The sequence below is a fragment of the Bufo bufo genome, chromosome 1, assembly GCF_905171765.1.
Source record: "Bufo bufo chromosome 1, aBufBuf1.1, whole genome shotgun sequence".
NCBI classification, from domain to species: domain Eukaryota; kingdom Metazoa; phylum Chordata; class Amphibia; order Anura; family Bufonidae; genus Bufo; species Bufo bufo.
The window spans coordinates 65,341,714-65,630,071 of record NC_053389.1 but is presented as its reverse complement, the minus strand read 5'-3'; the positions used below and the strand labels follow the sequence as shown (position 1 = coordinate 65,630,071).

The following is a 288,358-nucleotide window of genomic DNA, read 5'->3' as shown; positions in this document are numbered from 1 at the left end:
TGGCCTTGCGTTCGGGCATAGGAAGATTATAAATTCGTCCTTTAGGAAACTTGGCCCCCTCTACTAGCTCTATGGTACAATCATAAGGTCTATGGGGGGGTAGAACCTCCGGGGTTGGTGATGAGAATACATCAGAATATTCTCTAACAACAGAGGGTAAAGTATCAGACTTTACTGAGACCCCAGCCTGTACCACGGACAGGCACGAGTCACACTTAGGCCCCCATCTCACCAACTCCCCATTGGACCAACTATAGTGGGGTTATGTAGTCGGAGCCAAGGCAACCCTAGTACCACCTCAGCAGGTAGGTTCTCCAGGACTAGAAGCGAACATCTCTCTGAGTGGCACACACCCACGGTTAGAGAAATCTCCGAGGTACATAAGCTCACCGTACCACCAATAAGAGAAGTAGCATCAATAGCCATGACATGGATAGGAGTTGGTAAGGCAAACATAGGAATACCCAATCTAACAGCATACTCAGAGTCAATAAAGCTAGCCGCTGAGCCAGAATCAATAAAGGCCTTACCCGGCCATTTATCTACTCCCAGAGAAATCGTAATGGGTACCGAAAGCTTACATTTAGAAAATTCAGGGTGTACCTGGTCTTTAGGTTGCCTTGCCTTAGGAGACTTGACAGAGAGGACCTTCTTAGGACACTGGTTGATCCAATGATCAGAATCTCCACAGTAAAAGCATTCTCCACGTCTGCGGCGAAGATTCCCTCGGGTCATGCCAACCTGCATGGGTTCCTCGGTGGAGACCTCAGCATTGTCTCTGGGATAGGCCTCTGGCTGGACCACCATCTGGGAAGAGAACTGTTGTTCCTGTCGTCTCTCTCTAACCCGTCGGTCAAGTCGGACAACAAGGGTCATCATCTCCTCTAAGGTCTCTGGAAGTTGATAACTGACCAGAAGATCCTTTAATTTATCAGACAGACCTGACCTGAACTGACTCTTCAGGGCTGGTTCGTTCCATCCTGAGGGGACACACCACTTTCTGAATTGGGTGCAATAATCCTCCGCTGGTAAATTGCCCTGAACCAGTGCCTTTAGAGCCGTCTCGGCTACTAGAGCCCTGTCTGGTTCATCATAGAGGGTACCTAGGGCCTGAAAGAACCCCTCCACAGAATATAAACAACTGGCGCCAGCAGGTAAAGAGAACGCCCAGTCCTGGGGATCACCCTGTAATCGGGAAATGATAATGCCCACGCGTTGACTCTCGGGGCCAGAGGACATGGCGCGCAAACGGAAGTAAAGTTTGCAACTCTCCTTAAAAGAGAGAAACTTCTTCCGGTCTCCAGAAAAGGTTTCTGGGAGCTTAATCTGGGGCTCAAAATGCGGACTGGAGGCCTGAGGAGTGGAAGAGCCTTGCCCTAACTCAAAAGAGCTGAGTTTTTCCCCTAACTCCTGCACCATCTGCGTCAGATTAGAGACATAGTCAGTCAGGGTCACCAGAGGATTCATAATACAGTGGTTATTGGGCCTGTTAATCTGTAACGGTCGCGTACACACACACACAGGGGGGAGGGAAGTGACCACTGCGCTCCACCCTTACCCTTGGCCCTGCCTACTTGCCTCGCGAGTCCTAATGACAGGGGACAACTGGACGGCAATCCCTAACTTGGAGTAAGTGCAGGGATGACAGACAGACAAACAACAGGACGTGAACGGACCGAGTCAATACCTGGAAAGCTGCAAAGTACAAATGGAGCAAGCAGAGAATTGTCAGGAGAAGCCGGGGTCATAAATACCAGGAGAGCAGAGAAGTACAAGAGGAGTCCTAAGAGAGTAGTCAGGTGGGAGCCGAGGTCACAATACCAGGACGGATGCGCAGTACAGGAGGATCAGGCAAAAGGATGGTCAAGGAACAGGATCAGGTAAGTATTCAGCAGTCCAACAAATACCAGGAACCTAGAAATTAACAGGCAACCTGTAGCCAGCAGGCTGCCTGTATTTATAGTGGGGAGTGAGGGTCATGTGACGTGGCCAGCGTCACATGACCGACAGACCAACCAGTCGAGCACCGAGTGATCAGCTCGGCGCTCAAGGCAGACTTAGGAGCAAGGAGCCACCCAGCTAGTAAAGCCGCCCTGGGAATGAGGTCAAACACAGAATCTCATTCCAAACGCTAAGCAACAGTTCTACGGGCAATGGGGGACCGAGTGCACCTTCGGAACCCCGTGACAGCTACCAACAGCGTCCCGTCTACCAGTCTTGGGACCCTTAAATGATCGTCATACACATGAAAGAGCACCACTTGTAGTTCACAAACTAAATCAATATTCCATGTACGTTTAATCCACGTGAGCACCTCCTTCCAATACGTTTGTGTCTTTTGACACTTCCACACACAATGGTCTAAAGTAGCTTTTGGCTCTTTACACTTAGGGCACATCACCGATCTATTAGGGTAAGCACTATTCTGAGGTATATTAAAGGCATATATGGCCCTATGGAGTAGTTTAAACTGGGTTTCCCTCCATCTTTCACACGTCACCGCCTTTCGCACTCTCAACCATCCATCCACCATCTTGTCTTTCCATTCCGATGTACCTAGGAGTGTTTCCCATTTCTGAAACAACTTGACCTCCGTTCTCTTGTCTTCCCTATCTCTAATCTCCCTCTACACCTCAGATAGGGACATTTTGCGTTCCTTATTCTTCAACAAGTTATCAAACTGATTCAAGGCCCCTTCATTTTTCAAGTCTTTCAGTCTATTTTTGCAAAAGTGCATTACCTGCAAATAGGGAAGAACCTGGCCTCCAGGGAGAGCATATTTTTCTTGCATCTCGCCGAAGGTCAAGTATCTAGAGTCTTTGTCATGTATTACCTGTCGCATAGCAGTTACTCCCTTGTGCTTCCAGATTTTAAACAATTTATTGGTTCGCCCTTGCTCAAACTCAGGATGCCCAAATAACAACATATGCTTAGACGCTAAGAAGGACAGACCGTAAATCTTTCTCATTTCTTTCCAAGTTACCACTGTGTCCCTGATCACCACTGAGTTCTTCAAATCTGGATGTAGTAATGCCAATCTGTAGTGTAAGAGTCCTCCTAAATCACAGCCTCCAGCTAACTCCCTTTCCAAAACCACATTCGAGTAATGTGCCGTTTGGTTAATCCAGTCCCTACTGTGACCCTCAGCCGTGTGCCGGAGGATGATGGTCGCTGCTTGACCAGGACAAACAGGATTAGGGAGCAGGTCACCTCCTACAGCGTCCCTAACCTGACCCTAACTCCTACCTGCATGGGCCGACCTTGAAGGTAGGAGGAACCATGCGCAGGAACCTCGGAGCCCTAACTTACCCTCCGACCGGTCCCTGGGCTAGGAGTCAGAGTAAGACATCCTGTTCCTTCTGGATAAGGAGGAACAGGAGTCTCACTGGCCAAGCTGCAAGCAAGGGGAAACAAATGCAACCTGTGGCAATGGCAGGTACTTGTCACAAACATAGCAGAGACCTACCACAGACAACCAAGCCTGGAACCCATGTGGATGTACTGCCCACAGACAGCAGGACTCAGCACACAAACACACAACACACGGGAACCCAGGACCACAGGTGCAATAAAGAAACATAAAACCAAACACATCTTCCAGACACCAAAGGACATATATTTAGCTTATGACCAGAAGGTTGGCCCCCACTGGCAGTTGGTAAGTAACCAGGAGGATGTCTACAGCCAGCATGGCTGAAACACCCTCTCTGGCTACTGCCTACAACTGAGGCTTTATAGGGCCAAGAGGCCACACCCAACAATGAGACACACCCCGTGACTCACACACACTGAAAGGGAGTTAAAGGGAGTCTGTCACCACATTTGGGCATAATAGACTGATCAAATAGGGTTATATGTGCCACCCAGAACTTAAAAACAGTACCTTTGTTATAGAAAACGGACCTTTCTTTTAGCCGAAAATGAACTTTGAACATTATGTTAATGAGCCCTCTCAAGTGCCCAGGGCGGCGTCTCAATCCTCCGAGCCCCAGGCAGCACCTCCTCAACGGCTCATAATCCCGCCCCCTCCGTGTGCCTCTGCCTGCCCATTTACTCCCCTCCTCTGTCCTTTGTCCTTTTCCACTGCAGCTGAGCGGTCAAATTCGTAGCGGGCGCATGCGCAATGCGATGCCTGCTCCTGGCAGGGCATCGCAATACCTACTGCACATGCGCCCGCATTGACCGCGCAGCTGCAGTGGAAAAGGACAGAGGAGAGGAGTAAATGGGCGGGCAGAGGCACACGGAGGGCGGGGTTATGAGCCGTTGAGGAGGTGCTGCCTGGGGCTCGGAGGATTGAGACGCCGCCCTGGGCATTTGAGAGGGCTCATTAGCATAATGTTCAAAGTTCATTTTCGGCTAAAAGAAAGGTCCGTTTTCTACAACAAAGGTACTGTTTTTAAGTTCTGGGTGGCACATATAACACTATTTGATCAGTCTATTATGCCCAAATGTGGTGACAGACTCCCTTTAACCCTTCCAAAACCACAGAAGGGAAAACATAACTTAAAGGGGAAGTGTCCAAACAACAAACACACTGTGGCTGTTGCCGCAGGCAACGACATGGGTGGCAAGCGTGTCCTGGGAGTCAGCCCGAAGGCCGGGACACTGCCACCACATGTACATAATACCACCAAACGTTGCCACGGACAGCCACAGTGCAGGGAAAATGTTAGTGCACACCAAACATAAACAAAGTGCACACAGACATACAACGTGCATAACATACACACACACACCTAACATAGAGGTTGCTAGGTGTAACCGCATGAAGATTGCCGCCAGCTGCCTAGCACCAGCTCAGGCTGCTCTACAGCGGCAATACCAAAACTACAACGTGTTGCCCGCGGCAACCACAAGTGAGGCAGCACACTAGCGGCCCTCACCTGTGGTTGAATACCAGAACCAAACCGCAGGCAACCGCATGCGGTTCAGGAGTCACGACCATGACCATGGCCGTGACAATATCCCTGCAAGGTTATACCTCCTTATGTCTGGAAATTGTACTCCTCCCACCTTCTGTGCCCGCCATAACGTTTTCATACCAATACGTGCCCTTTTCCCAGACCAAATAAAATCTATGAAGGCTTTATTAAGTGCCGTTATGTCTTTGTGGCGCAAAAGAATCGGTATTGTTTGCATTGGATACAGCAATTTTGGAAAGCTTATCATCTTTATTAGGTCGCATTTCCCCAACAATGATAGGGGTAAACTTTTCCATCTACCTAATTCTTGCTGGATTTTACGGATTAAAGGTGTGTAGTTGGGAGCATACAGGGAGTGAGGGGACCTGCCTATTTTTATTTCAAGGTATGTAATATATTCCTTTGCCACTTTGACTGGGACCTGGTGTAGTTCATCTAACTTCCTCTCTGCTTGTCCCCTTAGGTATAGTAATTCACATTTAGCAATATTCACTCTAAAACCCGAATACCCACCAAATTCATTTAGTGCTCCAAAGATTTTTGCTAAATCTCTTTGAGGGTTAGCTAGGTACATTATTATATCATCCGCGAATAGGGACGTAAAAACCACGTTTGTTCCTATTGTGATTCCTTCAAAAACCTCTTTTGATTCTAGATATCTCGCTAATGGCTCTAGTGCGATGTTGAACAATAACGGCGATAGGGGGCATCCCTGCCTTGTACCTTTTAATAACTGAAAGGGACTAGACAAAAATCCTGGCAACGCTATTCGCGCTTTTGGGTCAGTATATAGTGCCCTCAGGAATACTCTAAACACTCCCGTGATCCCCATTTTTTCCAGCACTGCCGTCAGCCAATCCCACCTTACATTATCGAATGCCTTTTCGGCATCTATGGTTAGCAGCGCTGGATCCATCAAGTCAGGCGTCTTGCGATAAGAATGATCTAATATCGTCAGTACCTTTCGTATATTAAATACGGCCGACCTGCCCTTGACAAATCCAACCTGTGAAAAACCAATCAAGTTTGGTAAAATATTGGCTAGTCTGTCTGCCATAATTTTTGACAGGATTTTTGGATCCACTTTTATAACAGAAATAGGCCTATAAGATGCCGGCAGTGTCGGATCCCGCCCCTGCTTTGGTAGCAGCCGTATATACGCCGTGTTGTCCGATAAAGTCGCCTGCTCCCCTTTCAGTATACCATTATATTGTTTCATAAATAATTGAGCAACATCATTCCCTAACACCTTGTAAAATTCTCCCGTGTAACCGTCAGGCCCAGGCGCCTTCCCTGATTTTAAAGACTGTATTGTCCGTAATACTTCTTCCTGTGAGATTTCCCTGTTTAAGTCCTCTAGTTGTTCAACCGATACTCGTGGTTGGGGAACCTTATCTAATAGGGTATTTGTCAGTGGCCATGTTAGATCATCTCTGGAGTACAAGTTTTGGTAGTACGTTCTAAAAATTTCTAGAACTGATTCCGGGGACGACTGTAGGTGACCTGCCCTATCTTTCAAAGAAGGAATGCACAGTTGTTCTCTAGGTCCCCTTGATAGCCTTGCCAAGATTCTACCCGCTTTATTTCCATATTTAAAATACATGGATTCCTTCTTATTTCTATGCATCTCTTCCCACCTAGTACACCAGAGGTCATAGTCCTTCTTTGCTAATTGCCAGGCTTGCTTGTGCTCTGCCGTGCCATCAGTCAAGAAAGACGTGTATGCATTACGTAATAAGTCAGTGGACTCATCTACCTTCTGCTTTGCTTTCCTTTTCATAGCACACACATGTGATATTATTCTTCCCCTTAATACCGCTTTAGCGGCATCCCACAGCAAAGACGGGTTTTCTAAATGTCCCTCATTGTCATACATATATTCCAGGAACCAAGCTTTTACAAGCTCTTGGAAATTCTCATCACTTGCTAGGTATGCTGGAAAACACCATATGTAGTCTGTACCTTTCTGAACCTTGTCATACAGTTCCACCTGGACCGGGCTGTGATCCAAAATTACCATGTCTAGTATAGAAGTGGATCGGGTTTGAGGAATCAGGTCTGAAGAGACCAGAATATAGTCTATCCTAGACCACGAATCATGTGGCGTAGAATAGAAGGTATATTCCCTCCCCTCTGGGTTATTTCTCCTCCACGCATCTACTAAACCATTATCCTTTATGAATCTGTCTAAAGTCTTATCACGTGAGCTTTGAGATATTTTTCTTCCATGAGAAGCTTTCCTATCTTCTCTATAATCCACCACTGCGTTCATATCTCCTCCCACTATCATGCTTCCCGTTGCTTCTCCACCCACCAACCGACTTAGGAAGTTAAAAAAAGATCCATTCTCTCCGTTCGGACCATAGATATTATATATACATAGCTGTTTGCCTTGATACGTTATGGTCACTTTTTGCCACCTCCCTCCAGTATCCGCAGTATGATCTATCACCTGAAATTTAAAATTCTTATGAAACAGAATTAGGGTCCCCGCTTTCTGTCCCTGCGCAGGTGACCCCAGAACCATTCCCACCCACATCTTTTCCATGCGTGTAAAATCTTCTTCCAACAAATGCGTCTCCTGGAGTAAAACTATATCTGGTTTACATCTCTTCAGGTGATGAAGGATCATGTTCCGTTTTGAGGGCGATCGTAACCCTTTAACATTCTAAGAGACCACACGCATTAGGGTTCCAGCACATGAAAAAGATGTCGGTGGAAAGCAAGAGAACACAGCCAGAGAATAAACTGACCCACCCCCCAAAACACATAACTAGATAAACAGTACATTTTATACTTAACTACCCCTCCTCTGCCTATTATACACCTCTCTAGCGATGTATGGAACTCCACTTTTTTCCGATATGGTCGGTATATTCTTACATTGCTATATAAGACAAATACAACCTCAGTGCGCATTTTTAGCACAACTTATCAGCTTATCTGGGCTCTGAACAGTGTTAACATGCTAGGCGCACTATTGCTTCCCCTGTACTCTAGAAGAAGAAACAAAAAAAACATCTTATAACATCAGAACAGTCACCAATCTTCTAGGTTCCACCGGTATGAACGTCTCGTGGTCGCTTGGTGGCCTCTGCATATGAAACGCCGTCCTCAGTGTCATATACTTCTCTGCTCCCCTTCTTATCCTGGCGTAGGTTGCGACCTAGTGGCCTTTGATCTGGTAAGTCCAGGTCTAGTTGTCGTCGTGCTTCCTTGTACATGCGTACATGCACAAGATCGCTGTCTTGTCTGTAAAGTCTAAGTACTTGACTATAACTGGTCGCGGCCTCCTCATGAGCGCAGACGGTGCCTTTTGATTGCGATCCATACCACCACGCAGATCTGGGCCTATGCGATGCACTCTTTCTACTTTGCAAGCGCCTTCCAGCCCTAAAGCTTTAGGAATTTCATGCTCACAAATAAGCACCAAATCATGAGCTGGAATTGATTCCTGCAAGCCCAGAATGCGCAAGTTATTCCTGCGCGAGCGGTTTTCCAGGTCATCCACTTTCACTTTAAGGGCTTTGGTTTCACTCACAGTTTTCTCCAGGATCGCCTGGAGATCAGAGCAGGATTCCTCAAGCGCTTGAATTCTGGTCTCTGCGCTGTCAAGCCTGTTGCCATGTTCGGCCGTCGTCGCCTGCAGGGATTGAAGCGTCTGCCCGACTGTGCTAGCCAATGATTACTGCAAGTCAGGTAAGATTCGGCTAGCAACCTCGATTGCTAGCCTAACATAGTCCACCTGCGGGTCTCCTCCCTGTGTCTCAGGCTCTCCTTGCATAAGCCGATCGCACTGCTCACTCAGCTGCGCGGGCGGGAAAGGTTCCTCCTCATCTGCTTCATGTTTCCGCGCTGCAGGCTTTCCCAGCTTCTGGGCTTTTGTCTTATTCCTCGTCCCCATGTTCATAATGTAGCGGTCCATATGCCCTCGCCTTATCAGCAGGTACGATGGTCCCGGAATTTATCCGGTTTGTATGGGGGATTTAGCTCGTTTTTCACCGACTAGCACGGAGCCGAGATTAGCTGCGTCCCTCCATGTCGGCGCCGGAACCGGAAGTTGGACATAAGGTTTTAATAGGGACCTATGAAAAACATTATGGATCTTCCAAGTCTGAGGAAGATCAAGACGGAAGGCAACCGGATTGATGACAGACAAAATCTTGTAAGGCCCAATAAACTTAGGACCCAACTTCCAGGAGGGAACCTTCAGTTTTGATATTCTTAGTAGACAACCACACCAGATCACCCACATTCAGGTCCGGACCAGGCACACGTCTCTTATATGCCACACGCTTATATCTCTCACTTATCCTCTTCAGAATACCCTGAATCTTTTGCCAAATAAATGACAAAAACGAGGAAAATCTCTCCTCATCAGGTAAACCAGAAGACCCCTCTCCAGAGAATGTCCCAAACTGTGGATGAAACCCATATGCACCAAAAAATGGTGACTTATCAGAGGACTCCTGGCGACGGTTATTTAAAGCAAACTCAGCAAGGGACAAAAAAGGAATACCAATCCTCCTGATTCTCCGCCACAAAACAGCGCAGATATGTCTCCAGATTCTGATTGACGCGTTCGGTCTGACCATTCGACTGCGGGTGAAAAGCAGAAGAAAATGACAACTGAATCCCCAAGCGAGAACAGAAGGCCTTCCAGAATCTGGAAACAAATTGCGTGCCCCTATCAGAAACAATGTCTGAAGGAATGCCATGCAATTTAACAATGTGATCAACAAACGCTTGTGCCAACGTCTTAGCATTGGGTAACCCAGGAAAGGGAATGAAATGCGCCATTTTTCTAAAACGATCGACTACCACCAGAATCACAGTCTTCCGGAACGAGGTAGGTCCGTAATGAAGTCCATGGACAGATGCGTCCAAGGATGGGAAGGAATGGGTAACGGGAGGAGAGAACCCGATAGCCATGAATGAGGGACCTTGGCAAGAGCGCAGGTCTCGCAGGCTGCCACAAAACCCTCAACCGTCTTACGAAGAGCCGGCCACCAGAATCTCCTAGCAATGAGATCTACTGTGGCTCTACTCCCCAGGTGCCCAGCAAGGACAGTATCGTGGTGCTCCTTAAAAACCTTGTGTCGTAAAGCGAGAGGCACAAACAACCTTCCAGGAGGACAAAGATCAGGAGCCTCTGCCTGGGCTGCCTGAACCTCTGCCTCCAAATCAGGATAAAGAGCAGAGACGACCACCCCTTCAGCCAAAATGGGACCCGGATCTTCAAAGTTCCCCCGTCTCGGAAAACAACGTGACAGGGCATCCGCCTTCACATTTTTAACCCCAGGGTGGAATGTGACAACAAAATTAAACCTAGAAAAGAATAAAGACCATCTGGCCTGTCTCGGGTTCAGACGCTTGGCTGATTCCAAGTAGGCCAGATTCTTATGGTCGGTAAACACGGTAATAGGGTTTCTGGCTCCCTCTAGCCAATGGCGCCATTCCTCAAAAGCTAATTTGATGGCCAACAACTCCCTATCTCCCACATCGTAATTTCTCTCTGCAGAGGAGAGTTTCCTTGAGAAAAAGGCACACGGTCACCATTTGGCAGGAGAGGGACCCTGAGATAAGACCACACCCACACCCACCTCAGAAGCTTCCACCTCAACAATAGAAGGTAGAGAGACATCAGGTTGTACCAAAATGGGAGCGGAAGCAAAACTCTCTTTGATACTAGAAAAGGCCTTAAGCGCATCTACCGACCAGGAGGAAACATCTACCCCCTTTTTAGTCATATCAGTGAGTGGCTTAACAACAGAGGAATAATTCAAAATGAACTTTCTGTAATAATTGGCAAAACCCAAAAACCGCATCAGCGCCTTCTGATTCTCAGGAAGCTCCCAATCAAGCACAGCGCGGACCTTCTCAGGGTCCATGCGAAAACCAGAAGCGGAGAGAAGTACAATTTATTCTCCCGCAGAATGAGCAAGACCTGACGTAGGTGGTCCCTATGAGTTTTGAAATCAGGAGAAAAAATCAAAATGTCATCTAGATACACCAGTACAAATTTACCCATTAAATGATAAAAAATGCTGTTCACAAAATGTTGGAAGGCGGCCGGAGCATTCATCAAACCAAAGGCCATAACCAAATTCTCGAAATGACCCTCAGGGGTATTGAAGGCCGTCTTCCATTCGTCCCCTTCCCTGACCCTGACTAGGTTGTATGCCCCTCTTAAATCCAACTTAGAAAAAACTTTAGCCCCAACAATCTGGTTAAACAGGTCCGGGATCAGAGGAAGCGGATATGGGTCACGAATTGTGATACAGTTCAGCTCTCTGAAATCCAGACATGGTCTTAAAAAACCATCTTTTTTCTTAACAAAAAAAACCCAGCGGCAACAGGTGACTTCGAGGGTCGGATGTGTCCCTTTCTCAGGCTCTCAGAGATATAAGTACGCATAGCGACTCTTTTAGGTTGGGAGAGATTGTATAAACGAGATTTTGGCAGCTTGGCGCCTGGGATGAGATTAATAGGGCAATTGTACTCCCGGTGAGGGGGCAGCTCCTGGACACCACTCTTGGAAAACACATCTGAAAATTCAAAGAGAAAAGATGGTACAGTCTTGGTAGAAACCTCTGAAAGAGACGCCGTGAGGCAATTCTCTCTGCAAAAGTCACTCCAACCATTTATTTGCCTTGCTTGCCAATCAATGGTGGGGTTATGTTTAGTGAGCCAGGGTAGCCCCAACACTAGAGGAGTAGGTAATCCGCTTAGGACGAAACATGACATATTCTCAACATGAGCATCACCCACAGTCAAACGGATATTGTGAACTATGCCCTTTAACGATTTTTGAGAAAGTGGAGCGGAATCGATAGCAAAAACAGGTATATCCCTTTCCAAAGTGCATACCTGGAAACCATGTGTTATAGCAAATTGATTATCAATGAGATTGACAGCTGCTCCACTATCTACAAAAATCTCACAAACAATGTTCTTGCTATCTAGCGCCACCCTGGCAGGTAGGAGAAAACGGGAACTACAAGCAAACGGCAAACCTTCAATTTCCGCATCAACCTTGCCAATAGTAGCAAATGGAAAGTTTTTAGAGGGTTTTTTTCTTTTTGTTTCTTTATTACCCTCAGAAAACTCCCTGAATCTCCTAGAGGGGCAAACATTAGCCACATGATTTATACCCCCACAACAGAAACAAACCCTCCTCTGAGAGCTGAATCCTCTACTATCAGAGGCAAGCAAACCCAGCTGCATGGCCTCCTGCTCAGAGGGGATTGAGAGAGACTGAGGCCCCTGCGCACTGAATGAGACCGCCCCACTGTCCTTAGACTGAATATGACAGGAAGGAGTGGTCTCTCCTCTCTCTCTAAGACGCATGTCAATACGAACAGCTAGAGACATGGCAGACTCCAACGAGGCAGGTCTCTCATGAAAAGCAAATGCATCTTTCAATCCCTCCGAAAGACCATGGCAAAATTGACTTCGGAGTGCAGCATCGTTCCAACCAGTATCAGCTGCCCATCTCCGAAATTCAGAACAATATATCTCTGCGGACTGTTTATCCTGGCATAAAAGACGCAGTTTAGATTCAGCCAGAGCAATACGATCCGGGTCATCATATATCTGCCCCAGGGCTACAAAAAATTAATCCACCGATCGGAGGGGCCGTGCCCCCACCGGCAGCAAAAAGGCCCAAGACTGAGCGTTATCCCTGAGCACCGAGATGATGATCCCCACCCTCTGCTCCTCATCACCAGAGGAATGGGGAAGTAGGCGAAAATGGAGTTTGCAAGCCTCTCTAAAGCGAACAAAATTCTCACTACCCCCGGAGAACCTATCCGGAAGCGAGATCTTAGGCTCGGAACAAACTCCATGAACGCAAGCAGAACCGTTCACCTGAAACTGAGACACAGTTTTACGGAGATCTGCTACCTCCAGTGAAAGACCTTGCATGCGTTCAATCAAGGTTGAAACAGGATCCATGCTTAAGACGGTAATGGCGGTTTATAATGTCACGGATGATGTTGCAGATAGCTGGAAGTTATAGATAAACATCTGACTGGCTTGATCCCAAACTAAGGAGCATAAAGGTGACCCCTATAAAACCCTAAGAGCTCACCCTGACTGCTAAGCACATACAAGGGTCTCAGAGGTAGACGATTGCATGCCCTCGTACCTACACTGTCTGACACCTGAAAACCCTATAATAGTGAGGGGACACGACTACCGGCTCCCTGCACTTAATACGGAGGGAGTCAGGGTCACCTAGAATCAAGCCAGCAAGAAAACACAATACATGAAAGGACTTATCTGAACAAGCAGCAACAGAAGTCTCCAGCAGTGAACACTTTCAATCCAGGAAGTAGCATAAACTGCAAAGTGAGGCAGTATGGGAGGGAATATAAAGGAAAGAGGATTTGTCTAAATAGGTGACACCTAGGAGAAGGAAATGAGATGACAAAGTGAAACCAAAACAAAGAACATCATGCAAGAGGTAGAAAAGGACGTCTGTCAGATCTTCTCACAGAAGTGGCGGTGACACAGAGGCCCAGAAACCTGTCAGCTGGAGAGGGGGTAAGACACACTCTGCTCCTGCTGCCCCTACCCCTAGGCCCAAGTGGGCACCGGCCCCAGCTTCACTTTCCACGTCGGTGGGGGAACACCGACCTTGCCACCTGTGTAGACAGCCAGGACACTTCAAGGCCACGTGTCCACAGCGCCCGAGGGACCTGTCCCAGTTATCGACCTGGAAACCGTCCACTGTGTTGTGTGTGGGTGGTGGGAGGTCCCTTGACAATGTTCAACCGGTCACTGTGGGCCAGGCCGTGGCCATGGGACTTAGATACACCGATGCTGAGATGACACTGGTACAGCCTGAACTGTTGGCACCCAATAATTTATTACCCGGGAGATCCCTTACTGTCTCCGGGATCGGAGGAGTAGAACCGGCGCTGCCCGTCACCAAGGTCTATTTGGACTGGGGCGCTGATCAAGGAGTAAGGGAGGTGGGTGTATCCGCAAATATCCCTGCCAGTGTTTTGCTGGGGATGGACCTGGGGCGACTTGTGTCTAATTACGTGGCCGCTGACACCCCGAGGTCTGATTCCCTAGAATGTGATGTAATGTCCCCCCCTGATGATACTGTGAATGTACCTAACATGCCTGTTGATTGGGATGTGGGGGTGGGGGATGTAATTTGTACCTCTCCCCTCAGTGGGGAAGGGGTCATTCCTGCCAGCTGTGCTGAAGCCCCAGGGTGTGGCCAGCAAACCTGCTGGAACCTGTTGTCCTCCAGTGTGGTGACTGAGGGGACAAGCAGGGGGCAGACAGCTGCGGGGGAGGAGGATGCAAATGAGGTCAGGGCTGTCCCAGGAGAAGTAGGGCTGCCAGGTGAAGATTCAGTGCAGGGTTCCTCCACCACTGGGATGTCAGAGGGCCAGGTTAGTCCGTCTGTTCTGGCGACTTGGTTGGAAGCTGAGGGGAAGCAGGCACTACCAGCGGTGGCAGCAGCCATAGCTGCTGTCATGCGCAGTGGGAGTGCTGGGACCCTAGGGGCCCTTCAGGGGTCTGATGGCTTTCCCCCTTCCAACAAAGTGGCTGCTGAGTCAGATGGAGGCCAGGAGACAGGTCTCGGGGATCGGACAGGGGACGTGGCAGTCTCATCTATTCTGACCACGACCCACCAGGGGTTTCAGGGGGAATTAGGGGCTAGCGCCAGCTTGAAAGCTTTCACGGAGAAGGTGGCACGGCCTCCCTTGGACTCAGACCTCCAGAGGGCGGTCTGGGACCAAGGTCGGTTGTGCCTGGAAACGGTCCAGCAGGGCTCACCGGAGGCGTGGCCTAGGGACCGACAATTCGTGGTACCTTATCCATTCAGGGCTGAGTTTTTGTGGATTGCGCACGAGATTCCGATGGTCAGATACCCGGGGGCCGCTAAGTAAGAGGCCTGGACGGGAGATGTAGCCACCCCTGCGGTGTCGGTCATCGGGTGTGTCGTGCACTTCCAGGAAAAGGTGCAGGCCTTGTCGCGGTTGGTGCGACCATCCAGAAGCGGGGGTACGACCATATGGCTTGTGAGAGGACCCACCACGTGGGTCAGCAAGCGTGGATACTGGTTCCCGTACCTCAGGACAAGCTTCAGGCAGCCTGGGAAGGCCCTTACCTCGCGCACCAGCTGCTCAATGCCAGGATGTACCTGGTCACCCTGGACCATGCACTGGGAAGGCAGAAGGCCTTCCCCGTGAACCTGTTGCAGGCGCATCAGGAGCGGGAGGCAGGTGCCCTCCCGGAATGCCGCCCCTTCTGGGAAATGTTAGCCAAAAAGCCCAGAAGGACGGCGTCCACCGAGATGCCGTTGGGCATGGAGTATGTCGCTGCCACTTCTAAGTGGATGGTCAAGCTGCTTAAGGGACTTAAATGGTACGCGGCCGCGTACCTGGAGGTCATTGCTGTCTTTGGTCCTACATGGGAGGACCCCCGAGAGCATCTGGCGCAGATGCTCGGGCAGATCTGCCAGGCAGGATTGACCCTTTACCCCAGGAAAGTGCCAGCTGGGCATAAGCGAGGGGCCCCTGGCAGGCAGAGAAGCTTCAGAACCGGATGCCAGCTCATCCTGGCTCACCCTCCGGGACAAGCACCAGGTGATGTCCTTCCTGGGCACCGCCGGGTACTATAGGGAGTTCGCACCCCACTATAGTAGCCTGGCGAGGCCCCTGACGGACCACACCAGGAAAAAGCTACCCTCTGTAGTCGATTGGACAGACGACTGCGAGACGGCCTTCCAGGCACTGAAGGACGCCCTTATCAGCTTTCCGGTACTACAGGCAGCCGACTTCACGCAGCCGTTTATAGTACCGACTGATGCCAGCAAACGCTCCACCCGTACCACTTTGCCATTCGCCACCAGAGAGGGTGCGGATGGACGCACAGGGAAACACAGGAATGTGCTGCCCCCTGGCGCCCTCTAAAAGGGGGAGGTGTGAGGAATATGGATTAATATTTACTGTCAGCCATGTCCTCACACCCACCATTTGCTGAAAGATGGCAGAAGAAATCAAGCTCCACAGGGGGGCCCTGCTTCAAAGTCACAGCCAGATAGCAGAAAACTCCTAGCAAGCCACATTTGGTTACATTTCACCCCCCCCCCCCCCCAGTCAGACAGCACAGATCCTGCAGGAAAACCCCCAGCAGGAGGTATCAGCTCTTGCCAGGATCAATGATACCTCCCAGACATGTTGGCACCTACATTTAATAAGGAATTATGAATCGCAGGCGCAAACCGGATACATATTTGTGTCCCAGTGGCCACGATGAACATGCCCATGGTCTTTGTTTGAGGGTGGGATGCCATGGAAGGGAGATATCCATATCTCCCCACAGAAACCCAATAGCGGCACCATGTTTGGACTCTGGTTGTAGCCGGAACCCAGGCGGATCCGTTGGTCCCAGAACCATCTCCCTGTGACCTTCTGGACTGGAGCTATGAACCATAAAGGGTTTTGTGGGTCATTTGCAGCCAGTCCAGCAGAGGGGAAGGGGGGTGGACCCCTCCCAAAGACTGGGAGGGGAGGGGCCGGCTACAGGTTAAAAGGCTTGTGCCAACAAGCGGGCGTGTCTTTCGCTGAAAGGGGGTCACATCGTGCAATGTGTTTGGAGGGACCTGCAACCAGCTGACATCACTGCCTCCGACGTGAATACAGCTAAGAACTCATCACTACCCAAAGGACTCATATATCTGGTAAACTGAATTATTGCTCTGCTTGACCCTGTTGTACCTATATCACCTGTATCTGTAACCTCAGACCACTGTATATATTCTCGGTGTATATTGTGTTATATCTAGTGTGCCCTTAAGGCGATTAAATGTATAATTTAATCTTGTGCTATCTTGTATCTCGATCACGAATCCCTACGTCTCGTGTTTCGGCCTAGTTATAAGCTACCGCGGGTTGGTTTCTCACCCTATATAATCCCGTTAGCTGACCGGGTTTATATCAAACGAGAAGCTGGTGGCAGATACCCAGACTGAGATGGCGCTGTTTTCACTGCGGCAGTGAAAAGGCTCTCTCAGCTTGTTGCCTCTCTGTGCCCGCGTGGACAGGAGGTGTCTGTGTAAACTGTACCAAGCTGACCTTACCTGCTCCTCTGTGGAGGCCGTAACGTCACGCTTTGGTAACTAGTGACCATACTGCGTTTCGTGAGCTCGACGTAGGTGACGTCAAGCGGGTGTGAGGCGTGGTATTCGTCACATGCGTATATATATATATTTTTTTTTTTTACTGTAATACGCCCCTATATGCTTTTACCAGAAATAACTGCAGAAGTGACCTGAGAATATATTTTTCTTGTAGTACTGAAATACTCCCCTATACGCTTTCACCAGAAATAACTGCAGAAGTGACCTAAGAATATATTTTTCTTGTAGTACTGAAATACTCCTCTATACGCTTTCAACAGAAATAACTGCAGAATTGAACTGAGAATATATTTTTCTTGTTGCACTGAACTACGCCCTCTGACACAGTAAAGGGTATGGTCTGGGAAAACAGGTATTTTCCTCCCAGCGTGTGCTGCTGGGCTGAGTTGCAGCCAGGTGGGGTCAAACACGGGACTGGATTTTAAGTACCAGTCCGGGTTTTGGCAGCACGGGCTCAGCAGCAAGGTTTGTGTGCTGGGATCTGAGGCTTGTGCCGTGCTGGAGGGCTGAGAACCGGGTGTAGGGGAAACAGGTCCCCAAAAAGCCTGCTATGGACTGCTGGAGGTAGAACTGCTAACAAGGTGATTTTTGCTATGTGGACTTTCCATTGTGTATTTCGACTTGCCGGACGATCAAGCGGCCGAATACCAGAAAATTAAGGGTGAGATTCTGCCAAGACTGGGGGTAAATGTGTTGGTCCGGGCCCAGTGGGTTCATCAGTGGGGGTTTAACCAGGCTGAGCCCGTGAGACCCCAGTATTATAACTTACTTCACTGCTTGCAAAAGTGGCTACAGCCTGACGTGCTGAGCCCCACTGCTATGCTGGATCGTCTGTTAGCTGATATGTTCTGGAGGGCTTTGCCACCCCCTCTCCAGCACTGGATCGGCCAGGTGTCTCCTGGCAATGCCCTTGAGATGGTGGACCTGATGGAACGCTATGAGGCTACCAGGAATCTAAAGGGGGCCAGTCAAACCCCGGAAATCTCCACCTCAGGCCCAGAGGTTTGAGCCGATAAAACCTGCCCAGGATGTACCCACTGCACACCCGGCTCCGATAGTCGGCTGGCGGTGTTGCGAGCCTGGCCAGGTACGAGTTGACTGTCCACATAAGGTGGAACCCATGGACACAAACTATGGTTTCCGTCAGTGGTTATATGCCAGGAAGCTGTGTGCAGCGGGTACCCCAGAAACTATAAACCACTTGTGCCAGGTGGAAGTGGGAGACACTTCAGCGGAGGCCCTGCTGGACTCAGGGAGTCCGGTGTCCCTAGTAAGGGCTTCGCTGGTATGGTACGCTGAGTATACTGGCCGTCAAAGTCATGGGGTCATGTGCATTGATGGGGGCTTAAAAGACTATCCCACTGTCCTGGTGTCTCTAACCACGGGGGCCGGCAGGTGGACTCACGAAGTGACAGTTGCCACAAACTTACACTATGAACCTATAATAGGGAGAGACTTCCCAGGCTTCCCGGCACTGTGGCCTGCCTCGAGAGTGACTGATACACGTGAGACAGGGGTAACCCCAGCAGAGTGGCCTTGCTCCGGGGGAGGCCAGGACCCTGGGAACCCGAGGCCGAAGGTCCAGCGGTAGGGATGACCGCAACTTCGATGGAAGAGGGGGAGACAACCCTACTGAGTGTAATGGTGGGAGACATAGAGGACTTGCCGCCGGGTCCTGAATTGGCAGACCTAAATGTCTCCGGGGATAATTTTGGGACTGCACAACACCGGGACCCAACCCTAGCCTGGGAAAATGTATTAATAGTTGATGGTGTACCACAACAACCTGGGGCCGAGATGGTGTTTTCCCGTTTTGTGGTTCAACAGAATATGTTGTATCGGGTAAACCAACAACGGGGTGAGCATATTGAACAGTTGGTGGTGGCCAAGACTTATTGCAAACCCGTGTTAGATCTAAAATGTAGAAAAATATGGATGGGCACTCATATATGAAGATATAGGACGCAATTTATTCAGACATATAATGAATCACAATATAATAAAATACACTAAATTAAAAATATAAATAAAAAATTGATGTCTTTTGGATAGAGATAGAATAGCACAAAAAATCCTCACTGTAAAAAGGGGAGGACAATTGTGCAATTGGTCTCAATCCAAACAGATGATGATTCTCCTCCAAAACTAATGAATCAATTTCATAAAAATGGCATAAATATCTAATTCATAAAAACACACTAAATATTGCACTAAATATTACATAGATATCCTATATCAGAATATAAAATGCACACATGTGCTATGTTGCCACTGACTAATCTTAATTGTTAGAAGTGTGTCAAAAAATGAATGCACGGATAGCGCTCCACATATGTAACTTTCCTTTTGTATTTGATAGTCTCTTGCAAAGTGTGTCCGGTCTCTGTTGTATCAACAGAATGGTATTGCAATTCAACCGAATGGAGTTTGTAAGCATAGAAAGTTCTTAGTATGTTACTAAGTGCAGTTTATTCTTTCTCCTTTAAATAACTTTGTATTTTGCCTCATAAGTTTTTCTACCCAGTATCTGGGCTTACCTTTGCCTGGTTCTTTGTTTGCGGGGGCTTGCGAATAAGTTGCTACTCCGTTTTAGGTGCCGGCGTCCCGGCTATGGAGTTTGTCGCGTCCCACGTGTGCTTCTCGGCTGATTTCAAGGGCTGGCTCGATATGAGAGTTACGCACTTGCAGCTTTAGGCGCAGGTCAATGACGTATTGAGGTCTTTCTAAGGTAGCAGGAAACTTTTTATCTTCTTCTTTGTAGTGCACTTGTATCCATAGGAAACGGGGTATCTATCCAAGATTTCACACCAGACGCGTTTCGGGGAGACGCTTTCCCCTTCCTCAGTGGTATACCCCGATTCTGTGAGTCCATGTAATTTATACTAAATCTAGGTCTTACTCAAAACCCGGTCCGGACCCAGAATTTCACCAAAAGGCCAATCTGGCTCGAATTTCTGGATGTCGTTTTCTGTCTTTATAGCTTACTTGCGTTTTTAATGCGATATTTTCCATAAGGATGCGTTTTTTCTGTTGTATTTGAAATTTTGTGTTTATATTTTAATCCACTTATAATTAATCAAATAGGACATTTCATTCTTAAGTTATAGTTCATGGTATGTTATTACTACTGAAAAAGTATACATTTAGACGGTATATATATATACAATAAATGAACACAAAGATATATAAAACATGTATATATAAAAAGAATAAAAATATATATTAAAATACATAAAAAATATATACATGATATATATGTATGAAGGCTAATTGCAAATTTCCACAGTTTCTAAATATGGAGGGTGATTTTCCTCTAGATAGATATCTTCTGAATCCATTTCATCAAAAAACGCATCTGCGTTTTTGTTGCGTTTTCTTTAGATGGCTTGCGTTTTTATCTCCTATCAGTGTCTTTTCATAAAAAATGTCTTAAGTGTTTGAGAAAAAGAGTTTTTCTCATAGGGGATATATGAAATTTCTTAAATGAGTTCTCAAATAGTGTAGGAAGCGGGGGGCCCATGTGGGATAGAGGGAGAGTTGCAGTGCTGGAATAAACAGCCTGACATGCAACTCTGCATCGACACCCACACGGACCACCCTATCCTCATATGAGTCTTTCAATCTGATTTCCTCCTCGCCAGTGTTTGTCTACCTTTTCCAGCGCCATGAAGGAGAGACCCCTAGGATCCTGATTATATGCGGCCTTGAAATGTCTGGACAGCGAGTGTTTGTCGTAACCTTTAGTGATATTGTTCAGGTGCTCTGCTATCCTGACTTTCAAGGCTCGCTTGGTCCTACCTATGTATTGTCTCCGACATGGGCACTGGATCAGGTATATGACGTTGGAGGAATCACAAGTGAGGAAATGTTTAATATTCATGGAGTGAGAATTTTGTGTGGAGGTGACTGATGTTGTTTTTCTTGGGAATTTAGTTTTTTTACAACCCAAGCATCTCCCACATCTAAAGAAGCCTTTTGGTTGAAGCCAATTCGTTATAGGGCCTTTTTTGGATTTTTCTTTTATTGAGGGTGCTATTTGTATTCCCAGGTTTGGGGCCTTTGAATATGTTATTTTAGGTATTGGGGGCAAAAGCAACCCTATGGTTTTATCATTGTGTAAATGATGCCAATGAGATTTTATAATGTATTCAATCTGTCTTGCTTGAATATTATATGGCAAAATAATACGAAAGCCCAAATTTTCTTCTTCCCTTGATTTTTGTGGTGGTTCAAAGAAGGTTTTCCTATCTAGGCCTTTTACCTTCACCAAAGCTTCATTTATGATGGATTCTGGGTAATCTTTCTCTTTAAATTGATTTCTCATAACACTGGCCTCTTCCTTGAATTTTTTGTCTTCCGTGCAGTTCCGTTTTATACGGCGGAACTGTCTGAAAGGAACATTCGTTAGCCACTTTGGCAAGTGGCAGCTTGAGAAAGGGATATATCCATTCTTAGCCGTCGATTTCTGGAAAGTGTTGCACACGTATCTATTCTCACTTCGTATGATTTCAATATCCAGAAATTCTACCCTCTCATTTCCAATATTAGAGGTGAATTTCAGATTATTTGCATTATCATTAATTTTATTTATAAATTTGTCCAAATTTTCTTTTGTTCCACCCCAAATAAATATAATGTCGTCTATGTATTGCCGCCATAGGACCAGGTCCGCCCCCAGTTCGGGGTCGATGTTACTAGCCTCCTAGTGTGCCAAAAACAAGTCGGCATAACTGGGGGCAAACCTGGTACCCATCAGGGCCGGCCTTTGGGGTGTGTGGGGTGTGTGGGCTGTGCGGCCGCACAGGGCGCCATAGCAACAGGGGCGCCGGGCGGCCGACAGCTCGCAATGTAATATGCGGCAGGCGAGGCGGCACTTGTGTTCTCCCTCGGGGCGGGCCCCCCGCCCCCTCCATCTCCCCCTCCCTTGTATTTAGCAGGGGGCGCCCGGCGCCCGTTGCGGTTTAAAAAAAAAAATGTTGCTTATATAAGTTCGGGCGGCCGGCGGCGCACCTCATGCTGCGCCGCCTGAGCGGCTGAGGCTGAGCGCTTGCCGCTCTAAAGAATCCTGCCTGCGCCTGCTGTGTGCTGTTAATGTAGCGTGGCCGAGCTCTGTTCGATCCGCGGTACAGGAGCTTTTGTTTCCTGTACCCGGCCGGACTGACAGGAAGTGCTCACTTAGTGTGCACTTCCTGTCAGTACAGCCGGGTACAGGAAACAAATGCTCCTGTACCGCGGATCGAACAGAGCTCGGCCACGCTACACTAGAGGTGGAGGTAGGAGTAGAATGAGAGTGACAAGGGGGGTGTCACGACCGCTAGCCCAGCAGCAGTCATGTCGCACCAGACGGAGGGGAAGGGGGACCCTTATCTACGGATGGGAAATAGAATGGCCACCCCTGACTAACCCTAAGCTGGCACCTGTCTGCCCTGATACCCTAGACGGGGTGTGAACCCGTGCGGCGAGCAGGATGCCTAAACCCTCAGTCGCCCTAACAAGACTGGACTGGGGAAAGGCCGATGGGAGCGCTAGTCACCATCACTCACGTCTAGGAAAACAACAGGGGAAGACAGCAACAAACAAACAACAGCAGAGATAGACTTATCCAGTCACGAGCAGAGAAGGCGATCCCAAACACGACAGTCCACGCCGGACAAGAGCTCCACAGCAACACCATCAAACGATCTCCTTCCAAGGTCAGAGTAGCACTGGAAGTAAGGACTATATCTGGCAATGACTGCAAGTGAAACTGAAACTAATATAGTAGCTGGGAGTGGCAGACAGGACTCACCTGAGAAGGATGCCTACAAACTCCCAGTCAGGACAAAAAGGTTCACAAGGCAAAACCCAGATGACATACCCTGAACCACGGAGCAAACTCACAAGCTATCGCGAGTAGCAAGTCGCTGCGACCTTCTCCTCCCAGACCTGTCTGGATCAGTCACAGTCGTGACAGTACCCCCCTTTCTACGAGGGGCCCCTGGACCTTCAAGACCAGGCCTCTCCGGATGGGAGCTATGAAAAGCCCGAATGAGTCTGTCCGCTTTTATCTCTGATGCTGGAACCCACATTCTCTCTTCGGAACCATAACCTTTCCAGTGCACCAGGTACTGAAGAGAGCGGCGAACATATCATGAATCAACAATCTTTTCTACCTGAAACTCAAGACTGCCATCAACAACCACCGGTGGAGGCGGTAGTGGCAATGGTTCAGGAGGTTCTACATATCTCTTAAGCAGAGATCTGTGGAAGACATTATGGATCCTTAGAGTCTGAGGTAGCTCCAGACGAAAAGCCACCGGGTTAATGATCTTAATTACCCTATAAGGACCAATAAATCTCGGACCTAATTTCCACGAGGGAACCTTCAACTTGATATTTCTGGTAGACAACCACACCAAGTCATTCACCCCAAGGTCCGGACCTTCAGAGCGCTTCCTATCAGCCGCACGTTTGTATCTACCACCAATTCTCTTCAAACTTTCTTGCACACTCTGCCACACTGAAGAAAGTGAAGACGCAAATCGTTCCTCCTCGGGAATCCCAGACGGCCCCCCCTCACTAAACGTACAAAACTGAGGATGGAAACCATACGCACCAAAAAATGGTGACTTATCGGTGGATTCTTGACGACGATTATTAATGGCAAACTCGGCTAACGGTAAATAAGATGACCATTCCTCCTGATTTTCGGAAACAAAGCATCTCAAATATGTCTCTAGGTTTTGATTGGTACTTTCAGTCTGACCGTTGGACTGTGGATGGAAAGATGAAGAAAACGACAGATGAACCCCTAAACGAGAACAAAAAGCTTTCCAAAATTTAGAAACGAATTGGGTACCACGATCCGAAACAATATCGGAAGGGACCCCGTGAAGCTTCACGATGTGGTCAATAAAAACCTGAGCCAGTGTGTTAGCATTAGGCAATGCGGCAAGAGCAATAAAGTGCACCATTTTACGGAATCTGTCAACAACTACAAGAATAACAGTCTTCCCCGCTGATACTGGTAGATCCGTAATGAAATCCATTGACAGGTGCGTCCAAGGCCTGTTGGGGATGGCCAGAGGTAAAAGACGCCCTGCCGGACGAGTATGATCTACCTTAGAACGAGCACAGGTAGCACATGCAGACACAAAATTCAACACCTCCTGGCGCCATTTAGGCCACCAGAACCGACGAGACACTAACTCAGAGGTTGCCCTACTACCTGGGTGTCCTGCCAGTGTGGAGTTATGGTGTTCTTTTAGTATCTCCAGTCGTAAATTTTCTGGCACAAACAGTTTACCCGAGGGGCAGGAGGCCGGGGCGTCCCCCTGAGCTTCCAACACCCTCCCCTCCAAACCTGAGTGTAATGCAGAGACCACCACCCCCTTTTGCAAAATGGGCTCTGGTACCTCAACATCACCCCCTCCAGGAAAACTTTGAGACAATGCATCCGCCTTAGTATTTTTTGCCCCCGGGCGATAGGTTATTACAAAATTAAACCTAGTAAAAAATAACGACCACCGAGCCTGTCAAGGGGTGAGACGTTTAGCAGACTCCAGATATAATAAGTTTTTGTGATCAGTAATCACCGTGACGGGATGAACCGCCCCCTCCAAAAAATGACGCCACTCCTCAAAAGCCAACTTAATAGCCAAAAGTTCCCTGTTGCCAATATCATAGTTCCTTTCTGCAGTAGACAATTTCTTTGAAAAGAAAGCACACGGACGCCATTCACCAGGGGACGGGCCCTGAGATAGTACCGCTCCCACCCCCACCTCTGATGCGTCAACCTCTACAAAAAAAAGGAAGCGAGACATCTGGCTGTACGAGAATAGGGGCCGAGGTGAATCTCTCCTTCAGAGATGCAAAGGCAGTTTTGGCTGCATGTGACCATTTGGAAAAATCGGATCCCTTTCGGGTCATGTCCGTCAGTGGTTTGACCACCAAGGAATAGTTCTTTATATACTTTCTATAAAAATTAGCAAACCCCAGGAAGCGTTGTAATGCCTTCAGGTTCTCAGGCAGATCCCAGTCTATAATCGCCCGGACTTTCTCTGGATCCATGCGGAAACCTGAATCTGACAACACATACCCCAGAAATGGCAGTTCTTTTACGGCGAACACACATTTTTCTAACTTAGCAAACAATTTGTTGGCCCTTAATATCTGCAGCACTTGTCTCACATGGATCTTATGTATATCCAGATCCGGGGAATAGACCAGGATGTCATCAAGATATATCACAACAAATCTCCCGATAAGGTGACTAAAAATATCGTTGACAAAATGTTGGAATACTGCAGGCGCATTAGTAAGACCAAAGGGCATGACCAGATTTTCATAATGCCCTTCCGGAGTATTAAAAGCCGTCTTCCACTCATCCCCCTCTTTGATGCGAACCAGGTTATAGGCTCCTCTGAGATCCATTTTGGAGAACCATTTAGCACCAGCAACCTGATTAAAGAGGTCGGGAATGAGAGGAAGAGGATAGGGATCTCGGATAGTTATCCGGTTTAATTCCCGGAAATCCAGGCAAGGACGTAGGCCCCCATCTTTCTTTTTAACGAAAAAGAACCCTGCAGCCACAGGTGAAGAAGAGGGTCTGATGTGTCCCTTAGCCAAACTCTCCGAAATATAATCTTTCATAGCCTTCCTCTCCGGGCCGGAAAGATTGTATAACCGGGTTTTAGGTAGTTTTGCCCCAGGTAATAGATTAATCGGGCAATCATATGGACGATGAGGTGGTAACCCCTGACAACCCTTCTCAGAGAACACATCTGTGGAGAAAGGGAGGTTTCTGCTTACTTTTACTAATTCGTGCCCTGTTGGGATGTTAAACGTCTATGTGTATTGTAAAAGGTGGGGCATTGTATACGTTGAGTAAGTGATGTCTGTTCCATTGTCTCTCTGTGTGTATTGTCCTGCCTGTGTTGATTATGTTAACCATGGTTTACCATGATTATATCACGGGCCAAGGGGAGGAGTCTATGTGGGTTGTAACCTTGTGTTATGGGTTAATGCATATTTGTTGTGGGTGTCTCCCTTGCATGGGAGGAGGGCATAAAAGGGATGATTCAACTGCTAATAAAACACACTGATTTTACCCCTTCATGGAGTCTCGGCGCATGTTTGGGGGACTGGGATCTTCTATTCGCCTTATTTCGGATTTTCGGCTGTGGGTTCGGGAGTAAGCTGCATAAGGGCTCATCTGTATTATATGGGTTCCTTTACACTGGTGGCAGCAGCGGGATTTCTCCCGAATGGATTTACTACATTTAATCGAAAAGAAAGTGAATGGCGCATGAATACGAACGGCTGAAACGAACAACACTTAAAGACCTGCTGGAAGCTCGATGCATAGTGGCAAGCAACAAGCCGAAAGCCACGATAATAGCCGAATTACTGGAGAGCGACCGAAACAGCGAGGTGCCAATGGCGAACACAGAGGAAACAGAGTTTCAGAAAGATGTGAGATGGAGACTCAGTTTGATAGGACCGAATCCTACACCAGAAATTGTGGTACAGATTATGGCACAAGCTTCGGAAGCAGAAAGCCGCCGGGAAGCACGGGAGGCCAGAGAAAGATCACCGCAAATGGATATATTGTCACTACCAGGATCATCTATGGGGCGGTCACGTAAGATAAATTATGCTGCTTTTAAAAGTTTCATAGAAAGTGAAATGGATATTGACAATTATCTGCAGGACTTTGAAAGACAGTGTGTATTAGAAGATGTGGATAACACTAATTGGGCTGCGATATTGAGCAGCAAGCTTTCAGGCAGAGCCGCAGAAGCCTTTAGAGCGGTACCGGATGCAGACATGCAAAATTATGAGAAAGTGAAGGAGATATTGTTGGCCCGTTATGCAGTTACCCCAGAGGCACACCGGAGAAAATTTCGGTCTCTACGGAAACAGGGCAAAGACTCTTACACGGAGTGGGCATTCCGCATGCACCGCGCTGCCAGTAATTGGATGCAGGGATGCCAGGCGACTACACTGGAGGATGCATTACAGTTAATATTGTTGGAGCAGTTTTTTGACCACACTCCTACAGATACCAGGGATTGGGTCAAGGACAGAAAACCACCGTCAGTAGAAGAAGCCGCACGTTTAGCAGACGAATTTTACGAAAGCAGACGGGCAGATAACAACCGGGGAGCCTCAGGATTTCGACCACAGTATCACACTCCTGCCCCAACACAGCAACCGAAACCAGTACCACCGGTGAGTCAACCTACCGCCACTGGGGTTCATAAAACTGCACCGATGTGTTTTGGGTGTAAGCAAGTGGGACACATCAGACCTAATTGTCCCCACCGTAATAATGATCGATGGGGGCGAGCACCAACCCCTCCAACGAGAGCAGCTGCTCATTGTGTACAAGAGGATTACAACTATTCTACACAAGGGGGGGACCGCAATCCATCTGAGAATTGGTCCATACTACATGAGGTCAATCCAGTGCAAGCAGCAGATGACAACCGGGCACACCATCGACAGACCGTGACCCTTAATGGGCAGGAAGCCAGAGGACTGAGAGACACTGGAGCTACGATCACCCTAGTCCAACCTCACTGTGTTAAGCCGTCCCAACATACCGGGCGATCTGTGGCGGTAAGGGTGGCCGGAGGGGCTATTCACAAGTAACCCACCGCCATGGTACACATTGACTGGGGTACTGGGGCTAAGGCTGTGGAGGTGGGCATCATGCCAGAGCTACCAGCAGAGGTTTTGCTGGGAAATGACTTGGGGTGCTTGACGTCTCAATTTGTACAGCCGACTACAGCAGGAGCACTCCCAGTCTCCACCAGACAACAGGCACGCGCTATGGGTACCTCACACTCCTCGGATGACCAGGTAGGCACTGATAATGCTGCCGTAAATTCTAGTCCTAACATGTATTGGGGCACTCCCACAGACTTTGGGCAAGCACAGAGGGAGGATAGCTCGTTAAGTGGGTACAGGAGGGAGGCGGATAATCCCCAGGGAGACATAGGACATGAGAAGTTCCAATGGGAGGAAGGTTTACTATATCGGTTAACAGAGGGGGCAGGGGGAGGAGCCCGACAGGTAATAAAGAAGCAGTTAGTGGTACCCCGCAAATATAGGGCAGAGCTATTACGGATTAGCCATGACATACCGTTAGCAGGACATTTAGGGATCAAGAAAACCCGGGATAGGTTGACCCAGACATTTTTTTGGCTAGGTGTTACCCGAGATTTGCGAAATTATTGTAGAACCTGCGACGTATGTCAGAAAGTAGGAAAGAGGGGTGACCACCCCAGAGCGAAACTACGCCCACTACCCATAATAGAGGAACCTTTCTTCAGGGTAGCAGTAGATTTGGTAGGACCCCTTAGTAAGCCTAGTCCATCAGGTAAGAAGTATATTCTTACAGTGGTGGACTATGCTACTCGCTACCCGGAAGCTATAGCCCTACCTAATATCACTGCTGAAACCGTAGCTGAAGCTCTCATCCAGGTATTCACTAGAGTGGGGTTCCCTAGGGAAATAGTATCTGACCAAGGGACCCAATTCACGGCGGTAGTTACTCAGCAGCTCTGGCAGAGCTGCGGAGTAAAACCCATACTAAGTTCTCCATATCATCCCCAAACGAACGGACTCTGCGAACGCTTTAATGGCACTCTGAAACAGATGCTAATCACGTTCGCAGAGACCTGTCGGAACTGGGAAAAATTCCTTCCCCACCTACTGTTCGCCTACCGGGAAGTACCCCAGGCATCCACCGGATTCTCTCCTTTCGAACTATTATATGGAAGGAGAGTCCGAGGACCTCTGGACCTGGTCCGCGAACACTGGGAAGGGGATATGGGGGAATCAGGCACGCCTATAGTACCATTTGTTTTGGAGTTGAGAGACCGACTGCAGGCCCTTACTCAATAGGTAAGAGAAAACCTGCAGGCGGCTCAACAGTGACAAAAACACTGGTACGATAGGGGAGCTAGAGATCGTATCCTAGAGATAGATCAAAAGGTGCTAGTCCTCAAACCGAGAAAAACCGATAAGTTGCAGGCCTCTTGGCAAGGGCCCTACAAAGTATTAGCCCGGGTCAGCGATACCACGTACATAGTAACAGATTGTAACAATGAAAGGATTCGCAGGTCATTTCATGTCAATATGTTAAAACCCTACTTAGAGAGACCAGAGGAGGTCTCTGCCGTATGCGCTCCGGCGTTTGAGGATAGTGAGGGTATACCCTTACCCAATTTGCTCCACAAAGAACCCACGGGGGTGGAGCAGGTTGGATTAGGGCCAGAGCTAAAGCCAGAGGAAAGGGCACAGGCTACCCAGCTATTGCAGGAATTTCGAGATATGTTCTCTACTCTTCCAGGCTACACCACCCTGGCTGTACACCGGGTAGAGACCCAAGGTCAGGTCCCTTTGAGACAGCAACCGTACAGAATTCCTGAGGCAGTTAGAGATAGCATGTTCAAGGAAATACAGGAGATGCTAGACCTAAGGGTTATAGAACCCTCTCAGAGCCCCTGGGCCTCCCCAGTGGTGTTAGTACCAAAGAAAGACGGTACCACGCGGTTTTGCGTGGATTACCGCAGGCTTAATGACCGAACAGTTACGGATGCCTACCCCATGCCCAGGGTAGATGAACTATTAGACCGTATGGCAGGAGGGAATTACTTGACCACTATTGACTTGTGCAAAGGTTATTGGCAAATCCCCTTGGAACCTGATGCTATTCCTAAGTCGGCATTCATCACCCCATTTGGCTTGTACCAATTTAAGGTCATGCCATTTGGGATGAGGAATGCCCCCGCCACTTTTCAAAGGATGGCAGACCGGCTCCTAGAGGGATTTCAGGGCTTCGCCTGTGCTTATTTAGATGACATAGCCATCTACAGCAGCACTTGGGAGGCCCACCTGGAGCACATTTCGGTAGTACTCAAGAGAATTCAAGAGGCCGGATTAACCTTGAAACCAGAAAAGTGTCATGTGGGCATGGCGGAGGTCCAATACCTAGGCCATAGGGTAGGGTCAGGCAAGCAGAGGCCTGAGCCCGCTAAAATTGAGGCTATCACTCAGTGGCCTCAACCCCGCACCAAGACTCAGGTTATGGCTTTCTTAGGGACCACTGGCTATTATAGGAAATTTGTGTCAGATTATAGCACCATAGCCAAACACCTGACCGACCTTACCAAAAAGTCCTTACCTAGGCAGGTAGTATGGTCTCCAGAGTGTGAGGAAGCTTTCCAGAAACTCAAGCTTGCTTTAAGTAAAACCCCTGTATTGGCGGCACCGGATCACGCTAAAAGATTTCTCGTTCACACAGATGCCTCAATGTTTGGACTGGGAGCCGTGCTAAGCCAAGTGGGGGATGATGGACTGGAGCATCCGGTGGCATATCTGAGCAGAAAACTTATACCCAGAGAGGTCAGTTATGCCACCGTTGAGAAGGAATGTTTAGCAATGGTCTGGGCCCTCAAGAAATTACAGCCTTATTTATACGGACGATCTTTCACTGTTATGACGGATCATAACCCCCTCATCTGGCTCAACAGGGTGGCCGGAGATAACCCCAGACTGCTTAGGTGGAGCTTGGCACTGCAACCCTATAATTTTACAATGCAGTACTGGCCAGGGAAGCAGAATGCCAATGCAGATGGGCTATCTCGGCAAACAGAACTGGAAAAACTATGTTTAACACCGGACATCCCCAAGCCAACCCGTTAGGGTCTAGGCGGGTATGCCGTCCCATGGAACTAAGGGGGAGCTATGTGGAGAAAGGGAGGTTTCTGCTTACTTTTACTAATTCGTGCCCTGTTGGGATGTTAAACGTCTATGTGTATTGTAAAAGGTGGGGCATTGTATACGTTGAGTAAGTGATGTCTGTTCCATTGTCTCTCTGTGTGTATTGTCCTGCCTGTGTTGATTATGTTAACCATGGTTTACCATGATTATATCACGGGCCAAGGGGAGGAGTCTATGTGGGTTGTAACCTTGTGTTATGGGTTAATGCATATTTGTTGTGGGTGTCTCACTTGCATGGGAGGAGGGCATAAAAGGGATGATTCAACTGCTAATAAAACACACTGATTTTACCCCTTCATGGAGTCTCGGCGCATGTTTGGGGGACTGGGATCTTCTATTCGCCTTATTTCGGATTTTCGGCTGTGGGTTCGGGAGTAAGCTGCATAAGGGCTCATCTGTATTATATGGGTTCCTTTACAACATCCATAAAATCTGACAGAAAGGCAGGTAAAGATGTTACAGAGAGTGTAGAGCACCTACTACTCAAGCAGTTGTCCTTACAATGTTCACTCCACTCCACAATCTCCCCGGCCTGCCAATCCACCACTGGATTGTGAATCACCAGCCAGGGAAGCCCCAATACCATAGGAGCCGGAAGACCGTCCAGGACATAACAAGAGATATGCTCTTTATGGAGGTCCCCTACCTGCAGATGGATATTATGGGTGATCTGAGTTAACTCTCTCTGAGTAAGAGGGGAGGAGTCGATGGCAAAAACAGGAATAGTTCTGCATACCGGTTCCGGAGTAAAACCCAGAGCCTGAGCAAACCGTGAATCCACCAAGTTGACCCCCGCCCCACTGTCCAAAAAGACGGAACAGATCTCAGTTTTATTGCCCGCCTCAACGGTAGCGGACAACAAAAACTGAGACATGCGTATGGAGGAAACGAATACGCCCAGACTGTTCTCCTCCGCACAATCTGGGGACTCTAGTTTTCCGGCAGCTCCTTTGTTTGTGGTCTCTTGGGTTCTGAGGGACAAACCTTTACAAAATGACCCCTCCCCCCACAACGAAAACAAACCTCAAACCTACGGCGGAACTTAGGAGGATTTACCCGTCTAGTGGCGCCCCCTATTTGCATTGGTTCGACTGGACCATAACAGACCGATCCCTGCCCTATAGAGGCCTCCGTAAAATTTAATAGTCTCTCCCTGAGCCGTCTGTCGATTCTTATGGACAGAGACATAGCAGCCTCAAGAGACCCAGGGACCTCGTATACCGCCAGCGCGTCTTTTATTTTTTCAGACAACCCCTGGCAGAACTGACTCCTAAGGGCCGAGTCGTTCCATAACGTATCAGTAGCTTAATGATTGCTGTTTTAGTGACTTGATTTACTTGTATGTGAGTTTTTCCTTCTGCTGGTTTCTGCCATTGGTCAAAGAGGTTTTCTATTCTGTCATGTGCATGGGAACGCCCCCTTGGGTCTCCACCTCCCAGGTGATACCTATCAACCTGGGGTTAGTTTGTGTTACTTAAGAGGGAGCTCCCATTTCATATACATGTTTGTCATGAGGAAGGACCCACATTTCCTTGAGGTCTGAAATGCATTGACTGTTTCATGTACACCTGTATGGATTTTAATTCGCTGGAATAAAGTTTTTCATTTTTTCACCGAAGAGACCCGGATTTTCTTCTCTTTTTCATTGCATATACCGCATCCAGGAGCGGCATCCGTGCACCTCTGGTGATTCTACTATTGCAGGTGAGAGCTGCCTTACGTCTTCTTATAACGTATCAGTAGCCCACCTACGGAATTCGGAACAATATAGTTTAGCAGACCGGTTCTCTTGCCGAAGTCTACGTAGCCTGCGGAGAAATTACAATGCCCACCCGTTGTTCCTCACCGCCGGAGGATCTAGGGCGTAACCTGAAGAACAATTTGCAAGCTTCTCTGAAGGTTACAAATTGGTCTCTCCCTCCTGAGAACCTATCAGGTAAAGCCACTTTTGGCTCAGGAGTACCTTGGTTTCCCGTAGCAACGGTGGAACCCAAGGATTGCTGCTGCAGCACTGTTGCTTTTAATCCTGCCACTTCAAGGGATAACCCCTGTAATTGTTTCGCCAAAACCGAAACCGGATCCATAGTGGAACAGACAAAATACAAAGCAAAACAGCAAGCAAAAAAGAAAAAAAGAAATGTCATTTTTTTTTTTTTTCTTTTTAAAAGGCCAGATATACTGTCACGACCGCTAGCCCAGCAGCAGTCGTGTCGCACCAGACGGAGGGGAAGGGGGACCCTTATCTACGGATGGGAAATAGAATAGCCACCCCTGACTAACCCTAAGCTGGCACCTGTCTGCCCTGATACCCTAGACGGGGTGTGAACCCGTGCGGCGAGCAGGATGCCTAAACCCTCAGTCGCCCTAACAAGACTGGACTGGGGAAAGGCCGATGGGAGCGCTAGTCACCATCACTCACGTCTAGGAAAACAACAGGGGAAGACAGCAACAAACAAACAACAGCAGAGATAGACTTATCCAGTCACGAGCAGAGAAGGCGATCCTAAACACGACAGTCCACGCCGGACAAGAGCTCCACAGCAACACCATCAAACGATCTCCTTCCAAGGTCAGAGTAGCACTGGAAGTAAGGACTATATCTGGCAATGACTGCAAGTGAAACTGAAACTAATATAGTAGCTGGGAGTGGCAGACAGGACTCACCTGAGAAGGATGCCTACAAACTCCCAGTCAGGACAAAAAGGTTCACAAGGCAAAACCCAGATGACATACCCTGAACCACGGAGCAAACTCACAAGCTATCGCGAGTAGCAAGTCGCTGCGACCTTCTCCTCCCAGACCTGTCTGGATCAGTCACAGTCGTGACAGGGGGAGGGGGGAGGAAATAATGAGAGTGAAAAGGGGGGGGGGAGGAAATAATGAGAGTGACAAGGGGGGGGAATAATGAGAGTGACAAGGGGGGGGGAATAATGAGAGTGACAAGGGCGGGATAATGAGAGTGACAAGGGCGGGGGAATAATGAGAGTGACAAGGGGGGGGAAATAATGAGAGTGACAGGGGTGGGGAAATAATGAGAGTGACAAGGGGGAGGGGGGGAAATAATGAGAGTGACAAGGGGGAGGGAGGGAGGGAGGGAGGGGGAAATAATGAGAGTGACAAGGGGGAGGGAGGGGAAATAATGAGAGTGACAAGGGAGGGGCGAAATAATGAGAGTGACAAGGGAGAGGGGGGGAATAATGAGAGTGACAAGGGAAGGGGGGTGGAATAATGAGAGTGACAAGGGAGAGGGGGGGGAATAATGAGAGTGACAAGGGGGGGGGGGAATAATGAGAGTGACAAGGGAGAGGGGGGGGATAATGAGAGTGACAAGGGAGGGGGGGGTGGAATAATGAGAGTGACAAGGGAGAGGGGGGGGAATAAAGAGAGTGACAAGGGAGGGGGGGGTGGAATAATGAGAGTGACAAGGGAGAGGGGGGGGGTAATGAGAGTGATAAGGGAGGGGGGTGGAATAATGAGAGTGACAAGGGAGAGGGGGGGAATAATGAGAGTGACAAGGGAGAGGGGGGGGAATAATGAGAGTGACAAGGGAAGGGGGGGGGGGGGAGAGTGACAAGGGAGGGAGGGAGGGGGGGGAGAAGAGAGTGACAATGGAGTCCCCAGAGCCAGACTGCAGAGCCAGAGCCAGACTGCAGCCAGAGTCCAGATCATCTTATTGTCCTGGTGGTAAGTAGACAATGCAATATGTTTATTATTTAATTGTTTAGTTATTAATACTACATTGGAAACTAATTTTCTCAGCTGGACACCGGCCGACAATGTGCATGCGCTGGGAGCCTCACCAGCGGTTAGGGTAGGGAAAAAGCACTGGCCCGTACGTAATTTTTCCCTTCCCTAACCGTTGGTGAGGCTCCCGATGCATGAGCAGTGTCGGCCAGTGTTCAGCTGAGAACATCCATCCGATCACTGCGCCTGCGCATTGGCCCATAGTTTTTCCCTTAAATTAATAATATTATATTTTAAGTTCGGTGATAATTCCTGTGTTCTCCTCTTTCTCTGTGATCTTCGTGCCTTCCTCTTTTTTGGTGATTTTCCCTGTACTGGTGATTTTCCCATGTGTTCTCTAGGTTGTGATCGTTCTCTAGGAATTATCACCGAACTTAAAAGATAATATTATTAATTTAAGTAAAATAGATCTCACTACCACACAGATTAAACTTTTAAATAAGGGTCTAAAGTTTGCACCGTCAGCTTCTTTGAATAAATTCGATACCTATATAGGTATTCAGAAGTTTATTCGAAAAATCTGTCTGAAAAAGTATTTTATTAAAAATCCACTGACTGTGGAACAACAAACAAAAGATTCCTATACTCACACACAGTTAAAGAAAAAAATCAAAAAAATTCCCCAGAGCGGAAACTGGTCCTGAAATAGCCGCATTTCAAAAAAATGTGGAAATAGATTTGGAAAAATTAAAGATAAAAAAAGGATATAGAAACAATCTGACACATGGAGAAATGAATGCTATAAGGGAGCTACAAAAAAATGAAAAGGTAGTTATCCGCCCAGCGGATAAAGGGGGAGCTATTGTGATCTGGGGAGAAGATCAATACAATAGTGAATGTCTCAAACAACTAGGAGACCAGACCACATATACTCCCCTAAAAAAAGATCCCACGGAGACCTTTAGACAGGACCTTTCTCATCTCTGTGAAAAAGGATTACAACAGGGAATTTTAACAGAACAGGAATTTAATTTTATTATGGACACACCGGGTAGATTACCTATTTTCTATTGTTTACCAAAAGTCCACAAAAGTATTGTGGACCCGCCAGGCCGTCCCATTATTTCGGGCATTGGATCTCTAACAGTCAATTTGTCACAGTACATAGATACTTTACTTCAACCTGAAGTGAAGAAAATTAAATCTTATGTACGTGACAGAACTGAGATTGTGGGTATTTTGGAGGGCCTGGATGTCCAAAACCATTGGATTATGGGTACATTGGACGTCCAGTCCCTCTATACTATTATCAATCATGATCAGGGCATTGTAGCCCTAAAAGAACAATTATCTAGGAACAAATTGTGGAATAAGGATCAGATTGAATATTTACTAGAGGGAGTGAACCACATTCTGCATCGTAACTATTTTCTCTTCTCTGACCAATTCTATGTACAGAAGAGAGGAACCGCCATGGGTACCAGGTTTGCCCCCAGTTATGCCAACTTGTTTTTGGCACACTGGGAGGCTAGTAACATCGACCCCGAACTGGGGGCGGACCTGGTCCTATTGCGGCGATACATAGACGACATTATATTTATTTAGGGTGGAACAAAAGAAAATTTGGACAAATTTATAAATAAAATTAATGATAATGCAAATAATCTGAAATTCACCTCTAATATTGGAAATGAGAGGGTAGAATTTCTGGATATTGAAATCATACGAAGTGAGAATAGATACGTGTGCAACACTTTCCAGAAATCGACGGCTAAGAATGGATATATCCCTTTCTCAAGCTGCCACTTGCCAAAGGGGCTAACGAATGTTCCTTTCGGACAGTTCCGCCGTATAAAACGGAACTGCACGGAAGACAAAAAATTCGAGGAAGAGGCCAGTGTTATGAGAAATCGATTTAAAGAGAAAGATTACCCAGAATCCATCATAAATGAAGCTTTGGTGAAGGTAAAAGGCCTAGATAGGAAAACCTTCTTTGAACCACCACAAAAATCAAGGGAAGAAGAAAATTTGGGCTTTCGTATTATTTTGCCATATAATATTCAAGCAAGACAGATTGAATACATTATAAAATCTCATTGGCATCATTTACACAATGATAAAACCATAGGGTTGCTTTTGCCCCCAATACCTAAAATAACATATTCAAAGGCCCCAAACCTGGGAATACAAATAGCACCTTCAATAAAAGAAAAATCCAAAAAAGGCCCTATAACGAATTGGCTTCAACCAAAAGGCTTCTTTAGATGTGGGAGATGCTTGGGTTGTAAAAAAACAAAATTCCCAAGAAAAACAACACCAGTCACCTCCACACAAAATTCGCACTCCATGAATATTAAACATTTCCTCACTTGTGATTCCTCCAACGTCATATACCTGATCCAGTGCCCATGTCGGAGACAATACATAGGTAGGACCAAGCGAGCCTTGAAAGTCAGGATAGCAGAGCACCTGAACAATATCACTAAAGGTTACGACAAACACTCGCTGTCCAGACATTTCAAGGCCGCACATAATCAGGATCCTAGGGGTCTCTCCTTCATGGCGCTGGAAAAGGTAGACAAACACTGGCGAGGAGGAAATCAGATTGAAAGACTATCAAGGGTGGAATCCAGAAAAATCTATGAGTTCGGCAGTCTATTGCCGAGAGGATTAAATGCAGAACTCAAAATATTTGGGTTCATATGAGGATAGGGTGGTCCGTGTGGGTGTCGATGCAGAGTTGCATGTCAGGCTGTTTATTCCAGCACTGCAACTCTCCCTCTACCCCACATGGGCCCCCCGCTTTCTACACTATTTGAGAAATCATTTAAGAAATTTCATATATCTCCTATGAGAAAAACTCTTTTTCTCAAACACTTAAGACATTTTTTATGAAAAGACACTGATAGGAGATAAAAACGCAAGCCATCTAAAGAAAACGCAACAAAAACGCAGATGCGTTTTTTGATGAAATGGATTCAGAAGATATCTATCTAGAGGAAAATCACCCTCCATATTTAGAAACTGTGGAAATTTGCAATTAGCCTGCATACATATATATCATATATATTTTTTATGTATTTTAATATATATTTTTATTCTTTTTATATATACATGTTTTATAAATCTTTGTGTTCATTTATTGTATATATATACCGTCTAAATGTATACTTTTTCAGTAGTAATAACATACCATGAACTATAACTTAAGAATGAAATGTCCTATTTGATTAATTATAAGTGGATTAAAATATAAACACAAAATTGCAAATACAACAGAAAAAACGCATCCTTATGGAAAATATCGCATTAAAAACGCAAGTAAGCTATAAAGACATAAAACGACATTAAGAAATTCGAGCCAGATTGGCCTTTTGGTGAAATTCTGGGTCCGGATCGGGTTTTGAGTAAGACCTAGATTTAGTATAAATTACATGGACTCACAGAATCGGGGTATACCACTGAGGAAGGGGAAAGCGTCTCCCCGAAACGCGTCTGGTGTGAAATCTTGGATAGATACCCCGTTTCCTATGGATACAAGTGCACTACAAAGAAGAAGATAAAAAGTTTCCTGCTACCTTAGAAAGACCTCAATACGTCATTGACCTGCACCTAAAGCTGCAAGTGCGTAACTCTCATATCGAGCCAGCCCTTGAAATCAGCCGGGAAGCACACGTGGGACGCGACAAACTCCATAGCCGGGATGCCGGCACCTAAAACGGAGTAGCAACTTATTCGCAAGCCCCCGCAAACAAAGAACCAGGCAAAGGTAAGCCCAGATACTGGGTAGAAAAACTTATGAGGCAAAATACAAAGTTATTTAAAGGAGAAAGAATAAACTCACTTAGTAACATACTAAGAACTTTCTATGCTTACAAACTCCATTCAGTTGAATTGCAATACCATTCTGTTGATACAACAGAGACCGGACACACTTTGCAAGAGACTATCAAATACAAAAGGAAAGTTACATATGTGGAGCGCTATCTGTGCATTCATTTTTTGACACACTTCTAACAATTAAGATTAGTCAGTGGCAACATAGCACATGCGTGCATTTTATATTTTGATATAGGATATATATGCAATATTTAGTGCAATATTTATGCCATTTTTATGAAATTGATTGATTAGTTTTGGAGGAGAATCATTATCTGTTTGGATTGAGACCAATTGCACAATTGTCCTCCCCCCTTTTTTATAATTACAGAATATATGGGGAAAATACAGTGAGGATTTTTTGTGCTATTCTATCTCTATCCAAAAGACATCAATTTTTTATTTATATTTTTAATTTAGTGTATTTTATTATATTGTGATTCATTATATGTCTGAATAAATTGCGTCCTATATCTTCATATATGAGTGCCCATCCATATTTTTCTACATTTTTTATCCAATTTTGAGGGGTGTCTCAAATTTTGGTTGGTGCACCTGCTCTGAGAGAGCAGGGGTGAGCGGATCTTTGAATTTTATTCCGTGTTAGATCTAGCCCACCAACACGTTCTCGGGGGTCATCTGGGAATGCAGAAAGCACAGGACTGTATTATACAGCGGTTTTACTGGCCCAAAGTGTTTAGAGAGGTGGAAGAATTTTGTAAGTCTTGCCCGACCTGCCAGACAACTACCCCCCAGCATCATTTCCGCAGTCCCTTAGTACCTCTCCCAATCATCGAGGTACAGTTTGAGAGAATCGCTATGGATCTCATAGGCCCAGTACCGAAGTCCACTAGAGGGCACCAACATATCTTGGTCATCCTAGACTATGCCACTCGATACCCGGAGGCGGTGCCACTGAGACATACATCGGCCGAGTAGGACTACCTAAAGAGGTTTTGACCGACCAGGGGACCCCTTTTATGTCCAAGGTTATGAGGGAACTCTGTAAGTTACTGCACATAAAACAGCTACGGACGTCCGTTTATCATCCGCAAACGGACGGTCTGGTAGAGAGGTTTAACAAAACATTAAAAAACATGTTAAAAAGGGTGGTGTCTAAAGATGGGAATGACTGGGACCTTCTTCTGCCCTATCTCATGTTTGCTGTGCGAGAGGTATCTCAGGCCTCTAATGGGTTCTTGCCCTTCGAACTACTATATGGCATACATCCTCGTGGTTTGTTGGACATAGCCAAAAGTGTCCTTGAGTACGTTACCCAGATGCAAGAAAGGATAGAGACAGTGTTACCTCTTGTTAGGGAGCATATGGAGGCAGCTCAGCAAGCAAAAAGTCGGATCTATAATTGGCAGGCCTGGGTCCGGATCTTTAACCCGGGTTTTGGTTCTGGTACCGACAGTGGACAGTAGGTTCCTGGCTAGTTGGCAGGGGAGCTACGAGGTACTCGAGAAAGTTGGAGAGGTAAGTTACAAGGCACACTAGCCAGGGTGGCGAAAGCCAGAGCAGGTTTACCATGTTAATTTACTAAAACCTGTACTGAAGACAGCCCGCGGCTGTTTTTTTTAGGGGAAGAGGCGTTCTCCGCTTTTAAGTCGGCCTGTGTGGGTGCCCGGTTTTGGTGACCCCCACCTTCAAGAGGGAATTTATAGTACAGACGGATGCCTCCGAAGTAGGCCTCGGTGCTGTACTGTCCTAGGAAGTCAACGGGGAGGAGCATCCCGTTGTCTTCCTCAGCCGTAAGCTCACCAGAGCCGAGACCAGGTACAGTATAGTGGAGAGAGAGTGCCTGGCTATCAAGTGGGCACTCGGGTCTCTCCACTATTATTTGTTGGGGAGAAGATTCCGCTTGGTGACCGACCACTCCCCTCTCAAGTAGATGAGCCAGGCCAAAGAAAGAAATGCGCAGGTTACCCAATGGTTCCTTTCCCTACAGAACTTTAAATTTACATTGGAACACAGGGCAGGCCGGTTACAGGGAAACGCGGATGCCCTGTCCCAAGTACATTGGTGAGTGTTCACCCCTTCAGGGTTGAACAAAGGGGGGGGGGGGGTATGTGACACAGTGAAGGGTATGGTCTGGGAAAACAGGTATTTTCCTCCCAGCGTGTGCTGCTGGGCTAATTTGCAGCCAGGTGGGGTCAAACACTGGATTGGATTTTAAGTGCCGGTCTGGGTTTTGGCAGCACCTGGCTGTCCTTAAAAGACAGCTGGGCTCAGCAGCAAGGTGTGTGTGCTGGGATCTGAGGCTTGTGCCGTGCTGGAGGGCTGAGACCCGGGTGTAAGGGAAACAGGCCCCCTAAATGGACTGCTGGAGGTAGAACTGCCAACAAGGTGATTTTTTGCTATGTGGACTGCATTGTGTGTGAACTAACACCAAGTCTTCAAAGTGACGTTTTGTTTTTGCCTTATGTGTGAATAAACACGGAAGTTTGATTTAAGAACTGGTAATTTGCCTCTGTACTGCGTCTGCATACCCTGTCTACCAGAGTGAATCCCCACAGCCCCTATACGCTTTCACCAGAAATAACTGCAACAGTGCAGCGCGTATATATTTTTCTTTTTTTACTGAAATACGCCCCTATACGCTTTCAACAGAAATAACTGCAGAAGTGAATTGCATATATATTTTTCTTGCAGTACTGAATAAGATACTAAGATATACTGTAAGCCACTAAAGGCTTTTCAACATAACACTTGCAACCCGATAACAAAAAGCTGGAATGACAGAGCTGTCTAATGACTATTTGGATCCCCAAATTATCATTCCCTGCACTTGTAAATAACTTTCCTATCAATGTCCCTGGCGCCTTCTGAGGTCTCTCCCTGCACTAAGATGCTGTGAAATGATTCCTCCCTATCCTTTCCCTACACTTATAAATCCTTTTTTTAGTCTTTTTTTTCCACAATTGTTTTTCTACTTGCTGTCCCTAGCGCCTTCACACGTCTGTCCGTGCACTATGAACGCTGGAAAATGTCTGGCTGTAAGATGGCCGACGTATTTATAGGGCTGTGACATCACAGGGCCAGCTGCTGATTGGCTGCATGCAGGCATGTCAATCTGGGTGATTCCGCCTTCCCAGATTTTCTTGCCCATGTCCTCAGTCCCCACACGTGTAGCCGCCATTTTAGGAAAATTGCGATTTGTTACCACTGAGCGCCAGGAAATTCGCATTAGTTGCAAATCAAATTTTTCCTAAAATTCTGATCAAATTCCACTTCGTCAGCTTCGATTCGCTCATCTTTAATCATAATCATTACAGCACAGACCTTGAAAGAGTCAAATCTACCTGAGACGAGTCATTGTTATTCATAATCTCCTGCACACTCATCCATCTGCTGATGATTGTCAGTTCTCTCCTAGAGAGAAAGGGAGAAAACTAGGTAGAAGCCTGTCAGTCACCAGCAGATGGGCAGGAGAGCAGGAAGACATGAATAACCATGACTCTTCTCAGGTGGCCGTGACTCTTTTCCAGGCCTAGTCTGCAATTATTGTGATGTTGGTTCTCGGCAACCACTTACTTTTAACTAATAAATGACAGACCGCTGAAATCAACTCACCTGTCTACTTTATTCTGCCGTTAGTATGGGCAACATAAAGTTGATGACAGGTTCCCTTTAAAGGAGGACAATAAGAAAAAAATATTTTTCATTAGAACTTAGATCAGACCAGCAATCAGACCCCCAATGTTAATCAGACCTCAGCTTATAGCCCCTATCAAACCCTCAATTTTAACAAGACTCTCAAGCAGACCTCAGATCAGACCCCCAATGTTAATAAGACCCCATTAAGACCTCAGATCAGACCCACAATCAGACCTCAGCTCAGACCCCAATGTGAATGACCCCAAATCAGACCTCAGATAAATAAGACCCCCCCATTCAGACATGAGATGAAATGCCCATACTTCAGATCAGACACTCATGCCTCAGATCAGACCCTCATGCCTCAGATCAGACCCCATACCTTATATCAGCCCCCAGCCATATATCAGCCCCAGCCTCATGTTATCAGCCCCCAGCCTCATGTTATCAGCCCCCAGCCTCAATTTATCAGCCCCAAGCCTCAATTTATCAGCCCCAAGCCTCAGATAACATAAAATAAAAAATACACTTACATCTCGTTCTCCGGGCACCGCCGCTTCTCACCTCCAGTGCTCTCTATCTTCTTCTTGTTGTCAGCTGAGGACCAGGAAACAGTGAGTACAGAGCCAGGGGAGCGCTGCATTCACCGTTTCTCGGTCCTCCAGTACTAATGAGCGCTTCCATAATGGAAGCCCTCATTAGTATTTGCCCATAAGACACAGTGACATTTTCACCCCACTTTGGGGGGGAAAAGTGCGTCTTATGGGGTGAAAAATACAGAATGTGGTATCATCATAATCGTACTGACCTGGAAAATAAAAGTAACAGGTCAGTTTTACCGCATAGGAAATGGTGTAAAAAAACCATAAAACTGTGGAGGAATTGTGCTTTTTTTAAATAATTCAACCCCATTTGGATTTTTTTTTCCCACTTCCCACCACATTTTATGCAACTGTATATGGTGCCATTAAAAAGTGTATCTTGTCCCGCAAAAAAACAAGCCCTCATACGGCTATGTGAATGAAAAAATAAAAATGCATTGGGGGGGCTGGGAGTAAAAAATGAAAACGGGCATTAAAGGGTTTACATAATGCTATTTTTTCAGAACTGAAATGATTAAGCTGAAATTACCCTGCTTTGCTAAGAGGAAGATTTACTATTATAACATTATCATAACGGAAACAATGCTCATCTGACGTTTCCAACTAAAATCCCCCAGGATCTTCTTTTACTGCAGTATCTAGCACAGCACTTCTCTGTCCATGTGCTTGTGCCTGGTACTGCAGCGCCATCCCATTCACACACTGCAGGATCACATGTACGGGGCCACACTTCATACTGGTGAATTGGTACAGTAGTGAGCGATTTTATGAAGAGCTTTAAATGAGGGGGTTACGCCAAACTGTCCTTACATTGCCAGTTGGAAATTGAGGAGCCCATGTATGTTAATACACAGGGGCCCTCTGTTGCAGGTGTTTGCATCTATATAAATTACTGAGATATCGCAAGAGTCATTCTGGTAGGTAGCTGCGGGTCCGGACTGCCCGTATGGTAAGTGTGGCAAATACCGGATGTGCCAGAGTGGGCCACCTGCTCCTGGGGCATAGCTAGGCCAAAACATCAAGGACTTAGTTCCAGGATGTTTTGACCAGGGCCCCAAAAATAGTGGCCACTGCAGATACAACTGTAGAATTATGATACATTAAATAGTGCGGCAGGGCACGCAAACCAATGGTTCCTGGCCCCTCTGTTAACTTTCATAAATCACTAGGCCTACAGCATATAAGACAGCGCAGGCAGTCACAATGACGTCATCGCGCTAGGATGCAGACATGATTTTATAGAGAAAACATGCGCCGGGCTGCAAGTTAGCTGGACACAGGTGAATATTTTGGGGGTTTTTTCACCACTTTTGGGGCAATACAGGGGAGCATTATAACTACTGGGCACACTACTGGGGGACATCATAACTACTAGGGGCACTATAGGGGGACATAAGTACTTGGGCAACATAGGGGAGCATTTTAACTACTGAGGACACTACAGATGGAGACTATAAGTACCATGGGCACTACAGGGGTGCATTATAACTACTGGGGCACTATATAAGGCATTATAACTAGTGAGGGCAATATAGGGCCTTATAACTAATAGGGGCACTTCAGGTATTTTAGGGGACCTTATTTCTACTGGGGAACTTTATGGACTTCATTACTACTAGGGACACTTTAGGGTGGTACTGTGGGTGGCATTATGAATATTGGGCACAATATGGAGGGTACTATTACTTATGGGGGAGCCTGTGGCTCAATAGGCAAGGTTTCTTGCTTACAAACAGCAGGTCCTGGGTTCCAATCCCCACAGAGACAATCTTAAAAATTAAATGCTGAAGGCCCATCCCTAGCTTTAGGGGAGAACAAGTTTTATTTTAACCCCCTCCCGACCTTCCTGTATATGTACCATGGAAGTCTGGACTTTTAATATGGTGTCCACTCAGAAGCTGAGTAGGTGCCATAGCTGCCGGGTGCCTGCTGTTTTATACAGCAGACACCTGGAGACATTGTCTGTGATCAGCGATAACGCCAGTCACAGACATATAACCTCTCAGATGCAGTAGTCAATTGTGACCATGGCATCTGAGGCATCTTTTCCTGCGAGCACTGCACTCTCAGAGCCTGAACATTTCCCCCATGCAGAGATTGAGAGAGCCGTTTGGCTGCTATGGCAACCTCAGAGCCTTCCTGCCACAGCTACTGTATGTTCCTATGGAGGCCTGTCTGTGGAGGGCTCTATAGAAAAATAGTAAATCTCTCTTAGGCTTCACTTGTAAATCATTGCAGTCTACGGGAGAAGTGATCAGACAATCACACGTTAGGGCTGTTTCATACGAGCGGATGCCGTGCGGGTAATCCGCTCCGTGAAAGATAGCCAAGCAGCACTCTGGACAGCAGAGACACAGAGCATTAACATGATTGATAATGCTCCGTACCTCTCTGTGATCTTTTTACTACAAAATCACAGTGAGATAAAGTTGTCACCGTGATTTTGTAGTAAAAAGATGACAGAGAGGCAAAGAGCATTATCAATCATGTTAATGCTCCGTGTGCTGTCCGGAGCGCGGCTTGGCTCTCTTTCACGCAGCTGATTACCGCACGGCATCCGCTCGTTTGAAAGAGCCCTTAAAGTGAAGAAAAAAAAGTAAATGGGGTCATTTATCAAACTGGTGTAAAGTTGCCCATAGCAACCAATCAGATTCCACCTTTTATTTTTCGCAGCTCCTTTGGAAAAAGAAAGGTGGTATCTGATTGGTTGCTATGGGCAAGTAAGCCAGTTTTACTTTACACCAGTTTGATAAGTGACCCCAAAAGTTTTTAAAAATGTAAAAAAAATAACAAATATTTATAAATTCAAATCACCCATTTTCTCCATATGAAACTAAAAATAAACGTTAAAAAAAATAAAGATTATTGTCATCATCATGTCCAAAAATGCCCTAACTATTAAAATGTAAATGTATTTACCCTGTACACCGTAATAGAAAAAATAACAACGAAACTGGCCGACAGAAAACTGAACAAAGAATAATCAAAAAGTCATATGCACTCAATAAAAACTACAGACCGGCCCGCAAAACAAGAGCCTTCATCCAGCTCTGCAGGCATAACTATAAAAAAGTTATGGGGGTCAGAATATCGAAAAATGTTTCCAAAGTTTATATTTTTTTAAGTATTAAAACACAAGAAAAGGTACATAAATGTCATATTGTTGTAATTGTATTGAACCAGAGAATGAAGGTAACAGGTAATTTTTACCGCATAGGGAGTAATATGGTGGAATTACGTTATTTTTCCAATTGCACCTCACTGGATGCCAAAGCACATTGCACTACAAGTCCCAGCTTTCAATATGACGTCACTACTGGAGGTCCAAGTATAATACACATCACTGGCCTGAGCAGGCCTTTCCGTGTTGGGCTGTCATTATCATGTGTGGCATTATAATTGACAGCACAACTGAGCCACCTGCTGCCCGCTATGTGCATTGTAAAGATGGTGTAATTATAATATATATATATATATATATATATATATATATATATAATATAATATATAATATACACGGTCGAGTCACATTATTATGACCACCAGCTAATATTAAGAATAACCGCCATGTGCAGCCCGGACAGCAACGAGACGGGCTGGGAGTGACTCTATAAGTGCACCATCCAGAGTGCAAGTGGTGACACCTTGACGGTGTTCGGGAGAACCAGCATAGCATTGGGCTACTCTAAACCCGGCCACTACAGCAGATGCACCCATACCTCCCAACTGTTGAATAGGCCAAAGAGAGACAATAGCAGCTGCATGAGTAGCACCTCATGGAATTTTTTTTTACACTATGCCACCCTTCTAACTTTATTCAATGCCTATCTATACACTCCTAATCCTGCCCAGTTCTTTTGTGCCCCCACACAGTACTTATGCCTCCTTAGTGCTCCCTTCAGAGTAGAATGTTCCCTTAGTGCCTCTCACTCAAATGCCCTGTTAGTGCCCCAACAGTTGTCCTCCTTTTTGCCCCCTTTACAATAGCACTGCCACCTTAATGCCCCCCCACAGTGGTGCTGCCCCTTTACTGGCCCTTACAATGGTGCTGCGCCTTTAGTGCCGCCTTACAATGGTACTGCACCTTTAATGCCACCTTAAAATAGTGCTGCCCCTTAGTGCCCTCTCACAATGGTGCTGTCCCCTTAGCGCACCCTTATAATAGTGCTTCCCCCTTAGTGACCCCTCACAATGGTCCTGTCCTGTTTGTGCCCCATTACAATGGTGCTGCCTCTTTAGTTCCCCCATACAATGTTGCCCCTATATAAGGTAATTTCTTGAAAAATAAAACAAATATGGCTTTCAGAAAATGGAGACACAAAAACATTTTTGTGCAAGACTGAAATAAAAAAATAAAAAAATAGACATTAGATATTGCTGCATTTGCTCCTAAAAGTGAAGGGTATGGTCTGGGAAAACAGGTATTTTCCTCCCAGCGTGTGCTGCTGGGCTGATTTGCAGCCAGGTAGGGTCAAACACTGGACTGGATTTTAAGTGCCGGTCCGGGTTTTGGCAGCACCTGGCTGTCCTTAAAAGACAGCTGGGCTCAGCAGCAAGATGTATGTGCTGGGATCTGAGGCTTGTGCCGTGCTGGAGGGCTGAGACCCGGGTGTAGGGGAAGCAGGCCCCTTAAAAGCCTGCTATGGACTGCTGGAGGCAGATCTGCCAACACAGATAGTAACTATAGTAACATAGTACATAAGGCCGAAAAAAGACATTTGTCCATCCAGTTCGGCCTGTCATCCTGCAAGTTGATCCAGAGGAAGGCAAAAAAAAAAAACCCTGTGAGGTAGAAGACAATTTTCCCCACTTTAGGGGAATAAAAAATTCCTTCCCGACTCCAATCAGGCAATCAGAATAACTCCCTGGATCAACGACCCCTCTCTAGTAGCTTTAGCCTGTAATATTATTACACTCCAGAAATATATCCAGGCCCCTCTTGAAGTCCTTTATTGTACTCACCATCACCACCTCCTCAGGCAGAGAGTTCCATAGTCTCACTGCTCTTACCGTAAAGAATCCTCTTCTATGTTTGTGTACAAACCTTCTTTCCTCCAGACGCAGAGGATGTCCCCTCGTCACAGTCACAGTCCTGGGGATACATTGATGATGGGAGAGATCTCTGTACTGACCCCTGATATATTTATACATAGTAATTAGATCTCCCCTCAGTCGTCTTTTTTCTAAAGTGAATAACCCTAATGTTGATAATCTTTCAGGGTACTGTAGTTACCCCATTCCAGTTATTACTTTAGTTGCCCTCCTCTGGACCTTCTCCAGCTCTGCTATGTCTGCTTTGTTTACAGGAGCCCAGAACTGCAGACTAGCGATTTGTAAAGTGGTAGGACTATGTTCTTATTACGGGCATCTATGCCCCTTCTGATGCAACCCATTATCTTATTGGCCTTGGCAGCAGCTGCCTGACACTGGTTTTTGCTGCTTAGTTTGCTGTTTATTAAAATTCCTAGATCCTTTTCGATGTCAGTGTTACCGAGTGTTTTATCATTTAGTATGTACGGGTGACTTGCATTATTCCTTCCCATGTGCATAACTTTACATTTGTCAGTGTTAAACCTCTTCTGCCACTTTTCTGCCCAAGCCTCCAATCTATCCAGATCCCTCTGTAGTAGTATACTGTCCTCTTCAGTGTTAATTACTTGATATTTTACTATGCAAGCCTTCTACAAGATCATTAATAAATATATTGAAGAGAATAGGGCCCAATACTGACCCCTGAGGTACCCCACTAGTGACAGTGACCCGATCTGAGTGTGTACCGCTAATAACCACCCTCTGTTTTCTATCATTGAGCCAGTTACTTACCCACATACAGACGTTTTCTCCCAGTCCGAGCATTCTCATTTTATATACTAACCAAGACTGCAAAGTGACATTTTGTTTTTGCCTTATGTGTGAATAAACACAGAAGTTTGATTTAAGAACTGGTAATTTGCCTCTGTACTGCGTCTGCTTACCCTGTCTACCAGAGCGAATCCCCACAATGATCAAATATCATATGTACCCAAAAATGGGACCAATAAAAACTTCAACTCTTACCACAAAAAGACAAGCCCTTACACAAGATGATCGGCAGAAAAAAAAAATATGGCTTTGATAAAATGGAGACAAAACAGGATTTTTATTTTCAAAAATGCTTTATTATGTAAAACTGAAACAAAAAAAAATGAAAATAGACATATTTGGTATTGTCGTGTCTGAAACAACCGTCTCTATATAAATAACACACAATGTAGCCTGTCAGGGGAACATCATAAAAAATAAATTAAAATTAAAACTGTGCCAGAACAGCCATTTTTTTTGTTACCTTGCCTCACAAAAAGCGTAATGTCAAGTGATCGAAAATCATATGTACTCCAAAATAGTACCAATAAAACTGTCACCTTTTCCTGTAGTTTCCAAAATGGGGTCCCTAGGGGTGCATTAGGGGGTCTTAAAATGCGACATGGCAACTTAAAATATCCCAGTGAAATCTACCCTTCAAAATCCATATGTTGCTCCTTTCCTTCTGCGCCCTGCCCATACAGCAGTTTACAACCACATGCTGGGTGTTTCTGTAAACTGCAGAATCAGGGTAATAAATATTGAGTTTTGTTTGGCTGTTAACCCTTGCTGTGTTACAGGGAAAAAAACTATTAAAATGGAAAATCTGCCAAAGTTTTGAATAACTTGAGGGGTGTAGTTTCTAAAATGGGGTCCTTTATCGGTGGCATCTACTATGTAAGCCCCACAAAGTGACTTCATAACTGAACTGGTCCTTAAAAAAGTGGGTTTTGGAAATTTTCTTAAAAATATAAATAAAAGTGAATTATATCGACTCAAATTCACCACTATCTTAAAGTACAATATGTCATGAGAAAACAGTCTAAGAATGGCTTGGATAAGTAAAAGTGCTCCAAAGTTATTACCACATAAAGTGACACAAGTCTTATTTCCAAAAATCGGCCTGTCCTTAAGGTGAAAAATAGCAAGGTGCTTACCTTTGGAGGCAATTCTTTTTTACATGATTGCATGTTGCTCATTTTTGGCCAAATATGATTTTTTTTTAAATTGGCCTTTATGTTTCAAAATGTTTTATTAGGAAATAAAATCAAATATTACACAGAATGAAATGGTCTTAGTCTGGTTGACAAAGAAGAAAAACCTCTCGCAGAAGGTTATGCTTATGAGAGTATAAGCAACCAGAGTAGTTGTACATATCAGATGACAATAGAAAAATAAAGAACATTTCACAAAGCAAACAAAACAAAGGAACAATATGTAACCAGCGATCTACAGCAGCCTAAGTGAAAGATCAATACAAAAGGTGGAGTATAGGGAACCAGGGCTTGTTGGGTATCCTGAGTCCCTAGATCATCCCAAGGGACCTCAACCCCTATTAAGACAGGAGTTGAGGAGAATGGGAAGAATGAGAGAAGAACGTCCACGGCTGCCACAGTCTCATTACAAGTTCTACTCTATCATCCCCAATGGCAGCCATTTTTTCGAAAATGGCCATTCTGTCCATCCTTGCCTTAACAGCAGCTATGGAGATATCTGAGGTTTTCCATTTAGCTGCCACATGTATACGGACAACAAGAACAAGACACTGTCACGGATGTACCGAGACATACGGACGTCCCGGTGACAGTGAGTGGCAGGAGATCTGTGAGACTGGCAACATGTGGTTTGATCTGACAGGTTTTCCTTGTTGATCAATAGGTGTCTGTGTTGTTTCTGGTAATGGCCACACCCCTTGCCTCCAGGTGTTGCTTATGTGGTCATTTAACCTTCCTTATTTATAGTTGCTTCTTCCACTATGCTGTGCGGTTTATAGCTTCTGTGCCTGTGGATTGTTTGTGGTTGGATCTCAGCTGAGTTCCTGGTGCTTCCATAGCCTCTTTGAAGTTAAGTCTTTCCTTTCCCTTTTGTATTTTGTTTGGGTTCTGTGTGTTGCATTTCCCTATTGTTGGTATTAGGCCTGAAGGAGACTCCTGTTCGTCCTTCCTTTTGCCATTAGTACTGTTGGGGCAAAAAAAAACCTCTATAATTGTCGGGGTCCCAATTAAGGTGTTCTTATGAACTCTCAGAGAGCTGACACAGACACACTGCTGAATTACATTTTCTCACCTTTATTCCATACAAGCATACATCTTTAAAACACTACAGATAATCAAAGACAAATCTGGCACACCACCAAGGGGGTGGAAATCGAAACTAATGATTTGATTCATTATTCATAACACAGAATTCTAATAATTAAAAAGTTTCTGCTGCATCTTATCTCAAAGTTTACATTCTTCAGCAGTACATTCCGAAACTCAGAAGGAACATAACTCTTTCTTGTATGTTAAACTCTGATAAGAAAACAAGGGAGCTGCTATCTTGACCTTGCAGCTAGGAACTTCTGCTCTATATACACAGGAACTCCCTACATCCTTCCAGCTGGCTCTTTTAATTTTTCCACATATGCACAAGATGGAGGACATGTTTATACAAAATGGATTCTCATCCCTAACAATTCCCCCATTTTGAGATATCTTGGAACTGATATCTTAACCCAGAGGTACTTCAGGTGGGATAGGTCCAACTGCTAGCCGGAGGCCAGATTCCCTCTCAGGTATACTTTTGATCATCAGGCCCTGGTCTTCTTTGTGAGACAAACTGCCAACAAAACATATGAATAAGTCCTTTAAAAGTCAAAGGGATTGCCAGATAAGGCAGAGTTCTTGAACTCACGGGACTGTGAGTACAGATCCAACAGTCTTTAATTTTACTGTCAGTGTAATTGAGTCCTCTAAACAACAACTGGTGGTGTCGGATAAGTGCATTGTCCCAGTTATCCTTCAGTTGTTGGTACAGTGCCGTTGTTCCCAGGATTAGGGCGGCCATCAGCAGGAGGATCCTCATCCTCGGGCGTCGGAACTTTCTTGCAGTGAGAAGCGTGTATCCAGGCTTTTCTTCAACCTTTACTGCTGTATGAGTAGTCAACAGGACTTGGAAAGGACCATCAAATCTGGGATCCAGGCCTTTCCTCAAATGTCTTTTTATCACCACCCATCTCCTGGTTGCAGACTGGGTGTTCCTTCTACTGAATCTGGATTTGGAAGGGAAGCAAACACTTGTTTATGGGTGTGTTCAAGCCTCTTTGTGAGGGCCCTCATGTAGCTTGTTAGGCTATCATAGTTAATTTGCAACTGTTACAAATACAATCCTAATCTGGGGCGCTTCCAAACAGAATCCCAAATGGGGATAATCCTGTCTGATTCAATAACTTCAGGGACACCATACCTGCACACCAGTTCACTGACCAGCTTCTTTGCTGTGTTCTTTGCATTTGCCTTTGCTACTGGGAAGGATTCCGGCCACCCTGAAAAGAGATCAACACACACAAGGACAAAGTCATATACTCCTACCTTAGGCAGTTGTATATACAGTCGTGGCCAAAAGTTTTGAGAATGACACAAATATTAGTTTTCACAAAGTTTGCTGCTAAACTGCTTTTAGATCTTTGTTTCAGTTGTTTCTGTGATGTAGTGAAATATAATTACACGCACTTCATACGTTTCAAAGGCTTTTATCGACAATTACATGACATTTATGCAAAGAGTCAGTATTTGCAGTGTTGGCACTTCTTTTTCAGGACCTCTGCAATTCGACTGGGCATGCTCTCAATCAACTTCTGGGCCAATTCCTGACTGATAGCAACCCATTCTTTCATAATCACTTCTTGGAGTTTGTCAGAATTAGTGGGTTTTTGTTTGTCCACCCGCCTCTTGAGGATTGACCACAAGTTCTCAATGGGATTAAGATCTGGGGAGTTTCCAGGCCATGGACCCAAAATGTCAATGTTTTGGTCCCCGAGCCACTTAGTTATCACTTTTGCCTTATGGCACGTTGCTCCATCATGCTGGAAAATGCATTGTTCTTCACCAAACTGTTGTTGGATTGTTGGAAGAAGTTGCTGTTGGAGGGTGTTTTGGTACCATTCTTTATTCATGGCTGTGTTTTTGGGCAAAATTGTGAGTGAGCCCACTCCCTTGGATGAGAAGCAACCCCACACATGAATGGTCTCAGGATGCTTTACTGTTGGCATGACACAGGACTGATGGTAGCGCTCACCTTTTATTCTCCGGACAAGCCTTTTTCCAGATGCCCCAAACAATCGGAAAGAGGCTTCATCGGAGAATATGACTTTGCCCCAGTCCTTAGCAGTCCATTCACCATACTTTCTGCAGAAGATCAATCTGTCCCTGATGTTTTTTTTGGAGAGAAGTGGCTTCTTTGCTGCCCTTCTTGACACCAGGCTATCTTCCAAAGGTCTTCGCCTCACTGTGTGTGCAGATGCACTCACACCTGCCTGCTGCCATTCCTGAGCACTCCGATCCCACAGCTGAATCCTCTTTAGGAGACGATCCTGGCGCTTTCTGGACTTTCTTGCACACCCTGAAGCCTTCTTAACAAGAATTGAACCTCTTTCCTTGAAGTTCTTGATGATCCTATAAATTGTTGATTGAGGTGCAATCTTAGTAGCCACAATATCCTTGCCTGTGAAGCCATTTTTATGCAACGCAATGATGGCTGCACGCGTTTCTTTGCAGGTCACCATGGTTAATGGAAGAACAATGATTTCAAGCATAACCCTTCTTTTAACATGTCAAGTCTGCCATTTTAACCCAATCAGCCTGACATAATGATCTCCAGCCTTGTGCTCGTCAACATTCTCACCTGAGTTAACAAGACGATTACTGAAATGATCTCAGCAGGTCCTTTAATGACAGCAATGAAATGCAGTGGAAAGTTTTTTTTGGGATTATGTTCATTTTCATGGCAAAGAAGGACTATGCAATTCATCTGATCACTCTTCATAACATTCTGGAGTATATGCAAATTGCTATTATAAAAACTTAAGCAGCAACTTTTCCAATTTCCAATATTTATGTAATTCTCAAAACTTTTGGCCACGTCTGTAGTCTATCTGCAGTCTCTGGAACAGGTAAAGTGCCCTTGGGGTGTGCTTGCTTAGAGTCTTCACCACTTCACCAGGATTGTTCAAGGCACAGACCATACATCCTTGTACAAACCGAGAGGCTACTGTAGAAAATCCTGGAGCAATCCACCCTACATTAACCGCACTTACCATGGCACTTTTTGATAGGTGAGTGGGCCCGTGGGCCCCCTGAGCCATAGCTGGGTATAGAGGGCGTATTAGACAAATTTTGTCCTTGTTTCTCCAAATTCCATGTTCATCAGGTTTGACCCCTTGTTTTGCCCAAAGTTCTTTTTCCTCTGGAGGGGCTTGTTAAAGCATTCTTTGAAATGTACTTACAGAAATGTCCTCAGGTCTCAAAGCTCTCACCGGGGTGGCGTCAGTATTTAGTGGCTGGAGTGCAGCTCGTTTGGCTGCCTTGTCTGCTAGATCATTACCTTTTGCTTCCACTGTGGTACATCTTGTATAAGCCTTTACTTTAATAATAGCAACCTCCTCTGGTAATAACAGAGAGTTCATAAGTTCAAGTACAGAGTCTTTATTTTTAATTGGCTGGCCTGCTGATGTTAGAAAGTTTGTAGCCTGCCATATGGGTTCATGGTCATGTGCAATACCAAAAGCATACCTTGAGTCCGTGTAGATGTTCACCTTCTTCCCCTTGGCCAATTTCCACGCCTTAGTGAGTGCCTTCAGCTCCGCCTCTTGCACTGACATGTGAGGTGGGAGTGGTTCAGCTATCCCTACCTCATGCTGTGTGACCACTGCATATCCAGTGTGGAATCGGCTGTCCTCTCCCATGAACCTGCTTCCATCTACAAAATACTCAAAATCAGGGTTATCAAGGGTGTTTTCATGTACATGATTAAATCCTGACGTTTCTTGTTGCATTAATTGCACACAGTCATGGGGGTCATGTTCCATCATGTCATTTAGGAGGCTGCCTGTACCTTCTATGCCCCCTTCCCCCATTTCTGAATCTGTGATTGGTAACAAAGTAACAGGATTCAGAGTAGTAAATCTTTTAAAAGAAATGTTAGCAGGCATGAGGAGTGCACACTGGAGTCTCAGTTGCCTGGCCATAGAAATCTGCTTAGGTTGAAGCTGTGTTAATATGCCCTGTATGTCATGGGGTGTTTGTACAATCACCGGGTAGTCTAACACAATTTCAGAGGCTTTTTCTATCATTGCCTGCACTGCCGCTACTGCCCTGACACAGGAGGGGGCGCCTCTAGTGACAGGATCTATTCTGGCTGAAAAGTATGCCATTGGCTGCTGGTGGTCACCATGTTTCTGAGTCAGTACTGCCGTGCTGTGACCCTACATTTCTGAACAGAACAGGTGAAATTCCTCGTCATATTTTGGAATATTCAGGGCTGGGGCCTAGGTTATGCACAGCTTCAATGAATGGAAATTATTCACTGCCTCTTCTGTCAGGTGAAATGGGTCAGATGACAGACAATCATACAGAGGCTGCATTAACATGGAGTCATGTCTGATCCAGGGGCGACAGTATGACACCAGCCCCCAAAACACCCTTAGGCTTTATGCTCCTTTGGGCACTTGTATCCTTTCAACAGCCTTCTTTCTTCCTGGGGTTAGGTGGCGAGCTCCATGGGAGAGGCAGTGTCCTAGAAATACAACCTTGTTTTTACAAAACTGCAGCTTCTGTTTTGAGGCTTTACACCCGTTCTGATGTAGGAAAATTAAGAGATCTAGATGCCTCACAGCAAGTCTCATTGTCTTCAGCACACAGGCGCAAATAGTCCACGTATTGTAACAGGACCACTGAGCCGGGCGGTGCCCAGTTTGTAAGGACAGATTGCAGAGCCTGTGTATACATGGTCGGAGAGTTCTGAGCTCCCTGAGGCAGGACGGTCCAAGTATACTGGTTACACTTAAATGTAAAGGCAAACCGATACTGACAGTCTTGGTGCAACGGGACACTAAAGAAAGGATTTGCCAGGTCTATCACTAAAACACGTAGCAGTGGATGGAACTTGTGACAGTAAGGTATGTGGGTTTGGCACTATTGGAGTTTGTAAAACTGTCACCTTGTTAACTTCTCTAAGATCATGAACCATCCTGTAACTGACAGGCTGTTCATTAACTGGTTTCTTCTTTATTGGGAACAGCAGGGTATTAGCGGGAGATACTGTTTTTTATCAATACACCGACCTGGAAAAAAGCATCAATTTGACTGGCCACTGCTATCTCCTGGGCATGACTGAGGTGGTACTGCTTCACTTGAGGGGGCTGACATCCTGGCTTAAGATGCACAGTGATCAGAGACACGGGGAGTTTCACTATGTCTGTTTTTGATGTTGCCAATAAATCCTTCGGTACCACCTCAAGAACAGCCTGGTCTACAAGGGTAAATTCTGATGGTTCAGTCTGAGGCAGGGCCAGTGTGTCTATTAAGGGACCTAATACTTCCTCTGGGGCCCCAAAATCTACAAGAGTAGTGCCATCGGGGTAAAAATATATGGGGGCTCCCAGTGCTTGCAAAATATCAGTCCCTAAAAGAGGTTCTAGCAGGTTTTCTTTAACTAACAATTGGGTAACAACCGTACTGTCTTTTATGTTTAGTTTAACTGGCTCAGATTCACGGACAAAAACGGTTTCTCCTGTAAATCCCACAGCTGGTGCATAACAAGGGGTTAACTGATGAGGCTGCAAAAAACTCTGATCTACTACTGTTTTGGCTGCCCCCGTGGCAACCAGGAATGGTACTGCCTTTCTGTTTCTGAGTATACTACAATCTACCTCGCACAACTTCTCCTCTCCATCCCTCAGTTTCAACCTCACAAGCTACTTTTATCCATATATCAACCACTTCTCCACATCCATGATCCTTCATCCAACCACAATGTGTCCTACTGAATCTTTCCCAGACTTCTAGGTTCCTCAGAGCTTCCTCACTAAATCAGGGTGCCACAGTACTAGTACTCCTAGGGTTAAGATTCCCATACTTCATCCCTGCCTTCTCATGCTCTGTCCTCATTCTTCAGACCCTCCTTACCTCTTCTTTCCTTCATCAATGTTTTGGCTGTTTTATAACCTTCAGGTATACTGAAATTATTCCCCATTGCTCTTCAAATTATTCGCCTCGTTGGGCTCCAAGTTTTGTTGGGCCAAAAACACCTTCTCTATAATTGTTGCAGTCCCAATTGAGGTGTTCTTATGAGCGCTCAGAGAGCTGACACAGACACACTGTGAATCAAATTCTCTCTACTTTATTCCATAAAAGCATACATCTTTATAACACTACAGATAATCATAGACAAATCTGGCACACCACCAAGGGGGTGGAAATCAAAACTAATGATTTGATTCCTTATTCATAAAAGGCAATACTTCCGCACCATACTAACAGAATTTTAATAATTAAAAAGTTTCTGCAGCATCTTATATCAAGATTAGCATTCTCCAGCAGTACATCCTGAAACTCAGAAGGAACATAACGCTCTCTTGTATGTCAAACTCTAATAAGGAAATGAGGTAGCTGCTATCTTGACCTTGCAGCTAGGAACTTCTGATCTATATACACAGAAACTCCATACATCCTTCCAGATGGCTTTTAATTTTTCCACATATGCACAAGATGGAGGACATGTTTATACAAAAATGGATTCTCATTCCTCAGGGGTCCTATAGGGCTAGATAGTACTCTAGGTATTCCTGCATATGTACTCACCTACCTTTGGGGTCTGTTCATACTGGTAGTCAGTCAGGATTTTGGTTAGGGTTTTAAATAGGAGGTGTCCATCTTCCTTCCCTAGTTATCAGGCCTGAGTCCCTGTTTCCCCCTTCCCTCCTATGCTCGGTGTGGTGTTTCCCTCCCACACCGAAGCGTGACAGAAATTGAGCACGTTTGAAAGGAGCAAATCTCATCCCTACAGGTCTGGCACTCAGAAGACATACAGTAGGGAGTTTGTAAAAAGTAACGCCCAATACCTCAGTGAGTATTGAGCAAATAGATGACCAAAAATACTCACTACCGTGCAGACCCACCATATGTCATACATAGAGCCCATAGATGCACATCCCCTAAAGCATAAAGGGCACATATATGCGATGAAGGCACTCAGGAACATAATAGACCCTATGGAGCACCTTAGTTGCAGTCTCGACTAGGCTTACTTCCAACTCCACCGACTAATGGTTTCACAACAAGAGTGCCATTTAGAGACAGGCAGTTGTTGGTGGATATCCTCCTCCCAGTGCAGAATAAATGGCAATTTATGCTCATTAAGAGGGGTATTAAGCCAATTATAGGAGATCAGGCCTTGCCTACGAAAGGAATAGATTACAAAACGCTCAAGGGCAGAGTAGGTTGTGTCATTCAAAGTCCCCATTCTACCCCTCCAAAAGGAAAGTATTTGTACTAATCTAAACATTTCCCCAGGTGGGGGGAGAATGTTGTTCAATGAGCTGCGAAGCGTTAAGTAAATAAGTAAAGAGACCCTTCTCAGGAAATCATGTATGCAGGTTAGGGGATGGCACCTTCACCATGAAAAGGATAAAGCATTCCCTTCAGGTGGGAATGCGGGAATATGTAGTAAAGGAGTAAGGAGAGCAATTCTCAATTGGAGCTTATATTTAAATCTCACTGTTCTCCAAAGTTGTAATGAATAGATGGAAACGAGAGATCGTCATTTCACCATATCAGGAATGGGGTCAGTGGACCAAAAAAGCACTGCTAGAGAGAGAGGAGCCAGTAGTTCAGATTCCAATTTGACCCGGCTTGGTACCCTAGCCTGAAGATTAAACAATAGAAACTGTGACAGACGGGCTGCCTTATAATACTTTATAAAGTTGGGTAAGGAAAGGCCTCCTATTTGTTTGTGTAAGTACATAGTTGTCATTTTAATCTGAGTTTTCCTATTTGTCCAGATAAATCTGTAAATAGTTTTATTTAGGTTGTGAAGATCGAGAGGATCTGAAATAAATAGAGCAAACATGGGCATGGGAGAGACATAATTTTAACAGTATCGGCTTTGATAGAGTTAAACATGGGGGGGGGGGTAATTAGCCTGATAGATACCTGCTAATGTGGGAGTTAAGAATATCCCCAAGTGTGATAGGGTGTCCCTATGGGTGATAGTCCCAAAGTCTGATTCCAGTAGGCTAATCATAGATAGAGGAGAATTACAATACATGGCCTTGGATTTGGAAGTCATCCAACTTCCATAGGTTGGGTACAGATACTGGAGGATTGGTCAGGTTCAAAAGCATGTCATCACAAATAGGTTGACTTTATACTCCTGTGAGTGGATCTTAACTCCAGAGATATCTAAATTGTTTCTGAGATTTGCTATGGGCTCCATGGCAAGGGCGAAAAGTGCAGTGGAAAGGGTACACCCCTGACGTGTGCCTCTGTGGATCGGTATTGCAGATATGCCAGTTGAGGGTAATTTAAGAAATGCCTGGGGGTGTGAGTAAATAACATGAAGTGCATATATAAATGGACCCTGAAACCCTATTGTATGTAAGACCTCGAACATATAATCCCAAGAGTGGCTGTCAAAGGCCTTTTCTATGTCTATGGAGAGAAGCATAAGAGTGTTTGCGCGTGTACTAGACCAGTGTAAAACATCAAGACGTTTACGTATATTATCTGGAGCCTCATGCCCCGGGATGAATCCCACCTGATCAGTGTGAACCAGATCAGGGAGCAGTTGGTTCAGGCGGTGAGTTAATATGGCTGTAAAAATGGGGCGTTACTTAGCAGGCAAAAGATGGTTTTTATTAGGCTTGGGTATGACTGTTATCAGGTCATCCAAATACTCAGCTGGTACCTCCCGGCCCTGCAGCATATGATTATAGAGGGCACAGATATGGGGGGAAAGAATAGAGAGATACTTCTTATAGTACATAGCTGTTAGGCCATTGGGGCCAGGCACCTTGCCTTGAGCAAGGTCACAAACCGTTTGCTCCACCTTAAGCAAAGACACTGGTCTTTTTAAGCTCAAGAGGGCCTCAGAGGACAGGGTGGGAAGCCTAGCCCTGGCCAGAAAATCAGACATGACTGCAGTGGTAACTGTAGTTCTTTTCCTATAGAGGGACTGAAAAAACGGTGAGAAAACTTGATATATCCAATTAGGATTGGATGTGATCTGGCCCTCTCCCGTTTGTATCCTAAATACTTGGTTGATACGTTGTACATCTCTGAGTTTGCGAGCTAGTAACTTATCTGGTTTGTAACTTACCTGTGAATAGATCAGGGTATCAGTTAATAAGGCCTCATTCAATCTCCAGAAATAGGGTAAGAACCCTTTTGGGGTAAAATCGAATACTGGTAATACCATATCATGGTCTGACCACGAGCAGACAATATGTCTGGCTTATAATAGATATTTAAGTGTATGTGTTGAGGCCAGGATCATATAAATTCTAGAATATTGGTGATGGGAGCTGGAGAAGAAGATGTAACCCCTTAGAGATCCATTATGCTCCCGCAAAGTGTCAGTTAATCGCAGAGATTGCACTAAATCAGAAATGAGCCGTTTCTGTGCCCCTGAACGCCAGGATGGGGAAGGGTGGGATCTATCCAGTGATACATTCATAACAAAGTTAAAGTCACCACGCCATGATAGATACTAGTTTTCTAGAGGTTCGATAGTGGTAGCCAGGTTGTGGATAAAGGGGATAGGATCCACATTAGATGCATAGGAGTTAACAATACAAAGCCTTACTTCATTATAGGTGCCAACCAATATGAGATATCGCCCTTCGGGATCTCTAAGGACTTCATCGACTTGTAAAGGAAGGGAGCGATGGATTAAGGCAGTGACTCCCCTAGATTTAGTCGGAAGGTGGACATATAGAAGGTGAGGTAGTGTTGGTGGAAAAACTTGGGAGACAATTGGGGAGTAAAGTGAGATTCCTGGAGGCAAAATATATCTGGGGATTGTTTATGATTCCTGTATCAGGCGTCTGCACAGGGTTATCCCCGTCTCTTGCTCCATCCATCCCCACCTCAACAGAGACAATATTTTAAGGTTCATTAGAGGCCAAATGCGCTGCACTATGTAGATCAAAAGGAGAACATTAAAACAGAAACTAAAGAAAGAAACCATATCAAGCTGCCAACATGCAGCAAAAGGTGTATATAGCAATATGATTATTGGTCTGGATAGAGTGATCTGACAAGCAGATCCTCGAGTCCAGAAAAAGGTGGGCGGCATGATAGTCCAAGACACAGTGGGACTTAGAAAGGAAAACAATAGTGGTTAGTGGAAGAAAAAAAAAAGAAAGGCAAAAAAGGAAAAAGAGTCCAGGAATGTTCCTTATCGCCAGGTCCTCAAGTGGCCTGTAATATGAATCCCACACATAGGGATGCCCAAGAGTGTTAATGTCCTATCAATACAGGGGTGCCCCATAATATTAGGAAGGTTAGGACCAGGAGGGGCAGAGTGACAATGAAAACAGCTTCACAGATACCCCCCTCATCCATTGGAAGCTGCAGGAGAGGTTGGTTTAGCTCCAGGTCTTGCGGCGTGAACCCAGGATCTTTTTGGTCCCGGGGTTCTCTGCGGCATTGGTTGTGGGGTTGCCACTGGGATGCCAGCCTTTTGTAGGGCCTCCGTGCCCTCTTCCAAATTGCGGACAGTGTAGTAGCGAGAGTGCATCTGAAAAGTCAGTGGGAAGGGGAATCCCCAACAATACTTTACTTGTGCTTTTTGCAGTTATCGAGTCACAGGCTGCAAAGCCCTGCATCGGCCCAACGTTGATGGGGCTAGATCAGCAAACAAACAGGCGTACTGGGTAAGCCTGGGAGTGTAGAAAGGTTTCGGGCTGCACCCAGAATCTGCTCTCTGTTTCCTGGATAGTGGAGTTTTAGGATTATATCTCTAGGAATGTCAAGATTCCTGGGTTTTGGTCAAGGCTCTGTGGATTTTGTCCATCCTAAAAAGCGACATATCAAGCTGTGGGAGGAGGGCCTTGAATAATGTAGTCGCCATATCAGAAAAGTGAGTAATATTCTCTGGGACCTCTCGAATACGCAAATTTGCCCTCCTGGAGCAATTTTCCAAGCCGAGGGTGAAGAGGGCGGCAGTGACGAAGCAGAATTGGCGGGATCCGCCATCTTGGAAACTGAGAGGGAGGAGAAGATGGCGGGAATAGACTGAGATAAGGGCTGAGACGCCCTGGCTTTACTGTCTTTTTTCGTCCTGGTCATCCTCCACTGCGTTAAGAAATATGGAGTGCTGGTGGAGCTGTAAAAACAGAGCTAGTGAATGTCCAGGTCAGTGTCTGGTGCGGAGCTCACGTGACGTGCATCCACTCCGGTGAATAGCGCGCATGCGCCCCCTTAAATTGGCCTTTATTAAAAATATTGAGCTGTTCTGTCACAAAGGATTAACCGATTTTCTAGCCGTGTATGGTACTTTCACTTTGTGCCGGTCAACTAATAAACCTTATCTCTAAACTACTGAGAGGTCATAAGCACTTATTTAAGCCACTTTTTTTTTTTTCTTTTTTAACATTTCTTTATTGTTTTTTTTTCCATTTTCAAATAAATGCTCTCTTTACATATTGATATTGTCCTTCTATCATTCAAACAAGAACTGTAAACAACATTTAAGTACATCAAATAAAGGAATTCCCCGAAAAACAACCTACCCTCCCGCCCCTTACATCCTAAAACTTATTTTCAGCTCTACCTCTCCTTGCATCATGATCTCTTATAAGTAGCCCTTCCAGTTTATTCTGAATGGTATCTTTTGATTTGTCATGCAAGCCCACTACATTATGAACTACAAACCTTTAATCTCCCGAGTTATCCTTTGGATCCTCCAGCAGGTACCAAGCCGCTAGTTTAAAAGGTCCAATCACCCTTGAGTATTCCGACTGTGGTATGTACTCTAGAATAAACTGCTTCCAAGTGCGGTACAGCGTTTTACCCAATATTTCTTTCTGTTTGAATGATTCAAGCCATTCTAGGTGAAAGATATGTCTGAGTTGATGTCATGGTCTTACCTGCTTGCTGCTCTCCTTCGTTTGACATGTGCTGGCGGCCATCTTGGGTCCTGGGTTTCTTGTAGCCTTCCACCCTGCGGCTCCTCCTTCCCCTGGGAGGAGCTGGATGCCTAGCTCATATATATAGGAGGTCTGTGGCTTCAGTTCCTTGCTTGGTCCTCTTGTGTTCACATGCTTCTAAGACTGCTGCTGCTTCTGGTTCCTGATCCTGGCTTCGTCTGACTACCCTGCTGGTTCCTGATCCTGGCTTCGTCTGACTACCCTGCTGGTTCCTGATCCTGGCTTCGTCTGACTACCCTGCTGGTTCCTGATCCTGGCTTCGTCTGACTACCCTTCTGGTTCCTGACCTCTGGCTTCGCAAAGACTCTGCTCGGTTTCACCATCCGTTTGGACTTTTGCTTTACAGCTTTATTTTCAATAAAGCCTTCTTATTTTCACTTATCTCTTGTTGTACGTCTGGTTCATGGTTCCGTGACATTAGGACCAAGCCATGAATTCTGACGGTACAGGGCCATCCTCACTACCCACGCTGGTTGCCAGACTTGATCAGCAGGATCACCTGTTGGGTCGGTTCGCTGTGGCGTTGCAAACCCTGCCTGAAAAAAACGGCTCATTTCGCTCCCGTTGCCGATGGGTCGGTTGTCGCTCCTGGGCTCGCTCCTACTGCCGCTCCGGTTGTTGCGCCAGAGTCTACCCCGACACCTGTTGTTGCGCCTGCGGTGTTTCGGGGTATGACCGGTTCTGCCCCTCTTCCACAGCGCTTTGGGGGAGAGCCAACTCAGTGCTGAGGTTTCCTTAACCAGGTGGGCATTTATTTCGAGTTGCTGCCACATGCCTTTCCTACTGAGAGATCAAAGGTGGGCTTCTTGATCTCGCTGCTCTCGGACAAGGCCTTGGCCTGGGCCAGCCCTTTATGGGAGAACAACAATCCGGTGGTTGCCGAGTTTTCCGGTTTTGTTGCTTCTCTTCGGAAGGTATTCGATGTGCCGGCTCGTGCTGCCTCTGCTGCGAAGCTCCTTATGTCCATCAGACAGGGTTCACGATCCGTAGCTGAATACGCCATTGAGTTTCGTACCCTGGCAGCAGAGGTGGGCTGGAATAATGAGGCTCTGGTCGCTGCTTTCTCTCATGGTCTCTCGGATGCCTTGAAGGATGAGGTTGCAGCTAAGGACCTACCAGTTGAGCTCGAGTCTCTTATTTCTTTCCTGATTTTGATTGACACCAGACTCAGGGAGAGACCTTCCTTTAAGGAGAACCTGCGGAGGTCTTCTAACAGATTGGTGCCTACGTTTGCTGTCCCACCCGTGCCTCCCTCTCCTCCCACGCCTCCTGGGGATGACTTGTCTGGGGGTGAACCCATGCAGCTGGGGTTTGCTCGCCTGTCCGAGGGGGAGAGGGCACTCCGGAGACGCGAGGGCCGATGCATGTACTGTGGTCTCGGTGGGCATTTTCGGTTGGCATGTCCGAACCGTCCGGGAAACGCTCGTACCCTGAGATCCTGTCTGGGGCAGATCTTGGGTGGAGTCTCCTCGTCCCCGGTTTCCCGTGTTGACAAACCACTGATCACTGTTGTCCTCTCCTGGGTCGGGGGCTCGGTGACGACCCAGGCGTTGGTGGACTCTGGTGCTGGTGGTTTGTTCATTGATAGTGTGTTCGCTGCCGCCAATTCCATTCCTCTGCAGGCTCGAGGTTCCCCACTGGCTCTTGAGGCGATAGACGGCAGACCCCTTCTGCCGCCACACGTGACTCATGAGACCCTTCCAGTGGGGATAGCCATTGGTGCCGTTCACAGAGAGTCGGTCTGCCTCCAGGTTATTTCGTCTCCACACTACTCGGTGGTCTTGGGGTACCCCTGGCTCCAGAAGCATAATCCGACTTTCGATTGGAGATCGGTCAAGATCCTCTCGTGGTCACCGCAGTGTGGGGCTAGTTGCATCCATGGGTCTGTCAAGTTGCTGTGTACTTCCTCGGACTCTCTGTTGCCTCCTGAATACGAGGAGTACCGGGATGTATTCGATAAGGTGCGCGCGGTTGCCCTACCTCCGCACCGCCCATACGATTGTGCCATAGAGTTACAATCTGGTGCCGTTCCTCCTCGTGGCAAAGTCTATCCACTGTCGGTAGCGGAGAATGAGGCCATGGAGGAGTACGTGAGGGAGGCGCTTTCACGCGGACACATTCGCAAATCTTCGTCCCCGGCAGGGGCTGGATTTTTCTTTGTGAAAAAGAAGGGCGGTGAGTTGAGGCCTTGCATCGATTACAGGGGTCTCAATCGCATCACGATCAAGAACGCTTACCCGATACCCTTGATTTCCGAGCTGTTCGATCGCCTTAAAGGGGCCACGGTCTTTACCAAACTCGACCTGAGGGCGGCATATAACCTGGTAAGGATCAAGGCGGGCGATGAGTGGAAGACCGCGTTTAACACCAGGACCGGTCATTACGAATCCTTGGTTATGCCCTTTGGGTTGTGCAATGCGCCCGCAGTCTTTCAGGAATTCATCAACGATGTTTTCCGTGACCTGTTGCAGCAGTGTGTGGTAGTCTATTTGGATGACATCTTGGTATATTCTGAATCCATGGAGGCCCACATTCTGGATGTCAGACGAGTGTTGCAACGGTTACGAGAGAACAAGCTGTTCGGTAAGCTTGAGAAATGCGAATTTCACCGATCCCAGGTAACCTTCTTAGGTTACATCATTTCCGCTGAGGGGTTCTCCATGGATCCTGAGAAGGTTTCGGCTGTCTTACAGTGGCCCCAGCCCAGTGGTCTTCGTTCCCTGCAGCGCTTTTTGGGCTTCGCCAATTATTATCGGAAGTTCATCAGGGACTTTTCCATGCTGGCCAAGCCTCTCACGGATCTGACCAGGAAGGGCAGTAATTCCCAGGTCTGGCCGCTCGAGGCCATCCGAGCTTTTGAGGCCCTAAAGTCCGCCTTTGTGTCGGCTCCGATTCTGTCGCATCCCAACCCTGGGTTGCCCTTTGTCCTCGAGGTGGACGCGTCTGAGACGGGAGTAGGCGCCCTTCTGTCTCAGCGTAGAACACCAGAGGGTCCTCTGCTTCCTTGTGGGTTTTACTCCCGGAAACTGTCTTCCGCGGAGTGCAACTATCAGATTGGTGACAGGGAGTTATTGGCCATCGTGCAGGCCCTTAAAGAATGGAGGCACTTGCTCGAGGGTTCGGTGGTTCCGGTTCTCATCCTGACGGACCACAAGAATCTGACCTACCTTTCTGAGGCCAAGAGATTGACACCACGTCAGGCCAGATGGGCTCTGTTCTTGTCACGTTTTAATTACGTGGTCTCCTACCTACCCGGTTCCAAGAACATCAGGGCGGATGCCTTATCACGGCAGTACTCCGAGCTGTCCAGGGAGGAGTCGATTCCGACTTCGGTCATACCTCCGAATCAGATCCTGGCCGCCATTCGCACCAGCCTGACCTCTCCCCTGGGTGAGCAGATTTTGGCGGCTCAATCTGGTGCTCCCTCTGGGAGACCCAACGGCAGATGTTTTGTGCCTGAGGAGTTGCGCACTCGGTTGTTGCGAACCTACCATAACTCCAAGACCGCGGGGCATCCTGGAAAGAATCAGCTGTCCTGGGCTGTTTCACGTCTGTTCTGGTGGCCTTCCCTACGTTCCGACATCGCCGCATATGTAGCGGCATGCTCCGTTTGTGCCCAGAGTAAGTCCCCTCGGCACCTTCCGTTGGGCCTTCTGCAACCCATAGCCACCGGGGAGCGCCCATGGTCACACCTGGGGATGGATTTTATTGTGGACCTCCCTGCATCCCGAGGCCATACGGTCATTCTCATGATTGTGGATCGGTTTTCCAAAATGTGCCACTGTGTTCCTCTCAAGAAGTTACCCTCTGCACAAGAGTTGGCCACGATTTTTGCCAGGGAGGTCTTCCGGTTGCACGGTTTGCCTAAGGAGATTGTGTCGGATCGGGGGAGTCAGTTTGTGTCCAGGTTCTGGCGCGCCTTTTGCTCCCAGTTGGGGATTCATCTCTCCTTCTCCTCGGCCTACCACCCTCAGTCCAATGGGGCCGCAGAACGATCCAATCAGGCCTTGGAGCAATTCCTTCGTTGCTATGTCTCCGATCACCAAGACAATTGGGTTGACCTCCTGCCTTGGGCTGAGTTTGCCAGGAACACGGCGGTGAACTCTTCCTCTGGGACGTCTCCCTTCATGGCCAATTATGGGTTCCAACCTGCCGTGTTACCGGAGGTATTCTCTCCCCAGGATATTCCGGCTGTGGAGGATCACCTTTCCGTCCTACGTGCTTCTTGGGTACAGATCCAGAAGTCCCTTGAGGTCTCTGCGCAGCGCCAGAGATTCCAGGCTGATCGCAGACGAGCGCCTGCTCCTTCCTACCAGGTCGGAGACCGTGTATGGTTGTCCACCCGCAACCTCAACCTTCGAGTGCCCACTCCCAAGCTGGCGCCTCGCTTTGTTGGTCCCTTCCGAGTGCTTCGCAGGGTAAACCCGGTAGCCTATGCCCTTGCGCTTCCTCCTGGCATGCGGATCTCCAACGTGTTTCATGTCTCCCTGTTGAAGCCACTGGTGTGTAATCGTTTCACTTCCTCGGTTCCTCGGCCTCGTCCGGTCCAAGTGGGCAATCGTGAGGAATATGAGGTGAGCAATATCCTGGACTCACGCCTGGTCCGCGGTCGGTTGCAGTTTTTGGTCCATTGGCGTGGTTATGGTCCAGAGGAGCGTTCCTGGGTTCCCTCCGCAGATGTCCATGCTCCCGCCTTGCTCCGAGCCTTCCACGCACGCTTCCCTCAGAAACCGTTTTGTGCTCCGCGGAGGAGGGGCCCTTGAGGGGGAGGTACTGTCATGGTCTTACCTGCTTGCTGCTCTCCTTCGTTTGACATGTGCTGGCGGCCATCTTGGGTCCTGGGTTTCTTGTAGCCTTCCACCCTGCGGCTCCTCCTTCCCCTGGGAGGAGCTGGATGCCTAGCTCATATATATAGGAGGTCTGTGGCTTCAGTTCCTTGCTTGGTCCTCTTGTGTTCACATGCTTCTAAGACTGCTGCTGCTTCTGGTTCCTGATCCTGGCTTCGTCTGACTACCCTGCTGGTTCCTGATCCTGGCTTCGTCTGACTACCCTGCTGGTTCCTGATCCTGGCTTCGTCTGACTACCCTGCTGGTTCCTGATCCTGGCTTCGTCTGACTACCCTTCTGGTTCCTGACCTCTGGCTTCGCAAAGACTCTGCTCGGTTTCACCATCCGTTTGGACTTTTGCTTTACAGCTTTATTTTCAATAAAGCCTTCTTATTTTCACTTATCTCTTGTTGTACGTCTGGTTCATGGTTCCGTGACAGTTGATCGATCAACATATCCACGGCCGGAACAGATTTAAGCCAGAGTGTCAGGAGACATCTCTTTGCGACCTTTAGCAACTTGTGACCTACTGGAGGAAGAATCTTTGCACCCACGTCCCTATCCTCTTGTTCATCCTGATCTCTGTCTATATGCAGAATAACTAGAGACACTGTGATATCTCTTTGATGCCCACTAATCTTATGCAATATTTGTCCCTCGAGTTTCGGGCAGCTCCATAAGCCGTGATATAAGTCTGTTTTTGGCATTGAGCATTTGGGACATGCTGTAAATCTCTCTGGTTTCCCTGTTGTCTTAGGGAGATCAAATCTACTGTATATATTGCATGATGCAATTTTTGAATCTGGGTTTCCCTCCATTGTTTGTTTGTTACTGCTTTATATAGTGCTGCTAGTCCTTTACTAGCAAGCATTGTGACCTCCTCTATCCTCAGTAACTTTCCCCACTTTTGAATATCCCTTTGGGGTCTCTCAATATCTGATAAATGGAAGCTATAGATGGTCTATTTTTGCTGTTGAGAAAAGAGTCAAAGTCGTTAGGCAACCGATCCTGAGATAGATCTCTAACAAGACTCCTAGTATAGTTCTTCACGTGCAAATAGGGAAAGTAAGTGGATCTTTTCAGTCCCCATTTCTCCTACTGCTCTGATAGTGTTGCCCAGCGAGTTTCCTTTTCATGAAAAAGGTCACCCATTTTCTTGACTCCCTTAGCTGCCCAATCTCTCAAGATCTTGCAGTGTCTTCCCGGCTCAAAATTAGGGTTGTTCGTTAGGGGTAGATGTTTAGAGAACTGGTAGGGAAGGTGGAGCTGCTTTCTAAGTACTTTCCAGGCAATTATTGTGTCTGAGACTACCAGGGACCTCTTAATTGAAGTTGAGAGGTTAGGTAATTTAGTATGTAGTAAAGCCACTAAATCCCAGGGTGTAGCTAGTTGCTGCTCAAGACTCAAATTTGAGTAATAGGACGTTTTGTTAACCCAGTCTAGGATGTGTCTGCTGATACATGTTAAATTATATCCTCTTATGTCGGGGAAATTTAACCGCCCAAGTTCTTTTCTCAATTTTAGCTTATCCAGGGAGATTCTTGACCTTTTCCCGTTCCAGATAAAGTGAATTAATCTACTTTCCAATAATTTGATATCTGCAAGACGGAGGAGTAGTGGGATAGTTTGGAGAGGGTATAGAAGCCTAGACATGCCCATCATCTTGATAAGATGGCACCTACCCGCCAACGAAAGTGGCAGAATCTGTCCAAGTCATTTCTTATTTTAGATATCAAAGGGGGAAAATTCAACTGATACAAGGAGTGCGGCATTCTTCCTACCTTAATACCAGGTTAAGTAATATACGTCTTGGCCTGTGTCATAGTGATTCTAGGGGCAAGCTAAATTGGTCTCCTCTCTCCCGGGATTAGAGATAAAAGTTCACATTTGGAAGTGTTTATTCTAAATCCTGAATATTTACCAAAGCATTCTAGCGCCTCAAATATCTTCTCAATGTGCTCATTTGGGTTTGCCAAAAATAGTATTATGTCGTCTGCGAATAGTGCTGTTTTCAACTGTTTGTTATCCCTTCAAATATATTCGAATGGCACAAGTTTCTGGCTAAGGGTTCAAGTGCCAAATTTAACAGGAGGGGAGACAACGGGTATCCCTGCCGTGTTCCCTTTTGAAGCTGAAAAGGTTTTGAAAGATATCCCTGAGTGTAAACCCTCGCCCTAGGATTGCTATAGAGCCTGGATAGGAATTCTCTAAATGATCCATTTTATCCAGGACAGCTCCCAGCCATGCCCACCCAACATTATCAAAGGCTTTCTCTAGGTCTAACGTGAGCATGGCTGGGGTCTCGCCTTTTCTCGGTTGATGCTGTACTCTATCCAGGACTGTCAAAACCGTTCTAATGTTCGTCACAGCCAAACGTCCCTGGACAAACCCTACTTGTTCTGGGGCTATCAGGGATGGTAAAATTTTCACCAAACGGTCAGCTAGAATTTTTGATAATATCTTGGTGTCTACATTAATAAGCGAAATAGGCCTATAAGATCCCGGTAATAAAGGGTCTTTCCCCGGTTTGGGTATTAATTTGATATATGAGATATTTTCCTTGTCTGGGTGTGCTTGGCCTTTCAGTACCTCGTTGAACAGTTTTAGTAGACCGGGGGTCACTTGGGTAACCATGGTCTTGTAATATTCTCCGGTGAAACCATCCGGGCCTGGAGCTTTTGAATTACCCAGCTGTTTAACTACAAGCTGTAGTTCATCAGTAGTGATTTCTGTGTTCAGGTGTTGAAGCTGCTCTAGAGTAAGTTTTGGCAGATTGACCCACTCAAGGAGGGTTTCTGTTAGGTTAGCCTGTGTTTCGTCTTTATAAAGTGCCTCATAGTAATCACCTGCTATTATAGAGTTAATAGTTGCCGGATTATTGACTACCCTGCCCTCTGCATTTTTTAGACTGGAAATAAATTGAGGCCTCCTGTGTCCTTTAGCCAAGTTAACCAGCAGGTGCCCAGATTTGTTACTATATTTATGCAAATGTGCCTCCAATAATGTGTGCTTTAAGGATTCTCTATCCCTTTCACACTGGTCAAATGCCTGACGTGCCTCCACCCACTTCCTCTTGCTATCACCTGTAGGATCCCTTGTGAATGCCAGGTAGGTCTTTCTGACCCTACAGCTCGTCTGGTCTAACTGAATTTGAACTTTTTTCTTCATGCCAAAGGCATAGTTCATGATCCTCCCCCTCATAACCGCTTTAGAAGCATTCCAGTACAATTCTGGTGATTCTATGTGGATCATATTATTCTCCTGATATTCCTCCCACCAACCTATTAGTTTATTTACAAAGTCCTCATTAGAGATTAAGTTTTACAAAGTCCTCGTTAGAGATTAAGTGTGTGGGAAAGTGCCACAGATATTTCGGGCCTCTGGGGTAAGTATCTCTCAGTTCCAAAAGAACTGGAGCATGATCAGAAATGACCATGTCTCCTATTTTGGGCAGCTTCCTGTCTTCAGTCCCTTGTACCACTGTGTTAAAATCGCCTCCCACAATCTTGTGGAAACACGGATCCGACAATAGTGTTCCCTCCAAATCTTTAAAAAATTGTATGTTACTGGAGTTAGGGCCATAAATATTATAAACACTATACTGGATCTCTTGGATCAGCAATAATATTTGTACCCAATGCCCTTGATCGTCTGCAGTACATCCTAAGACTTGACAATTCAACTGCTTATTTATCAGGATCAACACTTCCGCCTTTCGCTTGATTGACGCAGCTCCAAATACCTGTCCTACCCACAGCTTTTGCTTTCGATCAAAGTCCCCAGCCTCTAAATGGGTTTCTTGTAATAGGGCGACATCAGGTTTTAGTTTTTTGAGGTGTCGGAGCACCATCCACCGCTTGTGTCGAGACCTTAGTCCTTTAACGTTCCAGGATATTACTTATACTATAGTATAATAGGTACATTAGATCTGCCGTCGCACAGGAATGGACCACCCTTATTTTGTGACTCAAGAGAGGCTGAAAATTTTCTAACTTGAAACCCCCAGCATATAAAACAATACTTCTCGTCCCCCCCATGAAACAAGAGCTGTATCTTACTAACAACCATTTTCTCCTTCCTTCCTAACTCCACTTATCTTCTCTCTATTCATTTATTTTATTGACTTCCTTTTTTCTAGTTAGTCCCTCATCTTCGTTTCATTCTACCGCCTACATTAGGTCAGCATCCTGTATATACAGTTTAGTACACACCCTTATCTGAACTCTGTGCCAGTCTGGCGAGTATTCCCCTGTTATGATTCTATTCAACTTCAACATTTATATGCATAACACAAGCGAAGGATACCAAAGTCCCCTTATCAATATGGCGAAGGGGGGAGAGTCATCTCATCCTGCTAACTGCTGCTCTGCAGCTGGTTGAACATCTATCCCCGGGTACAGTCTACCACTCCTGTCTGTGGCGTTCTTGACTCACCGCCATCCTCCACTCCAGGCTTCTAGCAGGGTCTGATTGAGAAATGTTTCCAAACGGCCTCCCATATCGATCCCCGTCTCCTCCTGTTCCTTGCAGTGACTGGAGTAAGTCCTCTGCTGCAGATGGGTCATGGTAGGTTGTCACCGAGCCATCTCTATGTGTTACCCTCAGGGTAGCAGCATATTGAAATTGGAATTTGATTTGCTTCTTATACAGCGCTGAGCAGATATGGCTAAATTCTCTCCGCTTTTTTGCAACTAATGGAGAATAGTCCGCAAATAGCAATATTGTATGCCCTCTTATTTTCAGAGGTCCTTTCCTGGATCTGAATGCTCGTAGTATCAGTTCTTTGTCACAAAAGTCAAGGTACCTCATGATAACTTGGCGGGGTCTAGGTGCAGCACCCCGGGGTCCTTGCTCCTGCTGCCGCTGCAGGTCTGTGGCTGGACCGACTCGGTGAGCTCTTTCCACTTTGTGCCTTCCTTCCATGCCGAGAGCCATTGCACTTCCCTCTCACAGATGTCCTTGAGGGCTCGTGGGTTAACACTTTCTGGTAGGCCCAGTAGCCGCAAATTATTTTGTCTGGATCGGTTTTCCAGATCCTCCAGACGATCCTTTAGTATAATGTTCTGCTTATATACTTCCTGTAGTCGCTTGTTAGATTTAGCTAAATCATCCTCCACTCTCTGTTCTACCTCATCTAAGTGTGCATCATGTTGTGCTACTGCACCATGGAGCTGTTGCAAAGACAATAATAAGGTCTTTGATAGGGTCTCCCTTATATCTGGAGCCAAATGCTCGGCCACCTCAATAGCTAGCGTTTTATAGTCTATCTTGGATGGCTCAGTGAGCTCTACTGATGTAGAGAGTTCTAATATGTCCCTATCTTTTCCGCTGACAGGAGAGGCAGGGCGGGAGTCCTCCATTTTGCTTAACATGCTTGCTATCTACGGCCGCACCTTTGCTGCTCAGTATCTTTCGGCTGCCACTCCGTAAGAGATACCGGTCCATGTACCGATGTGGCCGGGTTTGTAGGTGACCTGTTCTCACTCTGTGGGTCCCCTTTCTGGTGCTGTGTCATGAGTGGAGCCGGGTTAGCGAAGAGGGATGACCGGAGCTCATTCACTCCTTGTCCTGCATCCCAGCGCCTGTCACTTCCTGCCCTGTGAGAGATCTGAGAAGATCAGATAGACTTGCAGCACGTGAGTCTATTTGACAGGTCGTTCTCTGTTTCCTTTCTGTTTGTTGTTGTGGGCTGGATCCCACCTCTCCAGAGGTTCTGCTTGTTAGCTGTTTAAGAGGCTCTATTTAAGTCCGCCTCTTACTGCTGACTTTGCAGTTGATATTTTCCTTCTGGAGTTCTATACTGGTTGATTGTGGATCCTTTACTTCCCGCTCGTCTCAAGCTGTCCTCCTGTTTTCTCCTTTGTGCGTGTGTTGCTGCTAGGTCTCAGGGAGACACTGGTCCCTTCACGGTGGAAGGTACCGACTGTCTCATTCCCCTCTCCCTAAGTTAGGGTTTGCTACAGTGTCAGCAGGGCTTAGGTTCCAGTGTATGAGTTTGTTCACCATCAGGACTTGCTCATACTGTCAGCAGTCAGGGAGAGGCTCAGGGACTGTTAGGAGGTTACCATTCTCTCCTCCCTAACTTTAGGGCCTTGTCTGTTTACCCGTTGTTGTTTGTTTACTTGGTGTTCCTCTTATCCCCACTTGCCGTGACATTATCAACCGCCCCTACCGTCATTATTTTCCTTGCTTTGTGCAGATATGGATACTGTTAAAGCACTGGTGGATCACATGCAGGGATTATCTTTGGAGGTAGCTGACCTCCGTAATTCAGTTGCACAGTTTCAGGATTTTCAGGCGTCTGGTTCCGTCAGTGGAACCAGGGCAGCCTTGAACCTAAAGTCGCCCTCCCAGATAGGTTTTCTGGGGGGAGTGATAATTTTGTTCTGTTCAGAGACTCTTGTAAACAGTATTTTTCGACTGTGTCCGCTCTCCTCTGGGGACGAAAATCCAAGAGTGGGGATTAATATTTCTCTGCTGAAAGGTGATGCTCAGTCCCGGGCCTTTTCTCTACCGATCGGTTACCAATCCCTCCGATCGGTGGATGAATTTTTCAGAGCCCTGGGCCTTATTTATTATGACCCAGATAGGGTTTCGTTGGCCGAATCTAAGCTGCAGAGTCATATTTAGGAGATGGGCGACTGATTCGGAGTGGAATGACCCAGCACTCCGTAGTCAATTCTGTCAAGGGCTGTCTGAGAGACTAAAAGACGCCCTCACATTCCACAAAAACCCTGATTCTTTGGAGGCGGCTATGTCCCTGGCCATACGAATTAATAGACGCCTGAGAGAGAGGTGCAAGGTTCCCCTCACTCGGGATGCACTACCATATGGGGAAACAGCCTCTTCTGCCCCGCGGAGTAAAGAGACACTCGAGCTCGTGTCTGGTGATGAGCCTATGCAATTGGGACAGGTCTCTTCATGCTCTGGTAATAGGAACTTCAGGGTTCAGAGAAGACTTTATTTCTTCTGTGGTAAAGAAGGACATTTTATTAGCGTATGTCCTTATATTAAACTAATGGCTCTAGTTCTCTTACTCTTTGCAGTGTGGGTGGGGAGTTGGAGAAGGAATTTTTGTCTTTTACCGGTAGTACCCGATTTCTCCTGCCTGCCATGATGGCGCTAGACTCCGAAAATATTGAAGTTGAAGTATTTGTTGACAGTGGGGCAGTGTCACGAGGGTGTCAAGAGCCACGCCTGACTCCGTTATACCCGGGGTCAGGAAGTCGCAGCGGGTGGCTGCGCGCTCTATGTAGAAAGATAGAGCTGTTTCTTTATGGTAGCTTTCTGGGTTTGCCTTGCAACCCTTTTTGGCTCACTCAGGGATCCGTAGCTCCTTTTCCTCAGGTGTTTCTTGTCCAGCACTCCCAACCTCCTTATATTCCCCTCTCCCACTTCTCTGGTTGCCAGATATAGAGCGTCCTGCCTGGACTTCTATACTGACCCACTGGAGCTGAGTAGCTGAGATCCCTGGTTGTTGTTCCAGAGTGTTACCCTCCGGATCCCTGTTGGGCCTTTGTGGTCTGCTGTGGTCGCCCACCTGGGATTATACGTTTGTCTGTATTGTCTGTCCTCTCCTTGGTGTTTTCCTCTTAGTGTCAGTGGTGCGGACTAGTGATCCCACCGCCCCGTTCACTACATAGGGCTCATCTTAGGGAAAGCCAGGGTTTAGGCACGTGATCGGTGAGGAACCCGTCTAGGGACGTCAGGGCAGTCAGGTGCCAGCCGCAAGGTGAGTCAGGGGTCCCCACCTTTCCCTCTCCCTTGGACAGGGCCTTCCCATTTCCCTCCTTTTGCGTGACGCCGATCATTACAGGCAGGGGTTAACCTTGTTCGTTTTGAGTCATGGTTTTAAAACAAGCGCATTAAACAAGGGAATATCTGTGTTTGCTATTGATTCCGCCGCTCTCTCGCAAAAGTGTCTGACTCATATGGTGCATGATATTCATTTGAGGGTGGGTGATTCCCATGTTGAGTCCATTTCTTGTTTTGTACTGAAGGGTTTGCCTGCTCCTCTAGTGCTAGGTTTACCATGGTTGACCAAACATAATCCTACTATAGATTGGCAAGCAAGACAGATCAGTAATTGGAGTGATTTCTGTATCGACAACTGTCTTGGCGCTTCACTTTCTGTGGTATCCACTAAAGTGTTACCCCCGTTTCTTTCTGATTTTTCTGACGTATTCGAGGGTGGAGATCAGGAGTTAACCCCTCACCGAGAGTATGATTGTCCTGTCAACCTTGTTTCTGGAGCTAAGTTGCCAAAATCTCGGTTGTATAATCTTTCCCAACCTGAAAGAGTAGCTATGCGAGAGTATATTACCGAGAGTTTGGCAAACGGACATATTATACCATCTAAGTGGCTGCCGGCTTCTTTTTTGTTAAAAAAGATGGGGCCCTTAGACCGTGTTTAAACTTCTGGGAGCTAAGGCTACATTCACACTTGCGTTTGGTGTGCATCCGTCATGGATCTGCACAGACGGATCAGTTCAAATAATACAACTGTCTGCATCCGTTCAGAACGGATCCGTTTGTATTATCTGTAACATAGCCAAGACGGCTTGAACACCACTGAAAGTCAATGGAGGACAGATCCGTTTTCTATTGTGCTAGATTGTGTCATAGAAAACGGCTCGTCCCCATTGACTTACATTGTGTGCAAGGACGGATCCGTTTGGCTCAGTTTCGTCAGACAGACGCAAGCAGCAGTTTGGTGTCCGCCTCCAAAGCGGAATGGAGACGGAACGGAGGCAAATTGATGCATTCTGAGCAGATCCTTTTCCATTCAGAATGCATTAGGGCAAAACTGATCCATTTTGGACCGCTTGTGAGAGCACTGAACGGATCTCACAAACGGAAAGCCAAAACGCCAGTGTGGAAGTAGCCTTAATCATATCACTGTCCGTGATCCTTATCCCCTTCCCTTGATCCCGGATTTATTACATCAGATTGTCGGAGCCAAGGTGTTTTCCAAGTTGGATTTAAGAGGGGCTTATAATCTGATAAGAATCAGGGAAGGGGACGAATGGAAGACAGCCTTTAATACTCCTGAGGGCCACTTCGAGAACTTGGTCCTGCCCGTTGCGCTGACTAATGCCCCGGTGGTCTTTCAGCACTTTATTAATGACATTTTTCATCATTTGGTGTCGAGGTTTGTTGTTATTTACCTCAATGACATACTAATTTACTCGCCCGATATGGAAACTCATCAGGATCATTTAAGACAAGTATTACTGATCCTCCAGGAGAATGAGCTATATGCGAAGTTATAAAAATGTGTGTTTGCTGTTCAGTAGCTGCAGTTCCTGGGTTACCTGCTTTCTTCCTCAGGTTTTCGTATGGATCCCGAAAAGGTCCATGCAGTATTGGACTGGGATAAACCTGAGAATCAGAAAGCACTGATGCGGTTTTTGGGGTTTACTAATTACTACAGAAAATGTATCCTGAATTATTCTACTGTTGTCAAGCCTTTGACCGATATGACCAAGAAAGGTGCTTTTTCTGAAATAAAGAAATGTTTCGCTTCTGCTCCCATTCTGGTGCAACCTGATGTGTCTCAGCCTTTCATTGTGGAGGTTGACGTGTCAGAAGTGGGAGTCAGAGCAGTTTTGTCGCAGGGTCCTTCTCCTGGCAAATGGCGCCCTTGTGCTTTATATTATTTTTTTTAAACTCTCTTCTGACAAAATAAATTAGAATGTTGGTAATAGAGTTGCTGGCCATTAAATTGGTCTTTGAAGAATGGCGTCATTGGTTAGAAGGAGCGATTCATCCCATTACGGTAATTACTGATCATAAGATTCTGGCTTACCTGCAATCGGCGAAGCGTCTGAACCCAAGGCAGGCCAGATGGTCATTGTTTTTTACCAGTTTAAATTTTGTGGTCACTTATCGCCCTGGGGTCAAAAACATCAAGGCGGATGCTTTGTCGCGTAGCTTACCTGGGTGGAGGGGGGGGGGGGGGGAGATTTGGAGGATCCTGCTCCGATTTTGGCTGATGGGGTGGTGGTTTCCGCCCTTTATCCCGAACTTGAGGCGGAGGTGTTGGAAGCTCAAGGTGAGGCGTCTGATTCCTGTCCTCCAAGGAGGTTGTTTGTTCCTTCTGAGCTTCGGCACAAGGTGTTCAAGGAACATCACGATACTGTCCTTGCGGGACACCCTTGGAGCAGATCCACTGTGGATCTTATTTCCCGGAGATTCTGGTGGCCAGGTTTACGTAAAGGTGTGGAGGGTTATGTGGCAGCCTGTGAGACCTCTGCACGTGCCAAGGTGACTCATACTCAGCCTTCGGGATCTCTTCTCTTCGTCTATCCCATCCCGTCCCTGGATGCATTTGCCCATGGACTTCATCACTGATTTGCCTAGTTCCTCTGAGAAGACGGTGATTTTGGTGGTGGTGGTGGACCGCTTCAGTAAGATTGCGCACTTTATACCATTATTAGGTTTGCCCAATGCCAAAACTCTCGCTTAAAGGGTTTCTATCACTTTGTTTCACCTATTTAGCTTTCAGACACTAGCGATCCGCTAGTGTCTGCTTTATCTAACCATCCTAATATAAGAGCTTATTGTCCTGCCGTTTAGCTAAAAAAATAACTTATATAGATATGCAAATGAGCCTCTAGGTGCTATGGGGGCGTCATTAGCACCTAGAGGCTCCGTCTACCTTAACAAACTGCCGCCGCCCAGCGCGTCCCTCCAGCCCGCCCATCTCCAGCTGAAGCGATCCTCTCCGTGCGCGTCTCTGTTCTGCGCATGCGCAGTGAATGTCTGATCGCTTCCCTGCTCAGACATCTCCACTGCGCCTGTTCCTCGGAGCACTATGACGTCATCGGCGCAGGCGCAGTGGAGATGTCTGAGCAGGGAAGCGATCAGACATTCACTGCGCATGCGCAGAACAGAGACGCGCACGGAGAGGATCGCTTCAGCTGGACATGGGCGGGCTGGAGGGACGCGCTGGGCGGCGGCAGTTTGTTAAGGTAGACGGAGCCTCTAGGTGCTAATGACGCCCCCATAGCACCTAGAGGCTCATTTGCATATCTATATAAGTTATTTTTTTAGCTAAACGGCAGGACAATAAGCTCTTATATTAGGATGGTTAGATAAAGCAGACACTAGCGGATCGCTAGTGTCTGAAAGCTAAATAGGTGAAACGAAGTGATAGAAACCCTTTAAGTGTTTATCGATAACATTGTGAAATTACACGGCATTCCCTCTGATGTGGTGTCTAATAGGGAGACGCAATTTGTTTCCAGGTTCTGGAGGACATTCTGTACTCGTCTGGGAGTTCAGTTGTCCTTCTCTTCGGCTTTCCACCCTCAGTCGAACGAACAAACTAAGCGCACTAACCAGAATCTAGAAAATGATTTGAGGTGTTTTGTCTCCGAGAATCAGGTGGTCTTCATTTTTTACTTTGGCTGAGTTTGCCTTAAATAACCGTAGACAGGAGTCCAAGGATAAGTCACCACTTTTTGGTGCATATGGGTTTCACCCTCAGTTTGGTACCTTTTCTGGGACTGAGTCCTCTGGTATACCTGAAGAGGAAAGATTCTCTTCCTCATTGTCATCTATCTGGCCGAAGATTTAAATCAATTTAAAAAAAATGGGAGAAAGATATAAACGTATGGCTGACAAGAAACGTATGGCTGGTCCGGACCTGTGTGTGGGTGATTTGGTGTGGTTGTCCACTAAGAACATTAAGTTGAAGATACCCTCTTGAAAGTTGGGCCCAAGATTTATTACAAGATCTCTGCCATTATTAATCCGGTTGCGTTTCGTCTCGAACTTCTGCAGGCTTGGAAGATCTATAATGTGTTTCACAGGTCTTTGTTGAAAAACTATGTGGAACCTGCTGAACCATCTACCTTGCCACCTACTCCTGTCTTGGTAGATGGTAATATGGAGTTTCAGATCTCCAGAATAATTAACTCCCATATTCTTCGTGGTTCCCTTCAGTACCTCGTACATTGGAAGGTTTTACGGGCCAGAAGAAAGAATGTGGGTTCCGGCGACTGATGTCAGTGCTAGTCACCTTCTGAAGGCTTTTCACAGGGTGCACCCGGATAAGGTTGTTCCTGGGTTCATGGAGGTCACCCGTAGAAGGGGGGGTACTGTCACTGCCTGCCCTGTGAGAGATCTGAGAAGATCGGATAGACTTGTAGCACATGAGTCCATCTGACAGGTTGTTCTGTGTTTACTTTCTGTTTGTTGTTGTGGGCTGGATCCCACCTATCCACAGGTTCTGCTCGTTAGCTGTTTAACCCCTTCAGAACCCTGCCATTTTTCACCTTAAGGACCAGGCCATTTTTAGCAAATCTGACATGTGTCACTTTATGTGGTAATAACTTTAAAACGCTATTGCTTATCCAGGCCATTCTGAGATTGTTTTCTTGTCACATATTTTACTTCAAGACAGAGGTAAAATGGAGTAAAAAAAAAAAACATTTTTATTTATAAAAAAATTCCCAATTTACAATTTTTTAAAAAAATTAGCAAATTTCCAAATTTCAATTTCTCTACTTTTATAATAGATAAAATAGTTATTACTATTAATATAGTTATTACTTTACATTCCCCATATGTCTACTAAATGTTTGGATCATTTTGAAAATTACATTTTATTTTTTGGGGACGTTAGAAGGCTTAGAAGTTTAGAAGCAAATCTTAAAGTTTTTAAGAACATTTCCAAACCCTCATTTTCTGAGGCTTACATATTAGAAACCACCCATAAATCACCCCATTTTAGAAACTACACCCCTAAAACTATTCAAAACTGATTTTACTAACTTTTTTTTAACCCTTTAGGTGCCCCACGAATATTAAATGAAAATGAAATTTCAAAATTTCACTTTTTTTAGCAGATTTTAAATTTTAGTCTATTTTTTCTGCAACACATCAAGGGTTAACAGCCAAACAAAGCTCAAAATCTATTACCCTGAATCTGGAGTTTACAGAAACACCCCATATGTTCTCAAAAACTGATGTATGGGAGCACAGCAGGATTCAAAGTGGAAGGAGCACCATATGGCTTTTGGAGAGCGGATTTAGCTGTATTGGTAATTGGGAGCTATGTCACATATGAAGACACCCTGAGGTGGCCCTAGAATGGAAACCCCCAAAAAGTGACCCCATTCCGGAAACTACACCCCTCGAGGAATATTTCAATGTTTGTAGTGAGAACTTTGACCCATCGGGAGTTTCACAGAATTAGGAAACGCTTGTCTGTGAAAATGAAAAATTTAACATTTTTCCAGAAAAAGTTTCTTTATATCCCCATTTTACACTTTCACAAGGGAAAACAGGACAAAATGCACCCCTAATTTTGGCCCCATTTCCCCCCAAATATGCCAACACCCCATATGCGCTAAAAAAAATTATGTATGGGCGCATGGCAGGGTTCTAGAGTCAAACAGCTAAATATGGATTTTGCTGACCTGAATTGGCAGGCATGGATTTTAGCTGCCATGTTGCATTGAAAAAATTTCCTGAGGCCCCCAGAAATGAAAAAAAACCTCAAGAAGTGACCCCATTTCGGAAAGAACACCTCCGTACGAACATTTTTTAGCAAACAGATGTCTCACAGAAGGCAGAATTACTTAAGAGAAGCATTTCAAAGCACACATTTGTAAAAAATGAAAAATTACTAGCAGACCCCAATTTTTCACTTTCACAAGGGGTTAAAGGAGAAAATGCACCCCAGTATGTGTTGCCCATTTTCTCCCTATTAAGGAAACACCCCATATGTGCTTGTACCCTGCTGTATGGGCGCACAGCAGGGCTCTAGAGGCAAACTACAAAAATATGGATTTTGCAGGCCTAAATAAACAGACATGAATTTTAGGTGCCATGTCGCATTAAAAAATTCCTGAGGTCCCCAGAAATTATAAACCCCAAGAAGTGACCCCATTTTGGAAAGTGGACCCCCGTACGAACATTTTAAGGGGTGGGAAGGGCACTTTTGACCTAACAGGTGTTTCATAGAAATGAATATGTAGTGGTTGGTGAAAACTGGATATGTAAACTATGCGGACTAAGACTACTTTCACACTAGCGTTCGGAGCGGGTCTGTCTGATGTTTCATCAGACGGATCCGCTCCTATAATGCAGATGTTTGCATCCGTTCAGAACGGATCCGTCTGCATTATAACTTAGAAAAATTTCTAAGTGTGAAAGTAGCCTGAGCGGATCCGTTCAGACTTTACATTGAAAGTCAATGGGGGACGGATCCGCTTGAAGATTGAGCCATCAGGTTTATCCCAGTCCAATACTGCATGGACCTTTTCGGGATCCATACGAAAACCTGAGGAAGAAAGCAGGTAACCCAGGAACTGCAGCTACTGAACAGCAAACACACATTTTTATAACTTCGCATATAGCTCATTCTCCTGGAGGATCAGTAATACTTGTCTTAAATGATCCTGATGAGTTTCCATATCGGGCGAGTAAATTAGTATGTCATTGAGGTAAATAACAACAAACCTCGACACCAAATGATGAAAAATGTCATTAATAAAGTGCTGAAAGACCACCGGGGCATTAGTCAGCGCAACGGGCATGACCAAGTTCTCGAAGTGGCCCTCAGGAGTATTAACCACCTCCGGACCGCCTAACGCAGGATCGCGTTCCGGAGGTGGCAGCGCTGCGCACAGTCACGCATATACGCGTCATCTCGCGAGACGCGAGACTTCCTGTGAACGCGCGCACACAGGCGCGCGCGCTCACAGGAACGGAAGGTAAGAGAGTTGATCTCCAGCCTGCCAGCGGCGATCGTTCGCTGGCAGGCTGGAGATGTGTTTTTTTTAACCCCTAACAGGTATATTAGACGCTGTTTTGATAACAGCGTCTAATATACCTGCTACCTGGTCCTCTGGTGGTCCCCTTTGTTTGGATCGACCACCAGAGGACACAGGTAGCTCAGTAAAGTAGCACCAAGCACCACTACACTACACTACACCCCCCCCCGTCACTTATTAACCCCTTATTAGCCCCTGATCACCCCTAATCACCCCTGATCACCCCATATAGACTCCCTGATCACCCCCCTGTCATTGATTACCCCCCTGTCATTGATCAACCCCCTGTAAAGCTCCATTCAGACGTCCGCATGATTTTTACGGATCCACTGATAGATGGATCGGATCCGCAAAACGCATCCGGACGTCTGAATGAAGCCTTACAGGGGCGTGATCAATGACTGTGGTGATCACCCCATATAGACTCCCTGATCACCCCCCTGTCATTGATTACCCCCCTGTCATTGATTACCCCCCTGTAAAGCTCCATTCAGATGTCCGCATGATTTTTACGGATGCACTGATACATGGATCGGATCCGCAAAACGCATCCGGTCGTCTGAATGAAGCCTTACAGGGGCGTGATCAATGACTGTGGTGATCACCCTATATAGACTCCCTGATCACCCCCCTGTCATTGATTACCCCCCTGTAAAGCTCCATTCAGATGTCCGCATGATTTTTACGGATGCACTGATAGATGGATCGGATCCGCAAAACGCATCCGGACGTCTGAATGAAGCCTTACAGGGGCATGATCAATGACTGTGGTGATCACCCCATATAGACTCCCTGATCACCCCCCTGTAAAGCTCCATTCAGATGTCCGCATGATTTTTACGGATGCACTGATACATGGATCGGATCCGCAAAACGCATCCGGTCGTCTGAATGAAGCCTTACAGGGGCATGATCAATGACTGTGGTGATCACCCCCCTGTCATTGATTACCCCCCTGTAAAGCTGCATTCAGATGTCCGCATGATTTTTACGGATGCACTGATAGATGGATCGGATCCGCAAAACGCATCCGGACGTCTGAATGAAGCCTTACAGGGGCATGATCAATGACTGTGGTGATCACCCCATATAGACTCCCTGATCACCCCCCTGTCATTGATTACCCCCCTGTCATTGATTACCCCCCTGTCATTGATTACCCCCCTGTAAAGCTCCATTCAGATGTCCGCATGATTTTTACGGATGCACTGATAGATGGATCGGATCCGCAAAACGCATCCGGACGTCTGAATGAAGCCTTACAGGGGCGTGATCAATGACTGTGGTGATCACCCCATATAGACTCCCTGATTACCCCCCTGTCATTGATTACCCCCCTGTAAAGCTCCATTCAGATGTCCGCATGATTTTTACGGATGCACTGATAGATGGATCGGATCCGCAAAACGCATCCGGACGTCTGAATGAAGCCTTACACGGGCGTGATCAATGACTGTGGTTATCACCCCATATAGACTCCCTGATCACCCCCCTGTCATTGATCACCCCCCTGTCATTGATCACCCCCCTGTCATTGATCACCCCCCTGTCATTGATCACCCCTCTGTAAGGCTCCATTCAGATATTTTTTTGGCCCAAGTTAGCGGAATTTTTATTTTTTTTTCTTACAAAGTCTCATATTCCACTAACTTGTGTCAAAAAATAAAATCTCACATGAACTCACCATACCCCTCACGGAATCCAAATGCGTAAAATTTTTTAGACATTTATATTCCAGACTTCTTCTCACGCTTTAGGGCCCCTAGAATGCCAGGGCAGTATAAATACCCCACATGTGACCCCATTTCGGAAAGAAGACACCCCCAGGTATTCCGTGAGGGGCATATTGAGTCCATGAAAGATTGAAATTTTTGTCCCAAGTTAGCGGAACGGGAGACTTTGTGAGAAAAAAATTAAAAATATCAATTTCCGCTAACTTGTGCCAAAAAAAAAAAATTTCTATGAACTCGCCATGCCCCTCATTGAATACCTTGGGGTGTCTTCTTTCCAAAATGGGGTCACATGTGGGGTATTTATACTGCCCTGGCATTCTAGGGGCCCCAAAGCATGAGAAGAAGTCTGGTATCCAAATGTCTAAAAATGCCCTCCTAAAAGGAATTTGGGCACCTTTGCGCATCTAGGCTGCAAAAAAGTGTCACACATCTGGTATCGCCGTACTCAGGAGAAGTTGGGGAATGTGTTTTGGGGTGTAATTTTACATATACCCATGCTGGGTGAGAGAAATATCTTGGTCAAATGCCAACTTTGTATAAAAAAATGGGAAAAGTTGTCTTTTGCCAAGATATTTCTCTCACCCAGCATGGGTATATGTAAAATGACACCCCAAAACACATTCCCCAACTTCTCCTGAATACGGCGATACCACATGTGTGACACTTTTTTGCAGCCTAGGTGGGCAAAGGGGCCCATATTCCAAAGAGCACCTTTAGGATTTCACAGGTCATTTACCTACTTACCACACATTAGGGCCCCTGGAAAATGCCAGGGCAGTATAACTACCCCACAAGTGACCCCATTTTGGAAAGAAGACACCCCAAGGTATTCCGTGAGGGGCATGGCGAGTTCCTAGAATTTTTTATTTTTTGTCACAAGTTAGTGGAAAATGCTTATTTTTTTTTTTTCATACAAAGTCTCATATTCCACTAACTTGTGACAAAAAATAAAAACTTCCATGAACTCACTATGCCCATCAGCGAATACCTTGGGGTCTCTTCTTTCCAAAATGGGGTCACTTGTGGGGTAGTTATACTGCCCTGGCATTCTAGGGGCCCAAATGTGTGGTAAGGAGTTTGAAATCAAATTCTGTAAAAAATGACCTGTGAAATCCGAAAGGTGCTCTTTTGAATATGGGCCCCTTTGCCCACCTCGGCTGCAAAAAAGTGTCACACATCTGGTATCTCCGTAATCGGGAGAAGTTGGGGAATGTGTTTTGGGGTGTCATTTTACATATACCCATGCTGGGTGAGAGAAATATCTTGGCAAAAGACAACTTTTCCCATTTTTTTATACAAAGTTGGCATTTGACCAAGATATTTATCTCACCCAGCATGGGTATATGTAAAAAGACACCCCAAAACACATTCCTCAACTTCTCCTGAATACAGAGATACCAGATGTGTGACACTTTTTTGCAGCCTAGGTGGGCAAAGGGGCCCACATTCCAAAGAGCACCTTTCGGATTTCACAGGTCATTTACCTACTTACCACACATTTGGGCCCCTAGAATGCCAGGGCAGTATAACTACCCCACAAGTGACCCCATTTTGGAAAGAAGAGACCCCAAGGTATTCGCTGATGGGCATAGTGAGTTCATGGAAGTTTTTATTTTTTGTCACAAGTTTGTGGAATATGAGACTTTGTATGAAAAAAAAAAAAAAAAAAAAAATAAGCATTTTCCACTAACTTGTGACAAAAAATAAAAAATTCTAGGAACTCGCCATGCCCCTCACGGAATACCTTGGGGTGTCTTCTTTCCAAAATGGGGTCACTTGTGGGGTAGTTATACTGCCCTGGTATTCTAGGGGCCCAAATGTGTGGTAAGGAGTTTGAAATCAAATTCAGGAAAAAATGAGGAGTGAAATCCGAAAGGTGCTCTTTGGAATATGGGCCCCTTTGCCCACCTAGGCTGCAAAAAAGTGTCACACATCTGGTATCCCCGTACTCAGGAGAAGTTGAGGAATGTGTTTTGGGGTGTCTTTTTACATATACCCATGCTGGGTGAGATAAATATCTTGGTCAAATGACAACTTTGTATAAAAAAAATGGGAAAAGTTGTCTTTTGCCAAGATATTTCTCTCACCCAGCATGGGTATATATAAAATGACACCCCAAAACACATTCCCCACCTTCTCCTGAGTACGGAGATACCAGATGTGTGACACTTTTTTGCAGCCTAGGTGGGCAAAGGGGCCCATATTCCAAAGAGCACCTTTCGGATTTCACAGGTCATTTTTTACAGAATTTGATTTCAAACTCCTTACCACACATTTGGGCCCCTAGAATGCCAGGGCAGTATAACTACCCCACAAGTGACCCCATTTTGGAAAGAAGAGACCCCAAGGTATTCGCTGATGGGCATAGTGAGTTCATAGAACTTTTTATTTTTTGTCACAAGTTAGTGGAATATGAGACTTTGTAAGAAAAAAAAAAAAAAAATCATCATTTTCCGCTAACTTGTGACAAAAAATAAAAAGTTCTATGAACTCACTATGCCCATCAGCGAATACCGCAGGGTGTGTACTTTCAGAAATGGGGTCATTTGTGGGGTGTTTGTACTGTCTGGGCATTGTAGAACCTCAGGAAACATGACAGGTGCTCAGAAAGTCAGAGCTGCTTCAAAAAGCGGAAATTCACATTTTTGTACCATAGTTTGTAAACGCTATAACTTTTACCCAAACCATTTTTTTTTTTTACCCAAACATTTTTTTTTTATCAAAGACATGTAGAACTATAAATTTAGAGCAAAATTTCTATATGGATGTCGTTTTTTTTGCAAAATTTTACAACTGAAAGTGAAAAATGTCATTTTTTTGCAAAAAAATCGTTAAATTTCGATTAATAACAAAAAAAGTAAAAATGTCAGCAGCAATGAAATACCACCAAATGAAAGCTCTATTAGTGAGAAGAAAAGGAGGTAAAATTCATTTGGGTGGTAAGTTGCATGACCGTTGCAATAAACGGTGAAAGTAGTGTAGGTCAGAAGTGTAAAAAGTGGCCTGGTCTTTCAGGGTGTTTAAGCACTGGGGGCTGAGGTGGTTAAAGGCTGTCTTCCATTCGTCCCCTTCCCTGATTCTTATCAGATTATAAGCCCCTCTTAAATCCAACTTGGAAAACACCTTGGCTCCGACAATCTGATGTAATAAATCCGGGATCAAGGGAAGGGGATAAGGATCACGGACAGTGATATGATTAAGGCTACTTCCACACTGGCGTTTTGGCTTTCCGTTTGTGAGATCCGTTCAGTGCTCTCACAAGCGGTCCAAAATGGATCAGGTTTGCCCAATGCCAAAACTCTCGCTTAAGTGTTTATTGATAACATTGTGAAATTACACGGCATTCCCTCTGATGTGGTGTCTAATAGGGAGACACAATTTGTTTCCAGGTTCTGGAGGACATTCTGTACTCGTCTGGGAGTTCAGTTGTCCTTCTCTTCGGCTTTCCACCCTCAGTCGAACGAACAAACTAAGCGCACTAACCAGAATCTAGAAAATGATTTGAGGTGTTTTGTCTCCGAGAATCAGGTGGTCTTCATTTTTTACTTTGGCTGAGTTTGCCTTAAATAACCGTAGACAGGAGTCCAAGGATAAGTCACCACTTTTTGGTGCATATGGGTTTCACCCTCAGTTTGGTACCTTTTCTGGGACTGAGTCCTCTGGTATACCTGAAGAGGAAAGATTCTCTTCCTCATTGTCATCTATCTGGCCGAAGATTTAAATCAATTAAAAAAAAATGGGAGAAAGATATAAACGTATGGCTGACAAGAAACGTATGGCTGGTCCGGACCTGTGTGTGGGTGATTTGGTGTGGTTGTCCACTAAGAACATTAAGTTGAAGATACCCTCTTGAAAGTTGGGCCCAAGATTTATTACAAGATCTCTGCCATTATTAATCCGGTTGCGTTTCGTCTCGAACTTCTGCAGGCTTGGAAGATCTATAATGTGTTTCACAGGTCTTTGTTGAAAAACTATGTGGAACCTGCTGAACCATCTACCTTGCCACCTACTCCTGTCTTGGTAGATGGTAATATGGAGTTTCAGATCTCCAGAATAATTAACTCCCATATTCTTCGTGGTTCCCTTCAGTACCTCGTACATTGGAAGGTTTTACGGGCCAGAAGAAAGAATGTGGGTTCCGGCGACTGATGTCAGTGCTAGTCACCTTCTGAAGGCTTTTCACAGGGTGCACCCGGATAAGGTTGTTCCTGGGTTCATGGAGGTCACCCGTAGAAGGGGGGGTACTGTCACTGCCTGCCCTGTGAGAGATCTGAGAAGATCGGATAGACTTGTAGCACATGAGTCCATCTGACAGGTTGTTCTGTGTTTACTTTCTGTTTGTTGTTGTGGGCTGGATCCCACCTATCCACAGATTCTGCTCGTTAGCTGTTTAACCCCTTCAGAACCCTGCCATTTTTCACCTTAAGGACCAGGCCATTTTTAGCAAATCTGACATGTGTCACTTTATGTGGTAATAACTTTAAAACGCTATTGCTTATCCAGGCCATTCTGAGATTGTTTTCTTGTCACATATTTTACTTCAAGACAGAGGTAAAATGGAGTAAAAAAAAAAATCATTTTTATTTATAAAAAAATTCCCAATTTACAATTTTTTTAAAAAATTAGCAAATTTCCAAATTTCAATTTCTCTACTTTTATAATAGATAAAATAGTTATTACTATTAATATAGTTATAACTTTACATTCCCCATATGTCTACTAAATGTTTGGATCATTTTGAAAATTACATTTTATTTTTTGGGGACGTTAGAAGGCTTAGAAGTTTAGAAGCAAATCTTAAAGTTTTTAAGAACATTTCCAAACCCTCATTTTCTGAGGCTTACATATTAGAAACCACCCATAAATCACCCCATTTTAGAAACTACACCCCTAAAACTATTCAAAACTGATTTTACTAACTTTTTTTTAACCCTTTAGGTGCCCCACGAATATTAAATGAAAATGAAATTTCAAAATTTCACTTTTTTTAGCAGATTTTAAATTTTAGTCTATTTTTTCTGCAACACATCAAGGGTTAACAGCCAAACAAAGCTCAAAATCTATTACCCTGAATCTGGAGTTTACAGAAACACCCCATATGTTCTCAAAAACTGATGTATGGGAGCACAGCAGGATTCAAAGTGGAAGGAGCACCATATGGCTTTTGGAGAGCGGATTTAGCTGTATTGGTAATTGGGAGCTATGTCACATATGAAGACACCCTGAGGTGGCCCTAGAATGGAAACCCCCAAAAAGTGACCCCATTCCGGAAACTACACCCCTCGAGGAATATTTCAATGTTTGTAGTGAGAACTTTGACCCATCGGGAGTTTCACAGAATTAGGAAACGCTTGTCTGTGAAAATGAAAAATTTAACATTTTTCCAGAAAAAGTTTCTTTATATCCCCATTTTACACTTTCACAAGGGAAAACAGGACAAAATGCACCCCTAATTTTGGCCCCATTTCCCCCCAAATATGCCAACACCCCATATGCGCTAAAAAAAATTATGTATGGGCGCATGGCAGGGTTCTAGAGTCAAACAGCTAAATATGGATTTTGCTGACCTGAATTGGCAGGCATGGATTTTAGCTGCCATGTTGCATTGAAAAAATTTCCTGAGGCCCCCAGAAATGAAAAAAAAACCTCAAGAAGTGACCCCATTTCGGAAAGAACACCTCCGTACGAACATTTTTTAGCAAACAGATGTCTCACAGAAGGCAGAATTACTTAAGAGAAGCATTTCAAAGCACACATTTGTAAAAAATGAAAAATTACTAGCAGACCCCAATTTTTCACTTTCACAAGGGGTTAAAGGAGAAAATGCACCCCAGTATGTGTTGCCCATTTTCTCCCTATTAAGGAAACACCCCATATGTGCTTGTACCCTGCTGTATGGGCGCACAGCAGGGCTCTAGAGGCAAACTACAAAAATATGGATTTTGCAGGCCTAAATAAACAGACATGAATTTTAGGTGCCATGTCGCATTAAAAAATTCCTGAGGTCCCCAGAAATTATAAACCCCAAGAAGTGACCCCATTTTGGAAAGTGGACCCCCGTACGAACATTTTAAGGGGTGGGAAGGGCACTTTTGACCTAACAGGTGTTTCATAGAAATGAATATGTAGTGGTTGGTGAAAACTGGATATGTAAACTATGCGGACTAAGACTACTTTCACACTAGCGTTCGGAGCGGGTCTGTCTGATGTTTCATCAGACGGATCCGCTCCTATAATGCAGACGTTTGCATCCGTTCAGAACGGATCCGTCTGCATTATAACTTAGAAAAATTTCTAAGTGTGAAAGTAGCCTGAGCGGATCCGTTCAGACTTTACATTGAAAGTCAATGGGGGACGGATCCGCTTGAAGATTGAGCCATATGGTGTCATCTTCAAGCGGATCCGTCCCCATTGACTTACATTATAAGTCTGGACGGATCCGCTCGCCTCCGCACGGCCAGGCGGACACCCGAACGCTGCAAGCAGCGTTCAGGTGTCCGCTCACTGAGCGGAGCGGAGGCTGAGCGCTGGCAGGCGGATGCATTCTCAGCGGATCCGCCTCCACTGAGAATGCATTAGGGCCGGACGGCTGCGTTCAGGACCGCTTGTGAGCCCCTTCAAACGGAGCTCACGAGCGGACACCTGAACGCAGGTGTGAAAGTAGCCTAAATCAGAGGTATTAGGTGGTAAAATTACAGGGTACATCAAGGATGACATTAATACTCCATGGATGAGTGGTAGATTCTAAAACACTCCTGCATGCACAGGCCAGGTTTTTCAGGGCAGGTTTCGCAGTGGTAAATGGTGACTTTCCTCATCCCCCTTTTGGAACACACCCTGCATCTTTTTTGGGTCCTTCCCTTCCTTGCTGTCTAGGGGACTTGACCTGGAAAATGTTGCCCTGGTACAACATGGGCACCATGACTTCCTGAAGTACTGGGACCGTCCCCGGCCTGGCTTTGAAAAATTAGAGCCTTGATAACCACCTCTTGGAGCTGGAGGAAAGTTCCTGTGTGGCCTGCAGATTGAAATAGCACGTACGCATTGTAAATTGCCATCTGTACAATGTGTACGGCCAGCTTTTTGTACCACACTTTTGTTTTTCGTGTGGCACTGTAGGGCTTCAGAATTTGATTTGAAAGATCAACCCCTCCCATGTGCTTATTGTAGTCTAGGATGCCAACTGGTTTGGGGACAGTGGTAGTGGTACCTCGCACATGAGCAGGGGGGCTGGTATTTGTGTGAACGGTGGTAAGTAAAAGGACGTCCCTCTTGTCCTTGTACTTAACTGCCAGCATGTTCTCATGGAGGAGAGCCCTGCTTTCATTCATTCTCAGTGGTTGCCCTACCAGGGATCTACGGAGGCCTCTCTGATTTTTGCGCACTGTGCCGCAAGCCACAGTACTTCTGGCAGTTAGAGGCATGAATAGGGGTATGCTGGTATAATAGTTATCCACATAGAGGTGGTAACCCTTATCCAGCAGTGGGTGCAGCAAGTCCAACACAATATTTCCACTAACTCCTAGGATGGGGGGGCATACTGGGAGTTCTATGCGGGAATCTTTCCCTTCATAAATGCGTGGGTGTACCCGGAACAATTCTCACAAAGTTTGTAAATGTTTATGCCATACCTTGCCCGTTTGCTAGGCAGGTACTGGTGGAATCTAACCCTCCCTTTGAAAAGTAACAGGGACTCATCTACACAGACATTTTTATGAGGGGTGTACACCTTAGCAAACTTGGTGTTAAAGTGGTCAAGGACGGGCCTAACCTTGAACAGACGGTAAAATGTCGGGTCATTTTGGGGTGCGCACTGTATATTGTCGTTGTAGTGTAGGAATTTCCGAATCTACTCCGGGTCATGGTGTTACTGCAAATTGGAGTCTGGTAGAAAATGTCCGAACTCCGATATTGTCTGACGTTTGGCTTCTTTACTACGCCCATATGCAGCACGAGTCCCCAAAGCGTCATCATCTCTGCTGCACTTAATGGGGTCCAATCTAGGGGGTCTAGCATATGGCGAGGTAGGGTTCTGAGCTATAAATTGTTGGGCGTACAAATTGTTTTGGGCTACCATTAAATTTACAAAATCTTCAGAGAAGATTTAGAAAAAATCTTGTTCTGTGAAGCCTGCACTGTCTATCTGTATTCCGGAGTTGCCCACAAAATCCGGAATTTGGGGCTGATAATCGTCAGGGGGTGGGGTCCATATGGGGTCACTCTGGGGGGGCTGCCTCCGCTGCTACCCTGGGGCACCTTCTAGAGGGTCCCTCATCATGATGATGATGGTGAGGGGGTAGAGGAGTAGAGGAAAGTGGCATCCTCTTCTCCCTCACTGGCCGACTCAGCATCAGAGGCAAGATAGGCGTATGCCTCTTCAGCTGAGTAAGGCTACTTTCACACTGGCGTTTTGGCTTTCCGTTTGTGAGATACGTTCAGGGCTTTCACAAGCGGTCCTAAACGGATCAGTTTTGCCCTAATGCATTCTGAATGGAAAACGATCCGCTCAGAATGCATCAGTTTGAATCCGTTCTGCCTCCATTCCACTTTAGAGGCGGACACCAAAACACTGCTTGCGGCGTTTTAGTGTCCGTCTGACGAAACTGAGCCAAACGGATCCGTTCTGACACATAATGTAAGTTAATTGGGAGGGATACGTTTTCTATAACACAATCTGGCACAACAGAAAACGGATCCGTCCTCCATTGACTTTCAATGGTGTTCAAGACTGATCCGTCTTGGCTATGTTAAAGATAATATAAACGGATCCGTTCTGAATGGATGCAGACGGTTGTATTATCTGAACGGATCCGTCTGTGCAGATCCATGATGGATCCGCACCAAACGCGAGTGTGAAAGTAGCCTAAACTCGTTGGGATGGACAGGCCATTTTTATTTTATTGGGGTGTTTTGTGTGAAATGTGTAGATGCCATTCTCCTCCTAGGGTTGGTGTAGCTATATATATAGAACAGAAAAATCGGACTGCACTCCAGATGAATCTTCAATAAAGTGTATATTTATTCACCCATACGGTGGCAAAAGCGACGTTTCGGCTCATACATGAGCCTTTCTCTAGGCTTGAGAAAGGCTCATGTATAATCCGAAACGTCGCTTTTGCCACCGTATGGGTGAATAAATATACACTTTATTGAAGATTCATCTGGATTGCAGTCCGATTTTTCTGTTCCGTATAAGTGGGTAAGCACCAGTTATTATACTCGGGCGTTGCACCCTTCTTACTTTCTTACATTGTTTTGGATGGTGCTGCCAGTTTTTTTTTTTCCATATACAGTTGTGTTCAAAATTATTCAACCCCCACTGAAATTGAGTGTTTTGGCCAGTTTGACATTGATCATTTCAGTCATCTTGTTTACAATTAAATCAAAGAGGCACTTGTAAGTCAGACAAATATAACATAACATTTATAATGAAATAACCACAAATGTCTTTTCTGTGCTCACATCATTATCAGTTTTATTCAACCCCCAAGTGACATTCAATCTTAGTACTTAGTACAACATCCTTTTCCAGTTATAACAGCTTTTAAACGTGAAGCATAGCTTGACACAAGTGTCTTGCAGTGATCTACGGGTATCTTCGCCCATTCTTCATGGGCAAAAGCCTCCAGTTCAGTCACATTCTTAGGCTTGCGCGCTGCAACTGCTTTCTTTAAGTCCCACCAGAGGTTCTCAATCGGATTTAAGTCTGGTGACTGCGATGGCCACTTCAAAATGTTCCAGCCTTTAATCTGCAACCATGCTCTAGTGGACTTGGAGGTATGCTTGGGATCATTGTCCTGTTGAAAGGTCCAACGTCTCCCAAGCCTCAGGTTTGTGACGGACTGCATCACATTTTCATCCAATATCTCCTGATACTGAAGAGAATTCATGGTACCTTGCACACGCTGAAGCTTCCCTGTACCTGTAGAAGCAAAACAGCCCCAAAGCATGATTGACCACCCACCATGCTTCACAGTAGGCAAGGTGTTATTTTCTTCATAGGCCTTGTTCTTCCTCCTCCAAACATAGCGTTGATCCATGGGCCCAAACAGTTCTAATTTTGTTTCATCAGTCCACAGAACACTATCCCAAAACTTTTGTCCACATGACTTTTGGCATACTACAGTCGACTCTTCTTATTCTTTGGAGACAGCAAGGGGGTGCGCCTGGGAGTTCTGGCATGGAGGCCTTCATTATGCAGTGTGTGCCTTATTGTCTGAGCTGAAACTTCAGTACCCACATCTGACAAATCTTTTTTCAGTTCCTGAGCAGTCACACGGGGACTTTTCTCCACTTTGCGCTTCAGGTAGCGCACAGCAGTCAAAGTCAGCATCTTCTTTCTGCCACGACCAGGTAGCGTTTCAACAGTGCCCTTTGCCTTGAATTTGCGAATGATGCTTCTCTGGTGTCTCTTGGTATGTTTAACATCTTTGCAATCTTCTTATAGCCATTGCCCTTCCTGTGAAGAGAAATCACCTCTTCTCTTGTCTTCCTGGACCATTCTCTTGAATTCCCCATGTTTGTAAACACACCAGTAAATGTCTAGAAGGAGCTGAGTATCACAGTCCTTTTAAATCTGCCTAATTGGTGCTTATTATGCTTGATTGCTGCTCCTTGACATCCACATGTGTTTTCAATATATATATATATATATATATATATATATATATATATATATATATACACTGCTCAAAATAATAAAGGGAACACAAAAATAACACATCCTAGATCTGAATTAATTCAATATTCTTCTGAAATACTTTGTTCTTCACATAGTTGAATGTGCTGACAACAAAATAAAAAAAATAAAAAATATGGAAATGAAATTTTTTAACCCATGGAGGTCTGGATTTGGAGTCACCCTCAAAATTAAAGTGGAAAAACACACTACAGGCTTATCCAACTTTGATGTAATGTCCTTAAAACAAGTCAAAATGAGGCTCAGTAGTGTGTGTGGCCTCCATGTGCCTGTATGACCTCCCTACAACGCCTGTGCATGCTCCTGATGAGGTGGCGGACGGTCTCCTGAGGGATCTCCTCCCAGACCTGCACTAAAGCATCTGCCAACTTCAGGACAGTCTGTGGTGCAACGTGACGTTGGTGGATAGAGCGAGACGTGATGTCCCAGATGTGCTCAATTGGATTCAGGTCTGGGGAACGGGCGGGCCAGTCCATAGCATCAATGCCTTCGTCTTGCAGGAACTGCTGACACACTCTAGCCACATGAGGTCTAGCATTGTCTTGCATTAGGAGGAACCCAGGGCCAACCGCACCAGCATATGGTCTCACAAGGGGTCTGAGGATCTCATCTCGGTACCTAATGGCAGTCAGGCTACCTCTGGAGAGCACATGGAGGGCTGTGCGGCCCTCCAAAGAAATGCCACCCCACACCATTACTGACCCAATGCCAAACCGGTCATGCTGGAGGATGTTGCAGGCAGCAGAACGTTCTCCACGGCGTCTCCAGACTCTGTCACGTCTGTCACATGTGCTCAGTGTGAACCTGCTTTCATCTGTGAAGAGCACAGGGCGCCAGTGGCGAATTTGCCAATCTTGGTGTTTTCTGGCAAATGCCAAACATCCTGCACGGTGTTGGGCTGTAAGCACAACCCCCACCTGTGGACATCGGGCCCTCATATCACCCTCATGGAGTCTGTTTCTGACCGTTTGAGCAGACACATGCACATTTGTGGCCTGCTGGAGGTCATTTTGCAGGGCTCTGGCAGTGCTCCTCCTGTTCCTCCTTGCACAAAGGCGGAGGTAGCGGTCCTGCTGCTGGGTTGTTGCCCTCCTACGGCCTCCTCCACGTCTCCTGATGTACTGGCCTGTCTCCCGGTATCGCCTCCATGCTCTGGACACTACGCTGACAGACACAGCAAACCTTCTTGCCACAGCTCGCATTGATGTGCCATCCTGGATAAGCTGCACTACCTGAGCCACTTGTGTGGGTTGTAGACTCCGTCTTATGCTACCACTAGAGTGAAAGCACCGCCAGCATTCAAAAGTGACCAAAACATCAGTCAGGAAGCATAGGAACTGAGAAGTGGTCTGTGATCCTGCAGAACCACTCCTTTATTGGGGGTGTCTTGCTAATTGCCTATAATTTCCACCTGTTGTCTATCCCATTTGCACAACAGCATGTGAAATTGATTGTCACTCAGTGTTGCTTCCTAAGTGGACAGTTTGATTTCACAGAAGTGTGATTGACTTGGAGTTACATTGTGTTGTTTAAGTGTTCCCTTTATTTTTTTGAGCAGTGTATATATATATATATATATATATATATATATATATGTGTTTTATATATATATATATATATATATATATATATATATGGATATAACTAACTACTTGAAAAAAAAAAATAAAAGCACAGTAAACTGAGCAGACCGATCAGAAAAATTGATGTTTCTGATCAGCGCTCAGCAGGTGCAGGACGCACGCACACAGATATTATGGACGTGCAAAAATCTACACTAACACTACCTACCTAAAATTGATTTCTATCTAACACTAAAAGTACTTTTTACAACAAAAAACAAAACAAAAACTGAGCACAAAAGCGACCAGTAAATTTTTTTTTTATTATTGGTGCTCAGGGCTGCAGAACGCACACAAGTGGACGTTTGGTAGGTTCGTGCAGACACTGCAGTATAAAAATTTACTTCAGATACAAAAAAATAACACCTGCTAAAAATTAACTTATATATACACTGCTCAAAAAAATAAAGGGAACACAAAAATAACACATCCTAGATCTGAGTTAATTAAATATTCTTCTGAAATACTTTGTTCTTTACATAGTTGAATGTGCTGACAACAAAATCACACAAAAATTAAAAAATGGAAATCATATTTTTCAACCCATGGAGGTCTGGATTTGGAGTCACACTCAAAATTAAAGTGGAAAAACACACTACAGGCTGATCCAACTTTGATGTAATGTCCTTAAAACAAGTCAAAATGAGGCTCAGTAGTGTGTGTGGCCTCTACGTGCCTGTATGACCTCCCTACAACGCCTGTGCATGCTCCTGATGAGGTGGCGGACGGTCTCCTGAGGGATCTCCTCCCAGACCTGGACTGAAGCATCTGCCAACTCCTGGACAGTCTGTGGTGCAACGTGACGTTGGTGGATAGAGCGAGACATGATGTCCCAGATGTGCTCAATTGGATTCAGGTCTGGGGAACGGGCGGGCCAGTCCATAGCATCAATGCGTTCGTCTTGCAGGAATTGCTGACACACTCCAGCTACATGAGGTCTAGCATTGTCTTGCATTAGGAGGAACCCAGGGCCAACCGCACCAGCATATGGTCTCACAAGGGGTCTGAGGATCTCATCTCGGTACCTAATGGCAGTCAGGCTACCTCTGGCGAGCACATGGAGGGCTGTGCGGCCCTCCAAAGAAATGCCACCCCACACCATTACTGACCCAATGCCAAACCGGTCATGCTGTAGGATGTTGCAGGCAGCAGAACGTTCTCCACGGCGTCTCCAGACTCTGTCACATGTGCTCAGTGTGAACCTGCTTTCATCTGTGAAGAGCACAATGCGCCAGTGGCGAATTTGCCAATCTTGGTGTTCTCTGGCAAATGCCAAACGTCCTGCACGGTGTTGGGCTGTAAGCACAACCCCCACCTGTGGACGTCGGGCCCTCATATCATTCTCATGAAGTCTGTTTCTGCAGACACATGCACATTTGTGGCCTGCTGGAGGTCATTTTGCAGGGCTCTGGCAGTGCTCCTCCTGTTCCTCCTTGCACAAAGGCGGAGGTAGCGGTCCTGCTGCTGGGTTGTTGCCCTCCTACGGCCTCCTCCACATCTCCTGATGTACTGGCCTGTCTCCTGGTAGCGCCTCCATTCTCTGGACACTACGCTGACAGACACAGCAAACCTTCTTGCCACAGCTCGCATTGATGTGCCATCCTGGATAAGCTGCACTACCTGAGCCACTTGTGTGGATTGTAGACTCTGTCTCATGCTACCACTAGAGTGAAAGCACCGCCAGCATTCAAAAGTGACCAAAACATCAGCCAGGAAGCATAGGAACTGAGAAGTGATCTGTGGTCACCACCTGCAGAACCACTCCTTTATTGGGGGTGTCTTGCTAATTGCCTATAATTTTCACCTGTTGTCTATCCCATTTGCACAACAGCATGTGAAATTGATTGTCACTCAGTGTTGCTTCCTAAGTGGACAGTTTGATTTCACAGAAGTGTGATTGACTTGGAGTTACATTGTGTTGTTTAAGTGTTCCCTTTATTTTTTTGAGCAGTATATATATATATATATATATATATATATATATACACTGCGTGCAGAATTATTAGGCAAATGAGTATTTTGACCACATCATCCTCTTTATGCATGTTGTCTTACTCCAAGCTGTATAGGCTCGAAAGCCTACTACCAATTAAGCATATTAGGTGATGTGCATCTCTGTAATGAGAAGGGGTCTGGTCTAATGACATCAACACCCTATATTAGGTGTGCATAATTATTAGGCAACTTCCTTTCCTTTGGCAAAATGGGTCAAAAGAAGGACTTGACAGGCTCAGAAAAGTCAAAAATAGTGAGATATCTTGCAGAGGGATGCAGCACTCTTAAAATTGCAAAGCTTCTGAAGCGTGATCATCGAACAATCAAGCGTTTCATTCAAAATAGTCAACAGGGTCGCAAGAAGCGTGTGGAAAAACCAAGGCGCAAAATAACTGCCCATGAACTGAGAAAAGTCAAGCGTGCAGCTGCCAAGATGCCACTTGCCACCAGTTTGGCCATATTTCAGAGCTACAACATCACTGGAGTGCCCAAAAGCACAAGGTGTGCAATACTCAGAGACATGGCCAAGGTAAGAAAGGCTGAAAGACGACCACCACTGAACAAGACACACAAGCTGAAACGTCAAGACTGGGCCAAGAAATATCTCAAGAATGATTTTTCTAAGGTTTTATGGACTGATGAAATGAGAGTGAGTCTTGATGGGCCAGATGGATGGGCCCGTGGCTGCATTGGTAAAGGGCAGAGAGCTCCAGTCCGACTCAGACGCCAGCAAGGTGGAGGTGGAGTACTGGTTTGGGCTGGTATCATCAAAGATGAGCTTGTGGGGCCTTTTCGGGTTGAGGATGGAGTCAAGCTCAACTCCCAGTCCTACTGCCAGTTTCTGGAAGACACCTTCTTCAAGCAGTGGTACAGGAAGAAGTCTGCATCCTTCAAGAAAAACATGATTTTCATGCAGGACAATGCTCCATCACACGCGTCCAAGTACTCCACAGCGTGGCTGGCAAGAAAGGGTATAAAAGAAGAAAATCTAATGACATGGCCTCCTTGTTCACCTGATCTGAACCCCATTGAGAACCTGTGGTCCATCATCAAATGTGAGATTTACAAGGAGGGAAAACAGTACACCTCTCTGAACAGTGTCTGGGAGGCTGTGGTTGCTGCTGCACGCAATGTTGATGGTGAACAGATCAAAACACTGACAGAATCCATGGATGGCAGGCTTTTGAGTGTCCTTGCAAAGAAAGGTGGCTATATTGGTCACTGATTTGTTTTTGTTTTGTTTTTGAATGTCAGAAATGTATATTTGTGAATGTTGAGATGTTATATTGGTTTCACTGGTAAAAATAAATAATTGAAATGGGTATATATTTGTTTTTTGTTAAGTTGCCTAATAATTATGCACAGTAATAGTCACCTGCACACACAGATATCCCCCTAAAATAGCTAAAACTAAAAACAAACTAAAAACTACTTCCAAAAATATTCAGCTTTGATATTAATGAGTTTTTTGGGTTCATTGAGAACATGGTTGTTGTTCAATAATAAAATTAATCCTCAAAAATACAACTTGCCTAATAATTCTGCACTCCCTGTATATGGGAAAAAAATTACCAGCAGCACCACCCAGCCAGAAAAAAAACAAGTAAAAAGGGTGCACTGTCCGAGTATGGTAACTGGTGCTTACCCACTAATACGAAATAAAGAAATCGGACTGCACTCCAGTTGAATCTTCAGTGAAAAAAGGTTTATTCACCCATAGGTGGCACAAGCGTAGTTTCGGCTCGCATATGAGGCTTTCTCAAGCCTTGGCTTGAGAAAGGCTCATATGTGAGCCGAAACGTCGCTTGTGCCACCTATGGGTGAATAAACCTTTTTTCACTGAAGATTCAACTGGAGTGCAGTCCGATTTCTTTATTATATATATATATATATATATATATATATATATATATATATATAATTCTAACTATTACTTCCTAAAAAAAAAGAGAAAAAAAAAAGGTGACAGATGAAAAAAATATATATCTGTGCCACAAAAAAAAGAGCCCAGGTGCTGAACAGTGAAGTATGGACTGATCAGCACTTGGAGTTCACAGCTCGCACACAGAAAAAGTGGTGCAGAGCAGGATTATTTTTTATATAAAAGTGACAAAAAATTTCTAAATGTATTCGCCGCAGGCAAAATCGGACGGGAGGTGTGGGGGGAAGAGGGGGGAGGAGGGATAGGGACAGGGATAAGGACTTGGGAAGGGGGATGGATTAGGGATCTGGATGTGCCAGATCTTTTTCTTCTTCTTCTTCTAGACAGGAGCAGTAAAGTCAGTGAAAGCTGTGGTAGAACCACAAATCCCAGCAGATCGAGCACAGAGAAGCACAGAACCTCTCAGCATGCAGTCACCAGCTAGAATGGCTGCATGCAGGGAGGTTCTGCCCTTTCCTGTGCAGCTATAGCGCTGGCAGGGGACCCAAAACACTGGTGTCCCCTGCCTCACCACGGAGGTGACCGGTGCTGACCAGTTCAGCACCAGCCACCTCCCCCTGAACTCCCCCCCCCCCCCCCGTAGCTTACATGTCTTCACTTCGTCTTTACTGATCGGCCAATCGCAGCGCACGGAGCTGCAGGGGGGCCGAAATAGCCGATGCTGCCCTTACCCGGCATGGCTGCCTGTCACCCAGAGCCCGGCGGACCTCGCGCCATACGACGCTGGTCCTTGGGTCACGTCCGGTAGCGCCGTGCATGTCCTCTACGGGTTAAGAGGCTCTATTTAAGTCCGTCTCCTACTGCTAACTTTGCGGTTGATATTTTCCTTCTGGAGTTCTATACTGGTTGTTTGTGGATCCTCTACTTCCCGCTCGTCTCAAGCTAAGTCCTCCTGTTTTCTCCTTTGTGCGTGTGTTGCTGCTAGGTCTCAGGGAGACGCTGGTCCCTTCACGGTGGAAGGTTCTGACTGTCTCATTCCCCTCTCCCTAGGTTAGGGTTTGCTACAGTGTCAGCAGGGCTTAGGTTTCAGCGTATGAGTTTGTTCATCATCAGGACTTGCTCATACTGTCAGCAGTCAGGGAGAGGCTCAGGGATTGTTAGGAGGTTACCATTCCCTCCTCCCTAGCTTTGGGGCCTAGTCTGTTTACCTGTTGTTGTTTGTTTACTTGGTGTTCCTCTTATCCCCACTTGCTGTGACAGTGCCGGAACCTGAAGTCTCTTAAGCCACATTCTTATCAATAAGATAAGAACAGAGCTATGAGTGTTTAGGAGGTCAGAGAGCAGAGATAAGGAGTCCTTCTGCTCCTGGTCTGATGGTAAAAAGCTGAAAATCCAAAGGGTACTACTAGAGCATGTCAGCTCTGTACAGAAAAAAAGGATGCCATATTTTTAATACAGACCAATTGAAAATTTTTTTTTTATCTCAAAATGAGTACAATGCAATAAAAGAATTGTCAAGAAAAGGCTATTCAAGAATTTGAGATTCACAAAGAGTGGACTGCGGCTGTTCTTGCACCACATCATGGATGTGGAATGGAATGCCTCCGTGGGCTTTCCGTTGGTGTTCTATATTTTTTTTTGCAGTGTGGATGGATCAAGGAGACACAGATGTTGCCCGTGCATTGGGGACCGCAATGCATAGAACAGCCGTGTGCATGAGTCCTAAAGTAAATTTTGCATTTCATTCATGGTCCCAGAGTCTGGAGGAAGAGTGGAGAGGCACGCAATCCAAGTTTCTTGAGGTCCAGTGTGAAGTTTCCAGAGTCAGTGATGGTTTGAGGAGCCATATCATCTGCTGGTGTTGGTCCGCTGTCTTATATCAAGTCCAAAGTCAGTGCAGCCGTCTGCCAGATGAAAAAAGAATGAGATTCCTCAGTGGTTGATACCTTTTAATGACTGACTGAGAAGATGACAAAATTGGAACATTTCGAGCAGATGAGCTAAAGGCCAATATGAAAGCAACCTAGGCAGTCCCACAGGCTGATCGCCTCCATGCCATGCTGCATTGATGCAGTAATTCATACAAAAGGAGCCCCGGCCAAGTACTCAATGCATATACTGTACATACTTTTCAGTAGGCCAACATTTCTGTATAAAAAAATATATCTTTTTTTAATTGGTCTTATATAATCTAGTTTTCTGAGATACTGACTTTTGGGGTTTCATTAGCTGTAAGCCATAATCCTCAACATTAAAAGAAATAAACGCTTGAAATAGATCAGTCTGTGTGTAATGAATCTATAGAATATATTAGTTTCACTTTTTGAATTGAATTACTGAAATAAATTAACCTTTCGATGATATTCTAATTTATTGAGATGTACCTGTAGCTTCCCTGAAACCCCTAGAATTAAAAAAGACTAACTCTAGGGCTAGACGGTGACATGAAGTCTCACAACATAAGACTGCACCACTACGTCACATTGAAACCCCATGAATGTCGGCAGAAATCCAGACCTGTTGGCTTTTTGTGCGACCACGTCCACTATCACCATGTAGCACCAGCCTGAGGGTGGTTTCATAGATAGCGCTTCATTTTTTTGGAAAATGCCAAATTTATTTAAGGCGTTTTTTCCAGGGGTTTTCTTCTGCATTCCTGCAGGCAGGTGCTAGCTGTAGTCAATACAGAAATAAAAAAGGCGCTACATTTTTATAATTTTCCCTTCACTTTTAAAGGGGTTCTCCGGGCTTAACATTTTTTTTTTGGATTAAAAGCTAACCTGTGGAGGAAAGATTATTGAGCACATACTTACCTCCCACAGCGCAGCCGCTTCCAAGATCCACCACCCGGTCACATGACTGCTCCTGTCGGGCTTTCTTGTCTTCCGGTGAGTCTCCGCCTTCTTCTCTTCTTGTCTTCTCTTTGACGTCACTGCCTCCTGCAAAAGAAAGCTCCGCCCGGCCGTCTTCACTTACAACGCCAGCGCACTATGCTGAATCATAGTGCGGATGCGTGGGACTGCCAGCCGCTCTCTGCAGTGTACAGGCTTCTATGTGAAGCCTATACGGACTCCTGCACAGCGCGATGTAAGTGCTGTGCAGGAGTGACAGCATAACGGTCAGCCACAAAGGCTGATCACTATGCTGTGCATGTCCCAGGGGGCACTTTGGATGGCAAACAGGGGGCACTGGATGGCACAATGGGGGCAATGGATGTCACAAGGGGGATATGGATGTCACAAGGGGGAAATGGATGGCAAACAGGGGGCACTGGATGGCACAAAGGGGCACTGGGTGGCAGAATGGGGGCACTGGATGGCAAACAGGGGGCACTGGATGGCAAACAGGGGGCACTGGATGGCACAAGGGGGGAACTGGATGGCAGAATGGGGGAACTGGATGGCAGAATGGGGGAACTGGATGGCACAATGAGGGCACTGGATGGTACAGGGGGGGAACTGGATGGCAGAATGGGGGCACTTTGGATGGAAGAATGGGGGCACTTTGGATGGCAAACAGGGGGCACTGGATGGCACAAAGGGGCATTGGATGGCAAACAGGGGAACTGGATGGCAAACAGGGGGCACTGTGGATGTCACTGTTATAGGGGCACCGTGGACGTCACTGTCATGGGGGCGCCGTGGACGTCACTGTTATGGGGGCACCGTGGACATCACTGTCATGGGGGCACCGTGGACGTCACTGTCGTGGGGGCACCGTGGACGTCACTGTTGTTGGGGCACCGTGGAGGTCACTGTTATGGGCGCTGAGAATAAGTGATAGGGCTCGTGCACAGAACCGTTTCGGTTTTGAGGTCTTCAAGTTGCGGATCCACTAAATAAGGTTACTGTCTGTGTGTGATTCACATTTTGTTTTGCATTCCCATTGAGTTCTATGGGTTTTAGATCTGCATTATGAGGACCAGAATAGGACATGTTCTATTTTTCGCAGAACTGACATACTGATGTGGAAAGCACATGGACGTCATCAGTGTGTTTTTTACATCCGTATATCGGTTCCAGTAAAGACAGAACATGTCCTATTCTGGTCCTCAAAATGAGGACCTCAAATCCATAGGACTCAATGGGACTGCAAAAAATGTGGATCGCAAAATGGATACGGTCGTGTGCATAAGGGTTTAGATACACAGCTCAGCAGGCTGCATCATAGAAGATGGGATTAGATACACACTTCAGCAGGCAGTATCACACACAACAGGCTGTGTATCAGGCTCACATACATGTTAGGATTAGATACAGATGTTTTTGGGTGTAATTGCCGATTCCAGCTGTTTATCACACTCTGGAGATAGTGAGGGAAGAGCCCGTGGACGGTCAGTGATGAGTTTAGATACACAGCTCAGCGGGCTGTATCACACAGGATAGGATTAGATACAGATGTGTTTGGGTGTAATTGCTGCTTCCAGCTGTTTATTACACTCTGGAGATTGTGAGAAGTAGAATTATGTCTGGGTGTAGAAACAGGGACACAGGAGTTATCGGAGTGGCTGCTGCAGACAGAGCAAAGAGGGGGCGTGGCCAGCCTGTGACTCATCACTGTGCAGTGCAGCCAGGCTTGTGTATCAATAAAGTTATGTATTCAACAAAACAAGAAGGGGAGAAAGTAAACAGATCTGGCAGGGGGGGAAGGAAAGCTCAGACATGAAAAACAGGTATTGGGGGCATATGTATGCATGGTGAGGGGTGTTAGGAGCACATAAAAAGAATTTTGATGCATTTTTTTGAGGCCAATGTTTTTTTCTTTTCTTTTACTTTTTTTTTTAAAACTACAGCATGATCTGGATATGAGATTTCTCTTCTCTATAGGACTGGAAGCCTAAGTTAACCCCTTCCTGCTTAGTGCTATAATAGTATGTCACAGGGATGGCACCCTGCTCTTACTGCCAAAATTGAAGATTACTCAGATCCCAGAAGTTTAAAGGGCTTCTGTCACCCCCCATTGTGCAATTTTCATTAGCCGACATTAGCTATTTGCTAATGTCAGCGGAGTGCAATCATACATGTCCTACCTTTGTCTGTGGCTTATTTCTTGTAAAAATCATACTTTTATCATATGCAAATTTCTTCACTACCAGCAAGTTGGGCGTGTACTTGCTGGTAGCCGCCGCATCTAGACACGCCCCATCTCCTCTTTATAGACAGGGCCAGCGAGCGCTCTCCTCCTCCCGCTGGCCCCGTTTGCTGCTGAATTCCCGCGCCTGCGCCGTAACGTTCCTCAATCAGCGCAGGCGTACTGAGTGAAGGACGCGCGCTTGCCAGCTCCTTCCTCAGTGCGCCTGCGCCGATTATGTCACACTACACCAGGAAGAGAAGACTGCCAGCATCAGCGATAATCGGCAGTCTTATCTTCCGGGTGTAGTGTGACGTAATCGGCGCACTGAGGAAGGAGCTGGCAAGTGCGCGTCCTTCACTCAGGACGCCTGCGCTGATTGAGGAACGTTACGGCGAAAGCACAGGAATTCAGCAGCAGACGGGGCCAGCGGGAGGAGGAGAGCGCTCGCTGGCCCTGTCTATAAAGAGGAGATGGGGCGTGTCTAGAAGCGGCAGATGCGGCGGCTACCAGCAAGTACACGCCCAACTTGCTGGTAGTGAAGAAATTTGCATATGATGAAAGTATGATTTTTACAAGAAATAAGCCACAGACAAAGGTAGGACATGTATGATTGCACTCCGCTGACATTAGCAAATAGCTAATGTCGGCTAATGAAAATTGCACAATGGGGGGTGACAGAAGCCCTTTAACCTCTTCAGGTGCCACTGTCAATAGCAACTGCAGCATCTGAGAGCTCATTGTTTTCTCTTGATACAGGAGTATTACAGTGTGTAGTACAAGCAAGACTGCAGGTTCAAGTCCCCTAAAAAGGTGAATAAAGTTCTTATAATTATATTGAAAAGTAAAATAAAAGCCCTATTTCTATATTCTAGCAGAATGACTCGGCTTTGCAAGGGTCTATTTCATTTTTTTGTTTGAGTGTGATGTTAAAAGACATCCACAGTGCTCCATCCATAGTGAGATCCTCAGTGCCCCCGTGACATCTACAGTGCCCCCATAACAGCGACCTCCACAGCGCCCCCATAACAGTGACCTCCACAGCGCCCCAATAACAGTGACCTCCACAGTGCCCCTATAACAGTGACATCCTCAGTGTCCCCATAACAGTGACCTCAACAGTGCCCCAATAACAGTGACCTCCACAGTGCTCCCATAACAGTGACCTTCACAGTGCCCCAATAACAGTGACCTCCACAGTGCTCCCATAACAGTGACCTTCACAGTGCCCCAATAACAGTGACATCTACAGTGCTCCATCCATAGTGAGATCCTCAGTGCCCCCATAACAGTGACATCTACAGTGCCCCCATAACAGCGACCTTTACAGCACCCCCATAACAGTGACCTCCACAGCGCCCCCATAACAGTGACATCTACAGTGCTCCATCCATAGTGAGATCCTCAGTGCCCCCATAACAGTGACATCTACAGCGCCCCCATAACAGTGACCTCCACAGTGCTCCCATAACAGTGACCTCCACAGCGCCCCCATAACAGTGACTTTCACAGCACCCCGATAACAGTGACCTCCACAGCGCCCCCATAACAGTGACATCTACAGTGCTCCATCCATAGTGAGATCCTCAGTGCCCCCATAACAGTGACATCTACAGCGCCCCCATAACAGTGACCTCCACAGTGCTCCCATAACAGTGACCTCCACAGCGCCCCCATAACAGTGACCTTCACAGCGCCCCCATAACAGTGACCTCCACAGCGCCCCAATAACAGTGACCTCCACAGTGCCCCTATAACAGTGACATCCTCAGTGTCCCCATAACAGTGACCTCAACAGTGCCCCAATAACAGTGACCTCCACAGTGCTCCCATAACAGTGACCTCCACAGTGCTCCCATAACAGTGACCTTCACAGTGCCCCAATAACAGTGACCTCCACAGTGCTCCCATAACAGTGACCTTCACAGTGCCCCAATAACAGTGACCTCCACAGTGCTCCCATAACAGTGACCTCCACAGTGCTCCCATAACAGTAACCTCCACAGTGCCCCAATAACAGTGACCTCCACAGTGCTCCCATAACAGTGACCTCCACAGTGCCCCAATAACAGTGACCTCCACAGTGCCCCTATAACAGTGACATCCTCAGTGTCCCCATAACAGTGACCTCCACAGTGCTCCCATAACAGTGACCTTCACAGCGCCCCAATAACAGTGACCTCCACAGTGCTCCTATAACAGTGACCTCCACAGTGCCCCTATAACAGTGACATCCTCAGTGTCCCCATAACAGTGACCTCCTCAGTGTCCCCATAACAGTGACCTCCACAGTGCCCCAATAACAGTGACCTCCACAGTGCCCCTATAACAGTGACATCCTCAGTGTCCCCATAACAGTGACCTCCACAGCGCCCCAATAACAGTGACCTCCACAGTGCTCCTATAACAGTGACCTCCACAGTGCCCCTATAACTGTGACATCCTCAGTGTCCCCATAACAGTGACCTCCTCAGTGTCCCCATAACAGTGACCTCTACAGTCACCCATAACAGTAATTAGAATAGTGACATCCACCGCACTCCCATAACACTAAGATGTAGAGTACCCCCATAACAGTGACACCCACAGTGGGCCAAAACAGTGACATTCACAACCCCTGTAACAGTGAAGAAAAATGGCTGGGTTGTTATGGAAACCTGCTCTTAAACTGTGTCAGTTTCTATTGGTCGATACGGGTCATGTGCAACAAGCACCTACCCCTAGGGCCCTCTATATAACACGTCCCAGGTGTAGGAAATGCTGAGTGATATGTTGCGGCCTAAAATGTCTCTTTATGTGTGTCACGGTGCTCCTACCTGGATACCGCTGGACCCCAGGCTTTGGCTCCAAAGCAATAGATAGGGGGAATAATTTAGGGATAAAAGAATAACTTGAGTCCAGACCTTGAGATAAAGTTCAATGGCAGCTTTACTTTGGTAAATGTTTCTTCAAAACGGCTTACAGGCTTTGTCTTGGTTCCAACAGGCTTTAGCATGAAACTGGCAGGCAAACTCCACTCTGCTATATCTCTGGTCTGCTGTACTGGCTGTATAACTCAGCTTCTTCCGTATGCTGCACTTCACTTTGTAGTCTGACTCTATGTTATACCAGGGAACCTTCCTTCTGGCTCCTGAGGCTTTAAAGGGAGTCTGTCACCACATTTGGGCATATTAGACTGATCAAATAGCGTTATATGTGCCACCCCGAACTTAAAAACTGTACCTTTGTTGTATGTAACAGAGTTTTATTTTAGCCGAAAATGAACTTTTAAGATTCTGTAAATGCGCCCTCTCAAGTGCCCAGGGCGGCGTCTCAATCCTCCGAGCCCCAGGCAGCACCTCCTCAACGGCTCATAACCCCGCCCTCCGTGTGCCTCTGCCCGCCCGTTTACTCTCCTCCTCTCTCCTTTTCCACTGCGCTACGAATTTGACCGCGCAGCCGCAGTGGAAAAGGAGAGAGGAGGAGAGTAAACGGGCGGGCAGAGGCACACGGAGGGCGGGGTTATGAGCCGTTGAGGAGGTGCTGCCTGGGGCTCGGAGGATTGAGACGCCGCCCTGGGCACTTGAGAGGGCGCATTTACAGAATCTTAAAAGTTCATTTTCGGCTAAAATAAAACTCTGTTACATACAACAAAGGTACAGTTTTTAAGTTCTGGGTGGCACATATAACGCTATTTGATCAGTCTAATATGCTCAAATGTGGTGACAGACTCCCTTTAAGCTTTGGCCTCCATGGCCAACAGAGCTTAAGGTGCTCTGGCTGGCGTGGGCACGTCCAGCAGAGACGTGCCCCTGCACACCCTTCCCTTAGCAGAGGGTAAGCTAGACTAACTAGAAACTGGTCCCCACCCTTCCTGCAGGAAGTGGGACTAGCCCACTTCTCCACAGAGGGGGTTTAGAATGGATTGGAAGCTTCCACTCTATCTAAGATAGCTCTGCCATATTTGCTGCCATCTGCTGGTGAACCAGGCACATTACATTTGAACATAGTTGCAAACAGATTAGGAATGCACAGTGTGGAGGACCTGGAATAAAATGCATAAAGTGACATTTGGTTAGCCCATTAGAGATAGTAGCAGGGTGAAGGAGTGGTAGCACCACTCTGGGGTGTTACACATGTGACCATGTCTATGTCAGTTAGGAATTGAATGAAGGACCTATGAGCTTCTAGTGGCTAATACAGGTCATGTGATGGGGCCATAAAAGCTTTTTTTGTGGATATCCTAAGAACGGTATGTCCTAGAGAGCGCAGAGACGTCTAAAACCTTGCTAAGCACCTGATGTATCTATATAGCAAATTTGGTGCTTCGATGGGTATATTTTCCTCTATTTCATTTAATGTTACGTGTGTGGTTAAAAGATATGCACAGTGTTCCCCATAACTGTGACCTCCACAGCACTGCGTCCCCTTAACTGTGACCTCCACAACACGGCGCCCCCTTAACTGTGACCTCCACAACACTGCGCCCCCTTAACTGTGACCTCCACAACACTGCGCCCCCATAACTGTGACCTCCACAACACTGCGCCCCCTTAACTGTGACCTCCACAGCACTGCGCCCCCTTAACTGTGACCTCCACAGCACTGTGCCCCCTTAACTCTGACCTCCACAACACTGCGCCCCCTTAACTGTGACCTCCACAACACTGCGCCCCCTTAACTGTGACCTCCACAACACTGCGCCCCCTTAACTGTGACCTCCACAGCACTGTGCCCCCTTAACTGTGACCTCCACAGCACTGCGTCCTCTTAACTGTGACCTCCACAGCATGGCGTCCCCTTAACTGTGACCTCCACAGCACTGCGCCCCCTTAACTGTGACCTCCACAGCACTGCGCCCTCTTAACTGTGACCTCCACAGCACTGCGTCCCCTTAACTGTGACCTCCACAGCACTGCGTCCCCTTAACTGTGACCTCCACAGCACCGCGTCCCCTTAACTGTGACCTCCACAGCACTGCGTCCCCTTAACTGTGACCTCCACAGCACTGCGTCCCCTTAACTGTGACCTCCACAGCACTGCGCCCCCTTAACTGTGACCTCCACAGCACTGCGCCCCCCTTAACTGTGACCTCCACAGCACTGCGCCCCCCCTTAGCTGTGACCTCCACAGCACTGCGTCCCCTTAACTGTGACCTCCACAACACTGCGCCCCCTTAACTGTGACCTCCACAACGCCCCGCCCCCAAAACAGTACCCTCTTGCTGATCTGACTCCTCCCATTTGTGACATCATCCCTATCCCCAGGATGGGGAAAATCTAGCTGAACACTGGGGGCCTGACCATTGGGACCCCTACTCATCCTGAGAATGGGGGTCTCGTTCCCCCATTCTTATGGAGTGCATGCATAAGCACTGCCGCTCCATTCATTCCCTATGGGAGCGCTGGAAATAGCCACGTACAGCGCTCTGCCCTTTTCTAACATTCCTATAGAGAATGAATGACGGGCGCTACATCAGATGGGGGGAATGGGACCCCCACCAATCAGTTAGTTATCCCCTATAACTTATACATTTTGTTCTTAAAGGAGTTTTTCATTATTTTTTTTTTACTTTTACATTTCCATCCCATAACGCCATACTCGCCGCTCCATTTATTAGTTTTCTGGTCCCTCTGCTGTCACTGCTGGGTCACCTGCCGCTTGGGGACACGTCCCCACTGTCGCCAGTCATTGGCTGCAGCAGCACATTTCTTTGACCCAGTCCATCCAGAAGTTTACAGACAAGAGAAGGAAGCCCAGGTGCCCGAAAAGGCTGTCAGGGAGATGGGGTGAGTATAGACAGGTACCACAGAGTGCGGTGGAAGTAAAAAAAAAAAATATAGGGTAAAAAAACTTTCAACAATTTTTTTTAATCATTTTTTAGGGGGATGCTTTGCACTGAACCATATTATTGGCCTCCAATTTGTACTGTATGGGATTATGTCACTAAATGTGCTAATATACAAGTAAAAATAACAATATCCATGTCCCGGACAGCAACTCCTCCCAAAACCCGGGCCTCTGTATAAGTCAGAATGCGATGCTATTGCTACAATTGCTGTTATGTATGAAATCATGTTCTTGGGCTCCGCCCCCTCAGCCTTCCCCTCAATCTGAGTGCGCTATATTGACACCCAGCGGTCAGACGTAAATGTCATGCGCTGTGCAGGTTCCGGGGTTCCCTAATCTCCTCCCCCGGCCCCGCTCAGTGCTGTTGCTGCTCTCCAGCCCGCGGTGATAATAAGATCCCAGGACACAAAATGGCGCACAGCTGTCGGTGGCGGTTCCCAGCTCGGCCTGGGACCGGCCGGAGACTTGGAGCTAAACACAGGCTGGCAGCCGTGCTGAGGGAGGATGTCAGCGTCACCGGATGCAGTACGGGTACTGCGTATGGAGCCTCTTTGGCCCCCGGGGGCCACGGGAACTGTGGGGTGGTGGGTCCTGGATTTGATGCGGCGTTGCAAGTGTCCATAGCGATTGGGAGCAACCTGAGACGGTTCAGGGACGTGTCCGGAGGCAGCAGCGGAGAGGTGAGGAGGAAACGGGTGAGGAAGGGTGGCTGACGGAGGGGGGACATGTTGTCTGGGGGTGTGGGGGGCGGGGTGGGCTGGATGCAGTGGGTGTCATTGTGTGGGGTGCGGGGCAGAGGGGTGTGTGACTGGTGGGTGCCCATGTATGATGGAGGCTGCTGTGCCCACCACCTGTCTGCAGCAGGGCTCCTAGCAGGATGCCTATGACAGGGCATGAGGGTGGCACTGCTGGCATGCGTGGTGCTTGCAGGTGGTACTACAGCATGGTGCCAGGTCTTGAGTCCTGCCTGATGGGCACTGCAGGTTAAAGCCTCCTGGGCATGCAGCGTGTGGATGGTGGCACGCATGACACGGAGGGTCACACATCTGGCGCGCAGGGTGGCACAGTGCAAGCAAATAAGCAAATGCACCCCCCCATGTGTGCAAGGTGCCAAGCGGCACAGGAGGCATTTCCTACCTGTGTGTTACATAACGAGTCTGTGCCAACCCGAATGCCCATAGCCATTACCGCTGAGTGATGCCAGGTCATTGGAAGAGGAAGGGGGGGGGGGGGGCAGGATTGGGGTGGCATACATACATGCCCTGGGTGTTTTCAGGGTCACCGTGTCACACATGAGGGCATGGATGGGTGCATGGCAGATAGACATGCCAAGGTGCCAGCAGGGGTGTGGTGTGCCACCCCTGTCACTATATAATCTCGCCTGCGTGTCGTCCCTCCTAATGTATGTGGTGTGTGCCCTCGGAGGAAGCATGTGCTGCAGCAGAGCGGTGGGTAGATGGCACTGCTGAAAACGTAAGGGGGTGTGTCCGCCTCTTACACACGCATCGTGAACACACACTTACCTCCAGAGCTGATGGCGTTCTCTGTACCTACCTGATGCCCACACAGAAATCTGATCCAGCTTATGGTTCACCCCCCCCCCCTCCCCTATTGTATGCCACCCTGGTGGTCTCCTTGAGCTCTGCGTGCAGATGGGAGGGGGGCACATATCTCCCTTAGGGGCTTGGGGGGCATTGGTGGTGGATCTCGTTGATGGTGTCAGGGGTACAGCGGGTTAGGTTTGGTATTTCGCGTGTGTCGCACTTTGAGGAAGTGCATGGAGGGGGCGCCTGTCACTCGGTGTGCGTCTTTGTTGATCTCCCGTTACTCAGGGGGGTGTGTCCCCCATACCGTCTGTTTATGTCGAGCTCTGGGGGGAGGGGGGGGGGGTACGGTTTCTAGGAGTCTGTGCGCCCATAGAGGGTGTCATGGATATAAGGGAGCCCTGCAGCTCCTTTCATATGAGGAGTTGCATGTTGTAAACATAGGAGGAGTGGTGCGTGTGGGCTGGGCACCGCTTATTGTGCCTGGGACATGATGAGGGGGGCTTTGTTTTGGCGGCAGAAGAGCAGCTGCTGTCTGAGTCTTTGAACTGGGGGGGGGTCTTCTTTCTATATGGAGAAGAGGATTTTTTCAGACTTTGCTGCTTATCACTTGTATTCTAATCTTCTGTCTATTATTGTCTGCCCTCGTTATTCTGCCCGTCCTGCTCCAGTCTGCCCCTTGTCGCCCTCTTTCCCTCTTGCCCCTCTCTCTCGCCCTCTTTCCCTCTTGCCCCTCTCTCTCGCCCTCTTTCCCTCTTGCCCCTCTCTCTCGCCCTCTTTCCCTCTTGCCCCTCTCTCTCGCCCTCTTTCCCTCTTGCCCCTCTCTCTCTCGCCCTCTTTCCCTCTTGCCCCTCTCTGTCTCGCCCTCTTTCCCTCTTGCCCCTCTCTCTCTCTCGCCCTCTTTCCCTCTGCCCCTCTCTCCCTCGCCCTCTTTCCCTCTGCCCCTCGCCCTCTTTCCCTCTGCCCCTCGCCCTCTTTCCCTCTGCCCCTCGCCCTCTTTCCCTCTGCCCCTCGCCCTCTTTCCCTCTGCCCCTCGCCCTCTTTCCCTCTGCCCCTCGCCCTCTTTCCCTCTGCCCCTCGCCCTCTTTCCCTCTTGCCCCTCTCTCTCGCCCTCTTTCCCTCTTGCCCCTCTCTCTCGCCCTCTTTCCCTCTTGCCCCTCTCTCTCGCCCTCTTTCCCTCTTGCCCCTCTCTCTCGCCCTCTTTCCCTCTTGCCCCTCTCTCTCGCCCTCTTTCCCTCTTGCCCCTCTCTCTCGCCCTCTTTCCCTCTTGCCCCTCTCTCTCGCCCTCTTTCCCTCTTGCCCCTCTCTCTCGCCCTCTTTCCCTCTTGCCCCTCTCTCTCGCCCTCTTTCCCTCTTGCCCCTCTCTCTCGCCCTCTTTCCCTCTTGCCCCTCTCTCTCTCGCCCTCTTTCCCTCTTGCCCCTCTCTCTCTCGCCCTCTTTCCCTCTGCCCCTCGCCCTCTTTCTCTCTGCCCCTCGCCCTCTTTCCCTCTGCCCCTCGCCCTCTTTCCCTCTGCCCCTCGCCCTCTTTCCCTCTGCCCCTCGCCCTCTTTCCCTCTGCCCCTCGCCCTCTTTCCCTCTGCCCCTCGCCCTCTTTCCCTCTGCCCCTCGCCCTCTTTCCCTCTGCCCCTCGCCCTCTTTCCCTCTGCCCCTCGCCCTCTTTCCCTCTGCCCCTCGCCCTCTTTCCCTCTGCCCCTCGCCCTCTTTCCCTCTGCCCCTCGCCCTCTTTCCCTCTGCCCCTCGCCCTCTTTCCCTCTGCCCCTCTCTCTCTCTCGCCCTCTTTCCCTCTGCCTCTCTCTCTCGCCCTCTTTCCCTCTGCCCCTCTCTCGCCCTCTGCCCCTCTCTCTCTCTCGCCCTCTTTCCCTCTGCCCCTCTCTCTCGCCCTCTTTCCCTCTGCCCCTCTCTCTCGCCCTCTTTCCCTCTGCCCCTCTCTCTCGCCCTCTTTCCCTCTGCCCCTCTCTCTCGCCCTCTTTCCCTCTGCCCCTCTCTCTCGCCCTCTTTCCCTCTGCCTCTCTCTCTCTCTCGCCCTCTTTCCCTCTGCCTCTCTCTCTCTCTCGCCCTCTTTCCCTCTGCCTCTCTCTCTCTCTCTCTCTCGCCCTCTTTCCCTCTGCCCCTCTCTCGCCCTCTGCCCCTCTCTCTCTCTCTCGCCCTCTTTCCCTCTGCCCCTCTCTCTCTCGCCCTCTTTCCCTCTGCCCCTCTCTCTCTCTCGCCCTCTTTCCCTCTGCCCCTCTCTCTCTCTCGCCCTCTTTCCCTCTGCCCCTCTCTCTCTCTCGCCCTCTTTCCCTCTGCCCCTCTCTCTCTCTCGCCCTCTTTCCCTCTGCCCCTCTCTCTCTCTCGCCCTCTTTCCCTCTGCCCCTCTCTCTCTCTCGCCCTCTTTCCCTCTGCCCCTCTCTCTCTCTCGCCCTCTTTCCCTCTGCCCCTCTCTCTCTCTCGCCCTCTTTCCCTCTGCCCCTCTCTCTCTCTCGCCCTCTTTCCCTCTGCCCCTCTCTCTCTCTCGCCCTCTTTCCCTCTGCCCCTCTCTCTCTCTCGCCCTCTTTCCCTCTGCCCCTCTCTCTCTCTCGCCCTCTTTCCCTCTGCCCCTCTCTCTCTCTCGCCCTCTTTCCCTCTGCCCCTCTCTCTCTCTCTCGCCCTCTTTCCCTCTGCCCCTCTCTCTCTCTCTCGCCCTCTTTCCCTCTGCCCCTCTCTCTCTCTCTCGCCCTCTTTCCCTCTGCCCCTCTCTCTCTCTCTCGCCCTCTTTCCCTCTGCCCCTCTCTCTCTCTCTCGCCCTCTTTCCCTCTGCCCCTCTCTCTCTCTCTCGCCCTCTTTCCCTCTGCCCCTCTCTCTCTCTCTCGCCCTCTTTCCCTCTGCCCCTCTCTCTCTCTCTCGCCCTCTTTCCCTCTGCCCCTCTCTCTCTCTCTCGCCCTCTTTCCCTCTGCCCCTCTCTCTCTCTCTCGCCCTCTTTCCCTCTGCCCCCCTCTCTCTCTCTCGCCCTCTTTCCCTCTGCCCCTCTCTCTCTCTCTCGCCCTCTTTCCCTCTGCCCCTCTCTCTCTCTCTCGCCCTCTTTCCCTCTGCCCCTCTCTCTCTCTCTCGCCCTCTTTCCCTCTGCCCCTCTCTCTCTCTCTCGCCCTCTTTCCCTCTGCCCCTCTCTCTCTCTCTCGCCCTCTTTCCCTCTGCCCCTCTCTCTCTCTCTCGCCCTCTTTCCCTCTGCCCCTCTCTCTCTCTCTCTCGCCCTCTTTCCCTCTGCCCCTCTCTCTCTCTCTCTCGCCCTCTTTCCCTCTGCCCCTCTCTCTCTCTCTCTCGCCCTCTTTCCCTCTCCCCCTCTCTCTCTCTCTCTCGCCCTCTTTCCCTCTGCCCCTCTCTCTCTCTCTCTCGCCCTCTTTCCCTCTGCCCCTCTCTCTCTCTCTCTCGCCCTCTTTCCCTCTGCCCCTCTCTCTCTCTCTCTCGCCCTCTTTCCCTCTGCCCCTCTCTCTCTCTCTCTCGCCCTCTTTCCCTCTGCCCCTCTCTCTCTCTCTCTCTCGCCCTCTTTCCCTCTGCCCCTCTCTCTCTCTCTCTCTCGCCCTCTTTCCCTCTGCCCCTCTCTCTCTCTCTCTCGCCCTCTTTCCCTCTGCCCCTCTCTCTCTCTCTCTCGCCCTCTTTCCCTCTGCCCCTCTCTCTCTCTCTCGCCCTCTTTCCCTCTGCCCCTCTCTCTCTCTCTCGCCCTCTTTCCCTCTGCCCCTCTCTCTCTCTCTCGCCCTCTTTCCCTCTCCCCCTCTCTCTCTCTCTCTCCCTCTTTCCCTCTGCCCCTCTCTCTCTCTCTCGCCCTCTTTCCCTCTGCCCCTCTCTCTCTCTCTCGCCCTCTTTCCCTCTGCCCCTCTCTCTCTCTCTCGCCCTCTTTCCCTCTGCCCCTCTCTCTCTCTCTCGCCCTCTTTCCCTCTGCCCCTCTCTCTCTCTCTCGCCCTCTTTCCCTCTGCCCCTCTCTCTCTCTCTCGCCCTCTTTCCCTCCCCCCCTCTTTCTCTCTCTCGCCCTCTTTCCCTCTGCCCCTCTCTCTCTCTCTCGCCCTCTTTCCCTCTGCCCCTCTCTCTCTCTCGCCCTCTTTCCCTCTGCCCCTCTCTCTCTCTCGCCCTCTTTCCCTCTGCCCCTCTCTCTCTCTCGCCCTCTTTCCCTCTGCCCCTCTCTCTCTCTCGCCCTCTTTCCCTCTGCCCCTCTCTCTCTCTCGCCCTCTTTCCCTCTGCCCCTCTCTCTCTCTCGCCCTCTTTCCCTCTGCCCCTCTCTCTCTCTCGCCCTCTTTCCCTCTGCCCCTCTCTCTCTCTCGCCCTCTTTCCCTCTGCCCCTCTCTCTCTCTCTCTCTCTCGCACATCACCTCCGCTCTATGGGGACGAGGGATGGCTGCTGCATCCTCTCTTTCCAGAGGTCATTAGTAAAAAGATCTCAGAAAACCCTTTGTTGTACTTCTTGCCATAGTTGTACTTTTTTTCCTGTCCACTTGTCTTCCTCTGCCACCTTTTTCTCTGTCTGTCCTCCACCTTTGTAATGCGGTTTGACTCTCTACCTCGGCCCGCTATGTCCGGTGATTCTGCTTGTCCGGTGCACGCGGCCACTTCCAGGAATGTGGGGCCATACAGTAAATTGAAGTATGACTCACCTCACTTGTCCGGGTTACCATCACAGTAACTTGCTTTATATGATGCATTTTGTGTAAACTGACACCCGCATCTTACCGAGCCTCTGCCTGCCTGCTCCTTAAAGGGGTATTCCGGCTGTTAGAAATTATCCCCTATCCCCTGGACAGGTGATAGCTGTTATATTTGTTGGGGCTTCTCCTGCCGGGGTCCCTACTGATCAGGAGAACAGGGGCACCTACCCTCTGCATCCCCTCTAAAATGAACGGAGCGGCCGGTTGCACATGTGTGCAGCCGCTCCATAAACTTCTATGGGAGTACAGCGCTTAGCTATCGCTGGAATTCCCACATAGATGAAGTGGCCGCATGCATGCTTGATCGGCCACTCCGTACATTTCAGAGGGTACAGGGCTCCTTCGATCGGTGGGGGTCCAAGCGGTAGGACCCCCACGATCTAAAAGTTATCCCCTGTCCTGTGGACAAGTGGTTGGACCAACACCAAACACTTATGGCATGTCCTTTTGACTTTGGTGAAATATGTGATCGTCATTGGTTCACAGGTTGTTGAGAGCTGCATTGCCGTATAGCCATTAATTTAAACCAGACTTAAATCCTCAGGATAGGTCATTAATATCTGATCGGTGGGTTCAGAATCCCAACACCCCTGCCGATCAGTTGTTAGAAGGGGTTGAGCGCTGGAGCCTCCTCATGATACTGATCACAGCGCCGCACATTGTATAGTGGCTGCACTTGGTATTGCAGATCAGTCACACTCACTTGAATGGGAATAATGTTGCAGGAAGGCCTAAGTTGGGACCAAGATGGACACGACACCATAGACTTAGCACTTTGGCCCCTTCTAACTGCTGATCGGCAGGGGTGCTGAGAGACGTATCCCATCAAGCAAGATATTAATGCCCTATCCTGAGGATAACTTTTGGAAAACCGCTTTCGGCCTGTAAAAGTTGCTGCAGTTGAAGTGCGGCTTTGTAAGCTTACACTTTGAAAAGAACACTGAACGTATCATCCAAGCCCAAAAAACAAACAAACAACAAAATGTAACATTATCTCCTTATTTTTCTTATTTTGTCCGATATCACTGTTACAGACCATGACATGTATAACCGCACATCAGTGTATTGTGCTCTCAGGCTGTAGCTGTGTCTTCTCTCCCTTCCCTCTCTCCCCTCTGATGTTAGTGCACATGAGCCATATATATATATATATAATTTTTTTTTTTTTTAACTAGTTACTAACCATACAAAATATCTGTTACAATGCCAGCCATAGTACTAGTTGTACCAGCAGCTGTAGTGCCTACATATTGTACTGTGATAATTCTGCCCTTCACTGCATTATTGGACAGATTTGCCTTTCAGCGGCCTTGAAAAGCTGGGTACCGTGTAGAGCTATGCTGGAGACCAGGCTACATATGTTATGTATATTCATGCTTGATATTAGATTTAAGGATATAGTGTGTACAGAATGTATTTACCAAGTGTGGCCTCCATTACATCTCTGGAGAGGCTCTAAGGCTTCGTTCACATCACCGTTCAGCCTTTCCATTCTCCGGAAAACGGAAAGGACGGATTCGGCACAAAACTGAGCCGAACGGAGCCCACGGGGCCCCATAGACTATAATGGGGTCCGTTAGGTTTCTGCTCAGAAGATTTTTGAAGCCGACAAAAGTCCTGCATACACAACTTTTGTCTCCGCTCTTCTGAGCGGAAACCTAACTGATCCCATTATAGTCTATGGGGCCCGTGGGCTCCGTTCGGCTCAGTTATGTGCCAAATCCGTCATTTCCGTTTTCCTGCCCCTAAAGGGAGCAGGAGAAGGGAAAGGCTGAGCGGTGATGTGAACGAAGCCTTACCCAGCTTTCCCAGATTGCTGGATTCCAAATTTGCCTAGTTATGTAGTGATAAATCCCATCATATAGCTAGACCAAGTTGCTCTTCAGGGTTCTGGTAATAGTGGGTGACAAGACTGTAGAGCTGCATTAGTGACAACAGATTACGTTTCCCTGGTTCTATATGATAGATTCACACAATATATGAAGGCTCATCACCACCCCGCAGAGGTTGTTACCCAGCTTTCCCAGACTACAGAATGCCAGATCAGCCTATTTGTGAATTTATAAATCCGCTCCAGTATTGTAGAATACCTGGCTGGATTTGCTAGCTCGGAGCTTTGGAGAAGCAGAGTAAGAATCCGCACGATAAATCCTCCTTGCTGTAGCATAGATGGACAGATTTGTCAATTAGGGTCTCAGGAAAGCTGGGTAATAAGTTATAGGGACTGCTAAATGCAGTCTACCCAAATAAATCCTTCTGCTCACTCCAAATAGTTCCATATTAGCTAAACAGATTTGCCATTTAGGGTCCTGGGAAAGATGGATTACAACCATGTGGAGCTAAAATAGACTGCAGACTACTACTTTTAACAAGACAAAGCCCCTCCCCTGTCCTAAATAGTGCCATGAGCGAGGTAGATTTGCCTTACAGGGTCTCGGGAAAGCTCTTTGACAAAGAGACCGCAGAACAGTGATGTCAGTTCAGTGTTCGCCAGCGAACACATGCGGGCTGCAATCTTTAGTAAGGTAGACTCACCTGTCCGGCGATGCACAGGTAAGCCCTTACCTGTGCCGGGAGCCTGTCTGAAATTAAACGCAGTCACAGGGAGCAGGCAGTTCAGAGAACAGCTCGATGAAGGCCCCCCGGCGGCTGTTCTCGGAACTGCCTGTTCCCGATGATTACGTTTGATTTCAGACCGGCTCCCGGCACAGGTAAGGGCTTACCTGTGCATCGCTAGACGGGTGAGTCTACCTTACTAAAGATGGCAGCCCGCATGTGTTCGCTGGCGAACTGGCCATCACTGCCGCAGAATACTAAATCTACTAACATAGATCCTTCTCCTCACTCCTAAATAGTGCCGTAGCTAGGCAGATTTGGTTTACAGGGTCCTGGCCTAGGAAAGCTGGGTTACTTGCACAATTTAAGGGCTCATGCACACAACATTGATCAGTTCGGGAAACGCGGTCTGTGTGAAGATTGCATCTTCTGGGCGACCCCTGGTCCCCTCACCAGAACTGACTGTCATAGTGATTACAGTCAGTTCGTATCTGATTTGTGGGGCTATTGCAGTGTACGCACATGAAGATGTGAGCCGTGATCAAATAGAGAGTAACTATCATACATTTCTGTAATACAGTTCGGGTCCGGGGAGGAGATGAGGCCGACAAACGGACTGCGAAGAGACGTCATTGATGTCTATGGGAGAGTTTTCTAGGCATGCACCTGTGAGGAGGGAGTAGATAAGCTGTGATATAACCAAGTGTGAATGGTGGATCCTGTGTTATCTATTCATAGAGGTGATACCTGTCGTTGTAATCCTGCCTATGATGAAAAGTGATCTGTACAGACCAAGAAGTGGTACCTATTCCCAGTGCAAAAACCACTGGCAGTGATCCGGCCGCAATCCGGCAAACTTGCTGAAAACCGCTACGCGCATGTTTGCCAGGTTGCAGCTGGATCTCCGCCCGTACCCATTATAGTGAATGGGACCAGACAGCGATACGGTAGCTTCCGGCAGTGCCAAAACGCAGAGAGATCCGGCAGGCTGTCTAAAAGCGCTAGTGTGAAACTAGCCTTAGTCATAGCATATCCATTCTGGAGCATTTACTCTTAGAATTCTATATTGTGCTATTACAAATTTTATGAATAACTTGATCCGCGGGTGTTACTGGTTGGGAGTGTCTCTAGTCAGTGCTGCCTTTTTTAGGGACACACACCTTTTGATAAAAGGAATGGTAGTACTCATTTGTCACTTTACTCCTGAATATCCAGGTGGAATAACAGAGGAACAATATAACATGCAGTTATGATGAAAGATGCTTGAGGGGTAGGGGGGGTTTACTGCTGCAGGACCAGCGGTTCTGTCATTTGGACAGTGACGATGCCAGTAAGAGCTGTAATGGCCACTGTAATGATTTTCACTCCATTTTCCTATTAACGGCCCATTCAGACGGCCGTAGTGCTTTGCGGATCCGCAAAACACGGATACCGGCCATGTGCGTTCTGCAATTTGCCGCAACCATAATAGGAAATGCCTATTCTTGTCCGCGATGTTCTATCTTTTCTGCGGATCCGCGGTACGGGATAATGGATGCGGACAGCACACGGTGTGCAGTCCGCATCTTTTGAGGGCCCATAGAAATGAATGGATCCGCAGACCTTCTGCAAAATTGCGGAACGGGTGCGGATCCTTTCATACGGCCGTGTGAATGAGCCCTAAGTGATATAATAAGACCTTCTCTTTAAGGAAGTATTCCCACCTTTCTGTATGTGCCATAAATGCCTGACAGATGTGGGTCTAACCTCTGGCATCTGCACCTGTCTCCAGAATAGGGGTCCCCTGACCACCATCCTGCTTGGTTAGGCGGTGAATGAATGGGGGGGGGGGGGGGGGGCGCGAGGCGACCGCGCATGCGTCCTGCTCTCTACATTAACTTCCAGGTGAGTTAGCTTAAAGGGGTCGTCCGGTTTCCTATATTGATGACCTATCCTCAGGATGGGTGGGGGTTCCAGAGGATAGATCAGTGGGGGGTCCAGAGGATAGATCAGTGGGGGGTCCAGAGGATAGTTGCAGTGTCCATGTGTGGACCGGGAGCCGTAGCAGCAGGGAGCAGGTAAGTATAAATTTGGGTGAGGGGGAATTAAAAAAAAAAATATAAAATATACAATTCTGGACAAGCCGCTTAAGGCTATTTTGTAGCAGTGGGCTTAGACCAGAGCCTCTGCCAGAAAGACACCAGATACTGCAGCCAGTCATTACGAGTAGCACATTTTGGCTCGAGGTTCACAGCTCCGCTTCAGTGCGATGACTTTTCTGAATGGCCCCACAGTCTGTTTTTCTGGCATATGTGAGAAATGTGCCCATTACTAGTGGGCCGGGCAGGCGGGAACCATGCAGATAGAACCCGGTATGTGCGGCTTTGCATGCTCTCTGTGCTGTGAGCAGTAGTCTCGGGCGCTGTGCAGATTGCTGTGTCACTGTTTGGAAACACGTGAGAGACGGAAGGAGGAGCAGCGCTCTTATTACAGCACATGATGTGGCCTCTCGCTGCGTCCTCCTCTCATCGTTCTCCACCGCTTATATTAGAAGGCACAGTTACAGAGGGCAGCTATAAAGGGTGCACCCAAACTTCTAGTAACTGGCAGTGTCTGACCAGCTGGACTGGTTTCTGTGGACTCTATCTATGCTATATACCAGGCATGCTCAACCTGCGGCCCTCCAGCTGTTGCAAAACGACAACTCCCAGCATGCCCGAGCAGCCTACAGCTATCAGCTTACAGCAGGGCATTGTGGGAGTTGTAGTTTTGCAACAGCTGGAGGGCCGCAGGTTGAGCATGCCTGCTATATACGGTATGTAGTGGAGCATGTACGCCAGGCGCAGTGAGCGCATCCTCTCTAACATGTCGGCTTAATGGCGGAGTCCTCTCTCCATTAGCAGTTTAGTCTTTCTGTTCGCTAATTCCCTAATTTTTGAAGCGCTTTGTAATGGCGCCATATAAACACAAAGCACCAATAAAGTTGACATCATGTGGATGCCAGGTCTCTTGGAAATCTGATCGGACTCCACCTTTCCCTGCAGAAGCAGTCGCAGACCGCTCCTGTTGGACAGCGCATGGTGGCGGACGGTCATATGATGATAGTGCCGTGCGCTCCTCTTGTCCTCACCACCAGGGAGGCCAGTGCTTTTTCAGTAGTATGCAAGCACTACCACCACTGCAGTGTATAATGTGATGGGAAAATGAATCCAGCCAGCAAAGGAAGCAACATGGACAATCACAATACATTAGTAAGTGCTGAAGTGACACAACCCCTTTTAACTATTACTAAGGGTAGTCAGTAGTACAGGGGAACTAGGGGTCGGGTCCTGCAGTGATAAGTTGGGTGTTTGCGGTTACCAGGGGACCTGCCCTGAGAGCTGGGGGCATGGGACATCATTTTTAGCAATGCAGAAAGAGTGGATTAGTGCTTAGGTGAAGTAAATCCAGTCTCGTACTTTCTTAAAGGGGTTGTCTCACTTCAGCAAATGGCATTTATCATGTAGAGAGAGTTAATACAAGGCACTTACTAATGTATTGTGATTGTCCATATTGTCTCCTTTGCTGGCTGGATTCATTTTTCCATGGTTATGACCACCCTGAAATCCAGCTGTGGTGGCCGCGGTTGCACTCTGTAGGAAAAAGTGCCAGCTTTTGGTGGCCAGGACACACAGGACAGTGCTTTTTCCTGTAGCGTGCAAGCACGGCCACTGCTGCTGGATTGCGGGGTGGTCATAAGCATGGAAACCAGACGTGTATAATGCAATGGAAAAATGAATCAATCCAGCGAAGGAGGCAATATGGACAATCTCAATACATTAGTAAGTGCCTTGTATGAACTTTGTCTACATCATAAATGCCATTTGATGAAGTGAGACAACCTCTTTTAAAGGGGTTATCTGAAACTATAAACTGCCCCTCCATATGCCGGGCCCCTCACACGGAATATACTTACCCTGCTCCCCGTGCCGCTCCAGGTCCCCGTACCGCTGCTGCTGCTTCTCCCACTGCGCCGATAAAAACATCCGGTGTCGGGGGGGCAGCCAATGCGTGAAACATTCCGCACACAACTGACCTGTGTGAACCCAGCCTTACAGGTCGGACAGTACAACTACAAGAAGGGGACACTAAGAAAGTGTATTCTGATACCCGGGAGTATGGCGGGGACAACATGGAGAGCTGGACCTGGCCGAGGCTCTGTTCCCATACTGCTCGAGCCACCCACCGGAGGTGTAGGCCGGGAGAGTTTTCAGATTTATACCTGTGTAGGTATACAATGATGTTGCCAAATAAAACCACATGCTGTGCTATAAAGGACACCCTTTTGGAATGGGGCACTAGGTATACTCGTGACCTACTTCTAAGGTGCTGTTCACATGGAGTCTGGAATTTGGTGTGGATTCCAGGCCAAAAAGCCACCGCCAAGCTGGGCTGAATCTACCCCCCATGGGAAGCCATACTGCACTTCATGCGGCTGCGGTTTAACGCCGTGACCGCACTCACGTTCTGTACGCTGTGCGGCTTGCCGTTTAGTTCCTTTTAATGGGGCTAAACTATGAGTGCATCTGCAGCTTCCATATAAAAAAACCGAGATAGAAAATATACCAAATCCGCTATGTGAACTGGCTCTAGTAGTTCCATTCAAATGTATGGGCAAACTGGGATTCACCGGCTAGCATAAACGCCTACGTGCCCAACTCATCATCACCTCCAGATAGGCCTTTAATTACTGAACATTTCCTATACAGTCAGGGTATGTTCACACACATCAGCCTTATAAGCTGCATATCCGACACACCTTTTACTACAGGATCCGCAGTAGAAATCCAAGGCTTGCCCTCAGATTTGTGCGCCGGATGTGCTGGATCCGCTCCATTGACTGGGGGGGATATTTTGTGTTGGATTTTTGGAACTTTGTTGGAACCAGATTCACATGCAATTGGGATTGCATTACACCTTTCCTTAAAGGGGTGGTACAGGATTTTGTAGTGGACGGAGCTAGCAACTGCGGCACGTGAATACTGCACGGAGCTGTAGGGTTCTGGCACCACAACAAATCTGCTGATTGGATCCTGGACAACCCCTTTAAAAAGATTGTCCGCTTCGTACGTAAGGTTCAGGAATACCATACACTAGCGTATTATGGCATAAGAACCTTCTAAATCGCCCCCACTCTGACCTTTAGCCTTCACGGAGCTGCCCCCCCAGTGCTCATAGGTAGCGATATAAATATATATGATATGAGACCTGTGTACAGTTCTATGGAATATGTTGGTGCTGAATAACTTGACGGGTAGCAGAGGACAGACTGGTGCAGTTCTGGTTGCTGCCTCCTCATCTTTACCTTGTGTTACATGGGTATTTTTCTCTCGCTGCAAGGGGATTACCCGGCTGGAAGCCACAATCAGGATGAGTGTAGTCGTGCGGTAATTTTTCTGTATTCAATACAAGAAGACTGTATTATTCATGGGGTGATGTGTTTCCTGCACAGTAAGAACAGGACAGGGTGTGATCTTCACTGACATGCATGTGCTGCAGGGAAGGGGGATGAATGTCGCCCTGTGGAGGAGGGTCAGCGGTCACGTCAGTGGCTATTTTATGACCTGTACTGTCATATCCTGTAATACCCAGGCAGGGGTGGGCGGTATGCTGACCTGCGTCAGAGGACATGTACATGCTTGGTGTAAAGAGGTGTCTCCTGAGAAAAGGGAACCATCTCGCTAGCGCCACCTATGGGAAGAGGCTCCCTATGAGACAAACTCCGACTTTGTAGCAAGCCTTGGAATACCACAAGGGAAAATAGCCAGGTCAGATATCCAGCTGTTTTAGGGTGCCTGCTCCTCTTCAGGAGACACCTCTTAGTATTTTTTTTTCCCCCATGGAGCATTGCCAATAAGTTTCTATACCATGGAGTACCTCCAGTACGTCTCCACACAGGGCTGGTCTCTTTAAGGAGACCTGGTACCCGCCCAAATCCTACTCTGTACTAATCAAGGGCAAGCACCCCGAAACAGCTCTCTGTGGATGGCTAAATGGCCCAGTTATTTTTCCTTGACATTCCATGCCTTGCTAAAAAGTCAGTTTGACTCCTAGTGAGCCACTTCCAAGAGGTGGCGCCAGTGAGAGAGTTCTCTTGTCTCAGGAGTCACCCCTTTGTATATTGTTTTCCCATGGAGTATTGCCAATAAGCCTCCAGACCATGGAGCACTTCCAGCAAGTCTCCACACAGGGATGGTGTCTTTAAAGGGGTTGTCCGCTTTTTTTTAAATTGATGACCTATCTTCAGGAGCAGAGTCCCGGCACCGCTGCCGATCAGCTGTTTGAACAGAGCGCAGCACTCGTACCAGCGCTGCCTTCTCTTCATTGCCTTCACTTCATCATTCTGCACCATTTCATAAGGCATGTCCCCTTGCCAAGTCTTTTGTGCTGTGCACGCAGAGGTCCTGTCCATAAAATGGCTGCTGGTGGAGGGTCATGTGACAGATCGCCTCCATGTGATGTCTCCTCCATTCACATAAACTGCACCTGCAGTCTGCACTTGTACTGTGTGTTAGATTGGAGGAGACATCACATGGGGGTCCTTTCCTGGTCACATGACCCTCCATCAGTGGCCATCTTGTGGACAGGACAGATCTGCCGAACAAGGGCACGTGGCTTATGAAATAAAGCAAACGGCAGGGAATATGGCCAAACCCTTTAATCAAAGAATAAGCCTTTTAACTATAAATTCTCCAGTAAGGCGTTTTCTCAATTAGACGTACCTTTTGAAGTTTTCCCCCAGGCTTTAAAGCGGTTTTCCATTCCTTTATATGTTGGTCTATTCTTAGGATAGGCACCTGACGCCCTGCCCCACCCTCCCCCTATCAGCTGTTCTGCAGTGGCTCCCATTCGCTGCGGTGGGAACTGCGCCGCAGTAACTAGGTCCATCCACTAGTGGACACCATGGACAGAGCTTTAGCTCCTGCGCCAACACTACAGCAGGATGACGGACCTCCACCATCAGATATTGATGGCCTTATCCAGAGGATAGACCAGAGGAAACCCTTTTAATGAAGCTTTGCCTTCCACATTAGTGTCCTAAACTTGGCTAACTATTGGAAGTTCCAGAGAGATGTTCAAATTTACACAATTGTAGGTAATTGACCTGGCGATGCCATATTAAAGGGAACGTGTCACTAGGTTTGGGGCTACTAAACCATTGGCATGGTCTCGTGCAGCTGGGGTTGAGCTTTGCACACATGCCCATGCCCACACATTACCTGAGATGAGTTGGCCACATGTGTTTTTTGCAAATACGACGCTCAGGACAGAGCACCTAGAAGTTGGCTGCTGGGTTTTTATTTCTTTATTTTCCCATTGAAGCTCATCAGACCTTTTAATTGTCTGTCCTCCAAAACGTCCACAGAACCTCATGCGAAGTACAGTATGTCCTCCCTTGTGAGAAGTACAAGGGCACCGCTCCCTCAGATAAGGACTCGTTTGACCAAGTCTGTATCATGGAGTAATGTATGTGTCTTGCTAGGAGTTGTAGTTTCACAGCAGCTGGCGTGCCGGAGGATGCTGACCTCTGACGTAGGGTTTATTGGCCCGGCTCCTGCCGCTCTGGAGAAGTGTTTGACATAGTACGTTCATGCCTAGCGTGTTTTCCTCTGGACTTGTAAAGTTTTTAGTTTTTTTTTTTTCCTATAAGTTGGTCATTAACTTTTCATGAAAAAAGTGGGTGGAATGGCGGCTGCCAGAGCCGAAAATAAACCTCAGAGCAGCAGCTCCAGGCTGGGGATGACGCAGGCGGAGCGAGGGCTTCCTAGAAATCCTTATGTAATACTTGGCTCCACTGAACGTTTATCTAACCTCGGGCACGTCTTACACCACACATGACAACACTATCGCTTTCTTATACTTCAAGAAAGGGGGTGAAGTCCTCGTGAAAGTGTCCTATTGCAAGTACTGTACTAAATAATAATAATAAAAAAAAGTACCTTATTTTGAACGCCACTGGATTCTCTTGTATTTTTTTTTTATGGGAGCGGTTTCTTTCTGCCTTCAGATCTTGGTTTCCTAGGCCTGTTTCAGATGTCCCCATTCTGGCTATATTATACGTCCGTATTACTTGCATGTACAGTTGCAAGAAAAAGTATGTGAACCCTTTGGAATGATATAGATTTCTGCACAAATTGGTCCTAAAATGTGATCTGATCTTCATCTAAGTCACAACAATAGACAATCACAGTTTGCTTAAACTAATAACACGCAAAGAATTAAATGTTACCATGTTTTTATTGAACACACCATGTAAACATTCACAGTGCAGGTGGAAAAAGTATGTGAACCCCTAGACTAATGACATTTCCAAGAGCTAATTGGAGTGAGGTGTCAACCAACTGGAGTCCAATCAATGAGATGAGATTGGAGGTGTTGGTTACAGCTGCCCTGCCCTATAAAAAACGCACACCAGTTCTGGGTTTGCTTTTCACAAGAAGCATTGCCTGATGTGAATGATGCCTTGCACAAAAGAGCTCTCAGAAGACCTACGATTAAGAATTGTTGACTTGCATAAAGCTGGAAAGGGTTATAAAAGTATCTCCAAAAGCCTTGTTGTTCATCAGTCCACGGTAAGACAAATTGTCTATAAATGGAGAAAGTTCAGCACTGCTGCTGCTACTCTCCCTAGGAGTGGACGTCCTGTAAAGATGACTGCAAGAGCACAGCGCAGACTGCTCAATGAGGTGAAGAAGAATCCTAGAGTGTCAGCTAAAGACTTACAAAAGTCTCTCGCATATGCTAACATCCCTGTTAGCGAATCTACGATACGTAAAACACTAAACAAGAATGTATTTCATGGGAGGATACCACAGAGGAAGCCACTGCTGTCCAAAAAAACATTGCTGCACGTTTACATTTTGCACAAGAGCACCTGGATGGAAGAAACACACAACACTATGTGTGGAGAAAAAGAGGCACAGCACACCAACATCAAAACCTCATCCCAACTGTGAAGTATGGTGGTGGGGGCATCATGGTTTGGGGCTGCTTTGCTGCGTCAGGGCCTAGACGGATTGCTATCATCGAAGGAAAAATGAATTCCCAAGTTTATCAAGACATTTTGCAGGAGAACTTGAGGCCATCTGTCCACCAGCTGAAGCTCAACAGAAGATGGCTGTTGCAACAGGACAACGACCCAAAGCATAGAAGTAAATCAACAACAGAATGGCTTAAATAGAAGAAAATACGCCTTCTGGAGTCCTGACCTCAACCCGATTGAGATGCTGTGGCATTACCTCAAGAAAGCGATTCACACCAGACATCCCAAGAATATTGCTGAACTGAAACAGTTCTGTAAATTAGGAATGGTGAAGAATTACTTCTGACCGTTGGGCACGTCTGATCTGCAACTACAGGAAACGTTTGGTTGAAGTTATTGCTGCCAAAGGAGGTTTAACCAGTTATTAAATCCAAGGGTTCACATACTTTTTCCACCTGCACTGTGAATGTTTACATGGTGTGTTTAATAAAAACATGGTAACATTTAATTCTTTGTATGCTATTAGTTTAAGCAGACTGTGATTGTCTATTGTTGTGACTTAGATGAAGATCAGATCACATTTTATGACCAATTTGTGCAGAAATCCATATCATTCCAAAGGGTTCGCATACTTTTTCTTGCTATTGTATCACTGACCAACCGTGGCTGTAACCGTCAAAGATTAAAGGGGTTGTCCAAATTTAGAGCTGACCCCCGGACATATCCCAATTTTCACCAGCCCCCCTGACATGAGCATCAGAGCATTTCATGCTCTGAATCGCACAATTTTGTTTGTATTTTCACACTGCTAGGCGGATGCCTCCACCTAGCAGTGTTGCTGGTGACGTCACCGGCTCTGATGGGTGGGTTTTAGCGCTGCCCTAGCGGTTTTACAGTCTAGGGCAGTGCTAAAGCCCGCCCATTAGTGCCGGTGACATCACTGGGCTCACTGCTAGGCATAACCGGATCTTCAGAAAATGCCTTTGCCCTGTACGATTGAACGGAGGGCAAAAGAGAGCATCGGGGCATGAAATGCTCCGATGCTCATATCAGGGGGTTTGTCTGGGTGAAAATGGGGATATAATTACTCTGTTCTTTCATGAGTCCCAAAACTGAGCGCAGGGCAATACGGTTCCTTCCGATACTGTACAAAAAATACATATTTGCGTTGTTAACCCCCCTGATGGTAAGGTACAAACCAGGTGTAAATACAGATATTCCTAGTCTACTTAAATCTGATGTCCCAAGCTTTGCCAGTTTAGGCCATGTTCACATCTCTGGTGAACGTTTCCGGCAGACTGTTCTGGCAGAGAACAACCCATTGGAGTTCACCGGGTCCGACATTGCCGCATTCTACTGATCACCACGGGATCCCTGATCCCTTCCCTATTGACTATAGTGGATCCAGTAGTGATCTGGCCGCTTTCCAGCATAAATGCCAGATTTTGGACATACAAACTGTTGCATGCAGAGCTGGTCTATGACTGTGTGAGTTTGGGTCTGAGACCTGGTTTGGGGCCATATGACCACCAGCATACTGCTACACAGCTGGATTTGGGGTACTATGCCCGACCATAAAAACTCATCCATCCCCACAATGAATAGCAAATGAAAAACAAACAAACAAGGGAAGAGTCCAGGACTCATCCCCCAGCTGCATTGGGTGCGCACTATGCCGAGGACGGCACACCTTTCTCCACTGTGCAAGCACTGCACGTCAGGCACATGCTCAGTAAAACGAGTTGCACAATCCTAATCTTCATTAGTGTTTTGTGCACCCCTACAGTGCCTCTAGAGTCCTGGACTCTTCTCCATTTACTAGTCTTCGTGGGGACAGATGGGTTTCTTATGGGCAGGTTTGGGAGCCTAAACTCTAGGTACATGCTGTTTAGTGGCCCCCAAACCAGGTGACAAGTTCCCTTTTTAGTGCAAATAGTAGAAGATGGTCTTCAGCGCTTGGACTTGTTGTAGTCGCTACTGTTCTCACACAGCGAAGCACTTTGCAGACAGCTCGCTCACTCCCATCGTTAAATGTTTTCAGATGGAGAACTGTAAATATTCGGCAGACGTGAGGCTGCTTGGCTCTGGCGATGCGTGTATTTGCTTTCGTGTTTTATCGTGGCTCTTGTTAATCCGTCTCCCCCTCCCTCCCAGTGTGTCATTTCCCTCCTCTCATATGACTCATGTGCTGGAGATATTATTAACCCACTAGAGGACCTCGGGCAGCATCCACGTGCCTCGCTAGTTCTCGGAACATTACATAATGACTACGTCTGCCATAGGAATCCTGCAATAGAGACAGGATTTCGAGGAATATGGACTTGTCCACCCCTGAATGTATTCGAGGAACCAGGTTACAAATGTGCAGCTGCAGCCATTCATGTTGCTGGGTCCCAAAATAATCGGTCCTTCAGGTTGTAAGATCTTTCATACGTCAGTAAATCGGGGACTTGTGCTGACCATGGACAGCACGTGCATCTATTCACTTTAATATATGTATTCACACTTTAGTGGTTTTCTACAGGTCGTGGGTCCTTGTTGACATCACGGAAGCACGTCCTCTTATTGTCCTTGATTACTGACGCATATTGTAGTCTGTGGGTCCCTGAAAACCCCAGACCCAACCCTGATGCTATTGTGTTTGGTGTCATTGGTAGGGCATGCTCTGGAAAAAGTTCATATTCACACTACTCCTGATGAGAAAAGCTCCTACCCCCTACCTAGTGCTGTCAGCAGTTTAGCTTGATCATAGCTGCTGACAGTCCTCTTAAAGGGGTTTTGGTTCGACATCGCCTGCAGCCCCCCACTTTAAGGTGTCTGTCAGCTCTCCCTGGATAGATGACATCGGTGGAAAGAGAAGGGATAGACATGTTGGATTTCAGCATGCTTTTCTGTTGTTCTGAATGGAGAGAAGCTGACCCAGAGACGCTTGGCTGCAACTTATTCCCCCTCTCCCATTTGAGAAAACATGCATGCTCAGCCACACAAGTGTGTAGGAATATGGAGGTGGGGGGGACAGGAGGAATGGCCGTCATCCGAACGAGGTTTCTGCCAAAAGATGTTGAAGGTGTATGGTCTCCTTTTTAGAAGTGTTGTAGCACTAAACCACTAGAGGTTGGGGGTCTTTTTGATATTAGACCACCGTGATCATAAATATGCCATCAGTTTAGAAGATTGAAATACCCCTTTCAGTCCTAATAATTACAGAATTTCTGTAATAATGTAGATAATGACATTTGCTTTGACTTGCATCCAGAAGATTTTTGAGAGCTTTGGGCAAGGAGCATCACTGAACGGTTTCTCGCCATGAATTGGGTGATATCTGTATTCATTTTGATTGTCAGAGGTGCATAACCTTTTCTAAATGGACATTCCCTTCCCACATTAAATGGTCTGAATTTATCGGACATTTATAGCATATTGTTGATTTGCCATAAATGCCTTGAATGGAATTTCCCCTTTAAAGGGAGTCTGTCACCACATTTGGGCATATTAGACTGATCAAATAGCGTTATATGTGCCACCCCGAACTTAAAAACTGTACCTTTGTTGTGGAAAACGGACTTTTCTTTTAGCCAAAAATGAACTTTGAACATTATGTTAATGCGCCCTCTCAAGTGCCCAGGGCGGCGTCTCAATCCTCCGAGCCCCAGGCAGCACCTCCTCAACGGCTCATAACCCCGCCCTCCGTGTGCCTCTGCCCGCCCGTTTACTCTCCTCCTCTCTCTCCTTTTCCACTGCAGCTGCGCGGTCAAATTCGTAGCGGGTGCATGCGCAATGCGATGCCCGCTCCTGGCAGGGCATCGCAATACCTACTGCGTATGCGCCCGCTACGAATTTGACTGCGCAGCTGAAGGACAGAGGAGGGGAGTAAACGGGCGGGCAGAGGCACACGGAGGGCGGGGTTATGAGCCGTTGAGGAGGTGCTGCCTGGGGCTCGGAGGATTGAGACGCCGCCCTGGGCACTTGAGAGGGCGCATTAACATAATGTTCAAAGTTCATTTTTGGCTAAAAGAAAAGTCCGTTTTCCACAACAAAGGTACAGTTTTTAAGTTCTGGGTGGCACATATAACACTATTTGATCAGTCTAATATGCCCAAATGTGGTGACAGACTCCCTTTAAAGAGGCAACATCTGTTGGTAAAAATGCTATCCACTAAGTGCCCCATTAGTACTTGCCTGTCCCTGCTCGTCACTACTCCCTTTTCTTTTGAACATGGAAGATACCGGTGAGCAGTCACTAGAAGGCGCTTACATGTATCATTAGTCCTGCCGCTAAGGGCTTATTCAGATGGTCGTGTGTGTTTTTGTGGTACGCAAAACCCAAGTACTGGCTAGCGTGCGTTCTGCAAAATGCAGAATGCTCACGGCCAGTCCAATGGTGGAAATGCCTATTCTTGTCCACAATTGCTCTCTCTTTTTGCAGAGCTGCGGTACACGGTGTGCTGTCCACATCTTTTGCGGCCCCATTGAAATGAATGGGTCTGCATCTGATCTGCAAAATTGCAGAACGGATGCGGACCCATAAATACGGTCGTGTGAATGGGCCCTAAAGCTGTGATCATCCAAGGATAAAGATGGCCATACACATAAGATTAAAGTCCACCATGATGGTAAACTTTGGCCATTGATCGGCTGAATTCAGCCGATCACTTGCCATTGTGTTCAAGCATCAGGGAGTCTGTTATATAATAAAAAAAATAATAATAAATGGACTCCCTGGTTGGGCAGTTTTGTTGGTGGGATTGTTTGATCCCATGGATGACTGATCGGTCACACTGCGGCTGATCATTATCCCAAATGTATGGCCAGCTTTAGAGAATGGATCCCTCATGCAAAAAAATATATATATATATATATATATATATTTATATTTTAACCTTTGGGTTTCTGCAGCAAAGCATGCCTGTGTCCCCATGGTTGGGGACTGCAAAAAATGGAATAGCACGCTGCGTGTGGTCCCGTGGGTCACCTGTTGTGCGTCTCTGCTTTAAAGTATGCCATAAATCTCTCACGTAGGTAGATTGCACTTGGTTAGACTGGAGACGTCGATATGGTCACTTGGTCTTTCTTGGCCAGTCTGTTGGGATCCGTCGTTTATATGGATGCATGCAAATCCATCCATCAATCTAGATTAAACGAATGTGTATATGCGACCAGGAGTTAATGTCTACAGATTGAGCGGTCAGCAGAAGCAGAGAGCCTGTTCTGTTATTTAGCTCAAAATAAGTAGAAGTCAAAAAGAAAAAATTATTTTTCGAACATGTCCATAGCCTTTAAAGAGGACCTTTCATGTTTTTTTATTTTTATTCTAGATAAATACCTTTACTTGGAGGGGTACCCCCCGCTGATGCTGCCACCCTGCCTGTTTTTTTTATATCGCTCCTATGCCCCGCTGTGCCCTCCTGTAGTTTTCCCGCTCAGTATACTAATACTGAGCATCGGTACAGGGAGGAGGAGGCTCCAGGGTTTCTCAATGGGCGCCTCCCTCTCCCTGGCTGTGACGCGATCCAATCACAGCGGAGAACGTCACAGGGAGAGAGAAAAGAAAAAAAAAAACTCCTCCTCCCTGGCTGTGACGCTCTCCGCTGTGATTGGATCGCGGCACAGCCAGGGAGAAGGAGACGCCCATTGAGAAACCCTGGCGTCTCCTCCTCCCTGTACCGATGCTCAGTATTAGCATACTGAGCGGGAAAACTACAGGGGGGTGTAAGGAGCGATATTTTAAAAAATCAGGCAGGGTGGCAGCATAAGTGGGGGGTACCCCGCAAGTAAAGGTATTTATCTAGAATAAAAAAAACAACATGAAAGGTCCTCCTTTAATGCTTACGCTCACGTAGGGCTAGGATTGGCCCAGTTCTTCAAACTGGACAAACAGTAATGTGGCTGTTTCCAGCTGTAAACGAGAAGAAAATAATTTGATCATTGCACGATGTTGAGAAAAGTAAGGTTGGCCACGGACAGGAAAGTGAATTGCAAAAGTTTTAGTAACGTGGTCTTTTTCGTCTGCAGGAGGATCACTTTCTAGGATTTGGTCCAGATGATGAAGTTAAAACTCGCAGCCCCACTAAATCTCCCTCAGGTAATTGTGGGTTTTTTATTTTTTTATACTATGTGTACATGTGCTTATTGTATTAGATTTAGGAAGTAACTATAGGCCTGGCTGCAGCTCTTCTGTACATGTTTAGAAACTAGCGAAGGAGGGGGATGCAGCTGCATGTTATCATTTAATGAAACGGCTTTAGAGGGCTTTTACATGTTATAATTTGTGAAAACTTTTACTCGTTTTGAATTTGCAGCTTCCCCTTGGGTGATCTGATTGCATCGGGTCTGGCTGTTGAGACTTCTAAATTAACTTAAATTTTTTTTTTTTGTTGTGTGTTATTTTGTAGCCCTATTATATTTGAACCTAGTAATGGAGAAGCTTGGCTTTCTGTCACCAGAACTCAAGGCTGTTTTTAATCCTTTTGTTTAATCTTTCAGGATTGTTACTCCTTTTTTATGCGTTTTTAAGAATTTTGTCCCCCGCGTTGTGTGTTTCAGATCAGTCAACCCCAAGAAAACCGCGTGGCAGGCCCCGTAGCAGTTTATCCAGGAGCTCTGATGCTTCCTCAACTCCTGCAGATAACCGTAGCCCTGTGACAAATAAACAGGATCTCAGGCCAGCAGATAAAGCAAAGAAACCAGAGCGTAAACCAGAAGAGAAGAGAAGGGGAAGACCGCCCGCACAGGGCAGTGTCAAATTCAAGATGACCCAGGACAAACGTGAGGTATCGGAACCCGTTAAGACATCTCGAGAAGATAAAACTAAGCGGAGAAAGCAGACTGCTGCGTTCCAGCATGCTGCCAAAATAAAGAAACTCAGAACAGTCCTACTGTCTCCAATAAAACCCAAGTTCAAAGGGGAAAAACTGCAAATTGGACGGAAAGCCGCTGTTCAGATTGTCAAAAGGCGTGGTAGACCTCCGTCCTCGGAAAGGTTCAAGCCAACCCCACCTGAGATCATGTTGAGACAGTCACAAGGGGATAAATCACAAAGGGGTCGTAAAGAGGAATCCCCTCAACTCTTAAAAGATGAAGCCAGAGTTTCTGTGCGACAAAGTCCACGTAGGATTAAACCTGTCAGGATAATTCCCACCTCCAAAAGGACTGATACAACCATTGCCAAGCAGCTTCTGCAGAAGGCCAAGAAAGGTGCCCAGAAGAAGATGGAACTAGAAGCAGCTAAACTGCAAGGACGTAAAGGAGGCACACAGCTGAAGAATATACGACAATTTATTATGCCGGTTGTTAGTACTGTCTCTTCCCGAATTATAAAGACACCTAGGAGGTTTATCGAAGATGAAGATTATGAGCCCCCAATCAAGATTGCTCGACTCGAGACTGCTCCGATCGGACGTTTTAGTGCGGCATCTTGTGAGTCTAGTGAGAAGTCGAGCGCAGCTTCCCAACAGTCCTCCCAGGCTACATCAGATGAGTCCCGATCTAGCAGCCCTAGTGTAGACACCTCAACAGAGTCTCAGGCTTCAGAGGAGACACCTGCTGTAACAGACCCTCAAGAATGTCTAACAGAGATGCCCGTAGCTACTCCTCAGTCAGTTCCAGAAAACCGTGGAGGTGGAGCAAGGAGTCGTCGAATGTCTAATTGTAACAGAAGTTTTAATTCTAGACAGACGAAGAAGATTATTTCTCCACCTCTTCAGCAGTCATCTGCATCACCACCACTTCTGAGTCCTCCTGCACCTCATCAGCCCCCCTCTTCCCTTTCTGAGCACTCAACCTGGGTCATTCCTCCTAATATTCCTCTACATCCACCCTTCCTTTCTGCTTCACGCATGCATGAGAAGAGAAGGTCAATTCTAAGGGAACCAACTTTCCGCTGGACCTCCAGACCAGAATCTCAGTACTTCTCCTCTGCTAAATATGCCAAAGAAGGCCTCATTCGAAAACCCATATTTGACAATTTCAGGTCTCCACCGCTGACAGCGGAGGATGTAGGACTCGCTTCTGCTTCCGGATTTAGCTCTGCTTCTGTGGTAGCCCCTGGAAGACTGTTTTCTCAATTACATGCCGCGGGGAGGTTCGATGTACCTAAACGAAGCCCAATACTGCGTGCACCCAGATTTACCCCCAGTGAAGCACACTCCCGTATATTTGAGTCAGTGACTCTTCCGTCATCTGTGGGGCGTTCTGGTGGGGCGTCTTCCATTATTGGAATGGCCTCCCGTAGAAGGAAGAGGAGAGTCTTCAGTCCCATCCGCAGTTCTGTGTCAAGATCACCATCTCACTCCATGAGAACAAGGAGTAGGAGAGAAAGTAGCAGCAACGTGGCAGCATCCCTCATACCTCAGTCGTCCACCTCACTTGCAGGCATCTCTGTCAGTCCTCTCACCGCCAGTGCCTTAAACCCAAGCTTTCATTTCTCTTCCACGTCGACTACTCCAGCACCTGGGGATTCTGCTGAAAAAAGTCAGAAACCAAGGAAGCAAGCCAGCACTCCAGGTGAGCACTTCTCATCCTCTTCCAACAGCTCGGCCGCTCTGTTCCCTTTGTTCCCTTCTAGTCCCCAGATGGATAGAGGACGGAATAAAGGAAGGATATCTGACGAGGCGCCTAAAGAAAGGGAAACTGAAAGATGTAGAGAAAAGGACCGAGAGAAGGAAAACTCTCATGACTCCAGAAAGGATAAACGTAAGAAGGGTTCAGATGCTGCCAAAAAAAGCACGAAAGAGAAGAGCGACGGTGAGGCCCTCACCCCTGCAACACCAATAAAACTCCTTTCAAGGAAGAGGACAGTGATGGCGGAGCCCTCTTTAGCAACAAGTCTGCCGGCCTTACCTGCAGTACCAGTGCCGGCTAAGAATAAGGTATCCAAGAAAGGCCGTGGTATTTCTGAGAAGCACGATTTGGAAACTGGTGCCAAATCTCCACCGACAGAGCCCCACACAGCTGTCCCAGTCCAACCTGTAAATCCTGTCAAAAGCTCTACAACCACCATTGGCTCCATGTTGGACAAATTTCTTGCCTCAAAAAAGCATGTGGCCAGTCTCTTAAGAACAGCCAAGTGTCAGCTGCAAAACATAGAGAAAAGTAAACTGCGGAAACCAGGAGAACAACCAAAAGCACAGGTCAGTGACGTCAGAATAACTGTGCATGTATGAGAAGTAGCCTGTTGACTTGCGGTATTCAGTTCTTTCCTTCATACTGTATGGGACTGATGAAGATAAGCGAGTACAGCGCTCAGCTGTCTTTGTCAGTCCCATAGGCTTTGAACGGAGCTTGAAAGCTGCTCCATTGACATGAAGGATCCTTGGTTCTGGCGATAGAGACCCCCCACTACTCTACCAGTTATTACCTGTTAACTGCAATCGATAGTAGACGGAGCTTACATTGGACATAAAGGGATTATTCCATTACAAAAACCTATCCCCCTAGAATAGTGTCTGATTGGTGGTGGCTCGACCACTGGCATCCCTGCCAATCACTAGAACCGGGGCCTGTGTTCCCCCATTTGAGTGGAGTGGTGGACATGCATGCGTGCTTCTGCTTAATTCAGCTGTGGGTCTGCTGGAGAGGGCTATCTGTGCTAGTCTCATAGAGTTGGAAGGAGTCGCTAAACATGCATTTCCACATGGGACCTCACAGGTTAGACCTTCTATGGGGATAAGTTGTTGCAATGATACAACCCCTTTAATAATAATAATATGTACAGTACGCTCCTCCTGGTAGCTGCTACAGGTTGGCGGTGTGTTATCTCTTTAAAGGGCATCTGTCTGCAGATTTGTACCTATGACACCGGCTGACCTGTTACATGTGCGCTTGGCAGCTAAAGACATCTGTGTTGGTCCCATGTTCATATGTGCCCGCATTGCGGAGAAAAACAATGTTTTTATATATGCAAAATGAGCCTCTAGGAGCAACGGGGGTGTTGACGTTACTCCTAGAGGCTCTGCTCTCTCTACAACTGCCGCACCCTCTTCACTTTGACAGGACCAGGTGTGAGGATGTTTACACTGCCCGGTCCTGTCAGTGCAGAGGGCATGGCAGTTGCAGAGAGCAGAGCCTCTAGGTGTAATGGTAACGCCCCCGTTGCTCCTAGAGTCTCTTTTGCATGTATTAAAACATAATTTTTCTCAGCAATGCGGGCACATATGAACATGGGACCAACACAGATGCCTTCAGCTGCCAAGCGCACATGCAACAGGTCAGACAGTGTCATAGGTACAAAACTGCTGACAGATGACCTTTTAAATCTGTGTCTATGCTGGGTATATTAGAGTTCTTTATAATAACCCTGACGTATGTAGGCAAAGATGTTGAAAAACTTGGGGAAATAATACAAAACGTGCGCCATAAATTAGCAATTTATTTATTTATTTATTTTTTTATTGCACACTGTACAACCAGTTTTTTCAGAAATTATTGTAGCTCCTGTTTTGGCGTGCGCAGTGCTGCAAATCCTGTACCATTTAACATTATTTTCCGTGTTTTTGTTACTTGAGGGCCAGGAGAGTGATTCATCTGAGACTTCTGTGCGTGGGCCTAGGATCAAGCATGTCTGCCGAAGAGCTGCTGTGGCGCTGGGACGTAAGAGGGCAGTATTTCCAGACGACATGCCCACACTGAGTGCCTTACCTTGGGAAGAGAGAGAGAAGGTTCTGTCTTCCATGGGGAATGATGGTGCGTCTGTCTCTGTCTAGAATGTAAGCTTTTGACATGTCACTGTTTTGATCGGCGGTGGTCTGGCTGCTCATCGATCGCTGAAGTGAAGGGGCAGAACCGCTCAGTTGAGTCTGTACACGCCATGCCCACCTCTCCAGGGAGAGCTCAGAACAACTGAAGGGGCACAATGCTCAGCTGAGCACTTCTGCCCTTTTGTTTCCGTAAATGGTGGAGGGTTGCAACACTTAGATCCTCACCAATCAAAATAGGATTTTTTGTGCTTAGGCTACTTTCACACTAGCGGCAGGATGGATCCGACACGCTGTTCACCCTGTTGGATCCGTCCTGCCACTATTTCACCGTGCCGCCGGACTGCCGCTCCTTCCTCAATGACTATAATGGGGACTGGGGGCAGAGCTCCGGCGCAGCACAGCAGTGCACGGCGAGAGGCTGCCGGACTAAAAGTACTGCATGTCCGACTTTTTAGTCCGGCCGCCTCACCGCGCACTGCCGTGCTGCGTCGGTGCTCCTCCCCTGTGCCCATTATAGTCAATGGGGACGGAGCGGCAGTCTGGTGGCACGGCGAAATAGCGGCAGGACGGATCAGACAGGGTGAATAGCCTGTCGGATCGTTCCTGCCGCTAGTGTGAAAGTACCCTTACCTGTAAAATCTTTTTCTCGTTGAGTTCATTGGGGGACACAGAAGACTATAGGTATAGCTGCTGCCACTAGGAGGCAACACTAAGCAAAAAAAAGTATGAGCTCCTCCTCTCAGCTATACCCCTCCTGCAGACACTGAGCTAATCAGTTTGTACAAAAGCAGTAGGAGCAACCAGGAGAATCCAACAGAAAACAATAAAAAGGAAGAAAACCGGAGATGGGTCATCAACAACCAGATGGACCCATCTAGGAGAACCATCAATGTACATACAGGGTGGGAGCTGTGTCCTCCAATGAACTCAGCGAGAAAAGGATTTTACAAGTGAGCACAAAAAATCCTATTTTCTCGCTCATATCATTGGGGACACAGAAGACCATGGGACGTTAAAGAGCAGTACCATGGAGAGGGAACAAGAACAGAACGAATCCAAGGCCGGTCATAAGGCCCCATACAGAAATGCGGGGTATAGACACACCAGGAACCCTGAAAAGGGCAGGAAGACCCATTCCCCGGAAGGCCAGCCAGATAGCGTCTGAATACGCAGAGGCTCCGGCTGGGCAGAACAAAGAACAGCCCAGGGAATATAAGTCACGGCTTAGGAGACTTCAGAAGAAGTGGAGAGCACACAGCATATCCACAATATGGACAAGAATTAAGACAAGTCTGTCACCAGAAGCAACGAAGCGATTGCAGAAGATACAGGAGAGAAATACATAGCCTGGATCTGGAAGACTGCTAAGGAGTGATGCCCATGGATCAAAACCCCAGGGAAAAAAAACAAACTGTGGAATACTGATTGGAAGAAGACGAACTGAAAACCGCATCTGGATATCAAGGGCCAAAGAACTGCAGATGTGACAAAACTTTCCCCCCATGTGGGAAGAAGTAGGGATGCCCGAAGGCAAAGGCCCTACACACCATACCGGACTGCCAGAAGAGAAGAACACTCCAGAGGGACCATGACTGACAAGTCAGCGCTAGAGAACCTGGAAGTCAGGCATGAGAATGTGAAGAAACCCAAAGTGAACAAGGCAGTGGAACCGACCCAAAACTGACAAAAAAAAATTGGGGAGTAACCTGACCAGGAAAGAGTGTCCTCCGGGATCAAAAACGTCCCCTTCGGACCTACGGCCAAGGGGGTTTCTTCATAGGAATGTTCCCCCAGGAAAACGCCAATGTGGCAAGCAGAGGTATGTAGAGGAGGACCTTAAATTCCAGAACAAGAGAGGAGAGAAGCCGTCTGATACTCCATGGAAGGCTGCCTGAACTGGCAGACCTAATCGGAAGCTGCAGACAGGAACCAGAGAGGGGAAAATATTGCGCCAGGAAGGGAGTGTGGACCCCGAAATAACACAAATCCCCAGAAAAAAAAACTGGTTACAGAACCATTACCACCTGCGCAGGCACCCCACAGCAGGAAGGGGACATACGAGAACCCAATGGCTATGAACACTGGCCGAGCAGGCAGTAACAGTGTGTGGGGGAGCGCAACTACTCGACCTGCGGAAGGGGAGAAGTAGAAGCAGCCGATGCAGCTTAGTAGAAAACCAGCACTTAGGGGTGACAACAAGGGCAGTACGACCGCTCGACCCGGTGAGGGGAGCCATGTAGACAACTCGCATAGGCAAACTGTGCATACCCAAACTCCACACGGAGGGAACGCTAATGCTGTCACCGTAGTAGTATTGTAGAGGCAATGTAAAGGGAACAAGGCGCTAAGCCAGCGCCATAGAAATCTGTAGGTTATACCAGGTACAGAAAACGTACTAATGCCCAGCAGAAGTGATCAAACCCCTCAGCCTCAGCGTGTCATGGCAGAACCTAAGCAAAGTGCCCCCTGAGGAAGAAGTCGTGCTGCATCGGGAATGAAGCCACGGTGCAGGGGCGGCGGGCACTTCGGTTTACCTGCAAGTTCTGACAGCTTGCATTTCGAAACTAAGCGGAGATGGGAGATTGGGGAAGGTTACTGTGACAGGTCGCTTTGACTATCCACATGTGAGAATCCACGCTGTATGTATCAGCACGGACCCCACAGACTTGAGAAAGGAGTACACTTACTCCGAAATGTGTTGTCGCTTATTACTAAATAAAAAGATTTTATAAACATCCATTGAAGTTGCCAAGAGGTATCACATTTGTGTACTGTCCTGGTACACCACCCCCCACTGAATCTCGCATCACTCCTCTGGAGAACTGGCCACTACACTTATGAGGATTGAGAGATACCGGCGGCACCGACCCACCGCTCTCACGAGTGTTGTGCCCACTTATGCACAACACTAAAAGGTGAGCTCAATTATTGGCACCTTTTGTTTGAGTACTCTCTTAATTTCATACTACCCTATGAGCGCCTTTCCCTTTTCTGCCACACATACCCTGTGGAAGAAGGAAATGTAGACACGATCACAACTACAACTAGCGAGAAGGCACCATGCCTAGAAGGAGGGATGCTGTGTAGGAAGGGGATGTGGAAAAAAAAACAACATAAATGTAGTGTCCCCCGCCCATGCGTCATGTAAGCCGCAGTTGAAGGATGAACGCAAAAATTCCCCCTGTGAAGGGTTCACGCAGTAGTAGCCATGGAACTGAAGAAGCCAGAATATCTATGGGCAGCGCAAAGACTGCCTCACAGGGGGGAGGCGATAGCAACAAGTATGACCTCTAGGGTCAGAGGAGAGACTCCACCTGAAAATGAGGACAACAGCAATAGCCACCAAGAATTGCTGCTAGTGCAACACTCCACCTGAGAAGGAAGAAAACTGGCAATCAGAGCAAATGTTCCACCTACGGAAGGAGTGTGGACGCTGGGCCTGCCAATGACAATCAACCAAATCAGATTGCCCCTCACAGGGACTCAAGGCACGAGGAAAGGTATGAGGTACGGTAACTGCCTGTTAGAGATACAGGCCGACCTGGAAGACAGAGGCTTCCACGTAGGCACCAGACACCATTCCAAACTAAGACTACCTGAGGAAGGGGGTAGTGTGAACTGAAGCAGTCACAGTATCCAGCAGTAGTGCCAAAATACCACCTATGACGGGGGATAAGGCGATTGTAGGTACCGTGTCTAGCAATAGGCCATCCATGGAATGGGATGCCATGCGACAAGGAACAAATGAGAGTAGTCACAATTAGTCTACCCAAGAAAGATGGATAATGTAATAGGAGGAACAGTTTCCAGTGGCAGTGGAATTACTCCGCTGACGGAAAGAGGGGAACCGAAAAGATGTACAGGGTCCCATGGTAGTGCAAGCACTACTAGTTGTGCAACTACTTTGTCAATGGGGGGGGGGGGGGGGGGTGTAATGCTACAGGATTTATAGCGCACAATTGTGGTGCAACTAATCCCCCAATAGGAGGGGGAAAGCCGACCGGACAGATGATATCCAGTATGAGAGTAATTACTCCACCTGCGGAGGGGTTAATGCAACAGGACGTATGGTATCCGGTGGAAGTGCAATACTCCGCCTAAGGAAGGAGGGTAATGCGACCAGAAGCATAGGATCCAGTGGTAGTGCAACTACGCCGCCTCTGGAAGGAGGGTAACGCTACCGGATGTACGGTATCCAGTGGTTGTGTAAATATCCAGCCCATGGAAAGAAGGCAATGCTACCGGACGTATCGGAACCAACAGGATATAAACACTCTGCCGATAGAGGATTACTCTGCCCATGGAAAGAGGATAATGCTACGGACCGTACAGAACCAAGTGGGGGTGCAATTACTCCTATGGAAGGAGGGTAATGGCACGGGCTGTACAGTATCCAGTGGTAGTGCTATTACGCTGCCTATGGAAGGAGGATAATGCAATGGGCTGTACAGTATCCTGTGGTAGAACAAGTACACCGCCTAGGAAGGAGGGTAGTGCTACAGGTTGTACAGTATCCAGTGCAAGAACAATTACTGCGACTATGGAAGAAGGGAAATGCTACAGGCTGTACGGTATCCAGTGCAAGGGCAAATTTTTCGTGCTCTGAAAATACAGATCCTGCCCCGAAACACGCTGGAAGATGTGGCCTAGTATGCCGCAGAGCCGTGGCCTCGCGTACAGACGGGGCCAACTCGAAGAACTTCCGGTTGGGGCGGCGATGTAGGGAGGGAGCGGAGTGCACTGGGAAACAAGGAGGCCGGCAGCGGGCATACCGATGCCCCGAGTAGAAAAGCGGCGACCGTCCAAGCAGACATGTGACCACCGGGACTGGCTCGCGGGGCGTGGATGGTTTCGGGGATCGGATGTGGGACCGAGGCGGTGAGTCACCAGATACAGGGGCCAAGGTCTAGGAGAAACAACATATATTCCTGTGTTCACTTAGAGAAAACAGGAGAAGGGGGATCAGGCACAGGGGGGGGTCAGCAGGGGAGGTAGGTAATATACTTACCCAGACGGTTTCTGCCCACCCTGATTCCAGCAGTGTCACCTTCCTCAGTGTGCTGCCCCTTGGGGAGGGCGTCTACACCGGTAACCTGGCGGACTTCCAGAAGTAGTAGCCAAGGTGAGACTGTAGCTGGTGGGTAACAGCGGATTTGAGATCCACTGATCCTCCTTGTCCTCCAGAGGTGGGGAACGAGCAGTAGGCTTGAGGACCCGCTGGTCTCCCCCCTCAAGTGTGGGAAAAACAGGTGGTGAGAGCCCACCTGCAGCCCGAACCTGAAAAATAAAACAAAAAGGAAAAAACTTTGGCAGACCTACAGAAAAAAATGTCTGCCTCCTACGGACACTAAGCTAAGACTGATTAGCTCAGTGTTGGCAAGAGGGGTATAGCTGAGAGGAGGCGCTAACACTTTTTTTGCTTGGTGTCGCCTCCTTGTGGCAGCAGCGACACCCATGTTCTTCTGTGTCCCCCAATGATACGACAAAACTTTTTTATTTTTATTTTTTTAAGTTTCACATTATTTTTTTTCATGCATAATGTTAGGAAGCACATGGTTACTTGTACAGAATGTCATCATGAAAGATGGTTGATACATAAGAAATACTCATGTATTGGTGAAAATTGATATTTTCTTTTTGTTTAGCCATAACCCGTATTTCTGTTCTTTCTGTATGCAGACAAGTCCTCTATAGCTGGCTCTGAGGATGCCGATCCACCAGCTCCACCCCTCAAACCCATTAAACAAGTCACTCGCAATAAGGCTCCACAGGAACCTCCTGTAAAGAAGGGCAGGCGGTCGCGTCGCTGCGGCCAGTGCTCAGGCTGCCAGGTGCCTGATGACTGCGGCGTGTGCACGAATTGCCTTGACAAGCCAAAATTTGGAGGACGCAACATCAAAAAACAGTGCTGCAAGTAAGAATGTTAGACAGTTTATATAATATATGGTTGTGGTAAGTGTCAGGAAAGTGGTCCCTGAGTTATAGGAGATGTGAGATATAAAATCTGATTGTCACGTCTGATTTAAAGTGTTTTTTCAGGATTAGGATATCTAATCCTCAGGATAGGCCACCAATATCAGATCAGTGCGTTCTGACTCCCTGCACCACCGCTGATCAGGTGTTTGAAGGGCTGCTGCAGCATCTTCAGTGTTTACTGTCTACATGCATGCCGTGCATATGGTAGTGGATCCAGTTGCTATTCAAAGTATTCTTTTAATTTTTGTCATATTGTCTCCTATGACGTGTTTCTGCTCAATAAGCCTCTATTATTAAGCCGAAACGCGTCATAAGAGACAATATTATGACAAAAATAAAAGAATACTTTGAATAGCGGCTGCCGGGATCCCTTCTTGACTATACAATGTATGACTCTGTGCTTGGTATGTTGTGTGGAGGCTGAAGTGGTCACCGGAGCGCTGCGCCTTCTTTAAACAGCTGTACGGCTGGAGTTTCCAGTAGTTGGACCCCCCGTGCTGATCAGGTATTAATGACCTGCCTTTAGTATATGTCAGGGATGCTCAACCTGCCGCCCTCCTACAACTCCCACCTTGCCCTAATGGCTGTAAGCTGTCCAGGTATGCTTGGAGTTGTAGTATTGCAACAGCTGGATTGCCGCAGGTTGAGCATCCCTGGTATAGGTCATCAGTGTTAGGGTCCATTCACACATCCGTGTGTGTTTTGCGGATCCGCAAAACACGGACACCGGCATTGTGCGTTCCGCATTTTGCGGACCACACATCGCCGGCACTTAATAGAAAATGCCTATTCTTGTCCACGATTGCGGACAAGAATAGGACATGTTCTATTTTTTTCGGGATCGGAATTGCGGATGTGTGAATGGAGCCTTACACTTCTGGAAAAACCTATTTAATTGCCATGTCATCGGGCTATGGCCAGAAATGCAGCAGTGCTTCTCGGAAAGTGAGAAGTATAGGAACACACATGAGCCACTGATTTATTTCCTTTTTTCAAATTTTTGAAGGATGAGAAAGTGCCAGAATTTGCAATGGATGCCCTCTAAAGCTTTTTTGCAGAAGCAAGCAAAGGGTAAGTTGATGCCAAATAATATATATATATATTTCATAATTGTTAATAAAATAATTAATATTTATATTTTTTATTTTTTTGAAGCGGCAAAAAGGAAAGAAAAGAAAACCAGAATGGCTGAAAAGGAGGGTGCTACTGTGAAGCCTACCCAAGAACCTGTTCCCAAGACTGTTGTAGCACCGATAACCACTGCCACATCGCCTGTCAGTGAGGAGGCTCCACTTACTCCTCCCCCGCCACCAAAAAAGAGTGATCCTCCTAAGAAGGTTGTAGAGGAGAAACCTGAGGAGGAGAGCCCACCTGCACTAACCGATGAGGTTAAACAGCCTCCTACTGTACGAAAAGTCAGCAAGCAGCTTCACCCGCAGCCTCCGGTCACTCAAATCCCACGCCAAACTAGTCCGCCACCAACACCCTCTCGCAAAGAAGTCCCCAGACCTGCCTCTTTGGAGCCAAGGAAGAAACAGCCTTTTGTCCTTCCTGAGACCGGTGAGATAAGTTTACCATCACAATATCTTTATTGAAGCAAACCTATCTATGTAGAGAGAAGCTTAATGAGCTCTCTGATGAAGCATTCAGTAGACCGAACGACCTCTTAATATGCTACTTCCTGGGCAACTGACCGGGCGTGAACTCTGTACGTTTACCGCAAATGGTACAGAATATTTAGACCGTCTAATCCAAATTACAGGAATCTGTAGCCCTCAAACTTGGGACACTGGAGCCCCATTCTGGTGATAATGGGGGGTCCCAACGATTGAAATCCCTCCATCTACCAGTTTTTACCTATACAGTGGATAGCCGTTAACTTATTACTGGAAGAACAAGTGTGGTGATAGACCATTATTTCTAATATTTAATGCTAGGGGCTGTTCTGGCGCATATCAAACATTCAGTATTCACAAAGGGGTCCAAAAGTGAGCCGGGAAACTACTGGCTTGTCAGTTTACTTTCTTTTGGGAGTAATGTCCCTTTCACGCGAGCGAGTTTTCCGCACGGGTGCGATGCGTGAAGTGTACGCATAGCACCCGCACTGAATCCTGACCCATCCATTTCAATGGCTCTGAGCGTTTTTTTTTTGTTTTTTTTTCATGCATCAATTCTGCAGTGCGTGAGAATCGCAGCATGTTCTATATTCTGCGTGAAAACGCAGCCCTGACCCCATAGAAGTGAATGGGGCTTCAGTGAAAAACGCATTACATCCGGATGCTGTCCAAATACAATGCGTCTTTCAGTGATGGTTGCTAGGAGATGTTTTGTAAATCTTCAGTTATTTTTTTATTTATTTTTTCACTCGCTTGAAAAAACGCATTGCACCCTGCGCGGAAAAAAACTGAACGTAATCGCAACAAAACTGACTGTACTTGCTTGCAAAATGGTGCGAGTTTCACTGAACGCATCCAGACGCAATCCGTATCGTTCGCGTGAAAGAGGCCTAAAGTGTTTGAACACTCAATGAAAATAAGGGTACAACAGATCTATATCAGCACGGGGTTTGGAAGGGTCATTCCTGCCAGACTAACCGGATCAGTTTCTTTGAGGAAGTAAGTTCTAGACTGGAGCGGGGGCGAGTCGTTTCATGTCATACATATTGATTTTTTCCAAAGCATTTGATACTGTGCCACATACAGGTGAAACTCGAAAAATCTGAATATCGTGCAAAGTTCATTTATTTCAGTAATGCAACTTAAAAGGTGAAACTAACACATGAGACTCATTACATGCAAAGAGAGATATTTCAAGCCTTTTATTTGTTATAATTTGGATGATTATGGCTTACAGTTTATGAAACCCCAAAGTCACAATCTCAGGTCCCCTTTGCTCCGGGGGTATGGATTCATTAGCTGACTAGAGTCTGACACTTTAAGCCTAGAATATTGAACCTTTTCACAAAATAAAAATTTTAAGATGCTTTAATGCAATTATTTTTAATTTGCATTACTGAAATAAATGAACTTTTGCACGATAATAAAATTTTTTGAGTTTCACCTGTAAAAGGTTAGTGTATAAATATAAAACAGGAGATGGTTTTTAACGGTACATAGATTGGGTGACTGTTACTAGTCGGGTACCACAGGGAACAGTATTGGTGGGGTCACAGTTGCTACTGGGGTAACACAGGGGTCAGTATTGGAGGGGGTCACCATCATTAGAGGGGTCAATATTGGGCTCTATTCTCATTTAAAGGGGGTTTTCCAGGATTAAATTTTTTTTTATGTTCCATTAAACATGCCCTGGCCGTACTAACCTATATCTAATATGGTTGTAATACCTATTCTGCTCCGTTTGATCACTTTACAAACCAGTTATGTACAAAATCACCAATAACATGGCTACAAACAAGTCAACAATTAAAACGAGAAGTGATGGCCCTGCTCGCAAGAGCTTACAATCTAAGGAGACAGGGGTGACACAAGTGCTTGTTTTGGCCATCTTAACACAATAGGGGAGTAGGTATAAAGGTGTACTAGCCAGTCACTAGCTGATATCTGTAGTGCTTCTGAGTGCATGGGGTGTGGCGGATGATGGATCAAGTTGAGAAGAATTGGGTTAAGGAGTGGTGAATGAAGAAGAGTTAGATCGGGGGATGTGATCGGACACCCTAAAAAGATGTGTTTAAGGTCTCTTTCACACGAGCGTTACGGATTCTCGGTGTCTGCTAAGGAAATAACGGATGGTTTTGCACGCAAGTTGGGTCAGTTTTGTCTGCGATTGCATTCAATGTTTCCGTTTTTCCGTGCGGGCGCAATCAGCTTTTGATTCGTTTTTCACATGCGTGAAAAAACCTGAAGAAAAACCATCTACATCTCCTAGCAGCCATCAGTGAAAAATGCATTGTATCCAGATGTCTTCCATTTTTCACTGAAGCCCCGTTCACTTCTATGGAACCAAGGCTGCATGAAAAACGCAGAATATAGAACATGCTGCGCTTCTTCCTGAACGCAGAATTCATGCGTGGAAAACGATGCTCGTGTGCACAGGCCCATTGAAATGAATGGGTCAGGATTCAGTCCAGATGCTATGCGTTTGCTTCACACATCGCACCCTGACGGGAAAACTCACTTGTGTGGAAGAGGCCTAAAGGGTGTGCCTAAAACTGTGGATGTCGTGAATTGACCTAATTGCTTGGGGTAGGGTGTTCCAGAGAACTGGTGCAGGCGGAGAGAAGTCTTGGTGATGGGAGTGAGAGGTTCCGATTATGACGGATCTTATTTCTGTATACCATCCTACCATGCTCTCCATTCAGTCAATGACTTACGACTAAGGGAGGAGATGTAGGGGGGGGGGGGGGGGGGGGGGTGCAGCGCTGTGGAAGCGTTGGAGGCCAGAATGAGCACGATACTGCATGGGCAACCAGTGCAATGACTGGCGCAGGGTGGAGGCATCGGAGTAGCGGTTAGGGTCCATTGACACGTCTGTAGTGTGTTTTGCGGATCCGCACATCGCCGGCACTAATAGAATATGCCTATTCTTGTCCGCAATTCTACGCCTACATAGATGGGGATTCTTTACTATAAGAGCAGTGAGACTATGGAACGCTGGAAGTCATCTACCATAATGATGCACCCCTTCACGCAAGAAATTACTCCACTGGCTAAGGCTCCATTCACACGTCCGCAATGTGTTTTGCGGATACATGGAGACACGGATCCGCAAAACACGGAAAGCGGCAATGTGTGTTCCGCATTTTGCGGACCGCACATTGCCGACATAATAGAATATGCCTGTTCTTGTCCGCAATTGCGGACAAGAATAGGACATGTTCTATTTTTTTGCGGAAACGGAAGCACGGATGCGGAAGTGCGGATCCGCAAATGTGGATGCGGACAGCACATTCCGTCCCCATAGAGAATGAATGGGTCCGCACCCTTTCCGCAAAATTGCGGAAAGGATGCGGACACATTTTGCGGACGTGTGAATGGAGCCTTTGGCTACATTGACATCTCCGTTAAGGAGATCTGGCGAAAACTCCGTCTGTTGGCCCGACAAAAAACTGTTGTATGCAATGTTTTTTTTTCTGCCGAAACACAGATCACTGCCAGATCTCATTGCAGTCTATGGGGATTCGGCAGACCTGTCTGTGCTGGAACAGCCTGCTGGATCTCCTAATGGAGATGTAAACGAGGCCTTACAAATGTTACTATTTGCAAATATTCTCAAATGTTTCATCAGCTCTGAAAACCATAGGCCGCTTTTTTTTTTTTCCTTGACCTTTTAAAGTCATATGAACTGTCTATATTTTTTTCAGCCGTATTGTATTTTATGTGTTTTTTTTTTTTTTTCCCACCACATATATTTACCTTTTAGGTTCTGAGCAAAACAAGCAGAAGAAACTCGCATCCAGACTAGGGGTGTTACCGAGATCCAGATCCAAGGAGAAGGTAGGCAGGGTCATTTCATTTTGGTATACAGCAGCTGTAAATATGTAAAGATGCAGCCGAGCTAAACTTGATGGTTAATGCGTTAAAGGGGTTCTACAGGAATTAAGAAAATGAAAATACTTAATGGGGTTATCCTTAGACAATGGGGGCATATCGCTAGGATATGCCCCCATTGTCTGATAGGTGCGGGTCCCACCTCTGGGACCCACACCTACAAGGAGAACGGAGCCGGGGACAGTTGTGGCTGGAGGACCCCGGGTTTTCCGGGGTCCGTCCACCACCAGGCGCAGCTCCCCGCCTCTCCCATTGAAGTGAATGGGAGCGCATGCGCGGCCACCGCTCCCATTCATTTCTATGGGGCCGATGGTAATAGCCGAGCCAGCGCTCGGCTATTTTCGGCGGCTCCGTAGATATGAATGGAGGGCGGCTGCGCATGCGCAGTGCGCCCTCCTCAAGTTTCACCGTTCTGTTCTCCTTGTAGGTGCGGGTCCTACCTATCAGACAATGGTGGCATATCCTAGCGATATGCCCCTATTTTCTAAGATGGGATGACCCCTCTAAATGTTACTTTATTTTAAATATTTTCCCAAATACCTTTTATTAGTTATAATGGATCGTTTTGTCTGGAGAGCAATCAGGAGAAATAAAATGGCCACCGTCCGATTTGTACACACAAAACCTGTCCTAATCACACAGCAGCACAAGCTACTTCACAACATTGAGCTAAAGAGCTGTCTCATCCTCCTCTCCTACATGTCAGGGATTATGATCCTGAATACAGATAAGATCTTCAGCTGAATTTCTGGGGGAATGGAGATCACGAGGAGACCTAAAGTACAGAGAGGAGGAACAGGACAGACTGTGGTAATGTGGGGCTGTGGTAATGGAGACTGCATACAAGAGCTGCTGCTCATTATCCACATCCCCACCTCCTCTCTTTACTTCATGTCTCCTCATGAACTCCATTCCTACAGAGATTCAGCTGAAGATCTTATCTCTATTCAGGACCATAATCTGGACCGAGCGGAGGATGAGGCAGCTCTTTAGCTCAGGGCTGTGAAGTAACTTGTCCTGCTGTGTGATTAGGACAGGTTTTGTGTGCACTAATAGGACGGCGGCTATTTCATTTCTCCTAATGAGTGCTCCCAAGACAAAATGAGCCATTATAACTAATGAAAGGTATTTGGAAATATATTTATAATAAAGTAATATTTTGAGTATTTTCATTTTCTTCATTCCCGGAGAACCGCTTTAAGTAAAGAATGGCAAGAAAATGTTAACAGACTTTTCAATGGATTTCGATAGCTTTTGTCGCGACCTAACCGAGATAACACATGGCAGTGTGTTATCAGAGTCCATTTTAGCTCGGCTACATCTGTAGGTTTGTGCTGATGCTACTTATAAAAGAAAATCTTATTTGAAATAACACTAATATCTTTCTGAAGTATGTATGAGGTTATACGAACTGGAGATAAGTGAGTAGTCATTGAAGAGATGGTCAATAATTTGAGACATGATAGTGAGCCAGGGACATGGAACTTCCTGATTTATTTATTTTTGGATATATTTGCAGCAAATATCTGCCTTTGGTAGTAACTGTCAAGCTCGTTCATGTCATGAAAAGGCACCGATAGCCAAAAATGGTCTTTATGTTCCTTTTTTAGCTGTTCAGAATCTCTAGTGTATGACCAGTTTAAAGAGACTGTCCAGCTTTTTAGAAATCAACGATCAATAGCATCACGCTCAACCTGTTAAATAAATAATTTTCTTCACTTGCTCCCCGCCACTCTGTTTCGGTTTCCTGTGACCCTGGCTCTCTTCAGTGGTCCTCCAATCCCCGTCCTGTGAACTTGTGGATGGATGAGGTCACATACACCGCTTTAGCCAATGACTGGCTTCATTGGTGACGTGGCATCAAGCGGCACTTGACCCAACAGTGACGTGCCGCTTGGGGACACGTCACCTTGAGGCTGTTTCTTGACTACAGCGGCACACAGAAGCTTACAGGATAGGGACTGGGAAGACCGCTGGGTGGAGCTGGAACAGAGCGGTCGGGAACAGGTAAGTATGAGTTTGAGGTAGATCATGCTGCCGTCAATAGTTATAAATGTCCAAAAAGCTGGGCCTTTAAGGTTCCAAGTAAGCGTTATCGGCTCCTATATAGCTTTACTACAGCACGTTCTTTTTGTATGCATGTTTCCTCACTTGGAGTGAAGTAAGCCCCTGCCACCCCAGAGAACAAAAGGGTCTGGCACAGTGAAATACAGCGGCCCGATACTTCGGCAAGAGTCAGCCCCTCCGTACAGATAAGTTGGTCCCGCTGAAATCAGCTAGCGTTACTGTGATATCTAGGACAAAATGCATCATACTAATTGGGGTAAAATGCAAAAACGAGGTCTATTTTTATAACTCATTATTCTACTCTTAAAGCGTCAAGTGGCATTTATCTTGTAGAGAAAGTTAATACAAGGCACTCACTAATGTATTGTGATTGTCCATATTCTCCTTTTGAACATTCTCCACAGACTCCTTTGCTGGCTTGATTCATTTTTCCACCACATACGCAGCTCATTTCCATGGCTACGACCACCCTGCAATCCAGCAGCGGTGGCCGTGCGTGCACTCTGTAGGAAAACTTGCCAACCTCTTTGGTGGCAGAGACCGTGGGAGCGCACATAGGCTGGTGCTTTTTCCTATAGTGTGCAATCATGACCACCGCTGATGGATTGCAGGTTTGTCGCAACCATGGAAACGAGCAGTGTATAATGGGATGGAAAAATGAATCCAGCCAGCAAAGGAAGCAATATGGACAATCACAATACATTAGTAAGTGCCTTGTGTTAACTTTCTCTACATAATAAATGCTATTTGCTGAAGTGACAGCCCCTTAAATGTTCCTCTCAGGCCCCCCCCCCTAGCTTGAATACTTTTTTGGTATAGCGTATTGCATCTTAATCCGTGCCCTTATTGTATTTAATATTTGTCTGTGCAGGAGAAACCACTAGCTCCCAGCAAGCCAGATGTGAATTTTAACCTTCTGAACACCCTGTGTAATGGCAACAGCTCCAGACAGAAACCTCCATCTGATGGCGTGCATAGGATTCGTGTAGATTTTAAGGTTTGATATTACCTAGGAACTCCTTTCATTCTGATCATTTCTGCAGGTGGAAGTAGTGCAGAGTCAGAGGCGGTCATGTAGCTCCCTTTAAATAACTCCATAAGTTTATGTGCAGGTCCTAACTTGTTGTATTTCTATCACAGGAGGATTGTGAAATGGGAAATGTATGGGAGATGGGTGGTTTAAGCATCCTTACCACCGTGCCGATCACCCCACGTGTCGTTTGCTTCCTTTGTGCCAGCAGTGGAAATGTTGACGTGAGTAATCGGAAAACTTTTTATGTTATATTTATATTCACGAAGCACGAGTCTGAATTTGTAAATTGTCAAAACAGAGTAAAGCACATGGGCCAATTTTTGATTTTGATGATCTTGTTCCTCTTTTAACAATCTTGAAGCATGGAGAGTAAAATGTGTAACAGAAAGGAACTGTAAAATGCACCACAATGAGTGGACATGTCCAGTTTATTTGGCACAAGTTTGTACACAATGAAGAAATGTGTCTAGCTTTTGGTACACTTTGTTATATCTGTTCTTTGCCTTTGCACATCTTTGGGTTTGATTTAGGCTACTTTCACACTAGCGGCAGGTGAGTCCGGCAGGCTGTTCTAGCGGGTGAACAGCCTGTCTGATCCGTCCTGCCGCTAGTTCACGTGTGCCCCCGGACTGCCGCTCCGTCCCCATTGACTATAATGGGGGCGGACTTGCGGCGGCACGGCAGCGCACGGTGAGAGGCAGCCGGACTAAAAGTACTGTATACAGTACTTTTAGTCCGGCTGCCTCTCGCCGTGCCGCCACCAGAACTCCTCCCCCATTATAGTTAATGGGGACAGAGCGGCAGTCCGGGGGCACACGTGAACTAGCGGCAGGACGGATCAGACAGGCTGTTCAACCGCCGGAAAAGCCTGTTGGATTCCCCTGCCGCTAGTGGAGAACTAGCCTTAATTGTCTGCGACTTTATTAATCCTCACCTCCTAATTTATTATTACTTTTTGCTTTCATTCTTTCATCTAGTTTGTGTTCTGCCAAGTGTGTTGTGAGCCTTTTCACCGTTTCTGCTTGGAAGAAAAGGAGAGACCGTCTGAGGACCAACTGGAAAATTGGTGTTGCCGAAACTGCAAGTTTTGTCACGTGTGTGGCAGACAACAGCAGGTTAATAAGGTATGGATTGGTCATGTGAGAATATAATCCTATTAGGTGGATACAAATGTAATTATTTCAAGGGATAGTTCTATCTTCTAAAGTGATGGCATGTTAGGATATGCTCCTCAGGAGTTTGACTGATCCTGACAATTAATAGCTGTGGACCTTTCAGTCTTTGCCTCTGCAGCCGCACCCAGCCTCCCATTGTGCACATGCAGAATTTAGGAACCAGAATTAGATCTCCTAGAAACCTTATCTCAGAGTAATTAATGCAGTACCACCCTTAAAGGGAACCTGTCACCGGGATTTTGGGTATAGAGCTGAGGACATGGGCTTCTAGATCGCCGCTAGCACATCCGCAATATCCATTCCGCATAGCTCCGTGTGCTTTGATTGTGTCAATAAAACTATTTTATATATATATATATGTAAATGAGGCTGCTAACGTTTCCAGAGCCCAGCCACACCCATTGTAAAGGAGCCCAGCACCGCTTCGCATCCTCCAAATCGCCTCCTTGCTCCCCGACGTCACAAAGCTAGAGCACCGTAATATTGCAACACGCAAGCTAGCGCATGCGCAGTTCGTTCCCTGAGGCTGATGCCATCACAGGGAAGGAACACTATGCCAACACTGCGCATGCGCTAGCTCGCGCATCGCGACATTACGGCGCTCTAGCTTTGTGACGTCTGGGAGCAAGGAGGAGATTTGGAGAATGCGGGGCTGTGCTGGGCTCCTTCACAGTGGGCATGGCTGGGCTCCGGAAACGAGCTATGGGGAATGGATATTGCGGAAATACTTGGCTCCATTAAATCTATAGTATAGTAGTGAATACTGCAGTAGCCTGCTCCGTCCACTACGAAATGCTTTGTATTTTCCGGAGCCAGCTACTCAGTCCGCACTGCTTTGCGTTAGGACATTGATGGCTGCGCCGTGCATGTATGACAATTGTTGCCAAGGGGTTAAAATTATCAGGGTATGTAAAAAAAAATCTAACACCTATAGCCAGACTTTGCACAGACTTTTGTGTAATGCTAATTTATCCTAATACTTTACAAGATCACATACAGTGAAAAATGGCTAGCTAGTAATGCAACTTTTCAGTCTATGTGCTGTTGAATTTTGGAATAAGCATCTAGTAGAATTACTAGTAAGTTATCTGCAGCAGCATTTATGACCTGCAAAAGCAATACTGCCCTGTGCTGCCTAACCCTGCAGACTTCTACATGACGTGCATAAATGCTGCTCGTTTCTTCTGTGTCGCTGCAGTGTTGTATAGCTCTGCTATAGAAAACTGTGATGACTTTTATCAGGACACTAAAGCCTCTGCTGTAAGCTACACAAGAAAAGGGTAGAACATACCTTTTCCTCAAGAGCTCAGGTCATTATAGTATCACAATTTTGTGTGTGTCTATTAATTTACATTCTAAACCCTGTGTTACACCTGCTGATTTTTCGGTAGATGATCGCTATCGAGCGTTCGTATGGACTACCGCTGATGAACGAGCAAACGATTGATCAGACAATCCAAATCTTATGACATGATATATAATAAAAAAAATTATCTTTTGCAGGGGGCAGATCATGGTGTCTAATCACGATCTGCCACCGGCAAACCACTTTACAGTATGGGGACTAGCGATGGCAAAGTTGCTGCGGAGGAGATCGCTGCATGTAATAGCACCAGTCTCCTCCTCTAGCGAGCAGGCTATTGCCAGAAGGGAATGCTTCCCTCCCGACAATTGTCTGCCACATCGGACTGTGTAATACAGCCTTAACCCTTTCTTCTGCTTTTTCTACCTACAGCAACTACTGGAGTGTAACAAGTGCCGCAACAGCTATCACCCAGAGTGCCTGGGACCAAATTACCCCACAAAGCCTACGAAGAAGAAGAGAGTCTGGGTGAGTGGTGCTTTTGTTCTCTGACCTTTTTAATGCTTTGTCTACCAAAACTCATTTGCATCTTATCTTTTGTCTACGGTTGATATTGAGATATATGGCAATAAAGTATAACACTGGACACTCATGCCGCATCTTTTAAGGCTGTGTTACCTGCGATGTAGCAGGCGATTGTCAGGAGGGAAGCGTTCCTTCCCGGTAATCGTATGCTCGTTAGTGGAGGAGTTTGCTGCTATTACATGTGGCGATCTCCTCCACAGTATTGGGAGGAACAATCACTAATGCCATCGCTTGTCCCCATACAGACTCGTTTGCCGACAGCAGATCGTGATTAGACAGCACAATCTGATGCCGGCAAACAATGAATTTAAAAAATCTGGAGTGCCCGATGAACACTGCCAGATCATCGCTAACGAGCATTACTATGAACCCTCGTTAGTAATGATCTGGCAGAATATCCACCAGTGTAATGCAGCCTTTAGACTCCAGCACGCTGATCATAAAGGAAAATTAGTTTCTCGCTCATATCATTGGGGGACACAGAAGACCATGGGTATAGCTATTGCCACTAGGAGGCGACACTAAGCAAAAAAAGTGTTAGCTCCTCCTCAGCTATACCGCTCCTGCAGACACTGAGCTAATCAGTTTTAGCTTGGTGTCCGTAGGAGGCAGACATTTTTTCTGTAGGTCTGCCAACGTTTTTTCCTTTTTTGTTTTATTTTTCAGGTTCGGGCTGCAGGTGGGCTCTCACCACCTGTTTTCCCCATACTTGAGGGGGGAGACCAGCAGGTCCTCAAGCCTGCTGCTCGTTCCCCACCTCTGGAAGACAAAAAGGAACAGTGGATCTCTAATCCGCTGTTACCCGCCAGCTACAGTGTCACCCTTGGCTACTACTTTTGGAAGTCCCCCCTGTTACCGGTTGTAGACGCCCTCCCCAAGTGGCCGCACCTTGAGGAAGGTGACACTGCTGGAACCAGAGTGGGCAGAAACAGTCTGGGTAAGTATATTACCTACCTCCCCTGCTGCCCCCCCTGTGCCTGAGCCCCCTTCTGTTTTCTCTAAGTGAACACAGGAATATATGTTGTTTCTCCTAGACCTTGGCCCCTGTATCCGGTGAGTCACCACCTCGGTCCCACATCCGGTCCCCGGCCCCATCCACGCCCTGCGAGCCAGTCCCGGTGGTCACATGTCTGCTTGGGCGGCCACCGTTTTTCTACTCGGGGCATCGCTACGCCCGCTCCCGGCCTCCTTGTTTCCCAGTGCACTGCGCTTCCTCTCTACATCACCGCCAGATCCGGAAGTTCTTCCGGTCGGCCCCGCTTGTACTCGAGGCCCCGGCTCTGCGGCCTACTAGGCCGCATCTCCCAGCGTTTTTCAGGGGCTGGATCTGTATTTTCAGAGCGTGAAAATTTCACGCCCATGCCTTTGCCCCTCCCCAGCTCCCCAATAACCTCCGCCCCTGCATTCTGCTTAATCCCTTCCTTGCCTCAGTACTACTGTGCTGAGGAAGGTGCTCACTGTGCTCTCTGCTGAGGCTTACAGTGCTGGTCATTAGTACTACTGCCGGATACCGCACTCCTTGTAGCTCACTCTCCTTCTATAGGCGGAGTAGTTAAACTACCACTGAATTCCGTGAGTCCTGTCACACTCCCTTCCCTCCTTAGGCGGAATATGTGTGCTCACCACTGGACCCTGTACATTCTGTAGCACTACCCTCCTTCCATAGGCGGAGTACTTGCTCTACCACGGGATACTGTACATCCCATTGCTTTATCCTCCTTCCATAGGCAACGTATTGGCACTACCGCTGGATACCGTACAGCCCGTGCCATTACCCTCCTTCCGTAGGAGGAGTAATTGCACTTCCACTGGGTACTGTACGGCCCGTAGCATTATCCTCTTTCCATGGGCAGAGTAATCCTCTATCGGCGGAGTGTTTACAACCGATTGGTTCCTATACGTCCTGTAGCATTTCCCTCTTTCCATGGGCGGAATATTTATACCACCACTGGATACCGTACATCCGGTAGCATTACCCTCCTTCCAGAGGCGGTGTAGTTGCACTACCACTGGATCCTATGCTTCTGGTAGCATTACCCTCCTTTGTAGTGACAGTATTTGCATTTACTCTGGGTACTGTACATTCTGTAGCATTGCCCTCCTTCTATAGAGTAATTGCACTTCCACCGATACCATACGTCCTGTTGCATTGCTTCCTACGCCTTATCCCCCGTCATGGGTGGTATTTTGGCACTACTGCTGGATACTGTGACTGCTTCACACTACCCCCTTCCTCAGGTAGTCTTAGTTTGGAAGTGGTGTCTGGCACCTACGTGCAGCCTCGATCTTCCAGGCGGCCTGTAGCTCTAACAGGCAGTTACCGTACCTCATACCTTTCCTCGTGCCTTGAGTCCCTGTGAGGGACAATCTCTCATTTGGTTGATTGTCATTGGCACTCTGCTTCTCAGGTGGAGTGTTGCACTTGCACCAATTCTTGGTGGCTATTGCTGTTGTCCTCATTTTCAGTTGGAGTCTCTCATCTGACCCTAGAGGCCATAGTTGTTGCTATCCGCCTCCCCCCTGTGAGGCAGTCTTTGTGCTGCCCGTAGATATACTGGCTACTCCGTTCCGTGGCTACTACTGCGTGAACCCTCCAGGGGAATTTTTGCGTTCATACTTCAACTGCGGCTTACAGTGACGTATGGGCGGGGGACACTACATTTATGGTTTTCTCCACATCCTAGCATTTCGGTGGTATCTACACAGCATTCCTCCTTCTAGGCATGGTGCCTTCTCGCTAGTTGTACTTGTGATCGTGTCTACATTTTCCTTCTTCCACAGGGGGCACACTGCTTATGTTCTGCCATGACACGCTGCGGCTGAGGGGTTTCCTCACTTCCTGCTGGGTGTTAGTACGTTTTTTTTTCTGTACCTGGTATTAACCTACCGATTTTCTATGGTGCTGGCTTAGCGCCTTGTTCCCTTTACATGTACCGCATTACCTCTACAATCTACTACGGTGACAACATCAGCATTCCCTCCGTGTGGAGTTGGGTATGCACAGTTGGCATATGTGAGTTGTCTACATGGCTCCCCTCACCGGGTTGAGCGGTCGTACTGCCCTTGTTGTCACCCCTAAAGTGCTGGTAGAAGCATCGGCTGCTTCTACTTATCCCCTTCCGCGAGGTCGAGTAGTTGCGCTCCCCCACACACTGTTACTGCCTGCTCGGCCAGTGTTCATAACCATTGGGTTCTCGTATGCCCCCTTTCTGCTGTAGGGTGCCTGCGCGCGCGGGTGGTGTTGGTTTTGCAACCAGTTTTTTTCTTGTCCATATTGTGGATATTCTGTGTGCTCTTCACTTCTTCTGAAGTCTCCTAAGCCGTGACTTATATTCTCTGGCTGTTCTTTCCTCTGCGTATTCAGACGCTCCTCTGGCTGGCTTTCCGGGAATGGGTTTTCCTGTCCCTTTTCAGGGTTCCTGGTGTGTCTTTACCCCACATTTCTGTATGGGGCCTTATGACCGGCCTTGGATTCGTTCTGTTCTTGTTCCCTCTCCATGGTACTGCTCTTTAACGTCCCATGGTCTTCTGTGTCCCCCAGTGATATAAGCGAGAAAATAGGATTTTTTTTGTGCTTACCTGTAAAATATTTTTCTCGCTGAGTTCATTGGGGGACACAGCTCCCACCCCGTATGTACATTGCTGGTTCTCCTAGATGGGGTCCTTTTAGTTCTTGATGATGACCCATCACTGGTTTTCTTCCTTTCTGTTGGATTCTCCTAGCTGCTTCTACTGCTTTTGTACAAACTGATTAGCTCAGTGTCTGCAGGAGCGGTAAAGCTGAGAGGAGGAGCTCACACTTTTTTTTTGCTTAGTGTCGCCTCCTAGTGGCAATAGCTATACCCATGGTCTTCTGTGTCCCCCAATGAACTCCCCCAAAGATTTTACAGGTAAGCGCAGAAAATCCTATTTTGCTACAGTCCACACTTTCTTGCACTGATGCCCTATCCCTTTCTGTAATCCACTATCACATACCATGTAGTCTTAATACAGTCCTGATTAAAAGTTTAAGACCACTTGATAAATGGAAAAAAATCACATCTTTGCACAGATTTGGCCTTTTAAAAGGCATGTGGTCCTAAAATTTGGATCAGCTGAAAAACAGCCTGTTTCAGTTTATTCGTTGTTTTCATTAAATTGAATGCTCAAACAATGTTTTCTCACTCTCATTTCTTCTTGTTGCATGTTGAAGCTCTACTTGGAATCTGGTTAAGATCCAGCCATGCTAAATATGTTTTTTTGCCATTTTTCAAGTGGTCTTAAACGTTTGATCAGGACTGTATGTACAATTAATATCCTCCTGGATGAGCTTATTCCCCCTGCCCTTTCGAAAAGAGAATTGCCTGGCCTTAAACACTCCCTGTGTCAACTTGGCCGTCTCCGTCTGGAGAAACTTTATTCCCGTAGTCTTGAGTCAGTCATATACCATCTTGGCTAAGAAGTTAAAACCTATAACATTGAACACTTTGTAACCTAATGGGGTTTGACAGGGTTTGAAGTTATCTCCTATGCACAGGGTGTAAAATAAGCATTTCACGAGAGAGTGAGAAAGCTGATGACTCTCGTGTATTCATGAGCTACACTCAGTCTCTAATTTCATAGCCTATTTAACAAGCTCCTTTATGTGTACCTCCTCCTCAGCGGCTGCAAAATTTCAGCACTATTCAGTACAAACCACACCAAAAGGAGTGTGGATACATTTGGACTCATCAGCTCAGGGGTTGTGCAACTTTTTTGAAAAGACCTCACAGAGTGACCAGACCTGCAGTGGCGATCATGCTTATCTGGTCCCCGAACACATGGGTGGCAGGTCACCGCTGCATCGGTCACGTGACCTCAGTCAACAGGATGTTGATTCAGAGAGACCAAACCGCTTAGAAAATATCTAATTGTTTCATATCTTTAACTCTTCTGCAGACCTATGTTTCTCTGTCCAGAAAGTAGTGGAATGGTAGGAACATGTTCAGACCACTCAGTGTGCTGCCTGCAACCATAGAGACACCCAGGTCTGCATAGGAGCTAAAGACACACAATATTAGAATATTTCTAGTAAAAATTGCTCTATTTTTAGTTAAATAGAACAATACAATATGGTTGCAGAGGTGTACATAATGGGTAACAAAATGTCCCCCCTTGATATTAAAAAAAAAAAAAGAAAAAAAAATTCTGTTATGTAGATTAATTATTTTTAATTTAACCTGGGGTATTTCCGTTTGTTTTCCGTCTTTTAGGCCTCATGCACACAACCGTATTTTCCATCTGTGTGTTCTCCGCGTGTTTTTGCAGATGGCACACTAAGGGCTCTTTCACACTTGCGTTGTCCGGATCCGGCGTGTACTCCATTTGCCGGAGGTGCCCGCCGGATCCGGAAAAACGCAAGTGAACTGAAAGCATTTGAAGACTGATCCGTCTTCAAAATGCGTTCAGTGTTACTATGGCACCCAGGACGCTATTAAAGTCCTGGTTGCCAAAGTAGTAGTGGGGAGCGGGGGAGCAGCATACTTACAGTCCGTGCGGCTCCCGGGGCGCTCCAGAATGACGTCAGAGCGCCCCATGCGCATGGATGACTTGATCCATGCGATCACGTCATCCATGAGCGTGGGGCGCCCTGACGTCACTCTGGAGCGCCCGGGGAGCCGCACGGACGGTAAGTACACTGCTCCCCCGCTCCCCACTACACTTTACCATGGCTGCCAGGACTTTAGCGTCTTGGCAGCCATGGTAACCATTCAGAAAAAGCTAAATGTCGGGTCCGGCAATGCGCCGAAACGACGTTTAGCTTAAGGCTGGATCCGGATTAATGGCCTTTCAATGGGCATTAATTCCAGATCCGGCCTTGCGGCAAGTGTTCAGGATTTTTGGCCGGAGCAAAAAGCGCAGCATGCTGCGGTATTTTCTCCGGCCAAAAAAATGTTCCGGTCCGGAACTGAAGACATCCTGATGCATCCTGAACGGATTTCTCTCCATTCAGAATGCATTAGAATAAAACTGATCAGGATTCTTCCGGCATAGAGCCCGGACGAAAAGAACGCAAGTGTGAAAGAGCCCTTCATTTCTTTGGGGCCATGCACATGTATTTTTTGTACATCCGTGTGACATTCTGCTAATGATGGAACCTGTCCTATTGTGCAGAAGAACTATTAACGGAAGTGTGAAAAAATGCGGAGTGCGCACAGAAAGGTATCTGTATATTGCCGATCCGTTGTTTTTGGACCGAAGTGCAGACACTGCCACGTGCATGAGGCGTAAGCTTTGTGTACCAATTGTTACTGATCAAATGTTTTACGGTAACTTTCTCCCTGGGTGCAACTTTCTACCTCCAGATCTGCACTAAATGTGTCCGATGTAAGAGTTAGCGGGTCCACCACACCTGGTAAAGGCTGGGATGCACAGTGGTCGCATGATTTCTCATTGTGCCATGACTGTTCCAAACTCTACTCTAAAGGTAAGATCCTCAATAATTGCCTTTCCAAGGTAGACTATAACCAGATCACTGCACAGATGACAGAGGATTTTGTAGCATGTTATTTTTTTACTTGTTAATTTGAAATCTAAATAATGATAGTTAGGGAAAATTTAATTTTGATGATTTGAAATATCATTTTTTTTTTCTCTTAAAGCGTATTTCTCGCCCATATTCCTTGGGGACACAGGAAACCATGGGTATAGCTCTGCTCCCTAGGAGGCCGTGACACTAAGTGAAAGCTGTAAGCCCCTCCTCCATCAGCTATACCCTTCAGCCTGGAGAAGAGACTGCCAGTTTTTGCTTAGTGTCCAAGGAGGCAAGACACCCCCTGCTTATGCAGGGTTGTTTCCTATAATTTTTATTTTTGCGTTTTTTGTTGTTTTAATTCGATTTTTTTTCTACTTACAGGGACAACAGAGGCGCATTAGACCCCTCTGTTTCTCCCGGGGTTGAGTTGCGCCAGTGCCGGTAATTCCGCACTGCCGCCTCCCCCACAGAAGACAAGGTGGACCAGGGCAGCCTCGCTCCCCTGCGTCCCGCCAGCTCAAGGGTCGCCCGCACGCCAAGTCCCTCCCCCGGCTTCCTGCCACTGCGGTGCCAGCAGCTGAAGGGGGCACCCTGCTGGATGGATTGAGGGCGAAGACAGCGTATGGTGAGAGTGGCTGCTCCAGCCTCCCCTTCCTTCCTCCCACCGCTGCTACATCCCCCCCCCCCCTCTCCCATGGGCATATCGGACCGGCAACCTTACCGGGTATCATTTGGGGGGGACTTTATCTGGACAGATCCTTTATTTAGCGGCAGGGCACGGACTCTGCCTTCAGGGGACGGCTGTAGGCAGGAACATCCAGGCGCGGCGGGGGCCGCTTACTTGGCGCGAACGGCGCCATTTCATCTTGGCCGGCACTTCATCCACCTCGAAGGGTTAAAATCATTTTGCCGCGCGCGCGCGGCTCTGCTTCTCCTTCAGCGCGGCAGAGGGGGGGCGGAGCTTCCTACATGCGCTCCGCTACTTCCGGTTTCGTCGGGCTCCACATCTCATAGTGCTGCGTGGAACCCTCTCTGCCGTCCGATCCTGAAGCTATTCATCCCCGTGCCTGCTGCCTCTCCTCCACAGCCTCCTTCAGTCTGCTCCCCTTGCTGCTGCCGCTTGCATCATCCGGGTCTGGTAGGACTGTTAACCCCCTCCGTGCCACCAGTACTGTTGCTTGGGTGTAATCCCCGTTCCGCTTTTGCCCTGGGGTCTCCCACTTTAAGTGCAACATTTTTTCCACCATGTCAGACCCTTCTGCAGCCGCCAAGCCTTGGTACCATGCCTGTACTGCTTGTAGGGAACCCTTTCCCCGGGGGCAGTCTGATCCGCACTGTCCTGCATGCCGAGCTCCACCGCAGCCTCAGTCTGTCCGCTGTGTCGCTCCCTGCTTCTCTGACCCGCCTGACTGGGCTAGATCCCTGTCCAGGCCGTGGAAAGCCTCACTCATGTCGTGGGCCGCCTAATAGACAGGCCGCCTACCCCGAAGGACGCCACTCTTACTGTCACGCCCTCCGGGTCCACCGCTTCTGCCGCTGCAGCGGGTTCACCCTTTCTTAGTGACCCCTCCCGAGCTAGGCACTCTCAGAAGCGTCTTAGAGTAGAGCGAGCCTCCTCCTCGGATGTCTCCCTCTCCCCGCCACGCGTGCGCACTCAGACGGGCCTCTCCTCTCCAAAGGATTCGCTCTCTGAAGGTGAATTGGCGGTTTCAGATTTGGAAATGGACTCGGCCCTGCCGTCCAAGCTAGCCTCAGCGATGGGTCAACTCATCTCTGATATTCGTGACACCTTTAAGGTACAAGATGACCCCCCTAGCTCTGACGCAGCTAGCGTCTCCTTTATCAGACCCAGGCAGGCCTCCGTGGTGTCTAAGGCTTGGGCTTGCCCGGACGCCCGTTTTGTCAATCCCAAGAAGCTGGACATTTGCTATCCTTTTCCAGCCGATGTCGTGGCCACCTGGTCGTCCCCACCCAAGGTGGACCCCCCTGTGGCCCGTCTGTCAAAGAACACGGCCATCCCTGTTCCCGACGGGTCCTCTGCTTGGGGTGCGCAGCTGGAACAGGAGTTGGACTCGGACGTCCCCATCCAGGACCTACGTTCCTTGGCTCAGCTTATTATTCGGGCCGGGAATTTTGTTTGTGAAGCCTCCCTTGATGCGGGAGCCCTTATTGCACGCTCCTCCGCCCTGGCAGTTTCCGTCAGGAGGGAGCTCTGGCTGAAGGTTTGGAAAGCGGACGCTGCCTCCAAACGTTCCTTGGCGGGGCTACCGTTTGCGGGTTCCCGCCTTTTCGGGGTCCGCCTAGACGAGCTTATTTCGGAGGCCACGGGTGGTAAAAGCACCCATCTTCCTCAACCACACCTGCAGCAAAGCAGTCCTCTGCCTGAAGGCGCGCCCCCACCCACCCGGGTGGGGGGCCGGCTCCTCCTTTTCAGGGACATCTGGATGTGTCACGTCTCCGACGCCTGGGCTCTCGAAATTGTGTCCTCCGGATACAAAATCGAATTTGCGTCCTTCCCTCCAGATCGGTTCTTTCGCTCCCGCCCCCCGCGGGACCCGAAAAGCGCGGCTGCGTTCTCCGCGGCTGTTCAAGCCTTACTGGACAGGGGGGTGATTACCCCCGTTCCTCTAGAGGAAAGGTTCCAAGGGTTCTATTCGAACCTCTTTGTAGTTCCCAAGAAGGGAGGTTCGGTGCGGCCCATTTTGGACCTCAAAAAGCTCAAACCGTTTTCTCCTCCTTCGACGGTTTCGGATGGAGTCCCTCCGTTCCGCGGTGGCTTCCCTGGAGCAGGGAGATTTCATGTCTTCCATCGATATACTGGATGCCTACCCTCATGTTCCGGTAGCCCGGTGTCACCATCGCTTCCTCCGATTCGCCGTGGGGGACCTCCACTTCCAGTTTGTCGCCCTTCCCTTTGGGCTGGCAACAGCCCCCCCGGGTGTTCACCAAGGTCCTGGCCCCGGTTTTGGCCTTACTCCGTTCCAGGGGTGTTTTTCTGCTACCGTACTTGGACGATATCCTCATCAAGGCTCCGTCCCTTTCTCAAGCGGTTGCCAGCGTGGATCTCACTCTAGAGACTCTGGCGAGATTCGGTTGGGTCATCAACTTCCCCAAGTCCTCCCTTCCTCCCTCCAGACAACTGGTCTTCCTGGGAATGCTTTTAGACACAGGAGCGGCGGAGGTACGTCTTCCCTCGGAAAAAACGACTGATCCTCCGTCGGGCGATTCGGGGTCTCCTTCTCCACCGGTCGACCGTCCTTCCGCTTCTGCATGCGGGTCTTGGGGCAGATGGTTGCCTGCTTCGAGGCGATCCCATTTGCGCAGTTTTCACTCCCGCCCTCTCCAACGGGCGATCCTCTCCTCCTGGGACAAATCGCCGGAGTCTCTGGATCATCCCTTCCATCTTTCGCCCTCCGGTGCGGTCATCTCTCCGCTGGTGGTTGCAGTCCCCTCTTCTGGGCAGGTCCTTTCTGCCGCTCAACTGGTTGGTGGTTACAATCGATGCCAGTCTCTTGGGCTGGCGAGGCGTGTTTCCTCCCCGATCCGTCCAGGGCATTTGGTCTCCATCGGAGTCCAAACTCTCGATCAATGTCCTGGAGCTGAGAGCGGCCCTTTCTGTCTCTGCGACACTGGACTCATCTGCTGAAGGGTCATCCAGTTCGTGTGCAATCGGACAACGCCACGGCCGTGGCGTACATAAACCACCAGGGGGGCACTCGCAGCGCTGCAGCAATGCGGGAGGTCACCAGCATTCTCCGTTGGGCGGAAGCCCACGTCCCGGCCCTATCTGCAATTTTTATTCCAGGGGTGGACAATTGGGCGGCGGACTTCCTCAGTCGCTCCACCGTCGACCCGGCGAGTGGTCTCTTCACCCGGAGGTGTTCGAGGCCATTTGCCTGCGTAGGGGCATACCGGACGTGGACCTCATGGCCTCCAAATTCAATCACAAGGTCCCCGCCTATCTGTCCAGGGCCAGGGATCCGGGAGCCTGCGGAGCCGACGCCCTCGTTCTTCCTTGGCGAGGCTTCGCGCGTCCATACATATTCCCTCCCATCCCACTCCTGCCCAAGGTCCTTCGGAAGATCGCGGCGGAAGGCGTCTCGGTGATTCTGGTCGCTCCGGACTGGCCCCGCCGGTCTTGGTATGCCGACCTCATGCTGCTCCTGGCAGACGCGCCCTGGCCGCTGCCCGCCAGGGAAGATCTTCTCTCTCAGGGACCAATCTTCCACCCGCGTTTAAGGTCCCTACGTTTGACGGCGTGGTTGTTGAGACCACCGTCCTGACACGTAGGGGTTTTTCTGCGGACGTCGTCCGCACCATGATCCGCGCCCGTAAGCCGTCCTCTTCTAGGATCTATTATAGGACCTGGAGGACCTATTTGGGGTTCTGTGCCGATCTGGGGATTCCTCCGCTCCGCTTTTTCTCTCCCCACCGTTTTGTCCTTCCTGCAGAGCGGACTTGCCCAAGGTCTGGGCCTTAGTTCTTTGAAGGGTCAGGTGTCTGCGCTGTCCATTTTGTTTCAGCGCCCACTGGCCCCCCCTTGGTCCTGTCAAGACCTTCCTTCAGGGCGTGGCTCACGCGGTTCCCCCGTACCGCCCTCCGGTACCGCCCTGGGACCTGAACCTGGTTCTCTCAGCGCTCCAGGCTTCTCCTTTCGAGCCTCTGCGGACGGTTTCCTTGCGACTTCTGTCCTGCAAGGTTATTTTCCTTGTAGCCGTCACCTCTCTTCGGAGGGTGTCCGAATTGGCTGCACTCTCCTGTCTGGAACCTTTCCTAGTGTTCCACCAGGACAAGGTGGTTCTTCGTCCGGTTCCTTCCTTCCTTCCTAAGGTGGTCTCCGCCTTTCATCTGAACGAGGACATCGTTCTCCCCTCTTTGTGTCCTTCCCCTTCCCACCCGCGGGAGAGGAAGCTTCATCGCCTGGACGTTGTCAGGGCGCTCAAGGTTTACCTGAAGGTAACCAGCTCTTTCAGGCGTACTGACTCGCTCTTTGTGGTTCCTGAGGGGTCGCGCAGAGGGATGGCGGCATCCAAAGTTGCTATCGCCCGTTTTGTCAAGATGGCTGTTACTGAGGCTTATCTCGCCAAGGGCAAGGTTCCGCCCCTCGGTGTTACCGCTCACTCCACTAGAGCGGTCGGGGCTTCCTGGGCTCAGAGGAATCGGGCTTCTACGGAGCAGATTTGCAAGGCGGCCACTTGGTCCTCCTTGCACACCTTCACCAAGTTCTACAGGGTGCATACTCATGCGTCGGCTGACGCTGCTTTAGGCCGTCTGGTGTTGCAGGCGGCAGTTGATTGATGCCTCCGGTGTTGGTCTAGTTTGTTCTGGTCCCTCCCTTCTGGGACTGCTCTGGAACGTCCCATGGTTTCCTGTGTCCCCCAAGGAATATGGGCGAGAAAAGGAGACTTTTGTATTACTTACCAGTAAAGTCTCTTTCTCGCTCTTCCTTGGGGGACACAGCACCCGCCCTTCATTTGGGTTACAGTTGTGGTTCCGGCTTGGTTGCCCCCGTTGGGGCTCGACAGTTCTTTTTTCCGGTTGGTGGTTATCTTTCACTACTTGGACACGCAACTGGCAGTCTCTTCTCCAGGCTGAAGGGTATAGCTGATGGAGGAGGGGCTTACAGCTTTCACTTAGTGTCACGCTTCCTAGAGAGCAGAGCTATACCCATGGTTTCCTGTGTCCCCCAAGGAAGAGCGAGAAAGAGACTTTACTGGTAAGTAATACAAAAGTCTCCTTTTTTGGTGGAGTTAAATGTTGATGACCTTCCCCTGGAAAGGTCACTAATATCCTATTGGAGGAAGTCCAGCTGCTTGAGCCACACTGTGGCCTCTTACTGCAGTGAGCACAGCACCGTACATTGTATTGTCTGTTCTTGCTATTGCAGCTCTGCCCCATTCACTTATGAATATAACTGAGCTGTACAAAGGCCTTTTGACCCTTGGATGCAACATTGTAGGCCAAGGTAGTGCTGGGAGTCAGACCTTCACCGATCGAATATCGATGACTTATCCTAAGAAAACCCCTTGAACTTCAATGCCCCTGGGTGTGTTGGGTAGGGTTTGGTAAAATGCCATAGAACAAGCCTGTACCAAAACCTATGTTAAAACCAGGTGTTTTGCCTGCAGACCTTGTATTGCATTTAGCTGCATATTTCAGCCGCTGCACCGGATGAAATCCAGCCAAAATTATGCAACACACAAAGCATTTTGCAAACATGAAAATCCAAAAATCCTTTGCATCTATGATCCCATTTGTTATGCTGGAAGAGAATGGGGTTTAAGACCTATTCACACATATATGCCAAATTTAATACATTTTATCAGGTCAACCAGGATAAAAAAAAAAAAAAGTTCCGATTTTATTTGAGGAACCATGAGGCTTTTATCCATGGACTAAATGTCAGATCAGATCCCATTAAGTGATCAGTGCTGAGTTGCAATATTAGGTACGGCCCAAGGTTAAGAGAGGTGATCTCTTTGGAAAAGAATCTAATCTTTTTCTTAAGTATATTTTTTTTTATTTTCTCCCTCCTATCGGTCCCTTTTTTTTTGTCCCCACGCATAATCCTGTATGACCTCTTTATCGTGGCAACATGATGGCTGGTGCTAGTTATGTCTCAAAGTGCAAACATTTTAGCAACTGATAAATGAAGGAATGCAGAATCTATTTGCATGTAAGCTGGCATTCATATTTGGTACGTTGTAATAAAGGGGTATTCCAGTTCTGGCAAGTTTTCCCCTGCCAAAAGGATACGGGATAACTTTTAGAGCGGTGGGGTCTTACCGCTGGGAACCCTGTTGATCCCGAGAACCCCACAGGGACCCCCAACATGAACAAAGCACCAGGTCGAGCAGATGGCCTACAGCACTCTGCCATTTCTGAAACTCCCATATAGATGAATGGATCACGATAACCGGAACCCTCTACCCTGCAGGGTGCCCCAAAATGAACAGATGAGCCAGTCAAGCGTGTGCTCTGGCACTCCATTCATCTCTGTGGAAGTTCTAGAATGGTGTACAGCGTTTGGGTATTTCCAAACGGGGTATTGCACATGCTTGACCTGCCGCCCTGTTCATTTTGGGGATCCCCATTGGGTGTGGTGTCACTATTTTCATGTTTGGTGGGATCTCAGCAGTATGACTCCAACAGATCTAGTTGTTGGATATGGGGTAACTTTCTACAACCGTAGCTGCAGATAATGAGGTCGAACATATCATACCTTCTTCATTCTGTTTCTGTTTAGGGAACTACTGCCCCCTGTGTAATAAGTGCTATGATGACGATGATTACGAGAGTAAGATGATGCAGTGCGGAAAGTGTGATCGATGGGTCCATTCCAAATGTGAAAGTCTGACGGGTACGTGTAGCAAGTAATGCTCTTTACAGTGACGACCAATGCATTAAACCTGTGTCGTACTGTCTCATGGTGGTGCTTTGTGCGCTGTCGATTAGACTGCCGAAATCAGAGCATCCTCACTGTCAATCCGTATTGCACTATATCTGTGCCCCCTCTGGCACCTATCATTCATGAAATATGTTGCGAAATGTACATTTGAAAGTACTGTTTTGATAATTTTTCCACCTAAATATCTTTTTACAATAATGTAAGTGACACAATGGTAAGATAATAGTGGTTTGTGCACTGTCAAGACTGTCTGCCCCTTGCCTTCCTTTGTCTTGGTGACTGCTTGGCCCTGAGCTGGTGATCTGAGACAAAATGGTTACTAGAAAGCCCAGGAAAATCGTGCAAGCGGTGCATTTTTGGGGCCAGAAATAAAAAGTCTGCTCATGAAATGTGTGAATTGGGAAGTAATTTTTTTAACTTTTTTTTTTTGCCTACATAGTGTTTTTTATCACCTGCCCTTTTTAATGGTGGCTTTTGTACCACGCCAATACATGCAAAAAAAAAAAAAAAAAAACTATAATACTGGTAATCTATGGGAGAAAAATGTCAATGTGGAAAAAATTCTACAACCAGAGGATGCTGCAATGTAATTGCTGTTTGTTATGCATTTAATATTTCCCATAGACCTCGATATAACATCTGGAGCTGGCGTTTTTTTTTCTTATTTTTTTTATTTTTTTTTTCTTAAAGAAGCTGCAATAAAAGGCCAGTCAAAAACACCAGAATAAAAAAACTAACAAACCTAAGGGCGACACTAGCATTAAATACTGGAGCTGCTGGTCAGGGTCTCCCAATTACAAATTATCCCCTTTTATTACAGCTGTTAGGCCTCATGCACACGACTGTAAGCATTTTGCGATCCACAAAATACAAAAGTGGTCTGTATGCCATCCACTTCAATGGGTCCACGGTCTGCAATTTGTGGACAAGTATAGGACATGTTCTTCCTTTTGTGGAACGGACATACAGATGCGGAAAGCACATGGATGGCTTCCATTGGTGCAGCAAAAAAATGCGGACAGTCCTCAGACCACTTCCATATTTTTTGAAACTGTGGTTTCGAGACTGCAAAATGCTTATGGTCATGTGCATGAGACCTTAAGAACCTGTCACTATGAAATGCTTTGAAATCTGCAGGCGGCACATTAGATCAGGAGGAGCTGAGCAGATTGATATATAGTTTATGGGAAAAGATTGAGCAAAACTCATAATTTAAACATTGAAATCTCTGCTCTTTCTGAGCTTAGTTGCCATGTGGGTCTTAACAGTGACTGACGGCTAACTTTATATACTCACCTATACAGGGACGGCTGTCAATCACTGACAGGATGGCCCATGTGGCTGCTGAGCTCAGAAAGAGCAGAGATTTAAATGTATAAATTACAAGTTTTGCTGAATTTTTTTCCTGTTAAACTACCTAACAATCTGCTCAGCTCCTCCTGCTCTGGACCATGCTGCATTTTAGTGGTGACAGGTGTCTTTAAGCTCAAACTTGTATGGACACGCAACAGACAGGCGAGAAAGGGAAAATCACTTATTACCCATCAAGCCACGTTGTTCTTCACTTTGGTATAGTAATGTGCCTGTACCAGACATCTATCGTGTCAGAAATTCCCACTCCTAGGTGGAAGAAAGGGGCTTTGCACTCTGCAGACATTTCCACCTCCCAAAGAGTTGTCATGGATTTTAAGAAAGAGCTAAAAAGGTTATATGAAAGTGCTTGCTAACGTCTGCAGTTTCCGTGGTTCCCGCAGCCAATTTATGGTCTTGGTTGTCATGCTTGCTTGCATGGAATGTGACCTCTGAAACCAATGATTGGCTGCAGAGGTCACCTGAATGATGTACCTTATGACATTGCTGCAGGGACCACTGGAGAAGGATTAAATATTTTATTTTATTTTTTTTTTAAAACATTTTCTTCGATCAAAATCCCATACAACCCCTTTAGTGAGTCATAGACTTGCATCCCCAAAAGAAAAGTGGCATGGTCCCCTGCAGAGTGTCACAGTTCTTTCATTCAAATCCATAGTGTGGCACAGAATTCTGAAGCCCTGGACTTTTCTTCTATATTTTATGTAACACCCCATACATTGTTGAATATTATGACAATTTTTTTCTCTTTTGCCTGTGTCACTATTCAATTAAAGGGGTTATGCCATGATTGATGTAAAAAAAAAAAAAAAAAAAAAATAGTATAGCACAAAACAATACTTTTATAACAAAGCTAGAACCAGCCCTGTACCTCGCATGGATCCAGAGATCTCCACATTTATTGTAGTGCTAGATTTATTTCAGGCTGGCAGCTCAGGGGGTGTGCCCAGTCTGCTGCAGCTCAGGGGGTGTGCCCAGTCTGCTGCAGCTCAGGGGGTGTGCCCAGTCTGCTGCAGCTCAGGGGGTGTGCCCAGTCTGCTGCAGCTCAGGGGGTGTGCCCAGTCTGCTGCAGCTCAGGGGGTGTGCCCAGTCTGCTGCAGCTCAGGGGGTGTGCCCAGTCTGCTGCAGCTCAGGGGGTGTTCCCAGTCTGCTGCAGCTCAGGGGGTGTGCCCAGTCTGCTGCAGCTCAGGGGGTGTGCCCAGTCTGCTGCAGCTCAGGGGGTGGCACAACCTTTTAATAGTTTTTCTGTACCTCTTCCTGCCGCAAGTAGCAAGTTTATGGTTGTGCTGCTAAATATTACTATTCAAAACTTGCTTGAGTTTTTGTGCTGTTACTACAAAATTAAGGTCCGGATTTAGGCTACGTCTACACGACGACATTTGTCGCGCAACATTTTGTTGCACTAATGTTGCGCGACAATTTTTATAATGGCAGTCTATGGTGTCACACTGCAACATACTGCGATGCAACAGTTGCAGAAAATCCATTTGAGATGGATTTTTCTGCGACTGTTGCGTCGCAGTCGCAGCATGTTGCAGTGCGACACCATAGACTGCCATTATAAAAATTGTCGCGCAACATTAGTGCAACAAAATGTTGTGCTACAAATGTTGCAGTGTAGTTGTGCCCTATCTGTCGCGCGACAAATGTCGTCGTGTAGACGTAGCCTTAGTGTCTCTTACATTTGTAGAGCGCACAAGCAGGGATGTGTATGCCCTTCGACGTTGTGCACAGCCCTGCTGTATGGGACCCTGCGACTCCTCACAGCAGGGATCAGCAACCTCTGGCTCTCCAGATGTTCTGAAACCACAACTCCCAGAATGTTCCATTCACTTTTATGGGAGTTGTGAGAACAGCCGAGCATGTTTGCATGCTGGGAGTTGTAGTTTCACAGCAGCTGGAGTGCCGAAGGTTGCTGATCCACGCCTCGCAGTAACGGCTGTAATATTTTTGAGTCTATGGTTGCCTCCTATGTGTATTAACACGCATGTTGTGTTCTCTTCAGATGAAATGTATGAGATCCTATCAAATTTGCCGGAGAGTGTGGCGTATACGTGTGTGAAATGCACTGATCACCACCCCGCAGAGTGGAGGTTGGCACTGACCAAGGAGTTACAGGCTTCTCTTAAACACGTACTAACCGCTCTGCTGAATTCTCGCACGTCTAGCCATCTTCTGCGTTACAGACAGGTGAGGCAAGAAGCTCGGCTGCGTGTGGCGCCATTATTTCCTTCGTTTTTTTTTTTTTATTATCGACCACCTAAATACTCTTGTTCATTGTGAAGAAGCAGTGCAACCTGCCAGCAGCATATCTGAGCAGGGGGAGCTGAGCAGATTGATTCAGTGTAACGTGTATTTGTCATTCAAGAGGTGGTCCTAGCAGTGATTGACAGCTTTTTGTGTAGAAAGGCTTCCTAGAGGGAAGACCGCCAATCACGGATAGGGCTGCTTCTGTTTCCAGTGAGTCTTTCCCATAAAACTATATATCTGCTCAGCTCCTCCTGTTTTGTAACCTGCTCCGGGCATTTCATTCACACCATGTTCATTGTGACAGGTTCCCTTTAAACAAGCTAGTACATGTAAGGTTGTATTCACACAGACGCCTAAAACCATGGCCTGTGTTGTGGATGCAACACACACGGTTTTTAATGCCCCTGTAGGGTGCAGCATTGGCACGTTGTTTCCAGCGGTCTCCAGGTCATGGGCCATAATGGTGCATGGCCGTAGTATCTCTGCACAGACCCTTGGTCTCAAGTGCACCATATACTTTCTGTGGGTCTGTTTGCTGTCCTTGTGCAACCCGTTGGGCACACAGACATAAGTGACCTCCTTGCGTATAAGGCCCAAATGTGGAGGGTTGTGCAGTGGTATTTGTGTGACTAAGGCCTAAATATGGCTGTTCTCCCTGATTGAGGGTTGTGCTTTGGTACTTCAAGCTTAGTATGTTGCTATAGATCAGTGAGGGCGAACCTTTTACAGACTAAGTGCCCAAACTGTAACCCGTAACCCAAAACCCACCTATTTATCGCAAAGTGCCAACACGACAATATAACCTGAATACTACAGTCCAGTATAGTATGTCTTCCATGTACCTTATCACTTAGCTATAATAGCCTGCCTACATTCAGTGCGCTGCCTGTGCCGTGCATAGCGCTCCCTGCGCTGATGAATGGCAGGAGAAGTCTAAGGCATATTGGTATACCATAGACTTTTTCCGGGGCGCGGGTGCCCACGAAGAGGGCTCAGAGTGCTGCCTCTGGCACCTGTGCCATAACTTTGCCACCACTGATATAGATGATTCTCAGTGCATGTATTCTCTAAAGAAACATTACATCCACATCCGCAGTCCACCCCCATGCTAAGACGCTTGTGTCACTGTTATGGATGGCTTTCTTCTCACTTATCCAAAGCCATAGACTGCTCTGAATGTACTTTTAGTGGCGGCGTGCACATTCTGTGGTTAGTTTTTAGCTTCTGCATTGTCGGTATATATGCATACTTTACAGCTCATGTGGTTTGTTGCAATTGAGAAAATCCTATTCTTTTTGATACTCAGTCAGCAAAGCCTCCTGACTTAAACCCGGAGCCGGAAGAGAACATGCCTTCCCGAAGCTCTCCGGAGGGTCCCGATCCTCCTGTTCTTATACAAGTTGGCAAGCAAGATGATCCAGCTCCTCTTGACCTCGACGGGGTGAAGAAGAAGATGGATGTTGGAAGGTACACTTCTGTGGTAAGTGTAGATGATTGCTCCTTTTACTACTTGAGGACCTGTCGTTAGGTTATCTGCCCTAACCACAAGGGGCATGAAATACTAACAGGCTCCCTCATTACCAGGCTTTACGTTTGACTCTGAAAACTGTGGCGTTTCAGAAAAAATATAGTATTAAATAAGCCAGGCGCAGAAGGAATTGTTTGCTGGGTGGCATCCCACCAGCTTCCCCTTCTGCTTGATTGACAGGTCTTCCTCTATGTATTCAAGCCGTGTGGGCACAAGCCAGAAGTCACCCAGAGGACACGTCTCACCATGCCGGGATCTTATTAAAACCCTTTTATTTATTTTTATAAGCAATTCAGAGTAAAAGCATGGTGCTTTGTAATAAGTCGGCCTACCAGTGTTTCATGCTACCTTTGGTCAGCCTGCGTATGAAATGCTTAACCCTTTCGTACTGTTAATCTATCTATATTTGTAGCCATTACCAAATCATGTAATGGTTATAAGGTAACCCCTCCCAGAATGTAATTTTCTATTATTTTTTTTATTTTTTTTATATTCATTTATTTAGTTGGATTTTGATACTTAGTATATTGATGTAAACCATGTGTGTGCTTTGTAGTTGGAGATGAGTGATGACATTGTGAGGATCATCCAGGCAGCTATGAATGCAGATGGAGGTCAGCCAGAGCTGAAGAAGGCCAATAGCATGGTGAAATCCTTTTTCACAAAGGTGAGAGAATTTTGCTGTGACCGTTTTAGATATTCGTGTAGTAATACGTCTGGAAAACTCATTTTGGGATTTTTTTATTTTTTATTAATATAAACCTGTATGCATGAACTCCGCCCGACATTTTATTATAAAGGGTGACCGACACTACCTTGTTTCATTACCAGTTACTTAGTCTGAGACGACTTCCTTTATAAGCGCCAGTTGGCATATTAAAGGGGAGGTCTGACTAAGACAACCTCGTTATATGTATTCCTTCTATGGGACAGAGCACAGAGATGCCAGGTATCTTATTGTTCCTGGCCCATTGCACAAAAATATATATGACTGGCATATTGCAACCAGGGGAAGACTGAGAATTTAAAATGGCCGTGGAAACAAAAAATAAGTGGCCCCATACTGTAGGCGGGCTCAAATTGACAAACGGTGGGGTCAACACGAGTAGACAGGGCCAGCATCAGACCCAAATACCACATAACAGCGTAATATAATGGCTCAGCTGAACCTAATACCCGGATGCAGCACAATATACTGCCCCAGCAGCACAAAATGCCACCCCAGAAGCTGCTTCTCTGTGGGGGTTACCAGCGCCAGCGGCCTCATTCAACCCTCCTGTTCCTTCTTCTCCAGTTGTCTTTAATTAGATAATGGTGGAGGGGGCTGAGGAAGTGAGATGTGTCAGCCCTATGTTCAGTATACTGTCTGGTCTTTCAGCGCTACCAAACATACAGGAGAGTAAAGTGCAACATACTTACATCCAGTGACGTCTCTTCTGATGCAGACAGTCTTTCCTCTTTTTCTCCATTTTGTCCTAGACCACCATGATGACTTCTTCCAGCCATGTCACATCACTGGAGAGTTAGTCACACAGATATCTTAGATTCTTCACCTTTCCATCATCCTCCCCTCCTTCTCATCAGGAAATCCCCATCCTGCTGCCACCCCCAATACTATTCTGGCTGTGCTCCACAATGCCCACAAATACTGTACTGCAGATAAAATAGAGCTGCCAGTGTCCCCAATTTTCCCAGCTCTGTTGTGGCACGCTGCTCAGTAGTCACAATATGCAAAAAGTGCACTTTCTTCTCGCCGTACCTGACAGTGAGGGGATTTTCTGAAAGCCTAGAGTTACCCTTCAGATTGCTTTCAGACACATTCCACACACATCAGGGCCCCCAGGCATTCATAAATACTTGTCTCACCAAAGCCGGTACTTTGCTTCTGCCCTGTGTGCCAACCAGAGTAAGATCCAGACACAGCGGACACGGCATCTCCTGTTCCTTTTTTTTTTTTTTTTTCAGTGAACTTTATCTAGGATACTTTTCACACTTGCGTTGTTTGATTCCGGCAGGCAGTTCCGTTGCCTGAACTGCCTGCCTGATCAGGCAAACTGTATGCAAACACATGTCATTTTTTGACTGATCAGGCATTTTTTAGACTGATCAGAATCCTTTTGGACTTTTTAGGCTACTTTCACACTTGCGGCAGTGTGATCCGGTGGTTTTATCTCCGGCCCAAAAAACTGAATGCCGGCATTTTTTTCCACATAGGAATGTATTAGTGCCGTATGCGGCATTCAAATTGCCGCATTGACGGATTCATGCCCGCCGAATCCGCCGATTTTGATGTGACTGAAAGCATTTGTGAGACGGATCCGGCATTCCGGCAAGTCTTCAGTTTTTTCCGCCGGAGATAAAACCGTAGCATGCTACGGTTTTATCTTTTGCCTGATCAGTCAAAACGACTGAACTGAAGACATCCTGATGCATCCTGAACGGATTACTCTCAATTCATAATGCATGGGGATAAAACTGATCAGTTATTTTCTGGTATAGAGCCCCATGTGACGGAACTCTATGCCAGAAAAGAAAAACGCAAGTGTGAAAGTACCCTTACACCTGGCGACCACTGTGAATTTACTCTAGCCTATGCACTTTAGCATGATACATATGTGTTTTTTTAGCACCTTAGCAATGTGGTCAATGTTATTGAGTCTCATCCTTTATATGCATAACTTATCGTATATTTAAATACGCTGTAATCACATCTTTGACACGTGTGCAGCGCCAGGATGGCGTTTTTTTTTCGGTCATACTCCTTCATTGTTAATGGCTTATTATACGTATTTTAATCATATTACAATAAAAATTATATATGTTTTACAATGGTACTGTGTGAGCTCAGTTTTCTATTTTCTCGCTTGATATACTCAGGAGCTTTGTACCAAGTTATTTGTTTAGGTGGCCCATTGTCTTGTCTTATATTATTTTTTGGGTGGGCACTTACCCCCCACTTTCATAATTGGGCCATCTTTGGTCTTTTTTCTAATCAGATCCATTTTTCCGGTGTCACCAGGCAAAACGGATCCAGTATTAATTTTTTTCACATTTTTAAAGGTCTGCGCATGTTGCATGGTCTTTCTTCTCCAGTGGTGGCTGCTGATTTCATAGATCTTTTTACATCTGCTCATTTGATCACTTTATCCTTTTCTTTTCTCTAGCAAATGGAGCGTGTTTTCCCGTGGTTCAGCGTAAAGAAGTCCAGATTTTGGGAACCAAATAAGGTTGCTAGCAAGTAAGTTTTGCTTTGAGGTAAAATATGTAGGCCTCATTCAGATGGCTGTAATGTGGGTGCATTTTAGCATCTGTATTACAGCCACAGATCCCTGCTGGATCACAAGTGTAATGACCCAAGCCAACGTCGTCATAAATCCCTATGATGCCAAACCTCCCATTGGGCACATTAGAAACCATAGGCAAGCACTTTATTGTAGTTAAGATGCTTTAATGTCTGTTTTTTTTCTTTTTACAGCAGCTGCATATTACCTAATGCAGTACTGCCGCCATCACTGGACCACAACTATGCGCAGTGGCAGGAGAGGGAGAATAGCTTGGCTGTCCAGCCTTCACTAATGAAGAAAATTATTCCAGCTCCAAAACCCAAATCTCCAGGTGATCCGGAGTCTCCACCACCCACACATTATCCTCCACCAGCAACAGGTTTGTAAAAGTGTAGGATTTAATCAAAATACAAGTGAAATCGCAAAAGGCTAAGGACTTGGAAACGTAAAAGGGTTTTCTGGGAGTTTAATATTGAGCACCTATTGATAAGTCCTAAATATCTCTTACGCAGGCGTCTTACTCTGGGCACTCCCGCCATTCGGCTTTCTCGGCCTGTGATGTCCCTTCCCTCAGTCACATAGTCCCATTCAAACAAATGGGATTGTGCTGCAATACCAAGCACTGCCACCAGAGGATGATTGGTGCTGTGCTGGGTATTTGAAGACTCTGCAGCACTCCATTCCAGTGGTGTGGCCCTTTCAAACAGCTGATCGGCAAGGTAGCTTGTAGTTGGGCCCCCACCGATCTGGTATTATTGACTCAGGATAAGTTAACAATATTTAAAATTCTAGAAAGCCCCTCTAAATGATCATCTCAAGCTGGGCTATCCTGGGACATGCAGTGTTGGTGAATAGCAAATTTTGAGAGAATCCAACCATACAACAGAAAGCAGTAATTTTATTTCTCGCCCAATTTCTTGGGGGACACAGGAAACCTTGGGTATAGCTCTGCTCCCTAGGAGGCGTGACACTAAGTGAAGACTGTTAAGCCCCTCCTCCACAGCTATACCCTCAGCCTGGAGAGAGAGACTACCAGTTTTTTGCTTAGTGTCAAGGAGGCAAGACACTCTCTGCACTGCAGAGCTGTCTTTGCTAAAGATTTTATTTTTTATTTTTTCTCTTTTATATTATTTTAAATTTTTGCTTTTTTTCAACAGGGACAACAGAGTCGCATTAGACCTCTCTGTTTTCCCGGGGTTGAGCTGCGCCAGTGCCGGTTATCCGCACTGCTGCCTCCCCCACAGAAGAAAAGGAGGACCAGGGCAGCCCAGCTCCCCTGCATCCCGCCAGCACAAGGGTCGCCCGCCTGCAAACCGCTCTCCAGCCTCCTGCCACTCCGGTGCAAGTGGCTGAAGGGGCGTCCCTGCTGGATGGACAGAGGGTGAAAACGTCGAATGGTGAGATGGCTGTTCCAGCCGTTCCTACCCCCCCCTCCTCTGTTAGGGCTCTGACTTCTGCTGTCCCCTCTGCCTGGCCTTCATTATCACGATTACAAGACGCCCGGTCGGCTTCCCCCCTTTGTGTGTGGGGCAGAGCTGAGCAGTGCTCGCTGGACGGGCAGCAGAGGGAGGGTTACAGCGCGAGTTACCTCAGGGCGGCGGATTTGATGCGGCGGCCGTGTGGGGCCGCCTTTGTTATTCTCGGCCAGTGCTGCCGCTGTGTTCAGCTGCGGCTGACATTTTCTTGTCCGGCTACCGGTGTGTCGTTCGCCACCGTTTATGAAGGAGGCGGACGGGGGCCAATGTTCTGCGGGACTTCGGCGGTATATTTTTTGAATCGCGCGCAAAAGTTTCAGCGGGGGGCGGAGCTTCGTTCCGCTTCCCCTGTGCATGTTAGGCTTCAGTCGGGGGGCGGACGTCTTTTCTTCCCGCTCCTCGCGACCCCGCCTCCTCTTCGTGCCTGCCTGCTCTCAGGACGGATCGTTACCTCAGGTGTTGCTGCTGCTGTTACCGTCTGCTCCCGCTGTGACCTGGTAGGACTGTTGACCCCTTCTAGCACTGCAGCCCCCTGGCCTGGACGCTTTTATATTACTTCCAGCCAACATGTCTGACCCCTCAGCGCCTGCTGGACATTGGTATCATACCTGCACCGCATGTAAGGCGCCCCTTCCTCAAGGGCAGCCTGACCCGCATTGCTCGGCTTGCCAGGCCCCATTACAGGGTCCGCCATCTGTGGTGTCACCCCCTGGCCTCTTGGATCCCCCTGACTGGGCTAGATCCCTTTCCCAGGCTGTGGTCAGTCTCACTAGCGTTGTGGGCCGCCTTGCAGATGCATTGCCCTTATCGCAGCCGGATAATTCCCCTGCTGGGCCCTCCGGGTCCGCTATCTTAGCTGACCCGTCTGAGTCCCTCTCTCCAGGCGACACCTCCAGAGCCCGTCAACCCCACAAGCGGTCCAGGGCGGAGCGCCTATCATCCTCGGATGCTTCAGTATCACCCCCAAGGGTGCGCTCTCAGTCGGGCCCTTCCTCCTTACAGGATATGCCCTCTGAAGGGGAACTAGTTGATTCAGATTGGGATATGGACTCGGCCTTGCCTTCAAAACTGGCTTCTGCCGTGGGCCATCTTATTAACAATATTCGTGATACCTTTAAGATTCACGATGATCCTCCTGATTCTGAAAAAAACAGTGTTTCCTTTTTTCGCCAAAAACAGGCGTCTGCGGTTTTTCCCCTCCACGCTGACTTCTCGTCGGTGGTTTCTAAGGCCTGGGCCCGTCCTGATGCCCGTTTTACCCCGCCTAAGAAGTTGGATATCTGTTATCCTTTCCCGGCGGATTGTATTACAAACTGGGCGTCACCACCTAAAGTCGACCCCCCTGTAGCCCGTTTGGCCAAAAGCACGGCCATTCCCGTAGCAGATGGCTCCTCCTTACAATCCTCTGAGGATCACCGTATAGAGGCCATTACCAAAGGTATCTTTGCAGCCTCCGGTTCCGCCCTCAGGCCGGTCTTCGCTTCCGCTTGGGCTGGAAAAGCGGTTTCAGAGTGGGCGTCTCAGCTGGATCAGGACCTCCGTGCTCTAGCCCAACTTATCGTTCAAGCCGGTAAATTCGTCTGTGAGGCATCCCTTGATGCGGGGGCTCTCATAGCCCGTTCGTCTGCCCTGGCCGTTTCGGCTAGGAGGGAGCTTTGGTTAAAGGTTTGGACGGCGGACTCCACGTCAAAGCGGTCTCTTACTGGCCTTCCCTTTACTGGTTCTCGATTGTTCGGGACCCGCTTGGATGAAATCATCTCCGAAGCCATGGGGGGGAAGAGTACGCATCTTCCCCAATCTAGGACTAGGAGCACCACTCGAGGCCGTCCCACCTTTTCTCGCTTCAGGTCTTCCCGCAGGGCTCCCGCACCTCGCACCACTTCAGGTCCATCCCCTAACCCTGTCCAAGACAGACGTAAGAAACCTTTTTTTCGGACCCAGCCCTCCTGGCGCAAGTCACAGCCTGCTCGCCCTCCCGCGACCAAGCAGAACCCTACCTGAAGGTGGGGGGACGACTCCTCCTGTTCAGGGACTTCTGGCAGGCGCACGTCTCCGACGCCTGGGCTCTCGAGGTTGTCTCTTCCGGGTACAAACTCGAGTTTGCGTCCCTCCCCCCAGTTCGGTCCTTTCGCTCCCGGGTTCCCCGGGATCCCCAAGGGGCGGCCGATTTCTTTACTGCCACTCGCACCCTTCTGGACAAAGGGGTCATCGCTCCGGTTCCTATGGAAGAAAGATTTAAGGGGTTCTATTCGAACCTTTTTGTGGTCCCCAAAAAAGAAGGCTCGGTTCGTCCCATTTTGGATCTAAAACGGTTAAACCGTTTCCTTCGTCTTCAGCGATTCCGGATGGAGTCTCTCAGGTCGGTGGTGGCCTCTCTGGAAAAAGGGGAGTTCCTGGCCTCTATCGACATCCAGGACGCCTACCTTCATATTCCGATCGCTCGGTGTCATCAGTGCTTTTTTGCGCTTTGCGGTGGGGTCCGACCACTACCAGTTCGTTGCTCTCCCCTTCGGGCTGGCGATGGCCCCTCGCGTTTTCACAAAGGTCCTTGCCCCCTGTCCTCGCCTTACTTCGTTCCAGGGGAGTTTCTCTTCTTCCTTATTTGGACGATCTCCTTATCAAGGCACCCTCTCTGTCACTGACATCTGCCAGTGTGGACCTCTCGCTACAAACCTTACGCCGGTTCGGTTGGATTATTAATCTTCCCAAATCCTCACTTGTTCCATCCAGGCAACTGATCTTTCTGGGGATGCTTCTGGATACGGATGCAGCGGAGGTTCGGCTTCCGTCAGAAAAGCGCCAGCTCCTTCACCGGTCAGTTCGGAGCCTTCTGATCCACCGCCATCCTTCCTTCCGGTTCAGCATGCGGGTCTTGGGACAGATGGTGTCCTGTTTCGAAGCAATCCCCTACGCGCAGTATCACTCCCGCACCTTTCAGACTGCCATTCTGTCCGCCTGGGACAAGTCCCAGGAGAGTCTGGATCAGCATTTTCCCCTTCCCCCCCAGGTTCGCTCCTCGCTCCTCTGGTGGTTGCGGACCCCTCTCCAAGGGAAGTCCTTTCTGCCGATAACTTGGTTGGTGATTACCACCGATGCCAGTCTGCTGGGTTGGGGGGGGGGGGGGTGTTTCCTCCTCGGTCCGTACAAGGCACTTGGTCTCCATCGGAGTCCAAACTGCCGATCAACGTTCTAGAGCTGAGGGCGGTTCTCCTCTCACTCCGGCATTGGACTTCGCTGCTTCAGGGTCACCCTGTTCGTGTCCAATCGGACAATGCCACGGCTGTGGCATACATAAATCATCAGGAGGGCACTCGCAGCGCGGCGGCGATGAGGGAGGTGTCTCTAATCCTTCGCTGGGCGGAAGTTCATGTTCCAGCCCTTTCGGCCATTTACATCCCGGGGGTGGACAATTGGGCGGCGGATTTCCTCAGCCGGACGACGATCGACCCGGGCGAGTGGTCTCTGCACCCCGACGTCTTCGAGTCTCTTTGCCTCCGTTGGGGTCGTCCGGATGTGGATCTCATGGCCTCCAGATTCAACCACAAGCTTCCCACCTTCATGGCCAGAGCCAAGGATCTGGACGCTTACGGCGCGGACGCGCTCGTCCTTCCCTGGACGGAGTTCTCTCTCCTCTACGTCTTTCCGCCCCTGCCTCTTCTTCCACGAGTCCTTCGGAAGATCGCGGCGGAGGGCACGCCTGCGATCCTAATAGCCCCGGATTGGCCTCGTCGTCCTTGGTACGCCGACCTTATGCTGCTCCTGGCAGACGCTCCCGTGCCTCTGCCTCTAAGAGAAGATCTCCTCTCTCAAGGGCCGATCTTCCTCCAGCATTTAGGGTCGCTACGTTTAGCGGCGTGGCTATTGAAACCGCAGTTCTAACGCGGCGGGGGTTTTCTGCTGACGTGGTCCGTACCATGATTCGTGCGCGTAAACCGGCATCGTCCAGGATTTATTACCGAACCTGGCGGGCCTATTTGATATTCTGCGAGACCTTAGGTGTTCATCCCCTTCGGTTTTCTCTCCCCACGATTTTATCCTTCTTGCAGTCTGGTCTGGACTTGGGTTTGGGTCTCAGTACCCTGAAGGGTCAGATCTCAGCGCTTTCGATCCTCTTCCAGCGCCCTCTGGCTCCGCTCGGTCCAGTTAAGACCTTTCTTCAGGGGGTTGCTCACTATGCTCCCCCGTATCGCGCTTCCGTTCCATCTTGGGATCTTAATGTTGTGCTGACGGCTCTCCAATCTTCTCCTTTCGAGCCTCTGCGTAAGGTTTCCCTTCGCTTGTTGTCTTGCAAAGTTTTTTTCCTCGTTGCCATCACGTCTCTGCGGCGTGTGTCTGAAATGGCGGCACTTTCTTGCGTAGAACCCCTCTTGGTTTTTCACCAGGACAAGGTGGTTCTCCGCCCGGTTCCAGATTTCCTTCCGAAGGTGGTGTCCGCTTTTCACCTAAATGAAGACATTGTCCTTCCTTCTCTGTGCCCGTCCCCGTCTCATCCTCGGGAACTGGATCTTCACCGTCTGGATGTTGTTAGGGCTCTGAGGATCTACTTGGATGTGACTAGACCCTTTCGGCGCTTGGATTCTCTATTTGTGGTTCCGGAGGGTCCGCGCAGGGGGCTGGCTGCATCTAAGGTGGTTATTGCCCGCTTCATCAAGATGGCTATTGCTGAGGCTTACCGTGCTAAGGGCAGGGAGCCGCCCTTTGGTGTTACCGCTCATTCTACCAGAGCGGTCGGGGCTTCCTGGGCTCAGCGAAATCGAGCTTCGGCTGAACAGTTGTGTAAAGCGGCCACCTGGTCGTCTTTGCACACTTTCACCAAGTTCTACAGGGTGAACACTTATGCATCGGCGGATGCTGCTTTGGGCCGCCTGGTCTTGCAGGCGGCGGTGCCTTAATGCCGACGGTGCTTTAATTCATCTTGGGTTGTGGTCCCTCCCTTTTTTTTGGACTGCTTTTGAACGTCCCAAGGTTTCCTGTGTCCCCCAAGGAATTGGGCGAGAAAACAAGATTTTTGTATAACTTACCAGTAAAATCTCTTTCTCGCTCTTCCTTGGGGGACACAGCACCCACCCATTGTTTTGGTTGCCCTGACGGGTGTTTTGACTTGTTGGTGTTATTTTGGTTGATCCTTGCCTTTGTTTTAACTACTTGGGCACATAACTGGCAGTCTCTCTCTCCAGGCTGAGGGTATAGCTGCTGGAGGAGGGGCTTAACAGTCTTTCACTTAGTGTCACGCCTCCTAGGGAGCTGAGCTATACCCAAGGTTTCCTGTGTCCCCCAAGGAAGAGCGAGAAAGAGATTTTACTGGTAAGTTATACAAAAATCTCGTTTTTTAAAATTTTAAGATGCTGTGTCCCATTTTCCAGCTTGTAGGAGTCTTGGTTAAGTCTAGGTGTGGCGGCTTTTCTTAATATTTTGTGGTTTGGATTCTGCTCTGAAAATTCAGTGAAATTTATAGTAGAAGACATGGATGGAGCTGTCCAAAACCCCACCTGCACGTAGCTGAAATAACCCATGCGGGAACGTGAGTGCGCTGTGGATTTTTTGACGATGGATTTCAATATTATCAAGACCAAATCCACCCAAATTATCTGCCTCATCTGGAATTAGTCTTACATTGAGTTCATAATTAAAATGGTTGATGGGTATGGGTTAAGTTGACTTCCCGGCAGACAATTTGCTGAAATTGTGATTGTTTTTCCGATCCTCTTAGATCACAGCAGGGACGAGAATGCAGACCTGCCGCCTCCGCCTGGTGTGGAGGATAATCGACAGTGTGCTCTGTGTCTGAAGTATGGGGATGACCATGCAAATGTAAGTATCTCAGACACCAGGACATAAAAGCAGTATATTTATGTAAGCTTTCCATCCTCTATATACAGTATTTGTTTAGTGTAATCAATGATCCAGAAAGTCTAATAATCCACAACTATATGTACACAGAACGTTGTCAATCATCCTATGTAGGCCGGGTGGTCAGGACTCTGACTGTCTCTCCTAGGAGTCCTGTTCAGAAATCCTGCTCCAAATGATAAAGGCCCAACTTCTCTCTCTCTATCATGTGCTGCTCTCAGATAAGACAGCAGAGATCACCTGGCAGGTTCTTCTTTTTTTTAAAATTTTATTCTAACATTGACTTCTTTATGATCACTACTTTTTTTCTGAATTTGAAAGTTTCTCAGTTCATCATAACATAAATGAGTGGTAGATCATTATCCCCTTCTCATTACAGGATGCTGGGCGTCTTCTGTACATTGGTCAAGATGAGTGGACTCACATTAACTGTGCTTTGTGGTCAGCAGAGGTGTTTGAGGATGATGATGGTTCTCTCAAAAACGTGCACATGGCGGTGATCAGAGGGAAGCAGCTGGTAAGATGACAATGTTTATAAGCACCTGCTTCTAGCGAGGAAAATTGCAAAGTACTCATTAGTCTAAAAACGTCACCCTGTAGTTCCCCTGCCGTGCTATCATGTGTCTGTGTATGTTTCTCCAGAGGTGCGAGCACTGCCAGAAGCTCGGTGCCACAGTGGGCTGCTGCCTGACGTCCTGCACCAGTAATTACCACTTCATGTGCTCGAGGATTAAGAATTGTGTGTTTCTAGAGGATAAGAAAGTTTACTGCCAGAAACACAGAGATCTGATCAAGGGGGAGGTGAGTTTATTAAAATAGGAAAAAAGGCAGATTGCAACGGGTTTAAAAAGAAAAAGAAGACATTTCACCAATTCCCCCCTGTCATCCTGGTTTTATTCGTTTCAGCCCTGCCGGCTTTATTATAGAAAGTAATTGTTGTGTGGCAACTACAACACTATTGACATTACACAAAAGTGTACAGGGACTCTTAAGGATACGGTCAGGCCTTAAAGGGGGTGTGCAAGAATGGGGGATGCAAGCTCACTTACCTGCTTCCCAATGCTGGCCCCCCTCTCCTTCTCTTTCAGGCCTCGGATGCTCCTCTGGTATCCCACTCTGAAAAAATCCGGTTTGACAAATCACTGGTCTCGACGGGGACAGGATCCCCTTGCCTCATGTTACAATTAGTCATGATGTAAGGGTAGCCGGTCACTGACTGCGGTCACTGACTGCAGGCAGTGTCAAACTGGATGTTTACAGCGAGGAGCTGTGCCTGCCTCCCATAGAGGAGAGCCAGCACTGGGAGGCAGCAAGTCATCCTTCCTTTACAGGTCTGGCCAAGTGGGGATGTTTGCGTCCGAACCGGGGAGGCCGTTGCGGCCATCTTGATTGAAGAAACCACGCAAAATCTTGTGCTGGCCTGGTTTCACGATCACCGTTTTCTTGTCATTGCGCCCACTACATACAAAAGAATGTGCTTCGAATTCTTCGGGAAATTTGGCGAAACAGCCGAATTGAATTTTTGATAACTTTGCTCTCATGACTTCATAAAGCTTTTCAGTTCTATGTAAAAAGCGCCCAATATCTGCACTCATCTCCTGCTCACTCACATGAAAATTCAGACCCTATTTGTGCTTCCCTTCGCAGGTTGTGTCTGATAATAACTTTGAGGTTTTCAGAAGAGTGGTTGTGGACTTTGAAGGGATTAATTTGCGCAGGAAGTTCCTGAACGGTCTGGAACCAGACAGCATTCATATGATGATAGGTGAGCCTTTAGAAATGTCAGACGAAGCTCAAAATTATCCTCCAAAAAGTGTCCTCTAATGCTGCTTTCCTACTTTTGATGTAGCAGAGCTGATTGTGACTTGTTTGCCCAATATGTGGTCTGTGATTTGCCATAAGACAGCAGGTAAACCTGTTCAGATCTTGACTTACTGTACATGACATATACGTTAAATGGATGCATATCTTATTGTAAAAAAGAAAGGTATTTTTTGGAAAAAGCCTAGTGTTCTACACTTTGGCATCCTTTTTGTTACCATTGTATTTCAAAAAGGTGATGTTGGACGGCAACATGTAAAGAGCCATCCATCGTATACTGATCACACGCCATAGTTTCTGTTGTATAGATAATTATGATATATATGTGTAACTAAACACCGTCGCATTTTGAAGGGGTTTTCCAGGATTTTAATATTGACCACCTGTCCTCAGGAGAGGTCATCAGTATCCGATAAGTGGAGGTCCGACTCACAAGACCCTTGCCAAACAGGTGTTTGAAGATGACTCTTCCTCCGCCTGTGACGTGACATTCGTCGTATGTAGCTCAGTTACTTTAAAAACTGCGATGCCATCGATCTCTATGAAACTTGTCCTGGGACGGCAAGCAATGGATTAGTGCTCTGCATCCAATACTTCACAGTCAAGTCTTCAAAAGATGAAACAATGCTGCACTCACCATAAAATCCTTTCTTTATTCATGAATCCATAAAATACATAGGCTTTGAAGTGCTGAGTCAGCGCAAAATGGCCGTCACCTCTGTTTAGCATCTTTCACTTCAAAGACCGTTTTTTCTGGATTCATGAATAAAGAAAGGATTTTATGGCGAGTGCAGCGTTGTTTCATCTTTTGAAGATTGATAGGTAGCTCAGTCCTGTTGAAATGAATGGGATTGAGAAGCAATACCAAACACAGCCACTATATGTGCTTGGTAAACGATGGAGACCACAGCTGATTGGCAGGAGTCGGACCTCCAACAATCGCATATTGATGACCTACCCTGTGTATACGTTAATAATATTTAATTCCTGGAAAACCTCTTTTGAAGAAGATCTCCCGCAAAAAATGTTCTTCTCTGACCTGCTACAAAGGTACATGATGTAATCTGTAGTGAATGTCATTTTCTTACCAGTGGCTGTATTTGTGAGTTATCCTCTCCCTTCTGATCCTCAGCTGTGTCTTGTGACCAGCAATCGGACTCTCCAACTGTCACAGCATCTTATGTGTTTACAGGAAGCCAGTTTCTCTATGTATTCCTATGGGAGCCTCTATGTCAGTCTTGGGTCTCATGCACATGGCCGTTGTGTTACTGTTCCGTGCATTGGGGACCGCAATTTCGGTCCCCAATGCACGGGCAACATCCGCGCAGCAGGCCGGACCCATTCAACTTCAATGAGTTTGTGGTCTGTCCGCACCGCAAAAAAGACATGTCATATTTATTTGCAGTGTGGAACAACGGAAAGAAACACCAAGGAAGCACTGCGTAGTGCTTCCCGTGTTCCGTTCCATGACTCCGTTCCGCATTTCCGGAATTGTGGACCCATTCAAGTGAATGGGTCCGCATCCGTGATGCAGGGTGCACACGGCCGGCGGCCGTGGATTGCAGACCCGCCATTTGTGGACCGCAATACAGCCACAGCTGCCCAACGGCCGTGTGCATGAGGCCTTGTAGGAATGAACAGAGCAGTAACTGGCTTCCTCTCCTGTTTCGGTTGGCGATCAGAGAGTTGGTCACATGACACAGCTGAGGATCAGACAAGAGGTTATAACTCACAAGTACAGTCACTGATGAGAAGATTACATCATGCATCTAACAAGTCAGAGAATAAAAAAATTTGGGGATGTTTACTTTGCAGAAATACATTTCTCGCTCTTTCCTTGGGGGACACAGAAGACCTTGGGTATAGCTCATCTCCATAGGAGGCGTGACACTAAGTGAAGACTGTTAAGCCCCTCCTCCACAGCTATACCCTCAGCCTGGAGAGAGAGACTGCCAGTTTTTTGCTTAGTGTCCAAGGAGGCAAGACACTCCCTGCTCTGCAGGGCTGGTTTCTCCTTGTTTCAATTTTAGATTTTTACTTTTTTCTTTTGTTCCAGATCATCAGGGATAACAGAGTCGCACTAGACCTCTCTGTTCTCCCGGGGTTGAGCTGCGCCAGTGCCGGTCACCCGCACTGCTGCCTCCCCCACAGAAGGCAAGGTGGATCAGGGCAGCCCAGCTCCCCTACATCCCGCCAGCGCAAGGGTCGCCCGCACGCCAAGTCCCTCTTCCAGCGTCCTGCCACTACGGTGCCAGTAGCTGAAGGGGCGACCCTGCTGGAATGGACCGAGGGTGAAGACGGCTGTGGTAAGAGAGAGGCTTCTCCAGCCCTACGTCCCACACCCCCCCCACCCTGGTCTCCTGCGTGCCTGACCCCCATACTGGGCCTCTAGTCCCCTGCTGGATCTATGCTGGCCCCTGGGGTGCCGCAGAGCGGCAATCTCCTTCTGCTCCCTGCCTGGCCCCCATAGACATGCAGCCAGTGGCTGTCCCCACAGCCAGCTACAGAAGCGGCGACATAGTTTATTTCTCTGGGTCCCCCCCCCCCCCCATCTCCTACCGGAGTGTTGCTCAAAGCCTGAGGCTCCTGACGGCTGTAGAGTAAGGCCTCACCTCCGGCCGACATTGGTATCCTGGTGCGGCCGGGCGCCGCAAAAATCTTAGCCCAGGCTTCGCGGCCTGCTAGGCCGCCATTCCGGGTCCCTGACTCTTCCGGCCGCGGGGTGGGCTCCTGCGGCCGGCAAGCCGCCATTCGAGCCCCTGACTCTTCCGGCCGGCGGGGTGGGCTCCCGCGGCCGGCAAGCCGCCATTCGAGCCCCTGACTCTTCCGGCCGGCGGGGTGGGCTCCCGCGGCCGGCTTTGGGCTTGACTTCTATGCAGCAGGCCCCGGCCGACCGTTGGTGCCGGTCGGTGGGGCTCCGCAAATTTTGGCCCAGGCTTCGCGGCCTGCTGGGCCGCAATTCCGACCGGCCCGCGGGGTGGGCACCCGCGGCCGGTTTTGATGCGTCACTCCCCTCAGGTCCCGGCGGTACATACCGGGCGCCGCAAATTTAGACCCCGGCTTCACGGCCTACTAGGCCGCAAAATTCCGGCCTCTGGTGGAGGGGGCGGGAACTTCTCCAGGCGCGAATTCTTCCCGCCGGGAGGTTCCTCCGCCCCCAGGGGATCGCAGTGCCGCCCTCCAGGCCGGATCCATGTTAACCCTTTGGGTACAGGCCGGCTCCCAATGGGCCTGTATGGCTGGCCCCACTTTTCCTGACTATCTGTGCCCCTATAGGTGGCCCCCCTTTAGCCTCAGAGAAGCTGTGTTTTTAATAAAAAAAAAAAAAAAAAAAAAAAAAAAAATAATAATAACAGATTTCTATTGGACTGCGCAGGACGCTGCAGCCTCATCAGTAGTGCTGCATGTCTGCATGCCCTCTTTCCACAGGTGGCATAGTGTTGCGCTCCCAACCTGCGTCGGTGCTAGGGCATTTCCCCTTTTAGGTGGTTTTCCTGCCCTCTTCCAGGATATGGCGCTGGCCAAGTGCATGCGGCCCTTCCGTAGGCAGCATTCATCATCTCTCCAGTTATGGTGCCTGCCATGTGCATCCCCCCCCCTCCTAGGCGGGATACTGCACTCTCCCTGGCTGCCGGCTGGCCATGTGCATGACCCCCTTTTAGGCGGAATACTGCACCTTCACCGGATACGGTGCTGGCCATGTGCATGACCCCCTTCCATAGGCGGAATGCTGCACTCTCTATGGATTTGCTGCCGGCCATGTGCGTGACCCCCTTCTCTAGGCGGAACGCTGCACTCTCACTGGATTCACTGCCGGCCATGTGCGTGACCCCCTTCCATGGGCGGAACGCAGCGTTCTCACTGGATTCGCTGTCGGCCATGTGCGTGACCCCCTTCTCTAGGCGGAACGCTGCACTCTCACTGGTTTCACTGCCGGCCATGTGCGTGACCCCCTTCCATGGGCGGAACGCAGCGCTCTCACTGGATTCGCTCTCGGCCATGTGCGTGACCCCCTTCTTAGGCGGAACGCTACACTCTCACTGGATCTGTTGCCGATCATGTGCATGACCCCCCTTTTTAGGCGGAATACTGCACTCTCACCGGATACGGTACTGGCTATGTGCACGACCCCCTTCCATAGGCGGAACGCTGCACTCTCTCTGATGTGCTATGATGTACTTATGTACTATGTTGCTATGCTGCACTCTCACTGGTTTCGCTGCCGGCCATAGGCAGCATACATACATACATCCCTCCGTCTGTGGTTGTTTTCTCGCAGGTACGTTGCTGGCCATGTGCATGTACCCCATACATGGCGGGGTGCTTGCACTCTCGCTGGATCCGCTGTCGGCCATATGCATGACCCCTCTTCCGTGGGCTGTGTACGCACTCTCGCTGGATTCGCTGCCTGCCATGGGCATGCCTTCCTTCCTTCCTCAGGTGACATACACACATTCTCACTGACTGTGTTTGTCTCTCACCAGTACGATGCTGGCCATGTGTATGACTCCCATACATGGCGGGGTGCTCGCACTCTCCCTGGATGAGATGCTGGCCATGTGCATTACCCCCCTTTTTTTCTGGGCGGCATGCTACACTCTCACCGGATACCTTGCTGGCCATGAGCATTGCCCTCTAACATGGGTGGAACGCTTGCACTCCCATTGGATACGGTGCTGGCCTTGTGCGTGGCCACCCCTCATTCCATGGGCAGAATTTGGCACGCTCATGAGATTCACAGCTGTCCTTGATGGCTGTGCTGGACTTGTACATATCCCCCTTCATTGGCAGAGTAGTTGCACTCTCGCTGAGTTCAGTGTTGGGTGTATTATTGCACACTCACTGAATGCTAGGATAACCCTGTGCATGTTCCCCTTTCACTAGGTGGACCTCCTGCGTTCATGCTGGATTATAGGGTATGTCCTGCTTCTCTGAAGTAGGTACGGCTTTAAGCATCACTCCCCTTTGGGACCGGCCTTTGCACTCTTGCCGACTGCAGTTTGCCTGATACAATTCCCCCCTTTCGGGGCGGACTGCTTGCGTTCCATCGCATGCTATACTAGGCTTGTGCATAACTCCCTTTCAGGTTGCACTTTGCAATTCCGTACATGCTGTGGCACTCTGTGGCGAGCCCCCTTTTTCGCTGAATTAACCTTTTTGCAGTGAGCGGACGTTCTTGTGCGTTGTTTGGGCCGTGTATGCCTTCTCCTCCTGTAGGTGGGTTGGCCTTCTCACTGCTTACGGGCTGCTCGTACGTATGCCTCATCTACTTCCTGCGGCATACTTTTGTTTTCTTGGGAAACGATGCTTGCCGCAAACCTTGCACTCGTCTCTAAGGAGTTCATTCTGTCCACCTGACCCGGACGGGCTCTACTTGATCTCTGCTGCACGGAGCTGTGTGGTACTCATTCATTTAGTTGGCCCTTCATCCCAGGGAGTGTTCATGGGTCCTAGATGCGTGCCCATTCGTCCTTCCGCGGTATTGCTTCCCTGCGCTAGTGGTCACATGGTCGAGAGTGCGGTTGTCTGGAGCGCCCCTCGGATTCTTCGTTGGCTCTGGCAGGACTGCGGTTCCCTTGCCTGCTGCAATTTCCTCCTCTTCGGATGTAGTGTGGTATGAGTCCTTCCTCTTGGCGCCTCTACGCTTCAGTCTGATCTGCTACCAGGTGCGGGCCGCTTTCTCGGGAAGGTCACCCAAATTCTCTTGGGTGCTCGATTACCCAGGTCCGGAGGACCTCCGCCTTGGGTTCTTCAGGGTATTCGCCTTTTGCGAGGCGGTGAACCGGGCATCTCACAGTGTAGCAGGGTTCTGCTTTTGAGCTGTCCTATGGCTTCCCTGTTGCCACTCCTCCGTTCGGTTGGAGGGTGTTACGCCGGCCTCTGTCTCGACTACCTTATCTCGCCGGCTCTGTTTGGCTCCCGCTCGGTACAGATCACTCCGATGTGGCTTCTGTCCCGCCAGACTTCAGAGGTTGTTCCTTCACTGTCCTCCCCTCTGGGGAGAGCATGGTTGTTCATGTGGATGGTTCCGGTGTTCCTTTTGGCCTCGTACTGTCTCCCTTGTTCACACTGACTGTATTAGCTGTGCCTATTTACCGAGTCTACCGCGTTCTGTCTTCCCGCTGAGTGCAGATTGCGTGGTCCATTCTAAGACAATGGTCCTGCTGTAGACTTACCTTCTCGGTAACTTGGGGAGGACTACCTTTCGGTCCAGATTGTCCTTTGATCTCCTACACCGGGACTGTAGAACATGGCTACATCAGCATGAACTTTAGCCTGTCTTGTCCTGGCATCTGGCGGATGCTGGGCGGACCCTTTGGTTCCTTTCCGTCTGTCCTTCTGCTCCCCCACTTGGGTGGATACGGGACAACGTTGCTCGGGGGCCGACGGGACCAGTTTTGTCGACTTCTGCCCGTGTTACTGGTCTGCGCCTGATCACATTTGGTTTTTAGCCCGCTTGCCAGGCGACTCCAGCGGGTTCGCTACTGTCCGCTCCTGGCTGTATTTCGGCCAGGATCTGTCGTAAGACTTATGATTTTTTTATCTGGGGTTCTGTGGGAAGCTGTGCATTCCCCACTCTGACCTTTTCTCTCCCCATGGTTCTGTCTTTTTTCCAGTCCGGCCTGGACCTGGGACTGGGATTCCTTTACTTGAGGTATCAAGTGTCAGCGCTGTTCTTCCTCTTCCAGCGTTCCCCGGCCCTCTGGGCCTGTCAAGACCTTCTTACTCGAAATGGCTCTTTGGTTCCTCTGTACTGTCCTTCGGTACCGCCCTGGGAACTACATACTGAGTTCTCGGCGCTCCAATCTTGTCCTTTGGAGCCGTTACAGAAGTTCTCTCTACCCCGCCTGTCCTGTACGGTTGTGTTTCCGTATCAGTCGTGTCTCTGACGGGTGCCTGAATGGTCCCTTTTTGTTCTGAGCCTTCTGTCTTTTCCCAGGACAGGGCTGTTCTACATCCCGTTCCTTCCTTCTGAAGGTGGTGTTTGCCTTTCGCTTCAACACTTCACCGATTTGGACGTTGTTTGGGCCTTGCAGTTTTTACTTGGAGATCTCCGACTCTTGTCGACGTTCGGTCTCTTGGGTTTCCTGGAGGTCCGCGCTTAGAGTTGACGGACTCCAGGGTGGTTTTCCTCCGCTTTATCAGATTGGCTATTGCTGAGGTTACCGCACCGTGGGCAGGATTCTGCCTTTGCTGTCACCGTTCATTTCACCAGAGCGGTCGGTGCCTCCTGGGCCGGAGGCATTGGGCTTCGGCCATGCATTTGAGCAAGGCGGCCACAGGTCTTCCTTGCACGCTTTACAGAGTTCTACAGGGTGCATACTCTGGCTTCGGCGTATGCTGCCTTGGTCCGCCTGGGTCTGCAGGCGGCGGTTCCTTGATGCCTTCGGGTGCTTCGCCTTGGAGCTGTGGTCCCTCCCCTTTTGGACTGCTTTTGAACGTCCCAAGGTCTTCTGTGTCCCCCAAGGAAACTGGGCGAGAAAACGAGATTTTTGTATAACTTACCAGTAAAATCTCTTTCTCGCTCTTTCCTTGGGGGACACAGCACCCACCCATTCGTTGTTTTTCTCTACACGGTTTCCGAGTTTGTGTTACCCGTTGGGTAGTTGGCTTGTTGGTTCCTTGTTGGACTTTGCCTTTTCTCACTGCTTGGACACGCAACTGGCAGTCTCTCTCTCCAGGCTGAGGGTATAGCTGTGGAGGAGGGGCTTAACAGCTTTCACTTAGTGTCACGCCTCCTATGGAGATGAGCTATACCCAAGGTCTTCTGTGTCCCCCAAGGAAAGAGCGAGAAAGAGATTTTACTGGTAAGTTATACAAAAATCTCGTTTTTCTCATTTATTTTATTTAATTTTGAGTTTTTTCATGACCTTTTTCCAACTCTATAAATTATTTTATATTTCTGAGTTCGCTTTAAACATAAATGGGGAAGAAACTATGATGTATCTCCTTTTATTTTTTTTCTTCCAGGTTCCATGACGGTAGATTGTCTTGGCATCCTCAGTGACTTATCAGACTGTGAGGAGAAGCTATTTCCCATCGGTTATCAGTATGTCGTTTATTTCCCCCTTACTGTGTACATCTGATAGTTTGACTCGTTGGTGCAGGTTGCCATAAAAATACATGACAAAGGGAGGTTACTTCACTGTGACATAGGTGGTCTATCCACACACCGCAGAGATGTTTCAGAAGTTTCTGTGGCTGAATATCAGTGGCTTTCATCTGACTGGGGTGGTTTTGGTGTCCAGCACATGGTTTTCTGTAACAAATCTGCTGCGTGTGAATTTACTCATATAGTCATATTCTCGAGAGGATCAAAGAAACTTTTGATTCTGATCATTTACATTTGCATGCCAAGTTTTTTGTCTGGCCGAAATCCGGCGCTGGATCCCATTATAGTCACTGGGGTCCGGCGTGGAGCGTCAGTATCCGGCTGGACCAGGTTCAGTGAACAGCCTGACGGATCCGTTAAACACAAAAGTGAACCATCTCTTACTGATATTGATTATCGGAAATACCCTTTCTCACTTCCTCATAATAATAATAAGGCGCATGTAGAGACCAACATGCATATATCCAAAAGCTTAACCAGGACCTCTAGCCTCTCCTGACATCTTTTGTTTTAGTAACTACTTGCATCCACCATGTAATAATTCTGAAGCATCTATTTTCATCACTCTAGTTTTTTGCCATTTCTTTATTATTCCTGCTAGAAGTTATGAATAAATTAGCCACCATGCACAGCGAAGGTCCAGATGGGTGTTACCAGTGTGGGTGTGTCCCTGCACAGTCTGGCACTGGCAGCACTGATTGGATAATGCAAGACTGTACAGGGACACCCTCCAACTGGTGACACCAATCTGGACCTTCATTGCACACTGCTGGTAATTACTTTGTAACTTCTAGCATGAATAATAGAGGAATGAGACATTAGATGCTCCAGAATCGTTCTTACAGTAGTTACTAAAACAGACCTGTCAGGGAAGGTGATGGCGCCTCTTTAAAACATCCTGTAAACATTACAATACCAGGTGAGAGTAGTTGGTCGACGTTTGAAAATCCCTTCCTGCTCTAAACCTGATGAAATATCTGTGTGTAGATGGCGTTCTTAGACAAGTCTTATTGCGTTGACTCTAATCCCTGACCCTCGTCTCTCAGCGTCATTTTGACAAGTTTTGTCCCCCCACCTTCCCTTTCCTGCGTAGATGTTCTCGAGTGTACTGGAGTACGACAGATGCCCGGAAACGTTGTGTTTATACATGTAAAATCCTGGAATGTAGGCCTCCTCCCACTGAAACCGATGTCAACAGCACTGAGCATCACGAAGAAAACCGCACTATCGCGCACAGTCCGCCACATGATGAAATGCATGGTAAGAATCAGAGGGTGTAGTGGTGGAACAAATGGATGACTCGTTGATTAAAATGAATGTCGCATTTTGGCAAACTGTATTTTGCCGAATCCCCCGCTCTCGCTAGAATATGTAAGTGGTTGTCTCTCTGCCATCATTAGGATAGGTCATCAATATTTGTTCAGTGGGGGTCCGATTTCTGGAACCCCCAGCCTCCTCATACTGTACCAAGCACAAGTCCTACTTTTTATAGTGGCTGTACTTGGTATTGCAACGCCATCCTATTGACTTAAATGAGATGGACGTGATGTCACAGGACTAGGATAGGCCGCAGAACTCATCTAAGCATCAGTCTTTTCAAACAACTGATCAGTGAAGGTACTGGGAGATATTAATGATGGGTCTTAAAGTAGAACTCCCGGCAAAAATTTAATCACCTTATTTATAGTTCTCCTTTTCTTATCCGTATGATTGGAGAACACAGGCTTGATCTTGGGTATAGCTATTGCCACTAGGAGGCGACACTAAGCACAAAAGTGTGAGCTCCTCCCTCCAGCTATAGCCTTCCTACAGGGACTAGGCTAAAACAGTTTTAACTTAGTGTCTGTAGGAGGCAGACCTTCTCTGCTTTGCAGGTCTGCTGATTTTTTTTGATTTTTCTTTTTTCCTTTCCTCCAGCGGGTTACAGGCAGTCCTAGCTGCCTGCACTCCCACCCAGGAGACGGGAGACCAAGGGGTCCCCAAGCCCGCTGCTCCTTTCCGGCCTCCAGAAGACAAGGAGGACCAGAGGTTCTTAAAGCCTCTGCATCCCGCCAGCCTTCAGGTCGCCACGGCTGCCCACAACAAGTCCCCTCTGTTCCGGTGTGGCGGCCCTCCCCAAGGGGCCGCACACCGAAGGTGGTGACCCGGCTGGAACCAGGGGGGCAGAAGACTTCGGATGGGTAAGTATTCATGGCTCCAAGCCTCCCCTCCCCCTTCACAGGTTATTTGCTAGGATGGCCCCCACGAAAGAGTTAAAGGGGTTGTCTGGGTTCAGAGCTGAACCCGGACATACCCATAAATTCACCCAGGCAGCCCCCCTGATGTTAGCATCGGAGAATTTAATGCTCCGTTGTTCTCCTTTGCCCTGTGCTGGATCGCACAGGGCTCTTTTATTTACAATAACACAATGCCGGGCGGAGGCTTCCTCCCAGCAGTGTGTTCGGTGACGTCACTGGCTCTGATGGGTGCGCTTTAGTGCTGCCCTAGCTGTTTTACAGGCTAGGGCAGCCCTAAAGCCCACCCATCAGTGCTGGTGACGTCACTGGGCTCACTGCTGGGCGGAAGTCTCCTCCTGGCAGCCCTAAGGAGAGCCCGGTACGTCACCGGAACTCCAGAAAATACCTTTGCCCTGTGTGATTTAGCGCAGGGCAAAGGAGAGCATCTGAGCATGAACTGCTCCGATGCTCAAGTCAGGGCGGCTTCCTGGGTGAAAATGGGGAAATGTCCGGGTTCAGCTCTGAACCCAGACAACCCCTTTAACAGCTGCATGTCAGCTCTCCGGTGGGGTTGGGGTGAAGGGAATCCCTCTGTACTTTCCAAGCCCTAAACCACCCCCGCGCTGCCCACCAGTGCTCTTCAGCTGTGCATTCTGTCCATTTGGGACCGTTCCCCAGCCTCCCTGCCCCGACGTGCCGAGACCTTCGGTGGTGGTTGATGTCTCCGATGCTGACGTCGGGCCGCTCCTTCCTTCCCTTCCGCTGGATAGTGTTGACAACGGACACCAGTCTCTGGGGCTGAGTGGAGTTCTGGACAATCTCTCAGTCCAGGGCTCCTGGTCCCGTGAGGAACGCCAGCTTCCGATCAATATTCTGGAATTGCGGGCGATTCGTCTTTTTCTGGTTCATAGGACAGACCGTCTCCGGCGGTGTTCAGTTCGGGTTCAATCAGATAATTCCACGGCAGTCGCGTATCTAAACCACCAGGGTGGCACCTGGAGCCCCGCAGCCATGTCGGAAGCAGCACTCATCCTCTCCTGGGCAGAGAGCCATGTTCCAGATCTGTCCGCAGTTCATATCCCTGGCGTCGACAACTGGATCTTTTCAGCTGAGAGAGACTCGATCCTGGAGAATGGGCTCTGCATCCACAGGTCTTTCTCACGATCTGCGAGCGATGCAGTTCACGTTTTCTTATGTGTTCCCTCCTCTTCCGCTCATTCCACTCAATCAGGTCCGAAGGTCTGCGCTTCATTCTCGTGGCCACGCAGAGTATGGCACGCATCCCTAGTCTCCCTCCTCGCCGATAAACCCTGAAGTCTTCCCCTTCGAGAGGACCTCTTGTCGCAGGGACCGATCTTCCACCCGAATTTAGGTTCACTACATTTAACGGCATGGCTGTTAAAGCCGCCGTATTAAGGGATCGGGGTTTCTCGGATGCTGTTGTCCAGACCATGATTGGGGCTAGGAAACCATCGTCTTCCCGGATCTATCACCGGACCTGGAAATCTCACTTTAGTTGGTGTGACCGCCACCAGTTGTCTCCCATTCGGTTATCGTTGCCTTGACTCTTGTCCTTCCTGCAGTCGGGCATGGACTTGGGGCTGGCTATCAGTTCCCTCAAAGGGCAAGTTTTGGCCCTTTCCATTCTTTTTCAACAAAACCTTGCTTCGCTTTTTGCGGTTCGGACCTTCTTGCAGGGGGTGGCGCACGCTGAGCCCCCCTTACCGTCCTCCGTTGAATCCGTGGGATCTTAATCTGGTGCTCGGCGCTCTCCAGTCCTCTCCGTTTGAACCTTTGCAGCAGCAGGTGTCCCTTCTCTTCCTGTCCTACAAGGTGGCCTTTTTGGTGGCAATCACTTCCATCCATAGGGTGTCGGAGCTAGCGACTCTTTCCTGTCTGTCTCCCTTTCTTATCCTTCACCAGGACAAAGTGCCCCTTCGGCTTGCACACTCCTTCCTTCCGAAGGTCGCATCGGCATTTCATCTCAATGAAGAGATCTTTCTCCCTTTCTTTTGTCCTGCCCAGTCTCATCCTCGCTCCACAATCTGGATTTGGTTCTGGCCATTCACATCGATCTGTCGCAAACATCCTCTTTTCGACGGACGGATTCTCTATTCATCATTCCAGAGGGACCGAGACGAAGGCTGGCTGCGTCCAAAGTTTCAATTTCCCGATGGATTCGTTTGGCCATTGTGCAAGCGTGCCGCGTCAGTGACCGGGCCTCGCCCTTCCGGGTGACTGCTCATTCTGCTCGGGCAGTGGGGACCTCTTGGGTGGTGCATCATGGGGCTTCGGTCCTTCAGGTATGCAAGGCGGCTACCTGGTTGTCTTTAAACACCTTTTCCAAGTTTTACAGAGTGCACACTTTCGCAGCTTCTGACGCTTCTCTGGGGCGTAGAATTTTGCAGACGGCGGTTCTCTGATTTGGCCGGAGGGCTTCTTCGTTTTAGCCCACCCCTGGGACTGCTCTGTAACGTCCCAAGTTCAATCCTGTGTCCCCCAATCATACGGATGCGAAAACTAAAATTTTGTACTTACCATAAAATCTGTTTCTCTTCCGTTCATTGGGGGACACAGCTCCCACCCATTTTCTCTGGCTGCGGGTCTCGTCGTAGCCTGAGTGATTCTGGGTTTGTACATAGTTTGGTTTCCTGTTTTTATCTTGCTTCTCCTACTGCTTTTGTACAAACTGTTTTAGCTTAGCCCCTGTAGGAAGGGTATAGCTGGATGGAGGAGCTCACTCCTTTGTACTTAGTGTCACCAGCTATACCCATGGTCAAGCCTGTGTCCCCCCAATGAACGGAAGACAGATTTTACGGTTAGTACAAAAATCTAGTTATTTCACACTTAGTGAAGATGTTTATTTGCAGGACTTTAGTATGGGAATCCTACTTGGTAATAAAAAATAATCAAAGGAATTGAGATAACTGAGGGATGATAGCCAATGTTGGTCCTCTTTCACATGGTCAGTGGTTTCTATCTGTGATTGTGAGCCAAAACCAGCAGTGGATCCTACACAGAGATAAGGTATAAGGGAAAGATCTGCACCTGTTCTATAAAGTTGACCCGCACCCAGTTTTGGCTCCCAATCACTGGTAGAAATCGCCAATCAAACTGACGTGTGAAAGAGGCCTTAGGCTAAGGCTACACAGCAACGTTTTTTATAATGGTAGTCAATAGTGTTATACTGCGACACGACAGTTTAAAAAAATTCATTCAAGTTGGATTTCTGTGCGTCTGTCGCATCGCAGTGTGACACAATTGACTATTACAAAAATGTTGCAGTGTAGTTGTACCCTTTTTGTCACGCAACACATGTTGCCGTGTAGCCCTATGCTGTAAGAAGAGTGGTGGGGGGTTGACTCTTAAAGGGGTCGCCCAGTTTCAAAAACACATTTTCAAATGCCCTATTAGGTAATTCTGAGTTAATAGTGGGGGTGGGGGTTAACTTTACAGGATCCACTTCTCTTGGCCAGAGAGGAGAGCGCGCTAAAATATAATCTCACTCTGGAGGACCTGTCATGTCCTGCATTACACAGACCAATGTGGTGGCGTTGCATGGAAATGCAAGGAGTTGTCCCATCTGAGATATTGGTGGCATATGCTAGCAATATGCCACCTATGTCTCACATGAGACAACCCCTTTGCAGATCTTGGTTGGAGCCTGTATGATAGAACGCAACTGTATTCACAACCATGGCAGCTTCAGAGCTGAACTCTGGCAGCATTTAAAGGGAACCTGTCATCAACTTTATGCTGCACATACTAACGGCATCAAAAAGTAGAGACAGGCGAGTTGATTTCAGCGGTCTGTCGATTATAAGTTAAAAGTAAGTGGTTGCCGAGAACCAACATCACAATCATTGCAGACTGGGCCTGGAAAAGAGTCACGGCCACCTGAGAAGAGTCCTGGTTATTCATGAATTCCTGCTCTCCTGCCCACCTGCTGACGACTGACCGTCTTCTACCTAGTTGTCTCCTTTTCTATCTAGGAGAGAACTGCCAATCATCAGCAGATGGATGAGTGTGCAGGAGATTAGGAATAACCAGGACTCTTCTCAGGTAGATTGGACTCTTCTCAGGGCCTGGGCTGTAATGATTATGATGTTGGTTCTCGGCAACCACTTACTTTTAGCTAATGTGTGACACACCGCTGAAATCAGCATTTCTGTCACTAATTTATGCTGCCCTCAGTGAGGTCAGCATAAAGTTGATGACAGGTTCCCTTTAATCAACCATTTTTGTTTTTCCTTTTCTGACTGCTTTGATTGACAAATGTACAGTAAAATAATTTCATTTTCTTTTGTGTCACTTTAAGAACCAAGTGCACAGAGAATAAGGCCTGTAGATACAATTAGCCTTCCTTCTCCAGAACCACTTTCTTCAGCTTCCAGCACCTGGGCCACTTCCCGACCGTCTGGTGTGGGAAGGGTCCGCACACACAGATACAGATCTAATCAGCGTTTTCCTGGACCCCGTCCACTTCCATCAGCAGGTATTTGCCTTTTTTTTTTTTTTTTTTTTTTTTTTTAAACTGTGACTCAAGACAAGGTCATATGATCCTTCCATTAGAGAACATTTCAAGGTGGGAGCTCCATGCAGTCAAAGGCAAATGCTTTGCTTGACAAGGGGAGTGGTTAGAAATCTATGCAGACCTTATTGTACGCATAATATATTACTAACTTTTGTGTAGTCTCCATTCTTTCATATTGGCTAAAGTAAAGAGAATCAATCTGCACTTTTCACCCTGCAAAACTACTGGAAAGCATTAGCTAGTAGACCTGGATAGCCGTTTAACGCTTTAATTACCATACCTGAAAAGGCCTTTAATGACAAAGCCAGATTTTATAAATCTACAATGTGTGACTTTGTCAGAGAATAACTCATTAAAGGTATTGCACATCCAATTCTGACATTGTTCCCCTCATATATTGTTCTTTGTTTAGGTGGAACAATTAGACATATTCAATTTGCATATATTTACTACAACACAACAATTGGTGAAATTTGTTTTAAATGCATTTTTCCCTATTTTTTAACTGCAATGTCACATATATACGGTACATACTATACAAAAATTTTATCAGATATCTTTCCATATGTTTGCTTTATTTTAGAAGAACTTTTAAAAAACTTTTTACAGTTTTGAACAGTTTGAGGCTTACTATTCTTATTTTATTTTTTTTACTTTTAACCGAATTTTAAAAAATTGGAGGTTGGCTGGGGTTTGACAGACAGAAGAGAGGGCCATCTACTCGTTCAGATGTAACGAGGAGACCACCTTTGGCAGAAATGCATAATCAGAAAAGGAGGCTTAGTTGAGAGCCCTGAGAGCTCAGACACTCGCCGTATGGATATGATGGCCACAAGAAAGGCGACTTGCCAATAGAGAAGGCTGAGAAGAATCTCCCTGAGGGCTACAAAGGGGACAGCTGCAGAGTGTCCATAACTAAAGTGAGGTCCCAAGGAGGGGTAGGCTGACTGTATGGAGGTACCAGTAGTGTAACTCCCTGGATAGATGTTCGTACAATCAAAATGTAAGCCAAAGGGCATTTAAGGAGATGGAAATGGACAATAACTGGCCTTTGAGTGAGCTTAGGGTGAATCCTAGACGAAGGCCTTCCTGGGGAAAGGCAAGAATGTGAGGAATGGAAAAACTAAAAGGATGAAGGTGGTTACTCTCCCAACAGCAAAAGAAAGATCTCCATGCACGATAGCATATCTTAGAGGAAGCCGACTTCCTAGCTCTTAGCAATGTTAGGATCATTGGGTCTGAAAAACCTGCTATCCAGTAAAATGGTGGTTCTAACCATCACACAGTCAAAAAAAGCATGTCTTAATGCGGGTGGAAGAATGGACTTTGGGAGAGGAGATCGTTCCTGGAGGGTAGTAGCTATGGGATTTGTGCAAGCAGAGCCACCAGATCAGCATGCCACGACTGTCTGGGCCAATACGGAACGAGGACGATTGCTGGAATGCCCTCTGCTGACCTTTTTGAAAACTATGGGGAGCAGCGGCATGGGAAAATTTCTACAAGATTATGAACCTGCTCTGGGGAACCATCAGGGCATTGGTCGCTATCGCTTGGAGTTCCTGGGAATCGGGCCACGAAGCGTGGTACCTTGTTGTTCAACCTAGATGCCATCGGGTTGATGTCCAGTGTCCCCCATTTCTTGCAGAATTAGTTAAAAACGTCAGAATGGAAGGACAATTCTGGGGTCCCCTGTTCAGGAAGGCCGCTATTTATTTGTACACTCCTTATGTGGACTGCTGACAAAGCTGGAATTGCCTTCTCTGCCCACTTGAAGATGATTGCTGTCTCTGCCGTTGCGGTTTGGCTGTGAGTTCCTCTTTGGGGATTTAGGAAGGCCGTCAGATTGAATCCTGACTGGTCAGCCCATCAACAGCCAAGTGCAGTGTCTGAGAGCTAGAAGAATCGGCCGGAACTCCCAAGATGTGGATAGGGTGCTGCGCTTTAGCAACGAATAAACCATTAGCAGTGCCAACATAAGACAGTACAACCACTCCGTCTGTTATGGAGAGCAATGCAGACGATTGACATAAGCGAACCACGTATGCTGATGCCCCACCTGTGAAGGGACAATGCGGTAGAGTGCCACAGAAACAAGTAGGTTATGCCAGCTAAAGAAATCAGTACCAGTACACACCAGAAGCTGCCCCATTAGATACAGCATCCCAAGTTATTGCAAATACCTGTACTGGTGAGGGTACTAGTGCAGATGATCAGGCGCATCAGGAGTGATTGGACTTATCAGCAACTGTATCAAAGTGATAAGTGTAAACCCAAAACATGTGGGAGCCACAGCACCCATTGTTAGTAGAACATGAGCAAAAGTTTCACCTGTGGGAGAAGGAAATGTAGAGACGAGTCCAACAACTTGGACCAGCAGAAGGGCTGCCCTATAGATGAGGGAGTGCGTACTGCACGCAATGTCAGGGCCAAGGCTCCCATGGCGTAAAAGGTAATCAACTAATTATCCATTACCCAGTGGCAATACGACATGTGAGAAGGAAGACCGTGACTTATGGTAACTCAATACGCCACATGAGAAGGGGTCATACAGTAGTAGCTACGGTATGTAAAGCCAGTGCAAATCAATACTCCACCTAATAATAAGGAAGCTGGCAACCCGTGCAGATGCTTTACCTGTTTAACACATTAGTGCTTTTGCCTCTGTTTTAGATTAGTGTCTGTAGGAGGCAGACATCTGCTCTGCAGGTCTTGCTTTTTAGGAATGAACTTGGGCCCCAGGGTGGAATTATTCCCCGTTTACCCTCATGGCAGCACAGCGGGATGCCCCCTAACATTCCGAGTAGCTAGGACAGAAGAAAAGGTGGTGTGGAGGACCACCAAATCCTCCTACACTGCTTGCCAGCCTTGGGCCTTGTGTACCTATTGCATCCGTCCTCCCCCACCAAAGGGAGTGACTTGGGAGACAGAAGGACCCTGCTGGAGCCAAGGCTGGGCATGGGAAAGGGAATAGCGACGTATGCGAGCATGCTTCATGATGCCCCCAACCTCCCTTTTACCAGTCAGCCCAGTCCTTGCTTCGGCCCTGCAGCGGTACCACAGGCCCCAGAAAGCCCAGGGAGGGAGGCGCCGTACATTAACTTTCCGGAATATTTCTTGCCTTCCTCTGTCACATGTGGCCTCCAGTTTCACCAACTTGCACCTGCATTCCCTGACCTGACTGCATCTTCTGGAGCCTCGTTTCATCTGCAGCTTCCGTCCTGGCACCTCACTTCCTGTCGGACAGCAACGTTACCCCAGTCCCCGGCTTCGCTTCCCGCTAGACCTTGGTGATCTCCTTAATGCCTCCTAGGCCTCTCCCCACCTGGAGAACCCCACCACTGCATTCTGCTCCGGCCAAAGGTCCTTCCAGGCGGCCCATACTCTGTTCCTCCAGGAGCCTGCTAAGCTCTTCCCCCAGTACTTGGACTACCTAGGCCCCTTTCAGCCTAACCTTCCCATGTTTAGCCTTTCCTTCCTCTTGCCTTAAGGAGGCTGGGGTGTAGGGTTAAAAAACAAAAAAAACTATCCTGTTCTAGACAGGCTCCCTGCCGTCTACCTTCCCTGTCATGTTGTGTACCAGGTACTGCCAGCAGGGACCATACTGGCAGAACCCTTCCCCTTTTTCATCATGCGCATTGGTGCACAGGTGGAGTATTTGCAGGGAGCAATTGCACTACCCGGCATTGAATGTGGTAGCTGATATAGCTTTGCCTAGCGCTTCACCGCCATCCTCAAAAAGGTCAGCAGAGGGCGTTCCAGCAATTGTCCTCGTTCCGGGTTGGCACAGGCAGTCGTGGCACGCAGATCTGGTGGCTCTGCTAGCAAACATCCCATAGCTACTACCCTCCAGGGAAGATCTCCTCTCCCAAGGTCAGTTCTTCCACCCGCATTCAGACACACTTCGCTTGAACCACCATTTTATGGGATCTCTGTTTTTTGGACTCTGACAGCCGGGCCCCGGCACTTGACAGAGCTACTGTGCCTGCTCGATAAGAGCAATGTATTTTTATGATGCTCCGGCATAAAGCCCATTTATTACCACCAGCCCCCTTAAACCCCTTTTAGAGTTCTAATTGCAAAAATGCAAAGCATCAATTTCTTAATTAACAGGGTATTTGTCACCCGGATTTTGGACAATTATCTGCAGTACTATATTAGTAGAACTGTAGATGTGGAGTCCTTGCTGCCTATTATCAGCACTCTAACTGCAATGAAATAAACAATATGGACTGCGCTGCTGTTCTAACATAACCGAGGGGACTCCTGACAATGTATTTCAGCGATGCTCTGAGCGCTGACTGCGTGCAAACGGGGGGGGGGGGGGGGGGGGGGGGTGTAGGAAAATAGTGATTTTACCTCTATATCTACAGTATTACTCATGTATTACTGTAGATAGCGGTCCAAAATGTTTTGATCCTTGTAAGCAGAGGATGATGGCGAATCAGCTGGCTCTGTGTTTTTTTTGTTTTGTTTTGTTTTGTTTTTTAAGCTCTTCCACCATTTTTTGTTTACTAGGTACCATCCTTAATGGGGAGGTAGGTATGCAGTGTTAAAGAGAGATTCTAAGTGCCATTAGAAATGGTAGAGGAGGAATCCTGTTGGGGTGTTATTTCTGGCTGTGTCTGTTTTTAGGGATCCCCCTGCTTCTAGAGTAATAGATGGGTGCACATTTGACAGTAACCAGTGTAAACAGTACAATGCAAGCCGTGGTGTCACTTTAGGTGGAGCATTATAGCATGCACCGATAGAAATCTGTCGGGCCAGATGTAGTTATTATCATCTGGAGAGGAGAGGAACTTGCAATATGTTCTTAACAGTTGAGGACTATGACACACAAAAAGGATGCATCACATTGGACATATGTGGTGGTTTTAGACGTGTCTTTGGAGTGCTTCGCCTGTAGTATGGAAGGAAGGCCCAACATTGTGGGTGCTTGTGTGTCATTAGTTCCAGGGGCTTACTTTAATAGGACAGAACTGAGTGGATCTGCATGCTCTGCCTTGCTGAATTTGACTTGACTTCCACCCCCATTTTTAGGCCATACAGCTTGAAGGGGTTGTTGACCTATCCTCCCTTGTAGCTGTGGCGCAGTGTAATTACATCTTCCTCTCCAATTCAAGTGTGGAGGTTAATATTGAAAAGGACTCTGCAATCGGACACCCATCGATTAGAAAGATATATTAATGACCTATCCTCAGGATAGGTCATTGATCTTCTTTTTTTTTTTTTTTTTTTTCTATACTGATGGGTGTCCATCGATTTTAAAAAGGATAGGTCATCAGTATTATTAAATTGGAAAACCCCTTTTAAGGAACAATTTCAATAAAGACCCCAGTTATTACATAATGTTACACGACTGACACGTGTAAGGGCTTGAAATAAGGTGGAATGGAAAAACTAAAATACTTCCATTTTTAAAAACTTTCAGCTCATTTAGGTCAGTGTTTTGGTTTGCAGGGCTGTGTACCTACCAGATAGCACCTTTCTTTAGGAACTTGGAAATAATATAAAGTTGATGTGACCTTACAGTGTCAGCGAAGGGAGTACAAATGCAAACACTGTCTGATGTATTATTGACTTAGATTGTTTTCCTGTAAGACATTCCTATGTTCTTGCTAATGTTCTTCATTTTTATTTTCAGGTAGTCCAGTTGCACATGAAATTGTGACTGTTGGAGATCCTGTCCTCTCCTCTGGGCTTCGTAGCATAGGTTCACGCAGACATAGTTCCTCTTCCGTATCTCCACAGCCTCCAAAGCCATGTGTGATTTCTCCTTCCCATGCTGAGGGCTCCAGACTTACTGTATCACAACCGGACACAACAGCCGCACTAGCAGATCACAGGTCTACCAACATAGATTCAGGAGGCATCCATTCAAATTCCGTGAATCAGAGTAGCTGCCTTTCCAGCAATGGGCACAGAATTGCAGGGGCAAAAGTGGATAAACCATCCGAAACCAGGAGAGCTGGCTCACTTGAAATCTTATCAAAAATTCCCAAAACTGATAAAATGAAATCTTTAAGTCTGAGGTCTTCTGATTTTGCTGCTAATCAAGCTAGCACTAAGGTACCTACTCAGCCACAGGGCATCTCAAACCCTGATTCTAGCACAAGCAGAGCTGGCTCTGTGAAAGATGGCTCTGTGAAAGATGGCTCCAAGGCCAATGCTTGTCATCAGCACCAAAGGGCAATAAAGAGAGAAAATGATCCAAATGTGGATACCATTCAGGCTGAGAGAACTCTATCCTCTGAGAACACCCAAGAAACCCATTTACCTTTGGGTAATCATGGTGTTACAGTGACCAAAGAAAGACGGCCAAAGTCAAAGAATCAGATAATGGAGAGCTCGAAGGAAAAACATTCCAGTAAATCCACAACTAATGACAATGATCATGTATCTGGAGAATGCAGAAGCCAAGTAGACACTAACGGCAATCATCTAATTTCAGATACTGGATGTTTTAAAATGCATAGTCATAGCAAAAACGTAGATAAGTCTGCCTCCAGCACTGAAAGTCCACTGGTTGATGCATCTATGGTGAGCCCATGTAAAGCAATAAAGCCAAAGATGGCGGCAGAAAACACAAGTGACATAAAGATGGACCAACAAACAGGGTCACCCCCTGAGCTGACTGAGGTAACTAAATCGCAAGACAGTCCTGAAGATACTGATGATAGTGTCGCCAACCACAGAAGCCCAAACACAGACTCCGAGCCACAAGCTGGCAATGCTTACCCTGCTCAGGACTCCAGTGTACTTCTCCAAGATGGAAGCAAAGCTCAGGAAGATAGCTCGTACAAAAGACGATATCCAAGGAGAAGTGCCAGAGCACGTTCTAATATGTTCTTTGGATTAACGCCTCTGTACGGTGTACGTTCCTACGGCGAGGAGGATCTCCCCTTTTGCAGCAGCACTCCAGGAAAGAAACGAGGAAAAAGATCAGCCGAGGGTCAAGTAGATGGTGCAGATGACCTCAGTTCTTCTGAAGATGATGACGTGTATTATTATAACTTTTCTAGAACTGTAGTATCTGCTGCTGCGGATGACAGACTAGGTGTACGCAACCTGTTTAGAGACGATGACCGAAATCTTCACAGAATCCCCCAACTTGATGGAGTAGATGACGGCACAGAAAGTGATGCAAGCATCACTACCACCACTGGGAAATCTGGACACACAGGAAAGAGAAGCAGTAAACAAAATGGAGCTGAAAAATTGGTTGCATCAAATGAACCGTTGGAAAAATCCCATACAGGAAAAGGCAGCAAGGGCTCAGATACCAAAATTGAAAGCTGTCATCCAGTGAAGCAAGACTCACTGGAGACTCAACTCAGCTTAGACAATCCACGGAGAAGTCATGGCGGATCTGATAAAACGCTGCTGGATTCCTTTAACACTGAGCTGCTAAAGTCTGACTCTGACAATAACAACAGTGATGATTGTGGGAACATCCTTCCTATAGACATTATGGACTTTGTATTAAAGAATACCCCAGCCATGCAAGCACTAGGAGAAAGCCCTGAGTCCTCTTCATCGGAGCTGCTTACATTGGGGGACGGTTTGGGGCTGGATACTAACCGTGGTAAAGATATGGGATTATTTGAGGTATTCTCACAGCAGCTTCCGTCATCCGATTCAGGGGATGGTACTGTTCCTTCTAGTATGTCTGCCGAAGAGCAGTTTGAACTTCCACTTGAGCTGCCTTCTGATCTTTCCGTTTTGACCACTCGCAGCCCATCTCTTCCAAGTCAGAATCATAGTAGGCTTGGCGTGATCCCAGATTCCCAGATGTCTGCACCCAGTGACCGTTCCCTTTTATCTTTACCAACTCCAGACACTGGTGAAAAAAGAGTATCAGTTACCGAAAAGCCTGTGACATCTGGTGAGGGAGATTCAGACCTGTTGGTTCAAAGTGTTGATCGAACGCCAGAAAGGCACATGACTCCTGATCGATTTATTACAGGGCACATGGAAGCTGAGCACATTTCTAGCCCTTCCTGTGGACAGGTAGACCATGGATCGGGTCAAGAGCTAACAAGAAATAGTAGTACACCAAATTTGCAAGTGCCAGTGTCTCCCACGGTGCCAATTCAAAACCAAAAATATATCCCAAGCACCACAGAGAGTCCTGGTCCTTCACAAATGCAGAACACTGCCATACAGAGCACATCCCCTCACCTCAAATCTACGACTGAAAAGGTAGTTGTGGTCAATCAGAACATGCAGCCTCTTTATGTCCTACAGACATTGCCCAATGGTGTTACACAAAAAATACAGCTGACACAACCTGTACCTTCTGGCTCAGGTCGTATGGATGGGGATGTACCAGTGCTCAGTTCTATGGGAGCAGGACTTACATTAGCCACCACACTCAATCCTACTTTAACCTCACCTTTTCCATCTGCCGCCAAGGGGCTCTTACCAATATCCCACCACCCACACCTTCAACCCTTTCCAACAACCCCCCAGGCTGCTTTCTTGCCGGGTCTCACTAACCAGCCTCCAGGTCTTCTTATTGGGGTACAACCAACAGCTGAACCACAACTCCTAGTGTCAGAATCGGGACAAAGGTCAGATTTGAGTAGTGCATCCAATCCTCAGACATCTGGCATGGGTAAGAAAAGGCAGATCTCACGTCTACACAACAAGAAAAACAAAAAACTGGCGCCTTCTGTTGCACCTGCTTTAAGGCATCCTCCTGAAGTTGTATCAAATATGACACTAATTAACTTTACTGCCCCACAACTTGCTGGAAGTTTACCAAACCACCCAAGCTTGATTGACTTAGGCAGCCTAGGAAGTGCTGCCCCCCACCGCAGTATTCCAAATATAATCAAACGATCCAAGTCTGGGGTCATGTACTTTGACCAGACGCCCTTGCTTCCGCAGAATTTGGGAGCGTCCAACTCTGTAGGGATCATGGATCATGGACATCTCACTAGTCAAGTGCCGGCGATTGCTACCGGTTCTTCCGTCCTAAATGTTGTGTCCATGCAGACAACGGCTACCCCTCCTCCTGTAAGTGGTCACGTCACTCTTACTAGTCAAGGCATTTTGGGTCCTTCAGAACTTAGTTCTATTGGCAACTTTCTAATAAAGACAAGCCCACAGGGATTGGGCATTCAAGATAACCATGTGGCACTTCCTTCTGGACCTGGGATTTTTTCTTCGAGTCCTACTGCAGCTACGTTGGCAACAACTTCTAGCATATGTGTTGTGCCCACCTCTCAGTCAGTTGGAATGACTCTTGCCCATACAGTGAATGACCAGGACTGTCCTTTCCCAATTTCTCATCACATGAACAGACTGCTCAGCAACAGGCCCCCACTCCTACCAGACTCTGGTAGTTCAGATCACAGATCACCAACTCACCAGTTACTATCTGATGCTGAGGGCAAAGCAATGAATTCAGCTTCTGGTCCACAGAGAGTAAGTTCCTCAGCAGTCCAGAAAACAAAAAGCAAAGGAAAGCGACAGACTAGCTCCACAGACAAGACAAGCAGGAAGAAACACAAGTCATCGCACTCTGGCCACGGATCAACTGGGACACGAGAGCAAGACAAAGACAACAAGCCGTCTGGTGTTATTTTATCAGGGTATGTTACATGCATCTTATCTTTTTTCTTAAAATCACCAGGCTTTTTTTCAGTCCCAAACAATCTTGCATTTGATTTTACTGTAATAATTCCATAGTATTTTAGTCAGAATATTTCAAAAGAAGTCACCGCTACTTTAGGTCCATTTTGTGGTTGCAGGAGCTTCAGAAATTATTGCTCGCAAAGAGTTCTGCAGATGCATATCAGGTTTTCTAGTTGGGCACATAATATAGAAGACAGGATTGACTTTCCAACTTTAAAGCAGCTATTCTTTGAAAATTATTTATCATTTATCCACAGGAAATGAGAGAAAAAATAAATTACAGGGAGTTAGTGGGGGACTAACTATTCGGACCTCTGGTGATCCCTACAATGAACGGTCCCAGAGTCCTGTCTGAATAGAATGGTAGAGCACCACAATTCAGTATTTCTCTTTAATGACTTTGGGAGACACATCATCATGGGTATATGCCCAGCTTCCATTAGGAGGTTGACACTAAATAAAAAGTGTTGGCACTTCTCAGGTGTGCTGTACACTCTCCACAGACAGTAGGCTAACCAGTTTGTTAGGCAGACTTTACGTGTGTTTACGTGTGTGACCCTGCGACACCAAAGATACCGAATTGTGAGTATGCCCTATCTATCCTCCCCCTGGCTTCTTTTCCCCATCCTTTGCCCTTATCTGTTCCTCCAGACACACACAGAAATGCGCTCACCTGGGTTTGGCTCGTACTTTACGTGCTCACTCTGCAGCAAGAAATTGCGTTCAATGCCTTGCCCCCAAACCCACTAAGGATGTCCCAGACCCCTCTCTTCACGAGTTGGTTCCCACTAACTGGGACTGCTCCCTCTCCCTGGCTATAGGCAACCTCGTCCAGCTCTTCCAAACTACAGTGGAGTCCTTAGAGCGCTTACCCTCCTAGATTGCAACCCCATCTGCTTTTCTCAGAGTTCTCTCATGACGGGGCCTGTTCTAGGTCCAGCACTAGGTCCTATAATCCATAATTTCCTTAGTATTGAGCAGGTGATACAGTTAGTGTAAATGGATCAGGACTTAACACAGGTATTCATTCTGTGGGATATTATCAAATCATGACCAGCAGGTGGGCCCTGAGGACTGGAGTTGAGTTGGTGCCCCACTCTGGTTTTTCCTAACTGTGCAGATCTTGATGCATGCCTAGCTGAGGAGTGTTGACACATGCTGCCCTTCTTAAGAGTTTGGAGGTTACCTTCCACTTTTCAATCTCCAAATAGTCAGATTCTATCTCCAAATGGTCAGTCTCCCCTCTGGTTGCTTGCCCAGCAAAGGCTTCTATTTCTTTGGGATGACGCCGCTTCCGTCTCTGACCTTTTTGACAAGAAGATTGTTTCCCTGTCTCGGTTTGCTTTTGTAGCAACTGGATTGGCTATCTGCCCTGCATTTGCTGCCTAGTCCACCCTCTCCAAGTACAAGCTTTCCTGGTATGCCCAACCTAAGCGTTCCTAACCCCTCTCTGCCAAATCCTCTTTTGCTTGATGGTATTCTCCTACTCAAGTTGCTCCCTTGGGTGGGGGATTGGCCACTCTCCTTTCAGAGGTCTTGGCCTACAGGCATGGATGATGCTTGGGTTCTGGTGGTGGTATCAATAGGATACAAGATAGACTTCTCTGTCCATTTTTCTGGCAGCTTCCTCCTGTCATCGTCATCTGTCCGAAGTGTCTGCCTTTTTTATTTTTTATAAGCCTTCCACTCTCTTCACATGTAAGGGTGATTGTCCACATCCCTAGGGCTCTACTCCAACCTCTTTAGGGTCCCCAAGAAGGATGACTCTCTCTGCCCCATTCTAGAACTGAAGTTCTTCAATCTGTTTGTCCGGGTCTGCTGTTTTTGTATGGAATTTCCGAGGTTTGTGGTGGCGTCCCTGGAATTGGGTGAGTTTCAGTTGTCCATCGACAATGTTCTCTTTGAACTGCTTATGGAAGCTCTCTTGATGTCCCTCTGCGCAGGTGTTGTGATCCTTTACCTTGAGTATCTTCTGGAGAAGGCCCCCTCCAAGGAGGACAACCTTGCCAGTCTTTATATCACTCTTTAGCTTTTCTCCAGTTTCGGAACTTTTTTTTTTGTTTCGTGTGGGTTATGAACTATGAAAATTCATGCTTGCCCCCAGCCAGCGGATTGAATTCCTGGCCATGATTTTCGGCGTTTGCCTGGGAAAGGTTCTCCTTCCACAGGATAAAATTTTCTCTGTTCGGTCTGGGGTGTCTTGCCTTTGCAGGCCTTTTCATTTTTGTATGAAAGTCCTAGGCGGGATGGTCTCCCCCTCCAGTCTGCTATTCCACCCTAATTGTCCACTGCTGTGTTTAACGGTGTGGCGGTCTTAAGGTTTTGTGATGTCTCTGAGACAATCATTCAGACCATGCTTAAAGCATGTTAGCTTCAGTTGTCTAGGCTTTACCATCACACTTGGCGGCCCTATTTTTCCTGGTGTGAATCCTGCAATTTCCATCCCTTGCTTCTCTCCATTCCCAGGATACTCTCTTTTCTCCAGTCCAGGCTTGAAAAGGCTTTGGATCTGTCATTTCCAAAGGGCCCAGATCTTAGCCTTCTCTTTCTTTAGCAGAAGACCTTAGCTTTTCACTGTCAGGTGAAAACCTTACTTCAAGGTGCGACTTGCTGTGTGTCGACATTCTGTCCACCTGTGGAGCTCTGAGACCTCAATCTGGTTCTTGATGCAATCCAGTTTGTCTTTGAACCTTGAAGGGAAGTCCCTCTTCGCTTTCTCCCAATCAATAGCTATCATCTCTGTTTGCAGGTACTCTCAGTTGACTTTACAAAGACAAGGTAGTCCGCCATCGTGTTCCCTCTTTTCTTCCCCCTTTCATATTTGTGAAGACATTGTCCTTCCATTATTCTGTTCTAACCACTCTCATCACCATCTTGATGTTGTCTGGGTTATCTGAATCTGTCGCTGATGGAGCCCTTCCATCTTTTTTTTTTTTTCTGTTTTTTTTTTTTCAGTTTTTTTTTTTTGTCATTCCTGACAAATGTGTCCATCTGTTATTGGATTCGGTTGGCTGTTAAGGAAGTCTACCTGGCTAAGGGCCAAAGACTTCTTTTCAGGTGACCATTCTTTCTTTGTGAGGGGTTAGAACCTCCTGGGCAGTTCAGCATCAGGCTTCAGTATCACAGGTCTGCAAAGATGCCACTTAGGCCTCTGTTCATACTTTTCCAAATTTTACCAGATTCATTACTTGGACTCTGCCGGTGTCTCCGAGTGTCATTAATCCGAAAAATTATTATTATTATTATTTTTTTTTTTTTTACTTATCCTAAAATGCATTGGGAGACACAGATCCAAATTTTTCTTTTCTATCATTTACCCTGTATATAGTTGCATAATACTTAGAGGTTTTCTGAGATTTAACTACTTATGACCTTTCGGTGGGGGTCCAACACCCAGGACCCCTGCCCATCAGCTGTTTGAGAAGGCACTGGTGCTCCTGTTAGCACTCCAACCGTCTCTGGCTTTTCCTAGGCCAGTGATCGCGGTCAGCCCCATGCACTTCTATGGGGCCGAGTTGCCCCATAGAAGTGCATGGGGCTGACCGCGATACCAAGCACAGCCACTATACAATGTACGGCGCTGTGCTTGGTGATATGCGAGAAGGCCATGGTACTCACAGGAGCGATGGTGCCTTCTCAAACATCTGATCAATGGGAGTGTCGACCTCCCCCCAGATAAGATACTGATGACCTCTCCAGAGGTCTGATTATCTGAGCCCCCACAATACACTCCGGTCTGGTAGGCAGAGTCCAGCAGAATTCTGACTTTACCTTTTTGTCTAAACCGCCAAATAAAAGTAGAATCTGCAGAGATCCTAACAGCCCGGGGTCTAAGGCCTCTTTCCGACAAGCTTCGTCAAAGTGTCCTGTGCGGAAATTATGCTTCGTATGTGATTTCTCGTTATGGACGCTGCTCGTTTCGCAGGAGCACAAACCATTATACTGATTTATAATTCTGGGTGTCTCTGCATGACCGTACTTGTACAGAATTATAATGACATAATGCTCTGTGTTTCTGGTATAATGCTGTCAGTATAATTCTATAGAAGTAAGGTCATGCAGAGACACACAGCATTATAAATCATTATACTGCCGTGAGCTCATGAGAAGCCAGCAGTGTCCGTAATAGGAAATGGCACTCGCACAAGGAGTGTGATTTCTGCACAGGACACCCTCGTCTGAAATTTGCCTAATAAAGGGACCCCATGGCTGTCTAGTGATACCACCTCAGGTGTGCCCGAACAGATGCTGGTACATTCTATATGCTGTTCTACAGACATGTTAACAATATTTAGAAAAAAAAATAGTTTAACGTAAAAGCCTCCTAATGGGACTAACGAAATGAGATTTATCCAAAGGAAACTGCATTTTTTGTTGCTCTCAAAGCTACAAAAATATATAAAGTACATGTATATTTGCATACTATACCTTATATTTATTATCTTGTTAGTCATGACCCGTACAATAAAGCAATACTTTTTAATGGTGAATGCTAAAAAATAAAATGCTTTATGCATTTCCTAAGTAGAATTTAACTATAGAATGGTTTTATTTTTAGGAGCATTAAGCCCAAAACTGATGATATAAACACATCAGAACCACCTAATGTGATCGCGGCAGAAAAGACTGTGGGGTAAGTCATAAGACATATGTTTGCAGACTCAGTAAGCAGAGGTTGCAATAACGCCTGTACAAGAGTCATGGATGCCTGTTCAGGCCATTTTATTCCCTAAAAAAAGAAAAAAGAAGTCTTGTGCGTATCAATACGCAGGCAGCACAGCGATACTGCTGGTGCCTGAAATAACCAATAACGAAGGAGCTTTGTTATTGGTTGGTTTTGGTGGGCTGCCGGAACATTCGGCACACCCTCTAAAGCTGTGAAGGGCGGCTCGAGCACTGGCATGCGATATTCACTGAGTGGCGCAAAGCGGGGTACGCAGCCGCCAGGTGGTCAATGGACATTAGTGAATGTTGGTTAGGGTGCCTGGAGTGAATTTGTTTTTTTATAAAAAAATTAAAATGAAAAGTGCAAATAATAACAGAATAGTCAAATTCCATTACTGTTCCCCAAAAGTTTTTCCTGAAAAAAAAAAACGCAAAAAAAAGGAAATGGATATCAATAAATGTCCTGAATGTAAAAAAAAATATTATTTTTGTCCTGCTCGAATTAAAGTTAAGTGTATGGAGAGAGGGAAAGATTTAGGCTCGGTCTACATGGATACTTGCTGTTGCATTCGAGTCGCTCACTTATTTTAGGTGTGATCAGCCTGCAAGTCTCTTGCAAACTAAAATCCAGCCCAGGTTCAGATTTTTTTCATGTCTGCTGTGATCTCATCACTTCACATTGTATTATGTATGACCGCCATTACTTGTGATCTTCTCATTCAGTTAATGTCACTGTTTAGCCCTAGCCTTAATTAGTGAATGAGAACTCCTTTTTAATATCTGTATTTCCATCAAATGTTTTTGGCTTATTGTGATGACCTTTTTCATCTCATATTTACAGGCAGTCTCCGGGTGTTGCAGATATGGATCCACTGAAGGAACAAAGTCAGCTGGAGCTGAAATCAGATGGTATGTTTTAGTATTAGCAACCAGCACAGGGTGCCTTTTTGCTTTTCTGCTCGTGCGTGGACCATAATCAAGGATATACTAAGATCTAATTCATCTTATATTACGGTCATGTATACAATATCACTAATAAAATCCAATAAATACCAGTGGAGTGATCAGACATGATACTTGGTAAGACATCGATATAGCTCCGGAGGCAGGGAAAGTTAAAGGGGTTGCACAGTGGCTTAATATCCGATTGGCAGGGGTCCGATTAAAAGCACCCCCGCCAATCCGCTGTTTGAAGATGTAGCGGTGCTTGTGCGAGTTCTGCATGTTCTTCAAAATTACCTGCGCATAGTCTCCTTTTGTAGTTCAAGGGAATGGGACGAGCAATTATAATCACACTGAACCACTTCTACAAAGGAGATGGCGTGCAAGTGATTTTGAAGAGGAAGGAGCGCTCACACAAGCAGCATTACACCTTCAAACTGCTTAATGTAGGGGTGATGGGATTGAGACTAAACTGCACATGCGCTGCCACTCTCCATTCCCTGCTGTGGGACTTCTGAATATAGCCAAGTGCACTCAGCTATTTTTTAAAAGTCCCATTGCAGTAAATGGAGAGAATCCTGCACATGCTGAGTATGCTGTCTATTTGCAATGAAGCCCTGTTCGTGAGTTAAGAGTGGGTCCCAGAGGTGGGACCCATACCTATTTGACATTTAGGTCATCTCAATATGCCATTTTTAAAAGTTGCAAGAAGTGAACGGAGCTTCGAAGGAGGGGTGCCCTCACAGCCCCCTGGGTTTACTATAATTTATACCAGAAACTGGCATGAAGGATAGTACAAGTCTGCGCCAGCTATTTTAAAATCTGGGGTACAGACTACCTGAAAATGCACTCATTTTATTAATAGGACCTGTTCCTCCTTTTATAAATTTGGCACATTCTTTGCAGATGGGACTTTATACTAAGACTGGTGTTTGTAACACCATTCTTAGTCTATCTGCCCCTCTGTGTCATACCAAGTCAAGGATTTCTGCGTCCATGTATACTTGATTCTGGTCTATTTCTTCCCAGTCTGGGCAGAGGTGGTAGAGGGCTGTTTTTTTGGGTAGTAATAAAACTAAAAAGGGCAAGCCTCACCCAGGCATTAGATTCTAACTGGTGAACAGCACTGGTTAGCAGCGTTTCTTCCCAGCAGATGATTGTCATGTATTGCCCCTGCAGATTGGAAACAGCCAGAAGATGATGTTGGGTTCAGTTCTCCTCTGATGCGGTTGCTACAGCATGAACAGAGGCGGCAGGACTTGCTTCAGGGACCCAAACCTAGAACCGGCCTCCTGTTTGAGATCTCCAGTGATGATGGTTTCCAGATTTCTGCTAACAGCATTGAAGGTAGCTGAGGGTTTGGCGCAGAGGAGGGACAACACATGAAATAGGGTATCCTATAGGTGTAAGCCTGAAGAACAGATGAGACTTCCCGTTTTATCTGCCCACAATCTGGGTATCTGTTCTCTCAAGTTTAAATCTTTAGGACAACCTTACAGATATATCAGAGATGAGTTGGGGTCCGCATGTTGCTGACTGTCAGCACTGTGAATTTTTTTTTGTAAGTTTGCACAGAAATTTTGCAACAGCATTGACCCTATTTGTGTCAGATTTATGTTTGGTAAATTTGCTACGATGTACAGGCTGATTTGTAGTGAACCGTTTTATCGATACTGATGTGTGTCACTTTTTTGTCTTTTGTATGAAAAACAACAAAAATCATGCATTACATCTTAATCCTTTAATTTTCCCTTGCAGAGGCTTGGAAGTCTCTGACTGACAAAGTACAGGAAGCAAGATCCAATGCGAGGCTAAAACAGCTTTCATTTGCAGGTATTGTTATTTAAATGTATTGACTATTACATAGTGCAATGGCAACCTCTGCACTTCCTATAGTTATGTCTCTGATTAACAAACCCCCAATCCATATTGGAAAATGTGTTCTAAATGTTAGAGGTACCGTATTTTTTCGCCCTATAAGACGCACTGTCACATAAGATGCACCTAGGTTTTAGAGGAGGACAATAAGAAAAAAATATTTTTCATTACACCTCAGGTCAGACCCCCAATGTTAATCAGACCTCAGCTGACAGCCCCAATCAGACCCCCAATGTTAGACCCCAATAAAACCTCATCAGACCCCAATGTAAATGACCCCTAATCAGACCTCCGATAAGAGCCCCCATGCCTCTCATCACCCCCATTGTCTCAGATCAGCCTCATGCCAGATAAAATAAATAAACCACTTACCTCTCCTACTCCCGGACCTCACCGCCCCCGCTCTTTTTTTTTCTTTCTTTCATCCTGCTGCCGGCTATGCTGTGAATTGTCGAGCACAGCGTGAGGTCACAAAGCTTCCTCATGCTGTACGCAGCCACTGCACAGCCGAGGACCAGGAAGCGGTGTGTACAGAGCCTTCACCGCTTCCTGGTCCTCCAGTACTAATGATCGCTTCCATAATGGAAGTGCTCATTAGTATTCGCCCCATAAGACGCTGGGGCATTTTCCCCCCCTTTTGGGGGGGGGGGGGGGGGGAATGCGTCTTATGGGGGGAAAAAATACGGTATTTATAGCAAAAAGTAGAGAATGCGGACATCTTGCTATGTGGGGTGAACATATTATTTGAAGAGTCTAGTATTCAGCACCCAAAGCAGCTGCATCAATGTACTTTTCTCGCCCATATTCATTGGGGGACACAGGAACCGTGGGTATAGCTATGTCCTCTAGGAGGCGTTGACACTGGGTGTGCTACTTGTTTCTGTATTACTTTCCTTAAGACATGACTAATGTCTAGGTCACATCAGCCCTCTGGTGGTCATACTTTCCACCGCCTATTCCGTGGGTAGGCTACGAGACTCCCCACACCAGACGGAGCGGATTTGCTGTTACGTCTTGCCACGCTGATAGACGTTCCATTCCTGGACCCTTCTGTTTCTTCTTCCTCCTCGGACAGAATGGCTACGGGCCTCTCCCTTCTGTATTCCGGGACTGCGGAAGGTGTTCGAGGCGATCTGTCTGCGTTGGGGTCGCCCGGACGTGGACTGGTTGGCCTCAAGTCTGACTCTGAAGCTTCCCACCTTTCTCTCCTGAGCAGGAGGTCCGGAAGCGCCCTGATTTCCCTTTGTCGGGGGCTCTCCCTCCTTTACGTTCCCCCTCCCCGTTCCTCTCCTGCCCAAAGTTCTGCGGAAGATCAGGGTGGAGGGTATTCCGACTATCCTAGTCACCCTGGGGATTGGCCGTCACACGTGGTATGCCGACCTCGTTCTCCTTCTAGGAGACGTTCCTGGTCACTGCCGCTCAGAGATGGCCTTCTTTCGCAGAGTCCGGTCTTCCATTGGTTTTTTAGGTCTCTTCGTTCGCCGGCGGATGTCATCCGCAAGCCTGCATCGTCCAGGATCTATTCAGGACCTGGAGGTGCTTCCTGGGGTTGTGTGGAAGCTGAGATGTCCGCCACTTAGTTTTTTTCTCTCCCCACGATCCAGTCCCTTCTACAATCAGGGTTGGACCTTGGTCTGGCCTTAGTTCTTGAAGGGTCAGGTGTCGGCGCTTCTATTCTTTCCAGCGCCCTCTGGACCCCCCTGGGGCTGGTAAGGACCTTTCTTCTGGGAGTGTCACATACGGTTCCTCCGTACTGTCTTCCTTTACCGTCTTGGGACCTGGATTTAGTCCTCTCAGCGCTCCAGGTTTTTTCCTGGAGCCCTGGCGGGAGATTCTCTCCTACTCCTGTCCTGGAAGGTAGTTTTTACTGGTCGCTGTCACTTCCATTAGACAGTGTATGAGTTGGCAGCGCTCTCTGCGGAGAACCCTTCCTGGTTATTCATAGGGACAAGGTGGTTCACCGGCCTGTCCCTTCCTTTCTTCCAAAGTTGGTCTCTGACTTCCATTTTAACAAGAAACTTGTCCTTCCCTCACTGTGCCCATCTCTTTCACACCCTTAGGGAAAGGAGTTACACCATTTGGACGTTGTCAGAGCTCTATTTAGTAGTTTCCGGTTCCTTCCGCCGTCCAGATCCCCTTTTTGTCATTCCGGAGGGTCCTCGAAAGGGGTGGGCGGCCTCCAAGGAGGCGATTGCACGATAGTTTCGGTCTGCAAGTGCTGAACCATACGCACCCGGAGCAGGGTTCCGACCTTAGGTATCACGGCTCACTCCACTAGAGCGGTGGGCGCTTCTTGGGCTCGGAGGAATCGCGCTTCGGCTGCACAGTTGTGTAAGGCGGCTACCGGTCCCCCTTACACCCATTCAAAAAATTTTACCAGGTGCATACGTATGCATCGGCGGACGCTGCCCTGGGCCGCATGGTCTTACAGGCGGCAGTTTTCTTAGATGCCAGCAGGGACGCTTGCTTCCATGGGTCTGTGGTTTTTCCCTCCCATTGACTGCTTTCGGAAGTTCCACTGTTCCTATGTCCCCCTATGAATATGGGCGAGAAAAGGAGATTTTTGTATAACTTACCAGTAAAATCTCTTTCTCGCTCTTTATTGGGGGACACAGCACCCACCCAGTATTGTTGTTCGGTCACAGTTGTGACAGTTGCTGGTTTGAACCCCGTTGGGTCCTTCGGCATGGTTGGTGGTCCATGTTTTTTCTTGGTTTGCTTGCTTCTCCTACTGCGTGTTCACAAACTGAAGCTCTCTCTCCAGGCTGGAGGGGGGTATAGCTGCCAGGGGAGGAGCGAACAGCTTTTACTAATGTCAGCGCCTCCTAGAGGACATAGCTATACCCACGGTTTCTGTGTCCCCCAATGAAGAGCGAGAGAGAGATTTTACTGGTAAGTTATGCAAAAATCTCTTTTATTCAGCGTGATAAATCTGTTAAGTTGTATCCAGTCCTGACAAGACCCTAAAGCAGTCACTGCGTGCCTCTGATTATTGCTTCCTCCCTGTGACAGGTGTAAATGGGCTCAGGATGCTGGGAATTATACATGACGCCGTGCTGTTTCTTGTGGAGCAGCTATATGGTGCGAACAGGTGTCGTAGTTATAAGTTCCGCTTCCACCGTCCAGCTGGAGAAGAGGAACCTCCTATCAATCCTCATGGGTCAGCACGTGCTGAGGTGAACCAAAGGTGAGCAAGAAATAAGGTCAAGTAGTTTTAGTTTAGCTTTCTCCACCGCCCCTTCCCCCATAAAAAGAGATAATCATAGAGCCTCCTCCTTAACAGGAAATCCGCCTTTGACATGTTTAATTTCTTGGCCTCCAAACATCGGCAGCCTCCAGAATACAAACCGAATGATGAGGAGGAAGAAGAGGTGCAGCTGAAATCCGTTCGGTAACCTGTCTGCTTGTATTTGTTGCCTTTACGTAGTGACACACTGCAGCGCGTTGTTCTAATGCATGACTCCTGTTGTAGGAGGGCCACCAGCATGGATCTACCAATGCCAATGAGGTTCCGACATCTCAAGAAGACGTCTAAAGAAGCCGTTGGCGTCTACAGGTGAGTGAGTAAAGTTGTGATTTTACATATAATTTTGTGACTGAGGTCAGAACTGCAAATCGCCACTTCTCCAACAACCCACATGATGGCTGCATCACAGGTGGGCTCGAATGGTGGGGGGTTATCAGGTGAGTTCTGGTTCTTTTATTATTTTGCATATGTTGGAAACCCCATTTAAGTGAATATCAGAAAAGGACCTATTTTTATTATAATTTTTTTTTCACTTATATATATATATATATATATATATGTGTATATGATTTACCATAGACACAATGTATGGGAGATGACCCTATTGACTTCTGTGGGAGAGTTTTCTAGGCATGTTCGGTAACCTGTGCAGAGGTCAGGAGGAAGCAGATAAGCTGTTAACCTATTGTGACTAGTAGATCATGTATTACTTGTCTTTGTAAATCATGACCTATTCTTAGGCCCAATGGCCACTGTGAAAATTGAAGGTTATAGGGACCTGAAAAATAAATTAAAAAAAAAACCTCCCTAGAAATTCTTTTAAAAAAATGTTTTACGTAAAACTTGATTTAAACAGTAGGTAATTTTTTTGATGATGCATTCACTTTAATTCAATGGGATCTGTATACATTCATCTTTAGTAAGCTCTTCCTAGTGGTGGCTGCAGCTGCCAAAAATTAAGCACTTATTTCACAATGAATCAACAAAATGTTAGGCATATTTAGGAAAAGCCACCCTCTGTACCTTAAACGTAGTTAAAGGGTTATTCCCATCATAGCCATTGGGGCATATCATTAGGATAGGCCCCCAATGTCTGATAGGTGCTGGACCCGCACCTATACTTAAAACGGAACCGGCAAAGTGCTGACGGGAACACCACACATGCGGGGCTGCCCTCCATTCATTCCTGTGGGAGTGCTGAAATTTCACTTCTATGGTGCTTACGGAAATGGCAGAGCTATAGGAATGGCGCTTTGTGGGATCTGTTCTAAGTATGCTTGTGGGTCCCAGAGGTGGGAGCTGCACCTATCAGACATTGGGGGTGTATCCTTGCAATCTGCCCCCAATGTCTAAGATAGCAATGCCCCTTTAATTTCGGGAGTCAGTCAGTAAGGAGCCACCTGTTTTGGGATTCCGTGACCATGTCTGATACTTGGGGTCCCAATAATATATTAATCGCCATGAATAATGCTGGTTGCGTTGTGGTGATTGGTATTTGCACCATGTTCCAAGCCTTTGTGAAGCCTAGTACCTAGTGGAATTATGACATGATGTTAAATGTTGTGTGTCCTGATTATTATTTTTTTTCTTCTTAGATCTCCAATTCATGGCCGAGGTCTTTTCTGCAAGAGGAACATTGATGCTGGAGAGATGGTGATAGAGTATTCAGGAAACGTTATCCGTTCTACATTGACTGACAAGAGAGAGAAATACTACGACGGAAAGGTGTGTACTGAGCACTTACCTTTTAAGTTCCCCTAATTAAAGGGTTTATCCAAGACTAAGACAAGACAGACCTCCCAGAGTGGCCCACCCTTGGTGGAAATCATACTTATCTGATCCCCTCCGCTGGTCTCCGTGTCTGATGCTCCTAGGCCACCTCTTCGTCTCCCTGCCGCAACTGAAATCGGTTGGCGTGGGGACATGTGAACGCTGCAGCCAATCGCAGGTCACCGTTGCGGTCTGTGATTGGCTGCAGTGGTCACATGTCCCTGGGTCGATGGATGTGGATTTCAGTGTGGCAGGGAGAGGAAGTGACGGCCCAGGAGCGTCAGACACCGAACCCAGCAGCGGGGACCAGGTAAGTATGATTTTCACCGTGGGTCAGCCACTGCGGGAGGTCTGTCTGGCTCTTTGATAACCCCTTTAATACTGAATGCAGACCTGCAGGGAAAACTCTTGGAAATTCATATTCCCACCCAGATTTGTTGCAGAATTTTCTGGAAATCCATTCCATTCATTGCTTGCTCCTGCAGCAAGCACATGGATTTCTGCAAAGGCTATTCTGAAATTTCTGGAAATAAACTCCCTCACATGAATTCACCCTTTAGCTGTCATGGTTAAATGGGTTTTCTGGAACTTGGATATTAATGACCTACCCTCAGGAGGGGTCCTCAGTATCAGACCTGTGGAAGTCTGACAGCCCGCACCCCGACCGATCAGCTGTTTTTGGCCAGGTGTCTTGTCCACTGTAGTTTCTAGCAGTTGCTTAAAACGGGAAGTCAGTGGTGGTGTTGAACCCTCAAAGATCAGATTTTTAGGACTTTTTCTGAGGATTGGACATCAATATCCAAGTCTCGGAAAACGAATTTCAAGGGACTGTCCAAAGGTAAAAAAAACACTGGTGCCTACAAAGCTTTTTTTAGTCACCCATGCAGCAAAGGATGATTATCCAGTATATTTAAAATACATAAAAACCTATGGCAAAGCCACTGCATAAAGAAAAACAAGCAAAAAACCTTAAAAGTGAAACAAAAAATGGGGGGAAAAAAGTCTAGTTCATTTCATAATTCCCTATGTCAAAAAAAGCTGCAAAAAAGTTTTAGTAAAATGCTATTTGTGACACCATCCTTGCTATTTTTAGTATGCTGCATGGAATTGTACAACAGACTGCATTCAATACAGAAATATCTGATAAAAAAAATATGGATGACTAAGGCTACTTTCACACTAGCGTTCAGAGCGGATCCGTCTGATGTTTCATCAGACGGATCCGCTCCTATAATGCAGACGTTTGCATCCGTTCAGAACGGATCCGTCTGCATTATAACTTAGAAAAATTTCAAAGTGTGAAAGTAGCCTGAACGGATCCGTTCAGACTTTACATTGAAAGTCAATGGGGGACGGATCCGCTTGAAGATTGAGCCATATGGTGTCATCTTCAAGCGGATCCGTCCCCATTGACTTCCATTATAAGTCTGGACGGATCCGCTCGCCTCCGCACGGCCAGGCGGACACCCGAACGCTGCAAGCAGCGTTCAGGTGTCCGCTCACTGAGCGGAGGCTGAGCGCTGGCAGGCGGATGCATTCTGAGCGGATCCGCCTCCACTGAGAATGCATTAGGGCCGGACGGATGCGTTCGGGGCCGCTTGTGAGCCCCTTCAAACGGAGCGCACGAGCGGACACCCGAACGCTAGTGTGAAAGTAGCCTAATGCTACTTGGTGGCATCTGTTAAATTTTATACGTTGAGGTTTCCAATGTGAAATCCTCCCATCAGAAAACAGTATGCAAAGAACCGTAAAGTGTGTTTTTTTTTTTTTTTTTTTGTTTTCTTTTTCTTTCTGGATATTACATAGTAACATAGTACATAAGGCCGAAAAAAGACAACTGTCCATCCAGTTCGGCCTTTATCCTGCAAATTGATCCAGAGGAAGGCAAAAAAAAAACTGAGGTAGAAGCCAATTTAGGGGAATAAAAAATTCCTTCCCGACTCCAATCAGAATAACTCCCTGGATCAACGACCCCTCTCTAGTAGTTATAGCCTGTAATATTATTACACTCCAGAAATACATCCAGGCCCCTCTTGAATTCCTTTATTGTACTCACCATCACCACCTCCTCAGGCAGAGAGTTCCATAGTCTCACTGCTCTTACCGTAAAGAATCCTCTTCCATGTTTGTGTACAAACCTTCTTTCCTCCAGACGCAGAGGATGTCCCCTCGTCACAGTCACAGTCCTGGGGATAAATAGATAATGGGAGAGATCTCTGTACTGACCCCTGATATATTTATACATAGTAATTAGAGCTCCCCTCAGTCGTCTTTTTTCTCTAAACAGAATAACCCTAATTTTGATCTTTCAGAGTCCTGTAGTCTACCCATTCCAGTTATTACTTTAGTTGTCCTCCTCTGGACCCTCTCCAGCTCTGCTATGTCTGCCTTGTTCATAGGAGCCCAGAACTTTACACAGTACTCCATGTGTGGTCTGGCTAGTGATGTGTAAAGTGGTAGGACTATGTTCTCATCACGGGCATCTATGCCCCTTTTGATGCAACCCATTATCTTATTGGCCTTGGCAGCAGCTGCCTGACACTGGTTTCTGCAGCTTAGTTTGCTGTTCACTAAAAGTCCTTGTCCATGTCGGTGTTACCCAGTGTTTTACCATTTAGTATGTACTGGTGACTTGCATTATTCCTTCCCATGTGCATAACCTTACATTTTTCAGTGTTAGAATAGGTCATCAATATCAGAACGTTGAGAGTCCAACAGCTACTGAAAACAGCTGATCGGTGGTGGTGCAGATTGTCGGACCCCACCAATCCGATATTTATATAAATGTGTTTATTAGCCCTTAATGTATTATTGTGTTTATCTCCTGTAGGGGATCGGCTGCTATATGTTTCGTATAGATGATTCTGAGGTGGTGGATGCCACTATGCATGGCAATGCTGCTCGCTTCATCAACCACTCCTGTGAGCCCAACTGTTACTCCCGCGTCATCCCGATTGATGGGCAAAAACACATTGTCATATTTGCAATGCGTAAAATTTACCGCGGGGAGGAGCTCACCTATGACTACAAGTTCCCCATCGAGGATGCTAGCAACAAGTTAGCGTGCAACTGTGGGACCAAAAAATGCCGCAAGTTTCTCAACTGATCAAGGTTTTTGAAACTTTCCAAGAACAGGCTGGGGTGGAGGTCGCTCCCAGTATGCAGGAAGCATGCAGCCACGGCTCCGTGGAAATCTTTTCTTCACCTTCTGAAAACAGCAGGCTCCACTTCCCTGCTGCGTGGCCAAGAATACATTGCACGACTGAATAACCTAAGTATATCCATAGGAAACATGCTGTAATGTATAACAAGGACCAACCCCTAACCGTGACGACTTACAGCGTATTACAAGCATGAGTGTATCTGTGTACGGCTTTGCTGTCACATGGCAGTGATCTAGTAGTTTTATATTTTTAATTTATTTTTGTACGTGTCCAACTTTGCATGGCACTGTTGGTTATCAGAATTGTAATTTTATTTTCCATGTGCTCCGAAAGGGCAAGCGACGCCTTCTTATCTACCCTAACGCTAGGGTATAGAAGACCACCGCACATGAGGTCTGCTGTAGGTTGAAGAACAGAAGAAGACGATTTGTGGGCACCTTCGCGTAGGGAGCCAACCAGAGCGCTGCAGAAAGACGTCCTAGTCTTGTTTGACCGCTTCCGGTTTGTAGTCCTAGAGGACTGACTTATGATATAGACATTCGTTTTGACTCTCCTTGGAGAGCCAGAATCCTGCATACCTCTCATCCTTCATGGAGGTACGTTCCTTCTGATCGTGAAAGGAAGGGGCTAATACAGCACTGACTAAAGGAGGCAAAAGTAGAAGGCTCTGCACGTAGACTCTTCTGCATTGAGGCCTCTTAAGAGGTTCAGGGTCATGTGGGTTTGGGGGGGGGGGCGCATTCAGAGATTGTAGTTTTGTGTTATGACACTCAGGAGCTGCAATATCTTTGGGGCATTAGATAGCACTGACTTCTGGAAGTATCAGCTCCAGGATCTTATCCTAAAGAAAGATAATGTTGGGGGCCCAGAAACTGAAGCCACCAGAAGTTTTTTTTATTTTATATATTTTTTTTTTTTCTAGCATAGATCAACCATGATGTTTTAAAGGGATGATATCTTAGGGACAAGCGGCGATATCCTGCCGCACCCCCTAATGACCTTTTAAGATCGGATTCTTGCCAAATTAAATCATGCTGAAGATTCTGAATCATGGTAAGACTTAGGAGAATGGTTTGGATTGCCCGAATTGCAGGAAAAAAAAAATCTATTTATTTTATATTTAAGATAATTGTGAAATCATGCAATACAATGTAGTGTACTCTTTCTAAAGGAGCGAGGAACAGGTTATGTTTACTGTCGGGGGAGCTCCTGACACTACGCAGGACTTCAGAGCTCCTCGGCAACCAACGCATTTCAAAGCACCCCCTTAAAAGTTAAACCACGGCAGAGAATGAGACAAAGCACTCTCGCCACTCTCCTCCACAATGTCATCGCTCAGCTCCCGCCTTCAGTTTACATCTTCTCTTTATTTTTTCGTAGTATTTAAAAAAAAAAAAAAGAAAAAGAAAAACAATTGTTTTTTACAAAATGTAAATACTCTATATTTTTCTATTGGAAGCACTTATTAATTGCTAAGGAAGCACTTAAAGCAGGGGGATGGGAAGTCTTTACCGAAATTGGTGTATTCAAATTTATTTTTTTGATAAAATGTTTAGTTTTTTTTGTTTTTTAATCTGTGAAATTTATTTTCTTGTAGGCTGCTGAAGAGGTAACCTTTTTGATGATATTTTGACGTTAATCATTATTGGCCTTGTGTTAGGGTTGCATTAACTCCTTCATATAACTGAAGAGGCGCATTTTATCTTTACCGTGAGACTGCAGAACACATAACAATTCTGTACATTGTAGGAATTATTTATTATTTTAAAGTGAATATTAACCGGTCCGTCATAAGCTTTCAGCGTGAACTTGTTGAGGTGAGAGTCCATCATTTTACGAAGACTGGGCTGAGGGTTTACATCCTTACCTAACTCTCAGGTAGACATTCTTTTGTAATGTTTGTAGAGCTGACTACTTGCTTGTTGGCTACGTCCCCTCTATTACCATGCATCTCCCTTGGGAAGTCGGGCGATTGTTTGTATTTTTGCTGCATTGCATGGAGCCTGCCAAGGTTTCTGTGCACCACACACTCCCTGGTGCAAGATAAAGGGTCGTCCAACGCTTGGTAAAGTACTTCATTGATTTGCAAACGTAAAATAAGGAAACTTACTAATGTATGTCAATTTTAAAACTGCAAGAATATCCTGATTTTGGTCCCCTGATGTTCTGACACAGACGTAGGTGACCAGGAGCTTTCTCCCCTTCCGTTGATTTAATGAGAAATATTTATTACCTATCCACGTGATGGATGTGGAATATCTGATATTTGCAGGGGTTCTGACCACTGGGGACCTCCCTTTTTTATATAGATAATGAGGGATCCCCTCTCTAAATGGAGCAGTAGTGCACATGCTGATCCACTGCTAGGGACTGACAGTGCTGAGTCCATCTCATAGAAATGGATAAAGTGGTGGACTGATGTCCACTACTGCTCAGGGGGACCCCTCCTTCTCAAGATTGGAACCAGCAATTGGACTCCCCGCACTAGTGTCACCTATTCTGTGGCTAGGTGATAAATACTTTTAATACTTTATCTAAGCCATTCCCTTTCTCTGGCTTCTCCAGTGCAGTGGAGCACTTTTTCTGGTGTCTGACAACCCCTTTAATGCTCTGGCTAGTGTCATCTGATAGAACAGCCCATGGTAGTAGCTGAAAGGTCTACAAGCCTTTTTCTTCAGAGGGGACATCATTTTACTTAAATGGTCACTAACTTTTCACACAACTTTGCATAAATTAATAGTATAATTGACCATAAGAAACTTTGTAATATGTCTCATCAGTGAGAAATGTCTAGTTCTCATTATCAGCTGTTTAACCTTGCTAATTGTTTTTTACTTTGAAAAATGTCGTAAACCCGTCCAGGACGGATCAGCTCCACAAAAGGATCATGTTACACGTGTCAGTACAGCTCTATGGACAGGGAAAGGGGAGAAGTGAGCAGGAACTGAATGGGACAGACACACAGACTGCACGGCTAAATAGGAAGCTTATATTTCAGCACAAGTGCTTTATTCACAACCATACAGGTCAACACAGTGGTCCCTCAATTTACAATATTATTTGGTTCAAGAATGTCTGTTGTATGTTGAAACTGTTGTAACTTGAGTAATTGGTACCAAAGCTCCAAAATGTCATTCAAGATGAGAGAAAATAAAGATTTAAGAAAAATAAGCAGATAACTTAGCTTTCATGCACACACCTGTTGTTTAGGTCCGCATTCAAGCTGCAAAAAATGCCTATTCACTTCAATCGGGCCACAAAAGATGCGGACAGCACTCCGTGTGCAGCCCGCATTCTTTACTCCGTTCTATGACCCCGCAAAAAAAAAAAATAGAATATGTCCTGTTCTTGTCTGTTTTGCGGACAAGAATAGGCATTTTGTATTAGGGGCAAATTGCAGAACGCACATGGGCGGCATCCGCAAAACACGGCACGATCGTGCGCATGTAGTCTATAAAAGTCCTTATATATAACAGTCAAGGATAGCTGTTAACTAGCAACTAATCCAGCTATTTTACCAGAGAAGTGGCCTTGATTGGTTGCATCTGAGTCATTGTATGTTGAGTCTAGTTTCATCTTGCGATGGGTCAGAAAAGACTATGGTATGTTGAAAATCTTGTATCCTGAGGCCATTGGGATTGTACTTCTCTGTAATGTCCTCCCATGATCCTGGAGCTGCTTCTGAGTGAGTATGAGAAGGTTAGGAAGCAAATTATTCTCTACTTTCTGTGTGTGCATGGCAACCAGTCTCCACCCACCATCTCTGGGAGAATTGCAAACTAGACATTTGGCAAAAACGGGAAAACTAATATAGTGTTATTATTCATGTACACACACACACACACACTGTACTATTAATTAATGCAAAGTTTGTTGAAAGGTTAGGTATGCTTCAAGTATCATCATTGTGAGCCCTTTTCCACCTTAAACATGGGGTGATCCATTAAGTATGTTAGAGATTATCACTCTGGCAGTGGTGGCAAGCTAACAATCTGAAGAATCCTCACATGATATTGCTTTATGGCATGTAACTGCAGAAGACTTTAAAAAAAGCGTGAAGTAGATATCGCAGTTTAACTTTACTTGACTAAGATCGGAACAGTGTTGTAGGGTAGTAATGCCTCATATGGTTGGACTGCATGTCTGTGCACAGGTTTTGTAACCTTGAAGTGAATCCTCCACGTTTTAGCATCATGTCATTTTCGGTATAACCTTTTGTCTCAATTTTCCTGGGACTGATTGATGACATATCCTTAGGTCAGATCAACAGAAGTCTGAAACTACATGGCTCTGGTCACGGCGTAGTCGTCACGCCTGGTTACTGCAGCACTGCTCCCATTCACTTAATCTGACACATTTGCACCCTTCATTGGGTGGATCAACAGGTGTCAGAAAGTCATGGCATATCCCAGTGATCCAGATGCTAGGATGGTGTAAATGTCCGGCCATCAGGACCTTGACGTACATGTACATTCATAGAGGGCCTTAATAGATTGGGGGTGCGATAAAGTTGAATAAAGGTTAAATTTAAATTTAAAAAAATCTCCCACCAAAAAATAATAAATAAAAAAAAAAATTTAGCTGTTTTTTCAAGAATTGTATTTTTAAAATTGCACCATAAGTATTTGGTACTGATGGAATAGTCACATAGAATAACTTCTTTTTTTTTTTTAAGTCCTAAAAATAAATTCTTTAATATTATGAATTTATATGCACCCCAAAGTGGTACCAATATAAATTTTTAAACTCATCCCTCAAAAGACAAGCAGATAAATGAAAGGGGGCTTTTGGAATGTGGCTTTACAAAAATTCCTTTTTATTTGACATCTCTGTATTCATGTCAATCTGTAAAATAAAGTTGTTGTTTCTACCACATGGCAAACAGCACAAAAAACAATGGTGGAATTACATTCCCACCAAAAAAAAAAAAAAAATTGCTAGCAATAAATTGTATGTATCAAAATAATGCCATTAAATACTACAACTCAGCCCACACAAATACAAGTCCTTATTCAGTCACTGCATAAAATAATGGCTCTTTTACCAATGTAAAAACTAAATAAAAAGAGGAGAGGGTAGGGATGTCATAAAATGAGACCTATCACTTGCATGATAAATACCCAGCCCTTCCAGCTCAGGGTACTTTCACACTAGCGTCGCCGGAACTGCCTGCCGGATCCTGCAATCTGAATGCAAACGGATACCATTTGTAGACTGATTCGGATGCGGATCAGTCTCCCAAATGTATTGCAATACCGGATCCTTCTCTCCGGTTGTCATCCGGAAAAACGGATCCGGTATTTATCTTTTTCACATTTTTAAAGGTCTGTGCATGCGCAGACCGCAAAACCGGATCCGTTTTTCCGTAACACTTGGGGCCGGATCCGGCATTAATGCATTTCAATGTAAAATAATGCCGGATCCGGCAAGTGTTCTGGAATTTTGGACGGAGAAAATACTGCAGCATGCGTACACCGTACAGTGACTGAACTGAAGACACCCTGATGCATCCTGAACGGATTGCTCTCCACTGAGAATGCATTAGGGTAAAACGGAACTGGACAGAACCGGAAAAGAAAAACGCTAGTGTGAAAGTACCCTCCCCACCAGTCTGTTTTCTGTGCTGCCGCAATGACAGGCCTGTTGACCCAATCACTGGCCTTAGTGGTCTTGCACTGTACACCACTGAAGCCAATGATTGTCTACACTGGGTGCATTTTTTTTTTTACTGATTCACTGTATTCTACTCATGATGGGCTAAAAATCATTTTGTCAACTGGTTTTCCCCCTCCATCTTTCACATTAAGGGTACTTTCACACTAGTGTTTGGATCCGGCATTAATTTATATTGAAGTGTATTAGTGCCGGATCCGGCATTAGGTGTTCCGGCAAAATGGATCTGGCTTTCATGCGCAGACCTTCAAAAAAATGGCAAATTTTTTTTATACCAGATCTGTTTTTCCAGATGACACCGGAGAGACTGATACGGTATTTTAATGCATTTGTCATACGGATTCGTCTGACAAATGCCATCAGTTTGCGTCCAGGTTGCCGCAATCCTCTGCCGCAAGTGTGAAAGTACCCTTAGTGTATCTGCAGATCGTTGCTTTCTGTTTTCACATTGAATCTGTCAGAGCTGGTCTGACTGCTCGATGTGAAGAACTTATCTCTCAACTCCTGAAAGCTCATATACACTCATCTAAGGCTAAAATCTTGATAAACTGATAACAATGTAGCTATAATGAGTGTTTACGAGTTGTCAGTAAAATTCAGGTAAGGGCCACAGATCCAGGTGTCATAGTAGCAATCTGACTGATTCACCGTGAGGCAGGAGTCTACAGTTGCACTTAATGTCCAAAGTGCGTGAGCAGCTTCTGTATCCATATCTGTATCTATTATGCAGAGGATATGCTCTGTGAAATACTCTGACCCCGGGCATTTAACCCCTCAGATTATGTGATCAATAGCGACCTCTGCATTTTAGGGGTTAGAGGCAGGTCTGCAGATCAGAGCCCCCGCTGAGGAACCCCAGCATACTGTGCCTGTTAATGTGTCATCAGAAAATGACCTATAGTTTAAATCACATTTTTATGTGACATATTTTTAAAGAATTTTTGGTATTACTTTTAATTTTCCATGTCAAGATGTATATTTAAACAAAAACCTGCAGTTTTCGCACTGGCCACTAAGCCTAATAATAGGCGAGCACGCCTAGGCCACGTGACTGATGAACGTGATGTTTTGGCCTAGACTAAGCTCAGAGAAGGCCGCAGCGCTGCTGCTAATGCCAGTGTCTTCTCAAACAGATGATCAGTGTGAGTCCTGGATGTCAGACCTTCACCAATCAGTAGAAAAGTCTTGGAAAACCCCTTTAAGTAGTAAAACAATATAAACACTATATAAATATCGTATTGCAGAATAAGTTTGTGATGTCACTTTTAGTGCATAGTAAACACTGTAAAAAAAAAAAAAAAAAAAATGGCTGAATTGCAAGGTTGTTTTTTTTTGTATCATCCCAGAACAATTTTTTTCCCCCCTGATTTCCGATAAATCATATACTAAAAGACATGGTGCCATTAAAAAAATAAAAAACTTGTGCTGCAAAAAGCAAGCCTTCATACAACTTTGTGAACAGAAAAGTAAAAGCGTTATGGCTCTTTGAAGGCCAAACTAGAATTGTCTGGGTCCTGAAGGGGCCAAATGATACAGTTCTGTCTGTCTGCCGTCACCACGAGGGGGAGGTTGCTGCATTATTTGTATGTAGTAAGCCCCACCCCAAGAATGTTAGACATGAAAAGGACATTATGCTAAAAGGCTGCGATTCACTTTAGAGAGTATATTTTATCAGTCCATAAGAAAAATAATAATAAACCTGTATACAGACACTTAAGACGTTGGTTGCCATTTAAGTGGTTAGATTTCTGTAACTTTAATTCCATGCAGCATTCTGCTACATCTCAAGGCTGATGGACAGGACAGGGATCAGGAACAAACTATTGTTCCCAATCGTTCACGTGCACCTGAGCTGCATTTACAAGCAGCAGTCATCCCCTCTGTATGGGGCTGAAGGATCACTACTACGATTGTTTATCCATGTACAGATTTAGGCCTCTTGCACACGGCCGTTGTGGTTCTGTTCCGTGCATTGGGGACCACAATTTGAATGTGTCCATGATCCGTCCGTTCCGCAAAAATATAGAAGTTACATTTTTTTTGCTGAACGGAAACACTGATCGGAACCTGCTTCTGTGGGGTTCCGTTCCGCACCGCATCTCCGGATTTGCCGACCCATTTTAAGTGAATGGGTCCGCATCCATGGTGCAGAATGTACACTGCCGGTGCCTCGTGTATTGTGGAACTGTCGTATGCGGCCCGCAACACAGCCACTGGAGCACAACGGCCGTGTGCAAGAGGCCTTAGTGAGAGAGATTTACTAGTGTTGTCGTACTTTGCACTAAAAATAAGAATCACAGTCTTAAAATTAGACAAATTTACTATTCTGGCGAGTGGATCTTTTTAAATTTGGAGTATCGTAAATCCTGCACCAGATTTTCACAAGAATTCCATTTGTGTGCCAAAAAACTTTTGTACGCTAAAAAGTAGTTTCACTCCAGCAATGCGCCCAAAGTGTTTACATTTATGCCATGTTCCACAAAGAAATGGCCCTTGCCAGACAAGGTGCAAAATGCTTAGAAAAGTGCGTAAGCATGCATGCCAGTATTTTTGGAGCACAATACGCCAAAAAGACGAGTGAATTTTTAATAGTAACTCTGCCCCATTTGCTGGCAGCACATCACCATTTACTCCGGGCAGTGTGCTACTGTGGGCACCTTTTTACGGGTGGGAGCAAATGTTAATCTTTAATTGTTCCAGTTATCAGCTCATGTAAAAGGCTGTGATCATACAACATGGCATCTTTTCTCTACAGGGAGCCCAGACTAAATCGAGATATTAATGTTATCAAGATCAATGTAATAGGTTTCTTGCCACCATCAATATTTAAGGTAGTATTTGGAGCTGGACTGATTTCAGTCCCAACAACTCATGTTTAAGGTGGAGAAGGGTCTGATAGTTAAACAGTAAGAGCATTCCCAGCACCACCTCGACTAGTGTGAACAGGCTAGATATCACAGGACAATAAGTGCACCCACCATAATACTCCAAATCTGAAGCTTCCAGCATCTTTTTCAGTGTAACCATTCAGGCGGCCATCATGAAATCCGCCACTATTGTGCATCGTAACTGTGTCTACAGCGTTTGTGTTCACCAGTACAGAACCGGTTTCAGTTTATAAACCACGCAGAATTTCTGAATCTCCCAGGCTTCCCGCAGCAAGCAAGGGAAAGGTTTATTCAGGCCGCAGAGTGCCCTGGAAACTGTGGAGATTTTGCGTCTAATTATGACTTGTACAATAAGGTTTTATTTTTCCGCTAGATATTAGGTCTTTAGAGCTTGCGGGGCATCAGCCCCTCATTTACAAACTGGCGTTCTTGTGATCTTTGACTTTAGATATCCGTGGCTTTATACTGGCCTGTATAGCAGGTGTAACAGTCAATATACTATATCCGCTGACTTGTATTCTACAACCGCCATCCTGTGTAACCCTCTCCATCCCTTTTCCTGCTGCTCTTCCAGAATCTTTTTGGTTTTTATTCTTTTTTTTTTAATGAAAAAAAAATAAAGAAAAAGGAAACTGTTGTAGTTTTATCAGTGTTATTTAAAAAATATATAAAAGGATTAAAAAAAAGTGTCCGTTTGGACAGAACTGAAGGAAAAAAAAAAATGTACAATGTCTGCTATCAAAACAGAAACTGTCAGGTCTGAATGTAAAGTGTATATAGTTGTAAAAACTAAAGAGAGGAGTTTTAAACATGTTTGCTTTTTTTTTCTATGCACTTTTTTAATTTAAGTGATTAGTTTACTTAATAAAATTGTCCAGTTTCTTGATGTACAAATGAGTTTGGTGCTTTTTTTTTGTTCGTTTTATTTCTCACGTTTATGATGTGAATTTACGCCACCGTCGTGGTATAAATAAGTTGTAGATTTTGTCATGACATATTTGCAGCAAAATCTGTGACTTAGGAGGCTTGGAAGGGGCATTGTAGCAGGTCCGCCACATTTATCTTTATTTGCTCCAGTTTCCTGGCGACAAATCAACGGCAGCGGGGAAACTCCTGTAGATTTTAGACTACCGCATGGCCAGCTGGAGGAAGTGGGAAATGTATGAGAGGTGTGTGCCTCTGCATAAATTTAGCGCATCCTCCAACAGCGCAAGGGGAATAAAGAGTGGCGAATGAAACACCGGATGGGTACATTCACTTAAAAGGATCACAGTTCACAGGATTCATCGGGCAGAATAGAGTAGGAGTAGTTTTTAAAGGGGTTGTCCAGCATGAACTACAATTTTATAGCTAACTTATAAAAGGCACTCATCTGCTCTGTTCCAGCGCTGAAGGTCTGGTCCTGCTCTTTCCAATCCCTGGCGTGTAACTTCCAGTCGGGTCACATGCTGCAGTCAATCACTAGCTCCAGAGGTGTGATGTGTCCCCAAGCAGCACATCACTGCTGGTTCATTTTGCCGCTTACGTTATCCCCATCTTAAAGTTTACATGCCAGAGACCAGACCTTCGGAGCTGGAATGGAGCAGCAAGAGGCAGGTGTCAGTTTGTTGTATTTTTTTTTTAATATGTTGGGCTACTTTCACACATCCTTTTACAAACTCCAATAGTATGTTCTGGCAGAGCACAGACTACAAAAGTTTACTGTATTCGGCATAGCAGTTACATGATCGATTTCTGGCATAAATGCATGCAGGACTTTTTGTCTGGCCGAAAGCTGGCATTTATCCCATTATAGTCAATAGGGATCCGGTGGTCGCGGCCGTAAACGGCTATGCCCGATATGGCAAACTCTGATTGCTGGAACAGGAGTTTGTGAACGCAGCCTCAGATATGCTGTCCAAGGCCCAGCTAAGGCTACTTTCACACTTGTGGCAGAGTGATCCGGCAAGCAGTTCCATCGCCGGAACTGCCTGCCGGATCCGGCAATCTGCATGCAAACAGACAGCATTTGTAGACTGATCCGGATCCGTCTTACAAATGCATTGCAAGAACGGATCCGGTTCTCTGGATGTCATCTGGAGAAACTGATCCGTTATATATATATTTTTTCTTCACATTTACTAGTCTGGGATCTGGCATTGCGGTATTTTTAATGCCGGATCCGGCACTAATACATTTCAATGTAAATTGATGCCTGATCCGGCATTCTGGACGAGATAATACCGCAGCATGCTGCAGTATTTCCTCCGTCGAAAACTCTGTTCAGTGACTGAACTGAAGACATCCTGAACGGATTTCTCTCCATTCATAATGCATGGGGATAAAACTGATCAGTTCTTTTCCGGTATTGAGCACCTAGGATGGAACTCAGTGCCAGTAAAGAAAAACACAAGTGTGAAAATGCAGTGTTTGTAGAGCATCTTGTAATTTCCTATTGATTAAAATGTACCATATTAAAGAATGGAAAAGAGACACCCCTGATACTGTGACAACAGTACCACCATTTTCATTACATGTGGCCTGTGATTCAATTGCTCGACTAAATATAATAAACAGATAGTGCTTAATAGGAGTTGTGGCTTGTGTTGATTACAGAAGCATTGAGGCTTTGCCATATCAATCATAAAATGCATCAACCGTGCCTAACTCCAACTACCTCTAATACATTCTGTTGTAGTTTCATATTCTAATGCTATGAATGTCGCTGTGTTTTCACCATGGATGCTAATGTAAGTAGGTTAAAAAAAAAAAATATTTATAACATGCATTAACCACACTGCATTAGTAGTTTGAACATATCTCTTTTAATAAGACTGATGCCAGAATGTATAGTTACTAGCAGGTGATTATTGGGAACAAACAAGACATTACTGATAATTGCCTGATCATCAGGGAGAGGAGAGCTACATTTACATGCAGCAATCATCTCATCTGTACGGAACAAGGAATAGCTACAGTTTCATTATTTCTTGGCAGCAGATACTTTGTACAAGATGATCTGCTGCACAAACAATAATTTTAGGTGCCAGCCGAAAATCACAATCACCTGATGAATCGCTGTTTGCGCCTTCAATGGGCGATTGCCGAATCCTTTTACGCAGGACGATTATTATACACAATCATTTCTACTAATGCTCATCCTCAATAATAAGCCACTTTGTTGGTCTGTGTAAAAGGGCCATTAAAGACAATCTGCGCAATCCAAGCCATATTAACCAAGAAAAAGATATTTATTTTTCAAATTTGCCTAAAGCTGTGGTTAAATGACCATATATACAGAGTAGGCAGAACACAAGCCACAAATACTGTCCTTCCTGACCCATTACACTGACGGCTGGATATTTCCCGTGTAGTTCTAATTCCAGAGAAATGCCATTTCACAACGTCAGCTCATAGTCCTTTAATCTGATTGCCAAGTGACTGTTCTGACATGGAGCCAGACCATAGTGACCACAGACTAAGTTCTCCATTACATCCAGTATTCCTCTCTGAATCACATGTTTCTCCTGGTGTTGATAAGAAGATCTCGCTGCAGTCCTGCATCTTTCACCCCAGCTATCCTCCCTGCAGGGGCATCTGTGATCAACGTCAATTTGTTGAATACACCACGGCCAAAGTATTCTGCGACCACGCTGAATCCATCGTGAGAGTACTTTAACTTGAGAAAAGAAAAATACTCGCATTAGTCAAGTAAATTGAGTTCATGCTAAGTGGATATTACCTTTCCATTTTTCTCATACATCTTTAATAAAATGAAAAAAAAAATTAAGCATTTTTATTGTGCTAAAGTAGTAAAACATAACTAAGGCTACTTTCACACTCGTTTTTGCTGGATCCGGCAGGGTTCAGCAAAAACACTTCTGTTACCGATAATACAACCATCTGCATCCGTTATGTACAGATCCGGTTGTATTATCTTTAACATAGCCAAGACCGATCCGTCATGAACTCCATTGAAAATCTATGGGGGACGGATCCGTTTTCTATTGTGTCAGAGTTAAACGGTTCCGTCCCCATTGACTTGCATTGTGGGTCATGACGGATCTGTCTTGCTCCGCATACCATGACTGAAAGAAAACTGCAGCATCCGGAGATCGGTTTGCTCTCCGGTATAAGAACAACCAAATGGAATGCATTCTGGAGCGTTCTGTTCAGTTGCGTTTTGTCCCCATTGACAATGATTGGGGACAAAACGGAAGCGTTTTTCTCCAGTATTGAGATCCTATGACTGATCTCAATACCGGAAAATAGAAACTCTAGTGTGAAAAGTAGCCTAAATAAAATGGGTATCACTGTAATTGTACTGGCCAGAAGAATAAAGATAAAGCCCTGCCCTTCAGAAATCTGCCTTTTATGCCAGTTTTGAAAAGGGGGTTAGCTCTGTTAATTAGTTTCACTCCATACAGTGCCTTGCAAAAGTATTCACCCACCCCCCTTTGACTTTTTTCGTGTTTTTGTTTGAGTATTTACATCATTTAATTTACAGAACATGCCCACAACTTTGAAGATGTTTGTTTTTTATTGTGAAGCAAACAACACATAGGACAAAATAATAGAAAAAGTAAATGTGCATAACTATTCAGCCCCCTAAAGTCAATACTTTGTAGAGCCACCTTTTGCGGCAATCACAGATCCAAGTCGCTTTGGATAAGTCTCTATGAGCTTGCCACATCTTACCACTGGGATTTTTGCCCATTCCTCCTTGCAAAACAGCTCCAGCTCCTTCAAGTTGAATGGTTTGCGCTTGTGAACAGCGATCTTTAAGTCTGACCACAGATTTTCTATTGGATTGAGATCTGGGCTTTGACGAGGCCATTCCAACACATTTACGGTACATGTTTCCCCCTTAAACCACTCAAATGTTGCATTAGCAGAGTGTTTGGGGTCATCGTCCTGCTGGAAGGTGAACCTCTGTCCTAATGAAAGTAAAAGGTGATCGCGCTGCCTAAATCCACAATGACATCAGAAAATTGCCGAACATTCCCGCTTGTCTTGGACACCGCCAGAAATTGAAATCCTCCACGATCTGAAAATCTTCACCACAACCGTTTGCTGAGGAAGTTTCAAAAGTAATCACGCATAGTGAAGTAGCACCAGAATCACCATACAAAATAAGGATTTATTATACTCACAATGAGGATGGTAAAATGAGCATTGATTAAAATGTATCCACATAAGAGAAAACCACGGTGATGTGATGTGTTGGGTTTGCGCCAGACATAGCGTTTTCTTTGATGGCCAAAAAGTTCAATTTTTGTCTCATCAGACCAGAGCACCTTCCTCCATACATTTTGGGAGTCTCCCCCATGCCTTTTCGCAAACTCACAACGTGCCTTTTTGTTTTTTGCTGAAAGTAATGGCTTTCTTTTGGTCACTCCGCCATAAAGCCCAACTCTATGGAGTGTACGGCTTATTGTTGTCCTATGTACAGATCCTCCAGTCTCTGCTGTGGAACTCTGCAGCTCCTCCAGGGTTACCTTAGGTTTCTGTGCTGCCTCTCTGATTAATGCTCTCCTTGCCGTTTTGGTGGGTGGCCGTCTCTTGGCAGGTTTGCTGTTGTGCCATGTTCTTTCCCTTTGGTTATGATAAATTTGATGGTGCTCCTGGGGATCATCAAAGATTTGGATATTTTTTTTTTTTATAACCTAACCCGGACTTGTACTTCTCAACAACATTGTCCCTTACTTGTTTGGAGAGTTCTTTGGTCTTCATGGCAGTGTTTGGTTAGTGATGCCTCTGGGGCCTTTCAAAAATGTGTATATGTAATGACAGATCATGTGACACTTAGATTGCACACAGGTGGACATCACTTCACTAATTATGTGATTTCTGAAGGTAACTGGTTTTTATGGGCTTCCTAACAAAGGGGGTGAATACATACGCACATGACAATTTTCTGTTTTCTATTTCTAAACAATCGTTTTATTTATATATTTTTCTCATTTCACTTCACCGACTTAGACTATTGTGTTCTGATCCATCACATAAAAATTCAGATTAACAAAACATTGAACTTAAGGGTTTCTACCACCTCATTTTGACCTAATTAGCTCTCAGACACTAGCGATCTGCTAGTGTCTGATCTACCTAACAATGCTATTCTCAGACCTGTGTGTGGATCCGATTCACAAAAAAACGAACTGTTATTAATATGCTAATGAGCTTCTAGGTGCTATGGGGGCGTCTTTTCAGCACCTAGAGGCTCGGTCTACTCACATTGTATGCCGCCCCGCTCGTCCGTTAAGCCCGCCCATCTCCTCTTGAATGCCATCCTCCATCTGAGCCAGCGGACGAATTCTCGCGCCTGCGCCGTGCGTGTCTGTATTCGGCGCAGGCGCAGTGAATGTCTGACCGCTGCCTGCACAGACATCTCGGTCATCGGCGCAGGCGCAGTGCAGATGTCTGTGCAGGGAGCGGTCAGACATTCACTGCGCCTGCGCCGAATACAGACGCACCCGGCGCAGGCGCGAGAATTCGTTAGCATATTAATAAAAGTTTTTTAGTGAAACTGATCCACACACAGGTCTGAGAATAGCATTGTTAGGTAGATCAGACACTAGCAGATCGCTAGTGTCTGAGAGCTAATTAGGTCAAAATGAGGTGGTAGAAACCCTTTAAGGCTGTAATGTAACAAAACACGAAAAATGTCAAGGGGGTGAATACTTTTGCAAGGCACTGTATTTACTACTGTGAATTAAAAATGTTGCAAACTCACTGCAATGGAGAGTAAAAGGAAAAAAACTGGAGTAGCATTTGTAGACAAAAGTGTTAGGTTTAAAGAGGAACCAAATTTAAAGAAGCACTTCCACAAAATGGTTATTCTCTAAGGCTACTTTCACACTGGCGTTTCTGGGTCCGCTTGTGAAATCCGTTTCTCACAAGCGGCCCAAAACTGATCAGTTCAGCCCCAATGCATTCTGAATAGATAAGGATCCGTTCAGAATGCATCAGTTTGCCTCCGTTCAGCCTCCATTCCGCTCTGGAGGCGGACACCAAAACGCTGCTTGCAGCTTGCGGATCCGTCCTGACTTACAATGTAAGTCAATGAGGACGGATCCGTTTTCACTGACACAATATGGTGCAATTGAAAACAGATCCGCCTCCCATTGACTTTTAGTGTAAGTCAAAACGGATTTGCATTATCATGAACAAAAAAAATAAAAAAATAAAAAATTTATTTTTGTTCATGGTAATGCAAACGGATCCGTTCTGAACAGATACAAGCGTTTGCATCAGGGCTTAATTTTGGCCACGCGCGGCACTTCCCAGCAGCGGGTGGCGGGGCCTATTCTTCCCGCTCTCCTGCTACATCCGCATCTGTGACCGCATGAGCACACCACCGCTGCTACCTCCATCATCCAGAGCTGCACAAAGACTTGCTATCGCTCCTGCTGCTCCTAGTTTTTTCCTCCTCACTTCTGGTAGGACTGTTAACCCCCTCCCAGCGCCAGTGGCCCTAGCCTGGGTTTAGGTCTTCTTTCCTGGGTTATATTACCCCTCATCACAAACATGTCGGACCCCACAGGGGCCTCTAAGCCCTGGTATCATGCCTGTACAGAACCCTTTCCACGTGGGCAATCCGATCCGCATTGTTCTGCATGCCAGGCCCCAATGCAGGGTCCGCCACCGGCCGTGCCGCTCCCCCTGACTGGGCCAGATCCCTATCCCAGGCCGTGGAAAGTCTCACCCACATAGTAGGCCGCCTGGTAGATAAACCGCCTACCCCACAGGCTGCCACACCTCCTGTCCACCCTCTGGCTCTACCGCCCCCACTGATTTACTCGCACACAGCGAATCCTCCAGGGCCTGGCACTCTCAGAAGCGCTCCAGGACAGACTGCACATCCTCCTCAGATGTGTGTCTCTCTCCCCGCCACGGGTGCGGACTCAGTCGGGCCTCTCCTCCCCTCTGGACACGCCCTCCGAGAGAGATCCGGCGGATTCTGTTTGGGACATGGACTCGGCACTACCGTCCAAACTAGCCTCCGCAGTGGGTCACCTCATCACCAACATTTGTGATACCTTTAAGATACACGATGACCCTCCCAGCACTGATCAGGCGGCGTGTCCTTTTTCCGCTCCAAACAGGCGTCCAAGGTTTTTCCTCTCCACGCAGACTTCTCTTTAGTGGTCTCTAAAGCTTGGGCTCGCCCTGATGCCCGCTTTACCTCCCCCCAAAAAGCTGGACATATGTTATCCATTTTCCCCTCCCCACGACAGCACCTTAGAGAGATGGCTCCGCCCCAGGACAGGAAACCTGCAGCATAAAAAGGTGGAGCCGCTCTCCCACCTCAGTGAGGTTTCCTGTCCTGGTACGGGAGCCTGCAGTTGTCGTCCTGACCTGGAAGTCCCGGTAGATGCCGGAGGGTTAGAGGCGGCGCGTTTGTTTACCTGTCCGATCATTCCCCACAGGCGTCGGGGGCAGGATACCGGTGAGAAAATCCCGGGTCACGAGGGCAGAAGGTGCTGGTCCCTCAGGCGAGGAAGACCGCACCAACGGATCTAGGGTGGCCAGAAGGCCCCAGTATTGCTGCAAACCGGCCAGGACGCCACCGGATGTAGACGCTGGTGGGTGGCGTCCGGACAGGAAGTGCCATGCGTTCCACGGCCGTGCACTTCCGGTCAGGTTACCGGAAGTTCGGCTGCCCGGCAGTTTTAAAAACGACTACATACAGGTATGAGGGTGCTGGAGTTACTGGACGCCGTTGTATGTTGTTCAGAGTGCCTGAAGTGGACCAAGTTCCTGTGCTATCTTGGCGTGGCGAGGTTTGCAAGTTACTATGTATCTCTCAGGTGAGAGGAATTCTTGGTGGCAGTAGATAACCTGGACAATATTTTATTGGTGCAGGTTACCTTTCATTATGGATGAAGAGGGGAGATCTGAATGTGCGGATATTGAAATCTTGCCACCGGTATTGTGAGTCCTATTCTCGCTCCTTTCAGGGTCTAGGCTGTTACTTAGATTGGGTATATTCCATTTTTCTTAGACGGTGCCTAAGAAGGTGGCGACAAAGAAAAAGAACAAGGAATGCCCTATCTGCAAGTGCTCGCTGTCTTCTTCTTATGCTAAGAAGCTCTGTCAGCAGTGCATTGAGAAGACAGTGGCCGAGGAGACTCCGAGTCTTCTAAAAGACATTAAGTCTATTATGTCCGAAGTCAAAAATTCCCTGAAAGCCGGTAGGAAGAGAAGAAGAGCGGTGAGGCAGGAGTCCGACGTGGAATAGGAAGATAGTGTCTCTCTCTCCGGGGATGAGGACTCTAATGATTCCTTCTCTTCTGAGGATGACACCAAAGAAGGAAAGTTCCTTTTTCCGGCAGAAGATACGGACAAATTGTTAAAGGTTATCCGATCTACCCTGGAATTGGAAGATACCAGAGAAAATAGATCCGTAGAGGATGTTGTGTTTGGGGGACTTAGGGAAAAGAAGCGTAGGTGTTTCCCTGTCCATAAATCGGTTTCAGCTGTGATAGAAAAAGAATGGAAAAAACCGGATAAAAAACCGTTTATTTCTAAAACCTTTAAGCGGAAGTACCCCTTTGAGGAAGAGGCATCTACATCTTGGGACAGGGCCCCGAAGCTGGATGTAGCCATTTCCAAGATTTCTAAAAAATCCTCTCTGCCCTTTGAGGACATGGGTTTCTTGAGGGATCCCTTAGATAAAAGAATAGATTCTGCCCTTAAGAATTCATGGGAATCTTCTGCGGCGGCTTTCAGGCCTAGTATAGCCGCCACAGTGGTTGCGAGATCTATGTCACTGTGGTTGGATAGGCTAAAGGGGCAGATTAGGGATAAATGCCCTAGAGAGCAATTGTTGGCATCTATGCCCACTTTCCAGAAGGCCGCGGACTTTATTGCAGATGCCGCAGTGGACTCCGTGAGGCTGGAAGCGAGAGCCGCATCCCTTTCCAATTCCGCGCGACGTGCTTTGTGGCTTAAGAATTGGAAAGGGGGGGATATGCCGTCCAAGCTGAGATTGTGTAGCATTCCCTGTGATGGCCAGTTCCTTTTTGGGACTGAACTTGACTCCTTACTCGAAAAAGCGGCAGATAGAAAGAAAAAGTTTCCCCAAGAATCTTTCACTCAATTTAAGCAATATAGACGGCCCTTTCGGAACCCGAGTGGATTTCAGAATAAAAAGCAGACGGGGGACAGAGAGCAGGGAGCAAGGCCTAGATCAGGAAGTAAGGGCTTTTTGTTTAGATCAGCCGCAGCTCGTGGGGGAAAACAAGGAAAGCAATGACGCCATGATCCCAGTAGGAGGAAGATTAAGATTCTTTCTTCCTGCTTGGGAAAAGATGGCGGGCAGATGGTTGATAGGTCTTCTACGGGAAGGTCTAAGGTTAGAATTTTTGAGATACCCCGCGGAAAAATTTGTGATTTCAAAGTTTTCTATCATTATGCTGCAAGAAATAAAAAAACTAATAAGCAAAAAAGTGTTAATTCCTGTCCCAGAGTCAGAGATAGGGAGAGGTTTTTATTCCACCCTGTTTCTAGTGAAGAAACCAGATGGGTCATACCGGACTATAATAAACCTCAAATACCTGAACAAATTCCTGAAAGCCAGGAAATTCAAGATGGAAACCATCAGGTCAGCGATATTTCTTTTATCTCCGGGTTGTCATATGGCGGTTCTGGATTTAAAAGATGCGTACCATCATATTCCGATTCATCCAGATCACCAGAGATTCCTCCGGGTGGCTGTAAGAACAGAGACTGGGCTTCTTCATTATCAGTTCCAGGCACTCCCCTTTGGCCTTTCCATGGCACCTTGAATCTTTACGAAGGTAGTGGCGGAGATGGCCTCCTTCATCAGGAAGGAGAACATCACGTTTCTGCCTTACTTTGATGACTTTCTGGTGGTGGCCCAGACTCAAGAGGAGTGTGTCAGGGCTCTGAATCAGGTGATGGAGGTACTTCAGTCCCTGGGGTGGCTTTTGAATACCCGGAAGTCCAGGATGGAGCCATCATCAAGCCAGGTTTTCTTGGGTCTGGTTTTAAATTCCAGGCTGGAGAAAACTTTCCTCACAGAGGAGAAGGTAGCCAGGATTCAGGGAGTAGTTCGGAGGGTTCAGTCAGGAGGAACCCTGTCTATAAGGAAAGCTATGTCCCTGTTAGGAGTCTTAACATCCTGCATGCCAGCAGTCCAGTGGGCGCAGCGACACTCTCGCCAGTTACAGGGAGAGATTTTGGCTGCCACAAGGCGAGCAGGGACGTCTCTGGAGTCAGTTATAAGTTTGTCCGACGTAACTCTTTCATCCCTAAATTGGTGGAAAGAAGAAGAGAATCTGACTCAGGGACTTCCCTTGTCCTTTCCGGAACCGGTAGTTGTGACTACGGACGCCAGCCCCTGGGGATGGGGGGCTCACGTAGAGGATCAGATCTTTCAGGGAGAGTGGTCCCAGGGTCAGAAGCTGTTCTCGTCAAATCGAAAGGAGCTGAGAGCTGTTTTGTTGGCCTTGAGGGCAGTTCTTCCTATGATACAGAACAGACATGTGAGGGTGATGTCCGACAATCGGACAGTGGTCTCATATCTCAATCATCAGGGAGGAATCAGGTCAGATTCCTTACAGAAGGAGACAAGATGGATTTTCGAGGAAATAGAGGAGAAAGTGCTTCATCTCTCGGCCATTCATATTCGAGGGGTCGAGAATTTTCAGGCAGACTTCCTGAGTCGCCACAGGCTACGTCAGGGGGAGTGGTCACTAAATCCAAAGATATTCTCCCAGATAGTAGATTTATGGGGTCTGCCTTCAGTAGACATGTTTGCCACAAGGGAGAACAGAAAGGTACCGGAGTTCTTCTCCCTCAGTCCAAAAGAGTGCCCATCTGGGGTGGACGCCTTCCTCCAGAGATGGGACTTCCCGCTAGGTTATGCCTTTCCCCCGCTACAGATGATTCCGTTAGTGATAAGGAAGATCAGATACGAAAGGGCGAGAGTGATTCTGATAGCTCCCTTCTGGCCGAAAAGGGCGTGGTTTTCCCTGTTGAGGGCCATGTCGGTTTCGGATCCATGGATCCTGCCGGGAATTCCGGACCTATTGTCACAGGGTCCAGTATTCCACCCGGAGGTAGAGTCTCTGCATCTTTTGGCGTGGAATTTGAGAGGTCATTTTTAGCCAGTCAGGGATTCTCTAAGGAGGTCATTTCCACTCTGATGAAAAGTAGAAAGGAGGTGACGAATATTATTTATGCGCGGGTATGGAGGAAGTTCCTATCCTTTATAGGCACAGAAAGGGTTTCCTGGCCATTAGAATTTTCAGTGGTTCAGGTGTTGGATTTTTTACAGAGGGGATTGTCCCTAGGGTTGGCAAAAAGTACATTAAAAGTGCAGGTGTCAGCTTTGTCGGTCTTAGGGAGAAGGAGTTTAGCCATGGACCCTTGGATTGTTAGGTTTTTTAAAGGCAGTAGATAGGATTACGTCAGTAGCAGGCCCTAGATTTCCTCCTTGGGACCTTAACTTGGTGTTAAATGCCCTAACTAAGCATCCCTTTGAACCTCTAGTCTCTTGCTCAGTTAAAGTGCTTTCCCTTAAGCTAGTTTTGCTGGTAGCCTTAACGTCAGCCAGAAGGGTTGGGGAGATTCAGGCCCTCTCCATTAACCCCCCTTTCATGTCCATCAGAGAAGACAGGGTAGTTCTCAGACCAGATCCCGCCTTTAGGCCGAAGGTTCCTTCTAGGATTAATAGGGCTCAGGAGGTAGTTCTTCCAGCTTTCTTTTCAGAACCAAGGGATGACAGAGAGAAGGAGATGCATTCCCTCGATATCAGGAGGTGTATTTTGCAGTACCTGGAGGTGACTAAGGACTGGAGGAAGTCTTCTGCCTTATTTGTTCTGTTTGGCGGGGCTAGGAAAGGTAATACTGCCTCTAAGGCATCTATTGCCCGCTGGATCAGAGAAGCTATATCCTTGGCGTATTCAGTATCCGGTGTGTCTCCCCCTATCTCTGTGAGGGCTCACTCCACGAGGGTGGTGTCCACTTCTTGGGCTGAGAGGGCCAGCGTATCCATTGAACAGATCTGTCGGGCTGCCACCTGGTCTTCTCCGTCCACTTTCTATAAACACTATAGGCTTCAGCTTGACTCTATTTCTGACCTTCTCTTTGGTACAAAAGTCTTGAGTACTGTTTCCCACCCTGAGGCTGATCTCTGAAATCTCTCTCTAAGGTGCTGTCGTGGGGGAGGGGAAAAAAGATGATTACACTTACCGGTAATCGGATTTTCCTGACCCCACGACAGCACCTCTTTATTCCCTCCCTGTTGGTGTAAGTCTGTGTGTTCACGGGTGTTGCAAAAAAAAAAAAGAAGAATGTTAAACTGAACTAACGTAAGGGGGAGTCCCTCTCATGCTCTGGAAACTCACTGAGGTGGGAGAGCGGCTCCACCTTTTTATGCTGCAGGTTTCCTGTCCTGGGGCGGAGCCATCTCTCTAAGGTGCTGTCGTGGGGTCAGGAAAATCCGATTACCGGTAAGTGTAATCATCATTTTCCAGCGGATTGTGTTGCCACATGGGCGTCCCCACCTAAGGTTGACCCTCCTGTGGCCCGCCTGTCTAAGAGCACGGCCATTCCTGTAGCAGACGGTTCCTCACTTCATTCCACCGAGGACCATCGTATGGAGTGCCTCTCCAAGGCCATCTTTGCTTCCTCGGGTTCAGCCCTCAGACCGGTTTTTGCCTCCGCCTGGGTGGGGAAAGCGGTCTCCAAATGGGGCTTCCAGCTTGAACAGGATTTGGGATCGGACGCCCCCATTCAGGACCTCCAATCCTTGGCCCAACTGATAGTTCAGGCAGGAAAATGTATCTGTGAGGCCTCTCTTGATACTGGTGCCCTCATAGCACGCTCATCTGCCTTAGCGGTTTCCGTCAGAAGGGAACTTTGGCTAAAGGTTTGGGCGCCGCCTCCAAACGTTCCCTTACCGGGCTACCATTCACGGGCTCCCGTTTATTCGGGACCCGTTTGGACTAAATTATTTCAGAAGCCACGGGTGGCAAGAGCACCCATCTTCCCCAGTCCAGAACCAAAGGCACCCCTCGGGGTCGCTCTGGCTCGTCTTCGGTCCTCCGGGTCTAGATTCACAGCCGGTTCCTCATCTGGCCCCTCTCAGGATAGGCGCAAGAAGCCCTTTTTTCGGGCTCAGCCCACCTGGCGCAAGTCACATGCTGCCCGTCCCTCCACGGCCAAGCAGCCCCCCGCCTGAAGGTACGTCCCCACCCACCCGGGTGGAGGGCCGCCTTCTCCTTTTCAGGGACGTCTGGCGGGCTCACGTCTCCGATGCCTGGGCGCTCAAAATTGTATCCTCCGGATCCAAAATATTCCTCCCCGGTCCGTCCAGGGCACTTGGAGTCCAAGCTTCAGATCAACGTTCTGGAATTGAGGGCGATCTTCTTGTCGCTCAGACACTGGACTCCCCTGCTAAAAGGCCGTCCCGTCTGTGCGAGAGGTTACCAGCATTCTCCTCTGGGTGGAGGCTCACGTTCCGGCCCTGTCAGCGATTTATATTCCAGGAGTGGAGAACTAGACCGGTGGACTTCCTCAGCCGGAACACTATCGACCCGGGCGAGTGGTCGCTACACCCGGACGTGTTCGAGTCCATTTGCCTTTGTTGGGCTCGTCCGGATGTGGACCTCATGGCCTCCAGGATCAACCACAAGCTTCCCACTTTCCTGGCCAGGGCAAGGGACCCGAGGGCGTACGGCCCGACGCCCTCGTTCTTCCGTGGAAAGAATTTTCCCTTCTGTATGTGTTTCCTCCCATTCCCCTACTACCTCGGGTTCTCCGGAAGATCGCGGCAGAAGGCATTCCCACGATCCTGGTCGCTCCAGATTGGCCTCGCCGGTCTTGGTACACTGATCTGATGCTGCTCCTGGGAGACGCGCCGTGGCCGTTACCTCTAAGAGAAGATCTCCTCTCTCAAGGGCCAATCTTCCACCAGCATTTCAGGTCGCTACGTTTGACGGGTGGCTGTTGAGACCGCAGTTTTGACGCAACGGGGGTTTTCCGCGTATGTGGTTTGCACCATGATCCGCGCCCGTCCAAGATCTATTATCGGACTTGGAGGTCTTATTTGGGATTCTGTGAGAATCTGGGCGCTCCCCCTCTCCGTTTCTCTCTCCCCACGGTTCTGTCCTTCCTCCAGTCCGGCCTGGGGCTGGGTCTCAGTTCCTTGAAGGATCAGGTATCGGCGCTGTCCATCCTCTTCCAGCGTCCCTTAGCTTCTCTCGGACCCGTCAAGACCTTCATCCAAGGAGTAGCTCACTCGGTTCCTCCATATCGTCCCCCGATTCCGCCCTGGGACCTGTATATTGTGCTCTCGGCGCTACAAGCTTCCCCCTTCGAGCCGTTACGAAGGATCACCCTACGACTTTTGTCTTGTAAGGTAGTGTTCCTTGTGGCCATCACGTCTCTCAGACGGGTGTCCGAATTGGCGGCCCTTTCTTGTTCCGAGCCTTTTCTGGTCTTTCACCAAAATAAGGCTGTTCTCCATCCCGTCCCTTCCTTCTGAAGGTGGTCTCCGTGTTTCATCTCAATGAAGACATCGTCCTCCCCTCTGTGTGCCCATCCCCTTCCCACCCCCGGGAACGGGAACTTCACCGCTTGGACGTGGTTAGGGCCTTGAAGATTTACTTGGAGATCACCGGCTCCTTTCGTCGCACTGACTCTCTTTTTGTAGTTCTGGAGGGTCCGTGCAAGGGATTGGCGGCCTCCAAGGTGGCTATCGCCCGTTTCATCAAATTAGCTATTGCTGAGGCTTACGGCACCAAGGGCAGGGTTCCGCCTTTCGGTGTCACCGCTCATTCCACCAGAGCGGGCTTCGGCTGAACAATTGTGCAAGGCGGCCACTTGATCTTCCTTGCACACCTTTACCAAATTTTACAGGGTGCACACTCATGCATCGGCGGATGCTGCTTTGGGCCGCCTGGTCTTGCAGGTGGCTGTTTCATGATGCCTACGGTGGCTTCGCCTTGGGCTGTGGTCCCTCCCTTCTTGGACTGCTCTCGGACATCCCAAGGTCTCCTGAGTCCCCCAAGGAAATGGGCGAGAAAACAAGATTTTTGTATAACTTAACAGTAAAATCTCTTTCTCGCTCTTCCTTGGGGGACACAGCACCCACTAGGGGTGGGCGATATGGCCTAAAATCTATATAATTTTAAGCATGTGCGATATGCGATATATATCGCGATATATTGTTTTCTATATTTGGGGGGGGAAGGGGACACAACAGCAGGGAGCTGACCATGGCAGCCAGCCTCTCATGTGCCCCCCCAGCCCCTGATCCGCCCCCCAGCCTCTGATCAGCCCCCCTGGTAACTCAAACCCACCCACCCCCTCCCTCCCCAGTATTAATCATTGGTGGCAGTGGCCACAGGGTCCCCCTCCTCCCCCCCCATCATTGGTGGCAGTGAGCGGTTCCGATCGGAGTCCCAGCAGTGTAATGCTGGGGCTCCGATCGGTTACCATGGCAGCCAGGAGTCACGGCACTGAAGTCCTGGCTGCCATGGTATGTTAGTGAGCAGCATTATACTCACGTGCGCCGTGGCCGCCGGGCGCTCCTTCTCATAGGTCTGTGCGGCGCATTGCTAGTGCTATAAGCATTAGCAATGCGCCGCAAAGACAGAAGGAGCAACCGGCGGCCAATGGTAACCGATCGGAGCCACAGAATTACACTGCTGGGACTCCGATCGGAACTGCCCACTGCCACCAATGCAGAGACTGAAGAACATTCCCGGCACCCGACCTCTGACAGGACGCTGTGATCCGCGCGATTAACCCCTCAACTGAGGGGTTAATTGCGGCGGATCGCAGCGTGCAGTCATAGGGGCCGGGATATGGCCGTCACATTCATTGGTGGCGCAGTGGCCACAGTCCCTCCCCTCCTCCTCCTACTCTGTTCTCATTGGTGGTCAGCAGCAGCCGCACACAGTGGGGAGGGAGGGACTCCCTCCTTCTCCACTGTGCCGGCTCAGGAGAACATGGTGAGTGCCGAGAGCGCGATATGCACAAAATACATATCGTGGCACAAATTTATATCGCATATCGCCCACCCATCGTTATTTGTTCTACAGGTTACGGTTTGGTTGCCCCTGTCGGGTAGTTGACTTGTTGGTTTCCACTTTGTTGGTCATTGCCTTTTTTCTCACTACTTGGACACGCAACTGGTAGTTCCTCTCTCCAGGCTGAGGGTATAGCTTGGAGGGGCTTAATAGTTTTCACTTAGTGTCACGCCTCCTAGGGAGCTGAGCTATACCCAAGGTCTCCTGTTGTCGCATCTGTGACAGGTCCCAGAAGGTCTGAAAGATTATCTACGCATTAGTGATCTGACAGCCTCTTTTGGTTTCACTTTGTGTGTTGCTGGTATGTCCACACCTCCTGTTCAGGTGTGGATCATGTGACCTTTACCTCGCCCTATTTAGTCTGACTTTTCCCATCACTCCTTGCTTGGGATAGCTTCATTTGGTCTTGGAAGAGCTGGAGTGTGGTTCGTGTTGAAGTCCTGCTCATCCTTCATCCTCTGAAGTTAAGTGTTCCGCATTCCCCCCCCCTCCCCGGTTGTTTACTAGGCCTCAGTGAGACGCTAGTTCCTTCACCAGGGAAGGAACAGGTGGTCTCTGCCCTGTCATTTATCTTTAGGACATCTGAGGGTCACCAGGGTTTTCTAGGTTCCTGTGTATGGGTATCTCTACCATCGAGAGGTTCCCATACGGATAGGATTTAGGGCCAGGAGCAGGGTTTTATAGGTGGTTACACTTTTTGTTCCCTAGCGGTGAGGCCTAGTGTCTTTCCCCTTCCTTCTTGATTGTCTTTTGGTGTTCTCCCCTACTACATCCGTGACACCTGTGTCCCCCAAGGAAGAGCGAGAAAGAGATTTTACTGGTAAGTTATACAAAAATCTCGTTGTCTCACAAAAAACTTGCCCTCGTATGACTCTGTTACATTACATTTTGGGCTGTCAGTGCAAGGATGAAAAAATTGCTAGGTCACTAAGGCCAAGTAGGTCTGGTTGTTAGGGGTTATCACATTTGCATCTAAACACAACTAAATACATACATAAAATCAGCCGTCTATGCCTGTACAGCTGAAGACAATCAACGAAATGATATAACAGATCGTATTGTACTGACCTGGTGCTGGAAGTGGTCATACAGATCCTTCTTCTCTTCCTGAGCCCTGATCATATCAAGCACCTGTCGGTTCTCTGGCAGGCAGGTGGGGCAGTCCGTGTCGCTCTCTGCATAACTCTCAAAGCAGTGTTGGTGGAAAGAATGGCCACACAAGAAGTGTACAGATGGCAGCTCCAGAGCACTGCTACAGATGCTGCACTTTGTCTTCTGGAAGATCTTAGGGCTGGTGAGGGAAAGGCACAGAAGTCAGCTGGTCCAAGATGAAAGTAATTATCATTAAAGGGGTTTTCCAAGACTTTTACACTGATGCCCTATCCTCCGGATCAAACACCCTGGTCTGCTGCCGATCAGCGGTTTGAGAAGGCACCTGCGCTCGCAGCTTAGCTTGGGGGGCGATGTCACGTTCATCATTCACATGGCCTGGCCTTATTGAAGTGAATGGGGCTGAGCTGCGATACCAAGCACAGCTGTTATACAATGTACGGCGCTGTTCTTGGTGCGCAGAGAGAAGGTGGAAGTGCTACTGCAGGCATCGAGGCCTTCTCAAACATCTGATGGCTGGGGGTCCCAGACGCCAGCCCCCCACCGATCAGACACAGATTTGCAAATTTTGGTTATCAGAATAAAAAGTCTCGGAAAACCCCTTTAATTGCAGGAACTATCTAGGAGCTCTTTGTCACGCACATGGCATCCACTTCTATGCAGAAGCTGAACAGGTTTTGCTGCCTGTATCTGTGCATGCACTGGATGGTTTCAGTTACTGTTCAGCGTAGAAAAAGCTGCTACCTTAACTCCTATAGAGCAGGACCTGTCATAGGACTGCACTCATAACATTTATAAACCTCACATTTCCTATTAATATAACTTGCTGCCTAGGCTCAGTGAATTTATTTCTTGCCAGTGCCATTAGGGGACACAGGAGACCTTGGGTATAGCTGCTGCCTCTAAGACAGGGGTGCACAACCTTTTCTGGTCTGAGGGCCACATTGTCACATCACTCTATTTCAAGGGGCCACCAATAAAAAAATAAATGTCAGCGCTCATTTGCATCGGTCTATTACACAAGCCAAGTGAATGGGGAGGAATGATCACTACCACAGTCATTCTTCCCTTATTCAGTCCTATTTATTATCGGTAGCCCATTCCCGATTACACAGGGAGATGTGCTGACGATAATTGTACTTTTTTTTAAATTTTTTTTACAAAATTTGCAAATCAGCCAACAAACGAGAGATTCCTTGTTTATCGGCGGCATGATTATACAGGCTAGATATCAGGAATGAGCTCTCCTATGAACACCTGCTCCCAGTAATTGGCCCGAATATCGTGCAGTGTAATAGGGGCCTAATGGGATTTCCTGGTGAAAATTATTTTTTAACAAGTTCTTGCATCGTGGCCCCTGATAACGAATAGTTATACTTACCTGCTCCCCGCCACTCCGGTCCTCTGCATCGTCGCTGCCGACTCCATCTTCCGGTCCCCGCGCTGTTTTCAGCTGGCAGTGCATAGGCATAGTCACATGCACCTCTCCAGCCAATAATTGGCTTCAGAGGTGATCTGGCCACAAGCAGCATGTCACTGCTGAAGCCAATCATTGACTGGAGTGGTGTATGTGACCATGTCCATGCACTGCCAGGCTAGAGAGCAGGAGCTGGAATCCAGGCAGGATCAGCTGTGTTTCTGCCCAGCTGGATGGGGGCCACAAGCCATGGCTCTGGGGGCCACATGTGGCCTGTGGGTTGTACACCCCAGCTCTAAGATGTGGACACTAAGCAGAAAAAGTGGTCACTCCTCCTACCAGCTATACCCCTCCTACAGACACTAAGCTAATCAGTTTTAGCTTTGGTTTCATAGGGGCCAGTCACTGAAGAGAAGACTCTGCTGGTCCCATATGGGAAGCCAAAGCAAAAAGTATAAGGAAGGGGTGAGTATTTTGGGATCAAATATTCTCAGCCATCTGACCACAACTCCCTACTTCCCCAGGTCCTCACCTTTTCCCTTAGGTTCTTTGGACTTCCCTTGGCTCTGAGCCCAGGTAGAATATTACCATGGGCTGGAGGGTCTTGTAGAGGCAAGGGTGATATTTGAATATATATAAGTATATATGTCTAACACATATATACATAAATATGCTTCCCGCCAGCCAAAGGTTCACCTGGATCCGGTGAGACCCCCCGCCATTCCAGTCTCCTGCCACTTCGGGTTCCAGCTGCTGAAGAGGTGACCCTGCTGGTAATCTGAGGAGGGGTGAAGAGAAGAGGATGAAGATAGGATGAGTAGTCCGAATTGGGTGAGTATCAGCCCTCCCCACCCCCTCTCCACTACGGTTTTGGGGTGCGAACACTGAGTGTTCTTTATGTGTAAAACTTTGAGGGTTCTATCTTGTTTCGTAGGCCCCACGGCCTTCGCCATTTTCCCGACCTGCGGAGTGGGCTCCCGCGGCCAGTAACTACACTTCATTCCCAGTATGGGGGTGGGGTGGGGGGGGGGGGGGGATTCCTACCGCCTAGCTGTTGCCTTCCCCCAGGAGCCCGCTGAACTCCGCCCTCCGGTCCTCAAGGCAGGATTAACCCTGTGTGCCTTACTATGGAAGAATTTAACCCCTTCCTGCCTCCTGTCCACTTGAGGCTGGGGCATTACGGTTTAAAAAAAAAAGTTGACCCATATAGGTCCCGCCTCCCGCAGCCCACATCACAGCAGGACCACCCTTACTGTGTGGTACCACACTGAGCCTGTGCCCTATTCAGTTCCCAATCCGCCCTCCGGGGCTGTTTGGTTGAGAATTCTCCACCTGCGCAAATCCAGTGGAGGACATCTGAAGGATTCCCATTCCATCCTCTTGGGTCGTCTGGTTGATATTTCACCACCTGTGCACTCCAATGGAAAACCTCTGGAGGTTCCCAATACACTCTCCTGGGTCGTTTGGTTGATAAAGCACCGCCTGCACAATCCGGTGAGTGGACCTGTAGAAGTTCCTATTCCACCCCCTGGGTAGCTTGGTTGTTATATCACCACCGGCGCAGCCTGCAACTGCCATGGGCTAGATGCTGAGAGGTAGAACTGCACACGAGCGGGCCAGAGCAGGACATATTTCCTCCTCGGTCACCTCCGCACCCCCACCCTTCCTCCCTAGGGTCACGCTTGGAAACCCTCCCTCCCTGGAGGGGTTAGTTCCGAGGGGGGGGATCAGTTATTAGGACTGTGACATAAATCCGGGTCAATCTTCCAAGATTGCGTCCATGCTAGCCAGCAGTACTTATTGTATGCATTACCCCCTCCCTTAGGCGGCATTTGCACTACTACTGGATACGGTACTTGCCTTATATATTACCTCCTTCCATAGGTGGACTAACTGCACTAGCACTGGTCTCAGTGCCAGCCATATGCATTCCCCCTTCCGTAGGTGGCGGAATTGCAGTTCCACTGGGTATAGTACTGTCCGTATGCATTAGCCTCTTACATAGGTGGCGTTATGACATTATCACTGGTTGCAGTGTTTACCGTATGCATTACCCCCATACACAGGTGGAGGAATTGCACTTCCCACCGGGTACAGGACTCGTCATATGCATTACCCCCTTCCAAAAGGGGCGTAATTTCTCTACCACTGGATTCAGTTCCTGCCGTGTGCATTATCCCCTTCCATAGATGGTGTACTTGCACTACCGCGGGATATAGTACTTGCCGTATAGGTTACTCCCTTTCATAGGTGGTGTGATTGCACCGCCACTGAGTGCAGTGCTTGCCGTAGGCATTACCCCCCTCTATAGGTGGGTTAATTACACTACCGTTAGATACGGTTCTGACTATAGCGCTACCCCCTTCCTTAACCGGAGGATTGCACTACCACTGGATGCTATTCCATCAGTCGTTTGCCATCACCATGCTTCCTGTGGCATTACCCCCTCCCACAAGTGATCCGTTATTGGGGGAATCACTAAGCATCTTTGCATGCTATAATTCAACTACACCACGACACTAGATGCCTTGGCTTCCTTCACAGGTGGGCCATGGCAACAGTTGGTACCCACTGGTGCCTTGTACTCTTCATTTAGTGGTATATGGATACTGTGGCTACTTCCATATTGTATCCTTCTTTTCTTCCGGCGCTGGTTGGGGGCACAAATATGTCGAACTTTGTTCTCTCAGGGGGGTTACCCAGCAACACTTGTGTGTCCTAGAGACCCCCCCATCCCCATGGGCCTCCACCGTTCAGGTCGGTCATGGTATTGGTCCTCGACAACGTGTAGTGTGCACACCATTACACAGAATATTGTGATTACGATCTAGCGAGCAGAATGTTGCACTCGCCCTGTATTCTTTGTCCACCAGTCTTCCTTATCTGGGTGAGGGTGTTATGCTGGCACTCTGCAGTGGCTACTGCGTGTTCTCCTCTGCAGGGGAAGTTTTCACGCTAGGGCTAGAGTTTGTAGTCGCTGTATTGGGGCAGCCCCCCTCAGGTAGGGGTTTCTACCCTGGCACTGCTTCGGCGGTTTCTCCTGTTCAGCGCCCTTTTCAGGTGGTGTTTAAGGTTACCTCTACTTAACTGGGACAGCATGGTACCATGGCTTCTACTGGATGTCCTCAGGCCTCCCCCTCAGTTTTACGCTGGCGGAGCATGCTGTAGCTCCTACTGTACAAGGGGTATTTGCGTCACCACTACATACTAGGGTTCCTACGTCGGTGGCCTCTACTGTGTGGCCTCCTCCTCAGCTGGAGTATGGCGTTTGCATGACTCTTGTGGCTTCCCTTGTATGGCCTCCTCCTCTGGCGGAGTATTGAATTACCACTAGATTCTGTAGAGCGCCAGTCTCAGATGGGAATGGGCTTTAGCCCTGGCCGCTTACTGGTTTACACTACCGATAATTGGCCGTTGCTCTGACATCTGTTGTCCTTCTGTCGTCAACTCGGGCTTTGCGATGGCATAATTACCATAGTTGATCAGCACCTACCTTCGGGTGCACTCTACTTGGTAGCTTAGTCCCTACAGCACTCATCTACCACTAGATTGCCGTTATAAGCGGGACTTGGGTGCTAATAGTTGATGCCGTGACGCCATCGGTGCTAGCTCTCTTCAGATATGAGTAATGTCTACGTCACCTCAAGCCGATGGTGGTCATACCTTTCACTGCTCATTGCAGTGGTGGACTACAAGTTTCCCCACGCCGAGCAGAGCGGGTGTCTGTCACGCCTTGCCACTGCTGGTAGGGGTTTCGTTCCTGGAATGGAACACCCTTTTCTTTTCCTGTCCCTCCTCGAGCTGGATAGCTGACCACCTTCCCCTTCTGTCTAGCTGACCAGTAGCCATGGGTTGTACGGCTCTGGAATCCCATCTCTATTTTTTCCACATGACCAGGGTTCCTCGGGTACGGTGGGGGCGTTGGACGCCGTAATCGCACTCTACCTGGCAAGAGTATTTCTCTCATCTTGGTCATCTGCCCTTCCAGGCAGGGTTACCACATTGTCAATATATGGTCACTGGCGGGGCTTACCATCACATCGGCTTTACTTCTACCTTTCTCCGAGGTATTGGTTCTTTGGCCTGCAGTTGGGCATGCCTGGCTCAGGCGTTTTTTTCTCGGTGGTTTCTCAAGCAGCTTCTCTTGCTAGAAGTCTCACCACAAGCCTCTACAGCTCTAGGGGCATTGGTCTACCAATTTACCGCTTCCTAGGGGGCGTTCTCTTGATCAGAGGAGGATCCTGCGGACCTGGATTTTTGGTTCTGCTTCCACAGTTGCAGCCAGGAGCCGGCTTCGTCCAAACGACCTGTGGGTCGTTTGGTGGCGTTTCAGTGAGGTACAGGTCCTCCCTCTGGGACGTCTTCTCCTTTTTATTTCTGGAAAGGTGGCATTCCGGGTGGCGGGATCATCCACCCGGCGTTTTTCAGAGTTGATAGTGCCTTCTTGTACGTACATTTTTCTTTTGTCATGAACATAAGGCAGTGCTCTGCCCAGTATCTTCTTTCTTTGCAGAAGGTAGTCGCCGCCTTCCACTTCATCACAGACATGGGTGTCTCTTCCTTCTCCCTCGCATTATAGAGAGCGAGCTCTCCATCAGCCATGTGATTTGGCCTCTGAGGTTTGCTTGTCCATGACTAGCGCTTACAGCGGTTCTGACTTTTACCTGGTTTTTCCTGGAGGTCCTTGTCAAAGCTTAACGGCCTCCAAAAGGATGTTTTCCAGGATATCTGTCTTACAGTTGCTTGGGCATTCCGCTCCCGGTGTAAGGCACCGCCCAGCGGAGCTATGGCACACCCGACCAGCGGTCAGCGCTTCTTGGGTTCATCTCCTCCATGCATCAGCTTTCCAGTTGTAGAAGGCAGTGTCTTGGTCTTCCGGGCACATGTTCACCAAGTTTTACCGGGTGCCTTCCTAGGCATGGGCGGATGCTGCTACGGGCAGCAAGGTCTTGCAGGCAGCAGTGGATTACGCATCCTCGAGGGAGTTTTCTCCATGGGCGTGTGATTTGTTTCCCTCCCCGTGGACGGCTTTAGGACGTCCCACGGTTCTGTGTCCCCCAATGATACGAGCGAGAAAACGAGATTTTTGTGAACTCACCTGTAAAATCTCTCTCGCTTAGTTCATTGGGGGACACAGCACCCACCCAGTGATTTCTGTTTGCCGCAACTGATGGCGGTTGGTTCGGTCCGACTGACGTTTGTCAGTTATTGGTTGTTTACCGTATGGTTTTTCTCCTACTCCTATTGCTTGGGCACAAACTGACATGCTCTCTTCAGGCTAGAGGGGGTATAGCCGGCAGGGGAGGAGTTATCACTTTTCAGCCTAGTGTCACCTCCTAGTGGCAGCAAGCAGCTATACCCACGGTCCTGTGTCCCCCAATGAACTAAGCGAGAAAGAGATTTTACAGGAGAGTTTCACAAAAATCTCGTTTTACACTTATGTGCCACCAGGATGTGAGCTTATATTTAAGGTATTAATATGCGGAGTCATCAAAAGACGACTGTTTATCCTATTTATCAATATTAATTATTGATATTAACACTGACATTAATAATTAATATTTATTTTAACAGGTCTCCATATCAATGCCTGTGAAGGTGAAAACTGCATGTTCAGCAATCTGATCAGTACTTGCCTTCCAGCAGTGCATCCACTATGGGCACTAGTGTCCACACGCATGTCCAATGCTGTTTCGGGTTTCCCTTCAACCGGAGGACAGCCACTTTATAGGTGATGCCCATAGAGATCTGACTCCCTTCATCTTCCTTTGAAACCACATGGGAGAAAAAAATAGCTCACTTTCTCCCTGTGACGCTCTCCTCTGTGATTAGCCAGCTCACAGCCAGGAAGAAGGAGACGCCCATTGAGAAACAGGGTTGTGTCCTCCTCCCTGTACCGATGGTATGAATTTACCAGGCGGGAAACCAATACGAGGGGCACAGCGCATAGGAAACATAGCAAGTGCTGTACCATAGTAAGCGCTTCTGATTTACTAACATATGACCACTTCAGTGTATATGATGGAAATCAGTCTGTTCAGACATCCGGTACAGATCTACATACCTGCAATTAGGTTTGCCTCTCACCTGTTCCGTAATTCATGGATCTCCTGGCGGATGCGAGCAGTGTCTTCCCGGTACTGACTGACAGTCCTCTCATCTTCCTCTGACTGCTGGCTCAGCTTCTGCATCTTGTTGATCAGGTAATCTCTGATCACAGACAGGGTGGCGGTGGAGTTATGTGCCAAGGTCTGCACCACTGAAAACAAAGAGATCAATGCATACGACGTATCTATCACTGCAGTTGACAATACTTCACTACAACTCAGTTGGTGGCCATGAAAGCCGACCTTTGGATTTCACATTTTGGATTTCATTTTCTTTTATAATCTCTCTATGTAGCGGTCTTTGTTTACTTGCAACTGATTGCGTGCTGTCTACCCACGATACTGCTGCATCCAATTACTGGTCTCAGTGGGCTAGTGCAGAGGACAGTGATTAGCTGCAGCTGTCATGGAAATAAAATAGGGACGCAAATACAGGCACAAATACAGATAAAACAAAATTCCCATTTTTCGGCTGCTCCTTTGACACTTATGGGGGAAAATAATCCTCATGGACAAAGATAGAATGTGCTGCAAATTTGAAAACAGGATGTAAAAACTACTGCTGTGACTAAAGCTGGCCATGCACATTAGCTATCGTCCAAACCTGTTGATTTCAGTGTTATCAGAAAACCATGTATTGTGTATGGGTCCTCCCGACTCTCCCCTGATGGCAGATATTAAGGAAGATAAGGATTGGGCTGCTGGATTGCAACATGCCCAGTCCTTTTGTTCTTAGGATGATGAGCTGCCTGGCAGCGACTTCCTGCCCTATCCCCATTGAATATATAAGAACACTCAGCCAAGCATCCACAATGTGGATTTGGTCATGAAAGTTAGCTGTTGGCTTATGGGTATCGCTAGATTAACATTAAATATTGCTGGTTTCTTTATAATCATATACTGTGCCTGTGAATAAACCAGGTTTTAGGTTTCTAAGCTTAAAAAAAAATATTCTCAATATAGTAAGGCCTTTTATTATTATTATATATTATTTATTATAGTATAGCCTTTTCTTACAAGTTTTTTTTTTTTTTACATAAGTCTCTTCTGGGACTAGAACTAGAACTTATCACTAAGCTAGAGCCTTTTCACATACAGTAGGCTGTTTTTTCTATTCTTAGAAGCCAACACATACCGTATGTCTGATGTCTTTATAATCATATATTATTCTTGTAAAGAAAGCAGTAATGTGTATATTAGCTTTCATATCATAGAAATCCGGCTACAGTAAGTAGTGTATATGATATGTAGATGCTAGGGGACAGCTCTGCCTTCAGCATGCTGATGTCTAGGGGGCAGTATGCCTGGTTTAATAGTGTTGATCATGCTGACAGAGCCTTTTTAAAGACTTTTCCATGAAAATAAAATTCCCAGAGACTTACCCAACAGTGGAGGCATGAGGTTTTTGCTCTCAATATGCCTCAATACTGTAGCAATGTGCTCCTTGCAGTCTTCCTCCTTGCGTGCAAAGTAACTAAGTGCCTGCTCCCACAAACAGCTCTCTTGCTCCCCATACTGCTTACAGGCTTCGATGACCTCCTGGTACTGGTCATTCTGCATGTGGTAATGCATAATCTGTTGGAAGCTATTAGGAAAACAAAGCCATGCATCACATCATGCATGTCAGAGTGCTAGAGTAGAACGTGGCACCTTAGTACGCATTGGCTGAATCCAGCACATACTCACAGTTTGCCTTGCTCATACAGATACAGCACTCCTTTCTGAAAATTGTGCATCTGGCACAGGACTAGGGCTTTATCAAACACGTTCTTGAAGCGTCCGCTCTTCAGGAGGGTCATGGCGTCGTTCTGCAGCTGCTGCTTTGCCTGTTAAAGAACTCGTGTACTTAGTTTGTATCACATGCGTTCACAGTCCACATATACCAATATGGGTCTCCATTGATAATCTTCATCTACCGGATGATTTACATGGGATGAAATTAAATGGATAGATATGAAGCTGGTTACACTGCAAGGGTCAAACCAGATGAGTGTTCCCAAATTGGAGAAAATATGGATGGTGAAAACACATACAGTGGTCATGAAAAAAATACATTTCTTATTGGAAGTACTGGTTGTCTTGAGTCTGCAAACACCGTAATTTAGTCACCAAACTACTTGAGAGTATTGATGGCTGCAGCACACGTGGCTTACCCGAGGGTCGTTCTCATGCGCCCAGTTCTGCAAACGTAGCTCAAGTAAAGTGTCATAAACTCCTTGAGGAGAATCGCTCTGCACTCTTGTCATATGCTCCAGAAAGGTCTTCAGCTCACAGGGATTGTTAGCAAATATTGGAATGAATTCTTCAGGATTTGCCTATATGAGAAGGGTACATGCAGTCTTTATAGAGCACCAAAAGCGTCCCAAAAATGTTACAGGGCAAGTTTTTTTTTGGCTAGTGTTAAAGGAAGTCAAAAGGGTTTTTCCAGGATTCTTTAACTGATGACCTACCCTCTGGATAGGTCATCAGTATCTGATCGGTGGGGGTCCGACACCTGGGAACTCCGCCAATCAGATGTTTGAGAAGGCACCGGTGCTTGCAGTAGCGCCGCAGCCTTCTCGAAGCTCACCAAGCACAGCGGTGTACATTGTATAGTGGCTGTGCTTGGTATTGCAGCTCAGCCTCATTCACTTAAATGGTGCTGAGCTGTGCCTAGGCCACGTGACCAATGAACGTAATGTCACATAGCTTAACTATGCTGCGAGGAGGAGTGCCGGTGCCTTCTCAAACAGCTGATCGGTGGGGAGTCCCAGATGTCAGACCCCAAATGATCAGAAACTGATGACCTATCCAGAGGATAGGTGATCATTTGCAAAATCCCAGGAAGCCCTTTTAATCACTCAATGCCTTCTGATATGACAATTTCAAAAGAAAATTTTCCCAAAGTGGGATTACTAAATAATCGGTGGGGTTCTAAATTTTGGGACCCTTACCAATCCCAAGTTGTTGTGGCCTCAATGTTTTTCCCTGCAGCATCTCTGGCCACTTGGCTTTGCAGGGAACTGCAGCCGGCTTCATTTAATTGAAAGGAGCTGTGCTGCAGTTCTTGCACAGTGGGTGGCCGGGGTGCTACTGTGAGGGGTCCACAACACTACAACCTCTTCGATCTTAGGATCTCTGGGGGTCCCAGAGGTCTAACCTGCGCCAATCATAAAGTGATGGTACCGTATATACTGGCAATATGCCACCACTTTATGAGATGGGAATATCCCATCAATGATGGCAAATATCTCACCCTGTTCCCTCCGCCAGGCTTGGGGAAGTCCGTGCAAAGGTCATTCAGGAGCTGGGTTGTCTCGTTGGGCACATGGGACATGAGTATTTTCCCGTAACATTTCATATTGCTCTCAGCTTGAGGAAAGGGCAGGCGTCCAATGTATCGCAGAGCTTCTTGGAAGTTCTATAACAGACGGCAAAAAGTACTATATATAAGACCATTAAAACGTACACAAGTCTTCTAGACAACAGATTTAGCAAGTGCACAAGTCACGGTTCTTTATAAGCAGGGCTTTGACATCACCTTAATGTCTTCCAGTTGGATCTTCAAGTACCATTCATGATGGGCATGTTTTTCTGCCAAGTAGAGGGCATGTGAATGGTAGCCAGCTTGCCGAAGAACTTTGATTGCTATTTCCACATCAAAATGTACTTCACCCTCACTGGCCTGGCAAAACGAATGCAAAAAACAGGATTTATAGATTTTTGCATACATGTATACAAACGACTATATTTCTATGCCAAGAATATTAGAAAGAATTATAAAAAGTTCATCATTCACGGTGAAGAAGTCGACTTTGCTAAATGTCGACCCTCCTACTGTCAAAGATAAGCAATACAAGACAATACACAACCAAAGAGGAATTTAGAAAACACAGAAGTAATTATGTTTTACACCCAAAAAAGCATGACATCACTGTGGTTCACCTTGATAAATTCTTCTAGGCGGGCACTGTCCTTTAGCTTAGTATAGCAATTCAGTAGAAGAGTGGTGTGATCGGCATTGGCTAGAGACTGCAAATGTAATGCCTGTAGGTACGCTGTCAAATTGTGTATGCGCTGGGCATCTAGAAATTTGCGGATGACATAAGACGGCTCCAACTTCCCAATTGTTCTATTGGACGGAAAAAAGGGAGTCAATGATTAAAAAGGTCTTCTCTCCTGACTGTCAATTTTGGCGACCCAGCAACCCAACAGTACCCCTGCTGCCAGACCAAGCCTCCTTGGTTCTGGGCCATAAAACCCACATAGGCACAGCACCACTGCTAGGTCACCCCCTGCATACAGGTAAATGTATCCGGCAGTCGAAGTCATAGCCATGGCCCACCCCTTCCTGACCACTTTTTATAGCAGTGGAGAGGTTGTTAGAAAGGGGAAAAAGTTGCAATTTTGGTGCAAATCAAGACTTGAACCAAAAAATGCTACTTTTATATACCAATAAACTGGGGCAGACACTCAATATATCTGGGGCAGAAGACGGACGGTAAGTATTCTTCTGCCCCAGCCGTGTTGACACCATGTGCCCCCCTCTCTCTCAGGGCAGGTTTTTTTTTTTCTCCCCAAATGGTAGAGATCAGTCCTTTCTAGGGTACGACTCTCTTGGGATCTGTATATACATCGGGATGCTAGGTCACGGCTTTACCGGTTGTCCTATCGTTTTTGTATTCCCTCCCTCTGGGACTGCTTTGGAACGTCCCACGGTTTTCTGTACACCCCACTGACACGAGCAAGAAAACTGGATTTTTTGTACTCACCTGTAAAATCCTTTTCTCACTACATTCATTACCCACTTGTTTTGCTGATTTTTTTTTTCAACTTGGTCCCACTTTCTACTGTTTTGACCCATTAAAAGTTTTATCTTCGTTTGGCTTCTCCTACTGCTTGTATACAAACTGAGTGTCTGCAGGAGGGGTATAGCTGGGAGGAGGAGCTAACACCTTTTTTTCACTTAGTAGCAGCAGCTATACCCACAGTTTTCTGTTTCCCCCAATGAACGTAGTGAGAAAGGGATTTTACATTTGAGTACAAAAATCCTGTTTTTCGGAGCGTTGCAAGAAGGAAAATTCATGCATCTCCATACAGGACAAGAAATGGATTCACCTATAAGATTATATAGAAGTAGAGGATACCGTATATATTGCTGGATAGCTCCGTCGTGGTCTCCTTTGCTGTACAGGTGGTCTCCATACTGGCGGAAGATCTCAGACAGTCCATCACTGTCCAGGTGCTGGCCCTTGGCCAAAGAGATAGCCATAACATAAAGATTCTTCTTGAAGAGCATCTGAAGGGAAACAAAAAATAATAATACTGCAGCTTAAACTACTGCCCAAAAGATAAATTAAATCCGTGCAAATTTAATATAATATTTATCTAAATCGTATTTGACAGTATGTGATGTGGTTACAGAAAGGACACACTCTCTGGGCAATATATGGGCATCTTGTACATTGCACAGACAGAGAAGGGAGGGGGTATGAACTGATCTGACCATCGATGCAATATTAAAGCTAGGATATGGCATTTTTTTTAATTCCAGTTAGAGGTCTGACCTCTGGGAGCCCTGCAATCACCTTAAAGGGGTTGTCTGACCACAAAAAAAAAAAAAATTTTTTTTAAATATTATTATAATAATAATAATAATAAATAATAAGAGGCAGAATGGCTTTAAAAAAAAAAAAAATTTTTTTTTAAAAAGACCTCACTTTACCAGTTTTCTGCCACTCCTGTTCCAGCATTTTCTGTCTCTACTTCCTGACCCCCATCAACACGGAAATGTGACCAGTCAGTCAACCACTGGCAAAGGGGATCGGACATTTTCATGTCGAAAAGGACCCTTCCTTAACAAAGCAGCAAAAGCCCTACAATTCTCCTGTCTGTACCAGCAATCGCTTATTATAGACTACAACAATCACGATAATGTTTCTGCCGGGATTCAAACTCCTTATCTTGTACATTAGAGGCAAAGACGTAAACAAGTACACTACACAGCTACATCTGCCTCTAATGTGCAAGGTAGGGAGTTCGAATCCCAGCAGAAACATTTATATGTAGCTGTATAGTGTAGCGGTTTATGTCTTTGCCTCTAATGTGCAAGGTAGGGAGTTCGAATCCCGGCAGAAACATTATCGTGATTGTTGTAGTCTATAATAAGCGATTGCTGGTACAGACAGGAGAATTGTAGGGAGTTCGAATCCTGCCATGTAACAACCACGATAATGCAGCAGCTTTTAGTGTATTAGGCATCTACAGGAACTACCCCATTCATCTTTTAGCTAGCGCAGTGTACAGATTGAAAGAGAACGTTTGTGTACCTCCAGCTTGGTTTGCGTGTCTCTCTCATGTAAGCCATGCAGGAGTCCATCCCGTGTAAGAACATAGAGAGAGCCCCACTCTGCCAGTACATCCACCACGTCATTTAGAACACAGCTATAAGCAATGAACTTGTTTCCCAGGTCATATATGGTCAGCGTCTGCCGGTCCGGTGCATGGCTATCACGTCCAGCAAAATCCGATGTGCAAGAAAAAAAAGAAAAAAATCAGTGCAGCAGTTTTATAGTTTTGTTTGCAATTTCAATACACGAAGATCTAAGGGTCTTGTTATAGGAGTCAAGACCGGGCCAATAACAAGCTTTTGACGAATGACGCTTGCTTAAAATTCCTACCAAATGGCCTGAAAGGAAAAGGGGATGAATGATCATCTTTACTAGTGTTTATCCTGTTATCGGCACTCTAGCGATTTTCATCTTCTTTGTGTGGTGCCAAATCAATTAGAAGTGTACTGGTAAGTAGGTGCACACTTACAACGTTGACAATGAGACCAATATATAAGGTAGTATCATGCAAAACATCTTCTGTGTGTTATTAAAGATATGCCGACCAATAATGGTTGTGTACATGGGTGAACAGCGCAACTTTACATGGCCCAGTTATTGGGAATGAGAGTCCATACCAATAAGTGGTTTGATCCTTGGACCGTGTAGAAGAGCCCTTTTCCGGGATTTTCCAGGATTTAAATATTGATGACCTATGCTCAGGATAGGTCATCAGTATCTAATCAGTAGAGGGTCCAAGTCATGGGACCCCCACAGATCAGCTCTTAGAAGGGGCTGCGGTGCTTGGATGAGTGAGGCAGCCTCTTCAAAGTATACCAAGCACAGCGCCATACGTTGTATAGTGGCTGTGTTTTGTATTGCAGCTCTGTTTCATTCACTTTAATGCGACTGAGCTGCAGAAAAGCCCTGTGACCGATGGATGTGATGTCTTAAGGCCAAGGAAGAGGCCGCAGTGATCGTCCAAGAGCCACAGCCCGTTTTAACAGCTGAGCTGATCGGCAGGATTCTGAGGATAGGTCATCAATAGTTATTAATTAGAAATCAACTAAAAGGGGTATTCCCATCTGACACATCGCTAGGATATGCCCCCATTGTCTGATGGGTGCAGGTCCCAGCTCTGGGACCCGCACCTACACCGAGAACGGAGCGGAGAAGGTGGCGGCCGTTCCCATAGTACTGAACAGGAGCGCACCGCACTTGCGCGGCCTCCGCTCCCATTCATTTCCATGGGGCCCGAGAGAAATCTTTTGGCGGCCCTATAGAAATGAATGGAGGGCGACTGCACATGCGCAGTGCACCCTCCACCACTTTCAGGGCTCCGTTCTCGGTGTAGGTGCAGTCCCTATCAGACAACGGGGGCATATCCTAACGATATACCCCCATTGTCTGATATGGGGAAAACCCCTTTAAATACAGCAGATCGGTGCATTGTGTAGAGAGTCTTTAGGTTTATTTACATACCTTTCTCTTGATACAATGACTAGATAACCGCGATACCAATGTACTATTAGCTTTTGTCCTTCAAAGGCAAAGCAGGGTCCCCTCTCGTCCGGCTGGTAAAGGTATACGCATTCATTACCGGCCACTACGAATTGCATGTCTTGAGATGGGTCAGACAACGCGGAGCAACGCAGGCCACAGCCGTGAGTCCCCAACTCTGTGTAGGGGTAATCCTTCTGACTTAACTCATAGGCCTAAAAAGAAAGTAACCAGAACGTAAGAGAGCGGAAGCTTCTGAGGAACCTGCAACCAACCAATGTACAGTTCAACAAGAGGACTGAGGGCCTTGCTCATCACAAGAGCTTACAATCTGTGAGGAAACGGGGTTGATACAAAAGGTAGGATAGCGGTCCAGCCATTTTATATGTGAATTTTTTTTTAAATCAGAAGCTGTATGAGCCAGTCATTGTTATAAAATGCATTATATTGCTAGGAGTGTGGGGGATACAGATGAGTGAAGGGAGGAGGTTCTGAAGACTAATGTCAGATTAGGAAATGTAAAAGGTCCACTTAAATACAGTCAGGTCCATAAGTATTGGGACATGGACACAATTCTAACATTTTTGGCTCTTTACACCACCACAATGGATTTGAAATGAAACGAACAAGATGTGCTTTACCTGCAGACTGTCAGCTTTAATTTGAGGGTATTAACATCCAAATCAGGTGAACGGTGTAGGAATTACAACAGTTTGCATATGTGCCTCCCACTTGTTAAGGGACCAAAAGTAATGGGACAATTGGCTTTTCAGCTGTTCCATGGCCAGGTGTGTGTTATTCCCTCATTATCCCAATTACAATGAGCAAATAAAAGGTCCAGAGTTCATTCCCAGTCTGCTATTTGCATTTGGAATCTGTTGCTGTCAACTCTCAAGATGAGATCCAAAGAGCTGTCACTATCAGTGAAGCAAGCCATCATTAGGCTGAAAAAACTAAACAAACCCATCAGACGTGGCCAAAACAACTGTTTGGAACATTCTTAAAAAGAAGGAACGCACCGGTGAGCTCAGCAACACCAAAAGACCCGGAAGACCGTGGAAAACAACTGTGGTGGATGACCGAAGAATTCTTTCCCTGGTGAAGAAAACACCCTTCACAGCAGTTGGCCAGATCAAGAACACTCTCTAGGAGGTAGGTGTATGTGTGTCAAAGTCAACAATCAAGAGAAGACTTCACCAGAGTGAATACAGAGGGTTCACCACAAGATGTAAACCATTTGTGAGCCTCAAAAACAGGAAGGCCAGATTAGAGTTTGCCAAACGACATCTAAAAAAGCCTTCACAGTTCTGGAACAACATCCTATGGACAGATGAGACCAAGATCAACTTGTACCAGAGTGATGGGAAGAGAAGAGTATGGAGAAGGAAAGGAACTGCTCATGATCCTAAGCATACCACCTCATCAGTGAAGCATGGTGGTGGCAGTGTCATGGCGTGGGCATGTATGGCTGCCAATGGAACTGGTTCTCTTGCATTTATTGATGATGTGACTGCTGACAAAAGCAGCAGGATGAATTCTGAAGTGTTTCGGGCAATATTATCTGCTCATATTCAGCCAAATGCTTCAGAACTCATTGGACGGCGCTTCACAGTGCAGAAGGACAATGACCCAAAGCATACTGCAAAAGCAACCAAAGAGTTTTTTAAGGGAAAGAAGTGGAATGTTATGCAATGGCCGAGTCAATCACAGGACCTGAATCCGATTGAGCATGCATTTCACTTGCTGAAGACAAAACTGGAGGGAAAATGCTCCAAGAACAAGCAGGAACTGAAGACAGTTGCAGTAGAGGCCTGGCAGAGCATCACCAGGGATGAAACCCAGTGTCTGGTGATGTCTATGCGTTCCAGACTTCAGTCTGTAATTGACTGCAAAGGATTTGCAACCAAGTATTAAAAAGTGAAAGTTTGATTTATGATTATTATTTTGTCCCATTACTTTTGGTCCCTTAACAAGTGGGAGGCACATATGCAAACTGTTGTAATTCCTGCACCGTTAACCTGATTTGGATGTAAATACCCTCAAATTAAAGCTGACAGTCTGCAGGTAAAGCACATCTTGTCTGTTTCATTTCAAATCCATTGTGGTGGTGCATAGAGCCAAAAATGTTAGAATCTTGTTGTTGTCCCAATAATTATGGACCTGACTGTATGTGTGGGGAGAAATCTGATTGTCTGGGGCAGTGCATTCTAGAGAACTGGAGACGGGAGCGGGAGCTTCAGAATATGAAAGATGTAAGAATGGAGAACATAGGCAGTATGATAGACATAGATGAGGGAGGAGATGTAGAGGGGGCTGCCATGTCAAGAGCTTTGTGGGCGAGAGTGATAAGTATAAATTATAGCAGATAGGTAACCACTGCAAAGGTAAGCATACTCAACGCCGGCTCCCAGCTCCAGGGCTCTCCGGCCTACGCTTGGGTCCCTGGATGTAAACTTCCGGTTTGACGTTGCTACAGCCAATCGCTGGCTGCAGCAGTGACCTGCTCCCTTTGCGTTACGTGACCATTTGCCATGCCGTAAGGGGCGCAAGTAACTACTGCAGCCAGCGGATTGGCTACAGCGGCGTCAAAATGGAAGTTTACATCCAGGGACCCCAGCAGAGGCAGTAGAGCGCAGGAGCCGGAAGCCCCCCGTTGGGAAGCAGGGAAGTATGCTTTAAATGTAGCATTTGCCAAAACCCCCTCAAATGGGCACAACCCCTTAAATCTAGAAAAAGAGGCTAAAGGAATGATGACGAATACGCAAACGAGCTCACTGCCTACCCTGACACTTTCAGTTGTGACCACAAAGAGATGGGTGGTCTTGCCGGTCTGTCTGAAAGCCATGCCTGTGATCGGATAACTCCCCTCTTGCAGAATCTGCGTCTTGCTATGTCTGTCTCGAGTTATATCCCCCTTGGTTAAGATAACACTTCCATCGGCAAAACCTTGAGGCAAGCAAAAAGAAAAGAAATCAATGAAACAGAAAAAGAGGCCCAGCTATGCCAATGACAGATCTAACCATGTCCACACGAGCCCCAAGAAAGCGACCCCACAAAATAAAGGACGAGGCAGAGACGCATCAGGCCAAGCCTTCTACAGAAAGGTCCACAATGCGAGATACTCACCGATGGCCATAAAGTTGAGATTTTCATGAACTGTGATGCACGAAACAACCGTCGGCTTATTACCAGGAATTGCAGGAAAGATTCTTGTGCAAAGTGGGTTTCCTCCATCCCGTTTCTCCAGGTTCCAAACCTTGACCTGGGAAAAAGAGAAGACCGTTAAAACCGATATGGAGGACAGAGGGAGATGGCCGGCGGCCCTTGGGCTGGGATAGAGGAGCGGTGTCTGTCAGTGGCTTTTTCCACTTTGAATCCTCATAACATATGCATGCTCTTCTGCCAAACCAAGCCTGCATGTGTATGAAGGGGGGGAAGGAATAGCCAAATAGCTCCACTGAACATGCATTTGGCCAACAGCTATGAGAAGTGTATGGCCAGGAACACATGGACTACACGAGATCGTGGGGGTCATACACTCAGCCCATCGACAACATGCTGTTTAAAGAGGCCGTTGTGACCGGGCCGGCGCCGTGTAACCTTCACTGCATACTAGGCACAGCTACGTCTTTGTAGTAGCGACTACGCCCATCATTAAAACTCACTCCTATTCCGGTGAATTGGATGAAGCTGTAGGTGTGCCTAAAGTCAGACCCCCAGCCCCGATCTAACGACCGATCCTTAGGATAACCCTTGTAGGGATTCTCTTTGCGGATCCGCAAAACACAGATACCGGCCGCGTGGACCGCACATGGCCGGCGCTCTATAGAGAATGCCTACAAGCGGACAAGAATAGGACATGCTCCGTATTTTTTGCGGGGCTGCGGAACGGAACGACGGATGCGGACAGCACACGGTGCGCTGTCCGCATCTTTTGCGGCCCTATTGAAATGAATGGGTCCGCACCCGTTCCGCAAAACTGCGGAACAGATGCGGATCCATTTATAAGGCCACGTGAATGCACCCCAAGGCGAAACAGGTGGGCACGAAGAAGCGCACGCATACTGACGAAGACCCTGAATGATGGGAAAGGGCGAGAGGTTAATCCAAAAGCACAAAAGAAAAAAAAATGTCTAAAAGGACAAAAAAAGCAAAACAAGCAGGCTCCATCCCAAACTCATTCCCTTCACTTACCACAGGATTCACCCCCTCCTCATCCTCGCCGACAGAGACCAGGATGTTGTGCTGCTTTAGCTGATGCAGGTGGGTGACGCGGAGTTTATAAGCCTGGAAAGAGCTGAGCTGGAGGGAACGGGGGCAGGAACCAATCTGGCCGGTCATATCTGATTCTCAGTTAAGGACACACAACGGACTCCATAGAGATGCATGTACAGGCAGAACCCTTAGGTCTCTTTCACACAAGCAAGTTTTCCGTCCGGTGGGGATCCGTGAAGCAAACGCATAGCATCCGGACTGAATCCTGACCCATTCATTTCCATGGCTGCGTGCACACGAGCGACGTTTTTTTTTGTTACGCATCATCTCTGCGTTCAGGAAAAATCGCAGCCCGTTCTATAGTGTGTGTATTTTTCACGCAGCTCTAGAAGTGAATGGGGCTTGGGTGAAAAACGGATTGCAGCCGGATGCAATGCATTTTCCCCTGATGGTTGATTGTTATTCTTCAGATTTTTATCACGCGCGCGAAAAACGCATTATTAACTAATCGCCTCTGTGTGGGAAGAAACTGAAACCCTGAACGCAATCGCAGACGAATGTGATTGAACCTACCTGCCGAACCATCAGCTTTTCCCCGGACAGATCCTGAAACAATCCGTATCGCTCGTGTGAAAGACGCCTTACATCTCCGTATCACGGTAAGGCGTCTGCGGATCTCCATGAGAAAAAATTATAATAAAGCACCTTACAGTCAATTTCAGCAATCTATCCACATGGCAGCCCCGACCGCCACTGATAAGCTGTCGGACCCCCCTTATCCAATATGGAGGACTTCTCCTCAGTATGTGTAGGCCAGACGACCCCTTTAATGGATGACCACTGGGTGGGCTCTAAGCCCCCCGATCCATTTCAATACTCAGTGCTTATAAGACTTGTATTTCCAGGAATGATTTCCTCTGAGCCCGATGCACCCCAGAAGCCGAGTCAAAGTGGAGGTGGTATTTCCTATGAAGTGCGGACCCCCCCAGCGCAATCAGAGGGGACACGTGTTGTGCACGTTACACGCCACACTCTACGGTTCTTAATGGTACGGACTGGATTGTAAGCTGAACCCACTGATCCTGTAAGGACCCGACATTCAGCAGATATCAGGCGAAAAAAAGATCATTTCAACATGCCCGATCCTCTCAGTGTCTGACAGCAGCTTTCCTCCCTCTCCTCTTTCAGAACACATGCATGCTCGGCCGAGTCGAGTGTGCAAGTGTACGGAGGGGGAGGGGCACAGTCATCAGCCAGCGGTAAGGACCCACCGACTCACGGTATACCCGTTGGGCCCTGTGCACGTCTTCTTCAGGGGCCCCTGTACTTCCAATGCGATCCTGCAACCTCCATAAGAGCGAATTCACACGCAGCCGACTTCCTGGAAACATTTCTGCGACCAAACACTTTAAATTTACGCAAAAATTTCTGTAAACCGCATTAATACATAGAGGACGGTGGCCGAGACGTCCGCAGAGAATCTGCAGTGTGTGAATTCACCCTTCTGGAGGCTCCACACACCTACATTACTGACATCTGAATGATGCTGGGAGTAGTGCTTCCTAGAAAAGGATATCCCCAAACAGCAGGCTACCGCGGCCGGAGTCGCAGACGGTCAGCCCGGGCGGCAGGGTGAGAGGTTCCCCGCCCTCCCCGGTAAGCCGTACGGGCTCCTTCTCAAAGAAAACGAATCGCCTCCACTGCAGATACGCCGCCATTCCTCCGTCTTCCGTGCGGGCCGGTCACATGACATCGGAGGCCTAGCACGTGATGGGATGAGCTGTCAAAACATCACTCGGCCCGCCACTGCTTCCTAGTGCCCGGCGGCCATCTTTACTAAGGGCAAGATGCCCATACTTTGTGTATAATCAAATGGCGACCAAGAGGGAAAGAAGTATTCTTCATCCCTTATAAAACTATTTCTATAATGATGTTCTTGTGTTCACATTTCAGTTGGAGGGTTGGTTAAGAAAAAAATTACCTATCCAATTAGGTCTCATTTACACCACAGTGGGAAAGAAAAGGCCATTTAAACCGATAAACTGTCAGTTTTTTTACCACCATTTTTGGGCCATCTTCTCTGTTTTTAATATCCATTTGTCATCCATTTTTAATAGCTGTTAAAAATCGGATACATTTCATGGTTTTTTTCTTTTTTACCCCCAACTAGGGCTGCCACCTTTCCCAACAAAAAATACCGGCCAAGATAAGCCACACCCCAAAGGGAGTGTGGTTGTGTGGGCCTGGCATTAGTGCCCCCAGTAATTGTAATGCCCCCATTAGCTCCCCCCAGAATTAATAGTGCCCCCAGTAATATTAATGTCCCCATTAGGGCCCCCCAGTAAGAGTAATGCCCCTATTAGCTCCCCCCAGAATTAATACTGTCCCCATTAGTGCCCCCTGTAAGAATAATGCCCCCATTAGTGCCCCCTAGTAAAAATAATACCCCATTATTGCTCTCCTGTAAGAATAATGCCCCCACTAGTACCCCCAGTAAGAATAATGCCCCCATGAGTGTGCCTTTCTCTGCTCCTCCTCATCCATTTGCTCCCGCCGCTGTGAGCGCCCTCTGCTGGACCTGCACTCCACCGTGATGACGTCTCGCAGGTCCTGTCCTGAGCTTCCAGTCAGCAGCAGGAGCAAATGGAGGCAACCCTACCCCCAACCCATGCAGTGCCCTCATTATGTATTAATGCCCCCACAGTGCCCTTGGTATAAATAATGCTCCTCTGTAGTGCTTCCAGTATAACTAATGCCCCTGCACAGTGCCCTCTGTAGATATAATGTCCTTCCCCCAGTGCCCTCAGTATAAACAGTGCCACACCCCATCCCTGGTAGTGCCAACAAATAAAAAATAAAAATACTCACCTCACCACAGGTGCGAATGGGAACACCTGCTCCCATGTTGGGACCGCTTACCAGTGCAGCCCGGGCACTTCTGCTGCTGATCTACAACCGGGAAGAGTCCGCCTGTGCAGCTAGCACCCCTTTAGGGCTCATGTACATGACCGTATGTATTTTGCGGTCCACAAAAACACGGATCCACAAAATAAAAGGATGACATCCATGTTGCATCTATTTTAATTTATTTTTGCAGATCCATTGTAACCAGGGGCGGATTGGCCATAGACCTTACAGGGAAATTTCCCGGTGGGCCGATGCCTCAGGGAGATGCCCAAGTCCTCCTCTCTGCCGCTGGCCAGGTACATAATGAGCTTTCAGCGGTAATTAATGCTGGGAGAATCAAGTACTCAAGTACCCAGCTAGTGACCACACAGGTCTTCCTGAATTCAATTATGTCCCACATCTCACTTCCTAAGCTCTTGGGGCAATATACTGCGCTGCGCTGTGGTATATGGTATTTTGCGCTATGGTATTGCTGACCCCTCCTGTCAATTTAGACCCTCCTACAACATGGGGCCACTTATAGGTTTTTTTGTCCAGAGCCACATCAAGTTTCCAATCTGCCCCCGATTGTAACAATGCCTGTCCTTGTCTGCAAAACGGACAAGAATAGGACATGTTCAATTTTTTTGCGGAACAGACATGTGGAAACGGAATGCACACAGAGTAATTTCTGTTTTTTTTCAAGCCCCATTGAAATGAATACTTCTGCATACGGACCTGTAAAAAAAACTTCATGTGCATGATCCCCTAGTCTTTTTTCTTCTTTTTAACTAACCACTTCTGGCCAGCAGTCCCACCACTCCAACACCACAGTTTCTATTGGACTGGAAGTGATGACCGCTGCAGCCAGTCACTGCTCTGTGCCAATTTTTAAAACATCATTGCTTAAAGGGGTTATCCCATAACTAATGTGAAAAAATGAAAATCAGACATCATATAGTAAAGGACAATCTCTTTTTAACAAAGCTAGAACCAGCCCTGGACCTCATATGTATCCAGAGATCTCCACATTCTTGTTAGATTTATATCAAGCTCAAGGGGAGTGTCTTCTCTGCTGTAGCTGAGGGGGCGTGTCTCAGCTCTCCCTATCACAGCTCAGGGGGCGTGTCTCAGCTCTCCCGGTCACAGTAATAAGATAAAAACCGAAACAACGGGTGGCGCTATACAGATGCATTTTATTGAATAACTCAGAGGCTATGCTAAATTTTTATTTACATGCAATTACAAAATAATTTAGTTCCAGGTGCTGGTTTGAAAACCGTAGCATATTTTTCATGGGAAAATCCCTTTAACCACTTAAAGACCACAGGTTTATACCCCCCTAGTGACCAGGCCCTTTGTTACAAATCGGCACTTCACAACTTTAACGGTTTATTGCTCGGTCATGCAACTTGGCACCCAAATGAATTTTACCTCCTTTTCTTCTCACAAATACAGCTTTCCTTTGGTGGTATTTGATTGCTGCTGAGATTTTTCGTTTTTCTGATAATCAAAATAGAGCACAATTTTCTCAAGTGTATTTTTTACTTTCTCTGGTTAAATTGTTCAAATATAATTACATTTCTATACAAGTTTGTGTCAGAATTTATTGTGCTACATGTCTTTGATAAGAAAAAAATCCAATAAGTGTATATTTATTGGTTTGCGCAAAAGTTATAGCGTTTACAAAACTATGGTACAAAAATGTGAATTTCCGCATTTTTAAGCAGCTCTGACTTTCTGAGCACCTGTCATGTTTCTTGAGGTGCTAGAATGCCAGGATAGTATAAATACCCCCCAAATGACCCCATTTTAGAAAGAAGACACCCCAAAGTATTCACGGAGGGGCATAGTGAGTTCATGTATGATTTAATTTTTTTTCACAAGTTAGCGGAAAATGACACTTTCTGAGGAAAAAAAATTAAATAATAAAGTTTCCATTTCTGCTAACTTCTGGCAAAAAAAATTAAAAATCTCCCACGGACTCACTATGCCCCTCAGTGAATACCTTGGGGTGTCTACTTTCCGAAATGGGGTAATTTGTGGGGTGTGTTTACTGTTCTGGCATTTGGGGGGGGGGGGGGGGGCTAAATTGTGAGCAACCCTGTAAAGCCTAAAGGTACTTGTTGGAATTTGGGCCCCTTTGCGCACCTAGGCTGCAAAAAAGTGTCACACATGTGGTATCGCCGTACTCAGAAGAAGTAGGGCAATGTGTTTGGGGTGTATTTTTACATATACCCATGCTGGGTGAGAGAAATATCTCTGTAAATATACAACTTTGTATAAAAAAAAAAAAAAAGTAAAAAGTTGTCATTTACAGAGATATTTCTCACACACAGGATGGGTATATGTAAAAATACACCCCAAAACATATTGCCCTACTTCTTCTGCGTACGGCGATACCACATGTGTGACACTTTTTGCAGCCTAGGTGCGCAAAGAGGCCCAAATTCAATGAGTACCTTTTAGGAGGGTATTTTTAGACATTTGGATTCCAGACTTCTTCTCACGCTTTAGGGCCCCTAAAATGCCAGGGCAGTATAAATACCCCGCATGTGACCCCATTTTGGAAAGAAGACCCCAAGGTATTCCGTGAGGGGCATGGCGAGTTCATAGAAGATTTTTTATTTTTGGCACAAGTTAGCGGAAATTTTTTTAATTTATTTTTTCTCACAAAGTCTCCCTTTCCGCTAACTTGTGACAAAAAGTTCAATCTTTCATGGACTCAATATGCCCCTCAGCGAATACATTGGGGTGTCTTCTTTCCAAAATAAGGTAATTTGTGGGGTGTTTGTACTGCCCTGGCATTTGAGGGCCTCCGCAATCATTACATGTATGCCCAGCATTAGGAGTTTCTGCTATTCTCCTTATATTGAGCATACGGGTAATGAGTTTTTTTTTTTTCTGTTCAGCCTCTGGGCACAGATTTCTTCATTCGCATCGATCAATGTGGATGAAAAAATCTCTGCCAAAAAAAATAAAAAGAGGGGAAAGGCGTCTGCCAGGACATAGGAGCTCCGCCCAACATCCATACCCACTTAGCCCGTATGCCCTGGCAAACCCGATTTCTCCATTCACATCAATCAATGTGGATGAATAAATCATTGCCGGGATTTTTTTTTTTTTTTTATAAAAAATGTTTGCCAAAGCATATGAACACCGCCCCTCGGCTCATAAGCCTCGGCAAACGTATATTTTTTACTGCAGAGGAGAAATCTCGTCTTGCAGCGCCGCATACACCGACTTTGTGTAATCTGACAGCAGCGCAATGCTTCTGTCAGAATACACATCAGTGCTGCAGCTGGTCGATCGGTTGGTCCACCTAGAGGGTAAAAAAACAAAACAAAACAAAAACAGGCCGCAACTCAATAAATTTATTAACATCAACTTTTATAAACTTTATATAACATTTGAAACAGAACATTAACTTTTTTGCTTACCTGTTTTTTTACCTTTTATAGGACAAACCTCTCCTTCCCCATGGGACAATGTGCAAAGCGCAAATTGCCCAAAGATATGGCGAAGTACATTATGCACTTTGTCCCAGGTGAAATGAGAGGTTTGTGGCAGCTTTGTGTGAAAGGGCCCTAAGACCCCTGTGTGCCTGTCCTGTGTCACGCGATCCCTACACTAATAGTGTACCTGTGTGTGGTACTTGCGGAAACACTCCCCTATGCATAGGGCAGGCTGGTCAGGACAAAAAAAAGGTGGTGTCACGCCTTATTCCAGCCCTGCTACAGACACAACATCTTTTTCTTGGGGAACGTTGAGTTGGGGTACCAGGATAGACACTCGGGAAGTGTCTACCATGTAGCAGACTAACTACATCAGGGACTTGGGGCACGGACCCTCCTGGATACAGGAGTTCCGAAATGATCTCTTCCTGGAATTTTAGGAAGGATCCCGTTCTCCCAGCCTTAGGCCTATTGCACACGACCGTATGGCTTTTTCAGTGTTTTCCGGTCCGTTTTTCACGGATCCGTTGTTCCGTTTTTTGTTTCCGTTGTGTTTTTGTTCCGTTTTTCCATATGGCATATACAGTATACAGTAATTACATAGATAAAATTGGGCTGGGCATAACATTTTCAATAGATGGTTCAGCAAAAAACGGAACAGAAACGGAAGACATACGGATGCATTTCCGTATGTGTTCCGATTTTTTTGCGGACCCATTGACATAAATGGAGCCACGGAACGTGATTTGCGGGCAATAATAGGACATGTTCTATGTTAAAACGGAACGGAAATACGGAAACGGAATGCATACGGAGTACATTCCATTTTTTTTGCGGAATCATTGAAATGAATGGTTCCGTATACGGAACACAAAAAAACGGCCAGTAAACGGGGGGGGGAAAAACGGTCGTGTGCAGGAGGCCTTACTGTAGAGAACAAAACTATTATAGACAGCCAATTGAATCAAATATACAGACACCTTCTTATACCAGCGTCTGGTGCGTCGGGAAACTAAATAGAGAGCCAACATCTGGTCATTGAAGTCCACCCCTCCCATGTGAAGGTTATAGTCGTGGACAGAGAGGGGTTTCTCAATGACTCCAGTTGCCCTTTCAATTTGGACAGTCGTGTCTGCGTGAATGGTGGACAGAAGGTAAATGTCCCTCTTCTTCACCGCGAGCAGTTCTTGGTCACACAAGGCAGCCCTCTCCTCCCCCCGTGCAAGTCGGGTACTAACAAGCCGTTGGGGGGAAGCCCTGGCGACTAGGTCGCGCGGTGCCATTGAATTCCGACTAGATGAAAGTGCCGAAAGAGGGCCACGCTTGTGTAAAAATTGTCCATGTATAAGTGGTACCCCTTGTGGAGTAAGGGTGACACCAAGTCCCAGACAATCTTGCGACTGCTCCCCAGGAAGTCAGGGCATCCGACCGGCTCCAGTTTTGAGTCTTTTCCCTCATAGACCCTAAAACGATATGTATAGCCTGTGGCCATTTTACAGAGCTTATACAGTTTGACCCCATAGCGCTTGCTGGGGATGTACTGTTTGATGCCAAGGCGCCCGGTAAAATGTTCTGATTGGGGGTATACGCATCTGCAAATCTGGATGACAAACGGTCTATGAGGGCTCATCACGCAGTGTATGCAGAACACTGACATGGGATCGGGTACGCCTGACCGTAGCAGGGACCTCAACCTCGTCATCTTCGCTAGCGGTTAGAGTGCCACTGCTGTCTACAGGTTCATATTCTGAACCACTGGATTCAGCGGATAAGGCGTCCCCATCGCTTTCATCCATCACGGCCAGAATCCTGTAGGTCTCTTCAGCGGAATACCCCTTTTTTGACATTTTGGGCTAACTAAATTTAGGGGGTATTCCTCTGAGACTACCCAGGAAAAAGAGCAAACCTACCTAGTAAAAAGGAGTGCTTGCGAAGTAAAGCTGCGATCGCTAATAAAGATCCAAAAAGCTCAAAAGTGATCTTCATAGCGGCGCAGCGATTTTACAGTGTTTTTGCAGCGATCATAAAAAAAATAATATTCTGTCATGGCGGTGGGGCGGACTGAACGCAAGTGAGCGCACAAGATCAGGCCTGATCAGGCGAACACTGCATTTTTTGTAGAGCCTAAGGTGACCCTAATGTACTGATATAGATCTGACTGCGATCAGTCTTGATCACTTACAGATACTATATAGTATTAGTGCTGATTAGCGACAGCGATGACGCTAATCAGTGACTGCGGTGGGCTCGGGCGCTAAAACTACCTAGCAAGAAGCTAACTACTGGCGGTGATAAGGGACCCTTACTGGGGGGGTGATCAGGGAGTCTAATATGGGGTGATCAGGGGGGTGTAGTGTGTGTGGTGTTTGGTGCTACTCTACAGAGCTGCTGTGTCCTCTGGTGGTCGATCCAAGCAAAAGGGACCACCAGAGGACCAGGTAGCAGGTAGATTAGATGCTATTACAAAACAGCGTCTGATATACCTATTTCATTGGTTATTTTAAAAATCTACAGCCTGCCAGCCAATGATCACTGCTGGCAGGCTGTAGTTCAACTTCTGAACTGCGCGATCCTTTGAGCGCGCGTTCACAGGAAATCTCGGCTCACACGAGTTGACGCCAATAGGCGTCGCTGAGCCCTGGGAGTGCCGCCGCCAGACGCCTATCGGCGTTACGTGTGCGGCAAGTGGTTAAGACATTAACTGTTTGGCCTGCACATGTGAATAGGCCATCAATATCAAATTGGCGAGGTTCCCAGCAGTAGTTACGCGTAGCACCAGAAACTACACAGCATTGTCCATGGTACAGCGCTGCAGTCACCATCTCATCCGCTATGTACTGGAAGGAGATTTATAGTTCTGGTGCAGGAACTACAAGCTAAGAGCGAAGGCCAGTCTGATAGTGATGGTCTGTCCTCAGGATAGGCATCAATATCAAAATCCTGGACAACCCCCTTCAAAGCGGAACTGCCTGCCCGGTATTTTTTTTTTTTTTTACATTTTTACAATATCAATGGGGCACTAATACATTCCAATGGGGGAAAAAAATGCAGATTTTGCGTTCTGGCAATCGTTCAGGATTTTTGGCCGGAGGAGAAAAATGCAGCGTGCTGCGGTTTTTTCTCTGTCCAAATACCGTAAAAGGGACTGAACTGAAGACATCCTGAATGGATTGCTTTCCATTCAGAATGCATTAGGATAAAAACGAGATTTTTGTATAACTTACCAGTAAAATCTCTTTCTCGCTCTTTCCTTGGGGGACACAGAAGACCTTGGGTATAGCTCATCTCCCTAGGAGGCGTGACACTAAGTGAAGACTGTTAAGCCCATCCTCCACAGCTATACCCTCAGCCTGGAGAGAGAGATGCAGTTGCGTGTCCAAGTAGTGAGAAAAGGCAAAGTCCAAAAATTGGAACAACCAAGCCAACTACCAAAGGGTAAACAAACTCGGAAACAGTCAGAGACGAACAAAGAATGGGTGGGTGCTGTGTCCCCCAAGGAAAGAGCGAGAAAGAGATTTTACTGGTAAGTTATACAAAATCTCGTTTTCTCGCCCAGTTTCCTTGGGGGACACAGAAGACCTTGGGCGTTCAAAAGCAGTCAAAGGGGGAGGGACCACAGCACCAAGGCGAAGCACCCGAAGGCATCAAAAAACCCGCCGCCTGTAGACAGGCGGCCCGAAACAGCATACGCCGAAGCCCGAGTATGCACCCTGTAGAACTCGGCTAAGGTGTGCAAGGAAGACAGTGACCGCTTGCACAAATGCATGGCCGAAGCCTAATGCCTCGGCCCAGGAAAAAACCGACAACTCTGGCAAATGAATGGTGACACCAAAAGCAGAACCCTGCCCTTGGTGCGGCAACCACAACAAGAGCCACTCTGAGAAAGCGGAGGAAAGCCACCCTGGAGGCGTCAACCCTTTGCACGGACCTCCTGGGAACACAAGAGACCCGAATGTCGACAAGAGTCGGAGATCTCCAACGTTCCCTGGGGTGGGAAGGGGAGGACGACTGCCTCATTGAAATGAAAGACAAACACCATCTTCAGAAGGAAGAAGAGACGGAATGGAGAACAGCCCTGTCCTGGGGGAAGACAGAAGGCTCGGAACAAGAAGGGCCGCCCACTCAGGCACCCATCAGAGACACGATGGCTACAGAACCCAACTGTTAGAGAGCGGAACTTCTGTAACGGCTCCAAGGAAAATTGGAGCGCAAGAGCCTAGTATGTAGTTCCCAGGACGGTACCGGAGGACAGTACAAAGGACCCAAGAGCGCTCATGGAAGAAGTTCCTGACAGGCCCAGAGGGCCTGGGAACGCTGAAAGAGGAAGGACAGGAATGACACTTGATACTTCAAGCAACAGAGTCCCAGCCCCAGGTCCAGGCCGGACTGGAAGAAAGACAGAACCATGGAGGAAAGGCAGAGTGGGGAACGCCCAGCTTCCCACAGAACCCCAGGTAAAACCCTAAGTCCTACCAAGATCCTGGACGAAAAAACTGGCTAGAAGCGAACTACGCGAGCCCCCACTAGAGTTGCCTGGGCAAGCGGGTGAAAACCCAATGATCAGGCGCAGACCCGTAACACGGGTAGAACAGTCGGTAGAACTGGTCCCCGTCGGCCCCCGAGCAAGGTCTGTCCCGTATCCCCCCAGAGTGGGGAAGCAGAAGGACAAACGGACAGGAACCGAAAGGGTCCGCCCAGCAACCGCAGGACAAGGAAGGCTAAAGCCCGAAGCCAATGTAGCCACCACAGGAAGACGGACTACAGTTCCGGTGTGTGGGAGATTTAAAAGACATCCTGACCAAATGGTAGTCCTCCCAGTTACCGAGAAGGTGAATCCAAGCAGAAAACATTGCCTAAAATGGAAAAAAACGCAATCTGCACCCAGCGGATGAGGACAGAAACGGTTGTAAGACCCGGGTAACTAGGCACACAGCTAGTAAGCCAGTGTGGACAAGGGAGACTCAAAAGGAACACCAGAACCATCCACATGAACAACCATGCTTTCCCCAGAGGGAAGGGCAGTGAAGGAACAGTCTCTGAAGCGTGGCCGGAACAGGGCGCCACATCGGAATGATCTGTACCGAGTGGGAGCAAACAGAGCCGGCGAGAAAGGCAGGCGAGACAGAGGCCGGTATAACACCCCTCCAACCGAAAGGGGGAGGTGGGCAACAGAGAGGCCATAGGGACAGCTCAAAAGCAGAACACCGCTACACAGAGACGCCCGGTTCACCGCCTCGCAGAAGGCGAATACCCTGAAGAACCCAAGGTGGAGGTCCCCCAGACCTGTATAAGCGAGCACCCAAGAGAAGTTGGGGTGACCTTCCAAGAATAGCGGCCCCGAACCTGGTAGCAGATCAGACTGAAGCACCGAGGGCGCCAATCCGGAAAGAATCATACCACACTGCACCCGAAGAGGAGGAAATGTATTAGGCGAGGGGACCGTAGTCCCGCCAGAGCCAACTTAAAATGCGAAGGGCGCTGCAGACAGCGCTCTCGACCATGTGACCACTAGCACAGGGAACAATGCCGCGGAAGGACAAATGGGCCAACGAAATGAATGAGTACCACCCAGCTCTGTGCAGTAGCGAACAGTAGAGCCCGTCTACTTAAATATAAGGTATTCATTTGTTGTTTATTGGACAACACCTTAGGCTTACACAGATGGACAGAATGATCTCCTTAGAGAATAGTGCAAGGCTTGCGGCAATCATCGTATCCCAAGAGAAAAAGTATGTCGCAGGAGGAAAGGAGGCATACGTACGAGTAGCCCCGTAAGCAGTGAGAAGGCCAACCCACCTACGGGACGAGAAGGAAACAACGCACAAGAACGTCCGCTCACTGCAAAAATATATCACTCAGCGAAGAGGGCCAGCCACAGAGTGCCACAGTATCTACGGGAGTGCAAACTGAAAGGAGTTATGCACAAGACTAGTATGGTATGCGATGGAACGCAAACTGACCGCCCCGAAAAAGGGGGGAAATGTACCTGGCAAACTGCAGTGGGCAAGAATGCAAAGGCCTGCCCCAAAAAGGGGGTGATGCCCAAGGCCGTACCTACGTCAAAGAAGTAGGGCATACCATACTTCGCCCAGAAAGGCGCATGCACATGGCCAACAGTATCAGCAGGAACGCAGGAGGTCCACCTAGTGAAAAAGGGGGGCATGCACAGGGCTATCTTAGCATTAAGTGAGTGTGCAACAATTCACCCAACCGAAATTTCGTGAGAGTGTAACTACTACGCCATGAAGGGGAAACATGGCAAGTCAGAACAGCACATACAAGGACAGCCTTGAATCTTGTGAGCGTGCAAAATTCCACCCATGAATGAGGGGTGGTCACGCACAAGGCCAGCACCGTATCAATGGAAGCGCAAGCGTTCCACCCATGTTAGAGGCCATGCTCAGGCAGCAAGTATCTGGTGAGAGTGTAGTATGCCGCCCAGAAAAGGAAGGGTGGGGGGGGGGGGGTCATGCACATGTCAGCATCGAATCAGGAGAATGCGAGCAGTCGGTGAGAAAGTGTGTATGCCACCTAAGGAGGCATGCCATGGCCGGCAGCGAATCCAGTGAGAGTGCGTACACCGCCCACAGAGAGGGGTCATGCATATGGCCGGCCGCGGATCCAGAGAGAGTGCAAGCACCCGCTATGTATAGGGGTCATGCACATGGCCAACAATGTACCGGCGAGAGAACAACCACCGACGAGGGAGTGTATGTATGCCGCACCCGGGAAGGAGGCATACCCAAGGCGGCAGTGAATCAATGAGAGTACATCATACCGCTATGTAAGGTGGTCATGCACATGGCTGACAGTGAATCCAGTGAGAGTGCCGAATGCCGTCCCAGAAGGGAGTCATGCCTATGGCAGGCAGCGAATCCAGTGAGAGTGCCGTGTTCCACCTATGGAAGGGGGG

General features: G+C 47.2%; 2 protein-coding genes across 2 annotated transcripts; one reads left to right on the top strand and one right to left on the bottom strand.

Annotated features, from left to right (window-relative positions):
- The first annotated feature begins 111,090 nt into the window (after positions 1-111,090).
- Positions 111,091-232,197, top strand: KMT2A (lysine methyltransferase 2A). Its single transcript, XM_040425432.1, is given in 37 exon segments — positions 111,091-111,780; positions 134,863-134,932; positions 135,394-137,978; positions 139,353-139,530; positions 145,224-145,458; positions 146,527-146,591; positions 146,676-147,080; positions 150,900-150,973; positions 153,966-154,091; positions 154,235-154,348; positions 155,105-155,251; positions 157,038-157,133; positions 163,514-163,543; positions 163,545-163,635; positions 170,930-171,043; positions 174,468-174,652; positions 176,019-176,192; positions 176,797-176,907; positions 179,405-179,478; positions 179,716-179,903; positions 186,710-186,810; positions 187,229-187,366; positions 187,492-187,650; positions 188,497-188,614; positions 196,642-196,720; positions 197,877-198,043; positions 203,318-203,494; positions 209,175-213,129; positions 217,731-217,805; positions 218,679-218,746; positions 219,959-220,126; positions 220,538-220,612; positions 223,670-223,844; positions 223,941-224,048; positions 224,130-224,213; positions 225,500-225,629; positions 228,505-232,197. Coding segments are annotated over 37 exon segments (11,385 nt in total). The 5' UTR covers positions 111,091-111,510; the 3' UTR covers positions 228,781-232,197.
- Positions 232,198-240,184: 7,987 nt separating this feature from the next.
- Positions 240,185-276,852, bottom strand: VPS11 (VPS11 core subunit of CORVET and HOPS complexes). The gene is made up of 16 exons (XM_040425519.1): positions 276,681-276,852; positions 275,084-275,232; positions 274,016-274,151; positions 273,672-273,835; positions 270,872-271,104; positions 269,390-269,567; positions 268,208-268,359; positions 267,006-267,192; positions 266,602-266,745; positions 266,317-266,481; positions 265,235-265,396; positions 264,768-264,907; positions 264,464-264,666; positions 263,062-263,233; positions 255,516-255,738; positions 240,185-241,057 (listed from the first exon to the last, which is right to left on the bottom strand). Exons 1-16 carry the CDS (start codon positions 276,820-276,822, stop codon positions 240,893-240,895), a joined length of 2,715 nt encoding a protein of 904 aa, XP_040281453.1. The 5' UTR covers positions 276,823-276,852; the 3' UTR covers positions 240,185-240,892.
- Between the last annotated feature and the right edge of the window lie 11,506 nt (positions 276,853-288,358).

Bases quoted from the DNA above. Each gene is read 5' to 3' on its own strand.
- VPS11 (XM_040425519.1), bottom strand. From the start codon at position 276,822: ATGGCGGCGTATCTGCAGTGGAGGCGATTCGTTTTCTTTGAGAAGGAG. The intron at 271,105-273,671 runs GTAGGCAGTGAG...CTTTCTTTTTAG, and splicing joins TCACAACTGAAAGTGTCAGG to GCCTATGAGTTAAGTCAGAA. The intron at 267,193-268,207 runs GTATCCTCTACT...TCCGTCCAATAG, and splicing joins GCTATCCAGCAATATATACG to AACAATTGGGAAGTTGGAGC.